This window comes from Staurois parvus, unplaced genomic scaffold, assembly GCF_062004578.1.
Source record: "Staurois parvus isolate SC_StPar_1 unplaced genomic scaffold, SC_StPar_1.0 ptg000865l, whole genome shotgun sequence".
In the NCBI taxonomy this organism is placed as follows: domain Eukaryota; kingdom Metazoa; phylum Chordata; class Amphibia; order Anura; family Ranidae; genus Staurois; species Staurois parvus.
The window spans coordinates 1-288,358 of record NW_028318661.1 but is presented as its reverse complement, the minus strand read 5'-3'; the positions used below and the strand labels follow the sequence as shown (position 1 = coordinate 288,358).

Sequence of the window (288,358 nt, the reverse complement as noted above, 5' to 3'; positions counted from 1 at the left end):
TTTACATTTTCTTTGAATATAATAAAAGACAAGGGAAGCATAAAAAAAAGGGACACAATCAAAGAACGGGCAATTCTATTGTCTGTAAACCAAGAACTTGTTTATGGAAACAATATAACATTGACAGAAAGAAAGGGTCCTTCTTTAGTAATATAAGTTCAAAAGTCTGATCCATCCTACCGCATAAGTGATCCTTATGCCCAGAGAAAACCTCTTTTGTCTTCCTCTCATTCTCAGATCTTACATGAATATCTTATTATATCACCACTAACAGCCTCCTTCTGCCTCTGTGGTTTTACTCAAAGCTTCTTTTTCGCTCATAAAAAAAAAACACATTTTCCTTTCTTGAGAAAATGACATTCATGTACCACAAATTACTATGAATGTCAGGATATAGAAGTTTAGGTATAATTTTACCTACTATATTTTTAGGAACTTCTTGGGATAATGGTATAGAAAATGGCTACTGCAGATTAGGGGTCCTTAACTGGGGCTATCTGTACCTCTTTGGAATATGGGAACAGAATGATGGGGCAATTGGAACCAAATGATGGGAGTATAGAAATCAAATGATGGGGTTATGGGAACCAGATGATGAGGCTATAGGAAACAAAAGATGGGGAGTATGGGATCCAATGATTGGAGTTTTGGAACAAAATGATGAGGTATGTAAACCAAATTATGGGAGTATAAAAATCCAGTGATAGGGATATGGGAACCACATTATCAGGGCAGGGAATCAAAATGATGGGGTATGGAAACCAAATTATGAGGGTATGGGAATCAAATGATGAGGATATGGGAACCTAATGATGTAGGCAAATGATGGGTGTATAGGAACTCAGTGATGAAGATATTGGACCCCAATGATCTAGGTATAGAAAGTAAATGATGAGGGGTATGAGGATCAAATGATGAGGGTATGGGAATCAAATAATGGGAGTATAGGAACTCAATGATGAGGATATTGGACTCCAGTGATCTAGGTATAGAAAGTAAATGATGGGGTATGGGAATCAAATGATGGGAGTATGGGAACCTATTGATGGGGATATGAGAACCTAGTGATATAGCTATAGAAAGTAAATGAGTGGGGTATGGGAATAAGATAATGACAGCATAGGAACCCAATGATGAGGATATTGGAAATTCTTGATGGGGGGTATGGAAACCAAATGATGAAGGTACAGGAACCAAATGATTGAGGTACGGAAACCAAATGATGAGGGTACGGGAACCAAAGGATAGAGATATGGAAACCAAATGATGGGGGTATGGGAACCAAATAATGGAGTATTGTAAACCAAGTAGTGATGGTATGGGAATTAAACAATGGGGTATGGGACTGGAACTCTGAATAATTTAAGAAATAGTCAGTAAATATTTCCTAATATCTTTTTAAGTCATAATGGTACCTAAAAGGACTGGTGATTGTGATGGATTGTGATGGAATGGGGCGCCCGACCCCTGCCCTTCTCACCAACTCGTGACCAAAGGACCAGCCAATCTCACACCTTGCTGTCACTTGCGTAACAATTCCACTCTCAGCTGCACCCTGCACAAAGATTTTCCAACTCACGGGACTACAATCTATGTGCCAGCAGCCTGAGAGCGATTGTTACTGGGTCAGGTTAATTACGCAATTAACCCTTCACACTGCCACCACCGCCTTTTTACAGAGAAGGAGGAAACTCACAAATCCCAGCAATAACACTGTGATATTAGCATAAGCGTCTGTAACAAACACTGTCACCACAGACAGGGGTATTCAGAGGATTATTACATACAGTAGCACTTTTCAAGAGACAGGGATTCTTTAGTTTGCATTAAAAGCTTTAGAGACAGTTTCAACACTTTTCAAAAATAGGGTTTATTACTAAAAAGGTCAAAATGGTGCAATTAAAATACTTAAAGAAAAAGATGTTACAAAGATATAAAGAGAACAATAAAGCAACAGCGAAATAAAAGAGAGAAGTTAAAAAGGCAGAATACTTGCAAAGTCCTGGTTTAGCAGAGTCCATTTGTCCGAGCAAAAAGATTGCCTTGGCTCTCAAGTCCATTAAAATATTTCTTGATTGATGTCAAACAAGAGCTCCCTTCACCAGGCCTGTCAGTCCTTTTCTAGGATATTAAAGGGGTGTCGCCTGAGAACAACTGACCAATCAACCAGTTTGGGGATGAGTTCTAGGAGATCACCAAGCCTATGACCAAGTCGCAACTACAATTTCATACTAATATTAATAACCTCCAATATGTACAGGTGGCATTCTAGCAACTGGCAGATTAATATTCAGAATTATATTTCAAACCCAGGGATACCAAACACAGCGTACCCTTGTCACCCAGGAGGGAAGAGTCTGCTTTCTTCCCCTTCATATGTGCTAACATAGTCATGTATGACCTTGTGTGGCTCGGCATGAAATGTCCTGTTCAAATATATACCTAATATTAATGTGCCCAGTTCTTGTTGGATGTTATGAACTGTATGTGAAATTGTGACATGTGGAATGGATGTTTTATGGCACGCTCTGCATTCCTAGAGCTCTAATGGCCTAACAGGTCATATGTGACAGCTGACTGAGTTATTGTTTTACGATAGGGTAGAGGAAAGTATCTTTGCCATACTGACATCCTGCCAAGCCTAATTAGCGGTTTACAGCTCTTGGATTGGCCTCTATCTGTGTTTTATTTAAGATAAGAGGCTCTTTTGAAGTTTTGTTGCAACTACAGTTACAAATTCCATTTCAAGAGGAGGGATGAGGGAGAGAGATGATTGCAAATGAAAAACAACATGGCTGAGACCTTAACAAGATGACTGTCGCGTACAGCTTCCATGTCTCTATTGCGCTAGATCTGGTCTGCTTTAAAGTGGTTATAAAGGCAGAAGGTTTTTTACCTTAATGCATTCTATGCATTAAGGTGAAACACTTTCTGGCTGCAGCTCCTTCCCCCCTTACACTTAGACCCTTTGACAACGTGCCATTGCACAAAACGCGTCAGGGTATTAGCTTGCCGCACCGACGTCCCTGTCAGCTGCTAAGAGCCATGTGCTATATCAGCAGCCATTCTGAGCTATTTTGAACCCATGCATGGTAGCCCATATTTTTTATGCTGACCATATATATGCTATGTGCTGGTAACTGTTTGCTACCCACCTATGTTTACTTATGGATACTGTCAACTGTTTGAGTTCATCAACACAGTATGCTATTTTAATTTGTTTACCACCATTGATACAATAAATTGCTACACTATATTAGCCTTTTTGTCTTGGTGGCTTTACTTTGAGCTACTGGAAGGTGGTGTTTACTGAGTACTAACTACAGCAAGCAGTCCCCGTCCATTAAGAGGGCCCAACGAGAAATCTGGAGGTCTTCCCCAGGGTGTAACCAGTACCATTGGAGTGCCTTTACTTAGCGGGTCCCAGATGACTACTAGTTCCCTCATACTACACTACAATATTATCATACATCCGGTCAGTGCAAGCACACTGAAGTCACGAGCACAATTGTCTGGAAAATCGGAGCATCTTGATCAAATTTTTTAAGGACCTTTATGCATATTCAATTTGTTGCTGTTTGATATGATGTCACATTTTATTTAATACTGTCTTTATTTAAGACATCACCTATATGTTCACCCATTAACACACAAGATTGCGTATTATATGTCACCATTCCACCATACTAATATATATTATGAGCGCTGCATCTTTTATATCACCCCCCTTATACTTACCTGAGCCCCATCTTGATCCATCAATATGCATGAGAGCAGCGGCTCTCCCGGGTCTCTCGCTCCTCATTGGCTCACACAGCAGCGGGAGCCATTGGCTCTTCCTGCTGTCAATCACAGTCAGTGAGCCAATGAGAAGAGAGCTGGGGGCAGGGCTGAGACATGTTCTGTGTCTGAATGGACAATGTCCATTCACAGGAGCCCGGCTCGGGAGCTAGCTATTGTGGGCACTCGGTAGTGGGGGAGAAGCCAGAACTGCCAGTGGAGAACCCAAAAACAAGAGGATTGGCACTGTTCTGTTCAGGTAAGTATAACATTTAATACATTTAAAACATTTATTAAAAATTTTTTAATTACAACCTTTAGCATCATTTTAAAGGATAATTTCTCCTTTCGCAACATGTTACATATCACACCCATATTCAGGGTTGTAACATGTGACATGTTCCAAACAGACCGCCTAACCACTGATATCTTCTCCCTCGCTAGCTGTTACAATTTTTAAAAAAACACGCCTGTGTGGGGCTTCGCCCGCCTGGCCGAGTCACTCATTCTGTGAATGAGAAAACTACAAATCCTGGCAGCCTTTGTAGCTATTGGATTGTAGTTCTCAATGAACACTGTGAGCGCTGTGGTAATTCATTCAGTCTTCCTGCCAGTAAGTATCGTGTTGCCGTATGAGGTACGAGTAAGCAGATACACTGACAGGTCTGCAGGACACCTGCATGGTACCAGTCATCTGCTGATCGCTGGTGCAATGCTTTACAAGCTCCCAAAGCAAAAAATAATAAATGCACTTTGTTTTACCTTCAAAAAATTTCCATTTATTAGTTTTTGTTGAAAGGTGAACGTATCCTTTAAGAGCAGCTTTATGTGCAATCCCAGCAAAACAGGAGTGACTACCTCTTGCCACACCTATACAAACCCAGCCAAAAACACTAATGGAAGCTAGAATTAAAAAAAGAATGTATTTGGAAAACAATATGCAAGGCCAGATACATTCTTATAATATACAGTAGAACTGATAGAAAACAAAACTCAAAATTGTGTGCAACGCAGTGGACCAGAAAGGGTTAGGGCTGCCAAACGATGACCGGGAAGTGTCATTGGTTCTTATCAGTTCCTTAGAGAGAAAAGTCTAATTAAGAGAAAATGTGGACATAGCAGAAATGTAACATTATACCTAAAAACTCTGCTATGGGTCAGAAAAGAGCAAAAGTGTCATGGCTCATTCAGCCCCAGCCGCTGATGATAATAGAGATATTGTTTTTACAAAGTACGCATTCCATTTCTCCAATAGAGCTATCGTGTGTCTCCTACCCACACCACCTGTGACTTCAACAAAATGATTATCCTCTTGCCAGCCTGGAAACTGCAAGCTGATAGGGAAACTCAAGCTCAAGGAGGCCAGTGGGACCACATCAGCAAGGAAGTAGCCATCTCAGTAATGCCATCCCTCTTCTTGAAGGCAGCGGGACACCTTTCTCATTGGCGAGAATGCACGGAATGACTTTCAGAGACGCAGTCCTTGACGTGACTGTCATAAGCTAACTGGTGATAATTAGATCAAATTATCAGAAGAGGCATTCCAAGGACATCTACACCAACAGCTGAAACGTTTGAAAGTGCAAGAGGGGCCAAGGAGGCTGACTGATATACCCCTCGCATTTGGTCAAAGAGAATAGCTCGTAGGCCACAGGCTTCCCAAAGGATGGTTCCCAGGCCCGGATTAAAATACACAGCATAGTTTGAAGCCGCAAGTCTTGTTCCACAAATAAGTGACACTTGATAAATGATAGCGCTCTAAAAATAATAGGTTTGATTGGGCCGTATTGTCTTTCCATGGGAGTAAAGACATTGTTCATGAAGTCGGTTACACAAAGCAAAGTGTAGCGCTAACCCCCTGAAAGGCCCACTAGTTTGTCCCAGGTTCTCTTCCCAACTTGCACAGTAGCACTGACAATCTTACGGCTCAATGGTCAGTCTTAGGGTGTCTTTTGATACTTTATTACAGTAGCGCCTTCTAGGTAGATAGGATTTTTGTAGTTAAAGGCTTGTTAGAGCCTGGGATGAGTCAGTCTGGGAGTGAGGAAGCGAGGTTACCTCAGGTCACGCTGGGAGGCGCTACAGGTCAGGGCTTCTGGAGTCCTCCCACCCTTCTAGAACATGCTGGAACTTTCTGGAAGAGGGGTGGAGGAGGGGAGGAGGCCTGGATTTGCATGTTTGGAGGAATTTGGAGAAACCACAGACAGGAGGCCTGGCAAAGTGACTGGGACAGCCCTTAAATGTGAGAAAGCCTGAACAGTGGTAGTTGTTGTTGGAGTCGGGTGGAAAATGGATTGAATGAAGGTGCTGGAGTGTGGAGCCTGGGAGGAGGCCCCAGGTAGGGGGCCTATCTACAGGCTGGCGCTGGATGGTAGGATCTCCACTGTACCACCGTCTCCTAGGGAGGACATCCTGTCAGCAAGGAAGGAGCCAGCCCAGCATAAGGCCTGAAAACAGCTGTAACCCACTAAGCTAAGGAAAAAGACAGTGTGAATACTTCTACACCCCCTGGGCCACAGAAGGGAGAGGGCAGTCAGGTGAAATACCCAGCCAGTTCTCATCTAAGACCACTCCATATTAGATTCTGGAGTCCCTTGCCCAGGTTATCTCAGGACAGTGGAGTCAGTGGATGAGGAGAGTTTCATCTGGGGTCTGAGGAGGTACACCAAAGGGGACTCCTTGCTAAAGGAGGGTATGGAAACCATACCCTCTTTAGCTCCTTGCTAGAGACTGTTGCTGATTCTGATCCCCGTTTTTGTACATTTTGCTAAGAAGTTGTCCTCAAGGTTTTACAGTTCCTCAGGTATTCTATATACACCTAGACCCCTTCCAAGTGGTTCACCCCTAATGAAATCAACAAAACAAGCTTGAGGACTGTTTTACTGACTCTGAGAGAAGGTGTGGAAAATGCGTGTTGCCTGGCTGTGCAAAGCTTGGGGGACCCAAGGGGGTAGCGCTACATTACAATTTGAACTTGGTTGGGGTGCAGGGAGCTGTGGGATACTATAATATTAATAATCAGAGGACACTGTTTGCTTTGTCTATACATCTTAAGATAGTTCCCTTTAGTGGACAGTAAGGGAGGTGAGCAGCACTGAGACCTCACATGTCCCAATTAAAGCAAGCAGGGGAACTAGTGCTCAAAGGGATAGCAGCAGCAGACAGTCACAAGGATCCTACACTCAAGCCTATTCTCACAATACAACTGGATACCTGGATGCTTATTTCCAATACCAGCCAGACACTTCTCCCTTGAATTTCCAGTTCAGATCCTCAGTTAAATCCCTTGGTATGGCTCCAGGTACTCTCCGAAAAAAGGCCCCCCCAGCTCACACTGAGCAAACCCATGCTAACTTCAGCTGTACTGCCCAGAAGGGTAGCACCACTTCAGGCTGGGTACTTCGCCTCCTGGACAGGAACCCTGCTGCTCCAGGCCCCAGACTATTTATGCAATCAATGGACACCTACTGGGCATCCTCCCCCCAGGGATTTGCCGAGGCCACATTAATATTCTGACCAAGGGTCTGTGTCTTCCAACCCACTGCATTCTAGAATCCACCAGAAGGCAGGGGAAGCAGTTAAGCCTGCAGCCAGTGAGACTCATAACCAGGAGCGGACTGACCATTTGGAAACTCGGGCACTGCCCGAGGGCCCGGGGTCAGTAGGGGACCCCATGAAATGCCCCTGGTACCTTTTTCATAGGTTTTTTTGAGTTTGGCAAGGACACAGGGGCCCCATGATACCCTTTTGCCTGGGGGTCCTATGAGTTGTCAGTCCGCCCCTGCTCAGAACAGCCAAAAATAATCATACACCGCTCTCATGATTACAAAGAACTACATTTAGACCCCTGATGTCTCATTAAAGAGAACCTCTCCCCAAAAAAATCATCACATAGGGGACTTTTTGTCCCCTATTTTATTATAAATAAATAAAAAACGTTGATTGCGCTACACATGCTACATATCACTACACACGTCAGAATGAGAGCAATAATTCTAGGCCCATTATTCATGAGTATCTCTAAACTGATGGCTTATAGGAGCTTTTAAACCCTATGGAAAATATAGGGTACTGAAGGTTGTCACCGTTTCACAGTTGCACCATATCTTTGTACTCGGTGCAACCTCATCATTTATATTTTCCCCAAAAAAAGTGGACAATTTATTGTGTTTACGTGCCCTAAAATTAACTTTAGTATATTTTTTTTAGTGAAATTTGGCATTTCCTAAACCATTGCGCTATTATCATGTGTGTCAAAACTACCACTATTTCATTCTCCAGGGTGTCTGCTTTCAGAAAATATTTAATATTTGAGGGTTTTATATGTAACCTTCACGTGTTCAAGAAAAAAAAAAAAAAAAAAAAGCAGAAACGACTCTGGCAGCGAAAGAGTTAAATGAAAACCTGGCTATGGTTAGCTATGAAAAAGATTAGCTTAGGTTCACACTAATGTGGTGCGGGAAATCCCACAATCCGGACCGTGTTTCTCCCACCGCATTCCAATTTCACCATCCCTGAGATCTGAAGTGAGCGTCAGTACAATTTTAACATCACCCCAAACACGGGTCGCAAACGCAGTGCATTTTCCTGCACCGGATCAAATGGTACAAAACAACCATGCGATCCTTTTGCATTGCGGTTCCAAAATTGATGCATGCACATCTTTGGTGCAATACGGTGCCATTTTAGCCCATTCAAAATGAGTGGGCTCAAACTGCACCGCACAGATTCGCATAGGAATGCGGCTAAAGGAAAATTCAAACAAAGGCAAAACTGAGCTTCTTACACTTTTAAATCAGATTATGTTGAGAGTAGAATTACCAGCAGTTGTGTTCCCTTGTAAAACAAAAAAAAACATAAATATATCTCAGCCGCCGTCAACAAACAAAATATTGTTTTTTTTTTCTCTTCTGGGTTTCAGCTATAACTTGTTTTTCTTGATCCTCCGTGAAACTTTCTTCAGAAATCTACGTCAATTTATTTTTATCGCATCAGCTATTTTCTATATCTTGATATAAAGAGCTGAACTCTCATCGTGAATGACACACGACAAATAATAATTCTTGTAACCAATCACACAGGACCTGACACGTTAGTCCTAATGCATACAGAATATTGCATAAGAATATGTAACCGTAATTCTGCAAAAATGTTTGTTTACATCCAGCAGGACTGATTGTAGGATAAAAGAATGCAGAGAAACGAATTTATAATACCCGGAGGGCATTGCTGACCCAATTAGATTCCAGCTGTCATTATACTTCATGCCCCTTAGGTGATGAGTCCACCTACTGACATTCTGCAGCTTCTAAAGCTAATAAAAGAGACATCATTTTACCCCGATACAAATCATTGTCGCGGCTTCAACTTGAACATACGCATCACTTTGTGGCACCAGACTGCAAAAAAAATCAGAACTGGGGAAAAGCAGAAGAGGAAATGCTAAATGAAATGTACCCAGGCAATTAACCCCTTCAACACCTGTCACTTTAACCCCCTTCCTGCTCAGGCCAATTTTCAGCTTTCAGCGCTGTCGCACTTTCAATGACAATTGCGTGGTCATGCAACACTGTACTCATGAAATGTTTATCATTTGTTTTTAGAGAGATAAAGCTTTATTTTGGTGCAATTTAATCACCACTGGGGGTTTTATTTTTTGCTAAAAAATAATTTGAAATTTGATTTTAAATTTAATTTGAATAATTTTGGAAAAAAAAATGTTTTTCCTAATCTCTGTTATAACATTTTGCAAATAATTTTTCTTATTCACTTATGTGTGCTGATGAGGCTGCACTGATGGGCACTGATGGAGTCTGATGAGGCTGCACTGATGGGCACTGATGAGGCTGCACTGATGGGCACTGATGAGGCTGCACTGATGGGCACTGATAGGTGGCACTGATGGAGTCTGATGATGCGGCACTAGTGGGCACTGATGAGGCTGTACTGATGGAGACTGATGAGGGGGCACTGATGAGGCTGCACTGATGGAGACTGATGAGGCTGCACTGATGGGCACTGATGAGACTGCACTGATGGGCACTGATAGGTGGCACTGATGGAGTCTGATGATGCGGCACTAGTGGGCACTGATGAGGCTGTACTGATGGAGACTGATGAGGGGGCACTGATGAGGCTGCACTGATGGAGACTGATGAGGCTGCACTGATGGGCACTGATGGGCACTGATGAGACTGCACTGATGGGCACTGATGAGGCTGCACTGATGGGCACTGATAGGCGGCACTGATGGAGTCTGATGAGGGGGCACTGATGGGCACTGATGAGGCTGTACTGATGGAGACTGATGAGGGGACACTGATGGGCACTGATAAGCTTCACTGATGGGTACTGATGAGGAGGCACTAATGAGACTGCACTGATGGGAACTGATAGGCAGCACTGATAGGTGGCACTGATAAGCTGAACTGATGGACACTAATAAGCTGCACTGATGAGCGCTGATTGTCACTGATGGGGCTGCACTGATAATCAGGGCACTGCCGATCAGTACCCTGCTTATCAGTATAAAGGTGCCCTGTCACAGGATCACCGCTTATCGGTTCTCCTTTTCTCATACAGTGACAACGGTGAGAAAAGGAAATGCCATTAAACGGCATTTGTTTACATGGAATCAGCTGTGATTAGACACAGCTGATCACATGGTAAATGGCCACTGTGATTTGCCCTTTACCTCGATCTGTGATTAGCTGTGTCCAAAGGACACAGTGATCACAGCATGTGCCCAGTGGGTGTGCAGGGGGGGCAGGCTTCTGGGAGGATGTCTACAGTAGTCCTCCCAGAACTAGACATATAACATCACCATTACTATTTGCATCTAGTAAATCAAACCCAATGAGTACATACAGCTATGAAAACCTGATACCAGCTCTACTTGTTCCCCATTTCGACAGAAAAATGGATGTTTGCATTTGGGTCTTCATCTACTATAATTGCATGCAGAGAACAACAAACTACCACTCTTCAACAGATTACATTGTATCATCTTATAGTGTTCTATAGTGTGATATGCACTGCTATAGTGTAATTCTGTAAATGTTATTTTATCTCCTAAGTAAGTAATTGATCATATTGAGCCTTGAAAAGTAACTCGACTTTTGTTGAGAAGAAAACACTCCCCTCCGGGTGATCTTTGTACATTGCAGGGATTTTAGCAAACTTTGTTGCAGATTCCTACCTTTTGTTATTCAGAAGAAATAGCTGTTTGTTTCTCTGTGTCCATGTCTGGAGCAGGGGTGGACTGACTATTCGAGAACTCGGGCACTGCCCGAGGGCCCGGTGTCAGTCGGGGTCCCCATGAGATGCCCCTGGTACCTTTCATTGGCTTTTTCATAGGCTTTTTTGGGTGTTGACAAGGACACAGGGGCCCCATGATCCCCTATTGCCCAGGGGCCCCATGAGTTGTCAGTCCACCCCTGGTCTGGAGTGAATGTACTTGGAGTGACTTTATAATTATCAATTAGCTGCTGCACTTGCAGGGTCCTAATGAGGAAAGTGGCAGGGTCTGCACCCCTAAAGACGTGATTTTTTTTTCCTGTGAGAGTATCTCACCAAAAAAGGTTATTTTTGTTGCAGAGGATGCTCAAAATCTGACTTGTATCTTCGTGCAGACTTCTGTGGAAATCAGTGAGCCAATCATACAAGCAGGAAATGACATATCTGGGGGGGGGGGAGGGGTCTGTATAACATCTGTATACAAAATACCTCCAGGTAGCCATACTGCATTATACAGAAAATTACAGATCTGCAGATTGAACAGGAAAGGTCATTTATAATAACATGCGATTACAATATGACTTGTGTCACAATTGTATAAGCTATATATATATATTGGGTTTTTCTTATTTGCTATTTTTTTTTCTAGGAAAGTGGAGTTACCCTTAAAGTTGGGCTAGACTAGGTAATTCTCCTTCTCAAAGTTTAATTTAAAAAGAAGTTTGGGGGAATGAAGGGGGTAGAAAACAATTAGATTTGCCGGTTTGTGATGTTTTGAGTGGTTCCATCTCTAGCAGGGCCCCCTGAGGGGAGAGTTCTATGGTAATGACGGCAGGTGGTAGAGTATCTGCCAGGGCCATCTCCTGACTACTTGACGTGAGTATTATTAGAAGACATTATAAAGTAGTTTTAAGAGGCGGAGGTATGGCAGGTTACAGGAGGGGTCATTCTATTCTGGCTGGGGAAAACCGTGAACTTTTCACTGAAATCATTAGCAGCAACTGCTCGGGGCAGCTGTGGCACTCGCTCAGCACAAGGGACCCGATCTTAATAATAGAAACACTCACACCGGCCACCCATTGCGGCCACTTTCTGGCCAATTGTAAAAATGAACACAGCTCTTCTCCTCGCCCTCCACCTTTGTAAATTGAAAAGAGGATGTGTGTCCTTCACAGGAAGGTGCATAGTAAAGTAGCCATCAGCCTCCCTCTTAGATTGTAAGCTCCCAGGATCAGGGCCCTCCTAACCCTCTTGTATTGAACTGTATTGTTGCTGTATTGTCTCCCGTTATATTGTAAAGTGCTGAGCAAACTGTCGGCGCCATAAATCCTGTATAATAATAATAATAATATAAATCCTGTATAATAATAATAATAATCAGCCCAATCACTGAAATCCTTTATATGCTATAACACGTTGAATCCATTATTAACCTCCCTAGCGGTCTGATTATGTCCATATTTCTGTGCTCAAAGCGGTACATTTTTTTCCGTGGAAATATGTTGTTTTTTTTATTGTAGGCCTGTAATTCTGAGGAATAACTCACTGAAATCTGTCCGAACAAGAGTCTAGTAAACATCCCGGGGATGATAAAACTTGAAACACGAAAGCATAAGTTATAATATAATAAATAATCATAAAAAATAATAATATAATTATAAGAAATTTAATTCAATAATGTCATCAAACCAAAAACACTGAAATGTGAAATAGAGCGCCAAGTTCACACATCGCTGAGCAAAGTCGCAGAATCGTTTTCAGTGTCTGATGAGGAATTTCCCCCACAAATCATTATCACTCAATTCTGCAAGTGGTTCTGATTTACTATCGCTGTTCTCTAGCCGGTCTAAAACCGCGTCTGACCTAAAGGGACGCTTTTTGGACGCCATGGACGTTTCTCAGTTTCCAGGCAGAAAGAACAGTAAAAATGCAGGCAGGGCGCCGGACAAAGCACTCGGGGCAAAATGTATGTGAAATGGTTTGATACAGTAATGGAATACTATCAGATTTTAGTGCATTGAGTGAATGTCACATTTTTACATTTTTGAACTTCCCGCTGGTTCCATCCCCCGTACGTCCCGACGCTCGCAGGGAACGGAACCTGTAAGATAGATGCCAGCATCGGCCGGAGGACATGGCCGGGGATGCTGCAGGGGGGACATTGTGGGAGTGCAGGACAAGGTAAGTGCTGGAGGGATCCCGGAGCAATGGTGAGTGTAGCTCAGGGTTACCGCTTCTGGTACTGAAAGTTAACCCCGAGCTACACTCGGGAATACCGCCAGGGGGGTTAAGGTCATTTGTAATCTTTTTTGACCCAAGGTTCACACTTATGCAGATTTCAGTGCGTTTTCCAGCTTGCAGAAATGCAAAACAGTGCATTTAAGGAATATGTTCACCTTTTGGACCAAAATAATAAATGCACATTTTTTTGCAGGTAAAAAAATGTGCATTCATTATTTTTGTCCAAAGGAGCCTGGAAAGCATTGCAGCTGCGATCAGTAGATTGCTGATGCCATGCAGGTCTCCTGCAGATCTGTCAAAATACCTTCTTTCCGTACGGGATGTGTGGGAATGCACGGTGAAGCAGATATACTTACAGGAAGCTTCAATGAACTACCACGGTGCTCCATAGTGCTGTGGTAGTTAATTGAAAGCTACCAGGCCACAGCCGCTAAGGCTGTCTGGACTTGCAGTTCATTCATTCACTGAAGTCCGTGAATGAATAATGCAACCGCAAATTTGACATATAGTACGGGGAAACTTCTCCCTGTACTATCTGTCACGGGGGGGGGGGGGGGTTGTGCATGGCTGAGACTATGGGAACATGTTACATGTTCCACCCAGGGGCGGACTGACCATTTGGAAACTAGGGCACTGCCCGAGGGCCCGGGGTCAGTAGGGGACCCCATGAGATGCCCCTGGTACCTTTTTCATAGGCTTTTTTGAGTTTGGGCAAGGACACAGGGGCCCCATGATCCCCTATTGCCCGGGGGCCCCATGAGTTGTCAGTCCGCCCCTGGTTCCACCCTAAACAGGTGGAACATGTAAGATGTTCCCAAGGTGAACTTATCCTTTAACATGTTTTTCTATGGATCTAGTTCACATCTGTGTGTTTTGAGCCAGTGCGTTTTTTTTTTTTTTAAAGGGTCAGGGATTTATTTTCCTGCAGCAGATTGCATTTAATAGACTTCAATTTGATGCATTTTGCAGGGGTTTTTTTGCTAATAGAAAAGTATGACAGTTCTGTTCATGTAGTTAGACTTTGATGCGACGTTACACTCTCTGGCACTCAAGTAGCATCAAAGTCGCATCAAACTAGTGCAGGAACCTTTATGTGACTAAAGTCGCATGTTACGGTTGGGGTTAAGGGTTATTGTTAAGGGTAGGGAAGCACCGATACCCTCTTCTGATCGGCGAGTACGAGTACCAATACTTTCAGTCAAGTACTCGCCAATACTGAGTACTGATGCTTTTGCATCAATGCAAAATGTATGGACACAAATTGCACAGCAAAGAATAGCATGCGATGTGGATGGGAATGCAATTCCTGTCCAAATCGCATGCGGTTTCCCCACTGCTCCTGTGTGAACCCCGGCTTGTCATAGTTCACACAGGAGCGGTGCAGGAAACCTCCCTGCACTGATCCCATGCTGTCAAAAAAGGAAAAGCTGGGGATTTATACCCCCCATGGCTTCTTTCCTCCTTTCTTCCTTTTAGTGCAGCAATGACAGTACAGGCTAGACGTATTTTGATTGGTTAGCACCGCTAAGTTGCTGATCAATCAATAGCTTCTAGACCAGGAATGGGCAAACTACGGCCCGCGGGCCGTATACAGCCCGGCGGACCTTTTAATCCGGCCCGCGGAGCGTGATACAAAAAAAAAACAGCCAGGGCAGGCAAACATTTGCATCATTCAGCACGGTCAAATGCAATGATTGGCCAGTCTCGCTGCCACTCACATCCTGATAGCCAGTGATTGGCTGTCAGGATGTGTGTAGGCGGGGCAGCGTGACGAACGTGAGAGGAGCTAGGCTCCTCTCACAGTCCACCCTGAAGACCGGAACGGCGTGGGAACACGGCGAGAGGAACGCGCGGAGCAAAGGTAATTTAATTTATATTAATTCACACATACACATCATTCATCTACTCTTGGTCCGGCCCCCGGGTCCAATATATGAACCCATTGCGGCCCTCAAGTCAAAAAGTTTGCCCACCCCTGTTCTAGACCGTACTGTCATCCCTGCAAGGAGAGGAGAGAAAGCCGCTTCACAGGTCTGGAGATCTGAAATCCCTGCAGCTTTCTCTCCTCTCCTTGCAGGGATGCCTTTATTGTCACTCTTTGATGTCAAAGTCCTCATAGCCTGTAGGAGACAGTAGATGTACAATCACTTCTTCAACATGGTCCATGAGAAACACATTTTGCATCTTGGCCAAAGCAAAGTAAGAAATACATCTGCCTTAAAAGTGTTCTCCATAAAGGTACTGAGTATCAGTAGTAAAGATCTAAAAAGACCTTCATGGTTCAAACTTGAAACATTATAGCATTCAGTTTACTTCACAAACCCCCATTGCACATCACCAGCTATTATTATGCTAATTAATATACATTGTGAAAAATGACTCCTGACAAAGCTATGCCCTTTGGTGTGTGATTTCACTCCACTGACCTACAGAGCTTGTTGCTAAAGTCTGAAGCAGAAACCCATAGATGTGATTTACAGCTCTCTGTTGTGCCTGATTTTATGGAGGGCAACCTATCACATTGTCAGCAGGGTAAACAAACAGATCCATAAAACCTTCCTCCTACCACCCGAAGAGAATACATAAAACAATTAACCCTACATAGATGAATTGATTACTTACATTTGTCTCCAATTCCAAAGACAATAGCTGACCAGATCATAAAATCAGCCTATTTGCGTATTGGATGTCAAAAATGTGCATACAGAAAACATAACGTGTGTTTATACAGACTGAGGTGCAAACCATAAAGTAGGAACCTGTTATGGTAATAGCTGTTGTGTGACCGTAATAATTTGAAGCCAAACATTAGTGACATCTTTAAGGAGTTTACAGACTATAGAGATGTTTGCCTTATTGGGTCTGGGAATGATGACCTGTTTGTAGGCCTCTCAGTGACCCTGACCAATGATCATTGGATGAGCCTTCTTGGGGAAAACTTGATCAGCTGGGAAAATTCAGTCCCATCACAGACACACTTCATAGTTTTTATGTAGCCCATCCATTTACTAAAGGATGGTGACATCACCAAGATGCTTCATGTTCATTAGAAGGCAATCTATGCGTTCATTAGAGACCAGTGACATCACCGAGACTCTTCATATTCATGAGAACATAGCCTATCCATTTACTAGAGACCAGCGACATCACCGAGACTCTTCATATTTATGAGAACACAGCCTATCAATTTACTGAAGTCTAATGACATCACTGAGACTCTTCATATTCATAATAATGCAGCCTATCCATCACTAGAGACCAGTGACATCACTGAGACTCTTCCTATTCATAAGTGCGCAGCCTATCCATCACTAGAGACCAGTGACATCACTGAGACTCTTCCTATTCATAAGTGCGCAGCCTATCCATCACTAGAGACCAGTGACATCACCGAGACTCTTCATATTCATGAGAACGCAGCCTATCCATTCACTAGAGACCAGTGACATCACTGAGACCCTTCACATTCATGAGATCACAGCCTATCCATCACTAGAGACCAGTGACATCACCGAGACCCTTCATATTCATGAGAACGCAGCCTATCCAATCACTAGAGACCAGTGACATCACAGAGACCCTTCATATTCATGAGAATGCGCCTATCCATTTACTAGAGGCAAGTGGCATCACCGAGACCCTTCATATTCATGAGAACACAGCCTATCCATTTACTAAAGACCAGTGACATCACCGAGACCCTTCATATTCATGAGAACACAGCCTATCCATTCACTAAAGACCAGTGACATCACCGAGACCCTTCATATTCATGAGAACGTATCCTATCCATCACTAGAGACCAGTGACATCACCGAGACCCTTCATATTCATGAGAATGCAGCCTATCCATTCACTAGAGACCAGTGACATCCCTGAGACCCTTCATATTCATGAGAACGCAGCCTATCCATCACTAGAGACCAGTGACATCACAGAGACCCTTCATATTCATGAGATCACAGTCTATCCATCACTAGAGATCAGTGACATCACCGAGACCCTTCATATTCATGAGCATGCGCCTATCCATTTACTAAAGACCAGTGACATCACCGAGACTCTTCATATTCATGAGAACGCAGCCTATCCATTCACTAGAGACCAGTGACATCAGCAAAACTCTTCATATTCATGAAAACAGCCTATCCATTCACTAGAGACATAACATCTGTTTTGGTGCCCCCAGTAGGTTATATGGGCTCAGCCAAGGCACGGAGTCTAAGCACCAGCAGGTTTTCCCCAGGGAGCTCTTGATGGTATAGATACTGCAAGCACCTTTGGAAATACTAACAATGATTCTGGGAATGCCATTGGAAGTCCTAGTAGGGATTCTGTGAACAGCATTGGAGGCACTGGCAAGGAGAGTAAGAGTTCTGGAAATCTTGAAAATGATTCAGGAAAGCGTAGCAAGGATTGAAAGTAGAAGTTCTGGTGGTCCTGGCAGACGTCCTGGAGGATCTGGAAATACTGTAATAACACCAATGAGAATACAATAAAATGGCACACATTTGAACACTGACTCGCATATAGTGAGCTTCTCTTAGTGAAAAATGGCTTCAGCTTGGTCTCCTACCCATGGGAGAACCCCCACTAACATGTTTCATCCAGTATCGGCTTAAATTAAGCTCTTCGATTAAGCCCCTACTAGGCGAAACATGTTAGAGGGGGTTCTCCCATGGGTAGAAGACCAAGCTGAAGCCATTTGTAACTCAGAGGAGCTCACTATATGCCTAGGCAGTGTGCAGACGGGTGCCATTTTGTTATAGTCCTTTGACAAGCCAGTTTTCAACCCGACCAGCACCTGCAATAATTGTGGTCCATCAGCTGGGATAACAGATTGGGACATTCAAGTGGTGTTAATTTTATTTGGTATTTGGTCTACTAGCATCATTTAAATACCTCATATTTTTAGAAAGCACCCTGTCCATTCAATAGAGACCAGTGACATCACTGACGTATGAGAATGCTGGCTTTGAACAAATTAAAATAAGATTTTTTTTCTGGTGTCTTGCAGCCATTGCAGTGATCTGTCTCTACAGCTGGTGGATGAGATGATGATGATGATATCCTGAGATTGTCTGCTATGTGAGATGAGTTGTTGGTGACAGTTTGCTGGCCAGGCACATGGAGTCTCTGAGACAATTTGGGAGCAGGCTTACTTCACTAAGAATTCAGCACCAGTTTCAGCTGTCACTGACCTCCGAGGGTCGTGAGAAAATTTCATTGGAGACCCGTGAATGCAGCCAGTGGTGCTCCTGGAATCCACAGCGCTCATCCCTGATAATTCAGGTATGTACAGCTTGCAGCAATGCCATCTACCAGAGATTTGTAAGTGTCATATATACTATGCCATGGCAACCAATGATTGCCACCATGTTCATGTCTTTATTTAATTTTTTTCCTTTATGTTCACCTGATGATCCTACAAATAGCACACTTTGGGGTTGATTTACTAAAGGCAAATGACTGCATCTTGCAAGTGCAGTTACACTCTACAAGGGCATTTGCACTGACAGGGATGCTTACAATGATCAGCTTTTATTTATGTAAAATAAAAACTATTTCTGTAACTGCTTTTAAAGCCACATTCACGCCTATGTGACACGCCGCTTCTTTTACTGTGTTTTTGGCACATTTATAGCATAACAGCGTAGGGCAGCCCATTCACTTATACTCTCTTTTGGCACTGAGCCACGTTGTTAAGCGACAAAAATGGGACTGCTACCTGCGTTTGGGGTGCCATTAAGAAATACTGCACGTTTCTGCCCATGTTACTTAGGTGTGATACCGCCTTAAGTGTGTGCTTGAGTTTGGCTTCAATTTGTTAGTGTATCTAAAGCTGCTAGTCCATCTAACACTCCCCTCCCCCCCAGACTGACAATGCTGCTGTCCAAATGTGCCTCCTGTGCTCCTTCATCCAGAGTTGAGGCACTCTAATATAGGAGGTGTGTTACTGAACCAGATTACCAGGTAAAAAAAAGAGATGAAAAAGGCCCCAAAAAGAAAACTAATGCAGCTACCATATCTAATGATTGGTTAGCTGCAATATATTACATTTTTGGTTTTGAGTTTAAAGTGTTACTAAACCCAGGACCCTGCATTCACTATATCCTCTCTCCCCGGACCCCGCATTCACTATATCCGCTCTCCCCAGACTCCGCATTCACTATATCCGCTCTCCCCGGACCCAGCATTCACTATATCCTCTCTCCCCGGACCCCACATTCACTATATCCGCTCTCCCCGGACCCCGCATTCACTATATCTGCTCTCCCCAGACTCCGCATTCACTATATCCGCTCTCCCCGGACCCCGCATTCACTATATCCTCTCTCCCCGGACCCCGCATTCACTATATCCGCTCTCCCCGGACCCCGCATTCATTATATCCGCTCTCCCCGGACCCCGCATTCACTACATCCGCTCTCCCCGGACCCCGCATTCACTACATCTGCTCTCCCCGGACCCCGCATTCACTACATCCGCTCTCCCCGGACCCCGCATTCACTACATCCGCTCTCCCCGGACCCCGCATTCACTACATCCGCTCTCCCCGGACCCCGCATTCACTATATCCGCTCTCCACGGACCCTGCTTTCACTATATCTACTATCCCCGGACCCCGCATTCACTATATCCGCTCTCCCAGGACCCTGCATTCACTATGTGCGCTCTCCCTGGACCCTGCATTCAGTATATCCACTCTCCCCGGAGAGTGGGAGGAGACTGGAGTACCTGAAGGAAAACCCACACAGGCACAGAGAGAACATGCAAACTCCAGGCAGGTGGTGCCATGGTTGGGATTTGAACCAACAACCCGAGTACTGCCAGGCGGAAGTGCTGACCATTCAGCCACTGTGCTGCCCATACCTACTGATTTTACTGTTGTGGGTTTAGTAACACTTTAAAGTTTGTATGAGATTTTAATGATTGCATATACATCTAGTATATAAAGTAGATCGCTACGTATTAGGATTTCTTTTTTTTAAATAAAGTTCTCTTCTGCAGTTTATAATTCTCTCTTTCGAGGTTTTGTAAATATAAAAATAATAACAAAAATGTAACAAAGTAGTAGCGTATAGTAGACTGAACAACCATGCGTGCAGCTTGCTGAGCGGAGGGGTTAAGAAGATAATGATATAAACTGGAAAGTTTGCTCAGGTTTTTTCGCTCTCTCTGGTAAGCCAATCGCTATGGAAACGGGCAAACTTCATGAAAACTGGCTGCCAAACTGCCTGCGAACAAAGCTTAGAACTGGCTGTCTCTCCACACCAGCAGATTCAGAATACAATCAATGCTTTCTCCATTTCTCTTTCTTGAGATATTTATTTTTCCTGCCCTGGACGAGACCTCGAGCAGAATCCAGGATTTTTTCTGTCGCAGATCTGGTGCTCTCTTTGTATTTTTATGTTATTATTATTATAGGCAGGTTGGAAGGGGGACGCCAAGTCCTGCATGAGCCAGTGATCCGGAGAGGTGGAACTATTTTCTTTTACTTGAGTTTCCCCATATGTAAAGTTCTTGTTTCTCCAACTACCGGCGTTCCGTGCCGGGCCCCGGGGACGCAGGTGCTTCCTGCTGACTGCAGATTATTTTTATTATAATCCTTGTGTTTTTATGAGGTTTAGGGCTCTACGCACAGCTGACGAATTCATGGTCCCATTCTAGAGAAGAACAGAAGTGCTCAGCAGTTTAAGAGAAAGTCGTTCAAGAGATGAGAGGGAGCCGTTTGTTTAAGAGTTGGAGGGCAGCTGAAGTCCTTAAAGTGTATGTAAACCCCAACAATGAACTTCTCTTATTTGCTCTCCCTTGGTCTGTTATATATAACAGCATTTCTCAAACTTTTCACAGTCGCGACACCCTTTAAAAGTATGCAAAATATGGAGGCTCCTTAGTCTAAAATGTAAAAAATGTAAATGTTACTTATCAATGAGAAACTCGAACCAGGTACAATGCACACAAACTGCTCCTCTTCCCATTACATCTGGGGTCCTCCCAATGCATCAAAGTCCCCCCTTCACATCACAGTCTCCCTATCACATCAGAGGTCCCTCCATCACACCGGAGGTCCCCACATCATGTCAAAGCCCCTCCTCCACATCATAGGCCCCCCATAACATTAGAGGTCCCCCCATGATGACAGAGGTCCCCACATCATGTCAGAGACTAACTTTCACCTCATAGACCCCCCATAACATCAAAGGTCCCCCAATCACACCAGAAGCCACCACATCATGTCAGAGCCCCACCTTCTCATCATAGGCCGCCCATAACATCAGAGGTCCCCTCATCACATCCGAGGTCCCCTCATCACATCTGAGGTCCCCTCATCACACCAGAGCTCTACCTTCACATCATAGCCCCCCCTTCTCCATCACACCAGAGGTCCCCACATTATGTCAGATCCCCACCTTCACTTCATAGGCCCCCTTTAACATTAGAGGTCCCCCCATCACAGCAGAGCCCCCCTTCAAATCAATGGTCACCTTTCACATCAGAGGTCCCCCCATCACACCAGAGGTCCCCACTTCATGTCAGAGCCCCACCTTCACATCATAGGCCCCCCATAACATCAGAGGTCCCCCCATCACACCAGAGGCCCCCATATCATGTCAGAGCCCCACCTTCACATCATAGGCCCCCCATAACATCAGAGGTCCCCTCATCACGTCAGAAGTCCCCCCATCACATCTGTGGTCCCCCATCACATATGAGGTCCCCTAATCATGCCAAAGCTTCACCTTTACATCATAGCCCCCCCCCTTCCCCATCATACCAGAGGTCCCCACATTATGTCAGAGCCCCACCTTCACCTCATAGGCCCCCCATAACATCAGAGGCCTCCCCATCACAGCAGAGCCCCCTTCAAATCAATGGTCCCCTTTCACATCAGAGGCCCCCCTTCACACCAGAGGTTCCACATCATGTCAGAGCCCCACCTTCACATCATAGGCCCCCCATAACATCAGAGGTCCCTACATCATGTCAGAGACCAACCTTCTCCTCATAGGTCCCCCTATAACATCAAAGGTCCCCCATCACACCAGAGGCCCCCACATCATGTCAGAGCCCCACCTTCACATCATAGGTCCCCCATAAAATCAGAGGCCCCCACATCATGTCAGAGCCCCATCTTCGCATCAGTGGTCTCCATCACATCACAGCCCCACCCCATACATCAGCACCTCCCTATAGATTAGAGTCCTCCCTATACATCAGAGCACCCCCATCTGTCAGATTCCTCAATCACATTAGATTCCCCCCATCACCAAGTCTTATCACATCAGAGTCCAGCCATCAGGGAGCCCCTCCATCCTCTTCTCCCCCCAGACTGACAGTGCTGCTGTCCAAAGGTGACTCCTGTGCTCCAGAGTGGGGGCGCTCTAATACAGGAAGTGTGTTACTGGCCAGATCACCAGGTGCAAACAGAAATTGATAAGCTGCAATATAATACATTTTTGGTTTGGGGTTTAATACTGCTTTAACGATGACTGTAGAACTGGCCTTGACCTTATCAACTCCTACATTTTTTTCAGCAACTATTATCCTGATAATACAAAGGTTTATTTTCATGTATACAACAGTATCAGTATGTGTCTCTTCTTTGTACACAATACATAGAAATATACTCTATTGACCAGTAAACCACACAATATTAAAATACCCATCATTTGCAGATTTAGTTTCCTTTAAGCTCTGCAATACAATAAATATGCTGATTTGTATAGATCAAGGGCCAACATCCATTTGCTGTTTGTAACCCTATAGTGCACAGATAGCAGATCATTGTTCTATTGTTACCTACTTGGAAAAAAAGTATCCCATTTGTTCCAAAAGCACCTGTTACAGATAATGGAATTTTTATGTTCAGCAGTACACACAATAGTAAAAATACCGATAGATTGTGATTGATTTTTTGTAATATTCAATGGGAAACTCTGCACTTAGAAATATCTATTAAAAAAAATGTCCTGTGATGCCAACTCCAAGAAATATGTATACAAAAAATATAAAACATAACATTAACACATAACTTCAAAACAATCCATATGTACAAAAACATACCCAGAAGTGCAAACAAAAGAATAAGTCCCAAATATCCATTCAAAAAAATATGGCCAAAAATATTTGCACCCCTGCATTTCAATCAGATAATGATCCACTTCGCCCAGAACATTGTTGCAATTACAAATGTTTCGGCATTCTCATGTTTATTTCTGTTATTTGTATTGGTATGAAACAAACAAGTGGAGAGACAAAATGCCAGATCTGACACATTCCATGCAAACCCCCCAAAATAGACTGGACAAAATTATTGGCACCCTCAATATAATATTTGGTAGCACTCCCCTTGGAAAGAATAACTGAAATCAATGGCTTCCTGTAACCTTCAATGAGTTTCCTCCACCGCTCTACTGGAATTTTGGAGCACTCTTCTTTCACCAACTGCTCCAGGTCTGGCAGATTGGAAGGGTTCCTTTTCCCAACTGCTGTTTTGACATCTCATCACAGGAGCTCAATGGGATTGAGATCTGGACTCATTGCTGGCCAGTGTAGTCCAGCGCTTTGTCTGAAACCATTTCTAGGGGCTTTTTGACATGTGCTTTGGGTCATTGTTCTGCTGCATGACCCATGGACTCTGACAGAGACCCAACTTTCTGACACCGGGCCCTGCAGTGCACCCCAGAATTCTTTGGTTGTCTTCAGATTTCATAATGCCATGCACACGAACAAGACATCCAGTACCTGAAGCAGCAAAGCAACCCCAAAATACCAGTAACCCACCACCACCATGTGTGACTGGAGGGACTGGATTCTTTTCTTTAACAGCCTCATTGCTTTTTCTGAAAACAGTAGAATGATGGGAGTGATGGAATGCCTGTTACTCAGATTGGGTCAGAGTATTGCTTCCTTGCTACTGGGACACAGGACCAAGGTATTATAGCTGGGCATCGCACCCAAGTCTAGACAAGACTAGCTTAGATGCCAAACTGGAGCTCTTTATTGAACAGAAAACACAGGTTTTTATACAATCCAGAAATAGGGGCAGTGCCCCCACATGAACAATAAAACAAATATTACACACTGAGATAAACATCCCACACCGATTAGTTAAGAACTTGAGAACAACAGTACAGCCAACAGTTAACAGTGATCTAATTAACAGTAAGCTAATCAACAGCCAGGCACTCAATGCCAATGCTTTGATTAATCAGAGAGCCCACCGCAGACATCTCAGCAACAAACCCACCCCTGAATACACAATGTCCAATACACATGCTGTTTTTCAAGTGTTTGCTTTCACTTGCATAATTTTGTCCATTAGATTTTTGGGGTTTTGCGTGCAATGTGTCAGATTTGGCTTTTTGTTTCTCCACTTTTTTTGTGTCATACCAATACAAACCAAAGCCAAGTGCATTTTGCTACAAGACACACGACTGCTACCCGCATTTGCGCTACCATTAAGAAATACGCAGAAATACGCAAGTGGCGCCCCCACTTTCGGTAATGCGGACAGATATGTGCATTTCTGACTGTGTTTCCGCTACACCCAGATGTGATTGGAACCTAACAGCATAGGGATGACATTTAAAATGAATGGCATGGCATGCATGGTCCAGTAACGCCTGTGTGAATCTGAAAATGGCCACTGAGTTCACTTTAAGTAGAGACGTAAAAACTGTGTTTCAGTTGAATTTATTTCTAGAGACGCATGCCTGCATTAGTAAAAGGAATTAATGTACAGGTGTATCCACTGCCAACGGAAAAATGTGCTCATGTTCTAAAATTACTGCATTCTTGAAAATCCAGACAGGAATATAAAAATGCAATCTTTAACTATCCAGACAAAATTGTGCATAAAAGACGCATTTTACTTAAAGCGTTTAATATTACCATCCACCTCAATAAAGGAGAAAATATCATGAAAATATTTGAAGGTCTCCGTCAGATCATTCTTCTAGACGTTCATGAAAAAATGTCAAGCAGTCAGACCTCAAAGCTCTTTTTATTAGACCTCTTAGAAATAGTCTTCGTATTTCTGTATTAAGTCTGATCTCTGAGATCGGGTTCTGGAGGTCTGTAGAGAAATAACAGAGGCAATGACCCGAGCCGTGCTTGACTGGACTTACAATGAAACTAGTGTAGCCCTCTTTTGGAGGGAAGGTTATGAGAAATGGCCCTCCCCCAAAACAGGATATTGCACTAAACCTGTATGTAAATAAGAGAACTAGAACCTTCACTAAGTGGAAGAGTCTGATTGGTATTAAAGTTGGCAGTGCCTCCACCCAGGACACGGCCTCTACTGCCACCAGCACAAAACATTAGCCATAAGCACAGAGATGCACACCAGTACAGAAATAATACAAGCTTTATATAAGAAAAGATTATTATTATTATTACATTATATACAGGATTTACATAGCACCAACAATTTGTGCAGCATAAAGGGACACAGTACAATTACAATACAGTTCAATACAGAAGGAATAGGAGGACCCTGCTCATGGAGCTTACAATCTAAAGGGAGGAGGAGGAGGTGGCACAAAAGGTAATAGCTATGGGATATAATCTGATGGAGGTGGCCAAAGTACAGTTTTTAGGTGGAGGAGGGGTAGGCTTCCCTGAATAAATTAATTTTCAAGGATCACCTAAAGAGCTGATAGGGTAGGAGCTGACTAGACATATTATGATAAGGAGATCTAAAGGATGGGAGAGGTTCTGGAAAAGTCCTGGAGACAAGCGTGGGATGAGGTAACAAGAGAGATTTTTTTTTTCTTTGGAAAGTCTGCGGAAATGCGACAAACGAAAACCCGTAAGTGGACAAAAAACGTGCTAGTGCAAAACCAACACAAAAAAGTGCACTTAGGGAGAGGTAACAAGAGAGATGTCTTGGAAATAGAAGAAAAGACAATTTGGGCAAAATCTTGAGATGAGGTTGGTGATGTAGTTGGAGGCAGTGTTGTGGATGGCTTTGTATGTTATGGTTAGTATTTTGAATTTTATACATTCAGCTACTGGAAGCCAGTGAAGGGATTGGCAGAGAGGAGCAGCCACAGATCTGTTAGTAGGGTGAACTACAAAAAAACAAAAGATGAATACCGGTACATACATCCTATGTACAAACAATTATCATCAGCAAAAGGGCCAATAGGAGTCCTGGTGGAATTGTGAACATACAACTGGCTATATATAGCTATTAATAAAGATACCTCCAGATCAATGTTGAAGCAAAGTCCACTTTTAGGGGGCCCTGAGGATGATCGCAATGCAACATCCATCTTTGTGTCACAGACCTGAAGACAAGATTTGAGATGATGGGGAGATCCTCTAACTGTAATCCAACCAGCCTTGAACAGAGCTTCTCACCAGCAGGAACTGTGCTGAGGCACTGGAACTCAGACTCAGCTGCTCTGCACTTTATTCCCTCCCTAGTAGTTTATAATATTATTATTACACAGTATTTATATAGCACCAACAGTTTGCTCAGCGCTGTACATTACAATGGGAGACAATACACGAGACAGTACAATAACAATACAATGCAATACACGAGGGGTTTGAGGGCCCTTTTCCTTGGAGCTTACAATCTAGGAGGGAGGGGATAGTGGTACGGGAGGGATAGTTGTGGGGGATGGAGTGGTAGGAAGAGTGGAGGAGATCGGCAATTAGGCTTCCCTGAAGAGATGGGTTTTCAGGGTGCGCCTAAAGGAGAGGAGACTAGGTGAAAGTCTGATGGATTAGGGTAGGGAGTTCCAGAGGATGGGGGAAGCCCTGGAGAGGTACTGGAGGTGGGCATGGGAGGAGGAGACCAGGGAACTAGAGAGAAGGAGGTCTTGTGAGGAGCGGAGAGTACATTTTGGGTGGTATTTGGATATCAGGTCGGTGATGTAGCTTAGGGCCGTGTTATGGACTGCTTTGTATGTCAGTGTTAGCATTTTGAATTTGATCCATTGGGCAATCGGAATCCAGTGGAGGGATTTGCAGAGAGGGGTGGCGGATACGGAGCTATTAATAAGGTGGATGAGGCAGTATTCAGGATCGACTGAAGCGGGGATAGCCTGTGGTGAGGTAGGCCGGTGAGGAGGGAGTTACAGTAGTCAAGTCGTGATATAATAAGGGAGTGAATGAGTTGCTTAGTAGTTTCCAGGGTTAGGAACGGACGTATTTTGGAGATGTTGCGGAGGTGGAGTCTACATGAGTTTGTCAGGGATTGGACCTGAGGCTGGAAGGACAGATTGGAGTCAAGGATGACACCTAGTACTCTGGCTTGAGGGGTGGGACTGATGGTGGCATTGTTGGTTGTGATTGGGGGGGGGGGCGCGGGCTGGGGGGAATACTAGGAGCTCGGTTTTGGAGAGGTTCAGTTTGAGGAAGTGGAGTGACATCCAATCCGATATAATAGTCTCTTCTTGCTTGAACCATGGACAGGACATGTGAATGAGACCTTCTAAGGCAGCCTGTGGACTGCTTTGTTTTTCTTGAAGCCTTAACAGTGTCAGGGCTGAAGGCCTGGAGTTATCTTCTTGAGGAGCTGGCTGCGGGATTTCATCCTAGGGATTAGATCTGGAGAAGGATTGTCTCCATCACTAGCTTGTGTTCGGAGTAAGCTGGAAGCTGGAAGCTGTCCTGGGGACTTTTGAATAATGGCGCTGAATTGTGATCGCTGATGACTGTGTGCTTTGAGATATAAGTGCCAGAGGTAGATTGGACTGAGACGGCCCTCATTAGGTCTCAGAGTACTGGCCATTCTCCTGTCCTCCTGTCGCGCTACTTGAAATCACACCTATTAGGACAGTGCCATAGAAATACATCAGATGTGACTTCAGGTGCGGTTTGTAAATTGCATGTTGCACCTGAAGCAGGGGCAGACTAACAACTCATGGGGCCCCCGGGCAATAGCGGATCATGGGGCCCCTGTGTCCTTGCCCAAACTCAAAAAATCCCACAAATCCCTGGGGTGAAGGATGCCCAGTAGGTGTCCATTGATTGCATAAATAGTCTGGGGCCTGGAGCAGCAGGGTTCTTGTCCAGGAGGTGAAGTACCCAGCCTGAAGTTGTGCTACCCTTCTGGGCAGTACAGCTGAAGTTATCATGGGTTTGCTCAGTGTGAGCTGGGGGGCCTTTTTTCGGAGAGTACATATAAATGATGAGGTTGCACCGAGTACAAAGATACCCAAGATGAAAATTGGTGCAACTGTGAAACGGTGACAACCTTTAGTTCCCTATAATTTCCATAGGGTTTAAAAGCTCCTATAAGCCATCAGTTTATAGATACCCATGAATAATGGGCCTAGAATTATTGCTCTCATTCTGACGTGTGTAGTGATATGTAGCATGTGTAGCGCAATCAACGTTTTTTTATTTATTTATAATATAATAGGGGACAAAAAGTCCCCTATGTGATGATTTTTTTGGGGAGAGGTTCTCTTTAATGAGACATCAGGGGTCTAAATGTAGTTCTTTGTAATCATGAGAGCGGTGTATGATTATTTTTGGCTGTTCTGAGCAGGGGCGGACTGACAACTCATGGGGCCCCCGGGCAATAGGGGATCATGGGGCCCCTGTGTCCTTGCCCAAACTCAAAAAAGCCTATGAAAAAGGTACCAGGGGCATCTCATGGGGCCCCCTACTGACCCCGGGCCCTCGGGCAGTGCCCGAGTTTCCAAATGGTCAGTCCGCCCCTGACCTGAAGTCGCAGTGGCATGAACCAGGGCTTAATGTTAATCAAAAGTCAATTACTAAAATCTTATACAAATCTTAAAACATTTTATTAGTAAAATTAAAATAATCCCTGGTGATCCTACCATGAAAGCCCTTGTTTAGACCCTTCCTGTTACAGGGTGACAACTGTCTCTCAGTTGTGCTCCTGCATTGTAACCCTGTTACAGGCACCCCTCGTGGAGACTACACCATGCCAGCGCACATTCCGCAGGTGTTGTCACCATCAGGAAGCCAGTCCAGAGCAAAGATATGCAACATGAGTGCATGTAGACAGGAAGGGGTTGATTGACAAAAAAGTGGACCGCTTAGAATCAGGTGCAGCTGTGGATGGCAGCCAATCAGCTTCTAACTTCAGCTTGTTCAGTGAAGCTTTGACAATAAAACCTGAAAGCTGATTGGTTTCTATGCAGAGCTGCACCAGATTTTGCACTCTCCAATTTTAGTAAATAAACCACTCTGAGCATGGACAAGGTGAAAACAGTGGTTTATTTTTTGTTTTTTGTTTTTTTTTATAAAAGGTATTTTATTATAAAAAAAATTGTTGCTTTGACTTTACGTAGCAGTGTATGAAAGAAGTACTGGCACAACAGTAGCATATTTAACCATTTCAATACCGTGCAATTTTACACCTTCCTGCCCAGGCCATTTTTCAGGTTTCAGCGCTCTCACACTTTGAATGACAATTGCGCGGTACAACATTGTACCCAAACTAAAATTTTTATCATTTTCTTCACACAACTAGAGCTTTCTTTTGGTGGTATTTAATCACCGCTGGGGTTTTTATTTTTTGCTAAATTAACAAAAAAAGACCAAAAATTTTGAAAAAAAACACGTTTTTCTTTGTTTCTGTTATAAAAGTTTACAAATAAATAATTGTTCTTCATAAATTTAGGCCGAGATGTATTCTGCTACATGTCTTTGGTGAAAAAAACCCAAATTAGGATGTATTATTTAGTCTGTAGGAAAGTTATAGAGTTCACAAACTATGGGATAGATCTGAATATTGATCAATCCTGAAGTACTGACAGCCAATCTAATTTCTTGAGGTCCAAGAATGTCAGAATAGTACAGATATCCCCCAAATGTCAGAACAGTACAGATATCCCCCAAATGACCCATTTTTGCAGAGTAGACAGTCCGACGTACTTCATAAGAGGAATGGCGAGTTTTTTGAAGTTGTATTTTTTTTGTCATAATTTTTCGGAAAATTAAAAAATGTAAAAAATTATTTTCACTATTTTTTTTTTTTACATACTGTCACCAGTGCAGTACAGCGTCATCATATAACTGGCATGGCGGTGAACAGGGACACTGACTGGTGACAGTATGAAAAAAAAAAAATATATATATGTATATATTTTTTTTATTTTATTATTTTTAATTTTTTATTACATTTTTTTTATGTTTTTTTAAGATTTTTTTTCATATTTTACTATGACCAAAGTAGTACAATGTTACCATAGTAACATTGTACTACTTTGGGGAGGTGATCAGTATTTTTATTTTTTTTTTTTACACAATTTGCTTATAGCAAAGAATTACTTTGCTATAAGCAAGCATTTACCTGAATGAAATCGATTCATTCAGTTTTTTTTTTTTTGTGCTTAGCTGTGATTTGGTCACAGCTAATCACATGACATGTGCATGTGATTAGCTGTGACCATTCACAGCTGGGCACTAGTATACAATGGATGGCATGAATGAAGCCATCCATTGTATACAACTGTCATGTGACCTGCTGTGATTGGTCACAGCAGGTCACATGGTACCAGCAACGGGGGCCGGTACTCAGATCTGTCATCGGCCGTGTCCGAGGTACACGGCGGGTGACAGATCGCGCTGCTGCGAGGCTCTGCATTACCGCAAACTGCGCATGTGCGGGTGCACGCCAAATGGCGTGCACCCGGAATGCCGATGCAATTTTGAAGCCGCCAAACGGCCATTGGCCGGGCGGCTAATGGTTAATCAGTGGGGTAGATTTAGTAAAGGCAAATAGACTGTGCACCCTGCAAGGGCAGAGCTTAGTAAGTGAGGTAAAGCTTCACTTTACAAAGAATACCCAATCACATGCAAGGGAAATAAAAAAAAAAAACACAGCATTTTTGCTTGCACATGATTGGATGATGGAAGTCAGTAGAGCTTCCCGTCATTTACTGCACTCTGAAGCCACTACTCTTGTGGAGTGCGCAGTCTATTTGCCTTTAGTAAATCAACCCCGATGTGTTTTCACGGGGACTGTTGCCTGCCCTAAATCTCTCTGGGAAAGTTTCAATCCCACCCCCACGATGTAATGTTTTGCTCTCAGAGAAACGTGAGCATTTTGTTGACTCGGAGCTGGAAGGATATCAACATGGAAGATTCCATGACAACCAATAATGGGATAGATTCCACGAAGGGTGTATTAACTTTTCTCATGGACCTGCAACTTGTAATGATTTATCTGTCTCTATCTGTAGTGTTCTCTGTACAGCATTGCGGTATATGTCAGAGCTATAACAATGTATCATAATAGTGTGTGACTGTGGGGGGAACATTAGAGTGTAAGCTCCTCTGGTTCAAAAACTGATGGGATTGGCTCAGTGTTCTTTGTACAGCACTGCAGAATATGTCAGAGCTATATAAATGTATAGTGATAATAGTGTGTAACTGTGGGGGGAATTAGATTGTAAGCTCCTCTGGTGCAGAGACTGGTGTGACTGGCTCAGTGTTCCCTGTACAGCACTGCAGTATATGTCAGAGCTATATAAATGTATAATAATAGTGTGTGACTGTGGGGGGGACATTAGAGTGTAAATTTTTTGTTTATTAAGATCTTGCAAACAAAAAACATCATAAAAATCATATTTACATATATACAGAATAAAAATATGTATAATTAAACAAAACCAGCTTACTTCAGCAAAATAACAAATCCTGACCGTCACCTAAACACCCCCTCAGGCTAAGAAACGATTAAACATTCACCCCACACATTCATCCCACACATTCATCCCATACATCGATCCCATGCATGCAGCCTTTCTTCAAAAATCTGATGTTACAAAATCTAGGGGACGTGAAAGGACAGAAAGAGAAGCCACGCCCCCAGAGACTGACAGACAGCAGCTACAGGGACCTGACATTCCTCCACGCCTTTGTCCAGGCTCCCGGGCGCCACCTGTCCTTCTCAAGACCCCGAATCTTCCCAACCTCACCCAGAATGTTGTTCACCACCACCTCGACAGGAAGGATTTTTTTGCGAATGGAAACCTGACACCGTGCATTCCACGTGTGGTAACGGACTACTAAGCTAACTAGAAAAAGTGTCTCAAAATCAAAATCCCGGTGAGTCTGAAAGGCTCCGTAAGACCACTCCGCATAACTCAAGCGGGAAAGGAAAGGGATCCCCAGAGCCCCACATACCCGCTTGTAGACTTCTATATTGAAGGGGCACTGAAGCAAGAAATGGTCCATCGTCTCCTCCACTCCACCACACTCCACTCTTGGACAACCACGGTTCTCCGCAGAGCGATGCTTCAGGTTGCCCTTCACATAGAGTCTGCCATGGAACGAGAGCCAGGCCAAATCCCGAAACTTTAAAGGGATTCTCTCCAGATTCATCAAACGCAGACCCTCCCTCATAACCGGGCCTGGGCAATCCCTCAAGGCCAATGGCTCGCTAAAGGCAGATTCAACAACCCTCCTCTCCAGGGCCTTCCTAGGAAGAGATTTAATTTCCTCCGCCGTCACTCGCCATTGCCGAAGCATTTTCAGACACGGGGCAACATAAGCCGGGAGCTTACCATGTTGGACCCTCAGGCTTTTCACCGGCCCACCATTCTCCCAGCTCCGTAGAAAAGGCCTAAACCAGGACTGAAAAATACCAACCCACCCAGGCGGTTCCTCTGCCAGCATGCTACCAAAATTATGTTTCAAAAACATCAGAGAAAAGAAAACCACCGGGTTGACCATACCTAGGCCACCCATCCGCCTGGGAAGGTAGGTTACAGACCTCTTAATGAGGTTCAGTTTGTGCTTCCATAACAGCTGGAAGAAACAACTGTAGATCCGCGCATAGAGAGACACTGGCAAAACACAGACAAAGCTGACATACAGAAATACCGGGATCAGGTAAGTTTTAATCAGGTCAATCCTTTCCCTGTAAGAGAGTTTCCAATCCTTCCAGCTGGCCACCTTGGCATCGGCATCTTGTAGCCTGCTTACCCAATTTGTAAGGCCGTAATCACCGGGACCAAATCTGATGCCTAATACTTTAATTTCCTGCTGGGGCTCTGGGAAGGCGTCCGGAAGGGTAAAGCCTTCTCCATCCTCTCCCATCCAGAAAACCTCACTCTTATCCTGATTGATCTTTGAGCCAGATGCCTCAGCATACTGTTCCATCACCGAGACCACCTCCTCTGCCTCCTGCGTCCCGGAGATGAAAACAGACACGTCATCAGCATAGGCCACGACCCTCAGAGGGGGCTCCCCAGGAATGCCCAAAGGAACTCCACACAACGGTCCGCTCTCTAACCTCCGAATGAAGGGATCGATTACAAACGCATATAGCAGAGGACTCAAAGGACACCCCTGACGCACACCTGAGCCAACCTCAAAGGGTCGTCCAATCCAACCATTCACAAGCATGAAGCTTTCAGCCCCTCTGTATAAGGTCTTTAGCCAATCGATAAAGCCCCCCTCCAGGCCATACTTGCCAAGAAGCAGCCATAGGTACTCATGATTGACTCGATCAAAAGCTTTGGCCTGATCCAATGCCAGCAGGAACTTTCCCCAGCCTGCAGCCCTGCACCGCTCCAGGGCCTCCCGGACAGCTAACACCACTGAAAAAGTGCTTCTTCCCTGAACCGAACAGTGCTGATGGCGAGAAAGTAAATTGCCCGCAACAGACGATAAACGCCAGAAAATAATTTTTGCCAATATCTTCCTATCAACATTGAGAAGGCTAATGGGCCGCCAATTCTCAATTCTCGAGGAATCCTTACCCTTTGACAGAAGAATCACTGCAGATTGTCGCATGGAGGGAGAGAGCGAACCCTCTCTCAGACAGCCATTAAACACCTCCACCAAATATGGGGCCAGAGTCACCTTAAAGTGCTTATAAAACTCGGCTGTCAATCCGTCTGGCCCAGGCGACTTCTTCATGGCAAGCTGATCAATAGCTTTCACCACCTCATCTGCCGTGATGTCCTCTGTCAAACTCACAAGAGAACTGCCATTTCCCAGTCCTGGAGTAGAGTCCAGAAAACCCAACATGCTTGCCCGATCGAGGTCCCTCCTACCCAGGAGGTCAGCATAATATGACCTGGAGGTTTCCAGGATCCCTGACTTGGACTTTGTCAGGGAACCCGTACTGTCAACCAGGCCAACAACTGACTTAACTGCTCTACCTTGTTTGCAGTTCTGGTAAGGGTCGGGCGAGTGATATTTCCCATAATCCCTTTCCAGAACCAAAGAGGCATGCCTGTCATATTGACACTGCCTGAGCAAGAGTTTGACCTCAGAGATCGCTTCTGGATCTCCATTATTCGAGACAAGCCGATCGAGCTTCCTCCGCAGACGCTGGTAGGTGACATACTTATCAAGCTGTTTATTCCTTCCTATGGCCTTGAAAAACCCAACGATCCTTCGTTTTGTAAGCTCCCACCCCTCGGACTTACTGCTGCAAACGTCCATGATTGATACCTGTGCCTGAAAAAAATCCTCAAAGGATTGACTCACCTTCTCATCGTCCAGGAGTGCCGAATTCAGCTTCCAGGTACCCCTCCCCTTAGGTGGTGTATCGGGGCCACTCAGAGTCACAGACAGAATACAGTGATCAGAAAACTCCACCGCCTGACACACTGGTGCCGAGAAGGCGGAGTTCCCCTTTAAAAAAAACCTATCTATTCTACTCTGACTGGAACCTCTCTGAAAAGTGAATCCCGTGTCGTCTGGGCAGCAATGAATGTGCACATCAACCAGACCTGCCTCTCTAGCTATTTTGTTTAAAAAAAACCCGTCACAGTCCAGCCTGACTCTGGTCCCTCTCCTGTCCTTAGTCCTAGTGACGGTGTTAAAGTCACCACCGAAGACAACTTGCTGGGCTGTAAAAAGGAAAGGCTTGATCTTCATGAAGAGGCATTTCCTGTCCCATTTTGTCTGGGGCCCATAGATGTTAATCAGGCGCAGGTCCTGCCCCCCCATGGAGACGTCTAAGACCATGCATCTCCCCATTTCTACCTCAATAATCCGCCGACAGGTTACCATGCCGGAAAAAAGTACCGCAACTCCAGTGTAAGGCTCGGCCGCAAGAGACCAGAAGGAGGGGCCGCGCCTCCACTCCTTCTTCGCCATATGAACATACCCCAAACTGGACAACCTGGTCTCTTGCAAAAAGAAAATGTCAGCATCAAACCTGCTGAGCAAAAATAAGGCCATGTTACGAGCGCTTACTGATTTTATGCTGGCGACATTAATGGTCGCCACCTTCAAAGGAGTGGGAACCGCCATCAGGATGATCGAGGTACCCGTTTCTTAGCCTGCTTACCCCCCTCCCTACTTGGAGACCCTACACGCTTCATAGTCCTCTGTGTTTCCTCCTCTATGGAAACCAGAGACTCATCACCTGAAGATCCCTCATCCTCCACCTCAGATAACACATCAAATGTATTTGACACCTCCACCCTCCCAGGGTCAGGTACAGGCACATCCTTCTTCCGCTTCTTCTTCCCAGACTTCCTTTTTGCCTCCAACCACTCCATATCATCATTTGATAAACCGGCCCGCAAAGCCCCCTCCCCTTCCCTTTCACCATCACCAACATCATCCACCCCACTCTCTCCACTCACCACAGCAGTCCCCCCAACCTTCACCCCAATAACCCCACCATCATTCACTCCACCCCCCAGCGCCTCACGCGCTCTGACCCTCCGACGCCGGGGAGGGGGGGTCGGTGCAACCATACACATTGGTCCAGTTCCCTCCACAGCCCCCACTACCTCTGGGGAAACTGGCACAGGAGGATCAGACACAACATCCACGGACACTGACTCAGGGGGCACAACACACGGAGATGACACATTAGAGGGACCATCAGACACTGGGACCACAGGGACAGAGACATTGGGGACCCCTGGCACAGCCTCCTTCTCCTCTGCCTCCTCCATGTCCAGACGAAAAAACTCTTCCACCAAAGCTGACTGGTTGTGCATGGCCTCAGGGCACCGGTTGTACGAATGGCCAACCTTATCCCACAGATTGCACCTGATGATATTACAATCCTTAGCCAGATTCCCCAGATCCTGACATAGGGAGCACTTCATCTCTGGGCATGAGGAGGCGAAGTGACCCCGAGAACCGCACTTATTGCAGAGCTTGGGCTGTCCAGGGTAGAACACCACAATCCTGTCCTTCCCAATGAAGGCTGAGGAGGGCAGATGCTGGACCACATTCCCACACACATACAACCTCATCTGCACCGACCACCCACCAGTCCATATCCCTCTCTCATCCACAATCTTCTTCAGGGGTGCAAGTAGCTCCCCAAATCTCCTCAGCCAGACAGCCAAGTCAGCCGAAGGAATGGACTCATTCCGTACTAGAATGGTGACCGTCTTCACTAGAGGTTGGCGTGAGACAACCTTTGGGACGAGTCCCCTCCACTCCGGCAGACCCTTATACATGTGTTCATACTTCTCCCAGAATATATCCAGAGACTCGGGGCGCACAAAGGACAGATCATATTCATAGGATCCTACAGGGCTGATCAAGGCGAAGATGTCATCCGCCCTAAACCCCATCTCCAAAATCCTGTCCACCACCGACATCCTGACCGGGGGAGCACCCCCACCCTCCCATCTGAGCTGCACCAAATTCCTCCTCCTGAAGGACAGGGGTGCAGATGGCAGACCTGCAGCAGACCTCCCCCTAGAGCTGACAACATGATGTGACCCCCTCCTCCCAGCCAGAGCCCCAGCATAGGTCTTATTTGCAGCATTAGTTGTAGTGGACCTTAAAGCTGCACCCTGCCCATTGGTTGCAGGAACCTCAGAGCCCCCGCTCTGCAAACCACCATCAGAGGCAGCAGCAGTCACTCCATCCACCAAGGAAAAAATGTCACCAGCACACCGAGGATCACCAATATGGGTCCAAAGGTTTTAATAAACCATCACATAGTTACAGCAAGGCAACGTTTCGGAGTCTCGCAGGACCCCTTCATCAGGCATGTGACAAATCGTGATAGAAACTGGAGAACTATTTAAAAAAACCATCCACCAATCAGAGTGAAGTGAAATGAGCTTGGCCCCACCCCATGATGTCATGTTCCCTCCAAAAATGTATTCAAATCAATGTAAACAGAAACAATACAAACTGCAAAAATAAATAAACAATAATCAGATGTACATAAACTGCATTCCTGGGGATATAAACATTGTGGTCACATGTGTATCATGGTACTCCCCGGATTGTAATAAAGGTGTCAGCTGAAAGCAGCGCTGGGTTCTGGAATCAACAACCAGCAGCATATATGTCCATGACAGAAGATAAAGACTGTTACCTAGAAATATGGGAGGGTTGTCTCCGATTGCCAAGTAAGCTGCAATGGGGACACACCTACAGTGGTCCTATTAGTGCAGCGGCCGACAGTTTCATAGCGACGCATGTCACCTGCATGCACCATGAGAGTTTACTACTCACACATGCGCTCAAAGACATTCCTGCACCGGTCGCCATCATCATGGAAACCCATGATGTTGGCGCCGGGAAGGACAAGGCGGAGGCAAATCGCCGGCGTCATAGAAACATATGGCGCCGACGCCACACAAACCAGTGGGTGGGCGGGGTTGCAGAGATGAGCTGTGAAGAAAAAAGAACACAAAGAAAACAGATTGAGGGCTAGTTCACACCACATGCATTTCAGTTACTTTTCATCTGCATCCAAAGATAAAGTAGTATACTATACATGGTTGCCAATGTCATAGTTCACATCAGTGTTCGTAGTTCCAGTGCGTTCCAGCTGCAGATAAAAAGCAGAACAAGCCGCATCTCACTCGTACAGAGTTGCACTAGAATACTGCAAAACGCATCAAAGCGCACCGGAGTGCACCAAAAATATGCCAATTACACATATCCCCATCTCAAATGAAAAAAGAGAGGGGAAACAAATGGACTAGAATGTATAAAAAATACTTTGGAATGCATAACAAACGCACAAGATATGCCAAAAACCGTGTCAAAACGCACAGGCAAAGACGCATCTGGAACGCATCTCGACTACGTATTCATAGTACGAACCAGCCCTGAGAATGATGATAATCAGTCCATGAATGGAGCTGGGGAAAAGTGAAAGAGAAGGGAGTGATAAAATGGAAAAAAAAAAAAAAAAAAAAAAAAAAAAAGGAATGTAAAGGGGTGACACAGCTCGCCTACTTGCAAGAAGAAAGAGAGAGACCACTGTGAATAGTGCAAATGTGAAAAATCTAAACCAAAAGTTATCTACAAAACTATATACACTTCAATCATGAGGAATCATTATAACCAAAGTTCATCTGCAATCCAAAAAGCACAAATATGATGTGTTAGTATTAAGTCCCCTCGGTTGTGTTGTGTCAAGGGTATGGATCCAATAAGCTTCACGACGGAGGAGGAAGTTGTCACGATCTCCTCCTCTCGCCAATCGACTGACGTGTTCAATGATCATGCCCCTCAATTCATGTACCTGGTGTCCTGCCGAAATAAAATGGACCGCTACGGGTTTACTCAAATCAATGGGTTCACCTTTGGTACTCTTGACTAGAGCTGTCCTAATGTCACTCCTATGTTTCTGAAATCTTCGCTTAAAGGGACCTTTTGTTTTGCCCACATAAACTAGTGAGCATGAGCATTTCAGAATATAAACGCAGTGATCCGTGTTACAGTTCAGGTAACCCTGTATCTGGTAACGTTTCCCACTGTGGGGATGTGTGAAATATTCCCCACAGATCAATGAGTTGCATACATTACAATTGTAACACTTATAGCAACCCTGTCTTTCTGAGAACTTAAATACTGCCTTAGCGTATTTGGTCCTAGGGTCCGCTTGAACTAATAAGTCACGTAGGGATCTACCTCGCTTATGCGCCATCAATGGTGGATTCTTTAAGTTGGGTGATAGAGTGTCATCAGCTCTAAGGATGTTCATGTTATGCATGACCGCTTGTTTAATACGCTCAGATGCCTGATTGAAGCCATGTATAAAGAGCGGCCTGTTGACTGCCCTAGGGCTGCCTTCAGAATCTGCCATAGCTCTGGCTAATGCCTGATCAAGTACTCGAGTAGGATAACCTCTTTCCACAAATTTTCTATACATGGCCTCAAGTTGTTCTCTCCTGTCACTCATACAGGAACAAATGCGTAACACCCTCTTGAACTGTGAGATAGGCAGGCTATCACGGAGATGCTTGGGATGTGCACTCTGGTAATGTAGTAGGGTGTTCTTGTCCGTTGGTTTTGAGAACACAGATGTCTGGAGTGTACCCTGATTGTTAGTGATCCTCACATCAAGATATGTAATGCTGTTGGGGGATATCTCGGGGTTGAAAATGATACCAGGAAAGATGCCATTAAGCTGGTCAACAAACTCATAAAAAATAGATGTTTCCCCTTTCCAGATAAGGAAGATATCATCTATATATCTTAGCCAGCATTTGACATGATCAATGAACAAAGGCATGACATAAATGTTGTGCTCCTCCATATACCCAACAAACAGATTTGCAAAGGAGGGGGCAGCAGAACTGCCCATGGCAGTGCCGCGTATTTGGGCATAGATGGTCCCCTCAAATGCAAAAAAATTGCTTTCAAGTACAAAACGTAAACAATCAATAAGATATTCACATGGGAGATTCTGGGCATTTGATCCGGACCAGAAATGTCTAACCGCCACCAAACCTGCTTCATTAGGTATACTTGTATACAAGGACGAAATGTCCATTGTTGCTAATTTCCAATTTTCATCAAATGCCGAGAATCCCCCAAGTTTATCCAAAAAATCCCCTGTGTCCCTGACATATGCCGGCAGGTTCTGAACCAATGGTTGAAGATGGAAGTCCAGTAGCTGAGCCAAAGGTTGAGTGATTGACCCTGTGCCAGAAACAATTGGCCTAAATTTTAAAGGGTTTGTGCCCTTGTGGATTTTAGGTAACCCATATATCACAGGTAGTCTTGGATGGTCATCGATCAAGAATTCAGCTGTCTCATTAGAGATCCAACCGTTGGCTTGGCCAATGTTGATGAGAGAATTCAAAGTATTCATGATGCCTTGAGTAGGATCCACAGTAAGTTGTAGGTAACTGTTAGTATCAGCTAACATTGATAACATGCCCTCCCTATAGTTTTTATAATCCATGATCACAATAGCACCGCCCTTATCCGCGGGCTTGATGATAATATTTTTATCATCCCTGAGTGTCCTTAGGGCTTTCAATTCCTCAGGGCTAAGATTAGTGCATCTCCTCATGGGCATGTCAGAGAGAACATCGTGTTTCAAAGTGCGTATATAGCAATCAATGGATTGGTATTGTCCAGGGGGCATGAATTTGCTTTTAAGTTTGAACGAATGACCTGTGGACAAAGGCATAGTTCGTGGTTGTGTATAAAAGAACTGTTTGATTTTCAATGCCCTCTCAAACTTGAACATTTCAATTTCAAAACTGAAGTCATTAAACCGTGACACAGGACAGAATGACAGACCTTTAGATAAGAGACAGGACTCACCCTTTGTGATGTGTCGGGATGATAGATTAACTACCGGACTGGTCTGCCCGTGCGTTGGCGGTTGCTGCGTGTTTGGTATCCGCGACCTCTTATTGCCCCTCCTGGTTCTGCGCCGTCTCCGACCCTTTGAAAAACTTAAAGAATCCACCATTGATGGCGCATAAGCGAGGTAGATCCCTACGTGACTTATTAGTTCAAGCGGACCCTAGGACCAAATACGCTAAGGCAGTATTTAAGTTCTCAGAAAGACAGGGTTGCTATAAGTGTTACAATTGTAATGTATGCAACTCATTGATCTGTGGGGAATATTTCACACATCCCCACAGTGGGAAACGTTACCAGATACAGGGTTACCTGAACTGTAACACGGATCACTGCGTTTATATTCTGAAATGCTCATGCTCACTAGTTTATGTGGGCAAAACAAAAGGTCCCTTTAAGCGAAGATTTCAGAAACATAGGAGTGACATTAGGACAGCTCTAGTCAAGAGTACCAAAGGTGAACCCATTGATTTGAGTAAACCCGTAGCGGTCCATTTTATTTCGGCAGGACACCAGGTACATGAATTGAGGGGCATGATCATTGAACACGTCAGTCGATTGGCGAGAGGAGGAGATCGTGACAACTTCCTCCTCCGTCGTGAAGCTTATTGGATCCATACCCTTGACACAACACAACCGAGGGGACTTAATACTAACACATCATATTTGTGCTTTTTGGATTGCAGATGAACTTTGGTTATAATGATTCCTCATGATTGAAGTGTATATAGTTTTGTAGATAACTTTTGGTTTAGATTTTTCACATTTGCACTATTCACAGTGGTCTCTCTCTTTCTTCTTGCAAGTAGGCGAGCTGTGTCACCCCTTTACATTCCTTTTTTTTTTTTTTTTTTTTTTTTTTTTCCATTTTATCACTCCCTTCTCTTTCACTTTTCCCCAGCTCCATTCATGGACTGATTATCATCATTCTCAGGGCTGGTTCGTACTATGAATACGTAGTCGAGATGCGTTCCAGATGCGTCTTTGCCTGTGCGTTTTGACACGGTTTTTGGCATATCTTGTGCGTTTGTTATGCATTCCAAAGTATTTTTTATACATTCTAGTCCATTTGTTTCCCCTCTCTTTTTTCATTTGAGATGGGGATATGTGTAATTGGCATATTTTTGGTGCACTCCGGTGCGCTTTGATGCGTTTTGCAGTATTCTAGTGCAACTCTGTACGAGTGAGATGCGGCTTGTTCTGCTTTTTATCTGCAGCTGGAACGCACTGGAACTACGAACACTGATGTGAACTATGACATTGGCAACCATGTATAGTATACTACTTTATCTTTGGATGCAGATGAAAAGTAACTGAAATGCATGTGGTGTGAACTAGCCCTCAATCTGTTTTCTTTGTGTTCTTTTTTCTTCACAGCTCATCTCTGCAACCCCGCCCACCCACTGGTTTGTGTGGCGTCGGCGCCATATGTTTCTATGACGCCGGCGATTTGCCTCCGCCTTGTCCTTCCCGGCGCCAACATCATGGGTTTCCATGATGATGGCGACCGGTGCAGGAATGTCTTTGAGCGCATGTGTGAGTAGTAAACTCTCATGGTGCATGCAGGTGACATGCGTCGCTATGAAACTGTCGGCCGCTGCACTAATAGGACCACTGTAGGTGTGTCCCCATTGCAGCTTACTTGGCAATCGGAGACAACCCTCCCATATTTCTAGGTAACAGTCTTTATCTTCTGTCATGGACATATATGCTGCTGGTTGTTGATTCCAGAACCCAGCGCTGCTTTCAGCTGACACCTTTATTACAATCCGGGGAGTACCATGATACACATGTGACCACAATGTTTATATCCCCAGGAATGCAGTTTATGTACATCTGATTATTGTTTATTTATTTTTGCAGTTTGTATTGTTTCTGTTTACATTGATTTGAATACATTTTTGGAGGGAACATGACATCATGGGGTGGGGCCAAGCTCATTTCACTTCACTCTGATTGGTGGATGGTTTTTTTAAATAGTTCTCCAGTTTCTATCACGATTTGTCACATGCCTGATGAAGGGGTCCTGCGAGACTCCGAAACGTTGCCTTGCTGTAACTATGTGATGGTTTATTAAAACCTTTGGACCCATATTGGTGATCCTCGGTGTGCTGGTGACATTTTTTCCTTGCTGATTTTGTTCGGTTCCAGCCGACGGTCACTGCAGCACCCACTCATACACACAGCCATTTTTTAACGCAGGAACGTGTGCGTTTGGATCACATACTTGCACTCCATCCACCAACACACAGGCATTCCCCTTTCCAGCATTGCAAGCACTCTTATCATCCATATGTTTCCTTTCACTCGTGGCACTACTGCTCCCAGCAGACTCACTCACACCAGATGCTCCTGTCTCCCCCTCCCCCAACATACTCCTCTTAGGCAAAAGCCTTCCACTCCTGGTCACTCTCCCCTGGGTTTCAGCAACACCTTTCAGAGTGCTGCTGACAATTTCCCTCCCACCATTTTCTGCTGCATTTGCAGCCATCAGCAGGGATTGTCCAGCAAGTGTGTCAGATCCCCCCTTTACCTTCCCCCCAGCAGAGTCCAGAGACACAGGGTTCCTGGTATCAGAGTCCACAGTCCCAGCAGAGTGCAGTCCTGCAGGCACAGCAGCCATCTTCCCTGCAGAGCTCTGTGCACACACAGGAGGATTTCCCTCCAAAACACTGCAGTGCACATGGCTGTCCACACTGGAGTCCAAACTGGCACTTTTAATAAAGCGCGGCTTTTCTGTTTTTTTCTCCTTTACAGGACCAGGTACAGAGTCCTCACCGTCATCTTCATCCTCAGAGTCCTCAGAAAAGTGGAAAGTTCTTCCAATTAGGGAAGACTCCAATTCCTCAATGTATTTTAGCAGCCCTCCGCCATATTCCTCTACCTCCTGTGCTGATCCTCCAGCTTGCTGTGGAGGGAGGGAAGCAGAGGCTGACATTTCCTCCAGGGAAGCAGATCCTGAGGTGGATGGGATAGCAGGGGCAGCATCCAGGACCCCCTCCTCACTCTCCACCCGTACTGCCACCGCCGATGCTGAATCCTTACCGGAGTCTCCTTTCATCTTCCGGAACCGTTCCTCATTACGGAACTTTTCTCTGAAAGCTCCGCTCTTCTCCTTCAGCGTCTTTACCAGATTCTGCTGCTTCTTAATGGCGACCTCCAAACCCTTCATCTCCGGCTTCATGCTCTGCCTCTTGCTGCTCCATGACTTGTCATGGAGAACTTTCTTTTTCTTGTAGTCAGTTTTCAGACTCACCAACTTTTCCTCCTCCTTTGCGATTCTCACCAGATAATCAGCAACCCGCTCTCTAAAGACAGGGAGGGATTCCCCACTTTTAGGGCCACAGCCAAGGTCTTCAGGTGCTGGTAAAGTATGGGAAGGCAAGCTGGGTCCCTCAGGGGGAGCATGGTCTGAGCCTAGCCCAGAAGAGGCCATGTTTCTGGGGCCAGGCGAGCAGGCCTGGCCCCCTAGTGTCTGGAGAGGGAGAGCAACTGCAGCACAACCTCTCTGGTGCAGAGTGGAAGCTCCTCTGGAGTAGAAACTGATGGGATTGACTCAGTGTTCTCTGTACAGCACTGTAGAATAAGTCAGAGCCAGGGGCGGACTGACAACTCATGGGGCCCCCGGGCAATAGGGGATCATGGGGCCCCTGTGTCCTTGCCCACACTCAAAAAAGCCTATGAAAAAGGTACCAGGGGCATCTCATGGGGCCCCCTACTGACCCCGGGCCCTCGGGTAGTGCCCGAGTTTCCAAATGGTCAGTCTGCCCCTGACCTGAAGTCGCAGTGGCATGAACCAGGGCTTTATGTTAATCAAAAGTCAATTACTTACAGTGCCCGAGTGCTTGAAGGGTCAGTCCGCCCCTGGTCAGAGCTATATAAATGTATAGCGATAATAGTGTGTGACTGTGGGGGAGGGGACATTAGAGTGTAAGCTCCTCTGGTGCAGAGACTGATGTGACTGGCCCAGTGTTCTCTGTACAGCGCTGCGGTATATGTCAGAGCTATATAAATGTATACTAATAATAGTGTGTGACTGTGGTGGGCATTAGAGTGTAAGCTCCTCTGGTACAGAGACTGATGTGACTGGCTCAGTGTTATATGTCCAACACTGCTGAATACGTCAGAGCTATATAAATGTATAATGATATTAATATTTTTATAATTATTATTATACAGGATGTATGTAGTGCCAACAGTTGTATATAAACATGCCTAAAAGCTCAATGGATTTACGGCTTGAGCGTCTGTCCATTGTAATGGCCAGATTTGATATTCTGGCTAATAGAATCCATAAACTTTCAAATGCTTGACACACTTAAACGCATCTAGTTGCACGTGCAGTACACTGCTTTAGATTCATTTTTTAAACTGCTGTTTCCTACCAGGAGTAGAAGGCGTTCAAAATTCAAACACTCTGTGTGCATGAGGCCTTACTGTCACCATTAAACGTATTTGTTTCGGAATGTTACAATATTTGACATATGCTAATATCAAGCAAACATTCATTTTTTTCCCATCTGAAACACATTGTACAAATTAATTCCACCCAGAGACGCTCATGTGAAACTTCTACGTCTGTCTCGAGATGGAGCAAATAACCGAGTCCGTTCATAAACAAACACAGCTTGTCAATTTCAATCTTCCTCTTGATTATTTCCGAGAATGGCGACGTCCACCACCGCCTTTCATTCTCTCTAAATCACTCTCGAATGTAACATTGTTTCAGAGCTGGGAATCTTTTCCTACTATGAATGGACAGTTGATGGTTCAGCATGGACATGTATGAAAATGCTATTTTACTTTTGTAGTCAACGTAGTTTTTACATTCAGACTGCCATGGCTTGGGAACGCGCCTGCTCGGTTGCTTGCTGTGGGGCACCCGACAGGAGGGAGAAGCCAGGAGCGCTGGCGAGGGACCCGAGAAGAGGAGGATCCGGGATCCTCTGTGCAAAACCACTGCTCAAAGCAGGTAAGTATGAAGTGTTTTTTTTAAAAAAAACAAGACTTTAGTATCACTTAAACCCTATAATGTTGCACTACCACGCTGCAATTGCATGCATTGTGATGTGGCCCTATTGAACTCAGAAGCGGTGTCAGTTTGTCAAGCTCTGCAGCCCAAGTTAAAAACGTTGGGGTTCCTGCATGTGAACAGCCCCATCTGACTGTAATTTTACAGTTCCAGTGGATGTCTGAGAGGGGTTAGGACTGCAGCTCAGCCGCCCAAAAAAACCTAAAAATGGAAAACTAAGGCAGCCGCTACATCTAATGATTGGTAAACTGCAATATATTACAGTTTATTATCCTTACTTAGGGTTTATTTTCTCAAGCCTTCAGAGAAGGTGAGATCAGTGTCCTTCTACACTGGTAGAAAACCAAAAGTCAGAGGACACTGAAGGCTGGTTACCACTCCTCTCCAGTCCCCGAGGTTTGCAGATGATGCTGCTTGTGAACCAATGAGCTTGTATACAGTGTTGCTAATTAGATGCTCATCCATCAATAACGTGGGCAATGAATGACTTTGGCTTGTCAGAAAACACCTTAGTAATTCAAGCACATCCCGAGCTGTGTGCAGCCGCCATACAAAGCTTGGACAAGCCCACTAAGGGGATTCCCAGAAGCCAAGGTCCAATGTCTAGAAAGGCACTTGGCAAAGTCTGAACAGGACAATCCTTGGACTAGTCACTTCTTCTGTCTGAGCAGCCGTGCGCAAGCTGCCATGTTGGCTCTAAAAAGTGTTACATGACTCAATACCTGGTTGGGCCATTTTATTACTGACATTTTTTTTTTAGTGGTAAACCCTACCTGGATAACATTTAGTTTTCTATGGAAATGTGTATCAAAAACAATTGTCATTGCTTTTTGTTTTAATAAAATACTGCTTTCATCTTTTTGCATAGAATTCATTAATACTCTGTAAGGATAGCTGCTTGTCTGTGTTTTCCTAATTTGTCTGGACTGCTTGGTGGAAATCTAATGATCCACGCCAGATTTGGTTCAGCTATAAATCCATTAGGTCTGCTAGTGGGCTGTAGCTGGGCCAGCGTAAGAACAGAGACCATTCCACAAGAGCCCATGATGGAATCAAGGAGGTTATGCACAACTGAAATACTTGTGTAACACTAACCCCCTTCCCCCAAGGTGGAGTTTGGTCATTTAGGTTCTCTATTCTACACCTCAACTCCACGAGAACCTCAGCCCCGCTGACACACCTCGTTGAGTGAAAGTTACTCCAAGCACTTATAGGAACACAAGTGTAGATATCTTTAACTTGGTTGTGAAACAGTACCATGAAATAATCACAAGACTGTTTGGTGGTAAATGAACTCAATGTATTGGTAAGGGTTGGAATAAATGGTGGTTTGAGCATAAATGAACACATAGAAGTTAGGTTCAGACACAGTCCACTAAACAGTATAATTACTATGCCAAATTAAATTAGAATAGAGTACTGTACCACTAAACAGGGATTAACTCATGAATCAAAAAAGTCAGCATTAAACAGTGCATATAAGCATAACTGCAATGTGACTAATAATACTATAACTAGTCTAGAGTGCACTCTAGGAGAATGGCTAGGATATGGTGAAAAGTCCCCTGAGATGTACCTCTTAGTAATAGGTGAAGGTCTCTGTGTAGCAGCTGCAAAGGGGCAGCCTTTAGTCCTAACTCTTCAGCCAGCTAGCGTTGGGGCCTAATGGTACCATTGGTGCACATTGGAATGGTTCCATACACAACTGCAAGCCGCAATATGGCTACTAGATGGCTGTATGTTTAGTTCCTAAAGGGTTCAGTCTATCTCTCTAGCAGCAGATAGTACAGCAGCAGCTCTTTACTCCCAGTGATATTGAAACTCACCATCCGGTCAGACACAGCAATTAGTCCACCCTCTGATGAATCTGGCTGTCGGTACCCCAAACTCAGCACTCCAAATCCTGCTAAGGCTGCCAATATTCAGCAGTGATGGTGTACACTGGACAGCGAAGGCAAGAGGAAGCTGTGTCTTCTACAGCATGAGAAAATACAGCTCTTTCCCCTCCCCCTGGGAAATGCAGTTCAAAAGTTCTTGATTACAATAGAATCTCTCTCCTCTGGACTACAGTTCCCACAGTGCGGTTCTGCCTGACCCAGTCTATTGAACTCTTGCTGCTCAGTGGCTCCCTCCTCCTGCTGATATAGCTGCTAACCAGTTCAGCACTGCAGAGCAACAGCTACAGAGAGCAGCTGCAGCCAGTGTTTCTCTCACGTTCCATTTATAGCCAAGCACCTAGCTACACTAAGTTTAAGTGGACAGTCCCATTAGTGCTGGCAATACACATGGCAATTTTCAGTCAACTTTAACCACTTTTGATCCAACAAGTATTGCAAATATTTTCCAAAGTAATCAACAGGAACCTGTTGCTTATGAGTTTAGTCAACAACCGAAGTTGGGTCAATGGTGAAGTTCAACCTGGTCTTGTATCAATAATTACGCCTTTTGATGCACATTATTATTATTATTATACAGTATTTATAAAGCGCCAATAGTTCGCTCAGCGCTGTACATTACAAAGGGGGACAGAACAATACCAATACAATGTGATACACGAGGGGTTCGAGGGCCCTGCTCTTTCGAGCTTACAATCTAGGAGGGAGGGGATGGTGGCACAGGAGGAGATAGCTGTGGGGGATGGAGTAGTAGGAAGAGTGGAGGAGGTCGGCACGTTAGCAGGGGGTGGGGTAGGCTTCCCTGAAGAGATGGGTTTTCAGGGTGCGCCTAAAGGAGAGGAGAGTAGGTGATAATCTGATGGGTTGGGGCAGGGAGTTCCAGAGGATGGGTGACACCCTGGAGAAGTCCTGGAGGCGGGCATGGGAGGAGGAGACCAGGGAACTAGAGAGAAGGAGGTCTTGTGAGGAGCAGAGTGTGCGTGTTGGGCGGTACTTGGATATTAGGTCAGTGATGTAGTTCGGGGCAGTATGGTGGACGGCTTTGTACGTCAGCGTTAGGATTTTGAATTTGATCCGTTGCGCAATCGGAAACCAGTGGAGGGATTGGCAGAGGGGGGGTGGCGGAGACAGAGCGGTTGGAAAGGTGAATGAGTCTGGCAGCCGTATTCAGGATCGACTGAAGCGGGGATAGCCAGCGGCGAGGCAGGCCAGTGAGGAGGGAGTTGCAGTAGTCGAGTCGTGATATGATGAGAGAGTGGATGAGCTGTTTAGTGGTTTCTGGGGTTAGGAACGTGCGAATTTTGGCGATGTTGCGGAGGTGGAGTCTGCATGTTGCGGAGGCGGAGTCTGCATGTTGCGGAGGTGGAGTCTGCACGAGTTTGTTAAAGATTGGACTTGGGGCTGGAAGGATAGGTTGGAGTCCAGAATGACACCCAGTACTCTGGCCTGCAGGGCGGGTTTGATGGTAGCGTTGTTGGATGTGACGGAGAAATCAATGGGGGGTGGTGTCCGGGCTGGGGGGAAGACAAGAAACTCGGTTTTGGAGAGGTTCAATTTAAGGAAGTGGAGCGACATCCAGTCTGATATGTCGCTCAGTAGGTGTGTGATTCGGGCTGAGACCAAGGGGGTGAGGTGGGGGGTTGAGAGATAGATTTGTGATTTGTGTGTCGTCGGCATAGAGGTGGTAGTTGAAGCCGTGAGAGTGTATGAGTTGGCCACATAAAGTGAAATAAGACAAAAGTGGGAACAAAATGAAGGGACAATCATAATGTGATTATTTTGTGTTCAACTGGAGCAATTTCATCTTGACGGAAATCATCGTTTTATGTCTTTGATTGCAATTTATGTCTTTGAATTGAAAGTTCAATTGCCTGATGCAGTTGCCATGTGCCAGCTTAAGAATGTCAAACAAGAGTGGGGTATTTTACATCAGTTTTCATATCTGAGAATTTCATTTCCAGTGTCATGGAACTGTGACTTTCCTTAGAAGTTTTCTTCTTGGCTGCAAAGATCACATTTGTCCACATCTGTTTTTCTCGGATTCTTTTGTAAAAAAAACCTGAAATATCTGAAATGTATCCCAAACGTGCAGTCAGTTCCTCCACATAATTAATGACACAAAACTAATGATTGTTTTGATAGAGCATTACAAAGCAATGCAAGCTGTGACCCCTGGAGACTTAGAGCCAGGTTGAGGGTCTGGCAGGATTCCATGACTGTCAGTGAAAATTGATGGAATCCAGCAGACTTCAATGGGAGGATAAGACACAGTGTTCCCACTTCCTCTGCCCTTTCTTCCTCTTCTAAAATGTCACCTTGCAAGGATTGTGTAACTTGGCAGCACTGAAAAGAGCAGTCTGATGTGGCAGGAAAGTAAGATGATGTCCCTTTAACCTCTGTGTGTTGAAGAGGAACAAAACCTGCCCAGTCCCTTGGAGAAAGCCCATCCAACTGTTTTCTTTTAATAAAAACCCCACCCAAGCTCCTTCACTTGACAATAAAGGTCTTCATAACTGTGTCACAATTTTTGCTCCTTTCAGCTTTATACGCATATATACTCCTCACTTATGTTGGATAAAACAGTATTGTTTTGGACAGGTATGGACCAAAAGGAGCCCAAGAGTCAACCACTTTGAAAGGATTTATTTTATTCCTTGGTGCACAGTACTTTTCCACACATAAGTTTCACTCATAATAGAGCCTACCATCTAGTCTACTCGTGCATACTGAAAACTCACATACTCATTGACACGGACTTCTCTACATTCTGGTTCTGGGTCAACCCTAAAACTTATGTAGTGCAGACCTCTGATGGGCCCCGCTAATTTGCCCCAGGTTGTGTTCCCTACAGGGTGTACAAGCAGCCAGGCACACAGCTACTTGGACAGTTTTGTGACTCAAGGACTAAGCAGGAAATGTCTTTTTAAGATTTAATGCTCTTTGAACAGAGTAGGGTGGGCTGTGGGATACTCCAAATTCAGTGAACTAAGAAAGCAGAGGACACTTTTTGCCTTGTCTACACTCTTTACGACGATTCCCCTCTTGGGAGACCATAGGAGAACAAGCGACCCTGGGACTCTAAACAAAGGAACAGTCTCAAATCAAACAGCAATAGTCACTAGGATCCCACACTCCAGGCCACACTCACAATGCCCCCATTTACTTGTATACCGCTGTCCAATAGCAGCCAGGCACTTCTGTGAACTTCCATGCCATATCCTCAGTAAATCTGTGGATAGGTGCAGCATGGTGTGGTGGCAATAAAGATCAGTAAAGAGTCCGGTTAAAGGTACACTCAGAACTTGAAATGCGGTGTATGCCAACTACAAACAACCCCAGTAAAAGAGCACCACTTAGGGTAAAACTCCCAGTTCCTTTCAATGCAGAGATGCAGTGGGTAAAGATGAACCAACAGTGCACGTCTTCAGAGGGTGGATTGTGGTTTGGATGGTCCGGTCCCAAGGGGGAGACTTTTCGTTGCAAGATTGCGTGTCCCTAGCCTGCCCCTACTCTTCTAGAACCTCTCTCTACCGCTTATCATTTTCCCTGATAGAGGGGTGCTCTTTCCCTACTCTAGCCACTTCGCTAATGCTTACCAAAACCCATGGGCAGGGACATATGCTGACCCAAGATGACCACCAGGAGTCACCTGGATGCAGCGTAGCCAACCAGAACACTGCCTCCAGTGACCAGGAAAGCACAGAGAAACCAGGTTTCGCCTGACTTCCTCTTCAAGCTGTGGTACTGCTCCAGTCAAGCACCACCTACAGTGGAGAAAGCGGACTGCACCTGCTTACAAACTCCCTTTGAATTGGCTCCAGCTCCTTTCAGAAAGTAGCCCCCCCAGCTGTCCCTGAGGTGGTACCTTGATGAACTCTTGCAGACTTCAGCTACATTTCCCAAAGGGGCAGCATCCCTTCAGGCTGGGGTCTTCTCCTCCTGGACAAGAGCCCTGCTGTTCCAGTCACCAGACTATTTATGCACTCCTCAGCCATCTACTGGGCATCTTCTCCCCCAGGGTTTGGCTGAGACTGCAGGACTATTCAGGCCCAGGGTCTGCCTCTTCCAACCCACTGCATTCTAGAATCCACTAGGCAAGGGGGAGCAGTTGAGCCAGCATCAAGTGAGACCCAAAACAGCCACAAATACTCCCCCACTGCTCCGATGATTACAGAGGAGCTGAATAACTAAATTAACCTAAACTTCTCTAGCAACCTGTTCTAGGAGAGTGCTACACTTAACCTACACGTGTCCTCAAAAAGTTGTTCTGGGGACACAGGTAGGTTAAGTTTTACGGTTGTGAGTTAATGTATAACTTAAGGCAAATCATTTTTTTAGATTTGAATAAAGTGGTGAGGGGTTAGAACCCCTGTGAGGTTTTTACATTGCCTGTGTCACTGTTCTTGAGATTCCATCTCCAGATCACCAGTGTCACAAGGAATGAAAGTGAGGGCATATCCAATGTTTCGACTTGTCAACAGAACAGGAATAGATGGGAAATCTTCCACTGGGTTACTTGTTCCCATTTCAGCTTTCTAAGAGGGGATTTCTCTCACATTGCAAAAATATCCTCTCACTTCCTGTTGAGTCTACAGGACAGCAAGTGTAGGAAAATCTCCCTAATGAGCCACAGATTTCAGGTTACCAATCCTTTGATGTAGTGGTTGTATAGGGTTCTTATCAGGTTTTATTTCCTTCCGGTGATATAATTCCTTTACTAGGGAGGTAACCCTCACTTATTGTAGTGTATCACTGAAGGAGTAGTGTTGTCACCTTTGGACAGGAAGTATGTTATTTATTTATTTCAGGTACTTATATAGCGCCATCAATTTACGCAGCACTTTACATATATATTGTACATTCACATCAGTCCCTAACCCTCAAGGGGCGTACAGTCTAAGGTCCCTAACCCTCAAGGGGTGTACAATCTAAGGTCCCTGACTTACATTCATTCATACATACACATACTAGGGCCAATTTAGACAAGATCCAATTCACCTACCAGCATGTCTTTGGAGTGTGGGAGGAAACCGGAGTACCCGGAGGAAACCCACGCAGGCACAGGGAGAACATGCAAACTCCAGGCAGGTGGTGCGTGGCTGGGATTCGAACTAGCGACCCGAGTACTGCCAGGCGGAAGTGCTAACCATTCAGAAAAACCTCCTCCACATCACCATAAAACAAGAGGAGGAGCTCTGTAGTATATAGAGGGAGCCAGGAACAATGTAGCTGATAAAATACAGAGTGTTCTGTATATTATCATTGTGTTGAATAGGGAGCCATCTATTTACTGCAACTGCACCTGTTTTAATCATTTCTTTCAACAAGAACAGGAAGTGTCTCGTTTGTTAAGAATCAAGTTTTCCCATAAACCACTGCAGCCTTTTTAGCTTCTAGAAGAACATCAGTGAAAGTCTCCTCCATTCGTCTTTTGATACACACATGCCTGTAAGTTCTTTCATTGTGTTTGTTAAAGTCTTATACACAGCTGGATCACATTTCAATGTACTCAATGCGATTTGTAGGTAGCTGTTTGTAAGAAATGTGTTCATTGTAGGCATTTGTGAGAGACATGTTTATAAACATATTGTAATTTCAGTTTATGTGATTGTATTGCAGTTTTACAGAACTATTCACAGAAGTAAATTCAGTTTTGGAATGAAATACAACTTCAGTTTTGTTAACTAACTCTCAGCTAACCGTTAGTAGAACAGCACAGAAAGAGCTCAGGAAATTACTTGATTTCTGGCAGGACCAACAGGATGTTTTTTTGCACTTCTCAAACAGGTATAACAAAACTTTTTCAATAATATTTGTTTTTTAGATTTATATTTAAGGGAAGAAAAGGGAGCAAATGGGAGAAGTTAATTGGTGAAGTTTGCATACACTTACAGAGTGGAACTAAACCCTCTTTTACTTTACAGCCAAGTGTGCTGCCATCTTGGCCTCTGCTTGATCCACTGTTGCCATGGTGCTGCACATGTGATCAGTTATGACACCAGCCATTTGATGGCTTGACAGTTCAGCTGAGTGCACAAGCAAATGTGACATTTGTCATTCTTGGTATATTTTTAAGGCAACTTTTTTGGGAAATCGTTGAAGTGTTATTAAACCCAAGCACAGTCATTAATTATATTGCAGCTTACCATTTTTTTTTTAGATGTGATGGCTGCATTCATTTTCTTTTTTAGGTTTTCTTTCCTTTATTTTTACCTGGTGATCCAGCCAGTAAGTCTGTTGTTTTTCAACAGGGGAAGCTCTCCTGCAAATGTAGCAGTCAGAGTGTTAGGGCAAACCATTTAACCACTCACATGGGTGTTTACAATGATCAGCTTTTATCACTACCCCAATCCATTAGACTGTCACCTACCCTCCTCACCTTTAGGCGCTCCCTGAAAACCCATCTCTTCAGGGAAGCCTACCCCACCCTCACCTAACAGCCGATCTCCTCCACTCCTCCCACCACTCCATCCCCCCCAGCCACTTCTTCCTGTACCACTATCCCCTCCCTCCTAGATTGTAAGATCGAATGAGCAGGGCCCTCGAACCCCTCGTATACCCCTGAACACAGTGGATCTACTCAGGGGTTCAAATGTATGGTGATTTTTAAATTAGAATCGTCTGAAAGAAGAGGAGAAAGAGATAGGATACTCCTCCAGAAAGAAGCTGTGGATCTTTCTGTTGGAATCTATTGTCCCCAAAGAACTTAACAGTGATCTGTCCCTGCAATGTTTTCTTTGATCTGCCTATGCCTCTTTACCCTCAATTATGTCTTATATTATAATCCCAGACACTACTAAACAACTCGTTCACTCCCTTATTATCTCACGACTCGACTACTGCAACTCCCTCCTCACCGGCCTACCTCATCACAGACTATCCCCACTTCAGTCTATCCTGAGCTCAGCGACCAGACTCATCCACCTCACCAACTGCTCCGCTTCGGCCACCCCCCTCTGTCATTCCCTCCACTGGCCTCCACCCCCCTCTGTCAATCCCTCCACTGGCTTCCGATTGCCCAACACATTAAATTCAAACTATTAACACTGACATACAAAGCCATTCACAACACTGCCCCAAACTACCTCACTGACCTGATACCCAAATACCACCCAACCCGTAATCTTCGCTCCTCACAGGACCTCCTACTTTCTAGCTCCCTGGTCTCCACCTCCCACACCCGACTGCAGGACTTCTCCAGGACTTCCCCCATCCTCTGGAACTCATTACCCCAATCCATCAGACTGTCCCCTTTCCTCCTCACTTTTAGGCGCACGCTGAAAACCCATCTCTTCAGGGAAGCCTACCTCACCTAACAACTGATCTCCTCCACTCCTTCTACCACTCCATCCACCACAGCCACTTCCTCCTGTACCACTATCCCCTCCCTCCTAGATTGTAAGCTCGAAAGAGTTGGGCCCTCGAACCCCTCGTATATTGTATTGTTACTGTATTGTCTCATGTTCTGTCCCCCACTATAATGTACAGCGCTGAGCAAACCTTTTGGCGCTATATAAATACTGTATAATAATAATAATTGTTACTGTATTGTCTCATGTTCTGTCCCCCACTATAATGTACAGCACTGAGCAAACTTTTTGGCGCTATATAAACACTGTATAATAATAATAATAATTTATTCAAGTAACGATTTGATATCATTGCTGTAACTGCAGTGTGAGCTGGAGTTCAGCTTCTTTTTGATAGTTTATCTAAATCGGCTGGTTCCCTCTGTAGATGCAGCAGTTACAGAGATGAGCCAAACCATTCAACACTGGCAGGGGTGTTTACAATGATCAGCTTTTATTTATTTATGTAAAACCTTTATCCCAAAAGGAACAAAACTGTTACTGTAACTGCCTATAAAGTATTAGCTGGAGTTTGGCTTTAACTTGTTAGTGTATCTATATCTGCTAGTACATCTAACACTCCCATCCCCGCAGACTGACAAAGCTGCTGTCCAAAGGTGCCCCCTGTGCTTCTTCCTCCAGAGTGGGGTTGCTCTAATACAAGAGTTCATCATCAGAGGACAAGGGGGCGCTCTTTACATCGGGAGAAAAAGAAATTTAATCTCCAAACACGAAAGGTTTCTTCACAGTAAGTGCTGTGAGAATGTGGAATAGGCTCCCTCAAGAGTTGGTTGTGGCCAGCTCAGTGGATTGCTGTAGGAAAGTCCTGGAATATCCGATTGCCTCTCGGGGGATCAGGAAGGAATTTTTTTTCCCATCAGGAGAAAATTGGACTGTGCCTTGCGCTTTGCTGAGTTTTTTTTTTGCCTTCCTCTGGATCAACTGTGGGTGTAGGATTATAACTTTTTTTTTTTTTTTTTAATGGTTTAAATGGATGGACTTTTGTCTTTTTGCAGCCAGACTAACTATGTAACTTTTTAAGAGGTGTGTTACTGGCCAGATCACTGGGTGAAAACAGACAGGGAAAAAAGCCTAAAAAAAAAAAAAAAAAGAAAAAGAAAACTAATGCAGCCACCACATCTAATGATCAGTAATCTGCAATATATGACATTTTTGGATTTGGGTTTAATACCACTTTAAATTGATAGGTTTAGTTCCACTTCAGTGTGTCAGAGGGACGGGGAGTGAGGGAAATTCTCCTCAATGGTGTCACAGAACCTGGAAGAAATGTGTACTCTCCCTCACTCTATCCAAAACTAAAAAAATAAATAAATAAAATGTCCAGTGTGGCTTTAATCACTACAGATGAGAAAGTCTCGGAGTGTAGGCCTGGCGTTACTATAAAAGCCTTCACTAATCCATTTGCTGCGCCGCTCATCCTCCATCTCTAAAACACGAGCCACAAAAAATGTATAGAGGATTCTGTTCGAATTTCGTTCTTTCACCTCGCCGGTCTCAAATGTCAGCTGCCATCCCTGGAGGGGGGGGGGGGAAGATGATCTGCTCAGTGTTTTTAAAGAGAGAGTGAATTATGGTGTTGAGGAATCTTAGCTTGCACCAGGCAGACACGGTTATCTGTGGAGCTGCCTGCCCCTCGCTCCCTCAATATAAACAGCACAGATGAATGATAGGCATTAAACAAGCTGAAAGCTTTTATTTCACACTGTAAAATGGAAGAAATGCATTGTCTAAGGCTTTGAAAGCGATCCCCTTCATTACCTTTTCTAAACAAACAATGGCATTTTTTTACTCTTTCTTCCATATATCTTCACAGGCTAGAAATATATAAACATAGAAAAAGAATCATCATAGTGTAATAGCTACTTATTTGAATAGGAATGAAAGATGCAGTTGTGCAACAGGGAAATGTATGTGGTTCTAGATTCTGTTGTTCCTGAAATGTTTGGCGCTACTGGAGATAACAAGACAGGGCTACAAACTGATCAGACCAATGTAGGCAGGTTGAGGTTGGGCCCACTATCTGGCCTACTTGAAAGTATGGTGTGATGGGAGTGACTTTGGGTGGGGGGCCCATGGAAAACAGCTCACTTTGGAGGGGTGGGGAGACCCCTGTCTCTGCTCCCAATATCCCTCCTATGTGTAAGTCACCCTGTGCCTGTTAGGGTTACAGAATGGAATGTCCTGATATTGTGTAGACATGTATAGGTGTGGTGTGGGGGCTGTTCATTGTATACTGCCAGGGGCGGACTGACAACTCATGGGGCCCCCGGGCAATAGGGGATCATGGGGCCCCTGTGTCCTTGCCCAAACTCAAAAAAGCCTATGAAAAAGGTACCAGGGGCATCTCATGGGGCCCCCTACTGACCCCGGGCCCTCGGGCAGTGCCCGAGTTTCTAAATGGTCAGTCCGCCCCTGTATACTGCCAAGTGGTGCATCCCATTGTTCTATTGTCTGTCTTGCTTGGGAGCAAACTATTATGGGATGTATGTGTTTGTGTATTGACTTGGTGGGGGGTGTCTGCTGATGTGTCTCTGGTTGCTAGATTTGGTTTGCCCGCCCTGTGTCCATATGCAGGGAGGTGGGTTGTTCCCTTGAATGTTTAATTCTTGTGTCTGTGTTAAAATAAAGCAGTCTATTTCCTGGTTTTACTTTGAGTGGTGTCCATGGATCTGTGTTCGGACAGGGAAGCGGGAGGCGGAAATACCCTAGTGCAGTCGGGGTCTGGTTCCGTTACATATGGCTCTTTTAAATCCTTCCAGGAAGGAGGGTGGGTTTACTTCCTTCCTGGCAGGATCTCCTTAAATATGGTGGGAGGAGCTTAGCAAGGAGAGAGGGCCCTGACCAAGGGAAGGGTTGCCATGTGGAGTATGGGCTCTTAGGAACTGCACTTTGTTCCCCCTAGGAATGGATACCCCTGAGTTGGGCACAGCTTTGCATCACCAGCCACATACTGCAAGAACAAGGAACAGAGGGAGCGCCAACCTATCATATTACCTTTGTGGTAGCTTTCTTGTAATAAAAAGACAGATGTATATTCACGAACAACATCAGCAATAAGGCAATTCAAGGTTCACAGTGTACTAGACCAGCTTTTCTCAACCAGGGTGCCCAGGCACCCTGGGGTGCCTTGAGGTTTCTTCAGGGGTGCCTTGGCAAAATTTCTAAAAATTGCCCAAAACTTGTATAGAAGCCAGCGGGTGGAACAAGCCCGCCTTTTAGTTACACAAAGCCGCAGGTTTTCATTGTGCACCATTACAGCCTTCTAGCCACCAGCATCCTGACAACCAATTACGTCATCAGTTGAGGAGGATGTCAGATGCCTACACAGTATCCTAGTTTGACCCTCCCCTGCCCCTCTCCATCAGTGCTGGGGTCACATTGGCTCAGTAGTGGAGAAAAACTGAGGGAGAGGAGAAACACTGGAATACTAGTCAGTACCAGTGTGCAAAAGTGTATTTGCTTTGGGAGAATAAATCATTTCTATTGTTGGGTGTCCTACATATGTGGATGTTGCTGCGTTATATGAAACTATTAGAATAGTTTTCACGTTTTAGAATGGGGTGCCTCGGGACTGTCCATAATTTTAAAGGGTGCCCCAGGACTGTCCATAATTCTAGAGGGTGGCTCGGGACTGTCCATAATTTTAGAGGGTGGTTTGGGACTGTCCATAATTTTAGAGGGTGGTTTGGGACTGTCCATAATTTTAGAGGGTGGTTTGGGACTGTCCATAATTTTAAAGGGTGCATTGGGACTGTCCATAATTTTAAAGGGTGGCTCGGGACTGTCCATAATTTTAAAGGGTGACTTGACTGAAAAAAGGTTGAGAAACACTGACCTAGACAAGTCCCAAGTGCAAGAAGAACCTTCCAAAAACTGATGCATTTCGAGGGGGGATCCCCTCTTCCTCAGAGCCAATAAAACCAATACAGCTACCACAAAGGTAATGCTCTAGGTTGGTGGGCCCTCTGTTCCTTGTTCTCGCAGTATTTCTTCTAGGTTTCCCCAGTCCGTAGGGGACAGTACAGTCAATGCAATTATTGGACCAGCCGAAGATTGTAGATTGACTTTTGCCAGTACACCCCTCTTGAGCGCAGGAGATTGGCTTGTTTATCAAAGAGACTCATGACAGTGATTTGGGAAGAGAAAGGTATGAGTTGGGGTCTGAGACCCGAATGGCTGTATCTCTACGTATATTCCTCAGTAAAGGAGTTGAACTACCTGTGGCCTCTGTGTGAAGTTATTTGGGTATCGCAGTGGTGAGAGAACAAGAGCTCTCAGTGATGTCACCTGACAGTTGAGCTCTGAAAAGAGGTGGGCCAGCATCTAGATACCTAGTTTGGGAGTGAGGGGGTACAGCCGTGCAACCCGGAGGGTATTGCCAGTTGTTTCCATACAGGCAGTCCCCGAGTTACGAACGATTCATGAACGGAGGGAGACAACAGGAAGTGAGATGAAATTTATAATGTACAGCGCTGAGCAAACTGTTGGCACTATATAAATACTGTATAATATTAATAATAATAATAATCTACCTCCTAGGAAGGGAAATTCACTCCTGTAAGAGTTATCATGGGAAAAAGGTGTGTCCACTGAAGGTTTATATGAATGAAAGATGCAGTTGTGCAACAGGGAAATGTATGTGGTTCTAGATTCTGTTGTTCCTGAAATGTTTGGCGCTACTGGAGATAACAAGACAGGGCTACAAACTGATCAGACCAATGTAGGCAGGTTGAGGTTGGGCCCACTATCTGGCCTACTTGAAAGTATGGTGTGACCGGAGTGACTTTGGGTGGGGGGCCCATGGAACACAGCTCACTTTGGATTCTTTGTTTCCACGACAACCCAAAATTTAGCAAAATCCAGTTGTCACAGTGACAGAAAGTGAGGTGAAATCTTCTGAACAGGGGCACACACAGCAAAACAAACACTCCCTGTGTTACCCAAAAAAAGGTAGAAAATTTTTTTTGGCCGGAGCTGCACAAAACAATTTACCTGTTCCAACGTACTTACAAATTCAACTTAAAGGATAAGTTCACCTTTCATTTTTTTTTTCCCCAAATTTTTTTTTATTGAAATGTAGGCTGCAGATACAAATGTTGCAAAGTAACAAATAAGTGAAACAGTACAGTTATTACGATACAAATATAATGAGACATTCAACACATAAGTGCAGTGGGAGAGAGAACACAAAGAAAAACAAATTCTCAATATGTTGTCTAGAGATGAGCGAAGTATTCAAAAATTCGATTCGACTGATTCGGCGAATTCGTGGAAAAATTTCGATTCGAGTCGAATATATTCGCTGTGAATTTAACTTAAAAAAGGGTGTTTCTAGGCTTCAGAGAGACTTAATATTAGTGCTGAACACTGTACCTTTAATTTAAATGCCCTTGGAGTCTGCTGGGGAAGAGAAATAATACTGTCAGGCAGTATGACATGCAGATGAGTGCCGTCGATCTTAGAATCACCGCACACTTCACTCATTTGGGCAGTCACGGGGCCAAAACCAGAGTGTGGAGCCACAGTGTGGCGGTGGAGGCAGCAGCAATGGGAGGCCATACAGCACCCTATGACAAAAATGGAAACCACCAGCAGTGTGAGGAGACCTGAAAGTGGCACATGGCAGAGTGTGGCGATAGAGACAGCAGCAATGGGAGGCCGTACAGGGACCCATGACACACTCTGGACCTGGCAGCAGCATGAGGAGGCGGTACAGGGGCCCATGGCAGATTACGGGCCTGGCAGCAGCATGAGGAGTCGGTACGGGGGCCCATGGCAGATTACGGGCCTGGCAGCAGCAATGGGAGGCCGTACAGGGACCCATGACACACTCTGGACCTGGCAGCAGCATGGGGAGGCGGTACAGGGGCCCATGACAGATTACGGGCCTGGCAGCAGCATGAGGAGTCGGTACGGGGGCCCATGACACACTCTGGACCTGGCAGCAGCATGAGGAGGCGGTACAGGGGCGCATGACAGATTACGAGCCTGGCAGCAGCAACTTGGACAGGAGGACGTTCAGCTTCTGCACCGTCTGGTGCGTGCTCGCAAACTGTTGTCTCTTGGAAACGGATTCCAAGAAAGACTGCTGACGGAATCCGTGAAGAGGAGTAGCAGGAGAAGGAGCATCTGAACGAGCGGAATATGCCAACAAGCGACAACAGGGGCCCATGACAGATTACGGGCCTGGCAGCAGCATGAGGAGTCGGTACGGGGGCCCATGGCAGATTAGGGGCCTGGCAGCAGCTATGGGAGGCCCGTAATCTGCCAGCACCCTATGACAAAAAATGGAACCCACCAGCAGTGTGAGGAGACCTGAAAGTGGCACATGGCAGAGTGTGGCGATGGAGACAGCAGCAATGGGAGGCCGTACAGGGACCCATGAGAGACTCTGGACTTGGCAGCAGCATGAGGAGGCGGTATAGGGGCCCATGGCAGATTAGGGGCCTGGCAGCAGCTATGGGAGGCCCATAATCTGCCAGCACCCTATGACAAAAAATGTAACACACCAGCAGTGTGAGGAGACCTGAAAGTGGCACATGTTTGGGGCATGATTCATGGCGGATTTAGTCAGTTGTGTCAGGAACTGGTGGTTTGAAATCCAGACTAATCCACGCCTGATTCATTTTCACAAACGTCAGTCTCTCCACACTTTGGGTGGACAGTCGTGTCCTCCGCGGAGTTACAATACCTCCTGCCGCACTAAACACGCGCTCCGATGCCACGCTACTGGCCAGGCATGACAGCCTTTCAAGGGCAAATTCAGCTAGTTGGGGCCAAAGGTCAAGTTTCGTTGCCCAGTAGTCAAGGGGATTGTCTACCTCGGTTGGCAGGGTGCTGTCCAAGTAGGCCTAAGCCTGTTGTTTGAGGTCCTGCTCCAGGTCCACCTGATGCTGCTGCTGCTGCTGCTGCGGCTGGTTAGTAGTTTCCTCACTGCGCTGGTGAAGAAAGCTACTCATCATCGACTGCAGACTGAGGCAGCCGCTGCTGGTGGAGCTGCCACTGCTCCTACCACCCCACCCCTCCCCTGCTGCCATGGCAGCGGAACGCGAGCGCACAGGGCCCACGGTGTCTGAGGATGGACGTTGGCGCAGACAGGCAGAGACCAGCTGACTACATAGGTGGTTTTTATAGTACGTTATTTTGGCCTCCCTCTCAGCAGGTGTGAAAAAGGCCACCATTTTTGAACGGTAGCGAGGGTCCAACAAGGTGGACAGCCAAAAGTCATCCCTCTGTCTGATGGTTATTATTCGGCTGTCGCTACGCAAGCAACCGAGCATGCTATGGGCCATTTGTGCCAAGGAATGCGAGGGACTCCCTGCCTCCATCTCCACAGCATACTGCCACGGTGCGTCTGGGTCCTCTGTCTCCTCCTCCTCCTCCTCCTCTACCAGATGCTCCTGCTCCTCCACTCCTGTCCGCTGAGTGGAAAAACCACCCATTTCACTCAATAATTCCTGAGCACCAATGTCCTCCTCTACCTCCTCCTCTTCTTCCTGTCCTGCCCCCACAGGGGTCATGTGGCGTTGAGATCTGTGCGCCACGTCTACCGCAGCCTGACCAGCCATTGTTAACAGCATTTGTTCCAGGACGTGCAACAGAGGAATGACGTCGTTCATCCCATAGTCCTGCCGACTCACGAATAGCGTGGCCTCCTCAAAGGGCCTGAGCAAGCGCAGGTGTCACGCATGAGCTGCCAATGGCTGACATCTAAGTTACACAGGGAGTACCTTTATCCGCTTTTAACATCAGGAAATCTGTGATGGCCTTTCGCTGTTCGTAAAGGCGGTCTAACATATGTAGGGTTGAATTCCACCTTGTTGCAACGTCACAGCATGAGGAGTCGGTACGGGGGCCCATGGCAGATTACGTGCCTGGCAGCAGCAATGGGAGGCCCGTAATCTGCCAGCACCCTATGTCAAAAAATTCAACACACCAGCAGTGTGAGGAGACCTGAAAGTGGCACATGGCAGAGTGTGGCTATGGAGACAGCAGCAATGGGAGGCCGTACAGGGACCCATGACACACTCTGGACTTGGCAGCAGCATGAGGAGGCGGTATAGGGGCCCATGGCAGATTAGGGGCCTGGCAGCAGCTATGGGAGGCCCGTAATCTGCCAGCACCCTATGTCAAAAAATTGAACACACCAGCAGTGTGAGGAGACCTGAAAGTGGCACATGGCAGAGTGTGGCGATGGAGACAGCAGCAATGGGAAGCCGTACAGGGACCCATGAGAGACTCTGGACCTGGCAGCAGCATGAGGAGGCGGTATATAGGGGCCCATGGCAGATTAGGGGCCTGGCAGCAGCTATGGGAGGCCCGTAATCTGCCAGCACCCTATGTCAAAAAATTCTACACACCAGCAGTGTGTGAGGAGACCTGAAAGTGGCACATGGCAGAGTGTGGCGATGGAGACAGCAGCAATGGGAGGCCGTACAGGGACCCATGAGAGACTCTGGACTTGGCAGCAGCATGAGGAGGCGGTATATAGGGGCTTATGGCAGATTAGGGGCCTGGCAGCAGCTATAGGAGGCCCATAATCTGCCAGCACCCTATGTCAAAAAATTCAACACACCAGCAGTGTGAGGAGACCTGAAAGTGGCACATGGCATGAGACACTGTGGACCTGGCAGCAGCATGAGGAGGCGGTATATAGGGGCCCATGGCAGATTAGGGGCCTGGCAGCAGCTATGGGAGGCCCGTAATCTGCCAGCACCCTATGTCAAAAAATTCTACACACCAGCAGTGTGTGAGGAGACCTGAAAGTGGCACATGGCAGAGTGTGGCGATGGAGACAGCAGCAATGGGAGGCCGTACAGGGACCCATGAGAGACTCTGGACCTGTCAGCAGCATGAGGAGGCGGTATATAGGGGCCTATGGCAGATTAGGGGCCTGGCAGCAGCTATAGGAGGCCCGTAATCTGCCAGCACCCTATGTCAAAAAATTCTACACACCAGCAGTGTGTGAGGAGACCTGAAAGTGGCACATGGCAGAGTGTGGCGATGGAGACAGCAGCAATGGGAGGCCGTACAGGGACCCATGAGAGACTCTGGACCTGGCAGCAGCATGAGGAGGCGGTATATAGGGGCCTATGGCAGATTAGGGGCCTGGCAGCAGCTATAGGAGGCCCATAATCTGCCAGCACCCTATGTCAAAAAATTCAACACACCAGCAGTGTGAGGAGACCTGAAAGTGGCACATGGCATGAGACACTGTGGACCTGGCAGCAGCATGAGGAGGCGGTATATAGGGGCCCATGGCAGATTAGGGGCCTGGCAGCAGCTATGGGAGGCCCGTAATCTGCCAGCACCCTATGTCAAAAAATTCTACACACCAGCAGTGTGTGAGGAGACCTGAAAGTGGCACATGGCAGAGTGTGGCGATGGAGACAGCAGCAATGGGAGGCCGTACAGCGACCCATGAGAGACTCTGGACCTGGCAGCAGCATGAGGAGGCGGTATATAGGGGCCTATGGCAGATTAGGGGCCTGGCAGCAGCTATAGGAGGCCCGTAATCTGCCAGCACCCTATGTCAAAAAATTCTACACACCAGCAGTGTGTGAGGAGACCTGAAAGTGGCACATGGCAGAGTGTGGCGATGGAGACAGCAGCAATGGGAGGCCGTACAGGGACCCATGAGAGACTCTGGACTTGGCAGCAGCATGAGGAGGCGGTATATAGGGGCCCATGGCAGATTAGGGGCCTGGCAGCAGCTATGGGAGGCCCGTAATCTGCCAGCACCCTATGTCAAAAAATTCTACACACCAGCAGTGTGTGAGGAGACCTGAAAGTGGCACATGGCAGAGTGTGGCGATGGAGACAGCAGCAATGGGAGGCCGTACAGGGACCCATGAGAGACTCTGGACCTGGCAGCAGCATGAGGAGGCGGTATATAGGGGCCTATGGCAGATTAGGGGCCTGGCAGCAGCTATGGGAGGCCCGTAATCTGCCAGCACCCTATGTCAAAAAATTCTACACACCAGCAGTGTGTGAGGAGACCTGAAAGTGGCACATGGCAGAGTGTGGCGATGGAGACAGCAGCAATGGGAGGCCGTACAGGGACCCATGACAGACTCTGGACCTGGCAGCAGCATGAGGAGGCGGTATATAGGGGCCTATGGCAGATTAGGGGCCTGGCAGCAGCAATGGGAGGCCCGTAATCTGCCAGCACCCTATGTCAAAAAATTCTACACACCAGCAGTGTGTGAGGAGACCTGAAAGTGGCACATGGCAGAGTGTGGCGATGGAGACAGCAGCAATGGGAGGCCGTACAGGGACCCATGAGAGACTCTGGACCTGGCAGCAGCATGAGGAGGTGGTATATAGGGGCCTATGGCAGATTAGGGGCCTGGCAGCAGCTATAGGAGGCCCGTAATCTGCCAGCACCCTATGTCAAAAAATTCTACACACCAGCAGTGTGAGGAGACCTGAAAGTGGCACATGGCAGAGTGTGGCGATGGAGACAGCAGCAATGGGAGGCCGTACAGGGACCCATGAGAGACTCTGGACCTGGCAGCAGCATGAGGAGGCGGTATATAGGGGCCTATGGCAGATTAGGGGCCTGGCAGCAGCAATGGGAGGCCCGTAATCTGCCAGCACCCTATGTCAAAAAATTGAACACACCAGCAGTGTGTGAGGAGACCTGAAAGTGGCACATGGCAGAGTGTGGCGATGGAGACAGCAGCAATGGGAGGCCGTACAGGGACCCATGAGAGACTCTGGACTTGGCAGCAGCATGAGGAGGCGGTATAGGGGCCCATGGCAGATTAGGGGCCTGGCAGCAGCAATGGGAGGCCCGTAATCTGCCAGCACCCTATGTCAAAAAATTCTACACACCAGCAGTGTGTGAGGAGACCTGAAAGTGGCACATGGCAGAGTGTGGCGATGGAGACAGCAGCAATGGGAGGCCGTACAGGGACCCATGAAAGACTCTGGACTTGGCAGCAGCATGAGGAGGCGGTATATAGGGGCCCATGGCAGATTAGGGGCCTGGCAGCAGCTATGGGAGGCCCGTAATCTGCCAGCACCCTATGTCAAAAAATTCTACACACCAGCAGTGTGTGAGGAGACCTGAAAGTGGCACATGGCAGAGTGTGGCGATGGAGACAGCAGCAATGGGAGGCCGTACAGGGACCCATGAGAGACTCTGGACCTGGCAGCAGCATGAGGAGGCGGTATATAGGGGCCTATGGCAGATTAGGGGCCTGGCAGCAGCTATGGGAGGCCCGTAATCTGCCAGCACCCTATGTCAAAAAATTCTACACACCAGCAGTGTGTGAGGAGACCTGAAAGTGGCACATGGCAGAGTGTGGCGATGGAGACAGCAGCAATGGGAGGCCGTACAGGGACCCATGAGAGACTCTGGACCTGGCAGCAGCATGAGGAGGCGGTATATAGGGGCCTATGGCAGATTAGGGGCCTGGCAGCAGCTATGGGAGGCCCGTAATCTGCCAGCACCCTATGTCAAAAAATTCTACACACCAGCAGTGTGTGAGGAGACCTGAAAGTGGCACATGGCAGAGTGTGGCGATGGAGACAGCAGCAATGGGAGGCCGTACAGGGACCCATGAGAGACTCTGGACTTGGCAGCAGCATGAGGAGGCGGTATAGGGGCCCATGGCAGATTAGGGGCCTGGCAGCAGCAATGGGAGGCCCGTAATCTGCCAGCACCCTATGTCAAAAAATTCTACACACCAGCAGTGTGTGAGGAGACCTGAAAGTGGCACATGGCAGAGTGTGGCGATGGAGACAGCAGCAATGGGAGGCCGTACAGGGACCCATGAGAGACTCTGGACCTGGCAGCAGCATGAGGAGGCGGTATAGGGGCCCATGGCAGATTAGGGGCCTGGCAGCAGCTATAGGAGGCCCGTAATCTGCCAGCACCCTATGTCAAAAAATTCAACACACCAGCAGTGTGAGGAGACCTGAAAGTGGCACATGGCAGAGTGTGGCGATGGAGACAGCAGCAATGGGAGGCCGTACAGGGACCCATGAGAGACTCTAGACCTGGCAGCAGCATGAGGAGGCGGTATATAGGGGCCTATGGCAGATTAGGGGCCTGGCAGCAGCTATAGGAGGCCCATAATCTGCCAGCACCCTATGTCAAAAAATTCAACACACCAGCAGTGTGAGGAGACCTGAAAGTGGCACATGGCATGAATACGCTGTAGTCCCAACATGGGCCCCCTGGCCACGCTTGACTTTCTGGCCACATAGTCGACATACGGCTACGTTTACTTCCTCGGGCGGCTTGACGAAAAATTGCCACACCGCCGAGTAGGAAACTTTGCCCCCGATACTCCTCACTGGCTGACTGCTGCTTCCTCCGTGCACACCGGCACCACTACTGGCCGTGGTGGTAGGCTGCAGTGGAGCTGGTGCTCTACTCCGTGGCCGTTTGGCTCCACTGACACTGCTTCCACTGACACTGCTGCGACCCTGCTGCTGTCTCCTGGGCAACCCACCGACTGTTTCGCTCACTGCCAAGCTGCCACCCTCTTCTCCTGATGATGCGGAAGAAATTGCCTGATGACGACGAGGCTGCCAAGTGCGATCAACCTCCTCATCATCAAGTAGGGTCTCCGCCTCACTACTAGCCCCCTCGGCTGCGTCTGGGTCAGGAGACAGACCTGTCTCTAGACCGGCTACCGGGCCACTCTCCTCGCCACTACTTCTTCGCCTGGCTGCTGAAAAGGCGGATGTCTCCCCCCGTTCCTGACCGCCCTCTGTTAGCTCTTCCTCACTGTACAGTGGGGCTGAGCCCACAGCATGCGATACTTCGCTTGGTGAGGGAACACCAAAGGACAGGGGCAGGTAGAGGACACGTGATTTCAGTGGGCTTGGTCCCGGGCCATGCCAACTAACGGTTGTGTCTGACGTACCCACCGACCGTTGGCTGTAGGTGTCAGAGGTGACCTGGGAAGAGGAAGACGACCGAGCCAACCAATCGATGACGGCAGGGTTGTCGGTGGAGACACTACCGCTGGATGACACCGGGAGCACTGGCCTCTGGCTGCGAATAGTGCTGCCTCGACCCCTTCCTCTGCTGCCACGTCTGCTCGCTCCTAAAACATTGCCTCCTCTGCCACTCCTCTGCATGTTGTCTGACATACTCTTTAATTAAACGATTCTGTGTCCCTGAGTAACAATTCTGTGTCCCTGAGTAACAATTCTGTGTCTGTGCGAGTAACAATTCTGTGGCCCTAAGTAACAGTTCTGTGGCCCTCAGTAACAATTCTGTGTCCCTGATTAACGTTTCTGTGGCCCCAAGTAACAGTTCTGTGGCCCTCAGTAACAATTCTGTGTCTGTGCGAGTAACAATTCTGTGTCTGTGCGAGTAACAATTCTGTGGCCCTAAGTAACAGTTCTGTGGCCCTCAGTAACAATTCTGTGTCCCTGATTAACGTTTCTGTGGCCCCAAGTAACAGTTCTGTGGCCCTCAGTAACAATTCTGTGTCTGTGCGAGTAACAATTCTGTGTCTGTGCGAGTAACAATTCTGTGGCCCTAAGTAACAGTTCTGTGGCCCTCAGTAACAATTCTGTGTCCCTGATTAACGTTTCTGTGGCCCCAAGTAACAGTTCTGTGGCCCTCAGTAACAATTCTGTGTCTGTGCGAGTAACAATTCTGTGTCTGTGCGAGTAACAATTCTGTGGCCCTAAGTAACAGTTCTGTGGCCCTCAGTAACAGTTCTGTGTCCCTGAGTAACAATTCTATGTCTGTGCGAGTAAGAATTCTGTGTCTGTGCGAGTAACAATTCTGTGGCCCTAAGTAACAGTTCTGTGGCCCTCAGTAACAGTTCTGTGTCCCTGAGTAACAATTCTGTGTCTGTGCGAGTAACAATTCTGTGTCTGTGCGAGTAACAATTCTGTGTCTGTGCGAGTAACAATTCTGTGGCCCTAAGTAACGGTTCTGTGGCCCTCAGTAACAGTTCTGTGTCCCTGTGTAACAATTCTGTGTCTGTGCGAGTAACAATTCTGTGGCCCTAAGTAACAGTTCTGTGGCCCTCAGTAACAATTCTGTGTCCCTGATTAACGTTTCTGTGGCCCCAAGTAACAGTTCTGTGGCCCTCAGTAACAATTCTGTGTCTGTGCGAGTAACAATTCTGTGTCTGTGCGAGTAACAATTCTGTGGCCCTAACAGTTCTGTGGCCCTCAGTAACAATTCTGTGTCCCTGATTAACGTTTCTGTGGCCCCAAGTAACAGTTCTGTGGCCCTCAGTAACAATTCTGTGTCTGTGCGAGTAACAATTCTGTGTCTGTGCGAGTAACAATTCTGTGGCCCTAAGTAACAGTTCTGTGGCCCTCAGTAACAATTCTGTGTCCCTGATTAACGTTTCTGTGGCCCCAAGTAACAGTTCTGTGGCCCTCAGTAACAATTCTGTGTCTGTGCGAGTAACAATTCTGTGTCTGTGCGAGTAACAATTCTGTGGCCCTAAGTAACAGTTCTGTGGCCCTCAGTAACAATTCTGTGTCCCTGATTAACGTTTCTGTGGCCCCAAGTAACAGTTCTGTGGCCCTCAGTAACAATTCTGTGTCTGTGCGAGTAACAATTCTGTGTCTGTGCGAGTAACAATTCTGTGGCCCTAAGTAACAGTTCTGTGGCCCTCAGTAACAGTTCTGTGTCCCTGAGTAACAATTCTGTGTCTGTGCGAGTAAGAATTCTGTGTCTGTGCGAGTAACAATTCTGTGGCCCTAAGTAACAGTTCTGTGGCCCTCAGTAACAGTTCTGTGTCCCTGAGTAACAATTCTGTGTCTCTGCGAGTAACAATTCTGTGGCCCTAAGTAACGGTTCTGTGGCCCTAAGTAACGGTTCTGTGGCCCTCAGTAACAGTTCTGTGTCCCTGTGTAACAATTCTGTGTCTGTGCGAGTAACAATTCTGTGGCCCTAAGTAACAGTTCTGTGGCCCTCAGTAACAATTCTGTGTCCCTGATTAACGTTTCTGTGGCCCCAAGTAACAGTTCTGTGGCCCTCAGTAACAATTCTGTGTCTGTGCGAGTAACAATTCTGTGTCTGTGCGAGTAACAATTCTGTGGCCCTAAGTAACAGTTCTGTGGCCCTCAGTAACAGTTCTGTGTCCCTGAGTAACAATTCTGTGTCTGTGCGAGTAACAATTCTGTGGCCCTAAGTAACAGTTCTGTGGCCCTCAGTAACAATTCTGTGTCCCTGATTAACGTTTCTGTGGCCCCAAGTAACAGTTCTGTGGCCCTCAGTAACAATTCTGTGTCTGTGCGAGTAACAATTCTGTGGCCCTAAGTAACAGTTCTGTGGCCCTCAGTAACAATTCTGTGTCCCTGATTAACGTTTCTGTGGCCCCAAGTAACAGTTCTGTGGCCCTCAGTAACAATTCTGTGTCTGTGCGAGTAACAATTCTGTGTCTGTGCGAGTAACAATTCTGTGGCCCTAAGTAACAGTTCTGTGGCCCTCAGTAACAATTCTGTGTCCCTGATTAACGTTTCTGTGGCCCCAAGTAACAGTTCTGTGGCCCTCAGTAACAATTCTGTGTCTGTGCGAGTAACAATTCTGTGTCTGTGCGAGTAACAATTCTGTGGCCCTAAGTAACAGTTCTGTGGCCCTCAGTAACAGTTCTGTGTCCCTGAGTAACAATTCTGTGTCTGTGCGAGTAAGAATTCTGTGTCTGTGCGAGTAACAATTCTGTGGCCCTAAGTAACAGTTCTGTGGCCCTCAGTAACAGTTCTGTGTCCTTGAGTAACAATTCTGTGTCTGTGCGAGTAACAATTCTGTGTCTGTGCGAGTAACAATTCTGTGGCCCTAAGTAACAGTTCTGTGGCCCTCAGTAACAATTCTGTGTCCCTGATTAACGTTTCTGTGGCCCCAAGTAACAGTTCTGTGGCCCTCAGTAACAATTCTGTGTCTGTGCGAGTAACAATTCTGTGTCTGTGCGAGTAACAATTCTGTGGCCCTAAGTAACGGTTCTGTGGCCCTCAGTAATAGTTCTGTGTCCCTGTGTAACAATTCTGTGTCTGTGCGAGTAACAATTCTGTTGCCCTAAGTAACAGTTCTGTGGCCCTCAGTAACAATTCTGTGTCTGTGCGAGTAACAATTCTGTGTCTGTGCGAGTAACAATTCTGTGGCCCTAAGTAACAGTTCTGTGGCCCTCAGTAACAATTCTGTGTCTGTCCCTGAGTAACAATTCTGTGGCCCTAATAACGTTTCTGTGGCCCTAAGTAACAGTTCTGTGGCCCTCAGTAACAATTCTGTGTCCCTGATTAACGTTTCTGTGGCCCCAAGTAACAGTTCTGTGGCCCTCAGTAACAATTCTGTGTCTGTGCGAGTAACAATTCTGTGTCTGTGCGAGTAACAATTCTGTGGCCCTAAGTAACAGTTCTGTGGCCCTCAGTAACAGTTCTGTGTCCCTGAGTAACAATTCTGTGTCTGTACGAGTAACAATTCTGTGTCTGTGCGAGTAACAATTCTGTGTCTCTGCGAGTAACAATTCTGTGGCCCTAAGTAACGGTTCTGTGGCCCTCAGTAACAGTTCTGTGTCCCTGTGTAACAATTCTGTGTCCGTGCGAGTAACAATTCTGTGGCCCTAAGTAACAGTTCTGTGGCCCTCAGTAACAATTCTGTGTCCCTGATTAACGTTTCTGTGGCCCCAAGTAACAGTTCTGTGGCCCTCAGTAACAATTCTGTGTCTGTGCGAGTAACAATTCTGTGTCTGTGCGAGTAACAATTCTGTGGCCCTAAGTAACAGTTCTGTGGCCCTCAGTAACAGTTCTGTGTCCCTGAGTAACAATTCTGTGTCTGTGCGAGTAACAATTCTGTGGCCCTAAGTAACAGTTCTGTGGCCCTCAGTAACAATTCTGTGTCCCTGATTAACGTTTCTGTGGCCCCAAGTAACAGTTCTGTGGCCCTCAGTAACAATTCTGTGTCTGTGCGAGTAACAATTCTGTGGCCCTAAGTAACAGTTCTGTGGCCCTCAGTAACAATTCTGTGTCCCTGATTAACGTTTCTGTGGCCCCAAGTAACAGTTCTGTGGCCCTCAGTAACAATTCTGTGTCTGTGCGAGTAACAATTCTGTGTCTGTGCGAGTAACAATTCTGTGGCCCTAAGTAACAGTTCTGTGGCCCTCAGTAACAATTCTGTGTCCCTGATTAACGTTTCTGTGGCCCCAAGTAACAGTTCTGTGGCCCTCAGTAACAATTCTGTGTCTGTGCGAGTAACAATTCTGTGTCTGTGCGAGTAACAATTCTGTGGCCCTAAGTAACAGTTCTGTGGCCCTCACTAACAGTTCTGTGTCCCTGAGTAACAATTCTGTGTCTGTGCGAGTAAGAATTCTGTGTCTGTGCGAGTAACAATTCTGTGGCCCTAAGTAACAGTTCTGTGGCCCTCAGTAACAGTTCTGTGTCCTTGAGTAACAATTCTGTGTCTGTGCGAGTAACAATTCTGTGTCTGTGCGAGTAACAATTCTGTGGCCCTAAGTAACAGTTCTGTGGCCCTCAGTAACAATTCTGTGTCCCTGATTAACGTTTCTGTGGCCCCAAGTAACAGTTCTGTGGCCCTCAGTAACAATTCTGTGTCTGTGCGAGTAACAATTCTGTGTCTGTGCGAGTAACAATTCTGTGGCCCTAAGTAACGGTTCTGTGGCCCTCAGTAATAGTTCTGTGTCCCTGTGTAACAATTCTGTGTCTGTGCGAGTAACAATTCTGTTGCCCTAAGTAACAGTTCTGTGGCCCTCAGTAACAATTCTGTGTCTGTGCGAGTAACAATTCTGTGTCTGTGCGAGTAACAATTCTGTGGCCCTAAGTAACAGTTCTGTGGCCCTCAGTAACAATTCTGTGTCTGTCCCTGAGTAACAATTCTGTGGCCCTAATAACGTTTCTGTGGCCCTAAGTAACAATTATCTGGCACTCAGTAATAATTCTGTCTGTCCCTGAGTAACAATTCTGTGGCCCTAATAACGTTTCTGTGGCCCTAAGTAACAATTCTCTGGCACTCAGTAACAATTCTGTCTGTCCCTGAGTATGAATTCTGTGGCCCTAACTAGCGTTTCTTTGTCCCTAAGTAACGATTCTGTGGCCCTAATTAACAATTCTGTGTCCCTGAGTAATAGTTCTCTGTCCCTAAGTATCGTTTCTCTGTCCCCAAGTATCGTTTCTGTGGCCCTAACTCTGTCCCTGTCCCTAATACAGAGCGGTCTGCCTCTGTTCAATGACTGCAGGCAAATGAAGAATTCCAAAATGGCCGCTATTTATAGCTCGACCATTACACAGTGCTAGCTGGCTGGCTGCTGATTGGCTGATGCGATCACATGTCGTTGAGGAATGCATTATGGGTCAGCGCGCCTTGTCTGCGCGCCTTCCCAGACATTCCCGCTCCGTCGCCGCACATGTCAGCCGCCATTTTCGGAAAAATTTCGATTCGCGCGTCCGAATTAGGCTATTTTTCGGATTCGAAACTTCCGGTTGCCTGGTCCGTCGTCTGACGTCATTTCCGGTGAGTGGAGCGCACGCCGAGCGGTGCGTTCCAAGGGGCCATCTTAGTCTAAGGAGAAGAGTCTGTAGCTGAGGTCTGCCATCCTGCTGCACACTAAACTGTGGGGTCCTTATATAATCCTTATATAATCGGTGTACATGAAAAGTGGATCAATTTTGAAGAGAATCGCTGTTGTTTTGAATAAAAAGCGGGTTATATCCCGCAAAAGAATGTGAGTGGTCTGGAGAGATTAATTTGAGGAGAAGTTACTGCGGTATCACGCTATGGTCTTTTCTTCTTCCTGATTTTCCTTTGGGGGATTCGGTGAGAGGAGTAAGCAGAAGAGGTACCTAGACATGAGAGGAAACAGCACTTGGAGGTCTCAGAGAAAGTAAAGGGGGTCCAGGAGCCCTTAACAATCCTGAAAGGCGTGTGACTCACCATTATCTGGTGAGTGCGGTTAATGTTGATTTCTGCACTGGTGGATGGTGAAGGGATCCGTAACACGGAAGAATCATATGGAAAATATATTATAAATTAATTTGATTAATTTTGTCACGGGACTTTAATTATATATATATATATATACTTTCTGGGATTTTTCTGATTTTTTGTCACTTTGTTTTTTCACTGGACTCATAATTTTATATATATATTTTTGTATCAACATAATTTATATATAATTTATTATATATAATTTTATTAGTACATTAATGTTTTTTTACACTGAGTAATGTAATTGATCATGTGGTTTTATACTGACAGATCTGCAGAAGCAGATCTACTGATCATTGGTGCAATGCTTTATATAGACTCCCGCCGCAAAAAAATAAAAAATGCACATTTTTTTACCTGCATAAAAATGTGCATTTATTATTTTTTACCAAGAGGTGAACTTATCCTTTAAGAACAAACCTATAGACCCTATCGTGTTCATAACCCGGGGACTGCCCGCATTGTGTTTATATTGATTGTTTTAGTTTTTAATGTCATTTTTCAGGTTGTCAGTAAAAAATGTGCTCCGTCAGTACATTTTTCTTTGTTTTGTCAGTAAAGAAATGTTGCAGGAGGTTGGCAACAGTGATTGTCAATAAAGACAAAGGTAACCCTAAAATGCCTTTCTTTGGCTTCCGTCTATAAAATCACCTTCCTTACCCAGTAGCTTCCCTGGAACGAATTTACCCTCCAAATGCCTTTGTAATGCTGCCTGTATATTTTCATAACTTTAGCCAATTAGCCTTTGAATGACATCACCTTTCCGAGAAGTAATAATTCCAATCTTTATGCATTCTCTCCGCCAGCTGATGATATCTTGACCCAATAAACCTAAGTTTATCTTCAAGGTTGGTATGTGACAACATTTTAAAGTGTAAGGCACAGAGGATAGGGGAAGAAAAACTATGCAGGAAATTCCTGCCTATCAATAATTAAATTTTTATAGCTCTTGCTGGGAGCTAACCAAACAAAAAAAACAAGGTCTCGATGGAAAATGTAATCTCTAAACTGAAAGCCAAACAAGAAAAATGAACGCTAATTGCCTGACATTTTACTGCAAAGCTCATTAGTTAGCTGACTGGTCTTTAAAAAAATCAATCTGCCATTACAATGGATGTAAACCCTATCTGGATGACATTTTGTTTGCTCGGTGTGCTCTGTAGCATAAACAGTTGTCTTTTTTTTAATAAATAAATGTTTCCACATCTTTTATAGTCATTTGTTACCTCTCTATGCTGTTAAAACGGAGTGCCAGCCATTTTTTGGGTTTATTAAAAGTCAGCAGCTACAAAAACTGTAGCTGCTGACTTTTAATAAACACACTTACCTGTCCCAGAGTCCTGCGATGTGTTCACCTACGCGGTCCCTTCTCCTCTTCTTTCCCCCACAGCGCCGGCATCTCAACTGGGGGCACCAAGCTGTGACAGCTTGCGGCTTCACAGCCTGGTTCCCTTTGCCCATGCACAAGTTGTGCTGCGCTTCTTAATTGGTCCGGCAGTCTCCTGGGAACTTTCATTTTGTCAATTGCTGATGAACTGGAACCCGTGTGCCCAGTGGCAACTTTAGTGACCCTTCGAAGATCAGAATCCTGCTGGCCCCTCCCTCCTGCTGAGTGCCCCTAGAGCAAGAAGCTTGCTCTGGGGGCACCCAAGCAGGGGTGCAGCTCTGCGTGTCCATTCACACACAATGCTTTGCCTCGGCCTCACCCCCTCCCTCTCCCTCTCCTGATTGGCTGTGATTGACAACAGCAGGAACCAATCAGGAGTGTGAGTCCCCAGAGAACCGAGGCTCTGGTGGACATCACTGGATTGAGAAGGGGCTTAGGTAAGTATTAGATGGGGCTGGAAGGGCTGCTGCACACAGAAGGTTTACATGAAGGTGAAAAACCTTTAACCTTTAAAAAAAAATGGAACAGAATAAAGCAAGCCAGAGGGTGCGATTGGATCGTTCTCACATATATGCACGATCGTTGTCCATGTTCCTATCTAGCTAATCGCTCACTACAGTTCAATGTGTATTATGCAGTTCTAGTTTGCTGTGCACTTTTGGCATCTAAATAATATTTGTATGGAAATATGCAGCAATTATTCATATACCAAAAATAAAAAGCAACAACCAAATCAAAATCGTGCTAAATATAAACCTGTGAATAATTATCATCATCCTTCATATAAATGTCCATGAATAAGTTTGTGATACAATTCACAAATCGGGATCATGTCCACATAATCACCTTTAGGTGCACCCTGAAAACCCATCTCTTCAGGGAAACCTACCCCACCCTCACCTAACAGCCGTTCTCCTCCACTCCTCCTACCACTCCATCCCCCACAGCCACTTCCTGCTGTACCTCTACCCCCTCCCTCCTAGATTGTAAGCTCGAAAGAGCAGGGCCCTCGAACCCCTCGTGTATTGTATTGTTGCTGTATTGTCTCATGTACTGTCCCCCCCACTCTAATGTACAGCACTGAGCAAACCCTTTGGCGCTATATAAACACTGTATTATAATAATAATAATAATAATAAACAATTCAATGAGAGTACATTGTGTGTACCCCCCCCCCTTCATGCACACACTCAACTTGTGAATTTATCCTCATTAGAAAGGTCTTATTGCACCTTTAATCAAATCAATCGGAATCCAAAAACCCAGCTGGACTCTCCCTGTGATCAAACAATCCTACCCAGAAATATCACTTGGTAAATTTAGCGCTCCTCTCAGCTCAGGTGACAAAACTCAAAAAAGATACAAAAGCTGACATAGTGCTCACTGAGGTATTTTATTAATAAAAAAAAAAGAAAATGCGCTCACTAGAGATGAGCGAAGTATTGAAAAATATGATTCGGCTGATTCGGCGAATTCCAGTATGAAATTCGATTCGATGCGAATTTCTTCGCTACGAAGATGGCTTATAAAAAGGGTTTCTAGGCTTCAGAGAGCCTTTAAATTAGTGCAGAACACTGTACCTTTAATTTAAATGCCCTTGGAGATCAGGAAGGAGAAGGAGAAGGATGAGAAGAAGGAGAAGGAGAAGGATGAGAAGAAGGAGAAGGAGAAGGATGAGAAGAAGGAGAAGGAGAAGGATGAGAAGATGGAGAAGGAGAAGGATGAGAAGAAGGAGAAGGAGAAGGATGAGAAGAAGGAGAAGGAGAAGGATGAGAAGAAGGAGAAGGAGAAGGAGAAGGATGAGAAGAAGGAGAAGGAGAAGGATGAGGAGAAGGAGAAGGATGAGAAGAAGGAGAAGGATGAGAAGAAGGAGAAGGAGAAGGATGAGAAGATGGAGAAGGAGAAGGATGAGAAGAAGGAGAAGGAGAAGGATGAGAAGAAGGAGAAGGATGAGGAGAAGGAGAAGGATGAGAAGAAGGAGAAGGATGAGAAGAAGGAGAAGGATGAGAAGATGGAGAAGGATGAGAAGAAGGAGAAGGATGAGAAGAAGGAGAAGGATGAGAAGAAGGAGAAGGAGAAGGATGAGAAGAAGGAGAAGGATGAGAAGAAGGAGAAGGATGAGAAGAATGAAACCGCTGTATGGAGTGAATGTCCCAGAACTGTCAGAAATAGTCTATTTCTGACAGTTATGGGACATTCCTTCCATACAGCGGTTGAAACATTGTATCTATTTGTTTCCATAAATGGATCCATTTATGGAAACAAATAGATACAATGTTTCAACCGCTGTATGGAAGGAATGTCACAGAACTGTTAGAAATAGTCTATTTCTGACAGTTCTATGACATTCCCTCCATACAGCGGTTTCAACCGCTGTATGGAGTGAATGTCCCAGAACTGTCATAAATAGTCTATTTCTGACAGTTCTGGGACATTCACTCCATACAGCGGTTGAAACATTGTATCTATTTTTTTCCATAAATGACATTCTGCATATACACTTAGAGGAGCGCTGCAGATACACTTTTTGCCGGCTTGGAATTATTCTTATTTTCATCCTACTTCTTCTTCTTCTTCTTATGAGGATGAGGATGAAGAAGAAGAAGTAGGATGAAAATAAGATTAATTCCAAGCCGGCAAAAAGTGTATCTGCAGCGCTCCTCTAAGTGTATTTGCAGAATGTCATTTATGGAAAAAAGTAGATACAATGTTTCAACCGCTGTATGGAGTGAATGTCCCAGAACTGTCATAAATAGTCTATTTCTGACAGTTCTATGACATTCCCTCCATACAGCGGTTGAAACCGCTGTATGGAGTGAATGTCCCAGAACTGTCAGAAATAGTCTATTTCTGACAGTTATGGGACATTCCTTCCATACAGCGGTTGAAACATTGTATCTATTTGTTTCCATAAATGGATCCATTTATGGAAACAAATAGATACAATGTTTCAACCGCTGTATGGAAGGAATGTCACAGAACTGTTAGAAATAGTCTATTTCTGACAGTTCTATGACATTCCCTCCATACAGCGGTTTCAACCGCTGTATGGAGTGAATGTCCCAGAACTGTCAGAAATAGTCTATTTATGACAGTTATGGGACATTCACTCCATACAGCGGTTGAAACATTGTATCTATTTTTTTCCATAAATGACATTCTGCAAATACACTTAGAGGAGCGCTGCAGATACACATTTTGCCGGCTTGGAATTAATCTTATTTTCATCCTACTTCTTCTTCTTCTTCTTCATCCTCATCCTTATAAGAAGAAGAAGAGGATGAGGATGAAGAAGAAGAAGAAGTAGGCAAAAAGTGTATCTGCAGCGCTCCTCTAAGTGTATCTGCAGAATGTCATTTATGGAAACAAATAGATACAATGTTTCAACCGCTGTATGGAAGGACAGTCCCAGAACTGTCATTAATAGTCTATTTCTGACAGTTCTATGACATTCCCTCCATACAGCGGTTGAAACATTGTATCTATTCTTTTCCATAAATGACATTCTGCAGATACACTTAGAGGAGCGCTGCAGATACACTTTTTGCCGGCTTGGAATTATTCTTATTTTCATCCTACTTCTTCTTCTTCTTCTTATGAGGATGAGGATGAAGAAGAAGTAGGATGAAAATAAGATTAATTCCAAGCCGGCAAAAAGTGTATCTGCAGCGCTCCTCTAAGTGTATTTGCAGAATGTCATTTATGGAAAAAAATAGATACAATGTTTCAACCGCTGTATGGAGTGAATGTCCCAGAACTGTCATAAATAGTCTATTTCTGACAGTTCTATGACATTCCCTCCATACAGCGGTTGAAACCGCTGTATGGAGTGAATGTCCCAGAACTGTCAGAAATAGTCTATTTCTGACAGTTATGGGACATTCCCTCCATACAGCGGTTTCCGGCAAAAAGTGTATGTGCAGAGTTCCTCTATTCTGCAGATACACTTAGAGGAGCTCTGCAGATACACTTAGAGGAGCTCTGCACATACACTTTTTGCCGGCTTGGAATTATTCTTATTTTCATCCTACTTCTTCTTCTTCATCCTCATCCTCTTCTTCTTCTGAGGATGAGGATGAAGAAGAAGAAGTAGGATGAAAATAAGATTAATTCCAAGCCGGCAAAAAGTGTATCTGCAGAGCTCCTCTAAGTGTATCTGCAGAATAGAGGAACTCTGCACATACACTTTTTGCCGGCTTGGAATTATTCTTATTTTCATCCTACTTCTTCTTCTTCTTCTTCTTCTTCATCCTCATCCTCTTCTTCTTCTTCTGAGGATGAAGAAGAAGAAGAAGTAGGCAAAAAGTGTATCTGCAGCGCTCCTCTAAGTGTATCTGCAGAATGTCATTTATGGAAAAAAATAGATACAATGTTTCAACCGCTGTATGGAGTGAATGTCCCATAACTGTCAGAAATACACTATTTCTGACAGTTCTGGGACATTCACTCCATACAGCGGTTGAAACCGCTGTATGGAGGGAATGTCATAGAACTGTCAGAAATAGACTATTTATGAAAGTTCTGGGACATTCCTTCCATACAGCGGTTGAAACATTGTATCTATTTGTTTCCATAAATGGATCCATTTATGGAAACAAATAGATACAATGTTTCAACCGCTGTATGGAAGGAATGTCCCAGAACTGTTAGAAATAGTCTATTTCTGACAGTTCTATGACATTCCTTCCATACAGCGGTTGAAACATTGTATCTATTTTTTTCCATAAATGACATTCTGCAAATACACTTAGAGGAGCGCTGCAGATACACATTTTGCCGGCTTGGAATTAATCTTATTTTCATCCTACTTCTTCTTCTTCTTCTTCATCCTCATCCTTATAAGAAGAAGAAGAGGATGAAGAAGAAGAAGAAGTAGGCAAAAAGTGTATCTGCAGCGCTCCTCTAAGTGTATCTGCAGAATGTCATTTATGGAAACAAATAGATACAATGTTTCAACCGCTGTATGGAAGGACAGTCCCAGAACTGTCATTAATAGTCTATTTCTGACAGTTCTGGGACATTCACTCCATACAGCGGTTGAAACATTGTATCTATTTGTTTCCATAAATGACATTCTGCAGATACACTTAGAGGAGCGCTGCAGATACACTTTTTGCCGGCTTGGAATTATTTTTATTTTCATCCTACTTCTTCTTCTTCTTCTTATGAGGATGAGGATGAAGAAGAAGTAGGATGAAAATAAGATTAATTCCAAGCCGGCAAAAAGTGTATCTGCAGCGCTCCTCTAAGTGTATTTGCAGAATGTCATTTATGGAAAAAAATAGATACAATGTTTCAACCGCTGTATGGAGTGAATGTCCCAGAACTGTCAGAAATAGTCTATTTCTGACAGTTATGGGACATTCCCTCCATACAGCGGTTTCCGGCAAAAAGTGTATGTGCAGAGTTCCTCTATTCTGCAGATACACTTAGAGGAGCTCTGCAGATACACTTAGAGGAGCTCTGCACATACACTTTTTGCCGGCTTGGAATTATTCTTATTTTCATCCTACTTCTTCTTCTTCTTCTTCATCCTCATCCTCTTCTTCTTCTTCTGAGGATGAGGATGAAGAAGAAGAAGAAGAAGTAGGATGAAAATAAGATTAATTCCAAGCCGGCAAAAAGTGTATGTGCAGAGCTCCTCTAAGTGTATCTGCAGAGCTCCTCTAAGTGTATCTGCAGAATAGAGGAACTCTGCACATACACTTTTTGCCGGCTTGGAATTATTCTTCTTTTCATCCTACTTCTTCTTCTTCTTCTTCTTCTTCATCCTCATCCTCAGAAGAAGAGGATGAGGATGAAGAAGAAGAAGAAGAAGAAGTAGGATGAAAAGAAGAATAATTCCAAGCCGGCAAAAAGTGTATGTGCAGAGTTCCTCTATTTCTGACAGTTCTCTGACAGCTTCTTCACATGTACAGCGGTTGAAACATCTGTATCCTAAATGGAAACTAATAGATACAATGTTTCAACCGCTAAACATGTGTTCCTTCTGTCAGAGAACTGTCAGAAATAGCGGAGCTCTCTGCAGGGACACTTTTGCCGGCTGATCGGGAAATGTTCGATTCGCGCACCCGAAGTAGGCAAAATTTCGGATTCGACGCGAATCGAATATTTCCTGAAATTCGACTCGAATTCCGGTTCGCCTGGTTCGATTCGCTCATCTCTAGCGCTCACATAAAACCTGAATAAAATAATTTAAATTTACATTCCAATGCTGCTTGGATGGAAGGCTCAAACATTGGTAATATACAAATACCTCCAGCCACATGGAAAAACCCTCTCCTCGCTACCTACGCATTTCATTGGGCTTACGTCGTCGGGGGCACTAGGAAGAGCGATCCTAAGAAATGATTGGAAATTACTCTTAATAAGCCAAGCTCTTTAATGTCATTTATAAATATTAGTCCTTCAATGGACCTCCAGTGCACACAGACTATGTAAACACCCACTATATAAATTAGAGCAGGATCAACACCTTTTTCCTTCCCACGGGTCACTTCCCAGGACCCGGGTATTGCATTGTGGAGTATAGAGTGCAGGTATACTTATGCTCCAACTTTTTTTCAAGCTGTCTTAAAATAGAGAAGCAATATTATTTGTTTATTATTGTGGCGATCTGCGTGATTTATTGCATGCAGAAAAAAAATAATAAATCTGCTTTCCTTTGCAAAGTGCTCGCAATTTGGCATGCCGCAATTTTAGCTTTCCTACATTAGTCATCACGGAGGGCCTCTAATGTGTAGGTTAATCTGCACACAAGTGATATTTTTCTTAAAGAGTCAACAGTGACATTTATATGAACGAAATGCACTTTAACTAAAACCTGCAATTATGGCAGAAAGATGACTACAATTTTCCTGCTGGGACTTCTTCAAAATTGGAGGAAAATAACAATCCAGTTGTAGAAAATGTGCAATTACGGAACGGTCCTGAAGGTTTAGATAGAAGGCAACGTCTGAAATGTTATTACGAGGTTCTTGCAAGTCTCCTCTCATAAACTTCAGTTTATAAACATCAGATGTGTGCCAATCCATGCTGTCCTAACCTCAGATTAAGCCTGTCATCTAGGCCCTAAAAAAAACCGTGGCATCACCTCTCACACCCTTCTGCTAACAATTAAAGAGCAATAAAAGGCTGACAAGGGTGGAAATGGTCCCATAATTTGCATGGCTCTTTCCACTTTGAAACACTAGACTGCTGATGATAACATCACCAATTGCAGTTGGTATCTGTTACCTATTAGGAGCTGATCTCATAGGTAGGGAGCAGATAGTGGCGAAAGGTGATGGAGGGGGGAAGGTGGTCATAAAAACAGAGGAACTGCTGAAGTTGCACAGAGGTCATAGAAGTACAAAAGTTTTCTCAGCACATGCTGTATGATTATTGTGTGGTTATGTCAAAATAGAGACTTGAGGGAAACAAACATGGTTAGCATTAAAGGGAAACTATAGACTATTTTCAAATCATTCATGTTTTGAAATATTGTGGTACTCAGAAACTTGGCAAGCTGTCCCACACAGTCCAAAGAAGACCAGCACCTCCCAGCTCTCACCAAAACCCAATTCAAATAGTAACTTATGTATTGTTAACCACAAAACAGACTAAACCCTGGAAATAGTTGTTTATTTGCTTTACTGAAGTCCGTTAGGGAGCCAATGTGTTCTTCATTATTGAAAACAAAGCCATCCACAAGCTACATCATCAATCTTGTCTCCAAATATCACCCAAGCCATCCCAAGACCTCCTGGCCTGTAGCTCTCTTGTCTCCTCCTCCCATGATTGTCTCTAGAACTTCTGCAGAGCCTCTCCCATCTTCTGGAATTCCCAACCTCAATCTGTCTGGCTATCTCCTACTCTGGCCGCCTTTAGGTGATCTCTGAAAACTCATCTCTTCCACGGAAGCCTATCACAGCTCCAGCTCACTGAGCTTTTAACTCTTTCATAAGCTCATCCCCCACAGTTATAACCTTTTGTACCACCCTATTAGATTGTAAGCTCTTGTGAGCAGGGCCCCCTAACCTTCTTGTATTTTATTGTACTGTCTCCCTTTAAATTGTATAACGATGTGCAAACTGATGGTGCTATATATATATATATCCTCTATAATCAGTGGGGTCGCTACCGGGGTGCCAGTGGTGCAGACCGCACCCGGGTGACACCAGGGGTGGACTGGGCCATTTGCACCCCTGGGCAGTTCTGACACCCGCTGCATATCGCAAGGGCAGTGCATTTGGAATGCAGTGTGGGAAATGTGCATGGAACACTGGTTTCTTGCACCACATACAGGGGCGGACTGACCATTCAGACATTCGGGCACAGCCCGAGGGCCCAGGGTCAATTGGGGGCCCCATGACATGCCCCTAGTACCTTTCATAGGCTTTTTTTGGGAGTGGTTTGAGTGTGGGCGAGGACACAGGGGCCCCATGATCCCCTATTGTCCGGGGGCCCCATGAGTTGTCAGTCTGCCCCTGACCACATACCAATTTGAACAGGTACTAAGAGAGTTCCCTGGTCCACTATCCTGGGTTGCATAGGAGTGCTTCACATTTTTAGGGTTTCACACTAGAATGCGGTGCGGAAAAGCCAGGTTCCTGTCTAGCTTCCTGCACCACATTCCAGTTGCACTGCCCTTGCAATCTGCTGTGGATGTCAGTGAGTTATTTATTTATTTCAGGTACTTATATAGCGCTGTCACTTTACATACTGTATATTCACATTAGTCCCTAACCCTCCAGGGGCATACATTCTAAAGTCCCTAATTCACATTCAGACATATATATATATTAGGGCCAATTTAGACAGGAGCCAATTAACCTACCAGCATGTCTTTGGAGTGTGGGAGGAAACTGGAGTACCCAGAGGAAACCCACACAAGCACAGGGAGAACATGCAAACTCCAGGCAGGAGGCGCCATGGTCAGGAATCAAACCCATGATCCATTTACTGCAAAGCAGACATGCTAACCACTAAGCCACTGTGCCGCCCAGTTAAGACAATACGAAATTCCTTGCAGTATTGTCTCCTTTGATGCCCATCTCTTGTTGTCAGTAGGGAGCTACTCTTCCCTGTAGGTGTAGAGCCCCAGGTGCGCTACTTGGATGACCCTGATTATGTCCCTTCCCCACATTCCCCTATCCTCTTCTTCTACCCCTTTCCTCACCTCTTACTCCTTCCATCTATTACTACAACTTCATCCTCTTATACTTTTCTCTAATCCTCTACAAAGGCAAATTTTTTATTTTCTAATTCCTTTTTCCTCTTTGAAGCAGACTATGCCCCTCAGTGCATCCAACATTACAGTCTGGCCAATTTCCTACCAGCCTACACATTTCTTTCCCAATTTCTGTAGGCCACTCCTGTCTTACTGTCTTATTCATCTGTAGACATGTAGGCCTTTGTGGAGCCTAAATGTGGCCCATGTCACTGGCTGTTGCAGCCCGGGAAACTAATTATGCATCGCTACCTGTATACTCTTCTATACTTATATTTGTCTGTATTTTGACAATCTCTTATAACAAATTTATTGACAGTGAAGAACACACCTCTTTGCTCTAACTTTTTCCCCTCATTGGTTGGCATCTGTGGTTGTTAATGTAGCACTACCCCGAAGGAGCTGCTGAATTTCAGGCCTTTTTCCCCCACACAGCACCCACAGCCTCTCTCTGATGGCTCAAGAAGTAGTCTAGGGGTTCTGGTTTTTAGTGTTTATTTTGAGAACGTAGAACTTGAATGAGAATTGAGGGTACATAGGATGCCCAGAACTGAAGAAATCACAAACTCCAAATAAACGGATGTGCTAAAGTCTTTGGCTGCTGTAATCCACACCGAACTTGTGCTGCATAATAGTGGGAGTAATGGTGCAGCTAAAACAGGAAATAAGAGTCCCAAAAAGTATTGCACAGCACCTGGCTGTTCTAGTTGGAAGTGTTAGGGTGCTCCTGGCTGTCTTGTGATGCACTTAAAGTGGAGCTCCACCCAAAAGGGGAAGTTACATAGTTACATGGTTAGTCTGGCTGAAAAAAGACAAAATTCCAACCAGTTCAACCTCTGAAAAGTTATAATCCTACACCCACAGCTGATCCAGAGGAAGGCAAAAAACCCAGCAATGCATGACCAAATTTGCATGGCGCTGCTCACGCAGTGGGCACCTGGCTGTGAAGCTTCAAGCTGCACAGCCAGGTGCCCACACTGGGGAGAGAGGATGGGCAGTGAACCCAGCTGGTATGACCATACCACAGGATCCTGGGGCAGGTGAGTGGCTGCATGGTCTATACAGAGTCTTAGTATTCAACCTTTCATGGAATTTCTGCCCACAGGAGTGATTCTGTCACTGGCCAGGGATAGGTTGACTAACAAACTACTTATTATTTATTTCAGGCACTTATATAGCACCATCCATTTACACAGCACTTAACATATATATATCATACATTCATATCAGTCCCTAACCCTCAAGGGGTGTACAATCTAAGGTCCCTAACTCACATTCATACATATACATGCTAGGGCCAATTTAGACAGGAGCCAATTAACCTACCAGCATATGTTTGGAGTGTGGGAGGAAACCAGAGGAAACCCACGCAAGCACAGGAGGAACATGCAAACTCCATGCAGGAGGCACCATGGTCAGGAATTGAACCGCTAACCCATTTACTACAAGGCAGACGTGCTAACCACTAAGCCACTGTGCAGCCCATTTTTTTTTATCTGTTTTAATAGAGTTGCTGGCCATGCTAACAAGAAGTCACTCAAAAGCATTCCAGGGCAGTAAGGGAAGGATTCCATAGAGTAAAGTGGAAGCTTCTCCTGGATGATTCTGCCGCCAGTTCCAGCAGTGTCGCCAGCAGAAAAATCCTCCTTATGACATGAGCCTAAAAATTCTGTACAGTCGCATCATCTCTGCCATTGTTTAGTATTGTACCTGTGCAGTTTATGCAGTTTATTAATACTGTAATGGTTACATGAAAGTAATTTTGAAGTCATGGCAGGTTCTTGGAATTTTCCTTGATGATAGGTGGAGCCAAAAAAAAAACTGTCATTTCTTGGCGCTTTGGGGCTTTAATATCGGATGTTATTTCATTCCATGATTTACCCATGAAATGCCGACAAGCGCACGCCAAATATGAGATTATGAAAGCCAAAGAATTCAAATAAAAATGTTTAAGAATGCATCTCTACATCATATAGATAGATCCTAATGGAAGGAATGTAGAAATAATTCCAGACTTATGGATAGTGTTAGGATTAACATTAGGATTAGGGTTCATGTTTGAATTAGGGTGAAATTAAATAGGCAGCATTGGCTTTCTTGGTAATGGAGGCTTGATAAGAGTTCTAGCCATAACAACAGCTGGAGTTGATATCTGCAGCCAAAGGATCTTTTGCATTCGAGGACAGAGCTTTTCATTCTTCATGTGTCTGTAAAGCAATACAGGATATTCTGCAGCCTTCCTAGACCTGAGTCACCCTTCACTCTTCTACACCCAGAACCGACTCATCTCAACACCAACAATCCAACATTCCGTACTGGGCTGGGTCCCCGCTGTGTAAAGATAATTGTACGAGTTACTGGCCCAGAGCTGAGATCAGGGAACAAGGCAACATTATAAGTCACAAATAGCAGGGGTGAGAGTCATTCGGCATCACAATAACTGGTACTGAGTAAGTAGATTGCTGTTGTATCTTCATTACAGTTGGAAGACCGAAGCAGGGATGAGAGTGGCTACTGTAGACATAACAGCTGTTATTCCCATCCATAGGCTCTATCAAAGAAGTCCTAGTGACCAAAATAAATATATTGGATTTTTTTTTTTATAGTAACAACATGCAAAAATCAATATAGCGATGACCCTGAGTTTAATGAGCGCTCCTGGCTTTTCTAAAGATGTTCTGACTTACTGCTGTATCCTGCCCCAAAAGCACTAATGGTGAGCAGTTTATTGACATCTGATCTGTATGTCTGAGGGATCTTGACAAATCCCCAAGCAGGAGGCTTGGCATAGGGTCAAGACACCCCTCAGATATGATAGAGCCTGATCAGCAAGAAGTGGTGAATCAGTGTGTGTTGGGTGGAAGATGGAGTAGGAGGCTGGAGTGTGGAGTCTGGGAGGGGGCTCAGGGAAAGGACTTACCTACAGGCAGGTGCTGGAAGAGGGGACCTCCACTGTGGCACCATCTACTGAGAGGGACAGCCTGAGCAGCAGGGGTGGAACCAGCCCAGCAGAAGGCTTGAAGTCAGCCACCAACCCATAAAGCTATCAGGAAGGACAGTGTGAGTAACCTTAAACCCCTGAGCCGGATAAGGGGAGAGGACAATCAGGTGGAGAACCCAACTAGCTCCTCAACTGGGACTGTTTAATATTGGGCAGCTTCTGGATCCCCTTGCCCAGGGAATACCCTTAGTACTTCTTCTGGATCCCCTTGCCCAGGGAATACCCTTAGTACTGCTTCTGGATACCTTTGCCCAGGGAATACCCATAGTACTGCTTCTTGATCCCCTTGCCCAGGGAATACCCTTAGTACTGCTTCTGGATACCTTTGCCCAGGGAATACCCTTAGTACTGCTTCTGGATCCCCTTGCCCAGGGAATACCCTTAGTACTGCTTCTGGAACCCCTTGCCCAGGGAATACCCTTAGTGCTGCTAGGTGAAGAGGAGGATTTATCCAGGGGAGGTACACTGGAGAGCAGGAGTGCTCTCAAAGAACAGACAGATTTTGCTTCCTGTTCATAGACTCATACATAGTTTGTCCTCGTAGTTCACAGTTCCTTGGACATCTCATGTGTCCCTCAACCCCATCCAAGTTAAATACCTTTAATAAAATCACAAAAACAAGCCTAAGGACTGATTACTGTTTCTGTGTGGAAGTGTGGAAGAAGAAGATGTGTTTTGCCTGGCTGTGCAGGACTGTAGGGGGACCCAAAGACTTAGCGACTCCTAAGGGGTTAGTGCTGCCTTTGGCTCAAAGTCCAGTGAACAGAGGATTAGATGTTACAACAGTCCTTCTATACCTTTTTAACACAAAGGAACCCTTGAAATAACTTTCTGGTCTCAGAGAACCCCTGCTAATAATTATCATATTTACAGCTCACGGTGCACGGTATGATGGTCAGTGTCAGTGGTTAATTATATGCAGAATGTGAACAAAAAAAGAGCTGGCATTAAAAATGTAAAAAAACAGTGTGGGGAGTCTACCCCCAATCCCTACCAGACCCTTCAGGTGTGGTAGGGATTTGGGGGTAACCTCACACCAAAATATTGGTGAGGCCCCCATCCCACCCCAAGATCCATACCAAACCTTTATCAGAGGATGCAGCCCAAGGAGCCAGGAAAGGGAGGGAGCGAGATGTCCTTAACAACCAGGGAATAGCTAGTCCATAACAACCATTACTCATCTACTTTCATCTGGAGAATGTAAACAAAGATCTGCCATTACAAAATTTATAAAAACAGCGATCTACCCTCCCCCCCACGCTGTCTATCAAATTTTTTAATGCCAGATTCAGGGGCGGACTGACAACTCATGGGGCCCCTGGGAAATAGGGGATCATGGGGCCCCTGTGTCTTTGCCCAAACTCAAAAAAGCCTATGAAAAAGGTACTAGGGACATCTCATGGGGCCCCCTACTGACCCCAAGCCCTTGGGCAGTGCCCGAGTTTACAAATGGTCAGTCCGCCCCTAGCCAGATCTCAGCAATGGTTTCCTTCACTTGCAATGCTGGTGAAGAACTAGCCTGGGTGATGACATCACTGGACCCCTGGACAGGTAAGTGTCCTTATATAAAAAGTCAGTAGCTACAGTATTTGTAGCTGCTGACTTATATTATTTTTGGGGGGGTAGCTTGAACCTTCTCTTTAAGGACACGGCAGGTGCCATCTCCATAAAAACCAGTTACTCCTTGGTTGTTAAGGACATCTGCGGGTGCTGGCAACAACCAGCTGAATTTTCATACATACCTTAAATCGCATGCCTGGGCCACTATGTATGTAACACATTATTTAATTATTTACTTTAGTGAATTGACTTTAACGCTGTTTTATGCCGTATTTGCTGACCCTTTTTTTGTTTTTCTTTTTTGAGGTAAATACCACATAAATGGATAGTAAAGTGACATTTTCATTATCACATGCAATATTTGGGAAAAATGTGTCACGTTACCCAAAATAACGCATGTGATATGCTTTTGTAAATTGAATCCATTGCCCTATCAGAAATCCTATCGTATTGCCCAATTCACTGCATTAATAACTAGATTCTAGATTTGCACATATTACTGTGCCAGGAACAGGGGCAGACTGACAACTCATGGGGCCCCTGGGCAATAGGGGATCATGGGTCCCCTGTGTCCTTGCCCAAACTCAAAATGAAAAAGGTACCAGGGGCATCTCATGGGGCCCCCTACTGACCCCGGGCCCTCGGGCAATGCCCGAGTTTCAAAATGGTCAGGAACATGTCTTGCTGTTTGAAGAAGCAATTGTTTCTTGCACCAAAGAAACTGAAAGTTAATGATGTTAAAATGAGGATGTCTAGGTCTGGACACGAGCACTAATAGTATTTAATAGCGGAAAGCATTTCCTCAGCTACACCTGTTTGCATTTTGGAACATTTGTCTAGCACTCTGTCTTCGGGGCAGATTAAATGAAATCTTCTCTCGTCTATCATTTCAGTGGCTGTTTTTTTTTTCTATCCCCCCCTTCTCCGTCTGCAGATGATTTGCTTAAACTCTTTCGGAGATCCCATCTATGGGGTGGTGATAAAAGACAGATTACAAAGTATAAAGATGAAAGGCTCATCATTTCCTTCACTGCAGAAAGGAGACAAATTACGGGAAATGTCTTGTTCTGATTGAACAGACAATAGACTTAATAAAGTCATCATCGACATCAAGGATGCAAGCACTTCCTTCATTTTCTCTTTCTTAATGAAGATTGGTCGAATTCTGTTCTTTCAGATTTTGCATTTGACTTTTTTTCCTTTTGCAAGTTTTGGTCAGTGCAGGTTTATGTCATTTTTGCTGATGTTTGTGGCCTATTTGGGCTCTTTTATATTTGAAGATCTGTGTAAGTGTAACAATTCTAGATATTTACATACTGTATGTGGTCTGAAACAATGAAAACAGTGCTACTGGAATGGAGTGGGCAGCACAGTGGCTAAATGGTTAGCACTTCCACCTGGCAGTACTATGGTCATTGGTTTGAATCCCAACCATGGCACCTCCTGCCTGGAATTTGCATGTTCTCCCTGTGCCTGCGTGGGGTTCCTCCCACACTCCAAAGACATGCTGGTAGGTGAATTGGATCCTGTCTAAATTGAACATGTAGATAAACAAAGGCAGCTCTAGGCTTTGAGAGACCTTAGACATGAGGCCCACGCACACCCATAATGAGAAAAATAATTCAAGCAACAAAAAACTAACTGGGGGATAGGTAAGGGAACCATTGGCAGTTCATCTCTATCCCTGCTGCTGATGTCGTCTCCGTTACCACCACAAATGCCATCCCTATCCCCACTGCCACTGATGTCATTCCTATCCACACTACTGCCACTAATGTTATCCTCATCCCTATCACCACCACTGATGTAATTTCAATCCATGCTACTGCCACTAATGTCATCCCTATTTCCACCACTGCCACTGATATCATTTGCTGATGGGAGACTGAGGAAATGCCTCCTCCTCCTACAAAGTTGCAATGTATAGTCTGATCAGTGGGGGAGGGGAGACTGAGGAAATGCCTCCTCCTCCTTCTACACAGCTACAATGTACAGTCTGATCACTGGAGGAGGGGAGACTGAGGAAATTCTGCCTTCTACAAAGTTACAATGTACAGTCTGATCACTAGGGGAGGAGAGACTGAGGAAATGCTTCCTTCTGCCTTCTACACAGTTACAATGTACAGTCTGATCACTGGGGGAGGGGAGACTGAGTAAATGCTTCCTCCTCCTTCTACAAAGTTACAATGTACAGTTTGAAATACTTCCTCAGCGTTGGACAGTGTTTACAGCTGGCTACAAACATTGGTGAATGATCGGGATGTGCATGCACCAGGTCTGTTGGCTCAGCTTCTGCACCAAATCGAAGCACTTTAACTGCCCCTGCCTAAGGTGGTGAAACGGGAAGAGTCCTGGGCAGACAGTCATGGTGCTGGGTAAACAAATAGCAAACATGCAAGATTCTTGTAACCTGTCTGATTGCTTTGTTTGCTATAATCGCTTGTTTTGGGCTGTCACATGCTGCCCTACAGACATTGGATCAGAAAAATAAATGATTTATTCAATGCATGTCTATGGACGCCTTAAGTGCTTGGGAGGTGAGAGGGTCAGCAATGCAGAAAGATGACCAAAACCTGATCTATAAACTACTTAGGGGAATCTCATTAGTTGTTAAGGTGACCTCACCACAGGTAACTATAGTCTTTTTATTTTTCTCTATAAACCAATATTGGCTGGAATGTTTTTTGTTTTTTTTTAATAGCATCTAACATTTCCCTCTTTCTCCATAATGTACACGTTGGCTTTCCAGAGTGATGAGGTGATGCAGTCTTATTCCTGCAGGCCGGAATAAAACCTGGCAAAGCATTTCACATCACAAGTCGGTTTCGTAGGTAATAGCTTTTGTAGCTGCCTCCACAACCTAATGGAAAAGACGTGTGATAATGACCTTACCAGATAAATTTGTCAGCCGGTGGAAATGGAAGAAAACCATCTGTCATGGCTTAAAGGTTCCAACAAAGGTGGGATAAAGAGGGAATATTTATTTGTCACAAAGTCTGCAGGACTATACGAGCACCATCATGTCTTTGTGGAAGGGGGCTCCATCAAGATCTGGTGGACCCAGGGGCGGACTGACCATTCCTATTGCCCGGGGGCCCCATGAGTTATCAGTCCACCCCTGGGTGGACCTGTTCCAAAATGGGTCTTACAGTGTAGACAATCAGATACAAAGCAGAGAGTACCACAGAACCCTGAGATACAAAAGGGTGCAATATGTTAGAGCAGTTATTACCTCGTAGATGTGTCCTGTCAGAGCAGGGTATCCTTCTGGAACCCTCAAAGCAAAAATGATATACACTCACCGGCCACTTTATTAGGTCCACCTAGCTAGTACTGGGTTGTACCCTCTTTTGCCTTCAGAACTGCCTTCATTCTTGGTGGCATAGATTCAGCAAGGTGTTGGAAACATTCCTCAGAAATTCTGGTCCATATTGACATGATAGCATCACACAGTTGCTGCAGATTTGTCAGCTGCACATCCATGATGCGAATCTCCTGTTACACTGCATCCCAGAGGTGCTCTATTGGTTGGAGTTCTGATGGCTGTGGAGGCCATTGGAGTCCAGTGACCTCATTGTCATGTTCAAGAAACCAGTTTGAGATCATTTGAGCTTTGTGACATGGGGCATTATCCTGCTGGAAGGAGCCATCAGAAAATGAGTACAGTGTAGTCATAAAGGGATGGACATGGTCAGCAACAATACTCCGGTAGGCTGTGGTGTTTAAACGATGCTCACTTGCTACTGTTTATGCCGAATTCTGACCCTACCATCTGAATTTTGCAGCTGAAATCGAGACCAGGCAATGTTTTTCCAATCTTCTATTGTCCAATTTTGCTAAGTCTGTGCAAATTGTAGCCTCCGTTTCCTGTTCTTAGCTGACAGGAGTGGCACCCGGTGTGGTTTTCTGCTGCTGTAGCCCGTCTCCTTCAAGGTTCGACATGTTGTGCGTTCAGAGATTGTATTCTGCATACCTTGGTTGTAACGAGTTACTGTTGTCTATCTGCCCATTCTTCTCTGACATCAACAAGACATTTTCACCCACACAACTGCCACTCACTGGATATTTTCTCTTTTTTGGACCATTCTCTGTAAACCCTAGAGATGGTAGTGTGTGAAAATCCCACTGGACTAGCAGTTTTTGAAATACTCAGACCAGCCTGTTTGGCACCAACGACCATGCCACGTGTAAAATAATTTAAATCCCCTTCCTTCTCCATTCTGATGCTTGTTTTTATCTTCAGCAAGTCATCTTCACCACGTCTAGATGCCTAAATGCATTGAGTTGCTGCCATGTGATTGGCGGATCAGCAATTTGTGCTACCAAGCAATTGAACAGGTGTACCTAAAAAAAGTGGTGAGTGTGTATATATGTGTGTGTGTATATAAAGCGCTGTGTAAACTGTTGGCGCTATATAAGTAACTCAAATCAATAACAAAACCTTCTAAGTCCACCATCAACTAAGTCCAACTCTTCCAATAGTGAAGATCAATTATCTGCAACTGCAGTCTGGATCCTCCAGCTGGTCTTGTCACCATCCCTTGAATAGTGACCTCATGACTCAGTTTCACATGGGTCCTGCCAATGAGCTTTTCCTACAGCCAGTAGAAAGCATCCACGTCACCATGGAGCAACGTGGCCACACCACAGACCTGAAGAAAGAAAACTCAGGGCCCAGCCTGTCACATTTATTCAAGTAAGAAAATCAGAACCTTTAGACAATTTTTTTTTCTAATAAAAGGTGTAGATCACCTATGTCAAACACAAGGGCTACAGGCTGAATCTGGCCCATCAGGCCATTTCATGTGGATATCGCACCTTTCCTGCAGCTCCAGGACACTTGTTATCCTATGTGGAAGTGCTTGAACAAAGAACTTCCAAGGCGTAATCAACAGGGATTTTTTTTTTTTAAAACTACTTTTGGAAACATGTTACAGCTTACATGAGAATTTATATTTTGGACATTGATCTTCTCGCAACCGTCTGTGAATTTAGAAGCTGCAATGAAAATTGTATATGTCTGTTCCAAAGATCTGCATGTGGCCCTCTGTAACCCACAATCCAAAGTGGTGCCTCTTTATGGTCAGCAATTACTGGAAATATAAGGGAAGATTTCCTTCCTAGAACAGGTACCGCCAGGCACTATGTAGAGCTTCCCATTAGGGACTACTGTTGTTAGATTGCTACCTTTGGAGCAGCACAGATTTACTTTGGAGCAGTATTGTGTAATGGGTTACCCAAGTAATGGGTCGCGACACAAAAGTAGGCCGCAACCAGTGGAAGACTGGGCACTGGGGCAAGTGCCCCCCAAGCCTCTCTAACACCCCTACCACCACCCCAGACTTTGAGACACCTATCAAGAGCAAGAAGCATCCCCAGTTTTCCCATTGTTTTTAATTAATTTTATATGTTTAAATTACCATTTATTTTATTTGTTTTTTCACTAACGCTGTGGCTACTACACTATTCATTTTGGAGGGAAGCCATTTGTTTACTGTTTAAAAAGTGTATATACGTAGAATATTGCACAAGCTGTTTTGTGGAATAAATTATAATGTTCCGGAAATTAAACTATTTTTGAGTCGCAACTTAATGACCAAGGACAAATGTGATTCCTGAGGTTCCACAGGTTGAGAACCACTGCTTTAAAGGGAACTTAAAGGAAACGGCGCTCATCTGCCAATCTGTTAAAATTCATTCCAGTGCAAAATGGCTCCTCTTACCTCTCAATATGGTTTGACAACAAATGTAAGCTTTTAATCTCCCAAGAAATGTACCACATCCAAGCTAACAATGTTGAATTAAGTGTTCTCTACGGGGCAGATTGGCTATAATAAATCTCACTGTTGAGTCACAGAATTCCTGACATTCTTCAGCTTCCCATTCTGTGTCAAATGTCAGATGTCTTTCTGAGGTAACCTAGGCAGCCGGCATCTCAACGGCTGTGTTTGGATTGTGGAGTGCATTAGTTGCTCTGGACCACCCTGTGTCTGATAAACAAGATGCAGTTCTCCAAATTAACAGATTTACAACCATTCCACCAGCCTAACATTCCTCAAGCTGGTGGGTTTCATGGACGTAAAATGAAAGTGTAGCCCACATGTCCAGAGTCATGAACGAATGTTTCCGATATTATCCATTCCCTGAGGCCTAAAAGACACCTGTTGTGGTCATGTCCGGGAAGCAGCCATGTTGTTTTGACATAGCTCTCAACTCTCTCTTATTAGGAACCAAATCCCCCTGTCCCTCTTTCCTCCTCAGATGTCCCTCTTTTAGCTCTGGTATAGAGATCTGTATATATATAAATGTACTATTTAACTGCTAAAGGGCACTAAAGTTTCATTGCAGCCAACTGTCACTCATTATAAACAACTGTTCCTCTTTAAGAACCGCATGTTTCTGTGCCTTTCTCCTCAGTTGACCCCCTTTTGCAACTCCCTTCTGATAGGCCCACCACTACACAGGCTATCCCCCCTTCAGTTCATCATAATTTATGTTGTCAGACTAATCCACCTTACCAACCGCCCATTGTCCATCAACCCTCTCTGCCAATCCCTCTACTGGCTTCTGACTGCCCAGCAAATTAAATTCAAAATACTAACAACATATAAAACCATTCACAACTCTGCCCTGAGCTACATTACCAATCTTGTCTGCAAATATCACCCAAACCGTCCTCTCAAGACCTCCTGCTCGCTTGTCTCCTCCCATTCTCACCTCCAGGACTTCTCCACATTCTCTCCTCTCCCATCTTCTGGAACTCTCTACCTCAATCTGTCCAGCTATCTCCTACTCTGGCCACCTTTAAGTGAACCCTAAAAACACACCTCTTCAGGACTATCCCACCTCCTATTAACAACTGAAATTTTACTTCTTCCGTAAGCTCATCCCTTATAGCTATTACCTTTTGTACCACTGGCCCCAACCTGTTAGATTGTAAGCTCTTATGAGTAGGTCCCTCATAACCCTCTTGTATTTTATTGTATTGTAACTGTACTGTCTCCCTCTATATTGTAAAGTGCTGCGCAAATTGTTGGTGCTATATATGTCTTGTATAATAATAATAACTAGAAAAGCTACAATTTCTGGGGAAATTGTGTGAAGTGTTCGTGCCTCCACCAGTAGTCTACAACTCACACTCTAGCTTTTGTCACTCTGCTGGCTGCTCACACACCTGGGTTCCTATGGCAACTCATTCTACAGCAAGGGCAGAGAAGAGCGGTTAAAAACAAACTGCTCCAACTTGCTCACTTCACTGGCGGTTGCCATCTTCAAACGGTTGTAGTTTAAAAATTATAAATCCTACACCAAAGAGCTTTATATTGTGAGAATCACAAGACCCAGACCTACATTTTGATGCATAGCATGTCTCTGAAATATTAAAACTGAAGGCACAGTCGCAGTTTAGAAAGTGCCCTTCATATTTGAGGTGGCTAGAGTGCAATTTCAATGAATGTCAATGGGCGGCGTGAGTTGCAAACAAATGGTCATATTGTGAAAACTATCAGGAGTATGGCTTAGCCGCGGACATTTTTAGTGGCAGCCGGGATAGCTGAACATTTTGATACAAGATTTGTGTAGATGGGCTTGAAAATGAGGGAGTGATGGCAGTTTAGAAATCATGTCCTGATTTTTCAGCTCACACTCTAGCTTTTGTCAGCTCCCACTCTAGTTTTGAACATTCCGCCATTCATTCCTATGGGACCAATTTCACCACAAAAACACCGATATTTCGGGAACCATTCGGTGAAACGTTCCACAAAGTAATAGCACACCAATCGGGAACAATCCGCACGTTTCCGTATATTACTGTCTATGTAGTGTAACAACTGTGGGAGGAGTTAGGGGGGTAAATTTGGCTATAATAATAAGAATATATATGTGAGAGAACAGGAAGTGGTCGCCATGCAACAACACTTAATCATAATATTTGGTCATGCATATAGACCTCTATGAGATGATGCAGTAGTTAACTGCCAAAAGTATTTAAATGTGTTACATGTCCAACCTCCATATTATTGCGTTTGCTATTTTGAAAAGCCTGTGTTTGAAAAAAAATTGAGTAGTGATAAAAACACTATCTGGTTTAACCAATCATTTTTTGTGTTTGAAATCTTTGTAGTTGGCGTAATTGAGGGCCTGGGAGGGTGGTGTTTATTGCACACATACTTTGTTTTATAATGTATCCCTTTTTCTCATCTCTGAGCCTGGGTTCACACTGATGCGGTGTGGAATTCGCAGCGTTTTCTGTGCGAATTCCGCACAGTATCAGAATCGCACCCCATTCATGCGAACTGCTGCGGGTGTGTATGTTAAGTTAACAACACCCCAAAATCGGTCCACAAAACACGGTGCGATGTGCAGAATTGGATCACATGGGTGTGAATACCCATGCGATCCGATTCTAGTGCGGGCCAAAAAAAGGGTCCTGCACCTTTTTGGTGCAAATGTGGTGCGATTTGAGCTATACAAAATGTATGGCTCAAATCGCACCACACAGAATTTGCATGTGAAGTGGCTAAATGGTTAGCACTTCTGCCTGGCAGTACTAGGGTTGCTGGTTCAAATCCCAACCACAGCACCACCTGTCTGGAGTTTGCATGTTCTCCCTGTGCTTGCGTGGGTTTCCTCCCACATTCCAAACACATGCTGGTAGGTTAATTGGCTCCTGTCTAAATTGGCGCTAGTATGTGTATGTATGAATGTGAGTTAGGGACCTTAGATTGTACAGTACCTTATGTTGTTTCCTGAATCACAAACATACACTGTCCTCCTCTCTTCTAGCTGTAGGATAACTGAGCGAGGAATGGCTGGAGGGGGTGGACATATGTAGGCCAATTTTTTTTTCCGGACCACATACCTGGGTAGGCATATTTTTTTACGTTTCAAATGTGTTGAATATATTTTTCAGACAGAAGGTACAATCAGGAAAAAAGTATGTAAAAACTTCAAATCATCAAAAGTGGAATTTTGTTCAAGTTTAGTGAAACTTCGTGAGTCTCTCTGTATGTCTTGTTGACTGCAAGCTTCTGAAACCACAATTCCATCAGAAGGAACATTCTGTGTTATTCACAGATTACTCAGGAAATCCAATTACTTTGCCAGGATTCAATCTGTAACGCTGACATTAGTGTGGACTGACTGGAAGAAGATGTACTGAGGCTGTAAATGTTCAAAACCATGCAAGGACATGATTGAAACTCACAGATGTTGGTAATTTGTAAGGTGAATTGTTACTAGACCACGAGCTTCCAGCACACACTGATCACCCAGAATAGAATTAGCCTGCTTTTTAGACTTGAGTGGGAAGATATTGGTTTCCATTATGAAGGTGGTTCCATTGCAACTAGGGCATGTTTTTCAGTTCTCTTCATGGACTTAAGCCTAGTACACAAGATGAGAAAAGCGGACAAAAAAAAAATAGCTTTCGGAGTGATTGTCCAATAATCTGATTGTTGGAACACAACTTTCCAGAGCCGATCACAACAGTTCAAGCAAAAATATCCAAAGAGACAAACACGAAAATCTTTGTGTAAGATAACAGAACAAACGATTTTCATGGAATTAGTATAGTGTTCGTATGGAAAAATTGAGTGACCAAGACTGTGCATTCCCGAGAATTTTCATAACTTTAGTAACGTACTCATTTTCGATATGAGATTAGCATGAAAAAAAAAAAAACAGATGATCATTCATCTGATGCTCTTATCGTGTGTACAAGGCCCTACTGACCAGATAGTTAGGGTCTGTGTCAACGGACTTTGGGCTTGTCTTGTGCAAATGTTGTCAGGTGTTTCTGCATGAGGCGAGATGAGTTTGAACCTTTACTGAGATCGTCCAGAGTTCATTGACAGGTGCAGTTGACCTCCTTCTGCGCATCATTTGGCCCCACTCTGAGCTACATGAACATGCTTCAAGCTACTTTTGAGTTCCTATTGTATGGGGAGAAAAGTACAAGGGGCGGTCAAGTCAAACCAGGACTTTTGAGTTTATATAATAAAAGAACAAATTTCAAGGAGTGGAAACTGCATTTATTTTTCTACATACTCCCCTGCTACATTTATATATTTATCCCAGCATTTAACTAATGCCTGGAAAGCTTCAGCATAGAAAGATGTGTCAGTACCTGAACCATCCTAGGACAGCCGGCTTCACTTCCTCATTATTGTTCACCATTCCCACAGAAAGATTAATCTCTTGTACATTTCACGACAGGTTATGTGTTGATTATTCAGGATCAGGCATTCCACTCACTGAATGTTCACAGGAATGACTGCTGTGGGCTGGGAACCACCAGGGATGGCCATCTTTGAAACGTCTACACCATTAAAATGTTTTACTGCGACTGGCGCCTTATCACCATACTGTGCTTGACGTCTTCTGTAGATATCTGCAGGTTTTATGCCTTCGTTCACAAGAAACTTCCTCACCACACGCTGTTCCATGCACGTACTAACACTGTTGGCTGCCATTTTGATTAACGGTCTCTGGACTGGTCTGCGACATATGCGCCACCTATCAGGAAAAAGAAACACTTGCCACTTACTACTACGTGTAGTACTACTATGCTAGCATCCCTTTTTATACCTGTAAATTAAATATCCCGGCTTGACTTGAATGCCCCTCGTAGTTCAGGCATTAACAAAAGTCAAATGACATTTGACGTTTAAGGAATCCAGATATATGCATTTGAGACCAAATTTCATGTAAGTGGTATAGGCCAAACTGATGAGAGGGCCCTCATTTACATATACCCTCCTGTTTGTGTGTGGGCCTGTTGTAAGTCCTGGCCAGAAAAATAACTGAATCTTGCAATGAAGTAGAGGCTGAAGAACAGGAACTCTTTCTGGAAGTTGTCACAAGACTTGTAGAAGTAGGAGGCAGGAACATGTTCAGACAGGCAGAAGTAGGCAACAGGCGGGCAGCAGAGGTCAGAAGACGAAAATGTAAACAGGAGCCATGCTGAGGTCAGAATCATACAGAAAAAAGATGAGTCAAAGGGATAAGCAAGGTGCGAAATCAAGAAGCAAGCCAGAGATCAGGTACCTGAGGGAATCGAGATCAGGCATAGTCAATAGATAAGCCAGGTGGGCAGCAGAGGTACAGATTCAGAAGACAAAAGTGTAAACAGGAGCGAGGCCGAGGTCAGTATCACCCAGACAGAAGATGAGCCAAAGGGATAAGCAAGGTGCCAAGTCAAGGTGCAAGCCAGAGGTTAGGCTCCTGAGGGATCGAGATCAGGTGTAGTCAGAAGACAAATCGTTTAAATCACAGGAACAAGCAGGGTCTGATCATGGGACACAAGAGCTGATGACCACTCAGCAATGATCTTGAGTGCTAGGTCACTGGGCGCCAAAGTGAATTTAAATGTGCATTCTCACACTCATGTGCACACTCATGATTCTGGGCACAGTTCTATGGACCGTTCTATGAGCACAGGCGTGAACTCAGTTTTCCTGACACTGGGAGCCTGATAAGTCATCAGATGTCACAAGCTACAATGGTGCCCATATCTGACAAATATGGGAAGCCTTGGAAGGTGTTAACTGAGTCTTTTGCTTGGGGAAGGAGGGAGGGGAAATTGAAATGATACAAAATCCACATAACGTAATCAATACAGCCCACCGAGATCTGTGGTTTTATTGGAAAAAGACTTATTCCAACAAAGGACAATTCTGTATTCATTCCAACCATCAGCTGTCATATTGCTTTAGTGGAAAGACGTGGACAAGCACAAAAGGGAATGGGTCATGTGACTCGCCGCTTTCATTTGTGTATAAAAAAAAAATATTGTGAAACTCAACCCTGTCTCCAAGGAGCGTGCATGTCTTTCTTTGTATTGGTTTTCCCCAGGTTCTCTGGGTTTCTTCCCACACCGTCAATATATGCCAGTATTTTATTTGGCCATCACCCAACATTAGCCCTACTGTGTGTGTACATGTGTATGACTGTAGCAGGAACATTACATTGTAAACATCTTCAGGGCTAGGAACTAGGATCCGCTAACTGATGGAGAATATAAAGCTGTCTAGATAGATAATTTCGCACACTGGGTCCTCCCATATTTCTGACTTTCATACCACACAAATGGTCATGCACTGCAAAAGTGTTGATCCTCAAGAATAAATTTAGCAGTAACCCTCAGCAGTTTCTGTTTACAGACAGTTTGTGCAAACAAGATAGCCTCAATAGTAATGTGCTTTTATTGGTTCCCTGTGCGTTCATATTTTTCTTTTTTGTGGTTTATATTTTTCTGGAGGCAGAAAGAGCACAGTGGGAGCTCTTGTGTGTCCTGGAATTGCAGGATTGAGGATGTGCTTTGATAACACCACACCCGGTGCCTTCTGCAGAGGCCGAGGTGTAACCACAGTACGCAACAACAGGTTCCTCAAGTCTTAACAGGAAGTTCTATGTCCCTGTTCTCAGCTAGAGGTTTAATAATAGTTAGCACTGCAGACACTCTAGGTTGGTGGGCTGTCTGCGGCGAGCAAGCACAAAACCCCGTTGTTTTTCAAGAATAATACAAATATTTTAGTGCAGATGTTCCTGCATTTTCTTATAAATGGTTGCATCAAGGAAAAGGAAAACTGGACTGAAGAACTTTACAGTAAGGTCAAACAGAAGTTTTATCATGCTGCTCTTTTTTTTCTGTTTTAACTTTTTCATTGTGACCACTTCTTAGGTTGTATTTGTTTATACCTGAAGTAAAAAACGGCCTGCCTCAGCGTACACTTATCAACTGCATTTTTATGGCTTTGAAACAAACAATCGCAAAGGCATGGAACTCACCAACACTTAGCTTTGAAGAGGTTAATAGTAATGAACATGGCACACTTATCAACGAGAAACTAAAGGCAATCCCTAACAATACACTTAACAAATCCCTACGCACCTGGTAGCCTTGGTTCAACCAATTTCGGTCGTCATAACTGACCACCCGCTTCTTAGAAGTGTAATTTAAGTGCTGTGGAATTTCATGAGCCTTTGAAGTGCCCTACCCTCCCCCATCCCTTAATATTCCCTACCCTACCCAATCTGTATTTTTTGAGTTCTGCCTAACTCTTCTCTTTAATACTCTAAAAAGTGGCCCTTTGCTTGCCTTTATTGGCACTATTATTTATTTCAGGTACTTATATAGCGCTGTCAATTTACGCAACGCTTTACATATATATTGTACATTCACATCTGTCCCTAACCCTCATGGGGTGTACAATCTAAGGTCCCTGACCCTCAAGGGGCGTACAATCTAAGGTATCTAACCCTCAAGGGGTGTACAATCTAAGGTCCCTAACCCTCAAGGGGTGTACAATCTAAGGTCCCTAACCCTCAATGGGCGTACAATCTAAGGTCCCTAACCCTCAAGGGGTGTACAATCTAAGGTCCCTAACCCTCAAGGGGCGTACAATCTAAGGTCCCTGACCCTCAAGGGGCGTACAATCTAAGGTCCCTGACCCTCAAGGGGCGTACAATCTAAGGTCCCTAACCCTCAAGGGGCGTACAATCTAAGGTCCCTAACCCTCAAGGTGTGTACAATCTAAGGTCCCTAACCCTCAAGGGGCATACAATCTAAGGTCCCTAACCCTCAAGGGGCGTACAATCTAAGGTCCCTAACTCACCAACTTAGACAGGATCTAATTAACCTACCAGCATGTCTTAGGAGTGTGGAAGGAAACCGGAGTACCCAGAGGAAACCCACGCAGGCACAGGAGAACATGCAAACTATTCCTCCTACTGACACGAACAATGGAGCACTGATCCCCACATTGATATCAATGATGGGGTACTATTCTACCCACTGACACCATCGACAGGACACTATTCCTCTCACTGACACCAATGACAGGGCACTATTCCTCCCACTAACAGCAATGATGGGACATAATTCTTCCCACTGACATCAACAATAGGGCACTATGCCTCCCACCAACACCAACAATAGGGCACTATTCCTCCCCCTAATACCAAATATGGGATATTGTTTACTCTCTCTAACACCAGGACATGTTCTACTCCAACTGGCCACAGTCCAGCTTCCTTAAAGTCAGAAGGACAGCAAACTGACCATTTGTTTAGAAAGTTTGGAGACCCCTGGTCTATTCTCTTCTCTTCTTCTAAAACTTCAGTCCTCGACTGTTCTCTATGCTGCACATCTGCTTTTTCTTTCTCTCCAATAAAAAGCGGCAGTAGAGTTACCTCAAGCTGGCACTACCAAATCCTACATTAACCATCTATTTATGGGCCCTTTTTGACATTTCTTTGATTACATCTTAGATAGCACAGTGACTTAATGGTTAGCACTTCTGCCTGTCAATACTCGGGTTGCTGGTTCAAATTCCAACCACAGCACCACCTGCCTGGAGTTTGCATGTTCTCCCTGTGCCTGCGTGGGTTTCCTCCAGGTACTCTGGTTTCCTATCACACTCCAAAGACATGCTGGTAGGTTAATTGGCTCCTGTCTCAATTGGCCCTAGAATGTGAGTTAGGGTTCTTAGATTGTATTCCCCGTGAGGGTTAGGGACTGATGTGAATGTACAATATATGTATGTAAATTGATGGTACTATATAAGTACCTGTAATAAATATACCGCTCTCAGTTTGTTGGTACGTACTGAGACCCTGCTGCTGTAGTGACTATCCCTCTACTATTTGTTGACTGTCATGCCATTTGAACCATACTCTGGATATAACTTATATTGTTGATGTTTCTGCTATCCCTTTTTGTACCAGTGGTGGAGCCTTTGCATAGGTATTTTCATATGTACTTTATTATACTATGTATGTGTGCCACACTAGATTTACCTCGAGCAGGCACTACTTCACCCTTCGTCTGCCATCTATTAATGAGCCTTTTTGTGACACTGCTTCGATTGCATCTTATATATAATAATATCTTAAATGTGTTGCACTGTTGAAAAATCTTATCTATAACACACCTGAATTAAATAAAGTGCCTATATAAATAATACCAATGATAATGAAAAAATTCAATTCATACCATTGCAGAAGTGACAGAAACAATCCAATAAAGTGCTAAAACAAACATAAATCATGACAATATTAATAAATACATTAAAACAAATAAAGAATAATATATGGAAAATACATATATATATATATTAAAGTCCAATCACCGAAAGGTGCAAAGATTCAGTGCTCAGTCTGTGCAACAAATGGCAAAATAAAGTGACTTGTGCTTCAAATCTTAACCGCCATGCATGCCACAAACATATATATAGGGGCCTCTTACCACAACCAAAGATCTTACAACCAAGATCTAAAAGCCCTTAATGAAAAAAACAATCTGGGATAGATTGATCAACACCGGTGAACCAACCTCTACTGTGCTCTGTGCCCCACTCATAATTCGGCCGTCAGATATCAGCCAAGTTGGTATAAAACAGTCACCAGATCCACATGTAACAAGGAAAAGAAAAATGGCCTGCCTCAAAAAATGGCAGTTTTCTCACCCAAAATCACCATGCCCAAAGTAGCCATGCATTATATGCATTATATTGCCAAATGTATTGGGACGCCTGCCTTTCCACGCACATGAACCTTAATGGAATCCCAGTCTTAGTCCGTAGGGTTCAATATTGAATTGGCCTACCCTTTGCAGCTATAAAAGCTTCAACTCTTCTGGGAAGGCTGTCCACAAGGTTTAGAAGTATGTCTATGGGAATGTTTCACTGTTCTTCCAGAAGAGCATATACGTATATGGGGATGCAGGAAGGACAGACACTCTATTCCCCATATACGTATCTGCTCAATAAATATAATTCGGAGCCTTATCTTGTCTGAAGGCAATTATTTGAGTTTCCTTTAAAATAGAGAAACTTGAGCAGGAGGTTCTAACCTCCCTACACACGCATCAGGCAGGCACTGCTGTCGGTCGAGAAGGCCTGGCTCGCAGTCTCCGCTCTAATTCATCCCAAAGGTGTTCTATCGGGTTGAGATCAAGACTCTGAGCAGGCCAAAGATCCTCCACCCCAAACTCGCTCATCCTTGTCTTTATGGACCTTGCTTTGCGCCCTCATGTTGGAACAGGAAGGGGTCATCCCCAGACTCTTCCCACAAAGTTGGAAGCATGAAATTGTCCAAAATGTCTTCGTATGCTAACGCCTTAAGCGTTCCCTTCACTGAAACTAAGGGACCAAGCCCAACCCCTGAAAAACAACCCCACACCATAATCCCCCTCCACGAAAATGTACACTTGGCACAATGCAGTTAGGCAAGTACTGTTCTCCTGGCAACCGCCAAACCCAGACACGTCCATCGGATTGCCAGAGAAGAGTGATTGGTCACTCCAGAGAACACGTCTCCACTGCTCTAGAGTCCTTTGGCAGTATGCTTTACACCACGGCATCTGACACTTTGCATTTCACTTAGTGTTGTAAGGCTTGGATGCAGCTGCTCGGCCATGGAAACCCATTCCATGAAGCTTTCTAAGCACTACTGTGCTAATCTGAAGGCCACATGAAGTTTGGAGGTCTTTAGTTATTGACTCTACAGACAGTTGCCGACTTCTGCGCACTGTGCGCTTCAGCATGCGCTGACCCCACTCTGTCATTTTATGTGGCCTACCACTTCGTGGTTGAGTTGCTGTTGGACTTATTGTACAGGTGGCAATCTATCACGGTACCATGCTTGAATTCACTGAGCTCCTGAGAGCGACCCATTATTTCACAAATGTTTGTAGAAGCAGTCTGCATGCCTAGGTGCTTGATTCTATACACCTGTGGCCATAGAGGTGATTGGAACACCTGAATCCAATGATTGGTAGGGGTGTCCCAATACTTTTGGCAATATAGAGTATCTTGGCAAGCAAAGAGGATGACGCCAAACAAATTTAGCGTGTTTATTTAGCTTATTCCATTATTATAGAGTCATTGTTCGAGTGATAATTCTACAACAATTATTCCTTTGCCTGTCTGAACCTATTACTTCATGTGAATTAAACCAGTTATTACGAAGTGAGTCAGCACGCACCTTCCATGCACCTGTGCTCACTGCCCCACCTCGTGCACTAATAATATCTACAGGAGGTAGAGGAGGACCTCACAGACTCTAAATAGACCGTGAATACTCACTCAGATGTTAATGTGTTCTGTCATGTTATTGTTGTCTTATTGTATGAAAAAAAACCACCTGCGTCATATGAAAAACTAAAGGAGCTTCTAAGAATTGTGACGTCAGGTAAAGTGGTCAAATAACCTTTCAGATAAAATGAAAAGGTCCTTGTATTGTTTTTCTTTTATGAATTTTGCTTGGCGCTGATAAAGAAAAATAATTTTAGAAGATAGTAGCCACACCACGGCAGCAACTAATCCAGGTGCCATTTTGTCAGAATGACAGAGCCTGAACCTTGAAAATAAAGTTAGGCATGAGAAGCTCACCTCCATTTTGAACAACACTAAATTTATGAAGGTATGGGACCCATGGATGGCATATACACCCTGTTCCAAATTATTATGCAAATTCTATTTAAGTGTCACAAAGATTAAATATTTTGTTTTTCAGTGTAACTCATGGATGGCATTGTGTGTCAGGGCTCTTTTGATCACTGAAAACAATCTCGGACACCTGTGATAATTAGATTGGCTGGTGAGCCCAATTTAAGGAAAAACTACTAAAGGACGGCGTTCCACATTAATAAGCAGAGCACCATTTTCAAGCAATATGGGGAAGAAAAAGTATCTCTCTGCTGCCGAAAAGAGTGAAATAGTTCAATGCCTTGGACGAGGTATGAAAACATTTGATATTTCACGAAAACGTAAGCGTGATCATCGTACTATTAAGAGGTTTGGGGCTGATTCAGAGCACAGACGGGTTGGTGCAGATAAAGGCACATTGAGGAAGATTTCTGCCAGATCCATGCATCGGATCAAGAGAGCAGCTGCTAAAATCCCATTACATAGCAGCAAACAGATATTTGAAGCTGCTGGTGCCTCTGGAGTCCCACGGACATCAAGGTGTAGAGTCCTCCAGAGTCTTGCAACTGTGCATAAACCTTCTATTCGGCCACCACAAACCAATGCTCACAAGCAGAAATGGCTGCATTGGGCAGAAAAATACATGAAGACTAATTTTCAAACAGTCCTGTTCACTGATGAGTGCCGTGCAACCCTGGGTTGTCCAGATGGATGGAGTAGTGGATGGTTGGTGGACGGCCACTCTGTTCCAACAAGGCTGCGACATCAGCAAGGTGGTGGTGGAGTCATGTTTTGGGCCAGAATCATGGGAACAGAGCTGGTCAGCCCCTTTAGGGTCCCCGAAGGTGTAAAGATGACCTCTGCAAAGTATGTGGAGTTTATAACTGACCACTTTCTTCCCTGGTACAGAAGGAAGAACTATGCTTTCCGTAATAAAATCATCTTCATGCATGACAATTCACCATCTCATGCTGCAAAGAATACCTCTGCATCAATGGCTGCTATGGGGATAAAAGGAGAGAAAGTCATGGTGTGGCCTCCATCCTCACCTGACCTCAATCCTATTGAGAACCTTTGGAGCATCCTCAAGCAAAAGATCTATGAGGGTGCGAGGCAGTTTACATCCAAACAGTAGCTCTAGGAGGCTATTCTGACATCCTAAAAACAAATTCACGCAGAAACTGTCCAAAAACTTTTTTTATGTTTAAAAAAAATACTGTTATCATTAGGAGGTTTGTTCAATAAAATGTGAATTGTACTCTTAATAGTTGATAACATGAGAATTATGCTGACTGTTATTTACATCAATTATTTAGGTAAATGAGAAAAATAAAATTTGCATAATAATTTGGAACAGGGTGTAATGACAATCTGAACCTGGACCACTCTCTGCTTTCCACTTGACAAGTCTCATGTAACTTTCAGCTGTGGACATGTGGTTGTATCCTGCAGGACCTCGCTTACCTCCTCCCTTTCTTTCCATACCCCCCTCCTTCCTTCTCATCTCTTTCTACACCACTCCCTTATTTATTTTTGGGCCTCATTAGGCCTTTTGCCTGTAGGTTTACATGAGATGCTTGGGCCACCTCCTCCTCAAGGTTGTGGGTGGTACTAGTTACACATGAGGTGTACACCCCGTGAAGTTGGGCTGTTTCCTGAGCACTTGCACTCTCATGATCTGGTTGTATCTACTTAATAAGCTGTTGCGATGGTATCGACTACCTAGGGTGGGGTAGGCACTTTTACACAGCATTTACACAGCATTACAGTCCATTTACACAGCACTCAGATCTCCCAGATAAATGTAAGGTGACATTTATCACAGTCACAGGACAAATGCCACACAACATGTCCAGGAAAGCCGCAGTATGAATTCTAAGATATCCAGAGGTACCTGGGATGCCCATATTAATCCATATTACCTTCTCTGGCTTTTACAGAGGCCAACCATTTCCCTGCCAAGCTGGCTTTTTTCCATGTTAAACTGAGAGGAAAGAAATCTTAGACCCAGAAAGAGACTTTAATGCACGTCAACAAAAATAAACACAGTTAAAAGAGAATAAAAAAGTGGCCCTGATGCTGTTCCATGTGACTCAACACTTTCGCAGCTGAGCTCAACGCTACTTTCTCGCACATTTGTGAATTCATCTGCAGCATAAATCAACAAAACTAAGACTCTCATCTGCAAAAAGAACTTACAGAGAAGGCCAGATGGATCGTTGCACAATGTTTTTTGGGGAAAGGCTGACACGTCTATTCCAGGAAACAATTTACAGTCTAACATACGGCTGTATCTATGATTTAAACCAATCATGCACTCTGGTCTGCTGAACTGTTTAAAAAAATCGGATTTTGATGAATGCTTCAACACTTGAGGGTCTTTTGGTCTAATTGGAAAATCAGTAATGAGAGATAAAGGTCAGTAGTGAAGGTAGTGAAGGAGGATTGGTTGTCTGCTTGATCCTTAGATTGGGGCTGTTGATTTAAAATTTTTACTATTAAGAGAATGAACCAATTGCTAGCCCAAATAGCAAATTAAAATTATGTTTTTTAGCCCTAAACCCTCTAATGTTGGAAAGCTGAACTCCTACTTCTACTTCCTAGCTCCTAGTTCCTAGTTCAGTAATGCAACCTAAATCTTCTCCTTTCTCATATTAAAGTGGACCATCCACTTCAGTGGCAAGTTCTGCCTGTTGAAGGTGCCCCTGTTCTCCCTCCCCAAAATGTTACGTAAAAGTGTTTCCCCAACCTTTGTAATACAGGAGGCAACCAACAAAGTCCCTGGGAATGCTGAGTAGCCCAAATCTCGCTGAGTAGCCCAAAAGATGCTGTAGCACATCGCAGGAATGTCTTCCCGTGAAAACTGGGATAATCAACATTCTCCAAGATCTGGCCATAAAGAGGATGAAGTCACCTTGCCTAGGCACTGTGGGAGAAAGCCAAAGAAAGATAAGTATATTGTATAAGCAGCAGGGGCGGACTGACCATTTGGAAACTCGGGCAATGCCCGAGGGCCCGGGGTCAGTAGGGGGCCCCATGAGATGCCCCAGGTACCTTTTTCATAGGCTTTTGAGTTTGGGAAGGACACAGGGGCCCCATGATCCCCTATTGCCCGGGGCCCCTGAGTTGTCAGTCCGCCCCTGATAAGCAGATAAGCATCGGAGATGAAAGGTTGTCTTTAATGCTTTGTTCATGCAGGAATACTAAAAGTGGTCCATGTATCTGCTTGCAGGCAGTCCCATTCATGTCAATTGGGATGCAGCGGCTGGATGAATACAGCTGTTGCTCCCAATTTCACATCAGTGTGGGTGTGCTCCTTAAACTTACACTGTCTGCAATGGGGGGCATGCATCCACACGGATGTCAACTTGAGAGCAGAAGCTGTATCCCAATTGACATGAATGGCATTGCCTGCACAGGGCTGCATGAAACACTTGTGCATCCTGTGCGGGCAAATACAACCCTCACATAGATGTATGCTTTAGACCTCATGCACACTGGATGTTATAAAAACGCCAGTAGCGTTAGCTGTAGAATGTTGCAGTTTTTTTAGTGTTTTTCAGCAGTTATTAATGTTTTTCAGCAGTTTTTAATGTTTTCAGCATTTGTGTTTTTAGCAAAACTATACTCCCACAAAAGCTTGAGGCTCAAAAAACGGTGTATTTTTCAGCGTATTCCAGCATTAGAACATTTTTACAGCTGAAAAACTCTTCAAATGCAGTGGTCCTGGGGTTTTTTTCCAGCCTGAAAATGCCCCTGCCAAAAAACGCTGATAAAAGCCTATGTGTGCTTGGACACATAGGATAACATGCTGGGTTGTTTACTGGCTGTAGAAAAAAACACCTGACGCCCAAAGCAGCAGCTGTAAAAACACCCCGTGTGCATGAGGCCTTAGTACACCTGTATAAATGAAGCCTTACATTCTGCACACAGCTACACTTTTATAGGAGAAGACTTGAAAAGTTATTTTGGATGACCTGTAGTTAGGCAGTTCACTCCCATCTGGCAATATCCCAGCTACACAAGACGTAGGAGAAAATACATACCTTATAAATGATTATTATTTGGGTTTCATCTGGAACTGTGCCTTCCACTGCTCCTTCAAAAAATGCAGACGCACAAAAATAATTGTTGAAGCATCTTACATTTTACTTTAATTATTGCAATAAGTATTAGAGTATATCTAAAACTCAAACTTTTTTAGTTTTGCAGAGGATGGTTAAAACCCCTTTTGGGAGATTTCCCTTCACTTTCTGTCCAGTAGACACAGCAAAAGGATATTTAAATAAGAAAAGAGGAGCGCCTAGTGTCCACAGTGATGCCAAACTTAATGTAAGGATATCAATTGTTTATTGAGAATCAAGAATAAATAAATGAAGCAGGAAGCAGGAAAAGAAGAACAATTTTCTCGCACCTAGACCAAGTGGTCCCTGTTCTGCTACTCATCTGAGTTTCTAGCATGGGCTAAGAGCGATTCTGATTCCAGCTCCAGGCCTGCAGGTAGGCCCCATCCCACTGGGCCTCCTCACAGCCTCCTTCATTTAGCCTCACATATTCCTCTCTGTCTTCCACCTAAACTCTCCCGCTACTAAGCAGACTCCAGCACTTTGAAGGGTGTCCCAGCCCCTTGCCAACCTCTTTTGGGGATTGGTTAGGATCCCTCAAAACTGCAACCAGCCACTCCTCAGATCCACCCACTGCCTCCAGGGCCTTCCTCCAAAAGTCCTAGAGCAGGGGGAAATTCCAGATGGGTTGACCTTCAGAGCCTCTCAGCCCTGACCACAATTTGACCCCTCTCTGGCTATTGCACTCAGGCTGCTACTCAGCCTCTGTTTAACCATTGGAGTCTAGCTCCCCGTAGCTATGTAGGAGGGTGCTACAACTGAATAATATAAATAGGTAGATGAATATGTTATTCAAAGAGGTTGGACAAGATAATAATACAGAGAAGAGAATTGCAGATAATCGAGATGACTAAGGAGACATCTTTGCTGCCTTTGTTGAATTAGGGTTAAGAGTAAAGAGAATAAAAGAAGGGACACAGAGTATGTGTGGATAAGGCCAGAAACTAGGCCATGCATGAGTTGTACCATGTTTGGAAGGCTAAGCATATCTCCTTTCATTTTAATTTCAATGAGACCAAAAAGCATGGAAAGCAGATGAGGTGTTTTGGAACAGTTCAAAGAGCTCTAGTCATATAATGACTCCCTTACTACCCTGCTCACCCCACTCTCTTATTCATAGCCTTTAGCAGAAGCCCATGTATCCGACAGCAGTCAGGAAAATGTCGTTTTGCGCCAGGGACAATCATGCTATATGTGCTCTTTCTTCTCATGTAGAAGCCACACGACCAAGTGCTTAGATGTTTAGTGACATGAAAGGCTGGTGTGGGAATCTTGGAGCAGCTGTTTCTGCAGCAAAGGTGTGCAGTTTATGGCTCTTGTTAAAGTTTATGAGTTTATGGAGCAGAGCGGGCAGTGTAGCAAAGGGTTATTGTTTGACTAAAGTTTTGCTTTAAAACAAAGTCCACGTGGACGCTCTCTTAAAATCATTTTAGATCACTGCTGTGGTCTTCTAATATTGGATTGCATATGTTTGCTGGCCCTTTAAGGCCTTGAAATCACCTTATTTATCACCGAACAGAGAGTCCATTCTTTTGCCAGGCGAAATATTCATCCTTCATCGCGGTTTAATATCTGGACATTCTGTTGCTGCCAGGTTACCGGCATCTGCCGTTCAGATCGTGCTCCTTCAACAAGTTCCAATTAGAATTCAGGGGTTAGACAAGAATTATCCTTGTTAAGATAATGAAGAGACAACGAGAGGTGGGTGACAGGGCTGGTTAATAGGTATCCTTGGGCTTCAATCAGTAACCAGTGCGTGGCTTTGTCTACAGCCCAAACATGCGGCTCTGATTCCAGCTCAGCACACACGCCGGCACTTGCTGCAGGCTATTTTCAAGAGTGCTAAAGAAAAAGGTTAAGCAGAAGTCTCTGACACACCTCTAAGGGGATGTACAAAATGGCAGCCACCCTGGCTTTATTTCTCAGAACAGTCTGAAAAAAATATATACATTGCTGTTTGCAAATAGCTGGTGACAATAGGCATTGATTGTAGAATAGGGCCCGGTGGCCCATCTGTTATCTGTTACAGAAATATATCAGTTGGTTTTATTTTTTCTTTTATAAGCAATTTTGTATCAATAAAAACATATCTTTTATGTATATATGTTGTTATGGCTGCATTAAAGTCCAATGGGAGACAATTTTCTGGTTGCCTCTACAGGAAGCCTTCCCTCTTGGGTTGGACCAGCCAGGCTGCATTTTGCTCCTCGTGGCAGATTCTGTCAGCATCTACGGATCTCCAGACCCCTGTTTTACCACTGTATAGTTGTAAATGTCTCCAGACAGGTGATTCTTCCCGCCAGGCCTGGTGGCACTCAGGGAGGAGCCAGTAGCGTAGGAAGGGAACCCGAGAAGAGGAGGATCCAGGCTGCTCTGTGCAAAACTATTACACAGAGCAGGTAAGTATAACATGTTTGTTATTTTAACCACTTCCCGTCCAGCCCATGTATATAATGTCAGCACCTGTGGTAGTGAGCTCTTTAATCCACAACTTGGGGTTCCCCAGGGCGCAGAGTCTAAGCCCGAGCCTGCTTGTTCACCAGGGTCCCTGATGGTGTGGATGGACTTGGAGCAGGCTGGAACCAGGTCGCGGCCCCCAGGTACACCCAGCTGTAGTAGAAGAGACCGCTAGCGGGAGCAAGGTACAATGGGAGTAGACACAGGAGATCCAGTTGGCAAGCCGAGGTCAGGACAGGCGGAAAACTAGCAATGTCAGGAACGAAGCCGGGGTCGGTACACAGATAGACTATATAGGAGCAATGTCAGGAACGAAGCCGGGGTCGGTACACAGATAGACTATAAAGGATTCTCAGTAGAACACAAGGGAGCTCTGACAACAACACGTTGTTCAGGCAAAGTGAGACAGACTGAGCATGTCTTAAATAGACAAGCCAGCTAGGAGGCGGGCCAGGAAGTGATGGAAGGGAAGGACATAAAACCCAGGGAATAGCAGACAATGCCCACAGGTGAGCACAGACAAACACACATGTGAAGTTAACAAGAACAGCAAGGAGGTAAGACTAAACAATCAAGAGGCTGCAGGCTAACTTTTGACACATAAACTGACGGGAGCAGTGCAGGAGCGGGTTGCTGTTCATAAACGGCGCCCGCATTTTCAAGCTGTGCGCGCACCCTGAGAGCGTGCGGCACCGCGATCTGGTGCCCGCTGTGTCCTCCGGATGATCTGCTCCGTGAGGATGTCTGGTGACGAAACGCGTAGGGCGGAACCAGTGGATGTGACGTCACAACGTTCCCGAGGCTGTCGGCGTTTGTGCATGCCGGAGGAAGCTGGGTTCGTCTTTTACACTAGAACACTGTTTTTGCTGGTGTCGGCTAGGACACCTTGTTTGTGCGTTCAATGGCATATATTGTTTTAATAAAAAGAATGTTTTAATCATACTGCACCATGAGGTTTCTTCTCTTGATTCCCGAGTACTGCTATGATCATATTAGGGGGTGGTGACCATAAAGCGATATTCCATCTTTTGCTGAGTGTCCTCCTGCAGAGTATTGCTCCCAGACCTTTTGAATACTGCTGACAATTTTCCTGCAGAGCATCACTCCCAGAGCAAAAAGCGTTTATGCTGGTTTATAATTTAATCAGCATATAGCTCTGGTGAGTTCATTCAATTTATCTGGTGGTGGATATTTTCACGGTGGAATTATTTGAACACTGAATTTTTTTAAATGTATTCTCATTTAAAGACACAATAAGAAAAGGAATATTTGTCACTGGTGTTTTTGGACTTTATTTGAAACACATTATGATTATGGTTTTTTGTTTTTACAATTTGAACAATATGTTTTATCTAGCACTGTAGATGAGACTTTATTTGGAGTATATGAGCGCAAACCTATTTTTCACTGTTATATGCACCTTTTCTGATTAGGTTTTGCAGCCACACATATTGTTCATATTTTTATCACTGTTGATTTTTTGGCGCTATTCTTATTTCTGAAGTTCACTACCAATTTCCCTTACTTAAGATGTTGGCCCTTGCGAATTGAAGATTTGTCTCGGGTGAGGACACCGCTGGACCCCTGGACAAGTAAATGTCCTTATATTAAAACTCACCAGCTTCAGTATTTGTAGCTGCTGACTTTTAATTTTTGGGGGGAGCCTGGAGCTCCACTTTCAGCTATACATTTTAGATAGAGTAGGGAAGGCTTAGACCCTCTGTCAGCTTTTAATTGCTGTCTGTGTACCCACTGGGGAGATTCCCCCTTTATTTGTCCTGGTGACCATGACTAATGCACCAGAGATAGGCTAATCAAGACCCACTACCACCATTTCACTTCTCCCATACCAAACCCTTTATGAATTACCGTAAATAAAAAACATAACACCAAATTGGAGTAAAATGGCCAACGTGGCCTTTAATTAACACTTCAAGTTCAAATACACAAAACATTCCTTAGAACAGAAACACCTAGTCAGAGTTGTTGGTGTGCAAAGGCACCAAAGCTTAACCAAAATCCACCTGCGGAAACCATGTTACACTAGGCCTCCAGCCGCAACACACCGGCTCGGAGACAACCATACCATCCGCAGTGCAGAACCACCACCTTCCAGTTAAACCTCGGTTAACTGGATTGCTCCCGGGCACACCATACCACCGATGAGTCCCACGCCATTATTTTTTACCTTCCAAAATAAGTACCGCCTCTAAAGACCAACAACCGCACCCGCACCGGAATAATACCCCCCCCTCCCCCCCAGGAATGGCAGAATCCAAAAGAGGGAACAGGGAGGGCGGGAGGGAAGCTCTCTCCTCTCACGTCCCAACCTCCAGACTGACGACACTCCCCAAAACCCCCCACCCCAAGGTGTAGCAGACCCCACCTACACCCCCAGCTACCAATCAGGTCCATACAACCCTTACAACCCTGCCTGTTGCTAACTTAACCCTATCCTGTCTTTCATCACTCTAGGCCTAGTCATGTCTGCCCTGCGCTATTTCATTTCCTTTTCTTTTTTCGCTATGGGCATTTCTTTCTCCCTGGTGAAGAAAGTGATGGAAAATCCAGAATGTTGTCAACAGAACAAGGGGTGAGCAGAAACCTTCCATAGGGGACACTAGTTCTAGTGACGATTGTTTAGGAAGGCATATTCTCTTACTTGCAAGAGATCTTATATTTCCTGGTATGTTTCTGGAACAGAAAGTAAAGGAAAATCTCCCAGATGGGACAGACAGGGTACCTACTCTCTCTCTCTCAGTACACCAGTCAGTACTGTAACGCTAATATACTGGCCCAGAATTAAAATGCAGTTCTTGTATACACTTTTTTTTTCCAGCACACCCTGGAGCCTTATGTCCTTGGGTGTTTTATTATGTTCAGTACATTTGTATATTCAGTAGCAGCGGGGGCGGACTGACAACTCATGGGGCCCCCGGGCAATAGGGATCATGGGGCCACTGTGTCCTTGCCCATACTCAAAAAAGCCTATGAAAAAGGTACCAGGGGCATCTCATGGGGCCCCCTACTGACCCCGGGGCCCTCGGGCAGTGCCGAGTTTCCAAATGGTCAGTCCGCCCCTGAGTAGCAGTAGCACAGAAAGGTCCACACTCTCCCATAATTTCCTGGTGAGTTGTAAACCTGCCTAGCTATTGATACCAATAGATCAACTTGTAGCAGTGGCTACACATGGATCAATATTCAGCCAGTTCCTGCTGAACCTGCCGAATTTCGATCCAAGCATGGCGAGCTTTAAGGGATAAGTTCACCTTTCATAACATGTTACAGGTTACACTCATATTCAAGGTGTAACATGTTACAAATGGACCAGCCCCCTGCTAGTTGTCACAGTTTTTAAAAACTGTGGCTGTGCGGGGCCCTGTCTGCCCAGCCACGTCAGTCATTCACAGTGTTCCGTGAATGAGAAAACTACAAGTCCCAGCAGCCTTTGCGGCTGTCGTCTTGTAGTTCTCAATGAACCACTACGGCGCTGTGGAGCACTGTGGTAGTTCATTGGGTCTTCCTATCAGTATATCTGCTTGCCTGTATGGGATGAACGGGTACAGAGATACACTGACAGGTCAGCAGGACCATGGCACCAGCAAACTACTGATCGCTGGTGAAATGCTTCACAGGCCCCAGAAACAAAAAATAGTAAATGCACATTTTTTTACCTGCAAATAAAAATGTGCATTTATTATATTTTGTTAGGAGGGAAATGTGTCCTTTAACCTCCCAGGCAGAATTTCCGAGTGTAGCTCGGGGTAAAGTTTCAGTACCACAAGCGGTAACCCCGAGCTACACTCGGGCTTTCCATGCGACGCTGCTCCGCAATCTCTCGATCACTTAGCTTGTCCTGCGCTCCCGCGATGTCCCTCCTGCAGTGTCCCCGGCAATGTAATCTGGCGGATGCCGGCATCTGTCATCTGGGTTCCATCCTCTGCGAGAGTCGGGATGTACGGGGATGGAACGGCGGGAAATTTGAAAATGACAAAAAGTGACACTCACTAAAATCACTAAAATCACATAGTAAAACATTCCTGTATCAAACCATTTCACATACATGTTGTCCCGAGTGCTTTGTCTGGCGCCCTGCCTACATTTTTACCGTTCTTTCTACCTGGAAACTGAGAAATGTCCATTGCGTCCAAAAAGCGTCCATTTAGGTCAAAAGCGGTTTTAGACCGGCTAGAGAACAGCGATAGTAAATCAGAACCACTTGCAGAATTGAGTGATAATGATTCGTGGGGGAAGTTCGTCATCAGACACTGAAAACGATTCTGCGACTTTGCTCAGCGATGTGTGAATTTGGCGCTATATTTCACATTTCAGTGTTTTTGGTTTGAAGACATTATTGAATTAAATTTATTATTATTATATTATTATTTTTTATGATTATTTGTTAAATTATAATTTATGATTTCGTTTTTCAAGTTTTATCCTACCCGGGACGTTTACTAGACTCTTGTACGGACAGATTTTAGTGAGTTATTCCTAAAAATTACAGGCCTACAATAAAAAAAATACATATTTCCATGCAAAAAAAATTACCGCTTTGAGAACAGAAATATGGACATAATCAGACCGCTAGGGAGGTTAAGATCTGCTAAAGAGGCCATACATGGATCGAAATTTGTCCAGTTCAACAAACATTTGTCTGGATACATGTATAGACAGTCTGGTTGTAAAGAAGAGGATAGATCGATGTCTCTACAAACAGCCTCTGGTTTTTCCCCAATGATCAGTGCTGCAGGCTATAGCGAGCAACACTGATCAATGTGTACTGACGTCAGGGAAGGCTCACCGCTGTTAGAACCCAATAGAATGTGTCAGAACCCAACCTCGAATGTGTGGATGGGGGAATCAAGTAATTTTTTTTTCATTCAACCTGCTTAAAGCCAGCCATTGACGGTTCAAAATTCGACTGGTTCAGCAGGAACTGGTGAATTTCGATCCATGTATGGGAAACCTGTCTCGTTTTTTTAATTTGATCACTGCCGGCAGCTATAGCAGCCAGCAGTGATCATTATATTCTGACAACTGGGAAACCTCCCGAATATAAAAGCTCCTCAGGAGGAATTCCACCATCAACATTGAATGTGTTGATGGGTGAAACAAGCTATTTTCTTTCCTCCTACCAAACAAAAATTGTATCGTAATGTATGACCTGCATTATTCTTGTTTGTTAACTGCTTTTTGTTATAACCTTTATACTCTGCCTTGTTTTCTTTGCAGGATAAAAAAAGGTCAATTGAAACAATGACAAAAGGGCCACAAGAGTGCATTGGAGATGAACTGATATGCAGAACAACAAACAGTGATAACTGCAGAGGATTTTAGCTTTTTGCAGATAAGAAGGGAGGAGTTTTACTCAGAAAATCTTCAGGTAATACCGGGTTTAGGAGGTGGGGGCGTGCAGTGGAGAATAAGTAGACAAAAACAGCGGGAGATCGAAGATAACATTCAGTTTGCCTGACTGACAGGAAAGATCAATTTCTGGCCTGCAGACACAGCTTCTGCCTAAGCTATCAGAGCGTTGTCTGTGCCTACTTTTTTTTTTTCTTGCCCATCATCATTGTATATCAATATACACTATATTGCCAAAAGTATTGGGACGTCTGCCTTTACACGCACATGAACTTTAATGGCATCCCAGTCTTAGCCCGTAGGGTTCAATATTGAGTTGACCCACCCTATAACAGCAGCTATAACAGCTTCAACTCTTCTGGGAAGGCCGTCCACAAGGTTTAGGAGGGTGTCTATGGGAAGGTTGGACCATTCTTCCAGAAGCACATTTGTGAGGTCAGGCACTGATGTTGGGGGAGGAGGCCTGGCTCACAGTCTCTGCTCTAATTCATCCCAAAGGTGTTCTATCAGGTCGAGGTCAGGACTCTGTGCAGACCAGTCAAGATCCTCCACCCCAAACTCACTCATCCACGTCTTTATGGACCTTGCTTTGTGCACTGGTGCGCAGTCATGTTGGAACAGGAAGGGACCATCCCCAAACTCTTCCCACAAAGTTGGGAGCGTGAAACTGTCCAAAATGTCTTGGTATGCTGACGCCTTAAGAGTTCCCTTCATTGGAACCAAGAGGTCAAGCCCAACCCTTCACCATAATCCCCCCTCCACCAAACTTTGCACAGTGCAGTCAGGCAAGTACCGTTCTCCTGGCCACCACCAAACCCAAGCACATCCATCGGATTTCCAGACAGAGAAGTGTGATGCGTCACTCCAGAGAACACATCTCCACTTCTCTAGAATCCAGTGAGAGACAGGAAGTTACTCTAGGAGAGCTGGACAGGCCGTAGAAGGTCCTTAACCCATCAGCAGGACCGGTATCTGCTTTTTTTGCAAGGAGGAACAGGATGAGCACTGTCAGAGCCCTACAAAATGAACTCCAGCAGGCCACTGGTGTGAATGTCTCTGACCAAACAATCAGAAACAGACTTCATGAGGGTGGCCTGAGGGCCCGACGTCCTCTAGTGGACCCTGTGCTCACTGCCCGGCACCATAGAGCTCAATTGGCATTTGCCATTGAACACCAGAATTGGCAGGTCCACCACTGGCGCCCTGTGCTTTTCACAGATGAGAGCAGATGCACCCTGAGCACATGTGACAGATGTGAAAGGGTGGAGCTGTGGAGAATGTTATGCTGTCTGTAACATCATTCAGCATGACTGTTTTGGTGGTGGGTCAGTGATGGTCTGGGGTGGCATATCCATGGAGGGATGCACAGACCTCTACAGGTTTGACAATACCATTAGGTATCTGGATGATATCCTTGGACCTATTCTCAGACCCTACGCTGGTGCAGTGGGTCCTGGGTTCCTCCTGGTGCACAACAATTCCCGACCTCATGTGGCGAGAGTATGCAGGCAGTTCCTGGAGGATGAAAGAATTGATACCATTGAATGACCCTCACACTCGCTTGACCTAAATCCAATAGAAAACCTCTGGGATATCATGTTTTGGTCTATTTGACGATGACAGGTTGCACCTCAGACTGTCCAAGAGCTCAGTGATGCCCTGGTCCAGATCTGTGAGGAAATCCCCCAGGACACCATCCGTTGTCTCATTAGAAGAATGCCCCGACGTTGTCAGGCATGCATACAAGCATGTGGGGGCCATACAAACTACTGAGGACCATTCTGAATTGCAATGACATTTCAGCAAATTTTGATTTTCGGGGTGTCTGAATTCAGTCCTCTGTAGGTTGATCATTTTCATTTCCATCAAGCGATGGGGCATACTTATGTTCCTAACACATTTCCCAGTCCATATCAGTATAGATATCCAGCATGATATTTTTCCCCATTGAGATCTGATGTGTTTTCAAAGTGTGCCTTTTGTTTTTTTGAGCAGTGTATATACAGGATAAATATATATATATATATATATATATATATATATATATATATATATTCATATGAGATTTTATCAAATTTTACTTTATACTTTCTGTCCAAAATGATAGGTGACTAAAAACACTGCAGAATTACTTTTATTTTCTAGAGTGAAAAGCATTGTGCAAAATGTGCTGGATAAGGAACAGTAGCCAAGCTGTGCCTAATAATAAATGGAAACATTAGACCAACACAAGTCCATCTGTGTCACACTCAATAAAACCAAAACAGAAGTGGCAGCCAGGCCTGGAATATGTCCTAGACCAAACATTTAGAAACCAGAAAACGTTATGAGGGGTTATGGATTTTTATTAGTGGAAGAAGGGGTGAATTTCTGGCTTCTATTTCAATTCTGTAACTGTAAAAGAAAAAAAAAAAAGACGGGGTTTTTGACTCAAAGCGCTTATAAGCTGATGATGAACAAAGAGAAGTCCTATGGCAGAGATTTTAATTTTAAGCTAACCTAGATTGTAAGCTCCAAGGATCAGGACCCTCCTTTCCCCTTGTATTGAACTGCATTGTTGCTGTATTGTCTCCCGTTATATTGTAAAGTGGGGCTATATAAATCCTGTATAATAATATAATAATAAAAGCTCTCACGGCATTTAACTGGCATGGTTTAGGAATTAAGATAGTCAATGCAAGAGCACAAAATACCAACACCTTGTCATCCAGCAAGGAGGAATTCTACAAGATAGCCATGCAGGGAAAATCTGCGAATATAGGGGTTATTGGCACCCATAGCCCAGGAGGTCATTAGACCTCCTTTAGTTATGTACCTACACAACAGCTGTGCCTAAAACCTGGAGTTTAGAAAATAGTTGTGTCTGGAAATCATCTTTAAAGTAAGATTTTCTGAGTTTTTTTCCAATTTCTTTTTTATTGAATTTTGTAATAGAGAAAGATAAAAAACAGAGCCAATTGGGCATATTCTGGCTCGATTAGATACAAAGAAAAATACTTGTAGAGTTAAAAAAAAATGGAATAAGAACAAAATCTAACTTCCGTGTGCACTCGCTTCAAGGCAGATGGTAAAGAGTAAAGGTGTTCTAGAGCAACCTTTTTTGATCAGGGTGCCCAGGCACCCTGTTGTGCCTGGACGTTTCTTCAGGGGTGCCTTAACAAAATGCCTACATTTTGCCCAAGAATTGTATACCAGACAGCAGGTGGATTAAGCCTGCCTTTAAGTTACACAAAGCCATAGGTTTTTCATTGTACACCATTACAACCTTTTAGCCGCCGGCATTCTTAAAAACCAATGACACCATCATCTGATATGGAGGATGTTGGTGGCCTGCACTGCATCCTTGTTCAACCCCTCCCTGCCCCTCTCTGTCAGTAATGGGGTCAAATTAGCTGAGTGATAAACAGAAACTGAGGGAGAAGAGAAACATTAGAATACTATTCAGTATTAGTGTATTTGCTTAGGAAAAATAAATCCCCTCTAATGTTGGGTGTCCTACATGTGTGGATATTGCTGCATTAGGTAAAACTATTAGAATATTTTTTACATTTTAGAATGGGGTGCCTTGAGACTGTCCATCATTTTAAAGGGTGCCTCAAGATTGTTCATAACTTTAAAAAGGTGCCTTGACTGAAAAAAAGGTTGAGAAACACTGATCTAGAGACACATCCAGTTGCATTTCCTTGGATACTGACACTCATGCTGAAAAAGACTAATGATACATGTGTGTTGGAGTATAACATTATGCAAAGCCACGTCCATATGGGGCCTCTGTAGGCACCTGCATCGTGTTAGATCTGACCCAGGGAAGTTGTCTCCGAGGTGGCATTGGCAGAGGTTATGTTGAGCCATATATCCCAGACCTTGGAGAATTTCTTAAGCCAACCTTAAGAGGTATTTGTGAATTTATATATTGGAACAACTAAGTTGACTAAGTGCTTCCAATAATCTAGTGTGGGGGCCATAGGAGATTTCCATGTTTTGGCTTTCCTAGTCTAAAATAAAAGGAGTCCTAAGAGAACTCTGAAGTGCCCTGGTAGGTGCCAAAGAATTGATCAGACCCAACATGCATATGTCAGTGCTCAGTGTGACAAAAGTAAATAACTTAAGAGGTCAGCCCAAAATGTCCATATCAAGGGACAATCCAAAACCGTGACAAAAAGTCAAAAGTCGGCCGGGTCTGCCATGCATCTCCAGCATCCCAATGAGACTGAGAAGTGAATTCTGTGCGACCATTAGGGGGTAAGATATATTCTATGTAGAATTTTAAATTGGATTAGCCACTCTCTAGCAGATACTTACTGTAACATTGGGTAATCCCATATATCCTCCCAATCCTCCCCGTCCAGTTCCGTGACCTCCACCAGCCATCTACAACAAAGAACATCTAGACCCTCAAAAAAGTAAGCTTTTCATTTACCTAGCCAATCAATGAGAGTATAATGAACAAATGCATAATCAGGGATTACTTTTATTGAAGAACTCCGTGTCAAAATGAGCAGCAGATTTAGAGATTGCTGTTTTAATGCTGAACGTATCCCACCCCCATTTAACTAATCTAAAAGGCTTTAAAGAACTACCAAAATGCCCATTTAATTACTTGAATCTGCAGTCACATGACATGCCGATTCCCAGGTCTATTTTCTTCTGGACTGTAGAGTGGGAGGGTCCTTTTTAAGAGGTGTGCGTTATATAGACACTTCCTGTTAGCTGTCCATTGGTGAAGTCCTAACAGGCCCAAGAAGGCCACATTGACCAGACTCCAGCATTGGATCACCAGTTTTCACAAGTGGAAAAGGCACTGTGGAGGGTCATATGATACCAGACTCAAATTAGTAAAAAAAATGGTATTAGAGGATTTAGAAAAAAATGCTAAACAGAGAGACTGGAGGCACAACATTTGCCTTGGGATTTAAAGTGTTAGTTTACTTTTACAGAAAAAATTAAAAGGTGAACACTTATACACCCTCCCCACCCCCGATTCCTGCTGTTCTTACCTCCGGGAATGCTGAGCTGTTAATGCCCATGAAGCCATTCCAGCGTTCCAGGATTTGAAATGCCCGCTTTTCTCCCTCTTCTCTGTGCAGGGTTTCTAGGGAGAACCAGAGCGATTTACTGTGCAGGCGCTGGCCAATCATAATCCCAGGAGGTAAGTACAGCTGGAACCAGGGAGGTCTAAGGGATGCTCTTAGACCTTGCACTAGTTTCTGCAAAGTTAAAATAACTCGTTAAAGGCTCAAAGCACAATAGTAACAATCGCTGTTACTGGTTCGCAAATTGGAGCATGCGCTCATTCAGAAAACAAAACATTCTAACATAACGATTATGACAAAACAAAATTATTTACTTAACAAATTAAACCAAAACTAAACAAAATTAATTTTTCCGTTGTATACATCCAGATATCCTGGTGATTCCTCTATGAAGGGCATTTGTCAGGCGCTTGCTGTTTTAGGGTGATAGCGCTCTGTGAATATCCCTCAATTGTTCTCCTGCATTGTCACCCTCTCATAAACTCCCCCAATGGAGACTACAAACGACCACGCCAACACACATTGCACAAGCATGCTCCACCGTTGTCACCATCAGGAAACCCTCCTTGAACAATTCCATGCAGCCATCACTGGATGTAGACAGGAAATGGCTGCAGGAGATCAGCAGAGCTGAGATGAAAAAAGCTGAAAATTATATTTTATTAAAAAGGAATTATTTATATGTAGTGCACAAAGCACACTAGTTGTTATCTGGTGGGTTTTACATCAACTTTAATGTACATTTTTTGCTGGCACCACTGTACTATAGGATCAGGACAAGGGGTGGGCAGGAGGGCCGGCTGCCCTGGGCACTGTGGTATAATGTGAGGTGGGGGGGTGCTGCGAGGAGATTGCGGGGAAAGGGATTTATGTTGGGAGGGTGAATTTAGTAAGGTTGTTCTAGGAGGGGGGGGCTGCTAGGAGTGGTGATTTGGGGGATTTGTGTTGGGAGAGGGGATGGGGGCAGAGGATTTGAGCTAGGAGGAGGATTTAGAGGGGGTTTGTGTTAGAAGAGGTCATATGGTAGAGGAGGAAGGGGATTTGTGCTAGGAGGAGTCTTTTTTTGGGGGGGATTTATGCTAATAAGGATGATTGGGGGGTGGGGGATTTCTGCTAGGAGGGGGGGTTGGGGGGGACTTGTGCTGGGAGGGGGGCTTTGGAGTGGGGGAGAGAGGATTTGTGCTAGGAGGGGTGATTGGGTGGATGCGGAGGGCAAAGATTTCTGCTGGGAGGGGGGATTTCAGCAGAGAGTCGAGTTGCTTAAGGGGTAAGCATGCAGATTAGTGCTCGATTTTTTTGGGAGGGAGGGGATTTTTGCTGACACATAATGCTCATACATCTTGGGGGGGTACAGTTTGGCATGTTTGCCCTGGGCTTTAAATTACGTCATCCCAGAACTGTATAGGATACCGAGTACCGTAATAGCTGTCATTCATAATCAAGATTCATTTCCCGAAATTCCATAGCACAGCTTGGCCATGAATGGTTCTTTAACATTGCAAATCCCAGAATGACTGCTCTGTGGTCCCCACCATCGGTGAGAGATAGAAATGAAGGAAGTAGGAGATAGTTCAGGCATTCAATGCAAGCTCCACTAACTCTTTTCTTACACAGACAATACATCCAGCAGGTGGTTCATTCCTTTGCAGCCTCTTCCTCCCTCCCCTGAAAATATAATTCCTGACAGCCTTCAACCTGAGAGACCCCCCCCCCCCCCCGGCAGATAAACCCTCCATTCAAACCACTTGCCGAATCACTTGCATTGAAGGAAAACTAAATCATTGCCTTTGTTAGAATAAAGCCAAAGGGCACCTGTCACCGAGACACAATGCTGGACATTTTGAAGCTCAACCAAAGAAACCTATGGGCTAAAGCCGGCCATTTACAGAGATACCGGACTGCCCAAAGCTTCTCCTTCTCAGCTGGTGGCAACCCGATTTGCAATAGAATTTGCCATTCACAGTCTGGATCTGACCAAAATACGCAACTCCAATCTTGTATGTAGATCCATAGAAAAATGGTCATATGGGAAACACACCAATGTGATTATTGCCCATCCACATATCAGATGCCTGAACAGATAATGTGCTGACCTCAAACAGTAAACTAGGGGTAGATCGGCTTCAGATAATAGCAAAAGCACCTGTTTAGCCAAAAATTAAATACCTTTAGGCCTCGTATACATGTGCGGAGATGTTTACCACCCCTCTGAAACATGATCTGTGGTGGATAGCCTTTCAGAGGCCTTTGACAGGTGGCTGGGAGGTGATACGTCACTTACTGAATGCCTGTTTTAAATAGTAATAGCTTGCAGCTTCGGTCTGTGATTGTGTGTATTGAGCCAGCAATAGACGGTTTGAATCTCAACCGGTTCAGCAGGGACCGACCAAGATTCGAACCATGCATGGGTAGGCTGATTCTACCCAAGTCAATCCATCGGCATGGGTTCAACCAGCATGGTGGATTTTTAGGTAGCAATAATCAGTGTGTTTTCCTGCCAAAGAAGGCACCTCACCAGGAGGGAGGACACAATAGCTCTTTGAGAGGGATTCCCCCCATCAACATTGACTGTGTTGATGGGGGAATAGAGCGATTTTGTTTTTAGTTTTTATTGGATACGTCTTTTTACAGAAAGCATAGAATATTGTTTTTCTTTTACATTTCAGTCATTTGTATAATAAAAAGTAAAAAAAACCCAGTGGTGATCATATACCACCAAAAAGAAAGCTCTATTTATGGGAAAAAATGAAAATGTATTTGGATACACTTACCCTCTAAGCATAAGTTCCCTTTGCAAGCCAAAATTCTCTCTAAACAAAAATTCACCCTCTTCCAGTACAAATCCTCCATCCCACCTCAAATCCTCTCCCTCCGCAAATTTCCTCTCCTAGCACAAATCCTCTATCCCTCAAATTTCCCTTCTGAGCAATAAATCCTCTCCCTCCTGCAAATCCTCCTCTGCTAGCATAAATTCCCCCCCCCCAAATTCTCCTACCTAACACAGATCCCCTCACCAATTCCCCTTCCTAACACAAATCCCCCCTCCAAAGCACCCCTTCTAGTTAGCCCCCCAAATCCCCACTGCTCCCAGGGCAGGTATCCCTCCTGCCCACCCCTTGTCCCTGGCCTCCATCCCACCTCAAATAATCTCCCTCCGCAAATCTCCCCTCCTAGCACAAATCCTCTATCCCTCAAATTTCCCTTCTGAGCAATAAATCCTCTCCCTCCTGCAAATCCTCCTCTGCTAGCACAAATTCCCCCCCCCCCAAATTCCCCTACCTATCACAGATCCCCTCACCAATTACCCTTCCTAACACAAATCCCCCCTCCAAAGCACCCCTTCTAGTTAGCCCCCCAAATCCTCACTGCTCCCAGGGCAGGTATCCCTCCTGCCCACCCCTTGTCCCTGGCTTCCATCCCACCTCAAATAATCTCCCTCCGCAAATCTCCCCTCCTAGCACAAATCCTCTATCCCTCAAATTTCCCTTCTGAGCAATAAATCCTCTCCCTCCTCCAAATCCTCCTCTCTCAGCACAAATCCCCCCCCCCCAATCCCCTCTTCTAGCAATAACCCCCCCCCCCCCCAAATTCCCCTACCTAACACAGATCCACTCACCAATTTCCCTTCCTAACACAAATCCACCCTCCTAGTTCACATCCCCCCTCCAAGGCACCCCTTATAGTTAACCCCCCCCAAATCCCCACTGCTCCCAGGGCAGGTGTCCCTCCTACCCACCCCTTGTCCCTGGCCTGGGCACAAGAGGGTTAAACAGCTGCAAAACTATTGAAATAGCAGGAATCTTGGCTTCTGACAGCAGCTAGTCACATGACCAATTTCACTGCTTCATATAGCGAAGGATCTGAAAGTGGAAAGTTCCCAAAATAATTCTACTGGCTGAAATACATAGAATTTGTTTATTGGCACGGTCCTGTGACACTCGATTACAACATTGCACAATTTAAATCTTGTGTAGCTTTGCCCGCAACAGCACAGTGAACAATAAATGTACTTGGGACTTCTAAACGCAGAAGAAACAAGACCTCCTAGAGGTTCCGGTGCAGCCAAGTAGCCCAAAAAATGGCTAGCAACACATTAATATTCAATTCAAAGCCCTGGATTCAAAGCAGCGGCTGAAAGTGCCAGCTAATTTTATTCATATTATTACAAAATCCAGTTCGCGGAAACAGGATCAACCGGCTGACTCAAAAGGGAATTTTATTCCTTTTTGCATCAGTCCAATTAAAAATAAAAGGAGCACACAAGCAGCCCTGGTCAGCGCACACATTCTCTGGCATTTTCGCTCCTGTTATTTCTGGGACGATGTCATCGAACAAAGGGGCCCTTATTTTACCCTGACATCACTTACAGGAAGTCCGTGTCCCGAGTTTTCAATTCTCTCTCTCTTTGCTCATTGATTTAGTGTGGATTAAAAATGAGTAACTGAAAATTAATGAATCAGCCGCTTACATGAAGAAAAAGGAACGTTGTGTTTTAGGCCGAAATTGTGGTAAAAAAAATTGCTGTCATACCTGGTGGTATGAGAATGAGGGGAAAAAATATCTATAGATTTGGTTTCTAAATTTTCTTTAACCTCAATTATACTAGTAAAACAGCTTGATGTGCCAGATAGAGGGAGGAGTAAATATATATATCATCCACTCCCTCATCATATCACGACTCGACTACTGCAACTCCCTCCTCACTGGCCTGCCTCGCCACTGGCTATCCCCGCTTCAGTCGATCCTGAATACGGCTGCCAGACTCATTCACCTTTCCAACCGCTCCATCTCCGCCACCCCCCTGTGCCAATCCCTCCAATGGCTTCCGATTGCGCAACGGATCAAATTCAAAATCCTAACACTGACGTACAAAGCCGTCCACCATACTGCCCCGTACTACATCACTGACCTAATATCCAAGTACCGCCCAGCACGCACACTCCGCTCCTCACAAGACCTCCTTCCCTCTAGTTCCCTGGTCTCCTCCTCCCATGCCCGCCTCCAGGACTTCTCCAGGGTGTCACCCATCCTCTGGAACTCCCTGCCCCAACCCATCAGATTATCACCTACTCTCCTCTCCTTTAGGTGCACCCTGAAAACCCATCTCTTCAGGGAAGCCTACCCCACCCCCTGCTAACCTGCCGACCTCCTCCACTCTTCCTACCACTCCATCCCCCACAGCTATCTCCTCCTGTGCCACTATGCCCTCCCTCCTAGATTGTAAGCTCCAAGGACCAGGGCCCTCGATCCCCTCATGTTTTGCATTGTATTGGTATTGTTCTGTCACATGTTCTGTCCCCCTTTGTAATGTACAGCGCTGAGCGAAGCATTGGCGCTTTATAAATACTGTATAATAATAATAATAATATCAAAAACTTTTTCAGTTCAACAGTTTTTATTCTGTTGGTAACAGCAAATACAGGGCTGCTAAGAGACAATTCAAGAGACTTTATGAAAACTTTTTATCTATTAAAGTTTTGTATGTTTTACGGACTCATTACTATCATATCTGCTCCGGCTTGGACCACTGGTAGCCATGGTGAAGAAGAGTCTACAGCAGCCATTTTCAACCTTTTCAGCTCGAGGAACCCTTGAAATAGCTTTCCAGTCTCAGGGAACCCCTGCTAAAAATGACTAAATCTACAATACATTAATGTAACAGTCAGTGGGAAGAATGCTCCTTACATTGGTGATCAGTGGGAAGAATACTCCTTACATTGGTGATCACTGGGAAGAATGTTCCTTACATTGGTGATCAGTGGGAAGAATGTCCCTTACATTGGTGATCAGTGGGAAGAATGTCCCTTACATTGGGGGTCAGTGGGAAGAATGTCCCTTACATTGGTGGTCAGTGGGAAGAATGTACCTTACATTGGTGATCAGTGGGAAGAATGTTCCTTATATTGGTGGTCAGTGGGAAGAATGTCCCTTACATTGGTGGTCAGTGGGAAGAATGCTCCTTACATTGGTGATCACTGGGAAGAATGTTCCTTACATTGGTGGTCAGTGGGAATAATGTCCCTTACATTGGTGGTCAGTGGGAAGAATGTCCCTTACATTGGTGATCAGTGGGAAGAATGCCCCTTACATTGGTGGTCAGTGGGAAGAATGTCCCTTACATTGGGGGTCAGTGGGAAGAATGTCCCTTACATTGGGGGTCAGTGGGAAGAATGTTCCTTACATTGGTGATCAGTGGGAAGAATGCTCCTTACATTGGTGATCAGTGGGAAGAATGTCCCTTACATTGGGGGTCAGTGGGAAGAATGTCCCTTACATTGGTGTTCAGTGAGAATGCTCCTTAAATTGGTGATCAGTGAAAAGAATGCTCCTTAAATTAATAGTCAGTAGGAAGAATGCTTCTTACATTGGTGGTCAGTGAGAAGAATGTCCCTTACATTGGTGGTCAGTGGGAAGAATGTCCCTTACATTGGTGATCAGTGGGAAGAATATCCCTTACATTGGTAGTCATTAGGAAGAATGTCCCTTACATTGGTGATCAGTGGGAAGAATGTCCCTTACATTAGTGGTCAGTGGGAAGAATGCTCCTTACATTGGAGGTCAGTGGAAAGAATGTCCCTTACATTGCTGGTCAGTGGGAAGGATGTCCTCTTACACATAGGTAAAAAAAGATCAATGGTGTCAGTGGAATCTGAGAGACAGAAATTGCTCTTTGCTCAAGGAACACCTATCAGCCTCTGGAGGAATCCTGGTTGAGAAACCATGGTCTACAGCTTGATAGCCACATGGTCCAGCTTTTGAGGGGTTTCTTTTTGTTTTCCTTCATCAAGCTGGACCCAAACGGAACCTCTCTCTACAGATAAATGCAGCCCACTAGGTTTCAGTATCAAGAGCCCACTGCTAGTATTGGTCAATGGAGGGGTTTCACCACTCAATAGATAATGATTATAGAATTTCTATACATGCCCTAACCCCAAACATTAATATTCTTACGGAAAGAAACACAACTCCTTAAATTTTAACTGCAAGCCAACCTGTACTTGGCTCACATAGCGCAAAGTAACAGGTTGACAGGGTAGCATCATCAAATACTTACCTTCCCTTGGTTTCATTCCCACCACTTGGAGCAAGGAAAATACTTGATACCTTCATGCAGAGTTTCTCAATCAGGGTTCTTCCAGAAGTTACAGGGGGTTTCTTGAGCAATAAGAAATTGGTCTGTCAGCTGAGTTCCCACTTACACCAATGACCTTTTAAGATATAGGTAATGGGGCAGGTCTTTCCAATGACCACAAGTGTAAGGAGCATTCTTCATACTGACCATCACACTAATGTATCATAAGTCAGAAGGCTGCCTTCATGTATGGGGGAAAACAATGTGATTAACCTTTCTGGTGTCGTCACATTTTTTGCTGCTCAATCACCCAACGCTGTCATATGGGAGCAAAGAGAGTTCCCAGCTGTTAAGCCTATCAAGGCCTAAGACCATGACATCCCCACGCTTCCAGCAGCCCAGTACAATTTCACTTCACTTTCTTTGTCGCAGAGATAGAAATAGAGGTGAGAGGAAATCCTTCCAACTTCTCCAAAGTGAGCAAAATCCCCTTTTAAAGTGTTACTAAACCCACAACAGTAAAATCAGCCTGTATATGCAGTAAAGCGTGCTTGTTATACTCACTGTGGAACCTAAGGGGTTAATCTTCATTGTGTAAAAAGGCCTTTTGATTCTTTCTTCTCTGTTCCTCCCCTTTTTCAAGCGACCACCTCTTATTTCCTGATAAGAGAGACTGAACCATAGGCATTTGCACATGCTCCGTTTGGTGTTTATTGCTAAAGAGTTTTTTTTTTTTCTTGGGAGAGTGCATGTGATCAGTACAGGGACAATCAGCATTGGTCAGACAGAGGTCAGGGGTTTTGCAGCCTCCTAGAACAGAAAGAAAACTCCTCCCACAAGCTTTAGCTAGTGCTCTGCTGGACACTGATAGAAGCCACAAGACTGCTATATACTGCTGATGAGAAAAGGTATTTAGCAGTTTATATTTACTCAGATAATTGCATTTCTGTGTACTGTGGGAGAATAGATAAAGTGGATGCTGGGTCCTGGGTTTAGTAACACTTTAAGCTGGCCATACAGGTAAAGAGTTCAACTGAGCGAAACAGATCCATCAATTACGCCATCCATGCTAAACATGTCCAATGCCAGCCTTTGCATTTCGAAATCCAACACCATTAGCTCTCTATATACCCAGTGGGGTTGATTTACTAAAAAGCTCTAGATTGTAAGCTCCCAGGATCAGGCCCTCCTAACCCTCTTGTGTTGAACTGTATTGTTGCTGTATTGTCTTTCTGGTTTCTATGCAGAGCTGCACCAGATTTTGCACTCTCCAGTTTTAGTAAATCAACCCCATAGACTGCAGCTGATTGGGTACAGTTACTGAGTAGTCAACTTTTTATTTTTCCACCTGGCTCCTTTGATTTCTCATTCAAAGTTTGTTGAGCCGGGTAGTGTGGGCAACGTCATGCATGGGTCAAAGTTCATCTGATTTACAGGAAATGGATGAAACTCAATTCATGTATGGCCAAGCTTTAGATGTCCCCAGAAAAATATTTATCCATTGGAAAACTTCCCCTCTATTCCTGTTCTGGTGACCACCCAACGTTGTGGATTTTCTCCCCACCTTCCTATGACAATGGTCATCAGGTCAAATAGAGTGCCCTGAATCACTGCGACCATCATTCTTTAATGGATATAGGAAAGAGAATACTTTGTCAAGGGACAGGTCCATTTCATAACAAGAGATTCAGTTCACACTACAGGCCTCGTGGGATTTACAATTTCCATGTCGGAGAAAAAAAAAAAAAAAAACCACCATAGCATGTGATGTCAATGTGACATGATTATGGTATAAATGGGCTCATATAACCGCTGGAATCAGGAGATACTGATCAACCTGCATATGAAAATGCAATTAGATTTGTACCAGCTGTTAAGATTTTACTGGAATTTTCTAATTCAAATAAACGTGATTTGCATAGACCTAGATGGGTGTAATCCGCTAAAAGGGCAAAATAAACCTTGTATAACACATTATATAATGGAGGAAGGGAGCGGGGCTGCCTGTGCTTCTCATAGTAATCCATCAAGAGTCCCACTACTGCAGGTCAGACAAGAACAGTAAAAATATACTTGATGTTCAGCAGGAGTATCAGAGGTTGTGTTTATCCACACTAAGCAAATATGTCACACATAAAAGATCTCTACACCAAGATGTAGATCACTTCTTACTCCAGGCAAACAGCCCAACAAAAATTAAAAATACGTGTAAGGGATCGGTCTTATCTGCCAAAGAACTTGGACATCTGGCAAGGCAGGAGACCAGAGTTTTCTCTGCTGCAGGTAAGTAACACTTACAGGTGTATTCCCTCCCTCAAGCTCTGACTGGACATTGAAAAAGAAAAAAGCAGCAGAATGAAGAGCTCATCTCCGTCACTTTGTGCTCTTCTATCAGCATGTGCCGTATCTGCACATAAGCACAGCTAATTGGTTCCCTTGTGCTGCTAAGCCCTCTATCAGTCTTAGCTCTGCTGTACAAGAACTATAAAGAGACTGATACCAAGTCAGGTATTTTTGCAGTGGTAAATAATGGTGCAGTGCTAAAAAAAAAATGTAAATAAATAATCTTATATGGAAGAGACAGAGAGAGGAGCAAGAGACCAACTGACCAGAGGAGCGCCGCTTGTCCGCCCTGCACAGCACCATTCTCATCCGTAGGAGAGCACTATAGTCACCTTTGAACTTATTATTTATCAATTGGGTATTCATCAACCTCGTTCATTGCATTTGATAAGTTGCTTCCATATAAGATTATTTATTTCCATTTTTTAGCACTGCACCATTTACCATTTTTATTGAGGTTTTATTTTGGTTCCCTTTTGTGCATAGCTGCTGCCTTTTAGCACGCTCACATATTTTTTATACCTTTTTAGGTATTTTTGCAGCCAAAACTTTTAGTTAGAGAGCAAAGCCAACCATAGACAGGAGAGATTTTCTTTCAGGTTGCATGAAAGAAAAGGAAAAAAAAAATTGCTCGGATTCCCCCATCAACTGTGTTGATGGGGGAATCCCTCCTGCGAAGTCTTTGTTCTCCCGGCAGGTAGAGCTGACCCACACCAATTACTGCTAGCAGCTAAAATTACCGTTAGCCATAATTGCATGTAAAATCTGACAGGCTGGTTGTACTCAAGTTGACCAATCAAGTTGGGTACATTCAGCCTGCCCATACATGGTCCTTGTGGAACTGGCAAAGATTTGAACCATATATGGCCGACCTTAGAGCTTCTGTCAGATTTGTTTGCTGCCTGTGACCCTATTGGGAAGGATGGAGAGGGTCCCTTCTCTTCCTGTCAAGAGAGAAAGATGTGAAAACAAGAAAACCGTTGGTGTAAAGATGGGGTGTCAAACTCAATTTCATTGCAGGCCGCATCAGCAGTGTGATTGCCCTCAAAAGGGCCAGTTGTATCTGGGGTGCGCTACATAGAGAGCGCAAGGTTCAGGGGTGCGCTACGTACAGAGTTCAGGGGTGCGCTACGTACAGAGTGCAGAGTTCAGGGGTGCGCTACGTACAGAGTGCAGAGTTCAGGGGTGCGCTACGTACAGAGTTAGGGGGGGTACACTATGCAGATTGTGCGACCCCAACCCCCCCAAAACTTCCTCGCATCTCTACTCTTTCCTACCTAGCCGGCGCTAGTACCTCCTTGTGTAGGTGGCTTTGCCTCGCCTTGCAAGGAGACCGTACTCTCTATTATATTCTGTCCCTTCTGAGTGCGTGCACAGATCTGTTAGAGCCGGGAGACACAGAGCAAAGCTGTCCCTTGCAAGCATGGAAGGCTTCTATGTTTACAAGTGACAGCGGGCAGTGGCGGGTGAGAGCCAAAAGGTGGCGGAATTGGGAGTTCCACCACGTTCCGGCTGCAAAACTGGGTGTGAGGGCCACATGACAAGGCCCGTGGACCTTGTATTAGACATACGTGGTCTAAAGTCTTTAAAGGGAATCATTGAGCTTGTAGCTTATGAAGGAGTCTAATAATGTGGCTTCACTTTCTCCATATTAGTTTGGGATCACCGATTTACTGAAATCAGAGACTGGCCTGGCAACTGGCATGTTCAGGAGGTGGTCTTCCTACATTAAATTTCTTTCAGTACTGGTTTTCATTAGGAACACACACAATAAAAGTCAATAGAAAGCACAACACACACAAATTCCAGGTCTTTATTTCACTGGAATGGAAAAAAAAAAAAACCTACAATCAACAGACCTGCGCAAAATGGCAGATCGCAATTGCACAATAAACTTTAAAAAAAAAAAAAAACAAACAAATTATTCACAAACATTTCTTTCATAAGAAACATTCTCAGACAAAATGTACACCAAGCTTTTTACAAAGCATGTTAAAAAAAAAAAAATACAACATCGTCCTTGCTCGATGATCCATTTTATACAAAATACGCTGCGTTGGGATTGCTACAACTTTGATGTTTTATGGGTCATGAAATATTAGTAATACCAAAAAAAGGCAGTTTCTTCGGTTTAAGACTTTCGATAACTCTTTAAGAAAAAATAATAACTTAGGTTTGCGACGTAAGACTCAAAATGTCTTGTACAGTGGCAAGTTTGGGCCGGGCCCATTTCGTACCTCCAACACTTTAGTGTAACAGCTTACGTCGGTGGACAGGTAGACCTTCAGCCACTTCTATACAGAAAAAAAAAATCTTTGTAATCCTTCCAAGTGTTTGCTGTCCTTTAAAACTACAGTCCCAACATTCGAAAGGTAGAAGAGTCTACAAAATTCGGGCCAGGCAGTGCTTGGGTCTTTCAATCCGTGTTAATTTCGCATGGGTTTAATCCATTACTTTTTGCTTCTAGATAAATCCTCTGGAAGTCCCTATACCGCGGCGCACAGCCCAATCGGGGCTCCCCAAAGTGCATTCGTCCAGTGAACAAGAACTCCCCCAGTCCTGCTCTGACGCCACATTCCAAAGGCGTCCTTATCTTCCCTTCCCAACCTCTGTGTTCTTGGCTGGGTTGGAAAATTTTGCTTTTCTGTCGGTAAAGTCTGTTGATGGAAACAGAAATGATGGATTCCTGCTGTTCAATGTCAGTGGTTACTTCTTTGATAGAACCTTTGACAACTAAAAAAGAAAAAAAACAGAAAAAAATTAAGTTATATTAATATCTTTGCAATCTTTAAAAAAATTCTATAATTTTGTCATTTCAAAAGTCACTTTTAATATCTTCAAATTTTCAATTTGCATTTAAATAATATTCTATAATCCTGACATAAAGGTCCTTATTTATTTATTGCCGGTTATAGGGTGACAATTCACTGTCCCTGTCTCCCAGTTGTGCTCCTGCGTAGCCACCCTGTCGCATGTTCTTCCAGTGGAGGCTACAAGTGGCTGTGCCAACGTACATTGGATGGTCTACAAGTTTATGGTATATATTGACATAAAACGGTTAGGGTCCACATCGCCTTTGGATTTTTTTTTTTCATTGCATTCTACTTTAAATGGCTCATTTCCCTTTTCCTATTTTTGTACTCTCAAGGCAACTTAAGAGAGTGTGATTTGGATGGATGTAGGGGCACGCTCGATATGGAAGGTCATCACACTTGGTTATTTTAAAAAGGTTTATTGGAATTTACAGGTGATGAGTAGACCAAATCATTTTGTGAAAAGTGCCCCTCTTCAGGGAGGTGATGGTTGGTGTGGCCACAGCACCTAAAAAGGGCTCTCATCGTATTCGACCTACGGTTCCAGGCCAATCCCAACCACACCAACCATCACAGCCATGACGAAGGGTGGAGGGCATTTCTCCCGAAACGCATCGCTCTACTTATCACTGGTGAACCAATAAACCTCAACTGTGACAACCTCCCATATTGTGCACATCTCCTATTACCATTACTTATATAGCTCTGTCAATGTAGTGCTTTACATACATATTTTTAAATTCATATCACTCCCTGCTTACAATCTAAGGTCCTTACCTCACATGCATACATAAACATAGCAGGGCTAACCTACCAGCATGTCTTTGGAGTGTGCGAGGAAACTGGAGTACCCAAAGGAAACCCACGCAGACAAAAGGGGGGACATGCATACTCCAAGCAGGTAGTGCCATGGTTGGGGTTTGAACCGATTACCCTAGTGCTGCTAAGGGGAAGTGCTAACCACTTAGCCACTGTGCTGCGCAAACTCATCTGAATCCATCTTGCAGAATGCTTTTCCTCTGCTACCAGAGAGGCAGCAAACAAAACAACAAGGCCAAGGCTCACCCACGTCTTTCCTTTACTTTCCACATACTCCCGTGAAGGACAACAGATCCAAAATCACCTCCAGGGATACCAGACTACATATTAGTCCAGCTGAGCCATTAAAGCACATTTAGCCTAAGAGTGTGGGCCAACAGTAAGGAATGTGGATGTCACAAAAAAAAAAAAAAAACTAGGATGTGATGTCATAGAAAGGAGACGAGAGCTAGACTACAGGCAAAACTTTTGATTAAACAGCACAAATATTTTGTTCTGTTGGTTACAACACAGTTAAGAAATGTCCATGATACTTTATAAGTTCCAAGGCTCAATTCACACTGCTGCGACCCCAAATTCGCACAACTTTTGTGATTTAACATTGCAGTTCTATGACACTCAAGTCGCAGAAACCCTTTTTCCTGTCACTGTGACTTGAGTTGCATTGATCTGTCATTCCCTCCATTGGCTTCCGATTGCCCAACGCATAAAATTCAAACTACTAACATTGACGTACAAAGCTATTCATAATACTGCCCCAAACTACCTCACCGACCTGATACCCAAATACCACCCAACCCGTACTCTTCGCTTCTCACAAGACCTCCTACTCTCCAGTTCCCTGGTCTCCTCCCACGCCCGACTCCAGGACTTCTCCAGGTCTTCCCACATCCTCTAGAACTAACTACCCCAATCCAGACTGTCATCTACCCTCCTCACCTTTAGGCGCACCCTGAAAACCCATCTCTTCAGGGAAGCCTACCCCGCCCTCACCTAACAGCCAATCTCCTCCGCTCCTCCTACCACTCCACCCCCCCACAGCCACTTCCTCCTGTACCACTATCCCCTCCCTCCTAGATTGTAAGCTCCAAGGAGCAGGACCCTCTAACCCCTCGTGTAGTGTATTGTTACTGTACTGTCTCATGTACTGTCCCCCACTATAATGTACAGCGCTGAGCAAACTTTCTTGCGCTATGTAAATACTATATAATAATAAGTTATTAAGACACCACCCATGTGGTGTTGCAATAGTGCACCAATATGACTACAATTACCTTAACCCCTTCCCGCCGACGCCTCCCGGCCCTTTAAGAGATTCAGACGCCGGGAGGCGGGGCAATTGGGGCGTGGTTTAGGAATCGTGACCGCCGTGATGACGCGTCACGGCGGTCACATGATTGGGAAAGGTCCCGTTCGAAAGAGCGGACCGGGACCTTTCCGTGAGTACCACACATGTATGCTGGGAGCGCGCAGGGCGCGCGCTCTCAGCACATATGTATTTAGTTACATGGACGCAAATGTGCGGCCGCTCGGCGTCTAGGCCCAGACGCCGGGAGGCCGCACATTTGTGTGCGGCCGGCGCAAAGGGGTTAAGCACAATGGCCTTCTTTGTTAGAGCAGCAAATGAATTGGCCAAAAAAATAGCCACTTGTGTAAATGATATAAGTGAACAATTGCTGAACCGCCCAAAAATGATGCTAAATCGCACACCGAATGTGCAATCTCAATTTTTATCTTGATATTCTAGATGGAGAATAACCAGAGAATAAAAGCACAGCTTTTTATACTCACCGAAATCACTAATGCACACTGCTAGCAGGATCTCTGTGTCACTGCAGGGTCGACAGGGATCTGCAAAGAGGAAAAAAAAGAAAAGAAGAAAAGGTTAGTGGACATGGAAGAATAGGCTCTTTGATTGCAATTGCTGCTGCAGCAGAAATAAGTTTCATGCACGCTGGTTAAACTACAGAGATTGGAATTTAGGGGAGTTGGTGGAAAAACTTCAACACAATCGCACGCATGCAGTAAAACTGGATCGAAGCGCACACCCACACTCCGCAACAACAAACTCTGCATTGTTTTCCTATACAAACATAAATTACTCTTGCTTCTGTTGTTACAGATTGGAGATTACACACAAATAAGTCAAAATGGATTTTCTAATCATTTTTACAGAGAGAGAGAATGTCAATGTCTGGGAAGGCATGCTGGTATTTGAAGTGCAGCCAATGGAGTATGTAGAATCGATTAGATAACCTTATCCTAAACTTAGTATCAATAATATGTACCTATGGTCAGTCAGGTAGTAAACCACCCCCCTTCAATGTTCAATCTGAATGGTGCCAGGGAGGAAACTGCATGTCTTGGGGGCACCTCAGTCAGGCAATGCACCATACTAAAAACCAACTAGAGACATGGGTGTTCAACCTGCAGCTCTCCTGGTGTTGCCGAACTACAAGACCCATGAGGCATTGCAAGGTTGACAGTTACAAGCACAAGCATGACTCCCAAATGCACAGGCATGATGGGACTTGTAGTCCGTCCTGCAACAGCTGGAGGGCCACAGGTTGGACACCCATGAGTAAGAGCATCACAAAGAAAGCCTACTGACCTTAAAAAACTTTGTAACAGTGGGAAGGGGTCCCAGCACCTGCCTGACTTAAATCTAATAATAAAAAGGCATTACATAGTCCATAGGAGCCCTTGTTTGGTTACACAACGGTTATATCCTCTGCTGCTGAGGAACCCTAAGCAACTTTCTGGTTGGTTTACATGCAGACTTACTGAAGTGTTGCATGTCTGTGATATAATGGTAAAAAGCAAGAGACCCCTCGAGTTCAAACCCACTGCAGGATAGAGAGTGGTAGGGATCAGATGGGGCTCAAAATATGTTGGGCAGGGCAATGCCTGTCTCCGGTTTAAGAGTAAATCTGGCCATAGATAGATCAAATCTTGGTTGGTCCCTGCTGAAATAGCAAGATTTGATCAATCTATGGACAGGATGGTTATATTGAAGTCAATCCAATCAATCGACTTCAGAAACACCAGCCTGTCAGATTTTTTTTTTCATGCAATCACTGCCAACGGCTATAGCCACCAGCAGTGATCATTGTGTTCTGCCAACAGGGAAGGCTCCCTGCCAGCGAAACACAATAGCGCTGTGGGAGGGATTCCTCCATCATTCAGGATGTAATTACAATAGCAGGGAAAGGCCTTGGCTTACCAAGCTAAAATTAAAAAAAAAAAAAGACCTAAAAAGGTCAACCAAAAACTGTCAGCTCACAATCTGGATTACACGTTGATTTCTTATATCTTAGAGCTCCAGTTTTGAGATATCCCTAGCAGAATTCATGAAGTTATCCGTTCCTCATGGCTTCTCTATAAAATACAGAAGAAATCTAAATTTAGGACGCTTCCCTACACAAAAGACACTTGTTAAAGCTTTAAGTGTGGCTGGAGCAGAAACAAACTACAGAGAGAAAATTTCACCAAGCAGGATCCTAAAGCAATATGAACTACTTTCAGGTGACTCATCAACAGCTGATGTTCAATCCTCACCTACTTCTGATATGAATAAAATAATGGATGCCAGGATGGTAGCTGGGGTTTCATGTCTGCATTTGCTGTATAACTGCTGCTGTATTCAACTTCAAAAGTTTTAGCATCGGACCAAAATCTGTCGCTTTTTATTTGAGAACATACTGCAAACATTCACATGCAAACAAAACCTCTTGGCAACCAAAATCAGAACTTGTGGAGCCTTGCTTAATATTTGTGCACTGGCCAACAGCGCACCTGCTGAACCAAATTTTGGACCCTCCAGTCCAAGTCAAGCCATGTAGAAACCTTTACCCGCCAAGTATCAATCGACAGAAGTGCCCATGTCCAGGTCAAAACAACAATGGGAAGAGTCCCAACTCCCCTCTGACCAACATCTAGTATAAATGGGCCTGTAAGTCCCAAAGGTCTCCTGTACAGCTGAACAGTCAAGCACAAATGGTATACTGACTTCAACCTTTCCAACGGTTTCGTTTCTGCCACCCCCCTCTGCCAATCCCTCCACTGGCTTCCGATTGCGCAACGGATCAAATTCAAAATCCTAACACTGACGTACAAAGCCGTCCACCATACTGCCCCAAACTACATCACTGACCTAATATCCAAGTACCACCCAACACGCACACTCCGCTCCTCACAAGACCTCCTTCTCTCTAGTTCCCTGGTCTCCTCCTCCCATGCCCGCCCTCCAGGGTGTCACCCATCCTCTGGAACTCCCTGCCCCAACCCTTCAGATTATCACCTACTCTCCTCTCCTTTAGGCACACCTGGAAAACCCATCTCTTCAGGGAAGCCTACCCCACCCCCTGCTAACTTGCCGACCTCCTCCACTCTTCCTACCACTCCATCCCCTACAGCTATCTCCTCCTGTGCCACCATCCCCTCCCTCCTAGATTGTAAGCTCCAAGGAGCAGGGCCCTCAATCCCCTCATGTTTTGCATTGTATTGGTATTGTTCTGTCACATGTTCTGTCCCCCTTTGTAATGTACAGCGCTGAGCAAACTATTGGCGCTTTATAAACACTGAATAATATTAATAATAATAATAATAATAATAATGTTCCCCACCCAAGCACACCTGAATGTCCCTTCACTTGCATGCCGTCTCTTATGTCATATGTGATTTATTTAGCAAAACGTAAAGCTAGAATGCGCTACTGGAAGCAGCATGGGATCTGCTTTCTATGGAGAGCTGCTTTTTTGACTCTACAAACCACCAAAAACAATTCCGATATACAGGGCTCCAGGATGGAAACAAAGAAAGGAAAAAAGTTATCACAATTTGTAAATTATGGGGTATGGTGCTGCCTAATCTTGCTGCCCTTGGTGGGTATAGCTCATGACAACCTTTATGTTAAATACCACCTTGTCCACCCCCTGCATTTGCAAACAGTCTGTCTGGAAAGTCTGTATGCAGAGCATGGATATTTCCAACCTGCATTAAGAAATCGCACTTGTTCAGAAATAAACAGAAAAAAAAAAAAAAAAACTAAGAACACCAGGATTAGAGTTTGAACTCATGCAAACTATTTCAATCACCTGATGATAGAAACACTTTATAATAATACGCTGCCTGACTGGATTACACAGGAATGGAGCCGCGCAGGACTAGCTCGGTGAGCTGGAAGCATAAAAAACACAAATACCTTTTGACAGCTCTGCTGCAGGTTTTGTGCGTGTGTGACACTTGTGTAGATTACAGAGGAAAATGCTGCCTGCCAGCACAGAGGGAGGTGAGGCAATCGTGCCTTTCAAGCACAGAACACAAAGAATGTAATCATCATCATCAGAAGCAGGTCCCCAAAATGGCAGGTCACGACTTGCAACCCAAATCCATTGCTCAATTAAAAACCACAAGTGACTGAACCCCGAGGACATTTATGCACAAGTCACCACAAGCTGTACGAAATAAATAGCCCTGTCAAACCAAGTACGAATGTAAGAGCCCGCAGGCACAACAACCACTTGCCCTTCTAAACGGCCAACATGCTAGAATGAAGATTGCAAAACCAAGCTTACGAGTGCATCGGCTGTCTGTACATTAAAAAGGTGGCCATTGTAATGCAATCATTGCGAAGACAAAAAAGTATGGAAGTTTACTTGGGGGATGTGGACTCACCACAAAACTCAAACCCCAAGAGCTAGGCATCAAAAAAAATAAATAAATAAAAATTTAATACCTACTACCCAACTTTGAGTCTTTTCTCTGTCTGTCAATGGAAAGTCCCACTCTGACTACTTAAACTTTCAATTGATTCCTAAACCTTTTGGCTCCAGAACATTAACGTGAATCTCAAAGAGTAACTCCAGGCTTTAATTGCCATTTATGTCTCCAATAATCATATTTTTCATATTCTACTTGAGAGAGCAGAAAGTGAGAGGAAATCACCCCATAAACAAGGGAACATCTGCAGGTGTCATCAGAACAGATGTCCCCATTTGCAGTTTCCACTCAACCTAGTTAAATTGGTATATTATCTCTTCAGATCTGAGCTTGACTAGAACACCTCATCAGTCTACCTTTATCCGGCCCTTGGGGCACCATTTCTTCCATTGATACGAGGCACTATTCCTCCCACTGGCACCAATGGGGCACTATTCCTCCCACTGGCACCAACGTTGGGACACCATTTCTTCCACTGACACTAATGATGGAGCATTGTTGCGCCAACTGACACCAAGAATGCGAAACAGATCCCCTGGCATTTTCTACTCTCCCTGGCCACGGTCTGCCCCCCACCCCCCAAAAAAAAGTCTGAAGCACAGTAAACTGGCCCTTTGTTTAGACACCCCTGGTCTATAACAATCTTACAATTTTATTGAAAAAAAGTGACTAAAAGCACCTTATGGAAACTTCTATATAAAAAGATTTTTTATGAAGTTACATTTTAAGTCACCTAGCTTTGCCTCACTGGCATTTAGTGAACTGACCATTAGTAATATTTTTGAAGCAAAGATATCCCTAGGAGATCTGGCTTTTTGTTCCTTATTGCTTGGGTAAAGTTTTTAGATGCAAATTAGAGGCAACAGTCTCAATGACACAGAGAAGGGACCATGTAATTTCCCCTCCACATACTATTCGCCAAGCAATCGTCATACACCCAAGGCACCTGCTAGCTTTGGTGACCTTAAGGAAAACACTTTCATTTTTAGTGTATTTTGTTTTGAGATTTTCCTTCAAGAAAAGGATTTCAGCCTTCAGAAATTTCACTAATAGAATATCATAAGCAGACGTCATTTGTGGTCACTGTGCATTAAACAAAACCATTTCAGCAAGTTTTTAAATAAATCCCTTAGTCTGCAAATTCCGCAGACAGATGTGGCCATCTTTTAGGTCAAGAAAGGAATAAGTTCCAGAAGGTTGGAAGTTGAAAGGTTGACGTTCCAATGTTAGCATGCCAGTTTTTCCTGGAAGAGGCCAAAGTTTCTCCTTACAGATATCCAAACAAGCTAGTATTAATTGGGCCAAAAAAGTCAAAGTTTCAGTATGTCCTAAAATTTAGGCTACTGTAATTCAACTTTTTGCAGAATAATGCTGGCATTGTGTGCATCTGCTGTTAACCTACAGGGAGCTACTTTAAAAAAAGAAGTTCAGTATCCTTAGGTAACCTGAACTTTGTGGTTCCTGTAGCTCCTTTGCGGAGGCCCTGAAGGCCACTGTGTTGGCTGCTAGGACCAAGAGATGTAATTACACCATTCTTTGCAAGCTGCAGCTGCTGTGAGCTACTTGTTCTCTGATCCTGATGTTGCCGACTACTAACATGACAGACTGATGCAACAACAGACCACACTTGTTGGACAACAGACCCTGACAGAGCTGGTGCTTCCGCTGGAGAACCCCGGTTATAGGGGCAGATTCCCTCAGCCACTACTAAACCCTTGTACCGGATAACATCAATAAAACACATTCTGGGCTTTTAGAAGGCACTTGGCTCTACTTTTAGAATTGTCCAGAGCACCGAAAAGTGCACTGGAGTGCAAATAGGAAGGATCTGGCTGAAAGAACTTGGAGGTGATCAGCAAGACAGAAATGCAAAATGATGGAAAAAAAAAAAAAAAAAAGAAAGTTGAAATCAGCACTTTATAAAACCATTTATGTTGCACAAATGTTTAAGCCAGTTAAATGCCAGGAACGACTGCAAACAACCACAACACTGACCAATGCCATAGCTGCCTGCTTCAAATTGTTATTAACAGGGCATCTACAGGCACCCATGACTTTATTCTACAAGAGAAGAGAAACCAGTTTCCTAAAACTACTAAATCAATAGTTAAAAAAAAAAAAAAAAAAAAATTATATATATATATATATATATATATATATATATATATATATATATATATATATATATATATATATATATATATATATATATATATATATATATATATATATATATATATATATATATATATATTAGTAGTAGTACCCCTACTAGGGTAAACCGGGCCACAAATCTTTTAAGCGGCACACATCGGACTGAAGTTCCTTGATGTGGCTGTAGATAATGTGTTCAGCTCAACCTCCCAGAAGAAAACCCATCGCCCCAGAACCAGACAAGTCAAATTACACAGCGCAAGAGCCAGATTAAAGGAATAAAAAAAACAAGAAAGACACTACAAGATCTTGACAGAACTCTTGAACACCAAAGGGGTCGGGAGGCTTAACCCCAGCTGCCCCAACAAGCACCTGACAGCTTATGGCTTTTGAAAACCCAAAGATGTGGAAAAAAGCAAGAGAGCAATTCATGAACGCTCTTATAAAAAAAAAAAAAAAGAAAGAATTTCGATCTCTCTCTGCTGCTTTATGGCACTTTTCAGCTTGAATTGTCCAACATAAAAAAATGGATATTCAAGCACTTCTCCTAGTTTTCAAACTTGGAAACTGAAGTTTATTTTTGTCCCTAGCAACATATAAAAAGCACATAAATTCCTTCACAGTGACAATAACAATGTACAAAGCATGGCCCTTACCATCCGAAGATACTATTTCATTTGGAAATAAAATTTTATACTAGCAATTTGGCTTTGCACTAAAGGTCAGACAATTATGCGAGGAAAAGCCGGAGGCCTTTAAATCTTCTTTTAGTATAATGGCTTCTTAAAAAAAAAAAAAAAAAGTCAGGAGCTCTCCATTGTCCAAAATTGTTAATTACTACTACAAGTTGACAATCATGGATTACCACCTATCCTTAAAGACCTTTCATTCATCAAATTCACCCATTTAATTGCAGGCATTATCCTCTACACAACAAAACTCCCCACTAGCGGCTAGTTAATTGCTAATTTCCTATTTAGAGAGAATGTATCACAAAGCAAAATATATCTTTGTTAGAAGCCTCAGATAGACGCTCAAAATCTCTGGATTTCGGTCTTTATGCAAGTTTCGGGGCAGTAAATCTCATTAGGTTCTGCTTTAGTAACTGGTATGCAAAATTCTAAAAACAGCAGCTCCACCTGAGGCTTTTGGACTATTTTGCTTTGTTGCACATCACTTTAACTTGTATACTTTATTATATTGCAGCCCTTCATCCACATGAAGGAGGCCCTTCGATTTTTCAGAAATTGGTGACTAATCTGGGAGCAAATTTTTGTGACCTGGATCAACTTTTGACAGGAAATAGCCTTCCGTGAAGAAGTACTGACATAACAAAGGGCACAATATAACTAGATCTCCTGCATCATCTTCATGATAAATAACCCCACCAAAAGTGAGGAACAGCAAGGAGCAAAACAAGGCTGCCCTTATAATTCACAACTTTTGGTGTTGCCGAGGGCTTACATGGCAACTTTAAAGATGAACACCCATCAGACACAAATTGCAACTCTATATTCATTAATACATCAATAAAGCCAAAAAAAGAAAAAACACCACACAAACATGGTATACTTACCTGCTCTGTTTAATGATTTTGCACATAGCAGCCCCAATCCTCCTTCTAGGGTCTCCTGACGCTGCTCCTGGCCCTTCCCTCCTACAGAGGGCCCCTAGAACAAGCATCTTGCTGTGGGGGCATCCAAGCAGGCTCACTCCCAAGCCACTGCTCGACATGTCCATTCACACACAGAGCCACAGCTCAGCCCTGCCCCCCCTTTCTCCTAATTGGTTCACTGGCTGTGATTGACAGCAGCAGGAGCCAATGACATGAAGGTAAAAATCTCACGTCTTTACAACCACTTTAAATATCTTATTAAATGCCAGCAGTGCAAGTTCCTGCATTTAACATGGCAGCAGCCTCTTGCAGTCCCTGTACAGCAAAACTCAGACTGGGAAAGGGAGGATCAGCAAAAGGGGTCAATCAGTTGTGCTGAAGTGTTCTGCTAACTAGGAGTATCCTGATAGAAGTAGAAAGCAAAGTAAGGCAAGCCACAGATGGTGCAATTTTCTTTCCTGTTGATGGGGAATCCTCACCACAGCGTTTGGCCAGTACAAAGCCTTCCCTACCGGCAGAACACAATGACTACTGTTAGCGGCTTTGGCTGGCAAAAGTAAATTGTAAACAAAAACCATCAGACAGGGCTGGTTGCACTTAAGTCGTTTGATGGATCAACTTTAGTACAACCAGCCTGCCAACAACTGGATTGAATCTCGGCAGGTCCCTGCTGAACCGGCCGAGATTCATTCCATCTACGTCCAACTTAACCAAGAGATGGCATCAGAATGATGCTTCTCTTCACTGTCCAGGGAAGGGCCAAGACCTGTAAAGTACTGCTAAGCCCTGGTTCACACTAGTGCGGCATTTTTAGTCACACACCTGCAGGAAACACAGGAAAACCCAACCCTTTAAAAAAAGAAAAAAAAATTGCCCAGCACAAGGCAGTGTGGGTGGGTGTGTGTGCTAAGAATTACTGGCACCCCAGCACTTCTGCAAAAGTACATAGTATCTCTGAGGGTTGGGAATGCACGCAATTGCGCACACGTTCCCGAACACCACTAGCGTAAATCTAGCCTTAACTGCAGCAAATACAATTCAGGTCTCCTACTTTGCCAGATAGGGTTGTGTGTCAGAGCTGTGCAAATCTCAGGACTGGATCGACAAATATAAGTCCTTTGGCAGCTCCCATATAGGAGTTTCATCTTTGTTTAGCCATTAGCCCGACATAAAGCGTTAAATTCCTCAAAGCGCACGACAAACAGCCTATCCATTTACCAAGAACCACAGCCATGGCAAAGGTCAAAGACCTGCAAGTCTACCCAAAATCCTTGTAGAAGGGGCCAGGCCTTGAGACTCAACACTGCTAGTACTTATGGATTACATAAATTGTATATTGGTTCTGCACAGAAAATGGTTGCATTTATTTGACAGGAACAATTAACTGCTTGTCCTAATCTGGAGGGAAGTTCAGTAGATGTTTATCACATGGGCTGAGGAAACCGGCTCCTTCTAGATTATATAAAAGAGAAGAAAGCAGGAACAAGGGGAAAAAAGATCACTAGATGGCATGAAGATAAAATGGTTGTGGTTAGAACGGAACTGCTAAACAAGACTACATTTTGCCTTTGCTCGGCTGCAAGTTCTTTGCTTGTATTTGACTTGCAACTGCAGTAAATGTGTCCGAAAAGCTACAACCTTTATATGAATTTAAGATTTGATTTAAGAAAGTTGGAAGCAGGATATATTTAAAAATTGTGCAAATATTTTGAAACTACTTGTTTTTGCACAGCATTCAGTTTTATACATGTTCACCAGTAGCAGAAAGAGGTCTTATGGCCAGCTACTGGTATTTTAAGGCTGAAATTCAGGCAACCAGATAAACATGAGAATATATATTATCAGTATTACCCATCTAATAATGAATTCTCGTTAATAATTTTATGATCCAGTCTCCCCTGCCCGTTAGCCGAATTGTTGGCCCTGCAGAATTAGCATAGCTTGTTTGTAGCCCAACTTTTGAGGGCAGTTTTAAATCCTATGTTCTTTTCAATAGTTAAGGGACAATGAGCTGACCTTTTGGTGGGGCCACTTTGAGGTCCTTAGTTCCTACAGAACAGATTGCATAGTCCATGTAACTGTTTGCACTTCACCAAGTTCCTTGGCCATTAGGGAATATAAAAACTTATCACGACCAAAAAGGTCCACACTGTCATTGGCTATATATGTACACAACACACCTTCATGGCTAACAATGGAAAAAAGCAAAAAAAAAAAAAAAAACCAGACACAATGGGGTTTATTTACTAAAGCTGGAGAGTCCAAAATCAGACTCCCTTCTGCATGGAAACCAATTAGCTTCTAACCGCAGCTTGTTCAATGAAGCTTTGGCAATGAAACCTGGAAGCTGATTGGTTTCTATGCAGAAGGGAGTCTGATTTTGGACTCTCCAGCTTTAGTAAATAAACCCCAATGTGTTTGTCCAGTCACATCCAGTTGGTTGTGGTGGGGGAAAGGAATACCATACTCGTGTCAAGACTACTGGGCCATGAAATTTAAAAGCAGGAGCCATTTCCGCAAGTAGGAGATGGTGCCACCATTTTAATTAAACAGGTTAATCAGTCAGCTAGTAAGGCGCTAAGGATAAGAAATGTGCCCAAGAATAAACTACAGCTAAGAGGGAAAACATGTCCTTTACTTAGAGGTCAAGCAAAAGGAACACTATAGGTTATTTTTAAACCAGTTCTGATTTCAAGCTGGTGGATAGAGTAGATAAAGACTCTTTTCTATTTGAGTCCTTGAGGAATAAAAGGTTAGTAATTTCTAAGGGAAAAATGTATTCCCTCTTTAAATTGTTATATGCATAATAACCCACTAAAGGTCTTGTCAACTAATCAACGATCACATCTGGAGTATGCACAAGGGTATTGAACAGGTACCAAAGGGTATGTTACACACAATAACAAAGAGATAAAGCAACCTGAGCAACACAAGTAGTAAGCACTGCAGTAGCTTTGTTTCCAAAAAGTTGGCAAAATGTTTACATTCCATACTTTGAATTCATCACAGAGTCCTTGTCAAAGACCCACCATACAGTTTTAGGGTCGGCTACTCTTTTATATCCCCTTTCTTTGGGGTTAGCCATCTTAAATTTTAACTGCAATGCCCCTGTGATTGAAATCTGTTACCACTGGTCATTTATTTACCTAATTAAAAGGAAACTACTTTTTATGGTGAAAAAAGTAGACTGCAGTCTATGGTTTTGCTTTATGCTGACCAAAGATAAGCAAAAATGTTCTCCTTGACTTTTCTATGTAGAAGTTTGAGGATTCTTATGGGTGTCCCCAAGTGCAAACCAATGATAAGCAGATATCATCCCCAAAAACGTGAAGAGAGTACCAAAAACTGGTTCATCTTGACTTTTTATGTAGGTTGAAGCACTTAAGGGGCCTTCTTATGGGATTTTTACCAGTGCAGACCAAAGATAAGCACATATCACCCCAAAGTACATGAAGAGAAAACCAAACACCATTCTCCTTGACTTTTTATGTAGAAGGTTGAATAACTTAGGGGGCTTCTTATGGGATTTTCCCCCAGTGCAGACCAAATATAAGCAGATAACACCCTCAAGAACGTGAAGAGAATACCAAAAAATGATCTCGCTCTCTTCTATGTAGAAGGTTGAAGAACTTAAAAAGGGGCTTCTAATGGGTTTCACCTACTGAAGACCAAATATAAGCAGATAGCACCCCCTAAAACTTGGAGATTACCAGAAAAGATCTCCTTGACTTTCCCAAAAAGAATGTTGAAGCACATAGGGGACTTTTTATGGGTGTCCCCCAGTGCATCAAAACGTACATTAGACCAGGTCACCCAAAAAAAAAAAAAAAAAAAAAAAAAAGAAGGAGGAGAGGCACAGGAGGTAGGTACACCACTCTGATAAAGATTTGAGGGCTTTCAGCCTAAAGCGGGGAACCCTTTTAAGAACCCAACTCACAAGTGATCCATGACCTTATAAAAGCTATAAAAACAAAAACAGTTCTCCTTGACTTTTCTATGCATGTCCCCCAGTGCATCAAAACTGCCCTCACTTGCATTTATCAGGACAGGTCAGCCTTTCAAGAAAGGTGCAAGAGATAGGCACACCGTCCTGATTACAGAGATTTGATTGAGGGCTTTTAGCTTAAAAGTGGAGAACCCTTTTTAAAAACGCAACTCCATGTCCATATAAAAACTATAAAAACAAAAAAATTAATCATTACTGCGTAGTGCTAGTGACTCTTCAAATGCTTCTTGGGTGTGCCAGTCAAAATAACACACACCCCTCTCATTTATTCTGATCCTATAAATTACTAGCACTCGGCTGAGTCAGGCACTCCGGGGAGTCTCTACGGGATCAACAACTATAATCAAAATGTTGTGAGCTAGCTACATGCAGCGTAAACCAGAAGGACTGCCATTAAAAGTATTTGAAAACTGGGTGTATGCGGTGTTGTAAACAGCATCACAGGTAATTAAATGGGGATAAGCGAAACATTTTGACAGAGAGTCACCAGTGGCAGCCAACCACAGCACTGCGCTCATGGCTTAGTAAGTGATGTCATTAGATGGGTCACCCTTAGTAATGCTGGAATGAGGTTTTATGGAGAGGAGTTATTAATAATTACTTTAAAAATAAAAAATGAAAACTTGGCTACAAATTACAGGGAGACAACCAAACAGGAAATAAAAAGGTTCTTAAACCAAACCAATAAAAAAAACTATTTAAAGTATCTAAACCCAAGAACGAAAATGTAATATATTGCTGCCTATAATATGCAAAAATAAGTGCTGCGCCAATCCAGAAAAAAAAAAAAAAACCTCTTCTATATTGCAGCTCACCAGTCTTTACATGTGGTGGCTGCATTAGTTTACCTTTATTAGGCTTTATTTTCACCTTGTGATCCTGCCAGTAACACTCTTCCTGCCCTATATTATAGCGAAAGCTGGCGCCTGAAAGGATCTTAAAAACAAAATTGTAGCTTTATCAATATACTGGGTAAAACATGAAAATAGCCCACTCTTCCTAGGGTGACACCACTGAACCCTATTGAATAGCAGCGTTGTCACCCTAGGACAGGAATTGTTGGGACCACAGAATACCTCCCCCTCTCCATATCATAGGATGAGCTGTTCTATATTCCTATGAGAACTGAACCATGGAACTGATAATAGTACAGCACAGATTATCCACGCACTTGATTTCTGGCAGGATCAACAGTTTTTTGCACTTACTGAAAAGACCTTTCAATTGGATATTAAACAGATCAAAAGGGATCAAATAAATGAAGTTCATGTAACCAGACTTAAACATCACCCCTATGCTTCAGTTCCTTTAAAAGAGTAACTGCCAACAGTTTTAAAATGCAGAGGGACAAATCCTATATCAGACAACAGTAGCCTGCTAACTGCGGCACAAGAACAACAACTCCCAGCAGGCCCTGGATTTCTCATCATCCTTAAAGGGAAGCTAATTAATTACAATCCACTTTCCAAGAAAATAAAACTATGTGACATTACTAATGGATGTTTCAGATGCACAGTAATTAAAAAAAAAAAAAAAAAAAGGGGTTGCTTCCCTCTAAGCAGCATAGGAATTCATTAAAAAGAAATGCAGGATTAAAAAAACTTGAAGCAATCATCTTTGTAGCTTCCACAGCACCACCTAGTGTACAAACAGGGCACTGCAAGAGAAGGTTGCGTAAAGTGAACAAATCCTCCTGTGTTGGGAGGCACCGAGGATGAAGAGAATTAAACCCCAAAAGTTGGTTAAGGGGTTCCTTCAGGTGTTCCCTTACCAGAAATAGCATGCAAGTCTGAGAACGTCCTCCGGCTAAAAATCTCATACTGGAAGCCAGTAATTTTTCGGCTAATGTCCAACTGTGGTGTGGCCTCAATGAACAACACTTGGTCCTGGGCAAAGCAATAGACCTTATTAGGAAGGTGTTCCTCGTCCCGAACCAACATCTTGAGTTCTCCAGTTTTTTCCAAATAAATATTAGATCCTTTGGAGTCTTTTAAAGGTTTTATGCAAACAGTCAAGTGCTCAGAAGCAGACAAGGTATTGGGGAGAAGGTTGACTATGAGAGCTCCAGTTGGGTACAACCATTCGACCGATCCTTCCGAACAACGGAGGTACACCTGCTCGACTTCCTTCTTGTGCAGTTCATGGGTCAGCCCACTAAAAACGAAGGGGAAGAAAGCATAGCTGTTAATTTTGATGTCTGGGACCTCTATTTAAAAGTATAGGAAATGTTTTTGGTCTGTATGGTATAGTCTGTCTTGGCATAGTCTGGTCTGGATGGCATGGTCTAGATGGCATTTTCTGTCCTTGGTATGGCAGAGATGACATGGTCTAAATGGCGTGGTCTGTCCTTGGTATGGTCTAAATGGCGTGGTCTGTCCTTGGTATGGTCTAAATGGCGTGGTCTGTCCTTGGCAGGGGCGGACTGACCGTTTGTACACTCGGGCACTGCTCGAGGGCCCGGGGTCAGTAGGGGGCACCATGAGATGCCCCGGTACCTTTTTCATAGGCTTTTTTGAGTTTGGGCAAGGACACAGGGGCCCCATGATCCCCTTATTGCCTGGGGGCCCCATGAGTTGTCAGTCCGCCCCTGGTCTTGGTATGGTATGGTCTAAATGGCGTGGTCTGTCCTTGGCATGGCATGGTCTGGTCTAGATGGCGTGGTCTGTCCTTGGTATGGTCTAAACGGTGTGGTCTGTCCTTGGCAGGGGCGGACTGACCATTTGTAAACTTGGGCACTGCTCAAGGGCCCGGGGTCAGTAGGGGGCCCCATGAGATGCCCCTGGTACCTTTTTCATAGGCTTTTTTGAGTTTGGGCAAGGACACATGGGCCCCATGATCCCTTTTTGCCCGGGGGCCTCAGGAGTTGTCAGTCCGCCCCTGGTATGGTATGGTCTAAATGGCGTGGTCTGTTCTTGGCATGGTATGGTATGGTCTAAATGGCGTGGTCTGTTCTTGGCATGGCATGGTCTGGTCTAGATGGTGTGGTCTGTCCTTGGCATGGTCTGGTCTAGATGGTGTGGTCTGTCCTAGGCATGGTCTGGTCTAGATGGCGTGGTCTGTCCTTGGCATGGTCTGGTCTAGATGGCGTGGTCTGTCCTTGGCATGGCATGGTCTAAATGGCGTAGTCTGGTCTAGATGGCATGGTCTGGACTGTATGGTCTGTCCTTTATTTATACAATTATTACATTTCATAAATTTGGAAGCCGAAAGGATTCCACCCAACATAGCCCACAGTTGTAGTTCAATTGAGTAAATAATGATGGTTACATATTTGTTGCAAAATTATTATGGTTATTTTTTGTTTCTGAAGTTAACATGAAGCGCTATAACATTGGGAAGACAGTGATAACAATGCAACCATATACAATGGTGCATGTTGAGAGGACCCTGGTTGCTGGGCCTTGCAATCATGTGATAAAGAAGTTTGCTTTTGCAGGTCATAGTCAAGCAAGCATATCAAATGGCTGGTTTAGTCTTTTCAAAACAGACCCTTCATTGTACGAGAAGTACTGTGTGCGGAGGTACGTTTCAGCCACAGTCTGGCTATACTTTTCTTTGGAACTCCAACAGTCAAGTCAGCTGAGACTTGTAGTCTCTTAAGAGTCCCAGGGAGCAGAAAACTGTAAAAACAAACGATTAAATCTTTGCATTTTGGTTGCCCTCTTTACCCAGCATTGCCATGAGGAACGACAGAAGGGGGGACTGATGTCACTGGCTGGATATTTTATCTTCTCTACAAACATTGCTTTGCATAAACCAGAAAGATTGCCTACACTGCTGGGATAGATTAGACCAGATCATACATAATAAAACAGATTACAGATCTCCGGAGACCTGTCTCGACTAGTTCCCTTGTTCTAAAGGAGTTAAGCAAAGTTTAAAACAGCGAAACTGAAAACGGCTCGACTGGCCAGGGGGGCACTAGAGATGCAAAAATCAAGAGCCCCTTTATTGAGAACATACAATACTGAATAGGTTGCAATACATGATTTTTTTTTATGCAATAAAGCCATCAAGACACATTTGACTCAACTCAAGATTGACGGCATTTGCAAGGGAAAGTCAAATCTCCGAACTCAAAGAATGTAGGGGGATGACGTGAACCTGAAGTCACAGGAGGTATTCTCAAAGGCTGAGAACAGTTTGTGGTTGTACATATAATACATGTTAACAGAACAACGCTGACCACCTGATGGTCCTTAGGCCATCTACCCTTCTACGTGCCCCTAAAGTCAAACTGTATATAAATGTTTAGCTTTAATATACATGCAACCTTTCAAAAAAAAAAAGAAAACAAATGGGGGGAGGGGGGGGGGGGGGAGAGTAGCAAAGAAAAGTTACTCCTTTAATGTGAAGGTCAAGCATGACGGCTCCTTAGCTCCACAGTCCTGCCTCCTCTAGTTACATACTGCTCCTTAACATTGACATAACTAGTTACATAGCGCTGCTCAGCCCTGCCTCCTCTAGCTACATAGCGCTCCTCAGCCCTGCCTCCTCTAGCTACATAGCGCTCCTCAGCCCTGCCTCCTCTAGCTACATAGCGCTCCTCAGCCCTGCCTCCTCTAGCTACATAGCGCTCCTCAGCCCTGCCTCCTCTAGCTACATAGCGCTCCTCAGCCCTGCCTCCTCTAGCTACATAGCGCTCCTCAGCCCTGCCTCCTCTAGCTACATAGCGCTCCTTAACATTGACATAACTAGTTACATAGCGCTCCGCAGCCCTGCCTCCTCTAGCTACATAGCGCTCCTCAGCCCTGCCTCCTCTAGCTACATAGCGCTCCTCAGCCCTGCCTCCTCTAGCTACATAGCGCTCCTCAGCCCTGCCTCCTCTAGCTACATAGCGCTCCTTAACATTGACATAACTAGTTACATAGCGCTCCGCAGCCCTGCCTCCTCTAGCTACATAGCGCTCCACAGCGCTGCCTCCTCTAGCTACATAGCGCTCCACAGCGCTGCCTCCTCTAGCTACATAGTGCTCCTTAACATTGACATAACTAGTTACATAGCGCTCCACAGCGCTGCCTCCTCTAGCTACATAGCGCTCCTCAGCCCTGCCTCCTCTAGCTACATAGCGCTCCACAGCCCTGCCTCCTCTAGCTACATAGCGCTCCACAGCCCTGCCTCCTCTAGCTACATAGCGCTCCACAGCGCTGCCTCCTCTAGCTACATAGCGCTCCACAGCGCTGCCTCCTCTAGCTACATAGCGCTCCACAGCGCTGCCTCCTCTAGCTACATAGCGCTCCACAGCGCTGCCTCCTCTAGCTACATAGCGCTCCACAGCGCTGCCTCCTCTAGCTACATAGCGCTCCACAGCGCTGCCTCCTCTAGCTACATAGCGCTCCACAGCGCTGCCTCCTCTAGCTACATAGCGCTCCACAGCGCTGCCTCCTCTAGCTACATAGCGCTCCACAGCGCTGCCTCCTCTAGCTACATAGCGCTCCACAGCGCTGCCTCCTCTAGCTACATAGCGCTCCACAGCGCTGCCTCCTCTAGCTACATACTGCTCCACAGCGCTGCCTCCTCTAGCTACATACTGCTCCACAGCGCTGCCTCGTCTAGCTACATACTGCTCCACAGCGCTGCCTCCTCTAGCTACATACTGCTCCACAGCGCTGCCTCGTCTAGCTACATACTGCTCCACAGCACTGACTTGTTTTGCTACATATTAAGTGTGTCACTCACGTAAGTGACAAAGTTCTGAGTAACTTCCATTAGTAAATGCCACCCACAGCTACACACAGGAAATTAGAACCATATACCTGTGAGTAGTGGTTGCCTCGCTGGGTGCCAGTGGTCTCATGATGGCCTCTTACATGTCCACCATGACATAAGTGGCTCCTTGTGCCGTAGCATTGCTGTGGCTTATTAAGGAATGGACAGAACTGATACTTTTACAATATCACTTACAAGTACACGTTACATCCTGCTGCTTCCTAGCTAAGAACCCGTTTTCTAGCAGTTGGCAGTTAGCACAAATAAGTCTCTGTGAGCCAGTGACCACCTGATGATCAGGCTTCAACTACTCTCACTGGGATGGTGCAGAGTGGACTTTGAGTTGGAAAAAGCAGAGTCAACCTTTGACTTCAAACAGCTGTAGAATATAAAACTGAAGGAGGGGAAGCAAAAAAAAAAAAAAAATGTAATGACTACTGTCTATTGCAGACCAGTCAGTCAGTCTAGTGCCGACAGGCAACTTGCGACTTGTAACCTTCACGGTAGTAATTGCGAAGGCGTTCCGTAGGACGCAGGCAGTGCTGGAGAAAAGAGTATTCCTATGGTAGGGTCAGCTCCTTTGACAGTACGAGCTTCTATATGGGAATGAAAGTTTGGGTTAGGTGAACTGAATCTGTAACGAAGAGCAAACCCCAATTCACTCAACATCTATGGGGGGGGGGGGGGGGGGGGTGGATTTTAAAGTCCTACAATTCTGACGATCTATGGAGCAACCTTGGGGGTAGGGGTATATGCTGGCTTTTAGAATCCTAAAATTCTCAATATTTATGGAGCAACGTTTGATCTGGAGGGGGAGTAATATTGCTAGGATTTTAGAATCGTAGGATTCTGAAGATCTATGGAGCAGAGTGCTGTCTGGGAATGGGTGGGGGTATGTTTAGGGGTTTAGAACACTCAAATCTTCGAGATCTCTAAATCACTCAAGATCTATAGAGTTAGAGGCTACCTTGGTGGGGTAAGGCTAGGATCCTCAAGATCTATAAAGCAACATACTACCTGGGGTGAATGGCTAGGATTTTAGAACCCTAAAGTCCACAAGATCTATGAATTCTTCAAGATCTATGGAGTAAGATGCTACCACGGTGGGGTAAGGCTAGGATTTTGGAATCCTAAAATTCTCAAGATCTAGCAAGCAAGATAGTACCCGAGTGAGCCCTAAAATCTTCAAGATCCAAATATAAATGACTCATGTATGGAGTTAAATGCTATCTTGGTGGAGAATGGCTAGGATTCTCAAGATCTATGGAGCAGGATACTACCTGGAGGAAGGGGTTTATAGATAGGATTTTAGAGTCTTAAAAGTTCTACAAGCTTCTCAAGATCTATGGATCAACATACTAGCAGGGAAGGTGGGAGGGGTCGGACTTTAGAAATCATTGGTTATGTGGTGCTCATCCTCTGTAGTTTGGAAAGTCAAGTTGTGGCTATGGAACTACAAGCCCCAGCATGTCCCCAACACCCAGCAACCTATACTGAACCCTTGATCTGCTAATAAGAATACTTTGTAGCCATAAAAATTGTTTCAATAACTAAGTAACCTCATAAAGTCTTCATAATCCTTCCAAATTACAAAAAGCACCCAACAAATGTCCACCTTACACTGATTGTCCCTTTAAGATTCGTTTTAATGAAGACTGTCCTGGAATTCACTTCCAAAGCCAAGACTTTGCTGTACATGGAAAGCATAAGGAGTTGGGGGGGATAATATGAAGGTGACAACACTGCCACCCCTGCAGATGTCACCAGGGGATGGGGGAGGGTAGTAACAAATGGTCTCTTACCTTCCTTTCCAATTGCACATATCGCTGTTGTAGTGCGCTGAGCTCCCTCTGCACATCGCAGTCACCATGAAGACACTCAGCAGGATCCTCCTGAGCATGATTGCAGCCAGAGGACACCGACAGCCAGAGGGGGCTCAGCAAAGGGGCACCAAGGCGATCATCCAAAGGCAGTGCCAGGGAGAGAAGGGCATGGCCCGGGGAAGGAGAGCCGACTTAGCCAGGAGCTCCGAGACTTCCTCTCCCCATCACTGGGACGGGCGGACCTCAGCCAACAGCAGCAGATCAACGATGCAGACACCTCCAGAGCCTGTACACTGTGCACTGCCTGCCTGCAGACTGAGCGCACAGCACACACCGGGGCGGGACACACCCACAGGGGCGTGCTAAGGAAGGGGGCGGGCTTACAAAGTTCCGCTTCTACCACGCCCTACTCCCCTTCACTGACAACTTTCTGCACTCTGATACAAGTTTTTACCAACTACATCCAGAGGGAGATCTGCACTCAGCTATTCACTACGAAGTCACCAGACTTCTACTCACCTACGTGCCTGTGGGGTGCCAGAGGTCCTATATATTTATTATATATTCTCTATCTATATAGACATCGATCTATGTATATATAAAATAAATATAGAAAAAAAGTAAAAAATATACAATTAAAAAAAAATTATATATATATATATTTTTTTTTCTTTTAAATATATGTATTTGTAATTTTTTTCAGTTTTGTTTATATATATATATATATATATATATATATATATATATATATATATATATATATAAACTTCCACCTGGCAGTACTCGGGTCATTGGTTCAAATCCCAGCCATGGCACCACCTGCCTGGAGTTTGCATGTTCTCCCGATGCCTGCGTGGGTTTCCTCCGGGTACTCTGGTTTCCTGCCACACTCCAAAGACATGCTCGGAGGTGAATTGGCTCCTGTCTAAATTGGCCCCTAGTATGTGTATGTTTGAATGTGAGTTAGGGACCTTAGATTGTACTTGAGGGTTAGGAACTTATGTGAATGTACAATATATACGTAAAGTGTTGCGTAAATTGACGGTGATATATAAGTACCTGAAATAAATAAATACATTAATTTTAAAAAATAACACACACACACACACACATATATAGATAGATAGATAGATAGATAGATAGATAGATAGATAAAAAATAAATATAAAATTTTTATTTAAAATCTCTCTCTCTCACATTTTTACAAATACATATAATATTATATAAATAAATACACTGCTCCAAAAAATTAAAGGAACACTTTTTAATCCTAGTCTAGCATCAAGTCAATGAAATTCCTGGGATATCGATCTGGTCAGGTAAGTAGCAGAGGGGGTTGTTGATCGGTTTCAGCTGCTTTGATGTTCATGAAATTAACAACAGGTGGACTAGATGGGCAACAATGAGATGACTCCCAAAACAGGAATGGTTTTACAGGTGGAGGTCACTGACATTTTTTTCCTTACTCATCTTTTCAGTTTTTCACTAGTTTTGGACCTGGCTAGGGTCAGTGTCACTACTGGTAGCATGAGGCCATACCTGGACCCTACAGAGATTGCACAGGCAGTCCAACTCCTCCAGGATGGCAATCAATATGTGCCATTGCCAGAAGGTTTACTGTGTCTCCCAGCACAGTCTCAAGAGCATGGAGGAGATTCCAGGAGACAGGCAGTTACTCTAGGAGAGCTGGACAGGATCGTAGAAGGTCCTTAACCCACCAGCAGGACCGGTATCTGCTCCTTTGTGCAAGGAGGAACAGGATGAACCCTGCCAGAGCCCTACAAAATGACCTCCAGCAGGCCACTGGTGTGAATGTCTCTGACCAAATAATCAGAAACAGACTTCATGAGGGTGGCCTGAGGGCCCGACTTCCTCTAGTGGGCCCTGTGCTCACTGCCCGGCACCATAGAGCTCGATTGGCATTTGCCATTGAACACCAGAATTGGCAGGTCCACCACTGGCACCCTGTGCTTTTCTCAGATGAGAGCAGGTTCCCCCTGAGCACATGTGACAGACGTGAAAGGGTCTGGAGAAGCCGTGGAGAACGTTCTGCTGCCTGTAACATGGTTCAGCATGACCATTTTGGCGGTGGGTCAGTGATGGTCTGGGGAGGCATATCCATGGAGGGACGCACAGACCTCTACAGGCTAGACAATGGCACCCTGACTACCCATTAGGTATCGGGATGAAATCTTTGGACCCATTGTCAGAACCTATGCTGGTGCAGTGGGTCCTGGGTTCCTCCTGGTGCGGTGTGTCCTGGGTTGCTCCTGGTGCAGTGGGTCCTGGGTTCCTCCTGGTGCACGACAATCCCCGGCCTCATGTGGGGAGAGTATGCAGGCAGTTCCTGGAGGATGAAGGAATTGATACCATTGAATGGCCCCCACATTCGCCTGACCTAAACCCAATAGAACCCCTCTGGGATGTCATGTTTCGGTCCATCCGAGGCTCCCAGGTTGCACCTCAGACTGGACAGGAGCTCAGTGATGCCCTGGTCCAGATCTGGGAGGAAATCCCCCAGGACACCATCCGTGGTCTATTAGGAGCCTCCCCCAGCGTTGTCAGGCATGCATACAAGCACGTGGGGGCCATACAAACCACCGAGAACCATTCTGAGTTGCTGCAACGACATTTCAGCACAATGGACTCGCCTGCTGCATCATTTTTTCACTTTGATTTTTGGGGTGTCTTTGAATTCAGTCCTCTGTAGGAGATATAAATTAAAATAAAATATATATATACATATATATATATATATATATATATATATATATATAGACATATATTTGTTATATATATTTATACACACTTACTTTACCCTAGTATGGGGGGGGGGTGACATCACACTCCCAGCAGGATCCAAGAGAATTTATGGAAAATAAAGTGTCATTATAGCTGTATTTAAGCGTTGTCTAAGTTCTTTTTTTGTCTTTGTTGGAACTTTTTAGAAGGTCATTGAGGCCCTGATAGCTTATCTGAACACATCAGGGCATTTCTCAGTAAACAGACTTGTTGGTGTTTATTCAGGTGAAGTCAGTGAACGCACCATTGATTGCAGTGTGGAGGATGGAGGGGGGGAGGGGAGCAGGGATTATATTGTATGGGATAGGGAGGGGGATGTTGCACAGAAGGTGAGCACATGCAGTCAGTAGGAATGAGTGGAGGGAGTTCTAAAAAAAAGTGATTTAGCTGCAGTTAATTCAGTTTTATTCATTAATATGTTTTTTTGTTTTTTAGTGGGGAGGTAAATTGGGGTAGTGTTTTTTTTCCGGCATTCAAGGCCGTTTTAAATGTCATTATCATGGTAACATGCGCATGCATTAGGCGTTGCAATGCAAATCATTTGGAACTGCACCCCAATGCACTAAGACAACACATCTGTGTTCCAGTGCGCCAATACTTGGAAGTGTATTGTGGGACCAAAAATGGGTCAGGGACTATTTTTAGCTTTTCAGTGTGTTTTTCAGCATTTCAGTGGGTTGTCTTTAAAGCCTAACTACAGCTTTACTTTTACTTCAAATAATTAAAAATTGTATCAAATTCTTACTGAAATTTTCCTTTCCTACCACCAGTCTATTGCCGCATACATGTGGTGGTAGGCTGCTATGCTGGCGCCAGGAAAGTTTGTTTGGACCAAGCAGGGCCACACTAAAGCTGGGTATACACTAGTAGAATTTCAAATGAAAATCCATGCGGAAATTCTTAGGAATATTTGTAAAGAGTTTTCAGAACATTTGAATGCCGTTCAAAAGTAGTTCAAGATTTTGTTTGCTTTTAACATTCAATTTCGATGATTGGATGAAGTGGAGAGGCGGGGCGGTAATATCATGATCTCAGCTTCATCTAGTCAGAGAATGCCTTTTATTTTCTCAATGAATGCAAGGCATTCTCTGATTGAACAAAGTGGAGAGGCCGGGAGGTAAAGTCACAACCTCCTCTTTGTCCAGTCAGAGCATGCCTTGTATTTCTCAATGAAAGCAAGGCATTCTCTGATTGGACAAAGTCAAGAGGTGGGGAGGTAACATCACAATCTCATCTTTGTCCAGTCAGAGAATGCCTTATATTTTCTCAATGAATGCAAGGTGTCCTCTGATTGGACAAAGTAGAGAGGCACAGAGGTAACCTCATAATCTCCTCTTTGTCCAACCATAGAATGCCTTGTATTTTCCCAATGCATACAAGGTGTTCTCTGATTGGATGCAGTTGAGCAGCATTTTTACTGTGGCAGCAGACAGGGGTGTACACCTGCCATGACCACAAAGCTTTGCTTTACAGCTGCAGTAGGAATTATACCCTCTGTCTCTTTTAGCGAGCAAAATGTCCTCCAGACGCGACCCATTTAACCACTTCCCATCTGGCCCATGTATATAAACGGCCGGACGGTGGCAGTGCAGGGGCGGGTTGCTGTTCATAATCGGCACCCGCCATTTTAGCCTGTGCGCCCTCCTTGTGATCTGGTGCCCGCTGTGTCCGGAGAACATAGATCGCTGTACGGGACTTCTGTGTGAGGTCCCGATCATGTGATCACTGATTGGCCAATCAGTGATCACATGAATAGTAATAAGCAAGATGTCACTTCTGACATCATTGCTTACTATGTGTGAAATCTGTGAATGATCACAGAGATCACATGGTACAGGGCTATTCACAACAGCCTTGTACCATGTGACAAGCTGTGACCAATCGCAGCTCACACAGTATTTCTCAATGGCTACAAGAATGCAGCCAGAGAGAAGGAGAAATTATTGCTTTTACAGCCTTATGGTGTAAAAGCAATCAGTGTAAAAAAAAAAAAAAATCTTCATCACCCCCCACAAGTAGTACAGTGTCACCATGGTGACACCACACTGCTAGGGTGACAGTATGTTTAAAAAGATAAAACCCATAAATAATAATATAAAAAAAAAAGTAAAGATTTGTTTGAAAAATTATTTATTTTTTTTTACTATAAAGATAGCTGAATACATTTTGGCCAAGATTTATGAAGAAAGATTATTTATTTGCAAAATTATATAAGAAAAACACTTTTTTTCAAAATTTTTGGACTTTTTCATTTATATAGCAAACAAAATAAAAAATCCCAGTGGTGAAAAAATACCACCAAAATAAAGTTTTATCTGTCTCAAAAAAAAGGTAAAAAATTCATATGGGTACAGTGTTGCATGACCGCGCAATTGTCATTCAAAGTGTGATAGCGCTGAAAGCTGAAAATCGGCCTGGACACGAAGGGGTTAAGTGAACGGGACTGTTTTGCAAGCGCCCCCCAACCGTGTTTAATGCACATGGTTGTGGGGCACTAAAACGGCGTGTAGGGGGGTTAAAGCAGACTACGAAGCAATAATGCAACAACTCCTTGTCGCCTGTGAAATGCTCTCTGAAGAGTGATCTGAATGCAGGTCAATCTTCAGACAGCAAAGCTAGTGTGAACAAGCCCTCAGACTTATCAAAACTGAAGATTTAAGAGGACTTAGAATGATCTTGAAGATTTGTTCCTCCTATTATCTCTGTATAGCAGACTTCCTGTCTTTAACTCCAGAAAAGCACACAAGTCATTTTTACCCTGATAATTCTTTAGTGACAATCACAGATAACAAACTACTACCAGTAAGGCGTTTGCCGAGAGGCTTGACATTATTTCTTTTTCTGCTGTGGTGAGAATTGCCAATATGTTGCCACTTGTGTACGTTGTCACCACCTGCGTGTCCCTACGGATCATATCGGCCCTAAAGGGGCCCACTGAGCACCCATTGCAAACTTTGGGGATTCTGTTCCAGAAGTTGCGTACAGCAGAGACGTCCCTAGGGTTGGTGTCACCCAGTGCGGTAACACTTGGTGACACCCAGGGGCGGACTAACAACTCATGGGGCCCCCGGGCAATAGGGGATCATGGGGCCCCTGTGTCCTCGCCCACACTTAAACCACACCCAAAAAAGCCATTGAAAGGTACCAGGGGCATCTCATGGGGCCCCCTACTGACCCTGGGCCATCGGGCGGTGCCAGAGTTCCTGAATGGTCAGTCCGCCCCTGGTGATACCCCCTCCGACGATCCCCGCAGAATGGATCAGATCTGCGGATTGAGCATATCCGATCCATTATGCTCAATCCGCAGATCCGATCCATCCTGCGGGGATCATCGGCTTTCTTTACAACTTACCTTTTCTTGGAGCAGGTCCGGTGTCACCCCGTATAGGTTGCATGCCGACGATCCCCGCAGCATGCAACCTATACGGGGTGACACCGGACCCGCTTCATGAAAAGGTAAGTTGTAAAGAAAGCAGACGATCCCCGCAGGACGGATCGGATCCATCCTGCGGGGATCGTCGGCTTTCTTTACAACTTACCTTTTCATGGAGCGGGTCCGGTGTCACCCCATGCAGTCAGTGTCACCTGGTGCGGGCCGCACTCCCTTCAATTGCAGGGGATCCGGTAATGTCAGCACTGCACCCACTGTCTGAAAGGAGCAATGGCAATGCTGACAATACATGGATCAAGTACGCACTGAACGTTGATCTCAATGTTTAAAGTGGAACTTCACTCTCCCAATCAACATTGGCTAGTTTTTTTCCTGATGCTGCTAGCATTAGTAAACAGATAGGAAAGTATATTATAAAAATGTGTTTAAAACTTTTTGTTTAGATTTCTTCACTTACTTCCTGGTTTCTGGGTTAGGCTAAAATGATGTCATACAGTAACTGTGTCACCTCTGAGCCGCCATTTCAGTCCAGGAAGGAGATGGTGACCCTGCATGATGCCTGAACACGGATGGTGTCACCCTCTTGGACAGAAAAGCAGATGAAGGTATTGTCAGGGGGAGTACAGTGATCTTTGTGAGAGGTAATACATACACACTACAATATGACTCCGTGTACTTCAGTCATCATGAAAGAATGAATGTGCAGCGAGGGCTACTTTATTAGTCTGTATCAGAAATCTGAATGGTGATGAGAGTGATGCGCCTGGGGGCTGCAGAGAATATTCATGTGTTCATCTGTGCTGCATTTAGAATTACATAATGGCCTTAATTCAGGCAATGATAAACATGGCAGAGACATTCCATTCATTTAAATTCCCCCCTCTGGCCTCCCCTTCAGTCTTGTACAGTTGTTCTGGCTCCTCTCCTGGGCTGAAATGGCTGCCTCTGATTTCACTGCACACTGTGAGCTTCTCACAATGCCCACTCCTCCAGACTGACATCCACCTATCAAGCATTGTGATATTTGCATAACTCCTCCCATTGAGGGTCCGGGAAGAGCGGAAATAGTGAATGCAGGAACCGGGGAGAGCGGATATAGTAAATGCGGGGTCCGGGGAGACCGGATATAGTGAATGCGGGGTCCGGGGAGACCGGATATAGTGAATGCGGGGTCCGGGGAGACCAGATATAGTGAATGCGGGGTACGGGGAGAGTGGATATAGTGAATGCAGGGTCCGGGGAGACCAGATATAGTGAATGCGGGTTCGGGGAGAGCGGATATAGTGAATGTGGGGTCCGGGGAGAGCGGATATAGTGAATGCGGGGTCCGGGGAGACCGGATATAGTGAATGCAGGGTCCGGGGAGAGCGGATATAGTGAATGCAGGGTCCGGGGAGAGCGGATATAGTGAATGCAGGGTCCTGGGAAAGCAGATATAGTGAATGCAGGGTACGGGGAGAGCAAATATAGCGAATGCGGGGTCCAGGGAGAGCGGATATAGTGATTGCGGGATCCGGGAAGAGTGGATATAGTGAATGTGGGGTCCGGGGAGACCGGATATAGTGAGTGCGGGGTCCGGTTAGAGCAGATATAGTGAATGCGGGGTCCGGGGAGACCGGATATAGTGAATGCAGGGTCCGGGGAGAGCGGATATAGTGAATGCAGGGTCTGGGGAGAGCGGATATAGTGAATGCAGGGTCCTGGGAAAGCGGATATAGTGAATGCAGGGTACGGGGAGAGTGAATATAGCGAATGCGGGGTCCAGGAAGAGCGGATATAGTGATTGCGGGATCCGGGAAGAGTGGATATAGTGAATGCGGGGTCCGGGGAGAGCGGATATAGTGAATGTGGGGTCCGGGGAGAGCGGATATAGTGAATGCAGGGTCCAGGGAGACCAGATATAGTGAATGCAGGGTCCGGGGAGAGCGGATATAGTGAATGCGGGGTCCGGGGAGAGTGGATATAGTGAATGCGGGGTCCGGGGAGAGCGGATATAGTGAATGCGGGGTCCGGGGAGAGTGGATATAGTGAATGCGGGGTCCAGGGAGAGCGGATATAGTGAATGCGGGGTCCGGGGAGAGCGGATATAGTGAATGCGGGGTCCGGGGAGAGCGGATATAGTGAATGCGGGGTCCGGGGAGAGCGGATATCGTGAATGCGGGGTTCGGGGAGAGCGGATATAGTGAATGCGGGGTCCAGGGAGTGTGGATATAGTGAATGCAGGGTCCGGGGAGAGCGGATATAGTGAATGCGGGGTCCGGGGAGAGTGGATTTAGTGAATGCGGGGTCCGGGGAGAGCGGATATAGTGAATGCGGGGTCCGGGGAGAGCGGATATGGTGAATGCGGGGTCCGGGGAGAGTGGATTTAGTGAATGCGGGGTCCGGGATTTAGTAGCACTTTAAGTTTTATCCTCCTGAAGGAACCCATGCCAAGATACTGTGTCCCTCTATAATGCCTCTTCAAAAATGCAGAAATTTTTCCTTCAAAAATAATTCTGAGCCGCCTGTTATTTGATCCGTGGTTTGAAATTTCGCTCTGAACTCCAGAAGTCTTTTGCCCAGCCGAGAGGCGAACATTAATTTCCTGCTTTGTGAGATGTCAGTTACGCCAGTGATGGAACAGATAGGGCCTGTTTTATCTCTATGAATAGGCTGTTGTCATACTTATTATTATTAGATTTTTTTTTCCTCTTTATCTTTTCTTCTTTCCTGGTTGGCCCAGCGTGTCGGCTTCAGTGTCAGTTTTCATCTCCGTGGTGCCAGAGAGCTGCATCAGCATTTCAGCTTCTTTGGTTATTAAAGTCTAGTTTTGTCAGTCTCGGACCCTCACCACAAACCGAGGAAAAGGCCTTACAAAGTTTGACCCCTTCCTTGGCGATGTAAACCCCACTTGAATGGAATTTTGCTTGCTAAAGCACCGTGTATCGTAAATGATTGCCATTTTTTGTTTGTTTTTAATAAAATTCTTGTTGTCATCTTTTGTTACATCTCAGTGCTGAAGATCTCCTTCAGCCTTTTTGCAGCCACTTCTAGACTACATGCACCACAACAATGGCTGGAGTACCAATACAGCAATACTGTCTATCTGAAATTCACCTTTTTGTTCATCCTTTGTTGCATCTCAGTGCTGCTGATCTCCTGTCTACATGCACTCCACCAATGGCTTCTCTGTATATAGTTTTTTGGGATGTTGGCACCACGTGTAGTTTCAAGTCACACCTAAGATAGTATACTCCAGCGATGGCTGTATGGCATTTCTCAGGGCAGATTTCCTGATGGTGACAACCAGGGCCAGGACAAGGGGTGGGCCCCTCACAGTGCACATGGTCCAGATCAGTGGCTAGCATTCAGAGGGTTGTGTCGTCATGTCTAAGGATTGGCATCGAATTTGACAGGTACCCGCTCCCACTTCCAGTCCGATCGACTAGGCGATCGGAAATGGAAGGTGTCCTCCCTCCCTGTAGTCTTTTGGGACACGTGACAGGTCCCAGAAGACTACAGGACCATTCATGAAACGCGTTGCTACTCGCGCATGCGCACTGGGTACTCGGCTGTGAAGCCGCAAGCTGTCACAGCCGGGTGCTCACACTGAAGATGCCGGCCTCCTGGAATACAGGACGGCCGGTAAAACGGGCTGCGGGGGACACACCACGAGACCGAGGGACAGGTAAGTGGCTGTTTTTGTAGCTGCTGTGTTTTATTTTTTGACAGGGTGAGTGGAGCTCCGCTTTAAAAGGAAACTAGATTATTACTCTAAGCCACTTTTAAAGTATAAAGCACTAAAGGCATTTTTTTTTTATTTTGGATGGAATGGAGAGGATTTAGACCCCCTGTCAGATTTTTATAGCTATCTGTGCCCACGTTGGGGAGATTCACCCTCTCTATTTGTCCTGCTTACTGGAATCATCAAAAGTGAAAGAAAATCCCAAATTTTGGGTTGTCACCAGAACAGGAACAGAGGAGAAATGTTATAATGGGGACACTGGTTCTAACGACAACCAGGGATTCTCTCACTTTGGAGGGATTTCCTCTTGCATCCTATGTTGGCTATGACGCAGGAAGTGAAGGGAAATCTCTTTAATGGGACACAGATGGCAAAAAATGTGACGGGTTATAAACCTCCCCTACTCTATTCAAAACAAAAAAAAATTTGATTTTAGTTACACTTTAAATCTTTCATTTTTTTTCCATTTTCATTGCATTCCTTATTTTAGACCCAACAATGTCATCACTGGTTCCCCGTTCATCTCTATGCAATGCAGGCAGATCATGGCTGGTAGGAGGGGCCAGCAGGGTGCTGTACATAGCTTTCTAAAAACATTACAGTACCCTGCCTCAGTACTCCTCTCAAGTGCTAATGCAAGCAGTGAGAAGAGTTATACATATATCAAAATGCCTTGATGGGTGGGTGTCAGTCTGGAGGCTGAATATGCATGTAGACCACCCAAGGTAAAGCCCACATATGATGCTGAGCCTCAATGATTAACAGACTTGAAGTCTAATGAATGAAAGGGGCAGGCCAGGAACAGTCAGGCTGGGGAGGAAATAGCTAGATGATGCTGGATATCCTCCAGCCATGAAATTAGGCGGAGCTCTATCTGAGCAACTTCTAATTCACATTGTGTGAAGCTCACAGTGTGCAGTGAAATCAGAGGAAGCCATTTCAGTCAAGTAGAGGAGCTGATATAACTGCGCAAGACTGAACAGAAGGCCGGAGGGAGGATCTAAAACACTTCATAGTTCTATGCTATTACCTACAGTTAAAAAAAAATAAATTTTTAGATTCTTTCCATTGGGAGAGTTATTTACATAGCGATTCCTGGAGGCAGACCCTGACCGGCGGACCCCCCACTGTAAAATCCAGTTTTTTGGCCTGTCAGATGCCGGGGGTTAAGCACAACCTTCATTTTTGGCATTCGGCATCCTGAAGGTCTCCGCCGTGGCGCCTTGTGTTACTTCGCGGCCTCCGTCTTATTTTGATTTTTGGGTTTGCAGTGACCAGGACTCAGAGAGGCGTCCTTCCTCGCCTGGCCAGAATAATATGACACTTACAAGGTGGTCGGAGACAAGAGGCCGGTCCTATAAACAGGAACATCCTTGTTTGTTTGTTCTAAGACTGAGGCCTGTCTGAGCTGCAACCTGCTGGTGGCATACGCCCCCACACCCTACTGAGGCACCAATTTGTCAGTTTGGGGATTTTCTCCCCACTCTCACAACACTGTGAAGACATTCCAGTCCGAAAGGGTCCCCTCTGTCTTACAGGTTCCAGGTTCACCTTGTTTGGAATCAATTTTATTTATCAATTTTACACACATATCAATCCCTGCCTTCAAGGAGCTTACTATCTAAAGTCCCTATCTCATACATACACACCCATACTAGGGACAGGTTAGACAAGAGTTAATTAACCTACCAGCATGACTTCAAGGTATGGGAGGAAATGCACACAAGCACAGGGGGGACATGCAAACTCCATGCAGATAGTATCCTTACTGAGAACCCCAGTGCTGCAATGCAGTAGTGCTATCTGCTAAGCTACTGTGCAGTCTGTCATGCAGCACTAGGCTCTTTGGTTCTAATCCATCCCAGGTCTCTATCTGCATGGAGTTTGCATGTTCTCACTGTGCCTGCATGGGTTTCCTCTGGGTAGACCGGTTTGATAAACTGGCTCCTGTCTAGGAAGGCCCTAGTATTTTATTTATTTATTTATTTATTGCAGGTTCTTTTATAGTACCATCAATTTACACAGAGCTTTACATATATATTGTACATTCACTTCAGTCCTTAACCCTCAAGGAGCGTACAATGTAAGATCCCAATTCAGATTCATACATGCTAGGGCCAGTAAACCAGCTTGATTAACTCCATCTTTCCTGCCACGTGTTAAAATTCTGCGGCAATACAAGACAACACTTCTAGTCTGGCAAAGGGACACCTGTGTGAGTTTGTAGCATAATCTATCTAGCAACCAATCACTTAACAGTAATGATGTGCGGTAACCTCTAGCAACCAATGGGTGAATGGTAATGATGTGCAGTAACCTGTAGCATTCAATCAGTGAGCAGTAAGGATGTACAATAACCTCTAGCAACCAATCAGTGATCAGTGATAATGTGCAGTAAGCTCTAGCAACCAATCAGTGAGCGGTAAGAATGTGCTGTAACCTCTAGCAACCAATGGGTGAGCAGTAATGATATGCTGTAACCTCTAACAACCAATCAATGAGTGGTAAGAACTGCAGAAACCTCTAGCAACCAATCAATGGGCGGTAAGGATGTGCAGTAACCTCTAGCAACCAGTCAGTGAGTGGTAATGATGTGCAGTAAGATCTAGCAACCAATCAGTGAGCGGTAAGGATGTGCAGTAACCTCTATCAACCAATGGGCGAGCGGTAATGATTTGCTGTAACCTCTAGCAACCAGTCAGTGAGCAGTAAAAATATGCTGTAGCCTCTAATAACCAATCACAATAGCTGCCTGATCTGCTGCAGTAAACTGTTTTTGAGCCTAGCTGCTAGTTATTGTATGTAGAGCCAAATTGCATGGCGGGGGGGCCCAAGAAAATGTTTACCCAGGGTACAATCAATGTTAAAGATGGCCCAGAGCCTCTGCCCCCGCTGTACTTACCTCCATGGGTGATGAGCTGTCAGTGGCCACACAGCCCGTGAAATCCCTGCTCTTTTCCCTCTTCTCTGTGCAGAGCTTCTGGGACAAATCAGAGCTATTCATTGTGCTGATGCTGACCAATCAGATTCACTCTGATCTGTCCCGGAAGCCCTGCAGAAAGAAAGGGAGAGGAGTTTGGATTTTTAATCCCCGGACCGCTGCACTGGCTGTGTGGGCACTGACAGCTCAGCACCCGGGGTGGTAAGTACAGTGTGGACAATGTGGATCGTTTCTCAAAAGGTGAACTCACACTTGTAGACCAGCAGAATGTCCTTTGAACGAAAAAAAAAAATATTTTCGGAAAGTTCGTTTCGATCTTCTAACAGTTAATAGAATCATTTTCGACCATTTCAAAAAGAAAATCGAGGCGCAGGAGGGAAATGCTTTTTCTCAAACAAATGTAATCTAACTGTGAATGCGGTTTTTGTTTGCAAAAAATCGTACTTAATGTAATGCGCATCCTGAAATCCTGAAACTGGGCATTGACCAGCAGAATTTGATGTAGGGTTGAGACTGAGCAATACATTCACAGCTTCAATACTGAAATATCAAAAACAGAAAAAAAACTACTATTGCAACTGCATTTGTTCCCATTTGAGAAGATCTATTTGTAATTTTGGCAAAAAAAAAAAAATCCTAACTCAGTTGTTCAATCTCATCGCATTTTCTTTGCAGTTTTGTCAAAAAAATTGAATCACAAGCACAAATTGTCATGTGTATGGGGTGCCTCAAGACTGTCCATAAATTTAAAGGGTACCTTGGGACTGTCCATATTTAAAAGGGCACCCCATTCTAAAATGTGAAAAACTATTCTAATAGTTTTATATAACGCAGCAACATCCACACTCGTAGGACACCCAACATTAGAGGTGATTTCTTCTTCCAGAGCAAGCACACTTTTGCACACTGGTACTGACTAGTATTCCAATGTTTCTCTTCCCCCTCAGTTTTTCCCCATCACTGAGCTAATGTGACCCCAGCATTGATGGAGAGGAGCAGGGCAGGGGCAAACTTGGATGCTGTGCAGGCAGCTGACATCCTTCTTATCAACTGATGATTCCATTGGTTGTCAGGACGCCGGTGGCAAGAAGGTCTTAATTATTATTATACAGTATTTATAAAGCGCCAATAGTTCACTCAGCGCTGTACATTACAAAGGGGGACAGAACATGTGACAGAACAATACCAATACAATGCAAAACATGAGGGGATCGAGGGCCCTGCTCTTTCGAGTTTACAATCTAGGAGGGAGGGGATGGTGGCACAGGAGGAGATAGCTGTGAGGGATGGAGTGGTAGGAAGAGTGGAGGAGGTCAGCAAGTTAGCAGGGGGTGGGGTAGGCTTCCCTGAAGAGATGGGTTTTCAGGGTGCGCCTAAAGGAGAGGAGAGTAGGTGATAATCTGATGGGTTGGGGCAGGGAGTTCCAGAGGATGGGTCACACCCTGGAGAAGTCCTGGAGGCGGGCATGGGAGGAAGAGACCAGGGAACTAGAGAGAAGGAGGTCTTGTGAGGAGCGGAGTGAGCGTGTTGGGCGGTACTTGGATATTAGGTCAGTGATGTAGTTTGGGGCAGTATGGTGGACGGCTTTGTACGTCAGTGTTAGGATTTTGCGTTGCGCAATCGGAAGCCAGTGGAGGGATTGGCAGAGGGGGGTGGCGGAGATGGAGCGGTTGGAAAGGTGAATGAGTCTGGCAGCCGTATTCAGGATCGACTGAAGCAGGGATAGCCAGCGGCGAGGCAGGCCAGTGAGGAGGGAGTTGCAGTAGTCGAGTCGTGATATGATGAGGGAGTGGATGAGCTGTTTTAATGGTGCGCAATGAAAACTTGCGACTTTGTGTAACTAAAAAGTAGGCTTGTTCCACCTGCTGGCTTGTATACAAGTTTTGGGCAATTTTTAGACATTTTGCCAAGGCACCCCTGAAGAAACCTCAGGGCACCCTGGTTGAGAAAGGCCAGGATAGAGAGTAATAGAAGGGATGAAATACTTCCTTTTCTATGGAAAATGCAGCTCAGTGGTTGTTTTTGGCCAGCTTCACACCAATGCAGTTTGGTTTTGATCCGTTGTTGCAATGCTTTTTGCATTTTGCTTTGCGTTTTTACACGCGTGTTTTCACCACATTTTTACAGCGTTTTCTTTTTTTAGTTTATTGCTGAAGAAGAAATGTTTTTGTTGCTGGGCAGAATAAAAACACAAAACGCAGCAAAAACGCAGCACTACATGAATTTCTACAGCATCTCCATTGAACTCTATTGTAGCAAAAACGCTGCTTTGATCAAATGCCATCAGACACTGGGCAAAACTGAAAGGAGCCTGCCGCAGCATTTGCTCTTTCTGCAGCCCAATATGGCTTTATGTTAATCACACCAAGCATGCACTTTAGGTAGTAGAAGACATCACAAGTCAATCTTTTTTGAAGGGTAATCAGCCAGGTTGGATTTCCATCATCTTACCAATCATCCCCCTTGATAGGCTCCCTGTTGTCTGACTGCTCTCCTTTATTACCATTTCCATTTTCGCTCATGCAATCCATCCTTGGGTAGCTTCAGAGCAATTCAGAGCCAACAAGAATGGAGGTTGATAGATTTCCAGGAAGATGTGGCCTAGACTGAGGTCTGCACTTTGCATCCCGTAAACAGGTTTTATATATGATTAAATCATGATGGAGAGGAGTAATTAAATTGTACAACTTAAACACAGACTACTGCTTGTCCCGCACTTAAGAGGAGGCCAGGCTGGGGAGCACACAGGGGCCATTGTGTTCCTGGTGAACATAAACAAACAGCGGTGATGAAACACACAATTAGAATGGATGGTGGCCATTTTGCAAACAATGGTGAACTATCACTGCAGGCGAGAATGGCATTTAGGCCAATGTCTTTCTGAAAAGGGTATTGTAATGTTTGATGAGCCCAATCTGAACCAAATTACTGATTACATGGAAGAAGTGATAGCGCATATCAATGGTTTATTTACAGAAAGCAATCAGAGGAGGAGCAGTTGGGGCAGGTGCCTGTATGCAAAACTGCCTAGCATACTGTGGGCCAGAGGTTCTCAACCTTTTCGAGACCAGGGTATGGTAAATTCCACCAAAACCTTCCACACCTCAACAGTCAATAAAATGTGTACTTACACAACAACAGTATGGGAATATGAAAGGTGTGAATATTGGAAGGCTCTGGAAGGGGCTGGGTGTCACTGCGGGGGGCGGGGGAAGGGGTTCCGGAGGTGGTTAGGGGACTCTGTAGCAGACTTAGTGGCCCTCTAAGGGATGAGGTTTCTAGGGGGGTAGGCTGGAGACACTGTAGAAGGTTAGGGGGCATTGTGAGACACTGTTGGGGGGGCATTATGGAGAGCTGGTGCATTTGCAGCACACTGGGGGCCACTTTAGGAGATTTGGGGGAGGGCACTGTGGAGGGAGCCTGGGTGTATTGTGAGCCACTATGAGTGGTTGAGGGGCAATATGGAAGCTAGAGTGGCAATATGGGAGGTGAAAGCGGAGCTAAACCCTCCTATCCATTTCAGAAAAGGAAGCTGCCATCTTGGCCTCTTTTCTATCTGCCATTGCCTAGATGCTGCACATGTGAGCAGTTATGATACCAGCCACTTGATGGTTTGACAGTTCAGTTAAAGCAGTACAGGGTCGTCCAGCGCCCAGGCAAGGATTCAAAACTGCGCCCCACTCCCCCACTGTAAATGCATGCCATAGAATGGATGTACTACCCTGCATCTGTTATTTGTCCCCTTGCTTCTCTGTGACCGGGGCATCTGACCCTCCTGCCCACCCCTTGTCCTGGCCCTGGGTTAAAGGCATATGTAGATGTGACAGCATTCCTGGCACGCCGGTAATGAAATGTTATAACTGTTAAACTAGACCGCCGGTTCACACTATACCCTGATCAGAATCGCACAGAAACGCACTGTGCATTCCTGTACGATTCATATGCGGGTCTATGCGGTGCGATTTCAAGCCCATTCATTTGATTCCTGGGACTTGATGTGTCCCAAAAGTCTGCCGGTGGACCGAACTTTGGCTCTGGTCGACTAGGTGATCTGTGTGGAAGTGGGAGTGGGTACCAGTCAAAACCAGGAATCTGCTCCTTCCAAAAAAATGGAATGTACCAAAAGTGGAAGAGTAGGGGGGAGGTGGCAGAAACGCGAAACTTCCCTTTTAGGTGTGAAGTTCTGCTTTAACCTTGTATTCAGACTTTGTGAACTGACCCTTGTGACCAATGAATGCAGACAGAACCCCGCTGCAGGACTGATGGATAGATCACTCTTACACCCCAGTAGGGACACAGATGCTTTTACAAAGCCGACAGAGCTGGTAAACCTTCCTCAAGCTACATGAAACAAAATAAAGGGTTTGATTGAGATATATTAACCACTTAATGACTGCCTTCCTGCAATGTGCTGCGGACAGGTGGCCGCTGTAGGCAAAGCAATGTACCCGTACATTGCTAGCTACTCCCAGGTTTCGGGCGACTACCCCCCTGGCCAGCACCTGCTGTGATTGTACACAGTGGGAGCTTTTCAACAAGTCCCGGCCAATGATTAACAGGTGGGACCTGCTAATCAGCTGTGTCCAATCACAGCCCAGAGCCCTGTGCTAGCAATCAACACAGGGTTCTGTACAGAGGGATTGATCTCTCTGTTTCTACTCCCTGTGAAGCAAGGATTAGAAACTAAGAGATAATTAGTAGAAAAAAACAGCAGACTTTACACATAGTACAGTTAGGCACATATTTAATCCCTTGATCGCCCTAGATATTAACCCCTGCGCAGCCAGTGTCATTAGTACAGTTACAGTATATTTTTTTAGCACTGATCTCTGAATTATTGTCCCTGGTGATGCCAGTGGCAGTTAGTCAGTTCCCCCCCAGTGTCAGTGTCACAGTCCCATTATAAGTTGCTGATCACTGCCATTACTAGGAAAAAAAATGTTAAAAATACAATTCCAGTATATACAGTATACTATAGTTTGTAGACAAAATAACTGTCATGCAAACCAATCAATATACACTTATTGGGATTTTTTTTTTTACCAAAGTCATGTAGCAGAATACATTTTGGCCAAAATTTATGAAGAAATTTGATTTTTTTTGGATATGTTTTGTAGCAGAAAGTTAAAAAAAAATTTTTTACAGAAAAAAATCCAGTGATGATCAAATACCACCAAATGAAAGCTCTATATGCCTAAATTAGAACAATGGTCAAAGCTTTTCTTCTGGGATTTAAAGCACAACTATAGGCATTTTATTTTAATTTTGGATACATCAAGGGTGGGTTATAACCTGTCAGATTTTTTTTCGCCATCTGCATTCAGTTGCAGAGATTTCAATTCATTTCCTGTCCCATTGCCAAACAGGAAGTGAGAGGAAATTCCTGCAAATGAAGGAAATTCCTTGGTTACCCCCTGGTCACCAGAACTAGTGTCCCCATTGGAAGATTTTCCCCTCTATTACTTTTCTGGGCACAACCGAAAACTTGGGGATTTTTTTTTACTTTCATTTTTATGATAATGGTAAACAGGACAAACAGAGAGGGTGAATCTCCCTTACGGAGACACAGACAGCAATGAAAACTGATAGGGGGTCTAATCCCTCTCCACTCTTTCCAAAACTAAAAAAGGTTTTTCCTTTAGTTGCACTTTAATAAGGGGCTGGGGACACGATAACAGACCCTCTCTGTACTGAAGGGATAATGACAGTCCTTATAAGGCGATGAAGAGGTTAATGACAATCTTTATGGGGATAGCCTTTATATGGTAATGAAGGGGTTGACAATCCTAATGGGGGGGTGGTGGATGAAGGGGTTAATAACAGTATAGGGGGATGAAAGCGTCAATGACAGTCCTAAAGGGGTGTGTGTGTGATGAAGGGGTTAATAATAGTCTTTATGGGCGGTGATGAAGGGGTTAATGACAGTCTTTATAGGGTGATGAGGTGGTTCATGACAGTCTTTATGAGGGGGGTGATGAAAGGGCTAATGATAACCTTTAAAGGGTAATGAAAGGGTTAATGAAAGTCCTAATGGGGGGGGGGTGGTTGATGAAAGGGTTAACAGTCTTTATGGGGGGGTGATGAAGGGGTTATTAACAGAATATGTGGATGAAGGAGTTAATGACAGTCCCAATTGTGCTGAGGCGGGGGGGGGGGGGGGGGGGGTTCAGTGGTATGAAAGGAGTAATGGATTTATGACAACATTTATGGGGGAGTGAGGAAGGGGTTAATGACAGTCCTTATGAGGGGGGTTGATAAAGGGGTTAATGGCAGTATAGGGTGATGGAGTTGCTGACAGTCCTAATGGAGGGGGGGGGGGGGTTGATGAAGGGATTAATGACAGTTTTCATGGGGCTGATGAAGGGGTTAATGACAGTCCTTATGCAGATTGGGGGGAGGGGGTTGATGAAGGGTTTGACGACAGGGGAAGGGTTAATAACAGTATAGGTTGATGCAAAAGTTAATGTCAGTCCTAATTGAGGGCGGGGTGATGAAGGGGTCAATGACAGTCTTTATGGGGGGGGGGTGATAAAGGGGTCACTGATAGTCTTTATGAAGGGGTGATAAAGTTGTTAATGGCAGTCTTTGTAGGGGGTGATGAAGGGGTTAATGAGTCTTTATGGGGGGGGGGGAGGGGGGAGTGAAGGGGTTAATGACAGTCTTTATAGGGTGATGAAGGGGTTAATGACAGTCCCTATTGAAAGGGGGGGGTGATGAAGGGGTTAATGACAGTCCCTATTGAAGGGGGGGGTGATGAAGGGGTTAATGACAGTCCCTATTGAAGGGGGGGTGATGAAGGGGTTAATGACAGTCCCTATTGAAAGGGGGGGGTGATGAAGGGGTTAATGAGCTCCTCCGGCTCTGACACAAACAGGACACTACACAGTACTGGAGGGGAAGGGTTAACTCTTATCACGTGGTGTCACTGTTGATTCTCTGCTTCAGCGGACAGCCATGTCAACCAATCAGGAGAAGGGGGCGGGCGAAATCAACCAATCAGCTGCTCTGCTCCTCCCCGGATCCTTCTGTAGTCCCGGTCAGCTTGGGGAAGCCGCGTGGTTGCTGCTGGTCAGGTGTGTGAGGGAGAGAGAATGTTACATTGTATCCGGCAGTGCTACGTTGTGTTGTATCCTCGGTGTCGGGCAGTGTTACATTGTGTTGTATCCTCGGTGTCGGGCAGTGTTACGTTGTGTTGTATCCTCGGTGTCGGGCAGTGTTACGTTGTGTTGTATCCTCGGTGTTCTATTGCATGGCAGTTTGTCAGTTCTGGCCACCTCAGGCCAGCCCTGCTGTGTGTCAGTGGGAGATGCTGTGTCAGTGCTGCTGTCTGTATTATACACATTATTAGTATCAGGGGCGGACTGACCATTTGGGAACTCAGGCACTGCCCGAGGTCAGTAGGGGGCCCCATGAGATGCCCCTGGTACCCTTTTCATAGGCTCTTTTGAGTTTGGCCAAGGACACAGGGGCCCCATGATCCCCTATTGCCCAGGGGCCCCATGAGTTGTTAGTCTGCCCCTGCTTGGTATACAGTATATACAGGGGTTATCCAAAAATATGGCAACACTCCATGATTTGCAGGTGTGAAAGTGATATGTTTACTGGTGGAAGCATAAGTGATGTAATATTCTTTTGCATCTGCTGTGTGATGAGACACCTGGCTAACAGGTGGGAAGCCTCACTTTCCTTATTCGCTGCTAGCAATACGGAGTCATGTCAGAGCTTACCGAGCTTCAAAGAGGGCAAATTGTTGGTGCCGCTTAGCTGGCGCCTCTGACTGAAGTTTACCAATTAATTTGCCGCGTGCTCCAGGATCAGTATTCAGGTCCAGTGTCTGGGAAAATGTCACGTATACGCGCGGTGGAAATTGTCAGCTGACCGAAAGAGACAGAAGGACACTTCACAGGATTGTGATCCGAAATAGGAAATCAACTGCTGCAAAAGTGACTGCAGAGCTCAATCTCAGTCTTCACAGGACTCAGTCATTAACCACTTGCTGACCACTCAGTAGTAGTTTTACTGCTACAGGGCGGCTGCTATGCACAAAATAATGTGTATACATAGGTGACTTTGCATCCCTGGGTGGGGGGCGTGTGCGCCATCCTACCTGCGCTGTCATTGGCTCCAGTAGGTGTCAATCACCAGGCCCTAGCCAGTGATTAATGGCCAGTAATCTGTGATCGGCGGAGCAGCTGACAGGAGAGAGATCCCCTTCCTGCCCAGTGCTATTAGTTTAGTGTCGGTGCTTTTTGTTAGCACTGATCACTGTATTAGTGTCACTGGAGATGTTCGTGTCAGATTGCCCGTCGTACTACCGCAGTCCTACTGTAAGTCGCTGATCACCGCCATTACTACTATAGAATGAATTCCAGAATGTATACCGACATATGTAGATGCTATAACCTTCACACAACCAATTAATGTACACTGATTGGGAATTTTTATTTTTTTTTTTTTTTACTGAAGACCTGTAGCAGAATGTTTTGGCCTAAATTTATAAAGACATTTTATTTATTTTTTGGATATGTTTTATAGCCCCCCAAAAAAGTATGTGTGTATATATATATGTGTGTGTGTGTGTGTATATATATATATATATATATATTCTTTGCACACCCACACTATATTGCCAAAAGTATTGGGACGCCTACCTTTCCACGCACATGAACTTTAATAGCATACCAGTCCTACACTGTACAATTTTCTGCCCAATTTCCTTTAGATTTACCTTCAACTGTGTAGTGCAAGGGCGTGCCTAACTGGATGCAATTGAGTGTTGTTTTAGGTTTGACCTCATATTATATGGTTTTTGGTAAATCTAAAGCAAAATTCTCAAGAAAATTGTATAATGTATGGCCAGCCTTAGTCCGTAGGGTTCAATATTGAGTTGGCCCCGCCCTTTGCAGCTATCACAGCTTCAACTCTTCTGGGAAGGCCGTCCACAAGGTTTAGGAGGGTGTCTATGGGAAGGTTGGACCATTCTTCCAGAAGCACATTTGTCAGGTCAGGCACTGATGTCGGGGGAGGGGGCCTGGCTCACAGTCTCCACTCTAATTCATCCCAAAGGTGTTCTATGGGGTTGAGGTCAGGACTCTGTGCAGGACAGTCAAGTTCCTCCACCCCAAACTGGCTCCTCCATGTCTTTATGGACCTTGCTTTGTGCACTGGGGGGCAGTCATGTTGGAACAGGAAGGGGCCATCCCCAAACTCTTCCCACAAAGTTGGGAGCATGAAGTTGTCCAAAATGTCTTGGAATGCTGACGCCTTAAGAGTTCCCTTCACTGGAACTAGGGGGCCAAGTCCAACCCCCGAAAAATAACCCCACACCATAATCTCCCCTCCACCAAACTTTAGGTTAGGTTCACACCTATGCAGTTTGCGTTTGACCCGTTTCTGCATTATGTTTTTGCCGCATTTTTGATGTGTTTTGTGTATTTTATTTTTTTTGTTGTTTAGGTATATTTAAAACATGGCAAAAATGCACTACATGCTTCTCTGCAGCATTTCCATTGAAGTCTATAGAACCAAAAAAGCAACTTATTGCGTTAAAAAAAGTCCCTGACACTTTCCAAAAAGCACACTGGGTGAAAACGCAGAGATGTGACCATGTCCCATAGGAAATCATGTTAAATGGACTGTACTGCATTTCTGCATATCGCAGCGGAAAACGCTTAGATGTGAACCTAGGGTTAGAGTCCAGTGGCGGCGTGCTTTACACCACGGCATCCAACGCTTTGCATTGCACTTGGTGATGTAAGGCTTGGATGCAGCTGCTCGGCCATGGAAACCCATTCCATGAAGCTCTCTACGCACTGTTGTTGGGCTCATCTGAAGGCCACACCAAGTTTGGAGGTCTTTAGCTATTGACTCTGCAGACAGTTGGTGACTTCTGCGCACTGTACGCTTCAGCATGCGCTGACCCCGCCCTGTCATGTGACGTGGCCTACCACTTGGTGGCTGAGTGGCTGTTGTTCCCAGTGGCTTCCACTTTGTTATAATCCCACTAACAGTTGAGCGTGGAATATTTAGTAGCCAGGAAATGTCACGGATGGACTTATTGCCCAGGTGACCACCTATCACGGGACCACGCTTGGAGTCACTGAGCTCCTGAGAGCGACCCATTCTTTCACCAATGTGTGTGTGGTTGGTGATTGATTTTATGCACCTGTGGCCATGGAGGTGATTGGAACACCTGAATCCAATGATTTGGAGGACTGGCCCAATTTTTTTGGCAATATAGTGTATGTATATAATATTTTTTTTTAATTTTGCATTTTTTCATTTATAGCACAAAAATTAAAACAGGTGGTGGTGATCAAATACCACCAAATGAAAACTGTATTTGTGTGAAAAATGATATAAATTTAATTTGTGTACAGCGTTGCATGACAGGGCAATTACGTTAAAATAGTGCACCGCTGTATAGCAAAAAATGGCAGAGTGCAAATGGTTAAATAGAAACACATCAAGATGCTTGTGAACATGCATTCATGTGATGTGCCGGGCCGTGTGTTACGACCTACTCTGCAAACGGCATGCGTTTCTATTGATTTCTATGGAAAAGCTCATCTGCCTGGAATGGGCAAATGAGAATGAGCCCTAAAGTCACCTCACATGTGGGAAAGCTAGTGATCCCCCAGAATGATTTCCTGCTGAGTTGACATTCACTGCTATTATTACTACCTGTGAGTCTGTGTGCAGTGCTAGGTTCACCTCTACTGATTAATTTACCCACCCAGGGACCCTTCTCTCCGGATTCTATTGCTTGACATACAAACATCCCGCAAAAAGATGGAGTGATGACACCGGTCTCTATATGACAGAATTTATCATGGGAAACTGCTCTCTGAAAATGTATCTTTACTCAAGAATAAACATTTATTAGCTGAACTGCATTCCTTTTTCTTTCTTCTTTCTTGTGTCTTCTCCCCCCCCCCCCACTTATATTCACCTAGTGATGCTGTCAATAACACACTTCCTGTCCTAGGGTGACAACACTTTATAATTTTTTATCTAAAGAGGAGCACAGTTGTCACCCTAGAATAGGACTGTAGAACACCTTCCCTTCCCCTCTCCTTTTTGTAGTGGGAAGGAGTTCTCTAGTCCCCATAAATAACCTGTACTGTTATCAATTAAGCTATCTGCTCTCAAGCTTTCTGGCAGGATCAACAAGTATTTTTTTGGGCAATTATGACCTGAACAGATATAAGAAAACATTTTCACTGCTACATCAAAATGGCACTTGCATACACACCACCTCGGCAAAAGTAAACTGTCCTTTGTAAAAAAAAAAAAAAAAAAAAAAAAAAAAAATGGCTTCTGCTTGGTCTCCCACCTCTGTGTTTTGCCCAGTATTGATCCTTAGTGTTACTAAACCCCAGACCCCGCATTCACTATATCCGCTCTCCCCGGACCCCGCATTCACTATATCCGCACTCCCCGGACCCCGCATTCACTATATCCGCACTCCCCGGACCCCGCATTCACTATATCCGCACTCCCCGGACCCCGCATTCACTATATCCGCTCTCCCCGGACCCCGCATTCACTATATCCGCTCTCCCCGGACCCCGCATTCACTATATCCGCTCTCCCCGGACCCCGCATTCACTATATCCGCTCTCCCCGGACCCCGCATTCACTATATCCGCTCTCCCCGGACCCCGCATTCACTATATCCGCTCTCCCCGGACCCCGCATTCACTATATCCGCTCTCCCCGGACCCCGCATTCACTATATCCGCTCTCCCCGGACCCCGCATTCACTATATCCGCTCTCCCCGGACCCCGCATTCACTATATCCGCTCTCCCCGGACCCCGCATTCACTATATCCGCTCTCCCCGGACCCCGCATTCACTATATCCGCTCTCCCCGGACCCCGCATTCACTATATCCGCTCTCCCCGGACCCCGCATTCACTATAGCCGCTCTCCCCGGACCCCGCATTCACTATAGCCGCTCTCCCCGGACCCCGCATTCACTATAGCCGCTCTCCCCGGACCCCGCATTCACTATAGCTGCTCTCCCCGGACCCCGCATTCACTATAGCCGCTCTCCCCGGACCCCGCATTCACTATAGCCGCTCTCCCCGGACCATGCATTCCCTATATCCGCTCTCCCCGGACCCCGCATTCACTATATCCGCTCTCCCCGGACCCCGCATTCACTATATCCGGTCTCCCACAGTACACACAACACGGAAATGCAATTATTTTAGTAAATATAAACTGCAAAATTCCTTTTATCATCAGCAGTTAGAGCAGTCTTGTGACTTCTATCAGTGTCCAGCTGAGCAGTGGTTACAGCTTGTAGGAGGAGTTTTCATTCTGCTCTGACTGTCCTATGAGACTTCACAACTCCTGACCCTTTTTCTGGACAGTGCTGATTGGCCCTGCGCTGATCACATGCACCCTCCCAAAGAAAAAAAACTCTAGCCAAACACTAAACTTAGCATGTGCAGAGTACCTCCTAGAGCTCTGTACTCTCAGCAGATGAATTGGGGACAGTAGAAGGGGAGAATCAGAGAAGAAAGGATCAAACAGCGTTTTTACACATATGGAGGAATAACCCCTTAGGTTCCACAGTGAGTATAACAAGCATGCTTTACTGCATCTACAGACTGATTTTACTGTTGTGGGTTTAGTGACACTTTATTCGTAGACGCCTCTATCATTAAAGGAGAAGTAGGGCCAAAGCTTTTTTGGCCTTACGTCTCCTGTGGTTCATAGGAGTGCACTTAGTTCTGCACTTTTGTGACCTATATTCAGCTTCCAGTGGGCTATAGTCTGCTGTTGTCAATCCAGAATCTGGAGGGATCGTGACTTTAATAGTGAGATCCACTCAAATGCCTGACCGTCAGCTGGCTCCACCTTTCAGTGTGCCACTGAGAGCCTGAGCCTGCCCCCCCCCCCCCCCCCCCCCAGTCCAGAGCTCCAGTTAGCACTAGAGGGGCAGAGCTGAAAGCTGGTGACTGACAATCACCAGTCTGCTCACTGAAGACTGAGAACGGAACAATCAGTAGTTATGTGATCGCTCAGTTTTTGGTCTTAGAGCCAGCATGGGTCAGATGCAGTATCCACCTAGGTAAGTATAAATGTTTATTTTTTTTAAATTCCCATACTTTTCTTTTAAGCTTCCTTATTGTAAAATGTGTTGGAGGACTTTCATGGATGGGAGACCAAGCTGAAGCCATTTTTAAAAAGGGAAAGTTTACTCTATGCAGAGGGAGTGTGCAACAGGGTGCCATTTTGTTGTAGCCTTGAATGTGCTTGCAGATTTGGTATTCATCCCAACCAGCACCTGCAAGAAAAAAAAAAAATCATTGTTGGGGTTTCCATAGCCTTTACATTGTTGTGTAACATTTCAAGGTTAGAGAATAAGTCATCGCTGTGTTGTATTCACAGTCCTATGAATCCCCATGAAGACACTTCTGACGCTTCTGCTGCAGCGGAGGGGACAGGGATTGGCCAGCCAGTTGACGTGGTAGGTGGTTTTCATGGTCTTGGACATGCATATAGATAATTGGATTTCTTTCAAATGTCTGAAAAGACAATGGCTACTGTACAGTATACAGTGCCTAGAAAAAGTATTCACCTTTTGGAGTATTCATGTTTCATTGTCCTAGAACACGGAGTCACAGCAGATTTATTCATTTATTTATATTATTTTACACTACTAATAGCTAAAGTTTCATCACACCATAAAACCTTCCTCCTGCTACAGCCAGAGTCTCCCCGGTGACTTTTAGAAAACTTTTGGTGAGGTATCTTGATAGTTTTTTAGTTCACGTGGAAACAAAACCGAAAGAAGTCTCCAAACTATTATCTCAAGAGTCCAAGATCCTTTATTGATATTATGACACATAACAGCAGAAAGGTAAAAGACGGCCAACAGGTTTCAGGGGCCAAAATCCCCCTTTATCCAGGCTTGGCCATTGTAGCAAAAGGTGTCGATTGGGCTTGAAGCATAAACTCTTGGATATAAATCTCTAACAGGAGAAGGAATAAATGTGCACACAAATAAAATCAGATTGTCTTTAACTGGCGACATACTATACACTATGTATCCAGATTGAAGATGATTGTGTCATCTAGTTGTTATGGCATTGGATTGCATTCTTGTATATTCTATAGCAGCCATTTTTAACCAGGTTCCATGGAACCCTAGGGTTCCTCCAGAGCAGTCTTTCTCAACTATTTCAACACAGAGGAACCCTTGAAATAACTTTCCAGTCTTAGGAAACCCTTACAAATAGCAAAAAAATATCAATGGTGTCAGGGTGAACTTATTTGAGAGGCAGAAATTCCTCCTTGCTCAAGGAACCCCTAGCAACCTCCTGGAGGAACCCCAGGGTTGCATGGTGCTGTCTTCCCATTGACTGCCAATGTAAGAAGCATTCTTCCCACTGACCGCCAATGTAAGGAGCATTCTTCCCACTGACCCCCAAATGTACGGGACATTCTTCCCACTGACCCCACATGTACGGGACATTCTTCCCACTGACCCCCAATGTAAGGGACATTCTTCCCACTGACCCCCAATGTAAGGGACATTCTTCCCACTGACCCCCAATGTAAGGGACATTCTTCCCACTGACCACCAATATAAGGGACATTCTTCCCACTGACCCCCAATGTAAGGAACATTCTTCCCACTGACCCCCAATGTAAGGGACATTCTTCCCACTGACCCCCAATGTAAGGGACATTCTTCCCACTGATCAATGTAAGGGACATTCTTCCCACTGCCCCCCAATGTAAGGGACATTCTTCCCACTGATCACCAATGTAAGGGACATTCTTCCCACTGACCACCAATGTAAGGAACATTCTTCCCACTGACCCCCAATGTAAGGGGCATTCTTCCCACTGACCCCCAATGTAAGGGACATTCTTCCCACTGATCACCAATGTAAGGGACATTCTTCCCACTGACCCCCAATGTAAGGGACATTCTTCCCCCTGACCCCCAATGTAAGGGACATTCTTCCCCCTGACCCCCAATGTAAGGGACATTCTTCCCCCTGACCCCCAATGTAAGGGACATTCTTCCCACCGACCACCAATGTAAGGGACATTCTTCCTGCTGATCAATGTAGGGGACATTCTTCCCACTGACCAACAATGTAAGGGGCATTCTTCCCACTGATCACCAATGTAAGGGACATTCTTCCCACTGACCAACAATGTAAGGGACATTCTTCCCACTGACCCCCAATGTAAGGGACATTCTTCCCACTGATCACCAATGTAAGGGACATTCTTCCCACTGACCACTAATGTAAGGGACATTCTTCCCACTGATCACCAATGTAAGGGACATTCTTCCCACTGACCCCCAATGTAAGGGACATTCTTCCCACTGATCACCAATGTAAGGGACATTCTTCCCACTGATCACCAATGTAAGGGGCATTCTTCCCACTGACCACCAATGTAAGGGACATTCTTCCCACTGATCACAAATGTAAGGGACATTCTTCCCACTGACTCCAAATGTAAGGGACATTCTTCCCACTGACCAATGTGGGGGCATTTTCCCCAATGACTCCTGAAGGACTGGATTTAGTAAGGGTTCTCCAAGACCTGCAAATTATTTCAGAGTTTCCTCTGGGGTAAAAAGGTTGAGAGAGGCTGCTAAGTAGGGTGTGATGTGGACAGGTGCCTCCCATTTTGGAACTGAAGCATAATTGCTGCTGTTTTCTTATTTGGTCTAGGCTTCATACTTTGAAAGGGGCCTCAACCTGAATCCTGTCACTCTTCATCTACCTCCCAGATGATTGGTAGAAGCACTATATTGAACAACATGGTTAAATATATATACTGGAAGAGTTCAGCAAGAACCCACTTTGCACTACAGAATTTTGTATGCAGCGAAGTTTCTAGAGGCTGTTCTAGAGTGCAGTGCCCATTCACTTCTATTGCTTACCCCAGCAGAGCCCTTCCAGACTTGCCATGTGCAGCGCAAACACTGGATGAACCCCTCGTCCAGCACATAAGTGTCCTCGATCATTAGGTCTTCAACGAGACACAGAAATGATGACAGTTTCAAGTGCAGTAATACAATCTGGACATCAGTTCCTTGCAAACAGACCTCTGGCATGTGAAGTAATAAAAAATGGATATAATCTATTTAGTGCACTTGGAATCATAGCTTATCCTGATGTAACTGAGAGGCTTCCCATAACCCCTTGCTTCACTAACCTGGCTTAGCCTACGTTCTGCTGATTCATTTTGCCCCCTGCTGAAAATATCCCGCCACATCTGCCAGCTGCAGCCTACTTAACGTTTTTTTAAGAGGGAACAACAGGGCCATGTTTGGGTCAAGCAGGATTATCCAGGGGTCACAAAATCATGTGCAGCTGTTCTCCATCCCAATCCCTCTTCCTGGTACCCCTTAGCCCCCTTATCTGCCAGCAGAAAATCATTTGGGGCCCTCTCTTCAGTTTTGATTGTTTTCATCAATTTGCACGGGGTAGTAAACCATTTTCACGGAGATACATGACTTTTTATGATTTCTACCCCCCCCCCCCAAAAATTTTTTTCCAGCCTTCCCTAGTTGACTGATAATAGTTCATGGGACTTTTCTCATGGTTTCTAATGCCAAGAGCTTTCGGCGTAGCTGGAAATGTGGACGAAACACAGCAGGGTAGGAAAGAAATCAGCCCAGTTTGGGCTCTTTTTATAAAATTCATGAAAATGTGTATTATTTCCATTATTTGTTTTTTAAGCAATATTTTGCAAATGATTCTTTAACATGACATAAGGTTATTGTTTACAGTGTGACAATAGAAAGCTAGAAACTAAATGCAACAGCAGGGCACCCAAGGTGCAATTTGTTTATTTTCCTGGACTTGTGACATGTAAGGGGCTGTATTTTGTATATTTTGACTTCAGAAAAGAAATCAGAGCCTTGGACTGTCTCTTAGTGTCTCCTCTGCCTTGCTATTTGCCCATTTCAGAGATGGGCAGATTCACTAACTAATGGCAATGCACTGAAGGGGATGGGCAAAACTCTTTTCTGAAGTGAAAATTTGTATAATTGAGCCATCAGGTTTCAGAACATTCTTTAACAAACTGTACATTTTTCTTCAAGGCATAATGCTGTATATATAAAAGGTGAATTCTAGCACCAGAGAGTGACTAAGTAATGAATATGAGTGTTTTCAATTTCATTGGTCAGGGAGTTGGTGGGTGGGCCTTAGCTCCAGGGCAGATACAGCCTTCAAGTCAGGAAAGGTGAGCTGGAGTACCACTTCAAGACATGGCATATAGCAAAAAGGGGGATCATGTACAACAGTGGTCTCCAAACTGCACCCAAGGGATGGTTATGGCCCTTTTAATGCCTTTCACTGGCTCTTGGGGCACCATTCTCTCTGCTGACACCAACTGTAGGTCATTATTTCTCCCATTGTCACCAATGATGGAGCACTATTGTCACTGGCACCAATAATGGGGAACTATTCCTCTCATTTACACCAACGACAGGGCACTATTCTTCCCACTGACACCAGTGACGGAACACTATTCTTTACACTGATACCACAGATGGTTCACTATTCCTCCTACTGGCACCCATGGTCTGACACTTGTCCTGACACCAATGATGAGGCACTATTCCTCCCACTGACACCAATGATGGGGGACTATTCCTCCTACTGACTCAAATGATGGAACACTATCCCTCCCACTGATACCAACGATGGGCCACTATTCCTCCCACTGACACCAATGATGGGGCACTATTCCTCCCACTGACACCAATGATGGGGCACTATTCCTCCCACTGATACCAATGATGGGACACCATTCCTCCCACTGATACCAACGATGGGCCACTATTCCTCCCACTGACCCCAATGATGAAACACTATTCCTCCTACTGACACCAATGATGGAACGCTATTCCTCTTACTGACACCCATGACACTTGTCCTCCCATTGACACCAGTGATGAGGCACTATGCACCAGGGGCGGACTGACCATTTGGGAACCCGGGCACTGCCCGAGGGCCCAGGGTCAATAGGGGGCCCCATGAGATGCCCCTGGTACCTTTCATAGGCTTTTATGGGTGTGGTTTGAGTGTGGGTGAGGACACAGGGGCCCCATGAGTTGTCAGTCTGCCCTTGCTATACACCCCACTGACACCAATGATGAGGCATTATTCCTCCTACTGACACCAATGATGGACCACTATTCTTCCCATTGACACCAATGATGGACCACTATTCTTCCCATTGACACCAATGATGGAACACTATTCTTCCCATTGACACCAATGATGAGGCACTATTCCTCCCACTGACACCAGTGATGCAACTCTATTCCTCCCACTGACACCAGTGATGGGACACTATTCCTCCCACTGACACCAGTGATGGAACTCTGTTCCTCCCACTGACACCAATGATGGAGAACCATTCCTCCCACTAGTGCCAATGATGGGGCACTGTTCCTCCCACTGACACCAATGATGGGGCACTGTTCCTCCCACTGACAGCAATGATGGGGCACTGTTCCTCCCACTGACAGCAATGATGGAGAACCATTCCTCCCACTAATGCCAATGATGGGGCACTGTTCCTCCCACTGACAGCAATGATGGGGCACTATTCCTCCCACTGACCACAGGCGAAATGTGACATTTACACTCCCAATGACCACCAATTCGGAGCCATTGTTCTCTCCCACTAATACTAAGGAATGCTGTATTCCCACTGGTCACAGTCCAGCCCACCTAAAGTCTGGAAGCCAGTAAACCGGCACCTTGTTTAGAACGTTTGTAGTCCCCTAATGTACAATAACCCAAAGTAACCATTATGAACAGTGACTACTAATTGGTCGCTCTATTTCAGTATAAATACATATGCAGTTCTTCCAGAAACCAGCCAGTGTTCCAGGAGGGACACTCTTCATCTCCACACACTGTATGAATTCTTCTGTTTTTATCTTTCAGTCTGTTATCATTCCTACATATAATTCTGAGGCCTGGCTGGAGGAATGCTTGAAATCTGTTTACCTACAAGACTTTCCAGGGACCCTGGAGGTTTCCATCTACAATGATGGCAGCAAGGTAAAAAGACAGTTATAAATTACGTTGAACTGGCTAGCAAATATCTAATCGAAGTGACTTTCAAATGTCCAATTTACTGCTAATTTTAACTTTGACTTGTCTTTCAGTTGTGTAATGAGTGTATGCAGTCATGGAGCTGCCTCATGTGGTTCCCATCATCCTTTTGATGGGAACCACATGAAGCAAAGAGAAAATATGCTCTTCATTGAATAAACTTGACACCAATATGAGTAAGTGCTTCAGTGATGTATTTGGTGAACATATATGCTTCATATTTATAAAACATAGCCTTTTGGTGATGTCCTTGGTCTCTAGTGAACGGATAGACTTCATTCTCATCAGTATAAAGTACATCCTTGATGTCACTTCTCTCTTGTGAACTGATAGGCTTTGTTGTCATTAGTATGAAGAGTCTCGGTGGTGTCAATGGTCACACAGTTAGTTAATTGAAAGCTACCAGGCCACAGCCGCTAAGTCCGTGAATGAATAATGCAACTGCAAATTTGACATATAGTACGGGGAAACTTCTCCCCGTACTATCTGTCACAGGTGGGGGGGTGGTGTGCATGGCTGAGACTATGGGAACATGTTACATGTTCCACCCAGGGGCGGACTGACCATTTGGGAACTCGGGCACTGCCCGAGGGCCTGTGGTCAGTAGGGGGCCCCATGAGCTGCCCCTGGTTCCTTTCATAGGCTTTTTTTGGGTGTGGTTTGACTGTGGGCGAGGACACAGGGGCCTCATGATCCCCTATTGCCCGGGGGCTCCATGAGTTGCCAGTCCGCCCCTGGTTAGGATGCATTTTCCTAACCATAAAATGTCTCGGTTTTGTTAATCCAACAACATGGTCGTTATTTCTAATTCCACAATTATCAAAAAAAAATTGTGCTTTTGCTTTATATTTGACACAATTTTGCATATATGTCCAGGCACATGTTCCGTCTAGTTTTTACATTATTGTGCACAGAATTAAAATTCCAGATGAACAGGGCTGTAAAAAAGTATTTTCTCCCTTTCTGATTTTTTTTTTTTTTGCATATTTGTCATGCTTAATAAGTTCAGATCATCAAAAAATTTTAATATTACACAAAGATAACCCGAGTAAATACAAAACGCAGTTTTATAAATGATGGTTTCATTTATTAAAGGAAAAAAGCCGTCCAAATCTGCCTGGCCCTGTGTGAAAAAGTAATTGCCCCCTAAACCTAATAACTGGTTGTGCCACTCTTGTCGGCAATAACTGCAATCAAGTGTTTGCGATAACCAGCAATGAGTCGTTCACATCGCTGTGGAGGAATTTTGGCCCACTCTTCTTTGCAGAATTGTTTTAATGCAGCTACATTTCAGGGTTTTGCAGCATGAATGGCCTGTTTAAGGTCAAGCCACAGCATCTTAATCGGATTTAAGTCCAGACTTTTTCTAGGCCACTCCCAAAACTTATTTTTGTTTTGTTTTTTTGAGCCATTCAGAAGTGGACTTGCTGGTGCGTGTTGGATCATTGTCCTGCTGCATAACCCCAGTGCGCTTATGCTGGTGGTCAGGAACAAATGGCTGGACATTCTCCTGCAGGAATTTTTGGTAGAGTGCAAAATTCGTGGTTCCATCAACGATGTCAAGTCGTCCAGGTCCTGAAGCTGAAAAGCAGCCCCAGACCATCACACTACCATTTATTTATTTATTTCAGGTACTTGTATAGCGCCGTCAATTTACGCAGCGCTTTACACACACACATATATATATATATAGTACATTCACATCAGTCCCTAACCCTCAAGGGGTGTACAATCTAAGGTCCCTAACCCTCAAGGGGCGTACAATCTAAGGTCCCTAACCCTCAAGGGGTGTACAATCTAAGGTCCCTAACCCTCAAGGGGTGTACAATCTAAGGTCCCTAACTCACATTCATACATACACATACTAGGGACAATTTAGACAGGAGCCAATTAACCTACCAGCATGTCTTTGGAGTGTGGGAGGAAACCGGACTACCCGGAGGAAACCCACGCAGGCACAGGGAGAATATGCAAACTCCAGACAGCAGGTGCCATGGCTGGGATTTGAACCCACGACCCGAGTACTGCCAGGTGGAAGTGTTAACCATTTAGCTACTGTGCTGCCCCATGTCACCATGTTTGACTGTTGGTATGATGTTCTTTTTATGAAATGCTGTTTTAGTTTTCTGCCAGATGTAACGAGACGCACACCTTCCAAAAAATTCAACTTTTGTCTCATCAGTCCACAGAATATTTGCCCAAAAGTCTTGTGGATAATCAAGATGCGTTTTGGCAAATGTACTGCAACCTGAGCTGCTTTTTATTTTTAAAGGATAAGTTCACCTTTCATTACATGTTTCACCAATATTCAGGGTGTAACATGTTATGAAAGCACCGGCCCCCGCCCCCTGCTTTGACGTTTCTCCCCCCAGCTGTCAAATTTTTAAAAAAAGTGGCTGTATGGAGCTCCGCCCGCCCGGATTTGTCACTCCTCTGTGATTGAGAAACTACTAGTCCCAACACCCTTAGCGACTGTCGGCTTGTAGTTCTCAATGAACTACCATGGTGCTGTGTTAGTTCATTGAATCTAGCTATCAGTATATCTTCTTGCTCATGCATCCCGTACAGGCAAGGAGATATACTGACAGATCTGCAGGAGACCTGCATGGCACCAGAGACCTACTGATCACTGGTGCAATGCTTTTTTACCTGCAAAAAAAAAAATGTGCGTTTTTTATTATTTTTTATCAAAAGATGAACTTATCCTTTTTAACACCTTTTTTGGTCTTTTTTTTTAAATTTCTTTTAGTTTTGGTCTTTTTAAATTTTTTTTTTTTTTTTTCACCTGCAGGATGGCACTGACAACCTCATACGACAATGGAAATCAAAACTTGAAGATCGAGGGTTTGACATGATTGTGGGTGGTCACAATTCATCTAAACCCTGTGGAGGTAGGAGACCCATGTTGTTTTAGGTGTATTAGTAGTTTAGAGTGGACTAAGTAACTTTAGAATTCATGAGCCCAGCAGTTTGAGAACAATAAAGAATGCATAAACAATTTAGAAAATAACAAAAAATGAGCATGGGAGCTGCTTTGCTACTTCTTCCCGTGTCTGAACAAGACTAATAGTATAGTCCAGTAGCCTCAGGGATGTGTTTATGTACCCTTCGAACGACTGTAAATATGCAAAAATCTCCCAAATGAAACAGAAGTTCATAAATCCATCATGTTAGACAGTTCAGTGTCCGTAGAAGTTATAGCTGCGTAGACAAGAAGGTAGGACGTACTCAGCAGCTGTGCTACAGAAGGTGCCAAATGAAACCGAATATGGCTGAGCATTCTGAGAACAAGGCCTAGTGAATATCGCCGGGGCCCACAGGGATTTTGCGGTTTCTACATAAAACTTTTTCACTTATACCCTGGCCTAAGTCTCCAGCCAGTGGCCAAAGCCTAGCGGAATCTGGAGTGCTGGCTAGGAAAGGAGGATTTTCTCTGTGATTGGGCTGTTTGTTTGGAAACCGATCCATGGTCTGCAGATCCCATCCTTTTTTAGTCGTCCTATTGTATAACTGAAATGTTTGAATTCTCGGCTCTAGGATATGCGATTTGTTCAGAACACAGCTAATCTCTGTATCTCTGGAGGAAAACTATTAGCGATCAGGTCAGTACTTTGACCCTGGAACCTATGGATCTTTAGGGTAGCCAGAGACAGTGGACAGTGTTAAGAACTTATAAGACTTTCCCAGGCTATTAAACCAGCTAAACAAAAACCAGACTGCCCCAAGAGTAGGCAACGTGGTTACCATTGGTGACAAATACTGGGCTAAGGTATCACAAGAGTAATCCTGAGTACAAAGTATCATAAAACAATCTGTTTTATTGCTTGGTTTTGATTAAAACACCAACGTGGATTCCAAACAGCTATAATTGTGATTGCAACAAATAAAGATCATGAGTAGAGAAAAAGGACAAGACAGACAAAAAATGAAAATGTCCAGATGCATGTAGGGTCACACATGGGTTACATACCGCAGCAAACCACTGCTCATGAGGTAGATAATCACATTTAAGGTATCCCCCATCTAGGAACTCTGAGGAGAAAAGAGAATAAAGCAACCGAATGCATGTTCTAGATTGTAAGCTCGAAAGAGCAGGGCCCTCGATCCCCTCATGTTTTGCATTGTATTGGTATTGTTCTGTCACATGTTCTGTCCCCCTTTGTAATGTACAGCGCTGAGCGAACTATCGGCGCTTTATAAATACTGTATAATAATAATAATAATAATGTGCTCCTGCGCTGGACAGTGGACTCCACAATGTCAGTATCCCCACATGAGTAAGAAAGGAATGCAAGCCTTGCTGCCCTCAACAGACCAGGGAAATCCAAAGAGAACTGTATATAAGAAACAAAAAGAGGGCGCACAGGCCTAGTGCATTACCTTTTAAAAATTAGATTTATTTATAAATAGTAAAATACTCACAAAGAGAAATAAAATCAGATCAAATGGAAAGCATGTCGAAAAGGATGCAGTGTGGTCCAGAAACCCCTGAAGGTGGTCTAGTGGGGGACTGTGAACCTCTGGATAGCTGGGACTGACGCATTTCGAGGTTGTATGTCTTCCATCTTGAGTATGGGAAACTGGCAATGAAGCCTTGTGGCTTCACGGCTGGGTTCCTACTGCGCATGCACTTCACAGGTCCCAGAGGGCTGGGACCTGTGCCAAATGTGGCAGCGAAAGGAGGAGTAGGCAGATAAGCAAAGCTTACACTTTTGGGTGGCACTCCACTTTTAGAGAGGCCTAACTCAAGTCTCAAAACCCTTTACGGAATCTGAAGAATGAGGATCCCAGCGCTCTAAAACCCATACTGATCATAAGGATTATAAATTGACTAAAGAGTTTTCTTTCCTCCTGACTGTCACTGGAAAATACACTTGTGGCCTAAAGTATTGGAAACCTGACCTAACACTATGTAGGTGTATTCAGGTGAGTTCAGGAGTTTTCGGTGAAGTGTATGGTTAATCCTACAGCATGCAAAGATATTTGTAAAAACGCCAAAAAGGAGCGCCAAATCAAAAGGTATGAAAGAGTCCAAAATCATTTTAATTGTTAAAAACTTGCTCACATAAAAACAGCCAATTTCAAGTGGCAAAATAAGCATTTTATTATTATTATACAGAACTTATATGGCGCCAACAGTTTGCACAGCGCTTTACAAAATGAAGGTAGACATAAGTTACAATACAATTTGGTACAAGAGGAAACAGAGGGCCCGGCTCGTTAGAGTTTACAGTCTAGGAGAATAGATATAAAACATAATCTAAATAATTTGTCTATTAAATTGTGTCCAAAAATACATATAAATGTTTGCATAGTTACACATAATATTTAATCATTATGAGCGTTTTATATCTATTCTTTGAGTGTTTTGGCCCCCAAAACGCATTGGATGTTTTTATGTGAGCAATTTATCGACAATTAAAATTATTCTTTCACCCTATTCTTGGTCAGGTGCTCCTTTCATGTGTTTTTATGGTTTAAACTACTGTTGGGTACCCATTGAGGAAAGCCCTGCTGTAGAAGAGCCACGTTACCAGAGGCGTTTGGCTTGTTTTGAGATTTTGAGATTTTTCTTTCAATTGACTGCATCTAATTTCAAAGTACCATTGCTCATTAAATATGTTTTCTTAGATAATAGTGCACTTCCAACTTTTTGATAAGTTTGGGGAAGGATCTTTTCTGTTCCATCATGACTATACCTTGTGCACCAAGCCAGCTCAAGAAAGACATGGTTTGATTTGTTCGGTGTGGAGAAACTTGAGTGGCCTGCCTTGAAACTTTGACTCTTTTGAACACCTTTGGCATAAATTGGAATGTTGACTGTGAGCCAGATCTTTTTTTCCAACATTAGTAGCAGATTTGACAAATGCATTTTTGGCTTATGGGCATACACCACTTTATTATGTACACCTTTCTAGTGCCAAGAAAATCTCCCCCACACCATGACACCACCACCACCAGCCTGAACCATTGATACAAGGCAGGATGGATCCACCACACCATGACACCACCACCCCCAGCCTGAACCATTGATACAAGGCAGGATGGATCCATGCTTTCATGTTGTTTACGCCAAATTCTGACCCTACCATCTGAATGTTGCAGCATCTAGTCTGCCCATTCTCCTCTGACCTCTGACATCATCAAGGCGTTTTCATCCACACAACAGCCGCTCACTGGATATTTTTTCTCTTTTTTGGACCAATCGCTGTAAACTCTAGAGATAGTTGTGTGTGAAAATCCTAGTAGATCAGCAGTTTTTGAAATGCCCAGACCAGCCCATCTGGCACCAACAACCATGCCACGTTCAAAGTCTCTTAAATCCCCTTTCTTCGCCCTTTCTGATGCTCGATTTGAACTTCAGCAAGTCTAGATGCCTAAATGCGCTGAGCTGCTGCCATGTGATTGGCTGATTAGCAATTTGTGTTACCAAGCAATTGAACAGATGTGCCTAATAAAGTGGCTGGTGTGTGTGTATATTCCCACAGCCACCCTCTAAAACCTTGTGGAAAGATTTTCCAGATGAGTGGAGGACGTTCTAGCTACAAGGGGGTGCTCTATATTTAAGCTGAAGTAGACTGAATTTGCCTGCCAGAAAAACGTTCACCATATCATGAATAAAGACTCTATACACCTCTATGATTATGCCTACTGCGTTGCCTGATGTAGGTCAAGTTTTGCATGCTCTCGCTAAAGCTGGATCCATCTTGGATTATGTCCAACCTTCATTTCTTATATCCCTGCTTCCGGTCTCTGAAGTCGTCCACGCACAGACAGAGCCAAGCCTCACTTCCAATGCAAAGCGCACAAACCCCAAGTCAAATGGAACTTCAGGCGGAAGAGGGGAGTAATACAACAAAACAAAAAGAGGTGGCACATTTAGGAGACAATTACAAACTCCAGTGATGTCACTGGAAGGAAGAGAAGAATTATTAGAGGATGTGCCTTGACGTGATTACGTCATTACTGTCCTTGGCAAGGCTCTCACTCTGTAGATCTTGGCAGGTCCAGGGTGCTGGAAATGAGCCTACTACTGCACATGTGCCACCACAAATAGTAACATCAATATCTCCGCAAGTTGAAGAATGTTTGTGAACACGATGGAGTCTAACAATAAGAGTAAAATTATGTTTTTGGATGGTGTAAAAGTTGAAAAAGTGAGCTTTAATGGCCATGATTTTGGAATTATATGTCCAACAAGCTCACATTATTATATTATTATTATTATTATACAGTATTTATAAAGCGCCAATAGTTCGCTCAGCGCTGTACATTACAAAGGGAGACAGAACATGTGACAGAACAATACCAATACAATGCAAAACACGAGGGGATCGAGGGCCCTGCTCTTTCGAGCTTACAATCTAGGAGGGAGGGGATGGTGGCACAGGAGGAGATAGCTGTGGGGGATGGAGTGGTAGGAAGAGTGGAGGAGGTCGGCAAGTTAGCAGGGGGTGGGGTAGGCTTCCCTGAAGAGATGGGTTTTCAGGGTGCGCCTAAAGGAGAGGAGAGTAGGTGATAATCTGATGGGTTGGGGCAGGGAGTTCCAGAGGATGGGTGACACCCTGGAGAAGTCCTGGAGGCGGGCATGGGAGGAGGAGACCAGGGAACTAGAGAGAAGGAGGTCTTGTGAGGAGCGGAGTGTGCGTGCTGGGCGGTACTTGGATATTAGGTCAGTGATGTAGTTCGGGGCAGTATGGTGGACAGCTTTGTACGTCAGTGTTAGGATTTTGAATTTGATCCGTTGCGCAATCGGAAGCCAGTGGAGGGATTGGAAGAGGGGGGTGGAGGAAACGGAGCCCAACCCCTCTCAACCCCCCACCTCACCCCCTCAGTCTCTGCCCGAATCACACACCTACTGAGTGACACATCAGACTGGACGTCGCTCCACCTCCCCAAACCAAACCTCTCCAAAACCGAGTTTCTTGTCTCCCCCCCAGCCTGTGCAGACTCCACCTCTGAAACATTGCCAAAATCCGCACGTTCCCAACCCCAGAAACCACCAAACATCCATTCCATTCTATTTATTTTAAAGTAGATCTATAGGTAAAAAAATGAATAACCTTTATTTTAACATTGGTCACGAGATCCTCAAACACCAGACTTTACGCTCTTCTGTAGAAAATGTCATTACAGTATCGTGTCCCTTGACAAGTGCTATAGTATTCGTTATGTAATCTCTTACACAGTCCGATGTCCTTGAGGGCTGGCATCAGGAGACTGCTCATCATCTGTCCTGCCTGCTCTGTCTACATAATAGTCTCCCATAATTCTCTGACCGAGACTATGTGACCTATTGATTTGTGGGCTCACATTTTAGTTTAACACTTTATTTTGTTTGCCATGGGTTTATTGGACCCAAATGGGTCACCATTCACAGACCCCAATAGATTCTAGCAAGGTGACTGAACTACCTGCCTGGATTTTTCTTGTTCTCCATGTGCCTGCATGGGTTTCTTCCGGGTGCTCCGATTTTCCTCCGACACTCCAAAGACATGCTGGTGGGTTAAATAGCATCTGCCTAAATTGTCCCTAGTACAGTGCCTTGAAAAAGTGTTCATATCCTTTGAAATTTTCCACATTTTGTCACGTTACAACCAAAAACAGAAATGTATTTTATTGAGATTTTATGTGATAGACCAACACAAAGTGGCACATAATTGTGAAATGGAAAGATAATGATAAATGGTTTTCAAATAAATATCTGAAAAGTGTGGTGTGCATTTGTATTCAGCCCCCTTTACTCTGGTTCATTAAATAAATGAACTTATAGTACACACTTCCAGAAACATGATGAGGTCACAGCACAAATCTCTGCCTTACACAGAGCTGACATCTTCCAGGGTTTGGAAGAAATTCATTGATGTACCAGTATAAAAATGCCTCTCCAGTCATCACACACACACACACACACACACACACACACTGTAAAATCCAAAGACCTATTTTATTAAAATGACTGCACTTACATTACTTATATCTCGACTGGATAAAACACACTTCCAGGAACATGATGACGTCACGGCACACAGCTCTTCCCTACACGTTTCGTCAGAGTTTACATCTTCTGGGGCATGGAATCAATAAAAACTACACAGAGGTCCTAACTGTATATAAGTTTGGCCACAGCTACACTTAATGCTGAACTTCGGGAACAAAAACTTTCATTTAAAAATATTTCTCGATAACCACAAAGGATTTAAAGTGATTCTGAAGGAATTTTTTTTTTTAAATAACAAATATGTTATACTTACCTGCTCTGTACAATGGTTTTGCACAGAGCAGCCCCAATCCTCTTCTTTTTTTTTTTTTTGGGTCCCCCATTTGCAGTCATGGCTCCTCCCCCCTGCCGAGTGCACCCCCAGTATCAAACCTATTGGGGGCGCTCGAGCAGGCTTGCTCCCAAGCCGCACTCTGTGTGTCCTTTCATATACTCTGTCCCCCCCCCCCCCCGCTCTCTCCTCATTGGCTTACATGGGTGTGATGTTTAGGTGTCCACTTTTGGTCATATTGGGTTTGTAGTTCTTGGCATGCATTTTTACACTGATCACACTCCCCCATTGTCCCATGAACTAGATCAGTGGTTGTCAACTTAGGAGCTAAAGGGGGACTCAAATGCAGCCCCTGATATCACCAAGGGGCCGCACATAATGTTCAGTATATGTATTGCTTGAAAGGACTGTCAGAAACTGCAGACCAAATACAGGAAATGAGGGTCAGAGAGTGCGGACATGCTACTTTTTTGGCTTGAGATATGCTGAAGAAGGCAATATGAAACTGGGCATACTTTACATGAGGCTAGTAGAGATGAATGCAATTACACTAAGCAATGTTGTCACTACAGACTGTTGAGGTCTAAAGGCTTTTGCCATGGCCACAGGGCTTAGTCATGGACCTCCTTGACCAAGCCCTGTGGAGAGGATGAAATGTGTCAGAGGTGTGGCCTGTGTGGACCTGGACTGAAGCCATTGTCACGGTTTCGCGGTTGGACTTTCTTTGGTTATGGAGTACATTCAGGGCCAGGATGGGCTCTTTCCTTGTCGGCACCCTTATAATGATATGAGTCACTGGAGACAGCAGGACTGGGGACCTGGAGTGGAGCCCAAATTTATTTGTAAAGGTATTTCATTTATTTCAGGTGCTTGTATAGCACCATCAATTTATGCAGCGCTTTACATATATATTGTACATTCACATCAGTGCCTGCCCTCAAGGGGCGTACAATCTAAGGTCCCTAACTCACATTTATACATACACCTACTATGGCCATATTAGACCGGAGCCATTTACCTACCAGCATGTATTTGGAGTGTGGGAGGAAATCAGATTACCTGGAGAAAACCCACACAGGCCGTGGTTGGGATTCGATCCGGCAACCCTAGTGCTGCTAGGCGAAAAGGTCGCAGGTTGGGCACCAGTAAACTAGAGGGCAACAATTGGATATTGGTCAGATAAGTGGTACCCTTGATCCTTGCGAGCTGTGGTCCAACTGCTGCTACAATCTAATTTTGGGCAGGAAGGGAGGGGTCGCCATTTTGTTTTTTTGTTGGGAAAAAAATAGGCTCTAGCTTATTTTCAAGCATAGCTTTTAGTTGATTTGGATAGTACATCAGGGTCATCCTGCCAGTGTGCCTCTGGGGTCTTAGACCGTTCTTCTCAGTGAGTCATCTGCTTGTGTATAGAGGAAAACAAATGAGCTGCTTACCGCAGCATTCACTTTTTTGGCCAAGTTGGGCCCTGGCATTGCAGCACTGGCTCCAAGACGAGTAGTTATCTTGTGCCGCTTTTTAGAAACATCTGTCCATTTGTGGCTAGCCTTGCACATATTGAGGAAAGTTGAATGATTTCCATATGCTTTTTGGGATGTGCCTGGTGCGTGCCGTGCTTTCATCTCTTCATTTCGTATCCTTGCATACTTTTTCAGTAACTCAGACTACTAAACGGGATCCTTGTGTTTATTTGAAATCAAAATATGTGTAAGAAAAGGCGTTTGCTCTACAAAAATATGGGGTCACTCCCTCATTCCAGCAGTGTGGAATGTTTAATATCAGATGGAACTCGCATTTGGAGGCCTGTAACCATGGCAACCTATTACTCTAAGAGCTCTGCACCCAATGCAAATCCTTTGGCACAAATCATTCAACCCCCTTTTTTTTTTTTCTTTTTTCCGCAAACTTAGAATAAACCTCATAACTTTTCCCTCTGCCAGTTGCATCTCTTTCACTGGAAACCTAAAAAAAAAAAAGGAATGTTATTTAAAGTGACAGGATTGATGCATTTGCTGGGTTTTTTGGGAGGTTGTGTTCAGGCACAGCTGTTCTATTCCACCCTAGCCAGAAGCTGCCAGATGTGGTTGAGATTTAATGAGTTTGTTTTGTTGATGCAAATATTATTGCAGCGATGGTATCTTAGGAGCCAAAATATTTCTCTGATTTTGGAAACTAGTGTATTCAGAATGTTTGTTATGATTCACACTTTTGCTGCAGCGTGATACATTTTTAAAAGGAGAACCCCAAGCAACAAATATCAAGATAAAAATTAGTATTGCACCAAAATGAAAATTCTGGTGCCGAAAAATTTAGAATGCACGTGGCCGAACACCAAAACCGAAATGCCTGCGTATGTGGGGAGGCTCAAAATTTTTTTGGTATGTTTTTTTTATAAATTTAATAAGTTATATATATATATATATATATATATATATATATATATAATATACTATACCCCTCACGCCAGGGTACTAGGTGTAATCCTAGACTCCAATCTGTCCTTTCAGCCCCAAATCTAATCACTGTCCAAATCTTGTAGACTTCACCTCCGCAACATCTCCAAGATACGACCGTTCCTAACCTCGGAAACCACTAAGCAACTCATTCTCTCCCTTATTATATCACGCCTTGACTACTGTAACTCCCTCCTCATTGGCCGACCTCATCACAGGCTATCCCCCCTCCAGTCCATCATGAATGCTGTGGCCAGACTCATCCACCATACTAACCGCTCTGTATCTGCCATCCCTCTCTGCCAATCCCTCCACTGGCCTCCACTCAGTGTCCTCCACCCCTCTCTGCCAATCCCTCCACTGGCCTCCACTCAGTGTCCTCCACCCCTCTTTGTCAATCCCTCCACTGGCTCCCAATTGCCCAATGGATAAAATTCAAAACACTGACGTATAAAGCCGTTCATAACACTGCCCCTAATTACATCACCGACCTTGTCTCTAAATACCACCCAAACTGTACTCTCCGCTCCTCGCAAGACCTCCTACTCTCTAGCTCCCTTGTCTCCTCCCATGCTCGTCTCCAGGATTTCTCAAGGGCTTCACCCATCCTCTGGAACTCCCTACCCCAAGCTATCAGGCTATCGCCTACTCTGCTCACTTTTAGGTGCACTCTGAAAACCCATCTCTTCAGGGAAGCCTATCCCGCCCTCAGCTAATACTGGAATCCTCTACTCCTCCTACCACTCCACCTCCCACAGCTAATTACCTCTTGTACCACTATCCCCTCCCTCCTAGATTGTAAGCTCCCAGGATCAGGGCCCTCCTATCCCTCTTGTATTGAACTGTATTGTTACTGTAATGACTCCCTCCATAATGTAAAGCTCTGAGCAAACTGTCGGCGCTATATAAGTTCTTTATAATAATAAAAATAATAATATATATATACTTATGATTTTATTGCTATCACATAGGGGACCAATAGTCCCCTATGTGATAGCATATGAGTTACAGGTGCTCTTTGTAGGGGGTGGGGGTGGGGGCAGTGTGTGCAAGAAGAGGGCAGAAGAGAAGCAGTGTATACAGTGAGGGAGCAGTGTATACACTCAGGCTGCCCCTATATGTCACTGCCAGTTTTTAAATGTAATTACCGGCTTTCCCCCCCCCCCCCCTTCGCTATAGATCCGAGAATGAACTGTCATTTTCCACTCCGCTAAAGGAAACTAAGAGGTGGGGTCACTGGGTGACCCCACCCCTTAGTTTCCCTTACACACCAAGCAATACACACCAAACCGAGCATGTGCAGACTTGCCACTGCTGCTTTGTACTATGATAGATGGATTGGAAACTGTGGAAGAAGGGGAGGATCAGAGAAGACAGGATCAAACCGCCTTTTTACATAATGGGGAGGATTAACTCCTAAGATTCCACAGTATAACAAGCATGCTTTACTGCATCTACAGACTGATTGTACTGTTGTGGGTTTAGTGACACTTATCGCATTTTGGCTTTAGCACTTGTACATCAAGCAGGTGCTGGTAAATTCTGGAAAACCGTTTAGCTCCAGGTGGGTCAACAAAAGTGTTAACAAGTGAGCATTTGGGTAAGTCCCTTAGTGGGTCAGGGAATCGGATGTGGGCAGCATGCCGAGGCTGGAAGTAATGGAAAAACATACGATTGGGGAGTTGAAAATCTGCTATTAGTTTATCAAAGAATGTGATGCCATCTAGTACATCGATATGGCCTAGGCAAGTAATTCCCATTCCCAACAAGTACTCCGTGTGTAGAAGTAGTGAAAATTCAGCTAATGGCAGTTGTGCCAATGGGGCATTGGGGTATATAGAGGTGAAATGTGTCTTAACGGGCATAGCATCCCAATTGTTTAAAGCCTGAATTAACAACCTATATATTGCTAGTTTAGGGCTTGCGCTACGATTCCCATTGGAAGTGAAGTATGAACGGTCTGGGAAGTGCTTTACACCTGATTAATGCGGAGAGGTTAGTATAAGAATTTGGAAAACTCCGAACTCCTCCAGTGTGATATATGGGAAATTTGTCAGGCTATGCAATACAAATTAAAGTCTGGTAATGTAGACCGCCCAGGCCCAACGGTCTTGGAAGTATAGACCAGCCTAAATAATACCTGCACCAGCCCACAAAAAGGGATAATGAAGAGACTTTAGAACTTGAATGTATTTAGGGGGGGGGGTATACACTGGAGAGTGCCATACTACATTTTAGGCAAAAGGATCACGTTCGTTAAATTGGCTCAGCCCATGACATCCAATTGCAACCTAGACCATATCTGTATTTTACTTTAACCTCCCTGGCGGTATGATTCTTTCCGATTTTTTTGTGCTGAAAGCGGTACCATTTTTTCGCATGGAAATAGTTTTTTTATTGTAGGCTGTAATTTTTAGAAAAATTTCCCCACAAATCATCACTCAATTCTGCAAGTGGTTCTGATTTACTATCGCTGTTCTCTAGCCGGTCTAAAACCGCTTTTGACCTAAAGGGACGCTTTTTGGACGCCATGGACGTTTCTCAGTTTCCAGGCAGAAAGAACAGACAAAATGCAGGCAGGGCGCCGGACAAAGCACTCGGGACAATATGTATGTGAAATGGGATGAAACAGCAATGTTTTACTATCTAAAATTTAAAAAAAAAAAAAATGAAATTTTTTAAATTTCCCGCCACCGGCGGCGCCCGTACGTCCCGGGGACCGGAACACAGAAGCCGGGTGCCGGAATCGGCCGGAGGAGATGGCCGGGGACGCTGCAGGGGAGACATCGAGGGAACGAAGGACAAGGTAAGTGCTGCAGGGACTCCCTGAGCAACGCCGCATGGTAAGCCCAAGTGTAGCTCGGGGTTACCGCTTTTGGTATAGAAATTTTACCACGAGCTACACTCGGGAATACCGCCAGGGGGGTTAATGGTAGTTCAGGGACTAAAATTCCTGAAACATCTTCGGACACTTATATCCAGAGATATCCTATTATAAGTGGGAGGGAATCCTGTTCCAGAGTAGGTAGGAAAGAATCTATTGGTAGTATCTTGGATTTTACCGAGTTTATGGATAAGCCCGAGGATGGTAATTATGTGCAGAGCTAACTGCAGGGGGGGGGGGGGCTGGTCTGCTAGATATATGGTCTGCATATAAGCCAATCATGTCTGCATTAAGCTGCTGTTTGAAGGGACGACACTTCGGACCTTAACTGACGTCACTGCTAACCGGATGTGATGTTAACAATACCTCAGTCTCCAGGACAGTCGCTCACTGCTCACCCTGCTCAGGACACCCAGCACCGACTGAACACTTCATTCTTCTCAGACCCCGTCCTGGGGTGTCCTGAGCGGGGTGAGCAGTGGGCTACCGTCCTGGAGTAGCAGTGACGTCAGTCCGAAGTGTCGCCAATTCCAACAGTGGCCATCTTTACAGTTGGATTCGGACTGGCACCCGGGCAGAGTGGTACCACCGGATACTGAAGCTCCCATTTAGGACGATACGGCGGTTCCCCTGTTTGGGACCCACATGTTCTTCAACTGGCTCAGTTCACATATGGTTATACCATCTACCATTTTACCATCTACCTCCACATCAAGAGTTGTCCCTGTGCCTGCGGTGAGATTGAGCTGGCTTATTTCTTTCCAATGGTCTATGGTGTACTATGGCGGTTACTGACTTATGAAATGTCACATTTTATTGAGTTTATTAAAGGAATATATTTACATTCTAGGGGATGTACTGAACTTTTTCTGTGGTACAAGTTCCATTTATTTCAGGTACTTATATAGCGCCGTCAATTTACGCAGCACTTTACATATATATTGTACATTCACATCAGTCCCTAACCCTCAAGGGGAGTACAATCTAAGGTCCCTAACCCTCAAGGGGTGTACAATCTAAGGTCCCTAACCCTCAAGGGGCGTACAATCTAAGGTCCCTAACCCTCAAGGGGCGTACAATCTAAGGTCCCTGACCCTCAAGGGGCGTACAATCTAAGGTCCCTAACCCTCAAGGGGCGTACAATCTAAGGTCCCTAACTCACATTCATACATACACATACTAGGGACAATTTAGACAGGAGCCAATTCATCTACCAGCATGTCTTTGGGGCGTGAGAGGAAACCAGAGTACCCGGAGTAAACCCACGCAGGCACAGGGAGAACATGCAAACTCCAGGCAGGCGATGCCGTGGTTGGGATTTGAACCAACAACCCTAGTACTGCCAGGCAGAAGTGCTAACCATTTAGCACTGATGGGATATATAATCATCATTGGCTTATTGCTAACCACCAGTGTGTAGTATCTTTGTTTTTTGTATATATTTGCTTCGCCTCTATTCCCAAGGGGGCTTCCCGTTACCGCAGCATTGGTCATATGTGTGTGTTCATACAGTGCAACTGAGCGCCTAGTCCAGTTTTTTTTTTTTTTTTTGCCAATCATGTCTGCATGCACATCCTTGCTCAATCCAGAGTCCCTGGCTGGGCGCAAAAGTTCACCACCTTGCTGAGTGCAGCTCACTTTGAATATTTCCTTCATTCCCAATCCACTGATTTCTCATACTGTCCTGCCAGGTCCACTTTATACTGCACATTGTGCCGTGGCCATATTCGTTCCAAAGGAAAGAAGTTTTGCATACACAAAAACACCTCAGACTTTCTGTCTATTTTTTTTCGTGTGTGTATGACGATCAAGCTGTGGTTTTTAGTCTGGCTTGCAAAAGAGAAAGGGGTCACATTTCCTACTATGATTCTAAATTCAAAACACTTATTTTTCTGCTTTGGAACAGATTCTACGGTTCTGTTATTATGAAACAAAATTTGAATCCCGCTGTTTTTGATTCCTGATTCTCACTCTGCAGGTTTTGATTTATAAACATGCTGAGATAGTATTTCGGAATGTGTCAGTGATAGGCAGAACTGATGAGCCAGTAGGTTTTGGTTTAAGTCCAGCTGGAAGGTTCTCTAGTAAGTTGGAAGGAGTCATTGAGCTGGCAGTTCAAGCTTTTACTGATGGGATGTAGTGACGGTTGGATAGCGGCAGTGCTGGGCATAAAGGAACAACGTTTTTTTTTTTTACAGGTTAGAAGAAAGACTGCAGTGCACCTCCATTTTCTTTGTAGACCAACATGTAGACATGGGGCTCAAAAGAAACCTGTCGGAAGAAAAACTATTATTATTACGCAGTATTTATATAGCGCTAACAGTTTGCTCAGCGCTGTACATTACAATGGGAGACAACACATGAGACAGTACAGTAACAATACAATAAAATACACGAGGGGTTCGAGGGCCCTGCTCCTTGGAGCTTACAATCTAGGAGGGAGGGGAGAGTGGTACAGGAGGAAATAGCTGTGGGGGATGGAGTGGTGGGAAGAGCAGAGGAGATCAGCTGTTAGGTGAAGGCGGGGTAGGCTTCTCTGAAGAGATGGGTTTTCAGGGTGTGCCTAAAGGTGAGGAGGGTAGGTGACAGTCGGATGGATTGGCGTAGTGAGTTCCAGAGGATGGGGGAAGCCCTGGAGAAGTCATGGGAGGAGGAGACCAGGGAACTGGAGAGTAGGATGTCTTGTGAGGAGCGGAGAGTGCATTTTGGGTGGTAGATGGATATCAGGTCGGTGATGTAGTTTGGGGCAGGGTTATGAACAGCTTTGTACGTCAATGTTAGTATTTTGAATTTAATGCGTTGGGCAAACGGAAGCCAGTGGAGGGATTGGCAGAGGGGGGTGGCGGATACGGAGTCGTTGGTAAGGTGGATGAGTCTGGCAGCAGCATTGAGCATGAAGCGGGGATAGCCTGTGTTGGGGTAGGCCGGCGAGGAGGGAGTGAGATGTTACTACTACTGACTTATTTAGCATAAGCTGTGGGGCCTTGAACGTCATGTTGGCTTCACTACACATTTGACATGTGTAGCACTACCCCTTGAGCAGCCACTGAATTGTTTTGTGTTTTCTCTGCACACCTGAAGATGAAACTTCTTGCTCACCCAGCACTTACCAACGCACCTTGAGGTGTTTCAAAGGTCAAGCATAGCCTGAAATGATTAGCAAGTTACTTCTACAATCAATAAGACAATAACTTTACACTGAGAGATATGGTTAAACACCTGCTGTATTCAGATTAACAGAACTGAACTGCATTTACTTAGCAACAGTATATAAAGACAGTCCTAACGTGCTGTAACAGTCCCAGTTTCATCCCAATGGCTAATGATTGATGAAAGGAAAAAATAAAAAAAACCTGTTGGTCGGCAAAGTTGGGGCCCTTGAATCAAGCACAACAGTTCCCAGCAGTAAACATATTAACTTGTATGATGTTGGTTTCTTACCAGACCCAAGGAACCCTCTTTTGGGTCTCCAGACATGTGCTGTGATTCAGTAAAGGTCCACTTCCAGTCAGATAGGGATAGAAGTCGCTGATGATCTCTCTCTTTCAATCACCCTGAGACAGTCCCTCTTTTTCTTCTATACAAGTGGTGGGAATGCTTTCTAGCTCTCTGATCTCACCAGGCATCCAATTCACACCCCTCCCAAGGAGAAAGATCTCAGTCTCTTTGCTTCTGTGAGTTCTAACCCGCTTATGGTCAGCTATGGCAAGGATCTGTTCATCCAGTAGGAGCAGGAAAGTCTCTGATCAGCACTCTTCTCCTGGTTACCACAGCATCAGATAGCTCAAGCAAAAGCACACACTACTGTTCCCCCTTCATTGAAAACTTCTTGTGCCCTCTACCAACTGTAGACCTCTTCTCCTTGTCTTGTTGCATCATCCAACCAACTCCACGACCCAGCCAAGATGGCTGCCCCCTGTACTGGAGACATGCCATAGATGAGCTATGCAAAGCTGTCTCCTTAAAGATGGCTGCTGCACTTCTGCATTAATGAATATTCCATTTAACCCTGTCCTTACCGCAGAAGGATAACACAACATTAACAAAGGAAGAAGTTCCATAGCAGTTATCAGCCATAGTCCAGGTTTTGTAGCACCCACCTAGTGTAGAGTAGGCTGCTAAGTAAACTTAGCGCCACTCTAATCAGCAACATAGATGTTAAGTGAGGCTGCTCAGTGTTTCAGAGGCTGCTGCTCTGTTGTGTCTCTGTCTTCTAGAGCAGTGGTTCTCAACCTGTGGGTCGCGACCCCTTTGGGGGTCGAACGACCCTTTCAAAGGGGTCGCCTAAGACCATCAGAAAACACATATTTCCGATGTGTAAAGAGCAGCTACTGTGTAGAAAGCAGCTGCTGTGTTGAAAGCAGCTACTCTGTTAAAAGCATCTACTGTGTTGAAAGCAGCAGTATTGGAGGTAAAACAGCACTCATGAATTAAAATTACTGGGTAAATAATTTTATGGTTGGGGGTCACCACAACATGAGGAACTGTATTAAAGGGTCACGGCATTAGGAAGGTTGAGAACCACTGTTCTAGAGGATTCTAAAACCATAGTGGGAGGAAGAAGGAGGTCTGAATATTTATGGGATTCCAGCCAATCCAGTGAAGCGTTAGGATAGCTTATATTCACATACCTGTTCTAATTAGAAAAGAATAGCAAAGATCAAAATGACAGCCTTGGCACGTACACCTATAAAATCAAGTCAGAAATGGAGAGACTTTTGTTTTCATTTTGACAAGCTACCATAAAATGTTACTCCAATGGCACGCTTTCCTTTTTTTTTTTTTCCTTCACTTGCCTTTCAAACACGTTTCAGTCATCTACAATGTTATCCAATGCTTATCCAAAATGGTAATATATTGCAGCTTAACAGACCTTAGAAGTGGTGGTTGCATTATTTTATTCCTTTTGGGGGGGGGGGGTTTGTTGATCCTGCCAATAACAAACTTCTTGACCCAGAGTGAAAACACTCACTGTTCTGTGTCTAGGGAGGAGCCACATTGTTGCTCAAGGACAGGAAGTGCTGTGTCTACAAAACACATGGGGAGGAGGTGTTCTGTAGTCCCCAGAGATGAACTGGGCAGGCCTGATAAGACTGTATGAGATATCAGAGGACTAGAAGCTCTCACTATATCAGCTCACATTATATCTGACAGGATCAATGGGTGTTTTTTTGCACTTATCAAACAGTTGAAGCAAAACATTTTAAATGGTAAATGTAACTGACCAAACGGGAGCTAATAAGAAAAGTTCAAGTGGTTGTACAGGCTGAAGTTTTTTTTTACCTTCATGCATTCTATGCGTCCCCCCCCAGCACTCCACAATACTTACTTGAGTCCCATCTCAATCCAACGATGTGCACGGAAGCCTAGTCTGTCCCAAGTCTATCTCTCCTCTTTGGCTGAGCCTTTGGCTCCCGCTACTGTCATTCACAGCCAGTGAGCTAATGAAGAGCGAGCAGGGGTGCTAGCCGAGCCGCCCCTGTGTGCAAATGGACACACACAGCAGCGACCCGGGACTGAACTGTGGGGACACTTGGCAGCAGGGAGGGGCCAGGAGCACCGGCATGGGACCGAAGAAGAGGAAGATCGGGGCTACGCTGTGCAAAATCACTGCACACAGCAGGTAAGTATAACATATTTGTTATTTAACAAAGAAACAAAGAAAATCTACCTTTTACAATCATTTTCACTCTTAGGGATTATATACACTTTAATGGAAGACTTGTGAAATGCAGGCGCAGTATGACATAAACACTGCAGTCTCCTGCGGATAGTGTATACACACTCTGTTATCAATTGCCTCCTATGCAGATCGGTAAAACATTTTTTGATTGAGATTGATATATCATTAAAGTGATACAAAAGTTTTTTTTTGTTTGTTTTTTTTAAATAGCAAATATGTAATACTTACCTGCTCTGTGCAGGGGTTTTGCAAAGAGCAGCAAGGATCCTCCTCTTCTTGGGTCCCCTGCTGGCGCTCCTGGCCCCTCCCTCCTGTCGGGTGCCCCCATAGCAAGTAGCTTGCTATAGGGGCACCCGAGCAGGTGTGCTCCCGAGCCACGGATCTGCGTGTCCATTCACACACACAAATCCACAGCTCGGCCCTGCCCCCTCCCTTTCCTGATTGGCTCATTGGCTGTGATTGACTTTGGCTCCTGCTGCTGCCTCAGCGAATCAGGAGTCCGATTCCCCAGAAAACCAAGGCTCTCATGGACAGCGCTGGATCGGGATGGGGCTCAGGTGAGTGTTAGAGGGGGCTCTGGGACTGCTGTACAGAGAAGCCTTTAGAACCACTTTAAGGACTTTAATAATATTAGTAGTATTGTTGTTCAGGATTTATGTAGCTTCCACAGTTAGCCCAGCACTTTAAATTATAAAGGGAGACCGTACAGTTACAATACAATTCAATACAAGAGGGTTATGATGGCCCTGCTCTTGAGAGCTTACAATCTATCAGGGATGGGCAAGTGATCCAAAACTGTGAGGGGATGAGTTGATGGACAAAGTAAAATTCCAGTTGTTGGGTAGAGGTGGGATAGGCATCCCCTAAGAGATGATGTTTGAGGGACCATTTAAAGGTGAACTGAGTGAGAGTTGCTGGACAGCTTGATGTAGGAATTTCCAGAGGATGGGGGAGGCTCTGATAGTCTTGAAGTTGAGCATGGGAGGAAGAGTCAAGGGAATTGGAGATCAGGAGGTCTTAGGGAGATGCTTTGAGTGATGTGAGATGAGGTCGGTGATGTAGCTCAGGGCAGAGTCGTGGATGGCTATGTCCTCCTTCGTATGTTGAATTTTATTTGTTGGGTGATTGGAAGCCAGTGGAGGGATTGGCAGAGTGGTATGGTAGACACTAAACGATTGGTAAGGTGGTTGAGTCCGGTAGCAGTATTCATGGTAGACTGAAGGGGGGATAGTCTGTGTAGATGTAGGCCAACAAGGAGGGAGTTACAATTGTCCCAAAAGGAGGACTTTGGGCCATTGTTGGTTTTTGGTTCAATAACAGGAGGACAAAATACTGTCAGAACAACAAAAAATAACTAATAAAAGAGTTTTCATGTAACATTCCGTAGAAATTAAATGATATCTTGGCCAGCGGACATTGCAAGGGACAGATAAAAATTTATATATCTGGCTCCCTCCTGCAGACGCTCTACAAATGCCAAGGACTATAAATCTGAAAGCTTACACCACTCTGATATGTTTCTAAGGGTTTCTTGCAGATAATCTTCTGAAAATTGCCAAAAAATGTAAAGAAGAAAAACGATAATGGAACTTTATAATTGCGTTTTTTTTTTCTCTTTATTTGCGAAACAGTTGAGTACCGCTCCTGGAAAGGCCGCTGGGTCGTGGAGGGGGCACGGGGTCAAAACTGACGTTTGTTTGAAAACATTTAGCAATCATGGAAAAGGAACGGCTGAAGATCAAATGTCTCTTTCAAATTATAAGTTAGCCCCCCTCCCCTTTTATGACCAAATTTGTTAGGGAATGAGGGACCTGTAAGCATAAAAAAACACATTTAGCAGTAATTGGGGCTGGGATCCAGCCCTGTAGAAGTCTGTGGTGCTGTAATGCCCAAACGCAGCCAGGACAGAAAGGCTTGCAGTGCTTGATATAAATAAACACCTAACGCCATGGTTGCAAGATCAAGGTAAGTATGCATTTTTGGAGGAGGAAGCTGGGTTAGGCCAGGGAAAAATAATAAGTGCACTTTGTCCTAAAGTGTACTTATCCTTTAAAGCGGACCTTGCACCCCTCTGAGGATTGCAGTAATCTATCGGCCTCCCAGACCCGTATCCCGCTTCCTTGACGACGTTTGCACCTGGCTACCCTTCTTCCTCTCCTCTGAGCTACCCACCATCATCCTTGGTGACTTCAATATCCCTATCAACATCAACAACCCGGCTACATCCCAACTCCTCCACTTAACCTCTTCTTTTGCACTCACACAGTGCACACAGTCCTCCACCCACACTGACGGGAACACCCTGAACCTCGTTTTCGGTCATCTCTTTACCCTTTACAAATCTGCCTTCCTCACCTACACCTCCTCCCTCCACGCCGGCAAACAAGCCTACTTCGTAACCCTCATCAATACCCTCTCCACCTGTCCTCGCCGGCTCTTCTCCACTTTCATCTACCTACTTTCCCCCTCCCCACCTCCACCCAGTACCTGTCCTTCCAACCCCATGTCCAATCGTTGGCAAACTCATGCAGGCTCCACCTCCGCAATACCTCCAAAATACGTTCGTTCCTAACCCCAGACACTACTAAACAACTCATTAACTCCCTTATTATCTCGCGACTCGACTACTGCAACTCCCTCCTCACAGGCCCACCTCATCACAGACTATCCCCGCTTCAGTCTATCCTGAACTCAGTGGCCAGACTCATCCACCTTACCAACCGCTCCGCATCTGCCACCCCCCTCCGTCATTCCCTCCATTGGATTTTGATTGCCCAACGCATTCAATTCAAACTACTAACATTGACGTACAAAGCCATTCATAACATTGCCCCAAACTACCTCACTGACCTGATACCCAAATACCACCCAATCCGTACTCTTCGCTCCTCACAGGACCTCCTACTTTCTAGCTTCCTGGTCTCCTCCTCCCACGCCAAACTCCAGGACTTCCCCGATCCTCTGGAACTCACTACTCACACCCTGAAAACCCATCTTCAGGGAAGCCTACCCCACCCTCACCTAACAGCCAATCTCCTCCATTCCTCCCACCACTCCATCCCCCACAGCCACTTCCTCCTGTACCACTATCCCCTCCCTCCTAGATTGTAAGCTCGAAAGAGCAGGACCCTCGGACCTCTCGTATATTGTCTTGTTACTGTATTGTCTCATGTTCTGTCCCCCACTATATTGTACAGCGCTGAGCAAACTTTTTGGCGCTATATAAATACTGTATTTATTATAATAATAATCAGATATATTTTTCATGTGGCATGCATGGGAATTAATGTGACAGTGTAACACTTATTTATTACCCCTCAAATGTCAAAGTACAGCCCTGGCCAAAAGTTTTGAGAATGAGACAAATATTAATTTTCACAAACTTTCATCTTTTTGTCAGATGTTCCTCTGATATACTGAAGTATAATGACAAGCATTTCATGTGTCAAAGGCTTTTATTGATAATTACATGAAGTTTATGCAAAGCTTCAATATTTGCAGTGTTGACCCTTCTTTTTCAAGACCTCTGCAATTCTCCCTGGCATGCTGTCAATCAACTTCTGGGCCATATCCGGACTGGTGGCAGCCCATTCTTGCTTAATCAATGCTTGGAGTTCGTCAGAATTTGTGAGGTTTTTTTTTTGTTCACCCGCCACTTGAGGATTGGCCACAAGTTCTCAATGGGATTAAGGGTTGTAGAGTTTCCTGACCATGGACCCAACATTTTCGATATTTTGATCCCCACTTAGTTATCACTTTTGCCTTATGGCAGAGTGCTCCATCACGCGGGAAAAGGCATTGTTGCTCACCAAACTGTTTTTGGATGGTTGGGAGAAGTTGCTCTCGGAGGTTGTTTTTGTACCATTCTTTATTCATGGCTGTCTTGTGCGTGAGCCCACTCCACTGGCTGAGAAGCAATCCCAAACATCAATGGTTTCAGAATGCTTTACTGTTGGCATGACACAGGACTGATGGTAGCGCTCACCTTTTCTTCTCCGGACAAGGTTTTTTCCGGGATGCCCCAAACAATCTAAAAGGGGATTCATCAGAGAAAATGACTTTATCCCAGTCGTCAGCAGTCCAATCCCTGGACCTTTTGCAGAATATCAGTCTGTCCCTGATGTTTTTAATGGAGAGAAATGGATTCTTTGCTGCCCTTCTTGACACCAGGCCATCCTCCAAAGTCTTTGCCTCCCTGTGTGTGCTGATGCCCTCACACCCGCCTGCTGCCTTTCCTGAGCAAGCTCTGCACTGGTGGTGCCCCGATCCCGCAGCTGAATCAGCTTTAAGAGACGGTCCTGGCGCTTGCTGGACTATCTTGGACACCCTGAAACCTTCTTCACAACAATTGAACCTCTCTCCTTGACATTCTTGATGATCCGATAAACAGTTGATTTAGGTGCAATCTTAGTAGCAGCAATATCCTTGCCTGTGAATCACTTTTTGTGCAAAGCAATGATGACCGCACGTGTTTCCTTGCAGGAAAATTTTAATATTGAAATTAAAATTTTTATATATTTACACCTCCTCCCTTGGCCATTTGATACACTCTCACGGCTTCAACTACCATCTCTATGCCAACAACATGCAAATCTATCTCTCTACCCCTCACCTCACCCCTTCAGTCTCCGCCTGTATCACAAGCCTACTGAGCGACATATTGGACTGGATGTCACTCCACTTCCTCAAACTAAATCTGTCCAAAACTGAGCTCCTAGTCCCCCCTCCCCTTCCCCCCTGACTTCTCCATCAAGACCACAACACCACCATCAGTCCCTCCCCTCAAGCCAGAGTACTAGGTGTCATCCTAGACTTCAATCTGTCCTTCCAGCCACAGGTCCATTCGCTGACAAACTCATGTAGACTTCACCTCTGCAACATCTCCAAAATACGTCTGTTCCTAACCCCGGAAACCACAAAGCAACTCATTCACTCCCTTATTATATCACGCCTTGACCACTGTAACTCCCTCCTCATCGGCTTACCTCACCGCAGGCTATCCCCGCTTCAGTCTATCTCGAATGCTGCGGCCAGACTCATCCACCTTACAAACCGCTCCGTATCCGCCACCCCCCTCTGCCAATCCCTCCACTGGCTTCCGATTGCCCAACGGATAAAATTCAAAATGCTAACACTGACGTATAAGGCTGTTCATAACACTGCCCCAAACTATATCACAGACCTGATATCCAAATACCACCCAAAACGCACTCTCCGCTCCTCACAAGACCTCCTACTCTCTAGTTCCCTGGTCTCCTCCTCCCATGCCCGTCTCCAGGACTTCTCCAGGGCTTCCCCCATCCTCTGGAACTCCCTACCCCAATCCATCAGACTATCACCTACTCTCCTCACATTTAGGCACACTCTGAAAACCCATCTCTTCAGGGAAGCCTACCTCGTCCTCAGCTAATTACTGAAGTCCTCCACTCTTCCTACCACTCCATCCCCCACAGCTATTTCCTCCTGTACCACTCTCCCCTCCCTCCTAGATTGTAAGTTCCAAAGAGCAGGGCCCTCGAACCCCTCGTGTATTGAATCGTATTGTTACTGTACTGTCTCGTGTACTGTCTCCCATTATATTGTACAGCGCTGAGCAAACTATTGGTGCTATATAATATATAAATCCTGTATAATAATAATAATAGACTTCAATGGAAAATTCCTGAAAAGCACGGCATGAGCATTTTTCTAAGCGTTTTTTTGCACATTTTCTGCTCAAACAGCAGTTCTTCACTTTGTTAGCATCACTCCTATTTGAAAAACATCTGGCAAAAACTGCAAAAGTGTGCAGTTCTGCTTCAAAAATGCTTGAAAACGTGATGCTTCGGTGTGAATTTAGCCTCAATAATTAAAGGATGACAATCATAATTCGTAATGGATTTATGTTAGAAAGCTCATGCTGCAGTGCGTCTTTTGGAAATAAATGACACATATAATGTAATCATTAGACTGTGAATAGCTTTTCTTTTTTGCTTTGGGATGTACTATATACAGGTACATAATTCATCTTAAAAACCATTCTATCACTGTGTTATCATGACACTCCCTGAAGGCAGAGCAATAAAACTGTGACAGTTTCACCTCCATGTGAACGTATATGCTGCCTTAGATCTACACATTTTTTTTTTCTTCAATTGAATCACGTGAAATGTCACAAGAAGTGCCTTACAGGGTTATGAACCGGGAAGAAAATACTACGGCTTCGTTCACATCTGAGCATAAGCTTGTGTCATGTATTGTAAGCACGTTTTTTGCACAACAACCCATTGACTTGAATGTACTGCCTGCTGCATGGCAAACATACCAAAGACGCTCAAGTACCAAATGGTGGCACTGAGCCAAGCTCATCTGTCTACCTGAAAGTGCGTCACAAATTTTTGCACCCCTTTCACACAGGCCCGTGTCTGTTCACGTTTCCGCTATATTCGGGTGTGAATGCAGCCCTAAAGTGGACCTGAAGTTCTGCTGTGATAAACAGCAAGCAGGCAGACTTTTATTTCAAAAGATACATGCAATGTCTCTACTGCAATTAAATGCCCCTACTTGCCTGCTCACTGCCTTCTCCAGTGCTGTAAACTGATCTGCGCATGCACAGCACTGGGCCGGACTCTGTGTGCCTTGATGACTGGCTCCTGCACATGTGCACGAGTGATGTCATCCCATGCTGGCCAATGAGGATGACTGAAAACTGGAACACGGGACAAGATGCTGGTGTCAGCAAGGGAGTGCTGGAAAGGTAAGTTTAACCCCTTTAGGTCCGGTTTAAAGCAGAATTCCAGTCTTCCCTTCAGTCTTGCACAGTTATACAGCTCCTCTCCTGGACAGAAATGGCTTACTCTGATTTCACTGCACACTGTGAGCTTCTCACAAGGTGCATTAGAATTTATAGCAAGTCCTATAGAGCTTGTCTCATTTCCTGACTGGAGGACATCCAGCATCGTAAAGCGTTGCGGCCCTGGCATGGGTACACACCTGGCCACTGCCTCTGACGCTAAAAGACATAGTGTTTGGGGTGCTGTAAAAATGCAGCTCAACCACAGGATCTTTCTTGCCCCCACCTTTAGCCTCTTTAAAGTGGTTCTAAAGGTTTTTTACCTAACTGCATTTTATACATTCAGGTAAAAAGTCTTCTGTGTCACGCCCCCCCCCCCCCTTATACTTACCTGAGCCCCTTTACATTCCAGAACTGTGCACGAGAGCTGCGGCTCTGCTGACTTTGTCCCTCCTCCCTGGACAGATCGATAGCAGCGGGAATCACTGGCTACTGCTCATGTCAATCAACTCCAGTGATGAGGGAGTGGGGGAGGGGCCGAGTCCTGCTGTCTGTCTGTGTAGACGCAGCAGCAGGACTCGGGAACGAGCCCACATGGGAATCGGCCTCCTATTGGGGGCCCTGAACAAAGAGGAGGAGCCAGGAACACCATCGAGGGATCCGGGAAGAGAATTGGGGCTGCAATTCTATTGCACAGAGCAAGTAAGACATGTTTCTTATTAAAAAAAAACAAAAAAACACATTTTTCCTTTACAACCGAACCAGGTTCAAAATCGATCATTAAATTGATTGATCTTGTTGAATTTTCTGCATTGTCTTATCACTGACACTTTGGGGTTGATTTACAAAAACTGGAGAGTCCAAAATCTGGCGCAGCTCTGCATAGAAACCAATCAGCTTCCAGGTTTCTTTATCAAAGCTTCATTGAACAAGTTAGAAGCTGATTGGCTGCCATGCACAGCTGCACCAGATTTTGTACTCTCCGGTTTTAGTAAATCAACCCCTTTGACTCTTCTGGCCTATAATTCTTCTGCGCTTCTATAGTACATTTTTCAGGGCCGTGAACTTCTTTTCTGCTTGTTTCTTTTAGCTTCACACTTCTTGGACTCCCTTGTCACCACAATCACGATTAAGTTCCTTTCTCTATAAAGCATTCCATCTAGCGATTGTAAATGTACGTTTCCCCAAGAATGCACGGATTTATTAAACTCTTCCTTTTATCTTTTCTTTTTATTTCCTTCACATAAGTAGCTGGATATCTTTCGGAAACTGTATTTGTTTTAATTTGTGACGGGAGGAAACGGGGTGGATGGAGGCAGCATGGAACTGGATCATGGGAAAACCGATCTGTTGGAAGAAAGCTTCCCCTACCACCCCCCCCCCCCAAGGCAGATAATGTTGAATATTAAAGTGCGTTATCTCTCGGTGATCCACGGCATCCTGTTTCCCATCGAATCTGAGGGAATTTGCTTGCCTCCAGGTGGAAACACTGGCCACATTCTAAAAATAACCGTTTATTTATTGAAGTCTTGGGGATCCGACCCCTCTCCAGTAATAGAATCCAGATGTGCTGATGTCATCAACACTGGCCTTTCTCGGAGGTGTAGATGTACTGCCAAGCTCAGGATTCTAGAAACAGGAATTAGAAGCTGAATTAGTTATTTTCAGGATGATAAGGAAAATATAAATCTCTGATCACGGGGAAAGGTTTTGACCGTATATTTGGAAGAGAAAAGTTCCAAAGGAAAAGAAAAGATTAGAAAGTTGAGAAATTAATTCAGAGATCTTTAACAAGTCAAGTGTCATGATAGAATCTCCCCAAAGGGGAGCCTTTTAAGCTCCAATTCTGGACTTGCCATGTTGGACCTCCTAAAACATTTTACAGGTTAAGAATATGCACAAGTCATACATCAGCATTTACAAGAAACATTCATTTCTCTTATTTTGGAACACATTTTAAGCTCGTGATCCCCAATGATTGAAGAACTCTATGTCTGACTTAGCAGGGGAGGTGTCAGACTCCTGCAGAGATACCACTGCTACCACAAAGAGAGCAAGAGACCTTCTCTGCTGCATGATGGCAGGGGACAGCCTTTTATGCACAGGCTGTGGTTGATTTGTAAAAAAACACACTGTAAGACTTTGCACGCTTCTTGCTTTGATGCAGCTGGAATGTATTGGTTAATATAGACTTAAATTTCACTTGGCTTTAAAGTGTTACTAAACCCCGGACCCTGCATTCACTATATTCGCTCTCCCCAGACCCCGCATTCACTATATCCGCCCTCCGTGGACCCCGCATTCACTATATCCGCTCTCCCCGGACCCCGCATTCACTATATCCGCCCTCCGTGGACCCCGCATTCACTATATTCGCTCTCCCCGGACCCCGCATTCACTATATCCGCTCTCCCCGGACCCCGCATTCACTATGTCCGCTCTACCCGGACCCCGCATTCACTATATCTGCTCTCCCCGGACCCCGCATTCACTATGTCCGCTCTCCCCGGACCCCGCATTCACTATGTCCGCTCTCCCCAGACCCTGCATTCACTATATCCGCTCTCCCCGGACCCCGCATTCACTATATCCGCTCTACCCGGACCCCGCATTCACTATATCTGATCTCCCCGGACCCCGCATTCACTATATCCGCTCTCCCCGAACCCCGCATTCATTATATCTGCTCTCCCCGGACCCCGCATTCACTATATCCGCTCTCCCAGGACCACGCATTCACTATAGCCGCTCTCCCAGGACCACGCATTCACTATAGCTGCTCTCCCCGGACCCCGCATTCACTATATCCGCTCTCCCCGAACCCCGCATTCACTATATCCCCTCTCCCCGGACCCCGCATTCACTATATCCCCTCTCCCCGGACCCTGCATTCACTATATCCGCTCTCCCAGAACCCCACATTCACTATATCTGCTCTCCCCGGACCCCGCATTCACTATATCCAGTCTCCCCGGACCCCGCATTTACTATATCCGCTCTCCCAGGACCCCACATTCACTATATCCCCTCTCCCCGGACCCTGCATTCACTATATCCCCTCTCCCCGGACCCCGCATTCACTATAGCCACTCTCCCCGGACCCCGCATTCACTATAGCCGCTCTCCCCGGACCCTGCATTCACTATATCCGCTCTCCCCGAACCCCGCATTCACTATATCCCCTCTCCCCGGACCCTGCATTCACTATATCCCCTCTCCCCGGACCCCGCATTCACTATATCCGCTCTCCCCGGACCCCACATTCACTATATCTGCTCTCCCTGGACCCCGCATTCACTATGTCCGCTCTCACCAGACCCCGCATTCACTATGTCCGCTCTCCCCGGACCCTGCATTCACTATATTTGGTCTCCCTGGACCCTGCATTCACTATATCTGCTCTCCCCGGACCCTGCAGTCACTCTATCTGGTCTCCCACAGTACACAGAACATGGAAATGCAATTATATTAGTAAATATAAACTGCTAAATACCTTTTTCATCAGTAGTTCATTCGTGTGACTTCTATCAGTGTCCAGCAGAGCACAGGTTAAAGCTTGTAGGAGGAGTTTTCATTCTCCTTTGATTGTCTTATGAGGCTGCAGGACCCCTGACCCTCTGTCTGGACAGTGCTGCTTTGGCCCTGTGCTGATCACATGCCCCCCCCCCCCCCCCAAGAAAATAAAAACTCTTTAGCAATACACACCAAACTGAGCATGTGCAGCTTGCCACCAAGGCTCTATTCTATCAGGAGATAGATTGGGGACAGTAGAAGAAGGGGATGATCAGAGAAGACAGGATCAAACAGCCTTTTTACACAATGCAGAGGATTGACCCCTTAGGTCCACAGTGAGTGTAACAAGCATGCTTTACTGCATATACAGACTGATTGTACTGTTGTGGGTTTAGTGACACTTTAACCATTAACAAAGCTTTCACCCCTCTCTGCATCTTACTGCTTCTCTACAAGATGATAATTTGGTGCTTACAGCCTCCTTGTCCTCCCCCATCCATAGGTGTAAACATCTCTACTTTAGGGCCCTTTCAGACGGCACGTTCCGTTATGATTAGCAGGGAATCTGTGAGCTGATCCCCTGCTGATTGGAGCAGAACAGGGTGGATGACAGGTCTCTGCATAAACTGAGTGGACTTGGATGACAGGCACCCCTTTATGTTTACAACCAGCCGCTTCCGATCCATTCCACCCAAACAAAAGGGGACGCAGTTTTTTTTAGCGGGCCTGATCGGACCCGGTGGTAGGCGGGTCTAAATGGACACAAGTTTGTTTACACCTGCCCATAGAAATGCATATCCCTTACAATCAGGTCCGCCTGGCAGCTTTTTAGGAATCGCCCTTATGAAAGGGGCCTAATTCATGGAACAACCTGTATTCTTTAGACTAATGGTGATCAATTCACTTGATATAGGGGCCTAAAGTGTGACTGAAAAAATACTACAATAGATGGTCAGAGACAGTGGGCATTCTGCTGGAGATGGTTAGATACAGTGGTCATTTTACAGAAGATGGCCGGAGACAACAGACATAGTACAAGAGATGTTAGAGACTGTGGACCTGCTACTGGGGATCAATCGAGAAGTGATTGTTCTGTATATCATCATTGTGTTTAGTAGGAAGCCATCTATTGGATATTCACTGCAACTGCACCTGTTTTTATTATTCTCTTCAACAAGAACAGGAAGTGTCTCATGTTTGTTAAGAATAAAGACTACCCATAAACCACTGCAACCTTCTTAGCTTCTAGAGACTCTAGAAGAACACCAGTGAAGGTCTCCTCCATTTTCGATACACATATGCCTGTATGTTCTTTCATTGTGTTTAAGTCAAATACATAGCTAGATCTCATTTCAATATATTCAGTGTGCATGTAGGTAGCTGTTTGTAAGAAATGTGTTAATTGTAGGCATTTGTGAGAGACAAGTCTACAAGCATATTGTAATTTCAGTTTGTTGCATTGCAGATTTTACAGAACTATTCACAGAAGTAAATTTGGTTTTGGAATGAAACACAACTCTGCTTCTGTCTGTTTTGTTAGCTAGCTGTTGGCTAACCCCATAGTAGGACAGCACATTAAGCATTTGACTAAAGATGGTGAGATACTGTAGACCTGCTACAAGAGATGGCTAGAGATAGTGGACATCAGTGGTTCATATAGTGAACTCGGTGTAGAGTTATTCCCCCCTGAGGTCATCACAGAGGACAAGGGGGCGCTCTTTACATCTGGAGGAAAAAAAATGTAATCTCCAAACACGGAAAGGTTTCTTCACAGTGAGAGCTGTGAGAATGTGGAATAGACTCCCTCAAGAGTTGGTTGTGGCCAGCTCAGTGGATTGCTGTAGGAAAGTCCTGGATTCTTTCTTGGATACACAGAATATAACTGGATATAACATTTATAGGGAAAGTTGATCCAGGAATATCCGATTGCCTCTCGGGGAATCAGGAAATTATTTTTTTTTCCCAGCAGGAGCAAATTGGGTCATACTTTGCTGGGTTTTTTTTGCCTTTCTCTGGATGAACTGTGGGTGTAGGATTATAACTTTTTTTTTTTTCTATGGTTGAACTGGATGGACATTTGTCTTTTTTCAGTCAGACGAACTATGTAACTATGTAATTACTACAGGGGATGGTTAGAGACACTGGGCTTTGCACATTAGATGGTCAGAGACAGCAGACATACAACAGAAGATGGTAGGAGACTGCAGGTGTTGTACAAGATATGGTCAGAGACAGTGGACATGCTGCAGGAGATGCTTTGAGACAGTGGTCAAGCTCGGGCGGACTGACAACTCATGGGGCCCCCGGGCAATAGGGGATCATGGGGCCCCTGTGTCCTTGCCCAAACTCAAAAAAGCCTATGAAAAAGGTACCAGGGGCATCTCATGGGGCCCCCTACTGACCCCGGGTCCTCGGGCAGTGTCCGAGCTTCCATATGGTCAGTCCGCCCCTGGTCATGCTACAGGTGATGGTTAGAGACAGTGGTCATGCTACAGGTGATGGTTAGAGACAGTGGACATGCTACAGGTGATGGTTAGAGACTGTGGACATGCTACAGGTGATGGTTAGAGACAGTGGACATGCTACAGGTGATGGTTAGAGACAGTGGACATGCTACAGGTGATGGTTAGAGACAGTGGACATGCTACAGGTGATGTTTAGAGACAGTGGACATGCTACAGGTGATGTTTAGAGACAGTGGACATGCTACAGGTGATGTTTAGAGACAGTGGACATGCTACAGGTGATGTTTAGAGACAGTGGACATGCTACAGGTGATGTTTAGAGACAGTGGACATGCTACAGGTGATGGTTAGAGACAGTGGACATGCTACAGGTGATGGTTAGAGACAGTGGTCATGCTACAGGTGATGGTTAGAGACGGTGGTCATGCTACAGGTGATGGTTAGAGACGGTGGTCATGCTACAGGTGATGGTTAGAGACGGTGGTCATGCTACAGGACATGGTCAGAGACTACATACTGTACATACCAGAGGTGGGGCTGGATACTGAGTACAGGTTGCAGAAGTCTATCAGAGACTGGGAACAAATAGGAAAAGACTGTCAGAGACCACGGCCATTACAGTTCCTTTACAGGTAAGCTCTTTCTACAACCCCTTGAAATATTACCAGCGTTGTTCTCTCAGCAAGATCTATTATAAAAGCTCAGAGAAATACACAGAAAAGAGAAAAAAATGGAATGCACAAGAAAAAAGAATTAATTTGATGAATATTTTCTTCACCGTCACACTTGGGCTCCAGCAGCCGGTAGTCGGTGTTTTCCTCGCCTAATGGCTGCACAGTAAATCCCAAAGGGCAGTATTGGGTGGCAGGTTGGGCACCTGGGCTTTGGGTGGTGCTCCTCTAAGGTGAATGAGATCTGCATACTTGTCTAACATCCCTCTAATATCTGCAGCCAGCTTAATTGCAGAATTTTGCCTCAAAATGCTGAATGCTTTTCCAGTAACAGGCTATCTATGTTAAATATTGACAAGTAATAGAGGATTTTAAGCTAACAGATAAATTGCTTGTTCCACGTAGGCTGCCCTTTTGCTGACTGTTTATAACCTCAGACCTTGTTGTGCTGCATGCTAATCAGTACTTTACTATTTCGCATTCACTCTCCTGCATGGTGGAGTCATTCTAGGACAGGAGAGTGAATGTGAATTAGTGGGACGCTCTTGCTCCTTTTGAACTATGGATGTTGAAGACAACATGATTGAAAGCTCTGAGCTCTTGGATTAGGAGGGAAGGGCTGCTTTTTTTTCTGTGGGCTCTCCATCCTTTGCTTCTGTCCTCTCTGGGTGTTCCTGTTCCCCTCTTTCTTCCCTGTGGCTCTTTCCTGGTGTGGGGGTGAGTTTCAAGGCCCATGGATCAGAGTTCTGTCCATATGCATGATGCGATATGTTCATATAGTATAATACCTCTAGGATCCTGAGGAAACTTGACTGCAAAATGCATTGAACTATTTATTTATTACAGGTATTTACATAGTGCCATCATTTTACGCATGGGCTTTACATATATATATATATATATATATATATATATATTTGTACGTTCACATCAGTCCCTAACCCTCAAGGGGCGTACAATCTAAGGCCCCCAACTCACATTCATACATACACATACTAGGGACAATTTAGACAGGAGCCAATTAACCTACCAGCATGTCTTTGGAGTGTGGGAGGAAACTGGAGTACCCTGAGGAAACCCACGCAGGCATAGGTAGAACATGCAAACTCCAGGCAGGTGGTGCCATGGCTGGGATTTGAACCAACGACCCTAGTACTGCCAGGTGGAAATGCTAACCGCTTAGCCACTGTGCTGCCCTGAACTGAACTGAACCATTCTCAGTAAATGACCCATAAGTGCAATGGCAGTACCATATAAATGAAGTCTTAATGATACTGTATATAGTACTTGACCTCTGGAAGGTTTTACCCCCTTCATGACCAGGGCATTTATTGCTATTCATCACTGCGCTACTTTAACAATTGCACGGTCATGCAACACTACCCAAATGAAATGTATATCCTTTTTTTTTTCACACAAATAGAGCTTTCTTTTGGTGGTATTTTATCACCACTGACCACTGGGTTTTTTTATATTTTATAATATAAATTAAAAAAGACAGAAAATTCTGAAAAAAACAATCTCTACTTTAGGCAAAAATGTATTCTGCTACATCTTTAAAAAAAATCCCAATAAGTGTATGTTAATTGGTTTCTATGAATTTGTATGAATGTTAGTGTCTGCAAACTGTTTATAATTAAATATACGCAGCTATGAAGCTATAGTGGTAATGGCAGTGATCAGTGCCTTATAGTGGGACTGTGATTGTGTGGTGGGCAATCTGGCGCTAACATGTCCTCGCTGGAAGGTACATTAACTAACACTAGCATTCAGATTTAGGTCTGGACTGTGACTGGGCCATTCTAACACATGAATATGCTTTGATCCAAACCATTCCATTGTAGCTCTGGCTGGATGTTTCGGGTCGTTGTCCTGCTGGAAGGGGAACTCCACCCCGGTCTCAAAGCTTTTGCAGACTCTAACAGGTTTTCTTTTAAGATTTCCCTGTATTTGTCTCCATCCATCTTTCCATCAACTCTGACCAGCTTCCCTGTCCCTGCTGAAGAAAATCATCTCCACCACATGATGCTGCCACCACCATGTTTCACGGTGGGGATGGTGTGTTTAGGGTGATGTGCAGTGTTACTTTTCTGCCACTATTAACGTTTTGCTTTTAGGCCAAAAAGTTAAATTTGGTCTCATGTGACCAGAGACCCTTCTTCCACTTGTTTTCTGTGTCCCCCACATGGCTTCTCACAAACTGCAATTGGGACTTTTTTTGGCTTCCAACATTGGCTTTCTTCTTGCCACTCTTCCATAAAGGCCAGATTTGTGGAGTGCATGACTAATAGTTGTCCTGTGGACAGATTTTGCCACCTGAGCTGTGGATCTCTGATGCTCCTCCAGAGTTCCCATGGGCCTCCTGGCTGCTTCTCTGATGAATGCTCTCCTTGCCCGGCCTGTCAGTTTAGGTGGACGGCCATGTCTTGGTAGGTTGGCAGTTGTGTCATACTCTTTCCATTTTCGGATGATGGCTTGAACAGCGCTCTGTGAGATGTTCTAAGCTTGGGAGATTTTTTTATAACCTAACCCTGCTTTAAACTTCTCCACAACTTTATCCCTGACCTGTCTGGTGTTTTCCTTGGCCTTCATAATGCTGTTTGTTCACTAATGTTCTCTAACAAACCTCTAAGGGCTTCACAAAACAGCTGGGTTTATACTGAGATCACATGACACACAGGGGGACTCTATTTGCCAATTGGGTGACTTCTGAAAGCAATTGGTTCCACTAGATTTTAGTTAGGGGTATCAGAGTAAAGGGGGCTGAATACAAATGCACACCACACTTTTCAGATGTTTCTTTGTAAAAAATGTTGGAAACTGTGACGGGAATGACTTTGGGTCGGGGGCCCATGGAACACAGCTCACTTTGGAGAGGTGGGGAGACCCCTGTCCCATCTCCCCATATCATTCTTATGTGTAAGTCACCCAGTGCCTGTTGTTAGGGGTGCAAGGTGAAATGTCCTGATATTGTGTAGAAATGTATAGGTGGGGTGGGGGGGGTTTTAATTGTTTACTGCAATGTGGTGCATCCCATTGTTCTATTGTGTGTCTTGCTTGGGAGCAAACTATTATGGGATGTATGTATTTGTGTATTGGCTTGGTGGGGGGTGTCTGCTGATGTGTCTCTGGTTGCTAGATTTGGTTTGCCCCGCCCTGTGTCCTTATGCAGGGAGGGGGGAATTGTTGCCTTGAATGTATATATCTTGTGTCTGTGTTAAAATAAAGCAGTCTATTTCCTGGTTTTGTTCTAGAGTGGTGTCCGTGGATCTGTGTTCAGACAGGGAAGCGGGAGTCTGACGGAAATACCCTAGTGCAGTCGGGGTCCGGTTCCGTTACAGAAACCATTTCTCATTTTCTTTCCGCTTCACAATTTATGTGCCACTTTGTGTTGGTCTATCGCATAAAATCCCAATAAAATACATTTACGTTTGTGGTTGTAACATGACAAAATGAGGAAAATTTCAAGGGGTGTGAATACTTTTTCAGGGCACTGTATCTGCTGGTTAATATTTTTGCACTAAACAATAAAACAAAGACAAGACAATTTTTTAAACTTGCGAACAAGTTGTGCTATTATTGAGAGTACGCACCTTGAAACTCCCTGTACTTTGTTTATTATCCATTTTGAAAAGAAGCCAGAATGAAAGATTAGCCAATGACCAGTGGACTTGTTCATCTTGGAAAACTCTCAAAATGAAGAAGCTGGAGTAGCTTCCCTGCTTGGATCGCCTGTATGCTCACATGCAGGAGGAATGTAAATATTAGATTCAGAGTGGTTATTGTGAGGGTGTAACAAGGTACAGTGAAATGTTTAGGGAACCTAGAAATCCTAAATACTGACAGGGATCTGCTAGTTGAGGTTCTGGAGAACACCAATTGTTGAATAATTTATATAACAAAAAAGCCCAAAACGTGTGTATCCCGCTTTGTGCTTTCAGCAATAAATAAAGCAGATAAAATTAGTAACAGTTTGTTATTTGCCACAATTGTTTTTCTAGTCCATTAAACACTGTTACCGTGATTTAATGTGAATCCTAAAGAATTACCACGTTTTTTTTTTCTTATCTCATTTCAGTTGGTTACGCAAAGAACCAAGCCATCCGACAGAGCTCTGGACGCTACTTGTGTTTTTTGGATTCCGTAAGTATGATTTCTGCTGCCAATTTTATTTTTTTTATGTTTTGGATTGAGTAGGGAAAGATTAGAACCCCTGTTTTTATTGCTCTTTAGGGCTCCATTAGAGAGATTTCCCCTCACATCCTGTCCTGTTGACAACCAGACAGTAAATGAACGAAAATCTCCAGCTGGGACCTGGACAGTAATAACAATTTGACAGGAGGTCCTGGTCTAGAGAAATTCTCTACCAGGCAATAGCAACTGCTTCCACCTTTAAAATGGGTTCCAGTGGATATGTTTTGGGGTCCTTACCTTTCCTAAAGTCAAACTCTGGTAAATACAACAAAAACAAGTTTGCTCATTTTTTTTTACCTGAAATCTACCTTTTTAAAGAAGAATTCCAGGTATGGCTATTTATACTTCGTTACATTGGTCCAACTTGGACCAACTATGTATATACTACACCTGTGTAAATCTCTGGTCAGAGGAGATGAATTATCTGGGATCTACGTGAGGGAGGCCTGTGTTTCTCTGGCTATCTTTTTCTTCCACCCACACCTTTACCTTCCTGGCAGCTGGTGGGGATTTTTGCTAGATATATGGCCTTGGTATGGGACGGAGATAGCTTTGTTCCCTTTCTCCTTCTGTTCCTGATGAAGGCCATGTCTGGAAGCAGCACTCCCCCTTGACAGGGACTAGCACAGGCAGCATGGGTTCCCAGTCCAGGTGTCTTGAGTGCATACACTGTAGAGAACTTTTTGGTGATGCTCACATGGTAGCTGCATTGGGTTTGTGTCCCTGTTTGACCGGATGATGCACCGGCATTAATCCTGGTAGGGGTGAAGTCATTTCTGATCGTTGGAGGCTCTGGTTCCAAGCCCCATTTTCAGCGAAGGTGAAGGGCTGGCTGGTTCCTTAATGGTGGTTCCTTCCAGCAATGGCTGCCAGGACGCTACAGGTGGAGGAGCAATACTGGAAATGTAAGGAACAACCTTCCCCTTGACAATCCCACTAATGTACCATGAGCTGTAGATACACGAATTATAAGCAGCAGGAGCTCCCTAAGAAAGTAAAGTTATTTCAAGGTTTCTTCTATGTTAAAAAAAAAAAAAAAAAGTTGAGAAATGCTGTTCTAAAAAGTTGGGTTGCTTACAAATAGTATGCCATTGGTGGGCAGATTGTCCCCTAGAACAGGCTGGGTGGAACCCGTCACACAAGTCTCCTCATCATCTAGACCTGTCACCAGTGCTGTTACAAGGTCCTTTAGCACCCAAGGCGACTAGACCAAACTGCACCCATCCCTGCATGAGCTGGGAACTGCTTCAGCAGCATAGGTTGCAGGGCCTGGCCTTTTTAGTGCTTCTGTTCTTTCTGAAGAAGAGGGGTAAAACAAATGCATGGATCTTTATAAATGCCATTGGGAGTGAAGATATGAAAAACAGTTATGATGAGCTTCCCACTTCATCTATGCCTTTAAAAATATTCAATTGTTGTTGATAATAATCTTGTACACAGCTGCGGTATGGAAATGACTTCTGATCTAGGGGGCAGAAAACTATTTATCCCCTAGTGGAACTTTGGAGGCATTCATATCAAAAGATATAAAGGATAATATTTATAGGTCATTTTTATTATTATTAAATTACAAAAGTAAAAAAAAACATAAATACCGCTTACAGAACAATGTGTCACAAAAGCAATATAGTACCGTATTTTCCGGCGTATAAGACGACTGGGCGTATAAGACGACCCCCCTACTTTTCCTGTTAAAATATAGGGTTTGGGCTATACTCGCCGTATAAGACTACCCCCCTCTTCCAACCAATCACGGCAAGCAATGTACCAGTATTTTCTGTGCACACTGTGCACACTGCATACAAAGCCTGCTTGGATTGGGTGGGTCAGCTCTCCCTGCCTGCCTAGCCCTGCCTGTCTCCAAGATACCATAAATTGCACAGAACTGCCACAGACATTATAATATTAATAATTAATTACCGTATCTCATAGAAGTTAAGGGGACAAGGTCGGATGCAGCAGTACCATACCGGTACTTCCGAGCTGACGCTTCTGCACATGTCTTCGGCAGCAGTAGACGATCACTGATCGCCATTCCTCGCAGAACTGCATGAGACGTCGGATGCAGCCGTTCAGTGCTCGATTGATCGTGACTGAAACTGTGACATGCGCAGAATCACTGTGTATCCCTTCTCTGCATATCACAGTTTCAGTCAAGCTCAATCGAGCACTGCTGCATCTGACGTCTCATGCAGTTCTGCGAGCTATGGTGATCCGCGATCGTCTACTGCTGCCGAAGACATGCGCAGTAGCGTCAACCCAGAAGTACGGTAAGGTTTCAGCACAGCACCCGGCGTATAAGACGACCCCCGACTTTGTAGACGATTTGCAGGGGTTAAAATGTCGTCTTATACGCCGGAAAATACGGTATATATTATTGATGTGCTTCCATTCACCCGACACGTTTCAGAGACCTGTAGCTCTTTCCTCAGGGATGTTAAGGATTTCATATTTAAATCGATCGCAATAGACAAGGAGAAGAAGTCATAAGTATAAAAACAACAACAAGCGTGGATATCACCAGCCAGCGAAGATGAATCCCGGAGGCATTGATAGCAAAGGCCACCACATGAGAAGAGAGAGAAGCATGTAAAGACCACTGGGGCCAGGGATATGAATCCCGGGATAAAACCATTATTAGAAAGGTATCCTCCATGGTTGAAGGATGGTCAAAAGAACTCGAAGGATGCATACACAGGGGCGGACTGACCATTTGGATACTCGGGCATTGCTCGAGGGCCCAGGGTCAGTAGGGGGCCCCATGAGATGTCCCTGGTACCTTTCATAGGGTGTGGTTTGAGTGTGGGCGAGGACACAGGGGCCCCATGATCCCCTATTGCCCGGGGGCCCCATGAGTTGTCAGTCCACCCCTGTGCATACATATCAATGCCTAAAGACATCTCAAGCTGTGGCCCAGGCTGACAGTTCCCTCAGATCTCGACGTCAGTGCTAATCTATCTACGGGATCTACCTGATCTAGGGGGCAAGTGAAGAGCCCCCACTATCCCTTGAGGGGACCTTTTATAGGATGCCAAAAAAACCCAAGTATGGAGCTAGATGTAACCAATCAATAGCCAGAGGGGACCCTAAGCAAACACAGAGATGTAAGTAGAGGGTCTGTCTTTTCGAAAGAAATAAAGCACATGGCCAGTACTCTGGAGTTGTGGACATCTGTTCATTCTGAAGTGCCCAAGGCGGCCACCTCTTCTAATTCCCAGCCCAGCCCTGCCTGCAAGATCTTTTTCTGGTGTTTACTGGTGCACGTGCATGGTCCTTAGGTCCTTTCCTCTGCTTCATGATAGAAACAAGTATCAGACCCACTGGCAAGCAGAATGTCCAACCAGATAATGATATGCCTCAGTGCCTCCGTGTCACACGTTTCCTGTCCCCGTGGGAAACGGGAGAGAAAAATGCAATGTTTTGCAGAGAAGTTGTCAAATACCTCAGAAGCTCTCTAGAAGTGACAGTTTAATCACACCCTGACAGCCGCCCTGGTTGTTTGCATACATCTCCCTGCTGTTTAGACAGCTTCTAGTCTTTAACAGAGGCCCTTCTCTCCCTACTGAGGTTTGGAAAGGGGTCAAGTGTGTAATCGGGCTCAGGACTTGTCCAGGCCAACCGTGTGTGGGGGAGTTTCCGCCAACCTGTGAAACCCCACAGAGCCGAAGAATAGATAAATATGTGTGTTTCTCTTCATGTCTGCCAGGGAGATTTGTGGAGCGTTCTCATTTAAACAAAGCATAGCCCACCTTGTTGTGACTAAATAAAAAAATCCTTAAATAAACAAAGCTCCAATTTTATTGTGTAGGCAGTCATATGGTGAGCCTGACCAAAGCTTGGATCTTGAACTAGTACGGGATGAACAAACAAGGGTCAAAGGGACTTGTATGTAAAGAGATGAAAAAAAAAAAAGGTTAACAGTGTGAGTTGCCCTGCAATAGCCAATCAGTTTCTTCTTCCCCACCATTCTTGCAGCACAGAGGAATTAAAGCGATATTAAACAAACAACCAAAAATGTAATATATTGCAGCTTACCAGTCATTAGATATGTTGGCTGCATTAGTTTTTTTTTTTTTTTTAGGCTCTTTTCCCCTGTTTTTACCTGGTGATCTGGCCAGTAACACACCTCCTGTATTAGAGCGCTCCCACTCTGGAAGAAGGAGCACAGGGGGCATCTTTGGACAGCAGCATTGTCAGTCTCTCCAGATGGGCTAGCATATTTAGATACAGTGGGGATCGAAAGTTTGGGCACCCCAGCTAAAAATTTGTATTATTGTGCATAAAAAAGCCAAGGAAAGATGGAAAAATCTCCAAAAGGCATCAAATTACAGATTAGACATTCTTATAATATGTCAACAAAAGTTAGATTTTATTTCCATCATTTACACTTTCAAAATAACAGAAAACAAAAAAATGGCGTCTGCAAAAGTTTGGGCCCCCTGCAGAATTTATAGCATGCACTGCCCCCTTTGCCAAGCTGAGACCTGCCAGTGTCATGGATTGTTCTCAATCATCATCTGGGAAGACCAGGTGATATCAATCTCAAAGGTTTTAAATGCCCAGACTCATCTGACCTTGCCCCAACAATCAGCACCATGGGTTCTTCTAAGCAGTTGTCTAAAATACTGAAACTGAAAATAGTTGACGCTCACAAAGCTGAAGAAGTCCATAAGAAGATAGCAAAGCGTTTTCAGATGTCAATATCCTCTGTTCGGAATGTAATTAAGAAATGGCAGTCATCAGGAACAGTGGAAGTTAAAGCAACATCTGGAAGACCAAGAAAAATATCAGACAGAACAGCTCGCAGGATTGTGAGAAAAACAATTCAAAACCCACGTTTGACTGCATGATCCCTCCAGAAAGATCTGGCAGACACTGGAGTTGTGGTACAGTATTCCACTATAAAGAGATACTTGTACAAATATGGTCTTCATGGAAGAGTCATCAGAAGAAAACCTCTTCTACGTCCTCACCACAAAAATCATCGTTTGAACTTTGCAAATGAACATATAGACAAGCCTGATGCATTTTGGAAAGAAGTTCTGTGGACCAATGAGGTTAAAATTGAACTTTTTGGCCGGAATGAGCAAAGGTACGTTTGGAGAAGAAGGGGCACAGAATTTAATGAAAAGAACCTCTGTCCAACTGTTAAGCATGGGGTTGGATCAATCATGCTTTGGGGTTGTGTTGCAGCCAGTGGCACAGGGAACATCTCACGAGTAGAAGGAAAAATGGATTCAATAAAATTTCAGCAAATTTTGGATGGTAACTTGATGCCATCTGTGAAAAAGCTGAAGTTAAAGAGAGGATGGCTTCTACAAATGGATAATGATCCTAAACACACCTCGAAATCCACGGGGGATTACATCAAGAGGCGTAAACTGAAGGTTTTGCCATGGCCTTCACAATCTCCTGACCTCAACATAATTGAAAATCTATGGATAGACCTTAAAAGAGCAGTGCGTGACAGACAGCCCAGAAATCTCAAAGAACTGGAAGACTTTTGTAAGGAAGAATGGGCAAAAATACCTCAAACAAGAATTGAAAGACTCTTGGCTGGCTACAAAAAGCGTTTACAAGCTGTGATACTTGCCAAAGGGGGCAGTACAAGATATTAACTCTGCAGGGTGCCCAAACTTTTGCAGACGCCATTTTTTTTTTTTCTGTTATTTTGAAAGTGTAAATGATGGAAATAAAATCTAACTTTTGTTGACATATTATAAGAATGTCTAATCTGTAATTTGATGCCTTTTGGAGATTTTTCCATCTTTCCTTGGCTTCTTTATGCACATTAATACAAATTTTTAGCTGGGGTGCCCAAACTTTCCATCCCCACTGTACACTAACAACTGAAGCTGAACTCCAGCTAACGCTTTATAAGCAGTTCCCTTTGGGATAAAGGTTTTACATGAATAAATAAAAGCTGATTGTTGTAAGCACCTCTCACAGTGGTAAATGGTTTGTCTCATCCCTGTAACTGATGCAATACGCAAGAGAGCTTGTTCTTTTGAAAAACAATAGACTTACTTGCCTGATCACCAGATGAACATAGAAAAAAGAGAGAGCCTATAAAAGAAAACTAATGCCCTCCCTCCTAGATAAATACTGTGTAATAATAATAATAATAATAATGCAGCCGTCACATTGAAGAATTGGTAAGCTGCATTATAATAAATGTTTGCTTTTGGATTTAATACTGCTTTCATGATTTGGAAATATTCTAGTTTCCATGAGAACGCAGATACTTTTTAATCATGTTGGTTGTAAAATACGCAATAAAGTAGAACCATAGGCAAAACTTTTTTTTTTTCATTTTGGAGAGAGTAAGAGAGGGTTATAACCCCGGTCAGATTTTAAATTTATTTTGCCATCCGTGTCCCATTGGGGAGATTTACCCTCCGTTCCTGTCCCATAGCCAAACAGGAAGTGAGAAAATATCTGCAAATTAAGGAAGTTCCTAGGGGATCCCCAGGTCACTATAACTAGTGTCCCCATTGGAAGATTTCCCCACTAATACTTTTTTGGGAACAACCCAAAATTTGGGGTTTCTTTTACTTTCACTTTTCAAAGATAATTGTAAACAGCATAAATAGAGAGGTGGAATCTCCCTAACGGGGGCACAGACAGCAATAAAAGCCTGACAGGGAATCCAATCCTTCTGCACTCTGTCCAAAACAAAGTATAACTAAAGGTAAAACTTTTTTTTCTGAAAGCTTCATGGATGCATTTGCCCGTACCCAGAATGTCGTGGAGCTACGTTCAGCTGCCAATAGATATGAATGGGCCAGGTCATGGGTGCTCACCCTGTGGTCCTCCAGCTACTGCGGAAGTCCTATCATGCCTTTGAGAGTCATGCTTGTAACTGTCAGTGGGTTGCAATGCCTCATGGGACTTGTAGTTCTGCAACAGCTGGAGGGCCACAGGTTGAGACACCATGGGGTAAGGTGACTGTAGGCAGCTAAGTTCTGTTCTAAGTGTAAAGTTCTTCATGCTCCAGGACATCCCGGACACCAGCAATTCGCAATGTGTTTTTGCTGCACAACAAATGCATCCATGTGCATGAAACCTTATTGTGATGTTGGTTATCGGAGGGCTGAGTCTGGAATGCGGTTCCCTCCGCCAACTTAAATTTCATTTATTATTTTACACTTTGCGTTCACTCACCTTGATTGCCAGAGATTTACATTGTTTTCATGATATCGATCATCAAAGTTGTATTTTAATGCTTAAAGCTTGTTCTCTTTTATTTCTTATACCTCTTCTTCTTTTTTTTTTTTTTTGTCTCAAGCAGTTTTTCAAGCTTAAGTGTCTGTAATGAAACATGAACAAAGCATGTCCCTCTATAGTGTGTACCTATCTCAATCCAGAGCACCAAGTGTCATTTCTGTCTGCTGCCTCTTTCCTCTGCTATCAGCAAGAGTCATATCTGATGAGTTTTCCTAACACCAAGAAAAATAGTGATGGGGAGGCGCAGCCTGTGATTGACAACCTCAGCTCTGTTCCTGTGTGCTGTGTGAGTGGGGGAGAGGAAGGATGTTTCTTCCTTCCAATCAGCTCACTGAGCTCTGCAGAGTACAACTTCAGTTCATGAACAAAGCATGTCCCTCGTGTGTACTTGTCTCAATCCAGAGCACTAGGTGTCTCTACTGCCTCCTTTTTCTGCTATCAGCATTAGTCACTTCTGCCAAATTTCCTGACACCAAGAGAGAAAAAGGTGACAGGGGAGGGACCTACAACACACAGCCTGTGATTGACAGCCTGAGCTCTTTTCCTGTGTGCTGTGTGAAGGGGGGAGGGGAAGGATGTCTCTTCCCTCCAATTAGCTGACTGAGCTCTGCAGAGTACAACTTCAGTTCTCCACCTCCCTGCTTTCTGGAAGCTCAGGCAAGCTGTATAAATTCTATATGACTGTAGAGGGGATAGGGTGCAGATAAACAGATACAACTTATGTAGGAGAATTTGCTTCATCTCTATGTATCACCTGAGGCTGGTCTCTTCACTTGGTATGTGAAAGGGTTTACAACCGCTTTAACTTTAGGCTGAAATAAAAAAAAACACAAGTAAGTGGCTCTACAATCATTAATGCATCATTAAATGTAAGCAGTGTAAGTACCTGAATATGACCTGGTATCAGTCTCTTGCAGTCCCTATACAGCAGAGCTGGAGCATGAGAGGGAGAAGCAGCACAATAAGCCAAATCAGTTCATGTGTTGACAAAAAAAAAAAAACATGCTAATTGGAAGAGTGATAGACAGATGAGCCCATCACTGTGCGTCTTCTCACCCAGTCACCAGTCCTGGGGGGGGGGGGGAGTCTAGCATGACCTGGGCTCACAGGAGTCAGTTGAACGATGCCGGCCATTGGACAGTTAGAAGCGGTCACAGTCCAGGTATTCAGGCAACTCCATGTGCTGAAGCTGCCAGAGTATAGTAGCGGGCAGTGGAAATCCCTCTGTCTGTGCTGTACAGCGTGGAATGGGGGAAACTGATTGTGATCTAAGCTTGTGTGCCTAGCCTTGTGCCCCTGGCTTGTACCATTAACTGTGTTAAAAGTATGTTAAATATGTGTAGTTTTAATTGCTCACTTGAGTCAGAGAAAGCTGTAAATACTTCAGATAATTGTTTGCCTTCTGCTTGTGGTGTGGCAGGTCGCATGTTGCATGTTTCCTGCTAGACGGCACAGTAAATCACTTTGTCAGAAGAGCGGTACAGGGCTGTAATGTAATGCTCAGGGCACACAGAGTGCTGCTGGTACAGGGTGGTGATGGAAATGAGTGCAAAGTGCACATACAAGGAAAAAACAACAGTGCTTAACTCTTGACAACCACGAGTGTATATGTGCAGTGGTAGGAAGGGTGGGTCTTTACCCTCACATGGTGCACTTATGTGTCCACGGTGGCCGAGGCTTCTGTGCTGAGAGTACACTCCCAGCACAGTGATCAAGTGCAACCCTTACATTGGTGGCCAGTGGGAAGAATGTCCCTTACATTGGTGATCAGTGGGAAGAATGTCCCTTACATTGGGGGTCAGTGGGAAGAATGTCCCTTACATTGGGGGTCAGTGGGAAGAATGTCCCTTACATTGGGGGTCAGTGGGAAGAATGTCCCTTACATTGGTGGTCAGTGGGAAGAATGTCCCTTACATTGGTGGTCAGTGGGAAGAATGTCCCTTACATTGGGGGTCAGTGGGAAGAATGTCCCTTACATTGGGGGTCAGTGGGAAGAATGTCCCTTACATTGGAGGTCAGTGGGAAGAATGTCCCTTACATTGGTGATCAGTGGGAAGAATGATCCTTACATTGGTGGTCAGTGGAAAGAATGAGCCTTACATTGGTGGTCAGTGGAAAGAATGATCCTTACATTGGTGGGCAGTGAGAAGAATGTCCCTTACATTAGTGGCCAGTGGGAAGAACGTCCCTTACATTGGTGATCAGTGGGAAGAACGTTCCTTACATTGGTAGTCAGTGGGACGAATTCTCCTTACATTGGTGGTCAGTGGGAAGAATGTCCCTTACATTGGTGGTCAGTGGAAAGAATGATCCTTACATTGGTAGTCAGTGGGAAGAATGTCTCTTACATTGGTGGTCAGGGGGAAGAATGCTCTTTACATTGGTGGTCAGTGGGAAGAATGTCCCTTACATTAGTGATCAGTGGGAAGAATGTCCCTTACATTGGTGATCAGTGGGAAGAATGTCCCTTACATTGGTGGTCAGTGGGAAGAATGTCCCTTACATTGGGGGTCAGTGGGAAGAATGTCCCTTACATTGATGATCAGTGGGAAGAATGTCCCTTACATTAGTGATCAGTGAGAAGAATGTCCCTTACATTGGTGGTCAGTGGGAAGAATGATCCTTACATTGGTGGTCAGTGGAAAGAATGATCCTTACATTGGTGGTCAGTGGAAAGAACGATCCTTACATTGGTGGTCAGTGGGAAGAATGTCCCTTACATTGGTGGTCAGGGGGAAGAATGCTCTTTACATTGGTGGTCAGTGGGAAGAATGTCCCTTACATTAGTGATCAGTGAGAAGAATGTCCCTTACATTGGTGGTCAGTGGGAATAATGTTCCTTACATTGGTGGTCAGTGGGAAGAATGAAACCCTTTCATTGGTGGTCAGTGGAAAGAATACAACCTTTACAGACCACTAAAAAGTTAGTTGGCTTCATGTCACTGGTGCAGCCATGTGGAATTGACCGCAGCAGACTCCCATCAAATGGAAGGTCAATGAGCCACAGCTCAATAACCCCTAAAAACCTCTGGAAGAACCCCCAGGGTTCCATAGAGCCTTGGATGAGAATGTTCAAAAATGTCCATATTTCAGGCCTTTCATATTTTTGGTCTATGTAATTGTTTAGAGATCTTTCTTAGTGGTTTAGGTGGAAGTCTTCTCCCCCGTTATAAATGGAACCTCATGTAGGTGATTCAGTCGGTGCAATATGTAAAGCATGTGTATATTTTCTATATGGAGTGTACATACACCTTTGTGTATTATTGTATGCTTTCTTGGTAAATTTGTTCCCCCCCCAGTCTAGCTAGCCTTGTGCATGCAGTTGGCAGGTGTAAGCGTTCCTTCTTGAAACAGCCCTGGCTTGTGATGTGTCTTCCCTCCTCTCTTATTATTCTGCTGTGAAACACGACCGGCAAACTGAGACGAGTTACAAGCCAATCTCTGTACATGACATCCGTTCTCGGACTTATTAATTCTGACTTTGCCAGCATTATTCATATGGAATGTGACTCTGGATTTGCTCTACAGGGAATAGCATGACTTGTGACTACCTTGTTTTGTTTAGTTATTTAAAGGGGAACTCGAAAGGTTTTTGTGAACAAAAGGGAGCCCTTGGAAAAAGAGATTCTCTATCTGAGAATTATATTAAAAGTCAAAATTCAGCGAAGAGTGTTAAGGTTTCATTCTTCTCCCTTTTGCTGACCCTACACACTACGTATCAAACAGTAGATCCACACAAGGACAGACTGGGCACATCTGGTGCTGTTGCTTTCCTCGACCACCTATGTTGCCTGTTGAGGATATGTGGACTGTATATTCTTCACCAGATAAGCTGCACTTGCCCTAAATCAGGGGTCTCCAAATCTTTCAGTATGATGGCTAAATTGTATAGTTACAAATATTTGTGGGCTGTAAAAAGTCCCCATCAGAGTTACGACCTTACAACTGGGTCCCCTTCAGAGTCTCCTTTACATGAGAGCTCCCTTTATATCTGGGTCACCGTTCGAGTCCCCACATTTGTCAGGGTCCCCATCGAAATCCACACTTGCATTAGGATCCCCATTTGATTTTTTTTTTATTACAGGGTCTGCTTTAGAGTTCCTGTTTTTTTTAAAAACTCACATAAACATCTCCCCTTACATCAGGGTTACCATCAGAGCCCCCTTTTTGGTCAGGTCAGCATGAAATTCCCCCCCCCATTAGATTAGCTTGTACTTCAGGGCCTTTTTAGATTTCCATGTACATCAGGGTCCCCTTTACATCAGAGTCCCCCTTACATCAGTGCCCCCATCAGGGGCGGACTGACAACTCATGGGGCCCCCGGGCAATAGGGGATCATGGGGCCCTTGTGTCCTTGCCCACACTCAAAAAAAGCCTATAAAAGGTACCAGGGGCATTTCATGGGGCCCCCTACTGACCACTGGCCCTCGGGCAGTGCCCGAGTTCTCGAATGGTCAGTCCGCCCCTGGTCCCCATTAGATACCCTCTTTTGTCAAGGTCCCCATTAAAGTCCCTTTTATATAAGGGTCCTCATTAGATTTCTTTGTACCTCAGGGTCCCCATCTGAGTTCCTTTTACATTAGACTCCCCTTACATAAGAGTACTTATTAGAATCTCCACTTTTGACATGGTCCACATCAAAATCCTCCTTTTATATCAGGGTTCCCATCATATTGAGGGTTGAAATGGAGACCATAGGCAGCCTCTGCTGACCTTTATCCTCACTCTGTGCACATCAAGGATACTACACTGACCCTATCTTCAGGCCAGATAAAATCTTTTAGCAGGCCGGATATGGCCCATGAACTGTAGTTTGGAAACCCCTGTTCCAAATGGAACAGTAGGAACACCAACATGCACCAAGCAAAACCAACCAGCTCATTGCAGCCACCAGGTTGCTTTTCATTTCGATTTGGAAGAAGCCAAGTAGTGCAAGCAAGACTTGCCTCTTCTCAAATGGCAAGGTTACCGGGAGTCCAACAATGTCATTATTTTTGGAAAAGCAGGCGTATTTATAATAACTTACAGCTGTTGAGGCTGTAGTCACCCAAGGGATGGGCAAACAACCAACCTTCTGAGTTCAGAGGTGCAGAAAACCCATCTTCACGCAGGGAAGAGGTGATCGCTCTCTAAGCTTTAGGTATTCCTCTCCTGGGTCTTCTCTGGGATTATCATGTGGTTATAAGGCGTAGGTTGTGTGCAAAGACTCATCAGTAGCTCAATGAGTGGAGGTGCTGATTCCGGCCACATCTGCCAATCGAACTACTGATGGGTCTTTTTATTGAAAACTCCTTTTACACACAACCAATGCTGCCTAATGGTGGTCCCAGATTTATAAGACGTGTAATGCTTCGTTATCGGACCTGTACTTCTGACCATTTTTTGGGAAGTTAGACATTTGGTCTTTGATTATGCCACCCCAGAATCTCATTGAATGAATGCAGTCACTAAGGTTGCTGCTGTGCATTGTTGAGTCACAATGATAGCTTCTCTATCTGAATTCTAAGCAGATTGGAAGCCATATTGGAGTTTTCAGTTTGGATTGCCCTTTGCTGCTTTTTCTGTTGCGTATCTATGTGTACTGATTGAAGGAAATGTGTTTCTCTGCTAGAGGAGACTGAGCCAAACACCAGCCGTTTTTCTGCTCTTTCATAATCTCTCTTCTTTATACCTGAGTCCTCCATCGTTAGAGATTGTATTGTGGATTCTTCCTGATTCCAGTCTCAGCCGCCTTCTAATATCCACAGGGCATTTAATGAAATATCTGTGTAGTGAATAATGGTCCTCATATAGTCCCGTCTTTTGTTGACCTGCTCTTTCCAAGTCAAACAAGAGTTCGGCCGACTGAGCACTCCTAACACTGAAGGATGGCACATTGTTCGCTGTGTGAAATGAGCTCGAAGCTGTTTGGTTTGGCAGCAGCTGCTCTGTTAAATGCAGCTTATTAATTTGGACGGATTTAAAGATCGAAAGTTGTTTGTTCACTGTTTCACGCAAGAGAGTTGCCATAGACCAGATCTCCCGATGTGCTTAGCTCAGCAGCACCTGGGTCATCTTTTTGGGAGTCTGGACCTAGAGCAAGGGGCGGCTTCGATGGACTGATGGAGGTGCCAAATAAAACGTTTTCATCTTTTGGCTCGTTTTATTCATGCTACAAAAGCACACGGCTTCTTTCTTTCTTTTTTTTTTGTGGTGTGATCTGAATACTGTTGTTTTTTTCCTACAGGCATTTTCAACCTATTTCCACTTTACACCTTTTTGTTCCACCTGCCTACTCATGCAATAAACACCCAATTCTCCATTTTTTAATATATCATTTTTGTCCATAATGGGTGACAAAGCCGAAAAATATTATTAATATACAGGATTTATATAGTATCAAAACCTTTTCTTTCACTTTTCACCCCCAACCCTAATACCCTTCCTAATACCTAGCCCTGACCCTTTGAGAACGTGCATAGCACGAAACGCGTCAGAGGGGGCTACAGCATCAGGACATCTTACCCCTTTTTGCGGTCAGTACTTTTATTTCATTTAATCCTGTGCAATTTTTGAATAAAGTGTTTATGCAGTATCACGCTATGTGATGTCCCTTATTGGGCTCTTCATGAGCACCACCCCTTCACAGCACCAAGGTTAAGGAGGGACTCTAGAGATGTATGAGTGCCTTATGTACCATGGAACCTGACCAGGAGGGATGACCAATGAGAACTAGGGAACGCGGCTTCACCAGAGAGTGTGGAGAACCTAGATGCATCTGAAGAGAGGATACTGCTTACATGCATTTTTTTGACGCACTTCTGGTGAGTGCGCATTTAATTAATATATTCCCTGCTCACATTTGTATCACTCGCCCTGATCTGCAGAGGAGACCGGGTAGTACTGACACACCGTACCCCTTTTGCATGTTCATGGACACTGGATTGAACATCGAACTTTTATGATCGATCTTATGACCTAATGCCTTTTTTCTTGTTTTCTATTCCATATACTGAATGAATGTTGATACTTTTATTAGAGCTGCACCTTTTTGCCTATATACCCTTCCTTTACTTCAAAATCTTCACAATACAATTCAAAAAAATCATCCAAAATGTCCCAAATAAAGTTCGCAATTAAAGTCCAAATGTAATGTCCACACTATTCAATCTTCCAATCGTGATAAGATGTCCAATTTGTTATTCCAAATCCAAGAAACCTCAAAAATATAAACTAAATATAGTGCATTACCTCTCAAACAATATTCTGTGATACCATGCAAACACTCGTGAAAAAAAACAAAAAACAAAAAAAAAACAAAAACTGAATTACAAAATTCTATGTGATTATCCAATACGAATAAATAAATAAATAAATAAAGTGGATAGAGAAGGTCCCCCTATACACCCCCACTCATGGATTTATATAGTGCCACCAGTTTACACAGCGCTTTGCAACATAAGGGCAGGCAGTACTATTATAGTACAATTTAATACAGTAGGAATCAAAGGGCCCTGCTTGTTAGACTTTACAATCTAAGATATGGAGTTAACTTTGAGTTGGCATTGTAGTTGAATGTTTGACTTCTAGTGTGGCACAGGGATGAACATAATGACTAGATGCACATAACAAGACACCCTTTAGCAGGTAAAACAGTTAAAGGAGTTGTGAACATACAATGTTATAGTAACTTTCTAATACAGTTATAACTATGCAGGCACCATAACTGCTTTTGCTTAGTTAGAAATTCTTTCTTACCTTTTTTACAAGGTTAAAATGTTGTCATGTGACTATGCATCTCTTCTTTCTGATAGTGTGTGTGTGTGTGTGTGTGGGGGGGGGGGGGGTTAAAGGACATTGAGTGCCTGTATTCCTTATTCTGTTCATCCTGAGGCAAGATGCAGGCTATGATAAAGCAGGGGACGTGTTCAAGAGGCAGGTTGTGATTGGGAGAGGGGGTTTGGTGGCTGAACAAACTACCCAATACAGGCATGCTGTGTGTCTGCACAGTACCCTGTACCTCTGAATTGCCAGCCAAAGGATGGAAACTGACCACACCAACACAGAATCCACTTCTGTACTTTGTGTGGTCAGTTTAGAACAAGGAAGAAAGATGACTGGCAGGAACAACAGGATACTTCAGATTGAAGAAGTATGTTAACATAATAAAAACTGTGATTTATAAAATGCACATATGTGAACACACATAAAAAAAAAATTGGGGTCACATTCACTTAAACTTCTATGTATTACAACTGCAAATGTAGCTGTTTGCCTAGAAGTTTCTGCTTTATTATATGCATACATGCTAGTGAATGTTTTTATAAACTAAATAAACTGCACTTTTGGTGTAATTATACACTCGCCGGCCTCTTTATTAGGTCCACCTGTTGAAATGCATCTTCACTGGTTGGGAGACTGCTGAGTGCTACTCCCTGGTATTACATGTGTGGCTGCATTATCACTCAACTTTATTACGGTACCTATCCATTTAGTAATGTCATTGTACCCCTGATATATGTCATCTTATCTCGTGTGAGGGGAAATCTCCTTAATGGGACACACAGATAGCAAATAAAACTTGACAGGAGTTCCAACCTTTCCCAACTCTGCCTGAAAACCAAAATAATGTTTTGGTTGGAATTGCACTCTGTGTCACATAAACTTTCCTTTTTACAAGGGTGACCTCATTTATTTCCAGGAAAAAAAAAGCTTTCTTTTACAGCAATGACATATACTAAGTCCCAAAGCCATATCTATGGTTGTACATTAGTACCTTTCAAATGCAAAGCATGATGTTCTGAAACAGTGGTCTTCAACTTTCTTGATGTAGGAGTCAGAAGGTAGGGTGACTTCAACAAAGAGCGGCACAATTTTCAGCCAGTATAATGCTAGAGAAAGCTGTCAGAGACTGCAGATGTACAACAAGACATGGTTAAAACCTGCAGACATGTTGCAGGAAATAATTAGAGGCTCAGACTGTGAACATGCTAGAGGAGTTGCTGGAGACTGGGGACATGATTCAGGACACAGTCATGGTCTGGAGAAGCAGTACATGGGACTGTTAGAGATCAGTGCTATTACAATACTTTTACAAATGAATATTTCCACATTTGTGCCCCCCTACAGACCTTTTAAAGTTATTTGTATCACAAACAGTTGTGTTCAAAATAATAGCAGTCAGACAACACTAACTGGATCAATCACTGTTTTTGGTAGAAATGATATTTCTACATGGCAAATAATTTCCTAGCAGGTGTAGTAGAGTAATAGAAATCCAACAGTCATGACATGCATGCTGCTGATTCTGTGTCATTGAATCACTCATTGAAAGGGGAATGTTCAATATAATAGCCGTATGGAGTTCTATTAGTGAGGTCATTCATTCTTTGAAAAACAGGTGGCAATTATTGCCCTTATTTAAGGAAGGAAGGCAGCAAATGTACATGCTGGTTACAGTGCATTTCTTTCTGAAATTCTGAGGAAAATGAGTCGTTCCAGACTTTGTTCAGAAGAACAGCGTACCTTGATTAAAAAGTTGATTGGAGGGGAAAACATATAAGGAAGTGCAGAAAATGATCGGCTGCTCAGCTAAAATGATGGCAAATGCTTTAAAATGGCAACCAAAACCTGAAAGACGTGGAAGAAAGCGAAAAACTACATTTCGAATGGATAGAAGAATAGCCAAAATGGGGCGGACTCAGCCAACAATCAGCTCCAGGAAGATGAAAGAAGGTGTGACGTTCCCTGTGAGGACTGTTACAATTAGAAGACGCCTATGTGAAGCCAAGCTATCTGCAAGAAGTCCCCGCAAAGTCCCACTGTTGGAAAAAAGACGTGTGCTGAAGAGGTTACAATTTGAAAAAAGAGCACATTGACCGGCCTATAGAGAAATGGCGCAACATTTTGTGGACTGATGAAAGTAAGATTGTTCTTTTTGGGTCTAGTGGGTGGAGACAGTTTGTCAGACGACCCCCAAACACTGAATTCAAGCCACAGTACACTGTGAAGACCGTGAAGCATGGTGGTGCAAGCATCATGATATGGGGATGTTTCTCATACTACGGTGTTGGGCCTATTTATCGCATACCAGGGATCATGGATCAGTTTGAATCCATCAGAATACTTGAAGAGGTCATGCTGCCTTATGCTGAAGAGGAAATGCCCTTGAAATGGGTGTTCCAACAAGACAACGACGCCAAACACACCAGTAAACGTGCAACATCTTGGTTCCAGACCAACAAGATTGACTTTATGGAGTGGCCAGCCCAATCCCCGGATCTTAATCCAATAGAAAACTTGTGGGGTGACATCCAAAATTCAGTTTCTGAGGCAAAACCAAAAAATAGAGAAGAACTGTGGAATGTGGTCCAATCATCCTGGGCTGGAATACCTGATCACAGGGGCCAGAAGTTGGGGGACTCCATGCAACACAGATGTACAGCAGTTCTCAGAAACAGTGCGACTACAACCAAATATTCATGAAGTCATTCAAGGGAAAGCAAAATCTTCAAACGTTTCTCAGTTTATATAGTGAATGTTTGAGTTTGTAAAGAAGAATACAAACACTGCTATTTTTTTTAACAGTCTAATATTCACTTCTCTTCATTTTGTTTAGAGGAACAACACAAATTTGATGTATTTTTCTTCATGTTGTGATTTGGAATAGAATGTGTCGTGTTCCCAATGCATTTGTGTGGATGGAAATAGAAGCTATTAGAAGGATTTTCAGCTTTATTCACTTTTTTTAAACACACTGCTATTATTTTGAACACAACTGTATTTCTGCCAGCAACGTTCATTATCTAACATCAGTGGAAAAAAATTAAAAAAAGGGAATGGACATCCCATCAGAAGGAAAAGACTACCCATGCAGTGCCCTTTCCCTCCCCCTAATACTGCAAGGGTTAAATGCTCACCTTTGCCTAAGGGTAGAGGAATAAAGAGTAGTATTGTGCTCCAGCAAAGCCTTTTAAGAGGTGCCACTCATCCCATGAATCCTCCTACCTAAGGCCTCCTGGCCATGGCCGCAAGGCTGCCTCTTCCCCATACAATGCAGTGTTCATAGCCCTGCATTGTACCTGATAACACTGAGGGACTGACTACCAGGGGCGGACTGACAACTCATGGGGCCCCCGGGCAATAGGGGATCATGGGGCCCCTGTGTCCTTGCCCAAACTCAAAAAAACCTATGAAAAAGGTACCAGGGGCATCTCATGGGGCCCCCTACTGACCCCGGGCCCTCTGGCAGTGCCCGAGTTTCCAAATGGTCAGTCCGCCCCTGCTGTCTACACCTCTGAATACCAGATGGAGGAGAGGTGAATGGTAAAACCTGCTGGAGGGGGGGGGGGGGTCAATCCACTGCAAAAAGTTTTATCTTACAGGACACAGGCTTGATAAACCTTGGTTATAGGCTGCTACCTTCAGGTGACTGGACACTGGCAAAGCTTTTGGTACTGGTTGAGATCTCAGTATTTTGCTAGTGTCCTGTAGGCGATGGACCTCTTCTCCTTTTGAAGAGAAGTTTCTACGCCTAACTAGTTTTTATTTACTTCGAATACCTCAGTACTTTAGCAAAAGGGCATGCTGATCGGTGCAACCTTGATAATACCTTGTGAACTGTACCCCATGTTGTGATATAATGTTTCTTTGGGCACTAGATTCTGCTTGGACACTCACCTTGGCACTTGGTGCACTGTGTGTAGTTAGCTACAGGGTGCTAACAAGGTCTAGGCCATGGTCCATGCCTATGGTTCCCAGACACTGAAGACCACTTCGGGGCCCTAATGGCTGCACAATACACAGGGCTGCATGTTGGGCTTCAGGGTGCTAACAAGGTCTAGGCCATGGTCCATGCCTACGGTTCCCAGACACTGAAGACCACTTCGGGGCCCTAATGGCTGTACAATACACAGGGCTGCATGTTGGGCTTCAGGGTGCTAAACACACCTCTATCCTTTTACAGGATATGTTTTGTATGTAAAAGTTGTACATTTTGTCAGGGCTTTCTGTTGGTGACCTCCTCGACCTGGCTGCCTCAACCCACTTTGTCAGTAGTGATTTCTGTATAGAAGAGTTAGCATGTGTCATATCAAATGTTCTGCTTTGACACAGAATCTGTCAGCTCAAAGCCCATGGGCCAGCGCCTAGGTTGTGAATGCTTTTGTAGTTTTAACCTGCTTGACAAGACAGTGGGTATGTTTATGAAAAAACTAGGAAGGTGAAATACCAGCTACTCATTTTCAAGACTCAAATGCTATGACAAGTGGAATTTGCGCCTTTGCTACAGGGTTGTTCTACAAGTTTACAAATGTCCTATAGACTTAGACATTTCTTACGGCAGTGTGTAAAGTTGCTTTTCCATACCGTGACACGAGAAGGTGCATCACACAAGCTAAGTCATGACCCCCCCCCCCCCCATCAAATGGATGACATGTCTTGCTTTTGGGAATCCCCCTCTGCATGAATGAGCTAATGTCAGATCTTTCCATTTGGCCATCACTCAACAGTCCCGGTGCGTGTCAGGAAACGTCCTCCCTTGTTGGCTAGTTCCTGTGCATCCGATTTGCTTGTGTTTCTGGATCAGATTTTGCGCTGTTCTGATAATTTGGCGGATGGAGACTCAGAGGAACAGACTTTTTATGCCCAATATTTGCTTTGTTGTGTTTGTATTGCCAGTTTTGCAAACTCATGTCTAGTCCTTTTCCTGCAAAAAAACGGTCATAAAACTATCTTTAGTTCTGCTGATTAAGCTACAGTGCCTAATGGAGAATTGTATATTTCTGGCTTACTTCATTATGATACTGCTATTAGGGTTTTTGATTTATAGCTAAATTCATGACTTTCATAAAAAAAAAAAAATAATAATTCCAAACTTTTGGTCCTGGGTACCCCTTGAAATGGGTCTTTATGCCCTGGTGGTGGGGAGTGGGACAGACTTTCTGATCATGTAATTGTGACTCCTGATCATGACTAGAGACCGAGAGTTGGCCAAACTGCTTTAACCCCTTCCCACCCAGCCCCACATTCCTTTAAATGAGTCTTTACGACCAGTAAGCAGGATGGACTTCCTGATCATGTGACCATGGCTCCTGATCCTAGAACTGTCTTTGACAACACGGTCACTGCTGGGAGCATACAGTCAGCACAGAAACCTCAGCCGTCCATCGACACATATGTGCAGCTTGTAGGCGCTAAAGCCCACCCTCTTTGCCACCACACATATCAGTTATATGGGCAGCCAGAGATTAAAGACATATGAATATAGCCAAACTTTGTTACTGATGTTTGTGCTTTTTTGTCTCACCAACAGCTAAGCTTGTTTCTTGTATAGGTGTTGCAGGGACAGGAAATGAAGGAAAATCTCTCCAATAGGCTCACAGACAAATCATACCATGCTGATTTGACAAGTGTCCATCCAGAATAGCTGGTCTATAGAATATCCATGAAAGTCTACAAGTATTGAACCAATGTTTTGAACTTGCATATAGCTGCTTTGCCGTCATCAGTGCCAGATTTGGACACTATGGCTTTTGCTGGATCCCCCTAGACTTTTATGGGTCCATTTTTCCAAGGTGTTCCTAACCTATCGGGATCAGCTGCACAGGTGCAACCAGTGCAAGCAAGAGTTTGGCCATGGAAGGTCAACATTGTTACAGAGCATGGCTATAAGATTTAGGTAAGCTTGCACAGGTGGCTAGGGAGGACAGGTTTCTTCAGGTCAGGAGGGCCTAAGCAGGTCGCATACTTGTACTTTGTGTGATATTTCACTTATCCTTTAAAACAGAAGGTGATTATATGTCACCACTTCCATCACAAATCCATCACTGAAGTATGACACTAGGTATTAAAGTATGTAGATGGTATGTGGTTGACTTTCCTCCAGACACGTTACTGGAATTTTACACACCGCGGTCTGCAGCTACTACAATGTCAGAGTTGTTGAGTTGTTACCAGTAAATTCCCTTCAAACTTTTCAGGTATAGATGTAACCAAAACTTGGGTGTGGATTGTTGGATGGAAACGTCTTGCTATTTATTTTTCCCTTGAACAATTTGTCGTTTTTGTCTGAGGTTTCAAACACGATTTTTTTAAGATTGTCAGATATTAGTGTTGTGCATAGGAAAAATCCTCTGTCACAGGAGGTTTGTACCACCATCTCATGAATCTCAAAACCATCTGAGTGACAGTGACTGGCTGAATAACTCCATTCATTAATTCTGGCAGACCTCTGTGACTTTTGCAGATTGCCATTGCAGCTCATAGATTCGCATGAACTCGCATCTAAACCAGGGGTCCTCAAACTTTCTAAGCAAAGGGACAGCTTACTGTCCTTCAGATTTCAGGAGGGCTGGACTGTGGCCGGTGGGAGTAGAAATGCCTCAGACTTGGTGATCAGCTGGGGTAAAATAATTACATAATGCCCGTGGGCAGTGGGAGGAGGAATAGAGCTCCATCATTGGTATTAGTGGGAAGAATAATCTCCATCGTTGGTGTCCGTGGAAGCAATGGTGCCCCATCTTTGGTATCAGTGGCAGGAATAGTGCCCCATCGTTGGTATCAGTGGGAGGAATAGTGCCCCAACATTGGTGTCAGTGGGAGAAAAAGTGCTTTATATTTGGTATCAGAGGTGTAGGAATATTGCCACATCCTTGATATCAATAGGAGGCATAGTGCCCCATCATTGGTGTCAGTGGGAGGCATAGTGCCCCATCATTGGTGTCAGTGGGAGGAATAGTGCCCCATCATTGGTGTCAGTGGGAGGAATAGTGCCCCATCATTGGTGTCAGTGGGAGGAATAGTGCCCCATCTATGGTGTCAGTGGAAGAAATAGTGCCCCATTTATAGTGTCAGTGGAAGAAATAGTGCCCCATTGTTGGTGTAAGTGGGTGGAATAGTGCCCCATCATTGGTATCAGTGGGAGGAATAGTGTTCCATCATTGGTGTCAGTGGGAGGCATAGTGCCCCATCATTGGTGTCAGTGGGAGGAATAGTGCCCCATCATTGGTGTCAGTGGGAGGAATAGTGCCCCATCATTGGTGTCAGTGGGAGGAATAGTGCCCCATCATTGGTGTCAGTGGGAGGAATAGTGCCCCATCTATGGTGTCAGTGGAAGAAATAGTGCCCCATTTATAGTGTCAGTGGAAGAAATAGTGCCCCATTGTTGGTGTAAGTGGGTGGAATAGTGCCCCATCATTGGTATCAGTGGGAGGAATAGTGTCCCATCATTGGTGTCAGTGGGAGGAATAGTGCCCCATCATTGGTATCAGTAGGAGGAATAGTGGCCCATCATTGGTATCAGTGGGAGGAATAGTGCTCCATCATTGGTGTCAGTGGGAGGAATAGTGCCCCATCATCGGTGTCAGTGGGAGAAATAGTGCCCCATCATTGGTATCAGTGGGAGGAATAGTGTCCCATCATTGGTATCAGTGGGAGGAATAGTGTCCCATCATCGGTGTCAGTGGGAGGAATAGTGTCCCATCACTGGTGTCACTGGAAGTAATAGTGCCCCATTTTTGGTATCAGTGGGAGGAATAATGCAAGATAAAGGCAAGCAGATGGCCACAAAAAAAATGTACCCTTTTCTGTTCCCCTTCCCTTAACTACAAGCGTTAAATGCTCATTAAGTCCAGGGGTAGAGGAATAAACTTGGATACTTCCCTTATTCCTTGCTCTCTCCTTTCCAACGCTCTGGGTTGTGGGCAGACCCTCGCCCTTCCTACGTACAATGCGGGATTATTTTTCCTGCATTGTACTTCATGCCATCAGATTGCAACTGCCGGCAGGAGCATCTTAGAGAGGAGGCTCTGAGGGAAGCCTGCTGCAACAAGGAATCGGGCAAGTATTGCAACCTATTCATCTATGCCTCGGCTTAACGAGCGTTTACCCTTCAGTGTAGGGAGGGGGGGCCACTGCAAGGGTCATTTTTTTCTGCATTAAGTGGGGCTTTAATATAGCTGCAGTGAGTAATGAATATGAAACTAGAGTTATTATACAGGATTTATGGCGCCAACAGTTTGCTCAGCGCTTTACAATATAACGGGAGACAATACAGCAACAATACAGTTCAATACAAGAGGGTTAGGAGGGCCCTGATCATTGGAGCTTACAATCTAAGAGGGAGGAGCTAGTGGTACAAAAGGTAATAACTGTGGGGGATGGACTGGTTGGAAGAGTAGAAGATTCCATTATTAGCTGAGGGCAGGATAGGCTTCCCTGAAGAGAGGTTTTCAGAGATCGCCTAAAAGTGAGCAGAGTAAGCGATAGTCTGATAAATTGGGGTAGAGAGTTCCAGAGGATGGGGGAAGCTCTGGAGAAGTTAAAGATAAATTGAATCATGTTGCACTGGATAGCAGTGGCTGGTACACTCATTGTACTTGTTGCCTGGATTTGGGTTTTAATAGCATTCAATGTCAGTGTTATTAATGTAGCACAGAGATGATGTCATTGTGTGGCTACCTGAAGATGCATAACATTTTCTTATAATTGAAGCTGTAATACGAAGGCAGAGAGGAGATACGCAGGAGCGAGCGTGCACCTGCATGATCGCACACACGTGCGCCTGAACACACGGCACCATTGTGCTGTAATTTTCCTCGCTGGCGCTTTATTATTAAATATTGCAACCTGTAACATCAAACAGCCACAGAACAATGAATGTCTATGCTTCAGATTCTTTCCCCTCCTCTGATCTTCATATATTTTTTGGCTCCTGGAAGATCCTCAAACCGCCTTTCTCAGATTGGCACCGACGAGGCTTCGTGCTCGTGGGATCCTGTGAATTTTCCTTGGAAGAAAGAAATTGCCCTCTTTGTTTGCACTCCTTCGTACAAACACGGCAAAATATTTACCTAGGAGTTAAAAGGGGCCTCTGTGAAACTCACTTCCTTGGTATTTCTACTCTTATGTAAATAATACACAAACACCTCTAAAGATCCTTGAGATGCCACGAGTCTCGCAGGTGCCCAGATAAAACTACTCTCGATTACAGAAAACCTTGTCTTCAAACATGCAATCAGATTCCACAGGCTATGGACGCACCGATAAAACTTTATTTTGGTGGTATTTATTCACCACCGGGATTTTTATTTTTTTTTTGCTATATAAATTAAAATGTCCAAAAATTTTGAAAAAAAGCATTTTTCTTATAAAATTTTGCAAATAAATAATCTTTCTTTATAAATCTTGGACAAAATTTATTCAGTTATCTTTTTAATAAAAAAAAAAATAACCCAAATTAATTTATAACCAAAAATTATAATTTTTCCTAATTTTTTTTTTAATTTTAATTTTTTTTTTTTTTATAAGTTTACATACCCTGGAATAAATTAAAAAGGAAAATGGTGCCGCGCCCTTAAATTAGAACCGTGAATAAATAAATAAAATCAATTTTTAACAAATAATAATTCTATAATTTATAAATAATTACCCTTAATTTCTCCAAATATAGAAATATATAAAATGTGTAATATCCCCCGGACGAAGCCACGTGACCCTATGGCGCAACGCGTTGGGGAGGGGCATAGACGTCACCACGTACCTGGACTCCAATGCACGGCGAGTTCAGGCTGCACATATTTTATACAGAAAGCGCTTTGATGTTTTTTAACTTTTAAGTGCAAAATTGGCACCAATAAATTTTTATGCTTATCAAGGATAAGGCACTATTCCTTTCTCTTTTTCCTCTGGCGATACGCTGAGTAATAGGGAGAAAATATACAACAACTCTTGGAGGGAAGACCTTACCCAGGATCCATTCACAGCAGAACAGTAGGAGCAAAGAGGAGAATCAATCAGTCTTCTACTAATAGAAGAACACACCAAGTAACTCATTCCATTCTGAGAAGTTTTATTTTGGAAATCATGTGAACAGTCCATTTGCAATATATAGTCCCACTTAGATGGGATTTAATATGTGATGGGATTTTCAACTCTATTGAACATTTTATGAATTATTCATTTTAAATCTATTTATTTTTATCAATTAATATCAATTATTTTTTAGATTATTTATTTAATTTTTTTTTTAATATTATTATTGATGTATATTAATGAGTTGCACATTTTATATATTTCTATATTTGGAGAAATTAAGGGTAATTATTTATAAATTATAGAATTATTATTTGTTAAAAATTGATTTTATTTATTTATTCACGGTTCAAATTTAAGGGCGCGGCACCATTTTCCTTTTTAATTTGTTACTTTTTGTATATTCAATGAGAATATAGCTAGGAGCTCGCGAACTTACCTTAGAACATAGATTTATAGTGGCTCATAGGATATTTTTACTTTATTTTCACATACCCTGGAATGTTTGGCCTTGGTACAGACACACAAGGAGACACACACGGGTTAAAATGCCAATTAGAGGTTAATGTCCCACATCTGTGGCTTTTTAAATTGCCATTAGTGCCAGTGTATAGTCAATGAGTTTGTTAGCTCTTATGTGGAAGCACTGACTAGGCTAGATACTGAGCCATGGGGATCAGAAAAGAACTGTCAAAAGTCCTGCGTAACAAGGTAATGGAACTTTATAAAGATGAAAAAGGACATAAAAAGATGTCCAAAGCCTTGAATATGCCAGTCATCACTTTCACTAAGAAGTAGAAAATTCAGGGTTCTGTTGATACCAAGCCAAGTACAGGTAGAAAGATTGCAAAAATACAGGCTGCTCTGGAAAAATTTGGCATCTGAGTTAGAGGCCCTAGTTAGTGTGCCAGCTGTGACACGCAATTTTTGTGCTGCAATCTAAAGTGCCTGATCCAACATGATGGATGATGATGGACAGAACTCCTCACCAGATCCTGCACTTCTCTGTGCAGCTGCGGAGAGACTTGTCTCTGTCCCCCCACCACCTTCTTAGTCGATGGCAGCAGTAAAGTGAACAGAAGTCTTCCTACAGAGCCTGTGCCTCTGTGCAGCTGCAGCACCCCATGGTCTCCATCTCCCCTTGCCTCAGTATTCAGCAGAATCTGGCAGCTGACTCCATCCTTTCTCTGGTCCTCCTCCAGACCCTGCACTTTCTGCTTCCCAGCTCCACCCCAGGTTCTTTCCACCAGCACAAAGTAAGGGGGTGCACTGTAATGTAAGGGAGGGTGGGAGACTCTGAACGAATAGTCTTGCAGATACAACCGGACCTTTGAGGGCAACCATAGTGCTGATGCGGCCCGTAATGAAATGGAGTTTGACACCTCTAGCTTAGATCCTAAAAACATGTTTATGTGGCCACATCCTAGGACTAGTAAGCTGCAATATATCACATTTTTTAACTTGGGTTTAGATGGACTTTACATTTCCAGACATGAGCTCCTGAGAGGAACAGGACAAAATTAAACTGCTTTGTGTTCCTTTGTGCATTGACTGGTAGTGCATTGATTGGTAGTACACATAATATGTGGTGAAAGGTAAACCATACAATACAGATTGTTATCCAATGCGCCCATTCCATTTCAGGGATTACCTGGTGGGTGCGATGTTCAAGAGTCCTCAGATTTTGCCAAAACATCCAACTGTTTAGTGTGCTCAGTTGCAACAGATAGCTGACTAGACTAGAAACAAAAGATAATGGTACAATTGTTGGATACGTTTGGTGAGACATCTGTTGAGCCAGAATTTTGGCCTTGAGATGTATCCCATGTTATTCTTTGGAAACAAAATGATTACATGGTGACCCAAACCCTACCACGGATGAGAAGCAGCCGTTGTTCCAGTCTTGTATACCTTATCTTCGCCCTTGAAATACATGAATTGGCCAAGCCTTCTGGATGGTCTCGGACTGTCTTCCATCGGGCTACACAAACACCTTTTACATCTCAAGGACAACATGAGAACAACTCTCATCACTGCCTAAGCCAGTGCGTGCGTCATAGGCTCCTGGTCTGCCCCAGTGGGAGCTGCTGTTGATAGGCACAAAGACTGTGTAGATAATTATGGTTCACAGCACAATATTTGGCATGATTTCCTGTGTGTAAAAAGCTATAACTTTTTTTTAACATTTTGGCCTAAATTTTAAGGTGGCAGTTATGTATTCTGTAGAACGCAAAAGTTTACAAAGCAGTAGAAAAGGCTCAAGAAGTAAGGCACCTTGGTGGCAAGGCTCCTGGCCTGTTCTCTCTGGTGTTTTATCTATCTGCTCTTTCTATATGATAGTTAGATGTTAATTCATGATAGACTTTCAGTTCCTTTCAGTGCTCTCAAAGCAATGAATCAGCTTGGAGGTGGCAGAGGCATTTCTTGCCTCCTTTGTCAATTAAGTTACATAAGTGTGGAAAGCCCCTGGTTACCAGGATTTAATGAATCATTGACCTCTTGGGACTTTTCCTTAACTAAACTCCAAAATTCCCACCCAAGGACAGCTGCAGAAGAGTTCTGGTAACATGTCAAAGTTAACTTTCTTATCCAAATTAGTTTTTCACCTTCATTGGTTTGTGTCCTTTTTTTTACTTTCTCTTCTTGCATCATCCATTTCAGCTTTTCTTTTCTATGTACTCTTTAAAGCCCTTTTCTTTTTCTGACTAAAGTGAGTATTTAGTAAATGGGGCACATATCCTATCCAGCATGTTTTTTCAAGTGTAGCGCTACTCTTGTAGGAGCCACAAGATTAAAGTCCAGGTCTTACCAAAACTTCAGCCCCACAGCCAGGCACAAAGGCTCATTCACACTTTCTCCAAAACCAGTCTAGGGGAAGTTGTTTTTGTTATTTTTGTTTTTGGAGAACTTGCATAGGGATTTAGCTTGGATACTCCAGAAATTAAACTATGTTCAGCTGAGGACAAACTTTCTTGGGTTGCTTTAAGAAGTAGAAACAAACTGTAGCAGAGTTGAGCAGAGTCCTTAGTTTCAAAAGGGGTTAAATGGACAGTGCTCTTTAGGACACCAGCCAGTGTCCCCTTTATCCCAGCTCAGAAGCTGACTTTCTAACATCAGAGGGGATTAAATAGTATTCAGTCCCTAGGATCCCTGTGGGCTGTCTGTACTCATAAAGACCATACAGCAGGTTGCCTTCCCCTGTGATAACAGACAGGATCTCCAGCAGATGTCCCTATTAGTCAGCATCTAGCAGAACCTTTGGTCTTCACGTCCAGGCCCTCAGGTCAACCATCTGAGGCCTCAGGAAGAAGTAACGTGCCCTGTCCCAGGCTTGGACCATCCTCTCCAGGAAAGACTCCAAGCTCAGTGTTCCCTCTGAATATATACAGTTGCCCAGCCCCTCTCAGTTCCTGACTCCCAGGGATTGGCTGGGGCTGTATGAATACTCCTGCTGCCATTTGCATAGCTCCACATCCATGTTCCGGAAAGTTCCAGTGATTTCTGGAAAGCAGGTGGAGCTATAGGCAACACAGCAGCAGATGAGCACACTGAGCATCCCTAACTAATCGATCACAGCTCCCTGGATACAGTGAGCTAAATATGCTTTTCCCTATCAAAACACAACTAAACCTTACAAATCCTATCATCTACCTAGGAGGGGGCTTCACAAGGTTGAGAAGTCACTAAGTAGTGAAACCAGGATCAATATGGCAACCTTGGAGCCTGAACATAACATCGACAGCTTTATTATTTTTGTACTTACAGGTTCACTTCAAAATGAAAAATATCCCAGTCAAGGATGAGGTCTCCTTTCTCTCCAACAGCTACACCAGCTTTAGCATCTGACATGTGTTGTGTGTGTGACATGTGAGATGTGTGTAAGATGCCTGGTCCCCCTCTGTGAGATGTGGTTCCTCCCACCCACTGCTATGTCGCTACTATGTCCTTTATTGACATAACAGACAGTGAGTGAAACCACATCTTGCAGCAGGGGACCAGACATCTGACACACTTGGAAGTATTTTAGATGCTAAAGCATCTATAGCTAGAGAATATTCTAGGCACGGCGTTGAAACAGGTAAGTATAAGTGCTTTTCACTTTTTTAAAATTTTTTAAGTTATTTCATTTTCTTGACAGGTCACTTTAAACACATTACAAATATAAATAAATTCCCCAGTACACTTACCAGCTAGCCTGCCAACAAATTGAACCTGTCTAACAATTCACGTTAAAATAGAAGGTTTAGTTGCATGCGTTTACAAATATATGTGTGAGCTGCAGTGCCCACGCCAAGGCTCCTCTGTATACATCAGTCCTAATTCTATATTTTTATGTTTCTTCAAGTGGGAGCACATATATCCATGTAGGAATTAAAAGAAGTTTTGCATGGAGAATGCCCACTCCTCCTTAAAGTGTTACTAAACCCAGGACCCTGCATTCACTATATCTGGTCTCCCACAGTGCACAGATAATGGAAATGAAATTATTTTAGTAAATATACACTGCTAAATACCTTTTTTCTTCAACAGTTAGAGCAGTCTTGTGACTTCTATCAGTGTTCAGCAGAGCACTCGTTAAAGCTTGTAGGAGGAGGAGTTTTCATTCTCCTTTCTCTGCCCTATGAGATTTCTTGACCCCTGACCCTCTGTCTGAGCAGTGCTGATTGGCCCTGTGCTGATCACATGCACCCTCCCAAGAAAAAGAAAAAACTTAATAGCAATACACACCAAACTGAGCATGTGCAGATTGTCCCCAAGGCTCTGTTCCATCAGGAGATGAAATGGGGACCATGGAAGTAGGGGAGGATCAGAGAAGTCAGGATCAAACATCCTTTTTACACAATGCAGAGGATTAACCCCTGAAGTATCACAAGCATGCTTTACTGCATCTACAGACTGATTTTACTGTTGTGGGTTTAGTAACACTTTAAAGGCACAGCGACCCATTGGATGGCCAGCAAGACCACAATGGCAGCTGAAGGCAAACCTCACCTTAATTTTTGCACTGCTATGTATGCTCCAACTTGGAGACTCCCAAAAATATAGAGTTAGAACCGCAGTATACAGAGGAGCCTTAGCATGGGTACTGAACCTTCCATATATATATATATATATACAAATGTGTGCAACAAAACCCTTTTATAACATGACTTGTAAGGGTCAGTTTGATTTGTTTGCAGGCTACCTGGTATGTGTGCTGGGAAATTTTTGTTTGTGATGTGCATTGCCCTTCCATGTACACCTTACTGTAAAGGCTAGTTATAGATTGGGGCGGTCGCCATTTTTCTGTATCACTTTAGCTCCTTCCCATTGGCCGTACACATACAGTTGCAAGAAAAAGTATGTGAACCCCTTGGGATTACGTGGAGTTTTGCATGAATTGGGCATAAAATGTGCTCTGAACGTCATCTAAGTCCCAACAATAGAAGAACACAGTCTGCTGAACATAATACTACACAAACATTAGATGTTGCCATGGTTTAATTGCACATAACATGTAAACATTCACAGTGCAGGGAGGAAAAAGTATGTGAACGTTTGGACTTAATAACTGGTTGACCCTCCTTTGGCAGCAATAACCTCAACCAAACATTTCCTGTAGTTGCAGATCAGACCTGCACAACGATCTGGAGTCATTTTGGACCACTCCTCTTTACAAAACTGTTTCAGTGTAGCAATATTTTTGGGATGTCTGGTGTGAATCGCTCTCTTAAGGTCATGCTACAGCATTTCAATCGGGTTGAGGTCAGGACTCTGACTGGGCCACTCCAGAAGGCGTATTCTGTGCTGTTGCAGCCATTGTTTTGTTGAATGACTTGTATGCTTTGGGTCATTGTCCTGTTGCATCACCCATCCTCTGCGGAGCTTCCGTTGGAGTACAGATGGTCGTACGTTTTCCTGCAAAATGTCTTGATAAACTCTGGAATTCATTTTCCCATCAATGACAACAATCCGTCCAGGCCCTGAGGCAGCAAAGCAGCCCCAAACCATGATGCTCCCTCCGCCATGTTTCACAGTGGGGATGAGGTTTTGATGTTGGTGTGCTGTGCCTTTTTTTCTCCACACATAGTGTTGTGTGTTCTTCCCAAACAACTCAATCTTGGTTTCATCTGTCCTCAGTATATTTTGCCAGTAGTGCTGTGGAACATCCAGGTGCTCTTTTGCAAATTTCAAACGTGCTGCAATATTCTTTTTGGACAGCAATGGCTTCCTCCGTGGTGTCCTCCCATGTACTCCATTCTTGTTTAATGTTTTCCTTATTGTAGATGTGTCAACAAAAATGTTAGCATGTGCCAGAGATTTCTGTAGGTCTTTAGCTGACACTCTGGGATTCTTCTTTACCTCATGCAGCATTCTGCGCTGTGCTCTTGCAGTCATTTTTACAGGACGACCACGCCTAGGGAGAGTAGCAACAGTGCTAAACTTTCTCCATTTGTAGACAGTCTGTCTTACCGTGGACACATGGACATCAAGGCTTTTGGAGATACTTTTGTAACCCTTTCCAGCTTCATGCAAGTCAACAATTCTTGATCGTAGGTCTTCTGAGAGCTCTTTTCTGCGAGGCATGGTTCACATCAGACAGTGCTTCTTGGAACCAGTAAACCCAAAACAGGTGTGTGTTTTTTAAGGGCAGGACAGCTGTCAGCAACACATCCAATATCATCACTGATTGGAGTCAAGGTTGGCTCACTCCTGGCTCTGGGAGAAGTCATTAAGCTAGGGCCTCACATACTTTTTCCTCCCTGCACTGTGAATGTTTACATGTTATGTGCAATTAAACCATGGCAACATCTAATGTTTGTGTAGTATTATGTTCAGCAGACTGTGTTCTTCTATTGTTGTGACTTAGATGACGTTCAGAGCACATTTTATGCCCAATTCATGCAAAACTCCACGTAATCCCAAGGGGTTCACATACTTTTTCTTGCAACTGTATATGCAGCCTCTCGGTGCGTAGGCCTTAACACTGAGAGGCCGCATATATGCGTACCTAAAGATAAACAGAACTGTGCCGAGAGCTCACACCGTGCGTCCTCCCGTCACAGGTACCGGTGCTTAACGGAAAGCACACGATCTCTACTTGCAATTGGGAGCCTTCCAATCAGGTGAATACAGTGATAGCCAATTACGGTGGTCACATGATCAGAAACCCTGCTCCCGCCATCTGAAACACCTTAAAGGGCTGGGAGGCATCGGAACCAATACACTAAACCTTTGTGCTGAGAGAAATACTTTGAATGCCATTGCTGACCTAGTTTTAATTCTGCTGTCTGGCTATCTGTGGCTTCAGTACTTTCCCAGTCGCTGACCTGGAACCAGGCATGCAGGAAGTGAAGTCAAAGCATAGTTAGTGCATCCTTGTTGTAGCTCACTGACAAGGTATTGTTATTATTATTATTATACAGTATTTATAAAGCGCCAATAGTTCGCTCAGCGCTCTACATTACAAAGGGGGACAGAACATGTGACAGAACAACAATACAATGCAAAACATGAGGGGATCGAGGGCCCTGCTCCTTGGAGCTTACAATCTAGGAGGGAGGGGGTGGTGGCATAGGAGGAGATAGCTGTGGGGAATGGAGTGGTAGGAAGAGTGGAGGAGGTCGGTCAAGTTAGCAGGGGGTGGGGTAGGCTTCCCTGAAGAGATGGGTTTTCAGGGTGCGCCTAAAGAAGAGGAGAGTAGGTGATAATCTGATGGGTTGGGGCAGGGAGTTCCAGAGGATGGGTGACACCCTGGAGAAGTCCTGGAGGCGGGCATGGGAGGAGGAGACCAGGGAACTAGAGAGAAGGAGGTCTTGTGAGGAGCGGAGTGTGCGTGTTGGGCGGTACTTGGATATTAGGTCGGTGATGTAGTTCGGGGCAGTATGGTGGACAGCTTTGTACGTCAGTGTTAGGATTTTGAATTTGATCCGTTGCGCAATCGGAAGCCAGTGGAGGGATTGGCAGAGGGGGGTGGAGGACAGTGAGTGGAGGCCAGTGGAGGGATTGGCAGAGGGGGGTGGAGGACACTGAGTGGAGGCCAGTGGAGGGATTGGCAGAGGGGGGTGGTGGAAACAGAGCGGTTGGAAAGGTATTGAAGTTGTTTGACCAGCCAGTCCGGGCAACCAGTATTTTTCGGATGGAAAGGTCAGCAGTAAAAGCCTGCATATTTCATACAGTGCAGGGCTCTGTTTAGAGGAGTACACTTATGCTACATGTAGTAAAACCCTTCAAGGTCTCCTCGACTCCCTCAGAGCACAGCTGGATCTGTAGTCTAGTCTGGCATGTGAGGCCCAATCTGGCCTATTCTGACAGGTGTGAACTATGGGAAGGCCTCCTGTGAACCCACCATATCTATGCCTGCTCTTAGCTGCTTTTTCCTTCGCCAGCAAGAAAGTCTCCTTCGGGAATGATGACTCAGTCCTCTGCGAGAGAAATTCCCAAATTCCCTCTCTTCACGCCTGTCATGCTGCAAATACTGTAATTGAATTTGAGGCCCCAGTGCTTTCCGTTGAATTATGATGGCCTATTAACCAAACAGAAAGCCTGCCTATATCCCAACAACATGTTTTTGTATCCTGTCATTTACAGTACATACATCACAGAGCTTGCGTTTCTCTTATTGACTTACTGTGGGGTGGATTTACTAAAGGCAAACAGACTGAGCACTCTGCAAGTGCAGTTGTTTCAGAGTTTAGTAGATGAGGGGAAGTTCTGCTGACTTCCATCATCGAATCATGTGAAAGCAAAAATGTTCCTTGCATATTATTATTATTATTATACAGTATTTATAAAGCGCCAATAGTTCGCTCAGCGCTGTACATTACAGAGGGGGACAGAACATGTGACAGAACAATACCAATACAATGCAAAACATGAGGGGATAGAGGGCCCTGCTCCTTGGAGCTTACAATCTAGGAGGGAGGGGATAGTGGCACAGGAGGAGATAGCTGTGGGGGATGGAGTGGTAGGAAGAGTGGAGGAGGTCGACAAGTTAGCAGGGGTTGGGGTAGGCTTCCCTGAAGAGATGGGTTTTCACGGTGCGCTTAAAGGAGAGGAGAGTAGGTGATAATCTGATGGGTTGGGGCAGGGAGTTCCAGAGGATGGGTGACACCCTGGAGAAGTCCTGGAGGCGGGCATGGGAGGAGGAGACCAGGGAACTAGAGAGAAGGAGGTCTTGTGAGGAGCGGAGTGTGCGTGTTGGGCGGTACTTGGATATTAGGTCAGTGATGTAGTTTGGGGCAGTATGGTGGACAGCTTTTTACGTCAATGTTAGGATTTTGAATTTGATCCGTTGCGCAATCGGAAGCCAGTGGAGGGATTGGCAGAGGGGGGTGGCGGAAACGGTGCGGTTGAAAAGGTGAATGAGTCTGGCAGCCGTATTCAGGATCGACTGAAGCGGGGATAGCCAGCGGCTAGGCAGGCCAATGAGGAGGGAGTTGCAGTAGTCAAGTCGTGATACGTGATATGATTGGGTATTCTTTGCAAAGTGAAGCTTCGCCTTATTACTAAGCTCTGGAGCAACTGCACTTGCAGAGTGCACCGTCTATTTGCCTTTAGTAAATCAACCCGTCTGTCTTACATAACTTGAACCTTGACTTTAACCTTTCATATCTTTCAGAGGGTTGAGCCGGTATTTTTTGCCTGTGACTATATGTATTTTAGTACATTACAGGCTAAAACCTTCCCAATGAAAACTACCAGGCTTTGACTCTTTGGATCACCCATGGCTTCTCTGTATCTCCCAGAGACTTGAGTATTGTGATTCGCTTGCACGACTCTATGGGACGGGCTTGTACTGATCCAATATGACCGTCTAATTTGGCTTTGTAATCCCAATAACAGTTGCACAAATTTGGGAATGGTGACTTTTGACTCTTTAATGTGAACCTGTCATTAGCAACAGCTCTTGTCTTCATGGGTGCTTAGTGCACTGAAAATTACACAGCAGGGCCCTCGATTCCAGGTTCATTTGTTTCACATATAATCTATTGCATTTTTAAGGTTTTGGTAAAACAATACAGAAAAGAGCATTAATTCAGTACAGAAAATAACAGAATGCATAGAGGTGCAATAGTTGAAATATCATTCCAGTGCACACTAGTACCAGATGGGTGCTTGTGCCAGTTAGCACAAGTCATAAGATAGCAAACACACCCTGGCTTGAGTAGTTAGGGTTTAGAAGTATCACTGGCTCCTGGGAGGAGTGCTCTGCGTTTCCTGGGCAATTCTGTAAAATGAGAACAGTAGAGAGTGACCAGCAGTTTGTAGGGGGGGCACTGAAGAAGAAGAAAGGGCAGGGGGCAATAACAAGTATAGAGGAGGAGTACAGAACGAGAACTGAGAAAGACAGAAAGACAAGGAATGCTTTCCTGGGATGAGCAGAAGAGAGGATAGTAGAAAGGGAAAAGGGGGTCAGGGGGTGGCCCAGTGGACAAGCTGTTAAAGGCAGCTGAAAGCAAAGTCTGGTCAATATTCAGGTGGGCATTATAGGATATCCAGGGGTCCCAAACCTTCTAAAACCTAGCATGAGAGTCCTCAAGTATACAGGCAAGCTTCTCATGGATCATGGTCCCCAATAGCCTCTGCCAGACCTCAGAGAAATTGAGAAACGGTTGTCTCCAGGCTCTGGCTAATGTTTGCCGATCTGCCAGGAACACCAAGCCAACCAGCTTCCTTTGGGTAGCTGAGAGGGTCAGGATCGGCTTATGCAACAGGGCCTCCCAGGGATTGCAGGCTATGCAGACCTTCACGACTGACTTGATCATGGTGTATACCCATGCCAAGAATCGAGTCGCCTTGGGGCATGACCACCAGATATGAAGATGTGTGCCACATTCCCGCCAGCCCCGAAAGCACAGCGGGGACAAATTTTGACTTTCATTGTTTTGAAAAGGTCACTAGTACCTTTTGTCATGATACATACCTCTCAACCTTTTTAGCAGAGAAAGAGGGACGCATTCTAGCGCACAGCATGTAGAACTCATCCTTGCCGTGTTCTAGCTGACATGCACATAAACCCCAACTTTTTTAGATGAGAGAGATGCCTTTTGTGCAAGGTATGTGGTTAAGGGAAACACTGATTGGTGCAGAATAGCTTTTCGGTAATAAAAGGTGAAGCTTTTCTGATACTGTTTCTGCATATTGTGTTGTGTTGAGAATATATTCATGTAGTGACCAAAAGGTCCACTTTGTGGAGCACCTGTTTACCTGATGCTCCTACTATGTGAATGGAACAGGTGCTTTACGGCTCTGGAATTGGCATAAATCTTGGCAGACGGTGAATAACGACCTTCATCAGAAAGACTTAGAGGGCGAATAATTACCTTCAAGATTGTATTGGTTTTTGCATTGTAGTTTCAATCTCTCACCTTTGACATGTTTTGTGCTGTTACTTTATCGGGTCATCAATGTGTCCAACTTTGCTTAGTGTGGAACCTTTGTTTATTTTCTGGGCAGCTATGAAGCCCCTCAATCCTAGGAGAACATAGAAAGGACTTGAATTCTGCTCTGATTTTGTACTTAGCCCTGTCTGTCTAGCATTCAGCAATCCAATGCAAGTTTCTTTTTCATTAGGTTTATAATTAGAATTGTGCTATTATATACTTTTCCCTAGACCAGGGATCTCCAAACTTTCTAAAAAAGGGCCAGTTTACTTTCGTCCAGACTTTAGGAGGGCTGGACTTCGTTTGGGAGGAGTAGAAAATGCCTCGGGCTTGATGGTCAGTGGAAATAAAAAAATGACATAGCTTCAGGAGGAGTAGTGCCCTATAATTGAGGTCAGTGGGAGAAATAGTGACCCATCATTGGTGTCAGTGGGAGGATTAGAAAATGTTTCGAGTTTGGTGGTCAGTGGAAGCAAGAAAAAATGGCATGGTGCCTTTGGTCAGGAGAAGTAGTAGTGCCCTATCATTGAGGTCAGTGGGAGGATTAGTGCCCCATCATTGGTGTCAGTGGGAGAAATAGAACCCTATCGGTGTCAGTGGGAGGATTATGCCCCATCGGTGTCAGTGGGAGGGATGGTGTCCCAATATTGGTGTCAGTGGGAGAAACAGTGCCCCATCACTGGTCTCAATGGGAGGATTATTGCCCCATTGTTGCTGTCATTGGAATGAATAGAGCTTCATCTGTGCCTTTAGAAGGAATCCTGTCCAATTGTTGCTGTCAGTAGAAGGAATAATGCCTTGTATCAATGAAAGGAATAGTGCACCAAAGGTTGGATAAAGGCAAGCAAAGGACCGCTTCCAGCCCACATGCCTCAGTTTGGAGACTTATACATTTTTCCTTAGGACAGCCCTGTAGTGATGTTGCAAAAAAAAAAAAAAAATGCCCAGACACTACAGGTAAGGGCTCTTGGGAGATGTAGTTCTGGGAGTGTTCCTCTATTAATAGAAACTGAGTTCTCAGGAGTTGCCCCCTCAATAATTTTTTTTTTGGGTTTGGCAATCATATCACAGGGAGTAATAAAAGTTGTTTCCTGCTATAGGAATGAGGGAAAAGTTAAAGTGGAATTCAAGCCTAAATGTAACTAACCTTAAAGTGTTACTAAATCCACAACATTAAAATCAGTCTGTATATACAGCAAAGCATGCTTGTTATACTCACTGTGGAACCTAAGGGGTTAATCCTCCGCATTGTGTAAAAAGGATGTTTGATCCTGTCTTATCTGATCCTCCCCTTCCTCCATGGTCCCCATTTCATCTCCTGATAGATAACAACCTCGGAGGCACTCTGCACATGCTCAGTTTGGTGTGTATTGTTAGTGAGTTTTTTCTTTTTCTCGGGAGGGTTCTTGTGATTAGCACAGGGCCAATCAGCGCTGTCCAGAAAGAGGGTCAGGGGTCATGCAATCTCATAGGGCAATGAGAGCAGAATGAAAACTCCTCCTTCTACAAGCTTTAACCAATTCTCTGCTGGACACTGATAGAAGTCACAAGATTGCTATATACTGCTGATGAGAAAAGGTATTTAGCAGTTTATATTTACTAAAATAATTGCATTTCCATGTACTGTGTACTGTGGGAGACCAGGTATATTGAATGGAGGGTCAGAGGTTTAGTAACACTTTAAATATGTCCCCTCCCCCTTCCTAACACCTATGCCGACTAACATGTATTTTACATTCACCTATTTTCAGCCCACTCCAGTCCAGTCACACGATCCGGCTCCCTTGTGTCAAGCAGTGGCGGCTGCAAGGAAGAGGAGGGAACGTTGACAATGGATGGGCCATAGGAGCCTATGGGTGAGGTCACCGCTTCAGGCTTTACCAGCCTTTATGGCATGCTCTCCCCTGCAGCTGCTACTGGCTGACACACGGGATCACGTCACCGGACCAGAGGGGGCTGAAAATAGGTAAGTCTCTACATACTTTTTTATGGAGGTTAGTCAGTAATAGGTGTTAGGAGGGCGGAGGGGACATTTTTAAGACTAGATAGGTTTAAGCTGGAATTCTACTTTAGATCATGCTTCAGCATTATTTTTAAACAGGGAAAAGGAGGTCAGGGGGTAATTTTGCGTAGTGCCTGGACATAGCCCTATGAAGCAAAAATTAATATATGGTAAATTGATTCTTCTGCCATGTAGGTCAGCACAGTGGCTAAATGGTTAGCCCTTCCGCCTGGCAGTACTAGAGTTGTTGGTTCGAATAACAACAATGGCACCACCTGCCTGGAGTTTGCATGTTCTCCCTGTGCCTGCATGGGTTTCTTCTGGGTACTCTAGTTTCTTCCCACACTCCAAAGACAAGCTGGTAGTTAATTGGATCCTTTCTAAATTGGCCCTATTATGTGTATGTATGAATGTGAGTTAGGGTCCTTAGATTGTACACCCCTTGAGGGTTAGGGACCTTAGACTGTACACCCCTTGAGGGTTAGGGACCTTAGACTGTACACCCCTTGAGGGTTAGGGACTGATATGAGTGTACAATTTATATGTAAATTGCTGTTTAAATTGACAGCGCTATATAAGTACCTGAAATAAATAAAACTAAAAAACTGTATGTATAACCTATAATCATTTCAGATATTGAAAGCATTGTATTGGCTGGTAAATGTAAGGGTTCTATGTCACAGGACAAAAAGGCCAATTTAACAATTTTCTTGGCGCTCAAATTGCCAGCATCTAAGAGGAGATATCTGTTGTGATACATTTTGTTTCTCTTTCTTCCTGAGTGTTCTTTTCATTTCCATGGAGAACACATTGGATGACTCAGTCATTTACAGACATCTGCAGATTTGATCCAGAAAACAAATCTTAGGCTTGTCGTGCGTTACTTTTCCTGTCATTTCCTGACACCCTGGAGAAGTCCTGGAGGCGGGCATGGGAGGAGGAGACCAGGGAACTAGAGAGAAGGAGGTCTTGTGAGGAGCGGAGTGTGCGTGTTGGGCGGTACTTGGATATTAGGTCGGTGATGTAGTTCGGGGCAGTATGGTGGACAGCTTTGTACGTCAGTGTTAGGATTTTGAATTTGATCCGTTGCGCAATCGGAAGCCAGTGGAGGGATTGGCAGAGGGGGGTGGAGGACACTGAGTGGAGGCCAGTGGAGGGATTGGCAGAGGGGGGTGGTGGAAACAGAGCGGTTGGAAAGGTATTGAAGTTGTTTGACCAGCCAGTCCGGGCAACCAGTATTTTTCGGATGGAAAGGTCAGCAGTAAAAGCCTGCATATTTCATACAGTGCAGGGCTCTGTTTAGAGGAGTACACTTATGCTACATGTAGTAAAACCCTTCAAGGTCTCCTCGACTCCCTCAGAGCACAGCTGGATCTGTAGTCTAGTCTGGCATGTGAGGCCCAATCTGGCCTATTCTGACAGGTGTGAACTATGGGAAGGCCTCCTGTGAACCCACCATATCTATGCCTGCTCTTAGCTGCTTTTTCCTTCGCCAGCAAGAAAGTCTCCTTCGGGAATGATGACTCAGTCCTCTGCGAGAGAAATTCCCAAATTCCCTCTCTTCACGCCTGTCATGCTGCAAATACTGTAATTGAATTTGAGGCCCCAGTGCTTTCCGTTGAATTATGATGGCCTATTAACCAAACAGAAAGCCTGCCTATATCCCAACAACATGTTTTTGTATCCTGTCATTTACAGTACATACATCACAGAGCTTGCGTTTCTCTTATTGACTTACTGTGGGGTGGATTTACTAAAGGCAAACAGACTGAGCACTCTGCAAGTGCAGTTGTTTCAGAGTTTAGTAGATGAGCGGAAGTTCTGCTGACTTCCATTATCCAATCATGTGAAAGCAAAAATGTTCCTTGCATATGATTGAGTATTCTTTGCAAAGTGAAGCTTCGCCTTATTACTGAGCTCTGGAGCAACTGCACTTGCAGAGTGCACCGTCTATTTGCCTTTAGTAAATCAACCCCAGTCTGTCTTACATAACTTTAACCTTGACTTTAACCTTTCATATCGTTCAGAGGGTTGAGCCGGTATTTTTTGCCTGTGACTATATGTGTTTAGTACATTACAGGCTAAAACCTTCCCAATGAAAACTACCAGGCTTTGACTCTTTGGATCACCCATGGCTTCTCTGTATCTCCCAGAGACTTGAGTATTGTGATGCGCTTGCACGACTCTATGGGACGGGCTTGTACTGATCCAATATGACCGTCTCATTTGGCTTTGTAATCGCAATAACAGTTGCACAAATTTGGGAATGGTGACTTTTGACTTTCTAATGTGAACCTGTCATTAGCAACAGCTCTTGTCTTCATGGGTGCTTAGTGCACTGAAAATTACACAGCAGGGCCCTCGATTCCACGTTCTTTTGTTTCACATATAATCTATTGAATTTTTTAAGGTTTTGGTAAAACAATACAGAAAAGAGCATAAATTCAGCACATAAAATAACAGAATGCATAGAGGTGCAATAGTTAAAATATCATTCCATTGCACACTAGTACCAGATGGGTGCTTGTGCCAGTTAGCACAAGTCATAAGATAGCAAACACACCCTGGCTTGAGTAGTTAGGGTTTAGAAGTATCACTGGTTCCAGGGAGGAGTGCTCTGCGTTTCCTGGGCAATTCTGTAAAATGAGAACAGTAGAGAGTGACCAGCAGTTTGTAGGGGAGAAGAAAGGGCAATGACAAGTATAGAGGAGGAGTACAGAACGAGAACTGAGAAAGACAGAAAGACAAGGAATGCTTTCCTGGGATGAGCAGAAGAGAGGATAGTAGGAAGGGAAAAGGGGGTCAGGGGGTGGCCCAGTGGCCAAGCTGTTAAAGGCAGCTGAAATAGCATCAAACTGAAAGCAAAGTCTGGTCAATATTCAGGTGGGCATTATAGGATATCCAGGGGTCCCAAACCTTCTAAAACCTAGCATGGGAGTCCTCAAGTATACAGGCAAGCTTCACATGGATCATGGTCCCCAATAGCCTCTGCCAGACCTCAGAGAAATTGAGAAATGGTTGTCTCCAGGCTCTGGCTAATGTTTGCCGATCTGCCAGGAACACCAAGCCAACCAGCTTCCTTTGGGTAGCTGAGAGGGTCAGGATCGGCTTATGCAACAGGGCCTCCCAGGGATTGCAGGCTATGCAGACATTCACGACTGACTTGATCATGGTGTATACCCATGCCAAGAATCGAGTCGCCTTGGGGCATGACCACCAGATATGAAGATGTGTGCCACATTCCCGCCAGCCCCGAAAGCACAGCGGGGACAAATTTTGACTTTCATTGTTTTGAAAAGGTCACTAGTACCTTTTGTCATGATACATACCTCGCAACATTTTTAGCAGAGAAAGAGGGACGCATTCTAGCGCACAGCATGTAGAACTCATCCTTGCCGTGTTCTAGCTGACATGCACATAAACCCCAACTTTTTTAGATGAGAGAGATGCCTTTTGTGCAAGGTATGTGGTTAAGGGAAACACTGATTGGTGCAGAATAGCTTTTCGGTAATAAAAGGTGAAGCTTTTCTGATACTGTTTCTGCATATTGTGTTGTGTTGAGAATATATTCATGTAGTGACCAAAAGGTCCACTTTGTGGAGCACCTGTTTACCTGATGCTCCTACTATGTGAATGGAACAGGTGCTTTACGGCTCTGGAATTGGCATAAATCTTGGCAGACGGTGAATAACGACCTTCATCAGAAAGACTTAGAGGGCGAATAATTACCTTCAAGATTGTATTGGTTTTTGCATTGTAGTTTCAATCTCTCACCTTTGACATGTTTTGTGCTGTTACTTTATCGGGTCATCAATGTGTCCAACTTTGCTTAGTGTGGAACCTTTGTTTATTTTCTGGGCAGCTATGAAGCCCCTCAATCCTAGGAGAACATAGAAAGGACTTGAATTCTGCTCTGATTTTGTACTTAGCCCTGTCTGTCTAGCATTCAGCAATCCAATGCAAGTTTCTTTTTCATTAGGTTTATAATTAGAATTGTGCTATTATATACTTTTCCCTAGACCAGGGATCTCCAAACTTTCTAAAAAAGGGCCAGTTTACTTTCGTCCAGACTTTAGGAGGGCTGGACTTTGTTTGGGAGGAGTAGAAAATGCCTCGGGCTTGATGGTCAGTGGAAATAAAAAAATGACATAGCTTCAGGAGGAGTAGTACCCTATAATTGAGGTCAGTGGGAGAAATAGTGACCCATCATTGGTGTCAGTGGGAGGATTAGAAAATGTTTCGAGTTTGGTGGTCAGTGGAAGCAAGAAAAAATGGCATGGTGCCTTTGGTCAGGAGAAGTAGTAGTGCCCTATCATTGAGGTCAGTGGGAGGATTAGTGCCCCATCATTGGTGTCAGTGGGAGAAATAGAACCCTATCGGTGTCAGTGGGAGGATTATGCCCCATCGGTGTCAGTGGGAGGGATGGTGTCCCAATATTGGTGTCAGTGGGAGAAATAGTGCCCCATCACTGGTCTCAATGGGAGGATTATTGCCCCATTGTTGCTGTCATTGGAATGAATAGAGCTTCATCTGTGCCAGTAGAAGGAATCCTGCCCAATTGTTGGTGTCAGTGAGAGGAATAATGCCTTGTATCAATGAAAGGAATAGTGCACCAAAGGTTGGATAAAGGCAAGCAAAGGACCGCTTCCAGCCCACAGGCCTCAGTTTGGAGACTTATACATTTTGCCTTAGGACAGCCCTGTAGTGATGTTGCAAAAAAAAAAAATGCCCAGACACTACAGGTAAGGGCTCTTGGGAGATGTAGTTCTGGGAGTGTTCCTCTATTAATAGAAACTGAGTTCTCAGGAGTTGCCCCCTCAATAATTTTTTTTTTGGGTTTGGCAATCATATCACAGGGAGTAATAAAAGTTGTTTCCTGCTATAGGAATGAGGGAAAAGTTCAAGTGGAATTCAAACCTAAATGTAACTAACCTTAAAGTGTTACTAAATCCACAACATTAAAATCAGTCTGTATATACAGCAAAGCATGCTTGTTATACTCACTGTGGAACCTAAGGGGTTAATCCTCCGCATTGTGTAAAAAGGATGTTTGATCCTGTCTTATCTGATCCTCCCCTTCCTCCATGGTCCCCATTTCATCTCCTGATAGATAACAACCTCGGAGGCACTCTGCACATGCTCAGTTTGGTGTGTATTGTTAGTGAGTTTTTTCTTTTTCTCGGGAGGGTTCTTGTGATTAGCACAGGGCCAATCAGCGCTGTCCAGAAAGAGGGTCAGGGGTCATGCAATCTCATAGGGCAATGAGAGCAGAATGAAAACTCCTCCTTCTACAAGCTTTAACCAATTCTCTGTTGGACACTGATAGAAGTCACTAGACTGCTATATACTGCTGATGAGAAAAGGTATTTAGCAGTTTATATTTACTAAAATAATTGCATTTCCATGTACTGTGTACTGAGGTAGACCAGGTATATTGAATGGAGGGTCAGAGGTTTAGTAACACTTTAAATCTGTCCCCTCCCCCTTCCTAACACCTATGCCGACTAACATGTATTTTACATTCACCTATTTTCAGCCCACTCCAGTCCAGTCACACGATCCGGCTCCCTTGTGTCAAGCAGTGGCGGCTGCAAGGAAGAGGAGGGAACGTTGACAATGGATGGGCCATAGGAGCCTATGGGTGAGGTCACCGCTTCAGGCTTTACCAGCCTTTATGGCATGCTCTCCCCTGCAGCTGCTACTGGCTGACACACGGGATCACGTCACCGGACCAGAGGGGGCTGAAAATAGGTAAGTCTCTACATACTTTTTTATGGAGGTTAGTCAGTAATAGGTGTTAGGAGGGCGGAGGGGACATTTTTAAGACTAGATAGGTTTAAGCTGGAATTCTACTTTAGATCATGCTTCAGCATTATTTTTAAACAGGGAAAAGGAGGTCAGGGGGTAATTTTGCGTAGTGCCTGGACATAGCCCTATGAAGCAAAAATTAATATATGGTAAATTGATTCTTCTGCCATGTAGGTCAGCACAGTGGCTAAATGGTTAGCCCTTCCGCCTGGCAGTACTAGAGTTGTTGGTTTGAATAACAACAATGGCACCACCTGCCTGGAGTTTGCATGTTCTCCCTGTGCCTGCATGGGTTTCTTCTGGGTACTCTAGTTTCTTCCCACACTCCAAAGACAAGCTGGTAGTTAATTGGATCCTTTCTAAATTGGCCCTATTATGTGTATGTATGAATGTGAGTTAGGGTCCTTAGATTGTACACCCCTTGAGGGTTAGGGACCTTAGACTGTACACCCCTTGAGGGTTAGGGACTGATATGAGTGTACAATTTATATGTAAATTGCTGTTTAAATTGACAGCGCTATATAAGTACCTGAAATAAATAAAACTAAAAAACTGTATGTATAACCTATAATCATTTCAGATATTGAAAGCATTGTATTGGCTGGTAAATGTAAGGGTTCTATGTCACAGGACAAAAAGGCCAATTTAACAATTTTCTTGGCGCTCAAATTGCCAGCATCTAAGAGGAGATATCTGTTGTGATACATTTTGTTTCTCTTTCTTCCTGAGTGTTCTTTTCATTTCCATGGAGAACACATTGGATGACTCAGTCATTTACAGACATCTGCAGATTTGATCCAGAAAACAAATCTTAGGCTTGGCAGTGCGTTACTTTTCCTGTCATGGTCCAACCATCCCCACCGGCCAGAGGTCTGACTCACCGTAGATATCCCGGTCAGCTTGCTTACTTGTTATTTTCCCTCCGGGGAGAGCTGGTCTCACAGTCTCCAACTTTTGTGAGTTGCTCTTTAGGTGTGGCAGAGAACTCATCACTTGTGCTTTTTGCCTTACGCAATGTGTTATGGTCAAGGGTTCAGCCGCCCACATGGCTGAGATAACGTTCTAAAGATGCAAGGCGTTCGTTTGCCAGATGGTGCAGATGGTTCCAATGATGATGAAGCAAAATTATGATTTTTGAGTTTAAAGGCATAGTTTGCCTTCATCAAATAAAACTGCCTATTCAGATAAGGGACATAAAAAAGATGAACTGTGCAGCTTTGACCAAAATGGAATAATGCCCTTGCTGTAGGTGCAGGTCATTTATGTACCTTGTGAAGCCTGACCTGAAAGCTCCCAGGACGTTGCTAAGAAAGGCCCAGCTATTACTGTTCACCTCCATGGACCTCACAGGAATTTGGAATGCTTTTTCTCTCCCCCAATGCAGAAGCTTAGCATTTGAGAACTTATTCTTGTGATGGTGAAGATGAACAGTAATTTATGTATTTATTGATTTATTACAGGTACTTATATAGCGCTGTCAATTTACACAGCACTTTACATTTATATTGTACATTCACAAGGGGCGTACAGTCTAAGGTTCCTAACCCTCAAGGGGCGTACAATCTAAGGTTCCTAACCTACAATCTAAGGTCCCTAACCCTCAAGGGGCGTACAATCTAAGGTCCCTATCCCTCAAGGGGCATACAATCTAAGGTCCCTAACCCTCAAGGGGTGTACAATCTAAGGTCCCTAACCCTCAAGGGGTGTACAATCTAAGGTCCCTAACCCTCAAGGGGCGTACAATCTAAGGTCCCTAACCCTCAAGGGGCGTACAATCTAAGGTCCCTGACCCTCAAGGGGCGTACAATCTAAGGTCCCTGACCCTCAAGGGGCGTACAATCTAAGGTCCCTAACCCTCAAGGGGCGTACAATCTAAGGTCCCTAACCCTCAAGGGGCGTACAATCTAAGGTCCCTAACTCACATTCGTACATACACATATTAGGGCCAATTTAGACAGCCGCCGCCAATTAACCTGCTAGCATGGGTTGTGGGATGAAGCTGGAGTACCTGGAGGAAACCCATACAGGGAGAACATGCAAACTTCAGGTTGGTGATGCTGTGGTTGGGATTCGAACCAACGACCTTGGTACTGCCGGGCGGAAGTGCTAACCATTTAGCTACTGAGCTGGGCCTCTCTTAACAATGTCCTAGCAACATCCTGGGAGTTTCAGGTCAGAATTCATGAGGTATGTAAATGGCTTACACCTATAGAAAGGGCATTATTCAACTTTAGTTAAAACTGAAGTTTGTTTTTATCTACAGACGCCCCTCACCCGTTTAGGTAAGGTGAACTAACCCTTTAAAGTAACTTTAAACAGAATCTCTGAAATGTCAACTAAACCCTAAACATGTGATTTAAATTTTAATATTTTGAATCTGCAGCTTGCATTAAAATAATTCCTAATAATGCAGTCAGGGAAGTCCTTGTTTCAGGCACTTCCCGCTCCCGTTAAAAAAATGTCAGTTTATGCTTGATTCTGAACTGACCACAAACATGTAAGTCATATCCATTCCATGCATACAGGACTGCCATTAGAAACAATGGGGCCCCAATAATGCCTGCTTGACAGAGGCCCCCCTTGAGTAGGGCTTGCCTGTTCATATCGCCTCCTCACCGCCTGTCAAAACACTTCTGAAAAGCAATCCACCAGGCATTGATTTTCAGAGGAGTGGCAGGTATTAACAAGCCCTTATTGCACAAACACAGTAATCCTTAAATAAAAGCTTCACAGGCCCTGTTAGTTCAGCAGCAGGGGTCAGGGGCAGAGAGGATACCCTTTGGGGCATGCACAGTAATCACATGGGCCATAGCTCCCAGCAATTCAGCAGCAGGGGCTGGGGATAAATTGAGGGGACTATTTTACGCATTTTCAGGAGCAGGGTGCAGTAAGACTCTGTACGGTAAGGCTCTGTGCGGCTACTCTTGTTAGTTAAATTCATGTTCCAGCTTCTTCTTAAATATCAATCCACCATGGCAGGCCAGAACTTTAATTACATTTTTGGGAGCTGTGGCACACAGGAGGGCCAAACAGACAATAGTGTGGGTATTAGTTCAAACTTCCAAGGTTCGGACCAAACCATTAGCTCATCCCTACCCAAGGGAAGGAGGACTGTGCCCGGTAGGCAGTATGGGGCCCTACGATTTCTAATGGTGGCTTTTGTTGGACTATTGCCATTCCCATTTCACAGGCCTTTGCAGGAGGGCTGGCTCCACCCCCCTATTGCTGGCCCTGCATGCATTTATGTAGAAAGAGGAAATGTTCATTACCCATATATTGTAATGGTTTGAAATTTTGTATTTTTTTATTTAATCATGAGGATTCAGGTGGACCCAATGGAAAGCAGTAACATAAACCATATCCTATTTTAAACTTTTAAGTCTTGATAAACCTATATTAGCCGAAAAACAACATTTCTGTGGTCCCCTGGACCCTAGTCTCATTTTATGGCAAGTAATACAACTTACTGACTTCTGGACTAAACCATACTTCCCGTAATTTAGCGCCTTCTATCTACCATCCCTCATCCAAGAAGAGCTCACGTATTTGTCACTTAAGGGTTCTCATTGGGAATGATGGGTTGAAAAGCTGTATACTGATTACTAGGTGAGCGGGCACCCTGTATTCAGGAAGAAGCGTCCTTTTGGTTGCCCTAGTAGCCGGTTTATATCAAACGTTTTAGTTTGTGCTTTAGGACTGCTCTCATTTTTTGCGAGCAATTCCATAAATGCATTTGTTGATTTTAACAGTTCCTTGATGTAAACCATATCTCCAGGGGCGGACTGACAACTCATGGGGCCCCCGGGCAATAAGGGATCATGGGGGCCCCTGTATCCTTGCCCAAACTCAAAAAAGCCTATGAAAAAGGTACCAGGGGCATCGCATGGGGCCCCCTACTGACCCCGGGCCCTCGGGCAGTGCCCGAGTTTACAAATGGTCAGTCCACCCCTGCATATCTCACTCTTCTATCAGATTGGAGTTGTTATAATGTACCTCCAGAACCATAGCAGTAAGCTAAGATAAAGAGCTTCATAGCCAGGAGAAGAAAGTGGAAGTTCACTTAACAGTTTCTGAGTAAACAATTGTTGGTGGAACTTTTACTATCTGCATGTTGACCAGATAGAACGAGAGGGCAGCTTCCTCTTTCCTTCAACTTTTTTAGGCTGTTTGGCATTTTTCAATCAGGCAAATGTTAAAGAGTGTAACCTAAAGATGAAATTCCATCCGGATGGTCTAAAGATTTGCTGACATTTCACTTAACCTTTGCCCTTGAAGTTTGCTGTGTCGCTGGTGTTTTCCCAGCACCACTCAGCTGTGGCACCTGCTTGGCCCCGCAGTATCTGTTCTTCTTCTGACAGCTGGCATCTGACTGCTGCAAATAATGGCATTCGTTTTCAGCTGAAAGTAATTTGGGGAAGGTGTAGAAATTGGTGAAAGTGTCTACCATGAAACTGGCGCTTGAGTCGTGATGCAAAGCTGTCATTCTGTTTTTCTGTGGGTTTATCAGCACTATATTGGGTAAGGTCTCATTGCTGGTTCTACTGGATTTGCTCTGAATTTTTGGCTCTGCCATTTGCATCCAGTATGAGTTGGGCCAATTTGCATTGTTGGATTTTCCAATTTTGCATTACAGATGATGAAAAAGTAGGGTTGCAGGGCCTGGACTCCAGAGGTGAGATCATACTGCTGGATACATAAAAGAAGCCAGAAGTTTAAACTAAAGCTGAACTCCAGACAAATAGATGAATATGCAGTTGGAATACATTTATGGGATGTTTACATACCAAAGAAATTGATTTTTTGTCCATCCAAACTTGGGATTTGCACAATCTATTTAAACAGCGGGACACATTTGACCTGATGGCTCTCTGCTGCAGTTAAGCATGTTTCTTGTCAGCTCCTGTACATGAGGCATGGGACTGCAAACCCCATAAGCACCCCCACTGACCCTTGTGGGTCCTCCTCTTGTCCCCTAAGACACAATGGAGAGGTAAGGGTTGGTGGGAGAAACCACAGCAGCCAGTGGGGGACCCACTAATATACTTCACACCCAGAAGTGTAGAATAGAATCAGTGTGAGGCCCTCTGCTACACAGTTTGGTCCATTGACAGGTATGTACAGGTATACAGTATACACTCACCTGCCACTTTATTAGGTACACCTTGCTGGTGCCAAGAAAATCTCCCCCACACCATTACACCACCACCTCCAGCCTGAACCGTTGATACATGGCAGGATGGATCCACCAAACCATGACACCACCACGAGCCTGAACCTTTGATACATGGCAGGATGGATCCACCACACCATGACACCACTACCACCAGCCTGAACCATTGATACATGGCAGGATGGATCCACCAAACCATGACACCACCACCACCAGCCTGCACTGTTGATACATGGCAGGATGGATCCACCAAACCATGACACCACCACCACTAGCATGAACCTTTGATACAAGGCAGGATGGATCCACCACACCATGACACCACCACCACCACCAGCCTGAACCATTGATACATGGCAGGATGGATCCACCACACCATGACACCACCACCACCAGCCTGAACCGTTGATACAAGGCAGGATGGATCCACCAAACCATGACACCACCACCACTAGCCTGAACCTTTGATATGTGGCAGGATGGATCCCCCACACCATGAAACTGCCACCACCAGCTTAAACCTTTGATACATGGCAGGATGGATCCACCACACCATGACACCACCACCACCAGCCTGAACCGTTGATACAAGGCAGGGTGGATCCATGCTTTCATGTTGTTTATGCCAAATTCTGACCCTGCCATCTGAATACTGCAGCTGAAATCGAGACTCATCAGACTAGGCAACGTTTTTATAACCTTCTGTTGTCCAATTTTGGTGAGCCTGTGCAAATTGTAGGCTCTGTTTTCTGTTCTTAGCTGACAGGAGTGGCACCCGGTGTGGTCTTCTGCTGCTGTAGCCCATCTGCCTCAAGGTTCGACGTGTTGTGCGTTCAGAGATGGTATTCTTCATACCTTGGTTGTAATGAGTGGCTATTTGAGTTACTGTTGCCTTTCTATCATCTTGCACCAGTCTGCCCATTCTCCTCTGACCACTGACATCAACAAGGCATTTTCCTCCATGCAACTTCCGCTCATTGGATGTTTTTTCTTTTTTCAGACCATTCTCTGTAAACCTTAGAGATGGTTGTGCGTGAAAATTCCAATAGAGCAACAGTTTTTGAAATACTCAGACCAGCCCATCAACATCCATGCTACATTCAAAGTCACTTAAATCCCCTTTCTTCCCCATTCTGATGCTCAGTTTGAACTTCAGCAGGTTGTCTTCACCACATCTAGATGCCTAAATGCATTGAATTGCTGACATGTGATTGGCTTATTAGCAATTTGTGTTTTTTTTTGTGTATTTATACCTACTTCAGAGTTCTTTCAACATGTTTTAAGCCCCCGAGTCATTTTTTAATCTGTTGGTGGACTGATCCTGTAACCTGTACATAAATAAAAATAAATAATCTAGTGGCGCTGTGATCAACTATTAAGTGAAACACACTTCCGCGTGATAGAATGTGAAATAAAAAATAAAATGGAAATAAAACAATCATGTGATATGAATCAATCAATTAATGTGAAAATAAAGTCACCACGTGCTTATGTCACCTTCCCTTTTGGGTATGCACTCACCAGACCCACATGTCTTCCACTCTCATGGTCGGCATGTATCGCTTGTTAAATCTCCAATTTTGGTATCAGTTTGTAAACTTCATAATCTCCATAAATTTCCTTACTCCTCTCCAGCAGATATCATAGTCATGTAACACAAGAGATAAACTCCAATGGCACAGTAACCAACATCTTCTATTTTATTGAATAAGTAAAAGGCCACTCACAAAATGAACTGGTAAAAATGCTTGTTATATTCAATATACTGAGATGCGCGTGTCGTGCTCCTCCCACAAAATGGTGCTCCTGCATCACTTCCGATTCACAACGTCACTTCTGGTGACCGCACAGCCTCACCCTTGATCCTGTAACCTACCTGTGGCAAAGGCACCACAGTTCATTACTGTGAAGTAAAACAAGAAGAAGCGCACCAACCTTGCGCAGTACCTCAGTGAGCTCTGAGGAAGAAGGCATGACCTTCGAAACGTGTCAGCTGTACTGAGTGTCCACCCCCATGATGGGATTCGCGCTGGCCTCTTGCCTTTGAAGTCCCTGGGAGGACTTACATGCCAGTTTTTATTTGCTGTTTGTGAGTACCATTCTTTTACTAAATAAATTTGGTTACTGAGGTAATGCGCAAGGTTGGTGCGCTTCTTCTTGTTTTACTTCACAGTTCTGTTCGGGCTTCCCCAGCCTTGGTTTGGAGCTGCACGACCTTGTATGCCCCGGTGGTTTTTTTGTTGGGATTTGATCTACTCACCACCGGCCTGGGTCCCGGAGCGCAGGAGAAATTGCATTTAGACCACAGTTCATTAACCAGAATCTGTTAGGTGGTGGAGGAACAATGAATAGTTCAAAGTGACAACGATAAATGTCCTACGAGAAATGGAGAGGCTGGCAGTGCTGACTTCTCTCTGCTCCCTGACTGCCAGGGAGTTGTGGACCTAAAACTGTTATACAGTTAATGGCTTCAGTATCTGCAAAGTATTGAAGCTGGTAGGTCATAAAAGCCAGCCCCCCAGACATGGGGGGGTTAATAATGGCAGCCCCCTGTGTTCCTTTCAAGGCAGAAGATATGCATTTTCTCCAAAAACTTTTCTCATTTTTGATCTTTAGCATAACCATCATGGTTTCACGTCTTCTTTCTTGTAATGCCTTGCACCCTGTGATGTTGTCAAATGCGACTTTCCCTCTGCTTGGTTCCAGAGCACGAGCAGCCATTCCTACACTAGATATTGTTCCCTTTCCAACTGGTGGGTGCAGTTCATGCAGTGCCACAACTGACCTCCACCTACTGATCACCAACGTAAAATAAACCTGTTAAAGGTCACACCAAAGTCACAGAGAATTATATCAATCAACAACTTCCTCAAATCACTTCTGTCACTTCTGCATTTTTACTGTGCTCAGCTGCACAATTCTCCTCGTGCCTGGAACCTCCTGACTCATATTTAAGGAAGAACTCCACAAGGCACTGGTTTTATTTTTATCCAAGCTGGTAACATAACAACTACAATGCAGTTTCAGATGTGTTGCGGCTCCTCTGTAGTTTTTTTTGAATAAGTGTTTTTTTTTTTTTTTCGTGCCAGCAATTGTCTTCATTGAGCAGGCTATCGTGTAACCAGGGGCGGACTGACAACTCATGGGGCCCCCGGGCAATAGGGGATCATGGGGCCCCTGTGTCCTTGCCCAAACTCAAAAAAGCCTATGAAAAAGGTACCAGGGGCATCTCATGGGGCCCCCTACTGACCCCGGGCCCTCGGGCAGTGCCCGAGTTTTCAAATGGTCAGCCTGCCCCTGCGTGTAACCCTTACATTTCTGTCCTTCTATCCATGGGCTTTCTGTTTATGTATGGCGGTTATGTTTGAAATTTGAAGAGAGAGCTGGAGTCTGATAACAATCCTTCACAATAATTTCTTTGGTAAAAGATAAACCGTATGGGAAATTCAAAGAAACCCAGCAGACCTCTAACATGTTTCAGATGAAGACTTGGTCATAGATGACTGTGGCGGTTATGTTTGCATGCGTTTTAAGGCATCAGTAGAGAGCATGTTGATGTTCTGGTGGGGCATGCTGATTGGTTGCTGTGGCCTCAAAGGGACCCTGTACCTGACACAACACACTGAGACTATTTACTTCAACCAAAAGAACCTACAGTGTAGAGACAGCTAAACAGAATTCTGTTCTCCACCCCAACCTTGTTTTGTTTTCTGATCTCCATCTGCTATGACTTCAGTCTAATTGTAGCTCTCCATCATACTTGGTACCTTGCTCTTGGTATCAGGCCCTTTCCATTGATTTGTTCTGCCAGTTGCCATCAATGAAACCATCTCCATCTGGGGGTGCTTGTAGCTGAGGTTTTAACCACATCATGCATGGCTCTAGTACAGGTTGGTTTTTACTAGAGTGCCCTTGGCAGGAGCTCGTTAATACCCAACTGGTGGTTCCAAGCATCCTCCAACATCCTGCTCCATCCGCACTGGTCCAGTGCTCAGATGAGGGATCTTTTATAACAGAATAACAGATCTGAACCTGGAGAGGAAAACTTTTCTCCCATAGTGCAATAGGATCTCTCACTATGCTACTCTGTAAATTGCATTGTTACTGTGGGGTTATGAAATGTAGTAGCCAGACTGGTTTTAGTTTGGAAAATGTTTCTAATTATTTTCTATACCTCATACACAAGGTATATTTTTTTAACCACTTTAAACCAGTTTTAATTGCAAAATCAAAGCAACTAACGATCAGTATTTTAATGGGGGTAATCCAGGAACCTAAGTGGTGTAGATGTCAGCGGAAGCATGGAGACCTTCTGCATCTACTGCAGCATTCCCCCAAAATACATTTATATTTGGCAGAGGTGCTTGATGCCCTGAATAGGGTGTTCACAGTTAATATACCGCTTGACTCAAACATTTAAGGCATATTGGATTCTTTGGAGCTACAAGAACTGCCCAGAGAGGCCATTTCCAGAGCCTCATACCAGGCTTGTAGGGCCATTTTGATTCACTGGACGTCTAGTGCCCCACCTACGCTAAGCAAGTGGACTAAAAATCTTGGTGATACTCTTAAGGCTGATACACACTGGCCAAATATTGAATATCGGCTGACATTCGGCCAGTGTGTCCAGCTGCCTGTTCCACAGACACTGGCCTAACATCCAACTTCTCTTGACTGGGGCATGCTGGAAAACCAACAGCTGATTGGCATTCAGTCAGAACTGGTAGCCAATGGCTGTGAACGCTGACCAGTGTTTTCTGGCAGGAGGTAGTCCCCCTGTCCATGCACAATAGCTCAGCAGGGAGATCACTGTACTAACATTGCATAGTTAGTACAGCGAGTTCCTCAGTTTTTTTTCTTTGTTCAGCCCACTGGGTTGAATTGAAAAAAACCTGCCTGTATGTACCAGGCACTAGGCTTGTGCGCCTTATCTATCATCATAGGGGCTACTCCAATAAATTTGAAAAACATTGGTCTTAACTGGCTGGATACACCGGCTCTGAGCCTGCACGATCTAGTGACGGTAGGTTGGGTATCTAAAGATGGTTTAATGCATGTATGCCTGTCTTCTAGTCTGTTAGTGGAAGATAGCATAGTTTTCTTGTTCTCTCTTACCATTAAGTCCATGTGTGTATCCTACATGTGTACAAATGACTCCTGCTAGTAATGGATATTATTTTTTTTTGTAACATTTCTTTGTACTATTTCCTGGGGTGTTTTGTATGTGATTCAGACTGTTATGGTCGCTGCAGAAGTTTTTCTAAATAATGTCTTCTCCTGATTAAAAATAAATAAATAAATATTTTCCATATTTCAATGTACATCGAAGGGATTCTAGTAGCTAGTCATATTGTACTTGTTCACTTTTGCAATCCATAAATAGTTAAACGTTGGCCTTGTATATGGCCAGCACTGCCGCTACACTAGCTTTGTCTTTGTTCATTATTTTACATGTTTGATGCCATGTTGTTATTTTGTAGGATGACGTGATGATGCCACAGAGAGTCCGATTGCAGTACGAGGCGGCTCTTCGTCTTCCAAAGAGTGTGAGTATTGACAGTTCTCATAAGATGATTTGATGAGACTTGTGTGCCGTTGGGCCTCATTCTCCAAACTATGATGGCACTACAGAAGTGATCCCTCAAACAGTGTTATCACATGTTATATTGATAAGAGACCAGTTTAGCACACTTAAAGCTTGCCTACAGGTTGATGAATCATGATAATTATATCTGCTTTCACAAATATATGATGCCTGCTGATAGGGAAGAACTAGGTACTAAGTTTATCAATGTACCTTCTCTGTGTGCAACATTATTATTATTATACAGTATTTATAAAGCGCCAATAGTTCGCTCAGCGCTGTACATTACAAAGGGGGACAGAACATGTGACAGAACAATACCAATACAATGCAAAACATGAGGGGATTGAGGGCCCTGCTCTTTGGAGCTTACAATCTAGGAGGGAGGGGATGGTGGCACAGGAGGAGATAGCTGTGGGGGATGGAGTGGTAGGAAGAGTGGAGGAGGTCGGCAAGTTAGCAGGGGGTGGGGTAGGCTTCCCTGAAGAGATGGGTTTTCAGGGTGCGCCTAAAGGAGAGGAGAGTAGGTGATAATCTGATGGGTTGGGGCAGGGAGTTCCAGAGGATGGGTGACACCCTGGAGAAGTCCTGGAGGCGGGCATGGGAGGAGGAGACCAGGGAACTAGAGAGAAGGAGGTCTTGTGAGGAGCGGAGTGTGAGTGTTGGGCGGTACTTGGATATTAGGTCAGTGATGTAGTTCGGGGCAGTATGGTGGACAGCTTTGTACATCAGTGTTAGGATTTTGAATTTGATCCGTTGCGCAATCGGAAGCCAGTGGAGGGATTGGAAGAGGGGGGTGGAGGAAACGGAGCCCAACCCCTCTCAACCCCCCACCTCACCCCCTCAGTCTCTGCCCGAATCACACACCTACTGAGTGACACATCAGACTGGACGTCGCTCCACCTCCCCAAACCAAACCTCTCCAAAACCGAGTTTCTTGTCTTCCCCTCAGCCTGTGCAGACTCCACCTCTGAAACATCGCCAAAATCCGCACGTTCCCAACCCCAGAAACCACCAAACATCCATTCCATTCTATTTATTTTAAAGTAGATCTATAGGTAAAAAAATGAATAACCTTTATTTTAACATTGGTCACGAGATCCTCAAACACCAGACTTTACGCTCTTCTGTAGAAAATGTCATTACAGTATCGTGTCCCTTGACAAGTGCTATAGTATTCGTTATGTAATCTCTTACACAGTCCGATGTCCTTGAGGGCTGGCATCAGGAGACTGCTCATCATCTGTCTTGCCTGCTCTGTCTACATAATAGTCTCCCATAATTCTCTGACCGAGACTATGTGACCTATTGATTTGTGGGCTCACATTTTAGTTTAACACTTTATTTTGTTTGCCATGGGTTTATTGGGCCCAAATGGGTCACCATTCACAGACCCCAATAGATTCTAGCAAGGTGACTGAACTACCTGCCTGGATTTTTCTTGTTCTCCATGTGCCTGCATGGGTTTCTTCCGGGTGCTCCGATTTTCCTCCGACACTCCAAAGACATGCTGGTGGGTTAAATAGCATCTGCCTAAATTGTCCCTAGTACAGTGCCTTGAAAAAGTGTTCATATCCTTTGAAATTTTCCACATTTTGTCACGTTACAACCAAAATCAGAAATGTATTTTATTGAGATTTTATGTGATAGACCAACACAAAGTGGCACATAATTGTGAAATGGAAAGATAATGATAAATGGTTTTCAAATAAATATCTGAAAAGTGTGGTGTGCATTTGTATTCAGCCCCCTTTACTCTGGTTCATTAAATAAATGAACTTATAGTACACACTTCCGGAAACATGATGAGGTCACAGCACAAATCTCTGCCTTACACAGAGCTGACATCTTCCAGGGTTTGGAAGAAATTCATTGATGTACCAGTATAAAAATGCCTCTCCAGTCATCACACACACACACTGTAAAATCCAAAGACCTATTTTATTAAAATGACTGCACTTACATTACTTATATCTCGACTGGATAAAACACACTTCCAGGAACATGATGACGTCACGGCACACAGCTCTTCCCTACACGTTTCGTCAGAGTTTACATCTTCTGGGGCATGGAATCAATAAAAACTACACAGAGGTCCTAACTGTATATAAGTTTGGCCACAGCTACACTTAATGCTGAACTTCGGGAACAAAAACTTTCATTTAAAAATATTTCTCGATAACCACAAAGGATTTAAAGTGATTCTGAAGGAATTTTTTTTTTTAAATAACAAATATGTTATACTTACCTGCTCTGTACAATAGATTTGCACAGAGCAGCCCCAATCCTCTTCTTTTTTTTTTTTTTGGGTCCCCCACCTGCAGTCATGGCTCCCCCCCCCTGCCGAGTGCACCCCCAGTATCAAACCTATTGGGGGCGCTCGAGCAGGCTTGCTCCCAAGCCGCACTCTGTGTGTCCTTTCATATACTCGGTCCCCCCCCCCCCCCCCCGCTCTCTCCTCATTGGTTTACTGGCTGTGATTGACAGCAGCAGGAGCCAATGGATCCTGCTGCTGTGTAAGCCAATAAGGAGAGCAAAATCCCGGAGAGCCGCTGCTTTCATGCTGGATTGAGATGGGGCTCAGGTATATATAAAGGGGGGGGGGGAGATGTACCCAGAAGGTTTGTTTACCTTAATGCATGGAAAGGTAATATTTCCTTTTACCCTGCTTTATCTGCAGGAGTCATTCATGCACTCTGTGCATGCCTTAGTTTTGACTGACTCTTGTGCTGCAGAGGACAGGACTGTCTTCGGTGAGTATTTTTCTCTGTGTATTAAAGTGGTCCTAAAGGATTACCTTAATGCATTCTCTGCATTATGGTAAAAAAAAACCCTGTGTGCCACAGGATCCCCCCAGCGCCCCCCCCCCCCCATACTTACCTTAGCCTGATCTCGATCCAGAGTTGTACCTGAGAGCAGTGGCTCTCTCCCTCATCACAGGTCAGATTGATAGCAGGAGCCATTGGCAGCTGCTTCTGTAAATGAATTCCTGTGATGAGGAGGCATGGATGGGGTCAAGTCACCCTGTCTGTGTCTATAGTTGCAGGCAGTGTGGCTTGGTATCGAACCCGCACGAGTGCCCCTATAAAAAGTGGCTTCCTATGGGGGCATTCACTGTAGAGGTGGAGTCAGGAGCACCGGCAGGGACCCCAGAAGAGGAGGATCGGGGCTGCTGTCTGTGTGTGAAACCATTACACAAACCAGGTACATATAATGTGTTTATTATCAATAACTTTCAAAAGCAAAAAACAAGGTGCCAGCCTAAAGTGTAAAACTGTTTAAAATAGTTAACTGGTTAAAAACAATGAACGCTACTCATGCCTCTTGTTTGGCGCGCTGTTTCGCTAAGATATGTTTGTGCAATATTTTGTTTTTAACCAATAAACTATTTTAAACACTTTTACACAGTAGGCTGCCACCATGTTTTTTGCTTTTGAAAGTTATTGAGGAACCTTGCCTGGACTTTGAATTTGCAGCATTGGTTTTTCTTTGGCAGGATGGTAGCTGGAAGAACCCCAAAAGCGCTTTTAGACCATTTGCTCTGGTAGTCTAGGTCTGCACTATCCGGTAAGCTGCTGACCTTTTGGCACGCTCTGGTGTCACTGAGTGGTTTGCGAAGAGGTTTTCAGCAGTGCGCTTTCTTTTTTGGAGGATTTTTCTGTTGGACTTTTATTAGTTATTTCTATTTTTTGAGGAAAACATCGATGTTAATTTTGCACTGTACAATTTATTTTTATATTTTTTCGTCATTGTATTATGGCAGGTTTATCGAAGATTTAGCGCCACACGATTATTTATACACTCTTTGTTTTAGGCTTAGTATCACAAGCCTTCTGAGTATTGGAAGCTATATTGGGTTGGTTTTATATACTTAAGCACCAAGGTTTTCCTTTTTAAAATATGTATGATAAAATGCATGGGGAAGGGGGGTGAGAGTGTATGTGCCAAGGCAGACAAACATGGTTCTGTAACTGTGGGGTGACTAAAGCTCTTGTGTGCCTTTTTTGGCATCTCAGATAGCAGGTCGACCACCTACCTGTGTTTGGAACATTTGCTACGCAAGCATCTGGTTCATAGTGTTTGTGCTTCGAGGTGGCAGCGTTCAGACCTAAATACCTTGCAGCATTCCTCAGAGAGCAAACATAATCAGTACGGGTTGGACGGAGAAGTGCGATAAATGCGAGGTATTTTTACCTCCTCTCTAAGTGCAATCTGCTTCCTAGGATTACTCACGAGTCGCATAGCACACATTTTTTAAAATTGTTCCTACTCTCCACAAATGGTCTCGGGCAGAAATCACAGGTTATTGTGACGGCGTCCCTTTGGCACATGTCAATTTTGACATTTTTTTTTCTTGTGTGTTTACTTAGATATCACTAAACAGAACTATGTACTAGCAGCTTTTTGTGTTTTTTTTACACTTGACCTTTCAAAACAGTACATTGATTTCATTGTGTGCATGATCTGTAGTAATCTTTGTGAAAACAAATATTGATATGTAGCTTTTGCACAGAATGCATTTTATAAACACAGTGTTTTTTTTTCACTGAATAGCCTTTTGCACGCTCATATGTAGTGCAATATTTGGGGATCCGGATAGCTAGCCAGCCGTGTATGGTAAAAAAACAAACAGTCTATTTTTCAAAAGGCAAACAAAAATAGCTTATCATAACAAAAAACAAAACAGGCCACAACTCTGGTATGCAAAAGCAAAACTTCGGCTCACCGCCAGCATAAACGTGTCCCAAAACAGGGTATAACCTCATGCCGACCAGCCGCAGTACATGTACTGCAGCTGGGCAGCACGTGCAGGCAGAATCACATACATGTACGTGATTTTGCCTGCTCCAGCTCAGGGGCGCTCCGTGCGCTAACCCCCCCTCCCGTGACCAACGTTTGGAAATCCCGGTTCTCCTCTGCGATCAAGCCCCCCAGTGGGCAGGGTGAGACATGTCGGAGGGTGTGGCTAGAGCACCGGCTGAGGCCATCTCATATACACCAACAGGCCTTTTTTTTCTTCTAAAACAGGTACAGAAATTCCCCAACCAAAAATAATTATTAAATTTTTTCATTTTCAAGAACATTGTAAAAAAAAAATTACAACTTCAAAAAACTCGCCATGCCTGTTGCTATATACCTCAGACTGTGCTTTCCAAAGAGGGGTCATTTGGGTGGTATTCTTACTGTCCTGGCATTTTAGGACCTCATCAAAATTTATTAACTTTTATATCCCATAGTTTATAGACACTATACCTTTCACACAAACCAATTAATATACACCTATTGGGTTTTTTTCACCAAAAAAATGTAGCAGAATATATTTCGGTCTAAATTTATGATGAATTTTGATTTTATCGGCTATGCTTTATAACAAAGAGTAGAAAATGTTTTTTCTTTTTTTTCATCTTTTATCGTTTATATTGCAAACAATAAAAAAAATCCAATGATGATCAAATTGCCAGTTAAAGTAGCGCAATGCTAAATAGCAAAAAATGCCGTAGTCATGAAGGGGGGTAAAATCTTCCAGAGCAGAAGTGGACAAAGTCCCCCCCTTGCTCCAGTGGTTCAGAAGGAGCTCAGCAAGGTCTCATTAGCCAGATGGCTCACAATGCTCCCCTTCCTTGTACCAGCCTTGCATGACACCGAATCCACACTTCTATACAGGAACATGCATGCTTGATGCAGATAGTATCCTTGTAGGGAATGCAGCTCAGGACTGCAGTGCTCCAAGGCAAGAGTGATCTCTAGTTAAATCTAGTCATCTTGGTCAATAACTGACCCAGGATGGGGACTTTTACGAGCTTACAGTTCAGGCATTCCGGAGGGCGGCCATTTTATTTTTTCTCTCACTCCCACACTGTTACCACAGTTTACAACTCAAAGCTTTCCCAGCA

General features: G+C 44.5%; 2 protein-coding genes across 2 annotated transcripts; one reads left to right on the top strand and one right to left on the bottom strand.

Moving 5' to 3' along the window:
* Positions 1–134,766: 134,766 nt before the first annotated feature.
* METRNL (meteorin like, glial cell differentiation regulator) lies at positions 134,767–157,943 on the bottom strand. Its single transcript, XM_089655716.1, has 4 exons — positions 157,607–157,943; positions 151,867–152,249; positions 138,391–138,450; positions 134,767–135,700 (listed from the first exon to the last, which is right to left on the bottom strand). The coding sequence occupies exons 1-4, from the start codon at positions 157,702–157,704 to the stop codon at positions 135,384–135,386; spliced, it is 858 nt and encodes a 285-aa protein (XP_089511842.1). The 5' UTR covers positions 157,705–157,943; the 3' UTR covers positions 134,767–135,383.
* Positions 157,944–177,516: 19,573 nt separating this feature from the next.
* On the top strand, positions 177,517–285,217 carry LOC149443244 (queuosine-tRNA galactosyltransferase-like; the record flags this gene model as incomplete). Its single annotated transcript, XM_089655715.1, has 7 exons — positions 177,517–177,558; positions 183,891–183,969; positions 189,443–189,559; positions 192,405–192,504; positions 227,402–227,466; positions 282,361–282,426; positions 285,145–285,217. Coding segments are annotated over exons 2-7 (496 nt in total), but the record flags the coding sequence as incomplete, so codon positions are not given.
* Between the last annotated feature and the right edge of the window lie 3,141 nt (positions 285,218–288,358).

What these genes read in the sequence shown, in the direction of transcription:
- METRNL (XM_089655716.1), bottom strand. Translation starts at nt 157,704, where the DNA reads ATGCTCAGGAGGATCCTGCTGAGTGTCTTCATGGTGACTGCGATGTGC. An exon ending in ATGTGCAATTGGAAAGGAAG is followed by an intron (nt 152,250 to 157,606) that starts GTAAGAGACCAT and finishes CTTCGTTTTTAG; the next exon opens with TGGGCTGACCCATGAACTGC. An exon ending in AGACTTGCATGCTATTTCTG is followed by an intron (nt 138,451 to 151,866) that starts GTAAGGGAACAC and finishes TCCTCTTTGCAG; the next exon opens with ATCCCTGTCGACCCTGCAGT.